Source organism: Ochotona princeps, chromosome 2, assembly GCF_030435755.1.
Source record: "Ochotona princeps isolate mOchPri1 chromosome 2, mOchPri1.hap1, whole genome shotgun sequence".
NCBI lineage: Eukaryota > Metazoa > Chordata > Mammalia > Lagomorpha > Ochotonidae > Ochotona > Ochotona princeps.
Window position 1 is genome coordinate 12,325,213 of NC_080833.1, and position 281,708 is coordinate 12,606,920.

At 52.6% G+C, this 281,708-nt stretch overlaps 6 protein-coding genes, 3 long non-coding RNA genes and 1 pseudogene across 17 annotated transcripts; 4 read left to right on the top strand and 6 right to left on the bottom strand.

The window, feature by feature from the left end:
* Positions 1 to 1,730: 1,730 nt before the first annotated feature.
* On the bottom strand, positions 1,731 to 7,934 carry LOC101526345 (aflatoxin B1 aldehyde reductase member 4-like). Its single transcript, XM_004592419.3, has 7 exons — positions 7,683 to 7,934; positions 5,744 to 5,931; positions 5,450 to 5,554; positions 4,758 to 4,854; positions 4,437 to 4,536; positions 3,852 to 3,981; positions 1,731 to 1,958 (listed from the first exon to the last, which is right to left on the bottom strand). Exons 1-7 carry the CDS (start codon positions 7,897 to 7,899, stop codon positions 1,797 to 1,799), a joined length of 999 nt encoding a protein of 332 aa, XP_004592476.2. The 5' UTR covers positions 7,900 to 7,934; the 3' UTR covers positions 1,731 to 1,796.
* A 10,069-nt stretch (positions 7,935 to 18,003) lies between these two features.
* Positions 18,004 to 20,916, bottom strand: LOC101526096 (aflatoxin B1 aldehyde reductase member 3-like; annotated as a pseudogene).
* A 15,762-nt stretch (positions 20,917 to 36,678) lies between these two features.
* LOC101517585 (aflatoxin B1 aldehyde reductase member 2-like) lies at positions 36,679 to 41,940 on the bottom strand. Of its 3 annotated transcripts, none has more exons than XM_004592307.4 (7): positions 41,627 to 41,940; positions 39,672 to 39,859; positions 39,393 to 39,497; positions 39,185 to 39,281; positions 38,546 to 38,642; positions 37,943 to 38,072; positions 36,679 to 36,921 (listed from the first exon to the last, which is right to left on the bottom strand). In XM_004592307.4, exons 1-7 carry the CDS (start codon positions 41,838 to 41,840, stop codon positions 36,760 to 36,762), a joined length of 993 nt encoding a protein of 330 aa, XP_004592364.2. In that variant the 5' UTR covers positions 41,841 to 41,940; the 3' UTR covers positions 36,679 to 36,759. The 3 variants fall into 3 exon arrangements, with proteins under 3 accessions (XP_004592364.2, XP_058532017.1, XP_058532021.1); XM_058676034.1 differs by having other exon boundaries at positions 36,679 to 36,910; positions 41,627 to 41,939; XM_058676038.1 differs by lacking the exon at positions 36,679 to 36,921 and adding an exon at positions 37,424 to 37,675.
* Positions 41,941 to 46,288: 4,348 nt separating this feature from the next.
* On the bottom strand, positions 46,289 to 53,119 carry LOC101517335 (aflatoxin B1 aldehyde reductase member 4). Its single transcript, XM_058676044.1, has 7 exons — positions 52,768 to 53,119; positions 50,481 to 50,668; positions 50,210 to 50,314; positions 49,512 to 49,608; positions 49,196 to 49,295; positions 48,596 to 48,725; positions 46,289 to 46,666 (listed from the first exon to the last, which is right to left on the bottom strand). Exons 1-7 carry the CDS (start codon positions 53,096 to 53,098, stop codon positions 46,505 to 46,507), a joined length of 1,113 nt encoding a protein of 370 aa, XP_058532027.1. The 5' UTR covers positions 53,099 to 53,119; the 3' UTR covers positions 46,289 to 46,504.
* A 66-nt stretch (positions 53,120 to 53,185) lies between these two features.
* Positions 53,186 to 64,200, top strand: SLC66A1 (solute carrier family 66 member 1). 2 transcript variants are annotated; one of them, XM_004592418.2, is made up of 8 exons: positions 53,186 to 53,290; positions 56,570 to 56,784; positions 60,458 to 60,587; positions 60,998 to 61,085; positions 61,795 to 61,937; positions 62,054 to 62,146; positions 62,592 to 62,777; positions 63,396 to 64,200. In XM_004592418.2, the coding sequence occupies exons 2-8, from the start codon at positions 56,621 to 56,623 to the stop codon at positions 63,480 to 63,482; spliced, it is 891 nt and encodes a 296-aa protein (XP_004592475.2). In that variant the 5' UTR covers positions 53,186 to 53,290; positions 56,570 to 56,620; the 3' UTR covers positions 63,483 to 64,200. The 2 variants fall into 2 exon arrangements, with proteins under 2 accessions (XP_004592475.2, XP_058532037.1); XM_058676054.1 differs by lacking the exon at positions 53,186 to 53,290 and having other exon boundaries at positions 56,568 to 56,699.
* Positions 64,201 to 66,160: 1,960 nt separating this feature from the next.
* Positions 66,161 to 164,233, bottom strand: CAPZB (capping actin protein of muscle Z-line subunit beta). Of its 5 annotated transcripts, none has more exons than XM_004592305.4 (10): positions 164,076 to 164,233; positions 112,642 to 112,731; positions 93,469 to 93,590; positions 89,315 to 89,428; positions 76,107 to 76,248; positions 75,082 to 75,198; positions 69,912 to 69,977; positions 69,281 to 69,357; positions 68,428 to 68,540; positions 66,161 to 66,415 (listed from the first exon to the last, which is right to left on the bottom strand). In XM_004592305.4, exons 1-9 carry the CDS (start codon positions 164,076 to 164,078, stop codon positions 68,438 to 68,440), a joined length of 834 nt encoding a protein of 277 aa, XP_004592362.1. In that variant the 5' UTR covers positions 164,079 to 164,233; the 3' UTR covers positions 66,161 to 66,415; positions 68,428 to 68,437. The 5 variants fall into 5 exon arrangements, with proteins under 5 accessions (XP_004592362.1, XP_058532049.1, XP_004592363.1 ...); XM_058676066.1 differs by lacking the exon at positions 164,076 to 164,233 and adding an exon at positions 162,972 to 163,134; XM_004592306.4 differs by lacking the exon at positions 68,428 to 68,540 and having other exon boundaries at positions 164,076 to 164,232.
* Positions 163,220 to 170,187, top strand: LOC131482386 (uncharacterized). 2 transcript variants are annotated; one of them, XR_009246947.1, is made up of 3 exons: positions 163,220 to 163,393; positions 166,722 to 166,849; positions 169,797 to 170,187. It is a non-coding gene; the product is annotated as an uncharacterized LOC131482386 (long non-coding RNA). The 2 variants fall into 2 exon arrangements; XR_009246948.1 differs by having other exon boundaries at positions 163,220 to 163,380.
* Positions 170,188 to 176,361: 6,174 nt separating this feature from the next.
* LOC131482390 (uncharacterized) lies at positions 176,362 to 177,236 on the top strand. The gene is made up of 2 exons (XR_009246949.1): positions 176,362 to 176,497; positions 176,858 to 177,236. It is a non-coding gene; the product is annotated as an uncharacterized LOC131482390 (long non-coding RNA).
* Positions 177,237 to 210,260: 33,024 nt separating this feature from the next.
* On the bottom strand, positions 210,261 to 229,813 carry LOC131482392 (uncharacterized). The gene is made up of 3 exons (XR_009246950.1): positions 229,701 to 229,813; positions 210,839 to 210,935; positions 210,261 to 210,344 (listed from the first exon to the last, which is right to left on the bottom strand). It is a non-coding gene; the product is annotated as an uncharacterized LOC131482392 (long non-coding RNA).
* Positions 229,814 to 229,870: 57 nt separating this feature from the next.
* On the top strand, positions 229,871 to 266,765 carry MICOS10 (mitochondrial contact site and cristae organizing system subunit 10). The gene is made up of 4 exons (XM_012929026.2): positions 229,871 to 230,003; positions 263,862 to 263,909; positions 264,822 to 264,931; positions 266,539 to 266,765. The coding sequence occupies exons 1-4, from the start codon at positions 229,919 to 229,921 to the stop codon at positions 266,554 to 266,556; spliced, it is 261 nt and encodes an 86-aa protein (XP_012784480.1). The 5' UTR covers positions 229,871 to 229,918; the 3' UTR covers positions 266,557 to 266,765.
* Positions 266,766 to 281,708: the final 14,943 nt, after the last annotated feature.

Sequence of the window (281,708 nt, forward strand, 5' to 3'; positions counted from 1 at the left end):
CTGTCCTCTGCCCAGTCCATTGTTCCATGTGTCTACGATTATCAAGTGAGAAGAACCCTTGCCATATCCTAGACATATGCTCCTTGGCGGATATGAGGTTGGCAAAAATTTTTTCCCATTGTTACCTGATGGTTGTATGTGTCAGTCTCCCTTTACTTGATCTACAAAAGTCGATGAAAGGATAAGGCTCATTTCCACTTATGGTTTTACACATAGCTGTTCAAAGTCAAGTAACCTTGATGATGTCATGTGTATGGAGTATGGAGGATGGAGAATGGGTGAGCAACTGCAAACTGAGGGTCCCCTGGCAACCCAGGGAGCAGAGAGAAGAGCTGGGCTGAACTCTGCACACATGACTAAGCCTTGAAGAGAGCTACCTCGTGGGGAGCTATTACGGTGTGAGGAATGCTCACATAAGCTCTGCCATACCAATATCACAATTGAATCAAATTCCAATTAAAAATAGGCATATTTGTTTTTATTTAAAAGACAGGGTAGAAAAAAAGAGAGAGAGAGAGAGACAAAGAACTCTTCCATCCGTTGGTTCAATCTCCAAATGGCCGCAACAACCCAAGCTGAACCAACATGAAGCCAAGAGCCAGGAGCTTCTTCTATGTCTTCCACATGGGTGCAGGATCCCAAGGACTTGATCCATCCTTTGCTGATTTCCCAGGACATAGCAGGGAGCTGAATAGAACTGGAGCACCCAGGACACAAACTGGTACCTGTACAGGATGCTGATGCCATGGGGCGAAGTCCAGTCCGAGCTTCAAATTTTCATCCATAAATCACTACCCTCAATCCTTTAACTATTAATATAAAATTGTGAGTTGAACTGTCTGCTTATTGTCCAATTCATTACTTTACTTTACTTGATGTCACGTGACTTACCTAAGAAATCCCTGCCTAGCTCAAAGTTGTGAAGATTTACTCCTGTGTTTTCCCCTAAGAGTTTCAGGATGTTAGCCTTGACACTTGGGGGTGCATCCATGTGCAGTTGATCTGGGGGGATGGTGTGAGCCAGGTGTGCAAACTCAGACATTTGCCTGAGGACACTGGTCATCCCAGAACCCCAGACTGAGGAAGATTCCCTCCCCTCTTCTCTCAAACCCACTCACAGTGCCCGGGCAGGGGCATTTCAGAACTCACAGCTCTAGTTCTCTGACCCGTGTCTATCCTACAGGCATTCCACACTGTCTCCTGCTGTAGCTCTGTAGTCAGTCTCAAATCAGGAAAGCTGAGTCTTCCACTTGTTTTTTTCAGTGTGATTTTGGCTCTGGGACCCAATCTTGTGTTGACGCTCAGTGTTGCCTTGCAAAGGCCTAAGCAGTCCCTGAGGGAGAGCGCCCTGCAGCAGGGGGGTACCCCTTTCCTCAGTCTGAGGGAGACAGAGAACCCCTTGGCCACCAGAGAGTATAAGCAGGATCCAGGACCTGGTCTGAGAGACACCCGGGTGGGACCCTCTCCCCCTGATGTCTGCCCTTGAACACTCAGTGAGCTGCACAGCGCCCCCACTAGGCACCGCATGGCAGGCAGGGAATAGATGAGACATATGATGTGTTCACTCCGAGCCCAGCTGCAGCCAAGGCAGGGCAGCTTTATTGCACACAGGACAGGCCGGTGCACAGCCGGCCTCAGCATCCCATTCTGTAAAGGCACAAGGCTGGAGTCTAGAATGGGAAGGAGGCACCAGATAGACTGTAGAGACTACACTCGGTCAGCATAAGGCAGAGAGGGTGAGGGGAGAGAGCAAACGGAGTCACACACAGGCCAGGGCAGCCTGAGCCGCCCAGGGCCTAGAAGTAGTAGTTGGCAGCTTTGGGGACAGCCAGGTTCCAGGCTTGCTCAAAGGCCTCCACAACTTCCGACTTCAGGGGCCCCTCCTTCACGGCTGCCAGGTTCGTCTCCAGCTGCTGCAGGCTGGTCATGCCCAGGATGACCGCGTCCCCATGGGCACCCTGCAGGGAACAGCACACATCAGCCCACACAGCACTCACTGCCCAGCCCTGTTGACTGCCCAGCTGGGGATCCCTGGGCCAGAGAGGACCAAGGAGTCTCGCGAGCTGTGGCTTTGTCACTCCCTGCCTGTGTCCTTGTCCCTGGGGCGACCTGTTCATTCACACAAGCCTTTGTCCAGAGCCTAGTCCTGCTACCCAGCAGCTGAGCAAATGTGCCTTAGCCAGTTACCCTCCCTGAGCCTGCGTGTCCTCCACTCTCAGTGTGGTCAAGGGAGTGAGAGATCACACTCAACCCTCAGCGTGCCCTAGTGAGCCTTGATTACACACGAGGGGGAATCACAGAGGTCATGAACACAGGAAGCAGAAGCTGAGGTTGTTAGGATCACGAGATTCTAAAACTCTTTCAAGATATTTCATAATACACATTGTCCATGAATTGTTTGTGGACTCTTGGCATATGTGGAACTTAGATTTTATCTAAAGATATATTTATTCATTTGAAAGTCAGAGTTAGAGGCATAGAGACAGAGAGTTTCCACCTGCTGGTTCAGTACCCCACGGGCAGACACTGACAGGGCTCACCCAGCACAGAGGCAGAGCCTGCCACTGCATCCATGTGGTCTCCATGTGGGTGCATGGGCACATGTACTGGACCATCTTCTGTCCATTTTTCAGGAGCATCAGCAGGGAGTGTGCTCAGAAGTGGAGCAACCAAGACTCAGAATGCTGATCACAGGGAGGCTCTAATTACAGTCCTTGGCTCAGCCCACTGAGTCACAATGATGGCTCCTCAAAATCTTTTTTCATGTTTCTATACTATTTTCAATCAATTTCATTGGCATAGCAACTGAAACTCATTGAGATCTTCCATTCAAATAGATCTCTGGGAACCAAATAAATGTATTTTTTAACTCTGTTATTCAACTGTGTGCTCCTTTAAAAAAAAAAGATTTTTTTTTTGAAGGGCAGATTTACAGAGAGTGAAGGAGAGACAGAGAGATTTTTCATCTGCTGGTTTACCTCCAAATGGGTTCAATGGTCATAGCTCATCCCAAGCTGGGAGCCTTGAGTTTCTCCCAGTCTCGTACACAAGGTCAGGGGCCCCAGTCTTGGCCCATCCTCTCCAATTTTCCCAGGTTATAAGGAGAGAGTGGGTTGGGAGTGGAGTGGCCAGAATACAAACCAGGGCCCTTATGGGATGCCAATGATGCAGGCAGAGTCTTAACTAACTATGCCACCACATCATCAGGACCCCAACATTTGCTTTTATGATTGTTAACTTGAAAGACCGGGAGACAGAGAAGGAAAGAGAGGGACAGAGAGGGCTCACATTTGCTGTTTCATAGTCCATGACAGCCACAGCTGAGCAGGTGTAGGAGCCAGGATTAGCGGGATGCATAGAAGAGATTCCCATGTGGGTGGCCAGGGCCAACTCCTTCAACCATCTCAGAGCCTCATGGGGTCTCCATCAGCAGGAGGCTGAAGTCAGGGCCCAGAGCAGGGAATGGAAGCCAGTCCTTTCAGGGGACACATGGGTGCCTTAAACTGGAGACTGAGTGCTCCTTTACCAGCCATAATGGAAAGGAGTCACTCTGAGGAATGACTCAGAGACAGAGACCCAGCGCCCAGCACAGCAGAGAGACTGATGTGTTTGCATTGCAACCTGAATAATGCACTTGCCATTCCTCATTAGTATCACTGGGATAGCAAGTTATAATGACTAAGTAAAGGTCAAATTCATGTTTGTGAGCCCGTATTCCAGAATTCAGCACTAAACTGAGAACAAACAGCAACAGAAACAGACCCATGAAAATAGGTCTAAAAGAAAAAGTTTCATGAGAATTGTAGATAAATTCCCCTAAGACAGCAGAAGCCACAGGACAACAGGGTTACCTTCAGCTGGGAGTGGTGATACACCCAGCGGATGGCGGCCGAGGTCAAGCTGGGCGCACTGGAGCCATACGCAGCCTGCAGGGCCTTCTGCACCAGGGCGATGCCCTTGAAGTGTTCCTCCTTCCAGTAGCTGGGCAAAGGGGAAAAGTGGCACAGGGTCACACCCAAGAGATGATACCAGAGGGTAAAGCAAACAGCCATCAAGGTAGCTGACCTAATTAACATCTGCTGCATGGAGGTTCCTCTCCAGGCTGCTGGCCCCCTCCCCAGAGGCCCTGATGACATCTCTGGTCCTGAGAGTCACACACCTGCCCTCATGTGACTGAGTGCAGCCAAGGGAGCTGAGACAGGACAGAGCCCAGGCTTCTGGCATCCCTTAGCCACAATTCTCCTTCCTGCCCGGCAGGTACTGCTCAGGACAGAGCTAGGACCTGGAAGACCACGTGGTTCTGGGATGCCCATTCCTTACAGGAGCCCCAAGAAAGCAGAAGAACCAACACTGCGGTGTTATGGATGGTACAGGCAGGAAGGAACCACACTCAACAAGCAGGTAGACATCTCCCACCACCAGACAGCACAACTCACATGTTCCTGAGGAATTCGGACCATCGCTCCCCAAAGTAGCGGCCCTTGGGCTTCTTTTCTTCTTTGTCCTCATACTGGTACTTGCCAGTCAGCAGTCCACCTGCAGAAAGGCAACCATGATAGCTCAGGTCCAGGACACCCTCAGGGGCTGTCAGACTCAGCTGGTGGGAGGACCCCAGAAGCAAGGGAGAGAGCAGCCCCACCCCTCCCCAGACCCTCTGGCTTCCCACACACTGAGGGGCATCCCTTGGGTAGCACAGGCAGAAATGGGACCAGGCCTGCCATCTCACCCGGGGGACCTGTGCCCAGGTCACCACATACCAGCCAAAGGGCTGTAAGCATAGAACCTCAATCCAAAGTGCCTGAGACAGGGGAACAGCTCCTTCTCCGCCTGCCTGGTGATGGCGCTGTACATACCCTAAGGGACAGATGCCAGTTGCAGGGGCATCACCAAATAGTACTCACCAAGGAATACCCAAACATGCCACAGTGATGGTCACTCCTTGAGCTGGTTTGACCTTGAACCTCAAATGGGCCAGAAGGACAAGCCACCCTTCCCACAGCACACTTCTTGAGGTTTAGAGAAAGGTGTAAGAAGCATGATCATTGAGAACAGAGTGCATCAGTGTGCCCCAGGGAGTTGTGCCCAGTGCTCAGCCTACACCACCAGGGGCATACATCCTGTCTGACTAGGGGAAGACAAGGTAAGGGAGGACCTAAGTACTGGGGCTCCTGGGAACTACAGGGAAAGGTTTCCTGGGGAACAGCCACCTGGGGGAGCTCTACACACTTCTCCCAGGGACTCAGCACTGCCCCAGGCTGACAGGCAAAGCCAGGCAGGAGGGGGGAGCCAGTGCACAGCCAGCACAGAGGGAGGATCCCAGCACAGAGCTGGGATGTCTCCCAGACCTCACCCAGTAGCCACTCAGAGGGTCTAAGATGGTGCAGAGCGCTAGGTCCCCTTTGTGGGGATAGGACCAGATTAAACAGAGCTGTGGAGCGCTGGCCCTCACCTGGTACACAGTGGGCTGGATCCAGCCATTCTTCTTGCACAGGGTGCAGATCTCAGCCACCTCCCAGGCAGCATAGTTGGAAAGGCCCAGCTCCACAAACTTGCCCTGTGGGGAGAAGCTGTGCTCAGCACTAGTGTAGGACAGGAAGCCAGCAAGAGAAGCATGGGGGGGGTGGCGGTTATGGGGTGGCTAGATGTGCACCAAGTCCCACTCAGGGACTGCCCTGATATACTCCCCCACTACTGTCAGGATGAAGAGGGACACACTCTGTCCTCAGGGCTGGGCTGCCCTCACCTCCTTGTGCAGCTCATTGCAGGCACGCAGCGTCTCTTCTATGGGGTTGCTGCGGTCAGGCATGTGTAGGTAGAAGATGTCCACCCGTGGACACTGCAGCCGCTGCAGCGATGTCTCCAGCTGATACCGCACACTCTCAGGCTTCAGGCTCTGCTCACCAACTGGGTTGGCCTTGGTGGCAATTTTCACTAGGAGGCAACAGACATAGAGGTCAGAGTAAATCATCACACACTGCCCTGGGTCCAGTGCAACAGTGAAGAGACACAGCTAACTGCCCATCCCAGCTCTGCCCTCACAGCTCTGGGACCTGGAGAAGGTTCCCAGGCCTCTCTGAGCCTCAGTCCTCCCACCTGCGCCATGGCTGGGGAATCGGCTGCACCTGTCACGAGGTGCTGAGGGATGAGCACCTGCTGAGAGTTTAGGAAGCAGGGCAGGGCACAAGGTGCTCGAGGAGCCCAGGGCACAGGGGGACAAGGCCACACGAGAGCTCAGGAGCTTCCTTGGAGTCTGACTCCCAGGGTCCACAGGGAAGGCAGAGGCTGCTGCTGCCTGGGAAGTAGAGGAAGCTTGCTCCACAGCTGGGGTGCCAGGCAGATGTCAGGGGCAGGAGCACTGGGCATGGGGACCTTCTGACCTGGGAGAGATGAGGTTTGGTGACACCCACGGGGGACATTTCCATTCCTCCATCCTCCTCCACCCTTTCTGGATCTAACCAAGAGGACTGTGACCCAGTGACCCAGCCTCAATGACGGAGCAGAAGGCTTTCATCAGGACACCAGCAATTTCAGGAAAAGAATCAGCAGCACCAATAGGGACCCAATGTGAGTTGTCCTGGGAGGTAGCCAGGGTGTGTAGAGGGAGGTTCCCTGAGATGCAGGGGCCTCAGAGCAGTGGGATCAGGGGTGAGACTCCAGCCGGCCATGCCTCCCCTGGGAAGGAGGCTAAGGGGCCAACACACAACACTGACATTGCTGACATTGCTGAGTTCTCACTGCACCTGCCGGGCCGGGCTAAAGCCACTCCCAGGACTTATGATCGCCAAGTGGCATTTTCACCTGCCCCTTCTGAGCCCCCTGTGTCATCTACCTCCTGGCCTCCAGCCACGGCCTCTCATCCTCCTGGCGGGGTCCCAGGTCTTCACCCTCAACCCTGTAAGTCACCCTCAGCTCCTTCAACAAATGCCTTTCTCAAGCTGTGGCACACCCCAGTCCTGCCTGCAGCCCCTCTTCCCTGGCACTCCAGCGGCCACCTTCTGCCCCCTGGGAGGACAGTGTTCCCTCTCTGATGAGCCTTCTTCATGCCTTGCTAGGAAAGGCTCCTTTCTGGGCATGCTCAGTGCTGAGCTGGAGGATGAATTTGCATGCCTATATGGCCTCACACAGATTCTGGCATGAGAGACACCCGACACTGCTCCCCATCTCCCATGCTGTGCAGGGGCCACCATGACTCCCAGGTATCCATGGCACTGCCAATCCAATAGGGCACCGGGAGCAAAGCCAAGGCCTGTAGAGAGGGCAGTCTAAGCCAGGGAGGAAGCAGATCTGTACTATGTACCTGATCTGTCAGGACTTGTGGCAATGCTAACCAGGTGTGAAGGGTCCAGCAGGTCTGGCCTTTAGGGCAACGTGCTGTGCCTGGAGCAAGGGGCAGCCCATTTCCGGGGTCCTGCATTATCATACTCAGAGTTGGGCTAGGCTGGGTCAGACTAGGTGGGTTCTAGGAATCCATTCTAGGGGGGAAAATGTAGGCAGGCAGGCAGGCAGGACAAGGCACCATCCAGGTGCCCAGGGTACTTAATCCCTGCGGGCTCTGGGCTCCCAAAGCTGTAGCGTGGGCCTAGAGTGGCCAGTGCTGGTAGTGGCAGGTGTAGGGCTGGGCCTGTCCTGTGGGGCGGGATCAGCAAGTGCATGGAGCAGGGTCCTTCAGGGACCACAGTTACCTTTGGAGTCGCTGCGGCCCAGCCCGAGCCCCAGGCCGCCCAGGATGGTCTCCGACTGGCCGTCCGTGTAGATGAAGGCGGTGTCGATCTCATTGTAGCCCTGATCCAGGAAGGCGCGCATCGACGCGGCACTAGCGGCTTGATCCATGCGGCGCCCAAACTCCATGGCGCCCAGCACCGTGGTGATGGCCTGGCGTTGCGGCATCGGACAGGACATGGTGGCGGCGACAGCGACCGAGGACTCGGAAAACAAGTGTGACGATTAGTCTTTGCAGACAGCACCCAAAGTGGGATCACTGCTGCTTTTAAAGATTCGCCACAGACTGCAGTGGGTTGTGGCCGCGAAGGGGTGGTTGCCGGGGGCGGAGCAGGGTAACTTGATACCGGGCATGGGCAGGGAAGGGGTGTGGAGCTGGCGATTCGCTGTGCTTGGGGACGTAGGCGTGGCCGAGAAATAGAGGGTGTCCACGGACATAGGAAGGGCTGAAGACTTGATGAGCAAAGGGGAGGGGAGACTGGATCTGGCAGACAGCAGGGACATAGGGAGGGTCTGGAGGGTCATGGAGAGCGAAGCGGCCAAGAGACACGGACCTGGCTCCATGGCTAACGGCCATGTCGGGGGGCCAGGGACGGTCCATGGCCAGGCGAGGCAACGCGCTGTTGACGGAGGAGTTGTGAAGAACCGGGGAGCAGCCATGTGTGGACCCGCCACAGCACCAATACCGTTTGAATTGTCTCCGCGGCTGTGGCTTACACGAATGATGTAGGTTTTGGCCGTAGGTGCAGGCCTGAACTGGGTGTCGAGGTTGGCAGTCAGCCCAAGGTCAGTCCTTCCTGCCACAGCGCCCCGCCTCCTCCACTTCTGCTTGAACTCTGCCAGGTCCCTGTCGCCCTCACCCACCCCCCTCCTCCCAGAGCCCATGCACGGCAGGGTGACCCTGAGTGTGTCTTGGTAGATAGCTCCACACCCTGAGACTCAGGCTGAGTTCGTGCAGGCAAGGCCTCACTGCTCCAAGAAGTGAGAGCCTTGTGTTGCACACTCAAGGAACAACACCTTTCCTCTGTTCTTGAGCACCCACTCCTTGGTTTGCCTGGCTGAGCCACAGGGACACAGAGCTCCCATTTGCTGGTGCTCTCTGCAAAAGGCTTCAACCCACAGGGCTTAGGCAGGCCAAGCCAGAGGCCAGGAGCTCCAGGTTGTTCTGCCACGTGGGTGGCAAGCACTGAAACCCTTGGGCCACCTTCTGCTACTTTCCCTGACGCATTACCAGGGAGCTGCATTATGAAAGTGCACCATGTTCCAAAGACGGTTACTCGCACAGGAGACTCAGGCATTGCAAGCTGTAATTCAGCCACCAGTGCCACACTGTCCTCCATGGAAGAAAAAATGCGTTTCTTTCAATGACATATGTACTTGAAAGACAGAGTCAGAAATGGAGAGAGAAGGATCTTTCAGTCCCTAGTGACATCAAATACAGCCAGGAGCCAGGAACTCCATCTCGGCCTCCCATGAGGGTGGCAGGGACCCAAGGACTTTCCCATGTTCTCCTGCTTTCCCAGACACAGGAACACAGAGCGGGGAGGGAAGTGGAGCCTCTGGGACTTGAACCTGTGCAACAGGTCACCCATGTGCTATAACTCACGCTCATTAACAAATTTTGTAAGCAAGGCAAGTGGAAGAATTCCTTGAAAAACACACACTCCAGAGGCAATAGGAGAAAGCTCTTAGCCTGGTGGCTGATGTCTGCCTTCCTAGGAGGAAAGCTGGGTTCTAGGTGCGGGTCACTGTCTGCTCTGCCCAGCACACCTGGACAGCCAGCAGTAATGGCCTGGCAACTCCTGCCGCACATGCTGGACACCTCTGTGATGGATCCACTTTGGGCGATGGTTCTGAGCCAGCCCTGGTCATTGGAGTGATCTGAAGAGTGAACGAGCAGGTGGGAGCTCTCTCTCTCTTCATGTCACACTCTCTCTTCTTCTTGCTTGCTCTCTCTGTCTCTCTCTCTCTCTCACCCTCCCTGTCTCTCTCTACAATCATTAAGAAAACATTTAATGAATGAGTAAGTAAAAGCCCACCTCACAATTGTTCATTTTTGTCAGTCTGCTAGTCACCATTACCGAAAAAGCAATGGACAGGGTCAGGTCTCAAGTGGGATAAGGGGAGTTGATTTGCAAGAATCCAAGGTGCTTCTCCCAGCAGCTGCCTCTGGGGTGTAAATGCCAACCTGCCTCCTCTGGGTTTCCAGTCTCCCTGTGAGACTAGCCAGGAGGTGGTGAAGCCACTTTAACAGGGTATACAGGGGGCTGGTGGGAAGCCACAATGTCTAAATCCCCACCTTACAAGCACTGGGGTCCCATACAGGCACGAGCGAACATGACTGCTCCTCAGACATACAGATTTCTGCATGTGTCCTGGTACAGAGGATGGCCCCAAACCTTGGGACCCTGCACCCTCATGGGACACCTGAAGGAAGCTCCTGGCTCCTGGCTTTGAATCAGCTCAGCCACGGAGTCTGAGCCCACTAAGGGTGTGAACCAGTGGATGAAAGTCAGGGCCCGCCGCAGCGGCCTTACGGCTGAAGTTCTCACCTTGAATGCGCCGGCATCCCATATGGGCGCCGGTTGTCATCCCGGCAGCTGCACTTCCCATCCAGCTCCCTGCTTGTGGCCTGGGAAGGCAGTCAAGGACAGCCCAAAGCCTTGGGACCCTGCACCATCTTGGGAGGTCCAGAAGAAACTCCTGGCTCCTGGCTTCGGATCAGCTCAGCTCCAGATATTGCGGTCTCTTGGGGAGTGATCTTCCTCTCTGTCTCTCCTTCTCTCTGTATATCTGGCTTTCCAATAAAAATAAATAAAAATCTATATAAAAATGACATTCAGTTATAGAGAGAGAGAAGGAGAGACAAAGAGAGACCTTGCATCCACTGGTTTATTCCACAGATGGTGACAATAACCAGCACTAGACCAACTCAAAGCCAGAAGCCAAGAGCTTCTCCCAGGTCCTCCTCAGCTGGGATTCCAGCACCTGGGGGAGCCTCTTGCCTCCCCATGCCATTAGCAAGGAGCTACATCAAAGGTGGAACAGCCAGGAGACAGACTGGTGGCCCAATGGGATGTCAGCATTGTAAGCAGCAGCTTTCAACCCGCTCTTCTACAACACCAGCCCCCATTTACTGATTTGATGTCTATAAGTCAAAGGGCTTTAGGGTGTGCAGAGTTGTGCAACCACCACAGTCAACTTTAGAACATCTTTATCATCCCTAAAGGAACCCTGTACTCTGTAGCAGTCCATCTCGCCTTCCGTCCAGTCAATCATTAATCGACCATCTGTGTGCCATGGGCTTGCCGTGTGGACAATTCATAGAAATGGAATCCTACAGTCTGAAAGACTCACCTCAACCACTTGGGATTCCTTGAGGCCCCTGCACACTGCAGATGTCCATCCTGCATCCTCCTGTGGATGCAGTGTCATGCCGTGTGACTGTGTGCTCCATGTGGTTTTTCCATTGCTCACTTGGTTGACACTGGGAGCTGTTCCCACTTTTTTTCTTTATTTTCATATTTTTTACTATTTTTTGCTTATTTTATTATTATCATTTTATGATACTGTTCTATATACCCTGGGATTTCCCTTATCCCCTCCCCAATTCCCTTCCACGTCACTGAGTTCCCCTATATCATTACAATTGTACATTTCCCCATAAATAGTCATATGTCCATCATTGCGGGCATGGACAATGGCAGAGTCCAGCATGCCATTGTCAAGGTATAGTAAACAGTTTCATTGGGAGTCCATCTTTGTTTGGAATTAGAGACGCAAACTGCACTGTATCCTCACATCTGGATATGGTAGTCTCCATTGCACAGTTAATATACATCGCCCTAAATGAAAAGCCACAAAACAAAATTAACAACAGGAAGAAAAAAACAAATTAACAACACCGTGAATTTGCATAACATGCTACTGAATGGTTAACGTTTCGCTAAAGCAATGGAAAAGAAAATCAAGGACCTTCTTGATGAAAATAATGCTTCTGTGAGAGTGATGAGCTATTGAAGAATTTAATTAGAAAAAAAGTGTTTTGAAAAAATGAAACTAACAAAAAATCAAAATCTATGAGATACAGTTTCTTTTGATCTTTGTTGGTGAAATGTGTCTCCTGTAGCCAAAAAATAGATGGGTTTTGTTTTTTAATGCAGTCTACTAATCTATGACATTTGATTCATGAGTTTAAGCCATTTACATTCACTGTTAATAGAAATGGTGGTTATTTGGTCCTCTCATTTTAGCAATGGGTTGTTCATTGATTTAGTCTTCTGTTGTCATTTTACTGGATTTTTCTTCACATTTGCCTTTGGTTTTGGTGGGCGCTATTCCTTTTCTGTCTCAACAGAACATCTTTCAGTATCATTTGTAGGGCAGGTTTGGAAGAGGCATATTCTTTTAACTTTTCATGACTGTGGAAGAATTTTATTTCATTTTCAAAGACAAAAGAAAGCTTTGCTGGGTATGTTATCTTGATCTGACAATTTTTTTCTTTTAGAATCTGGAATATGTCACTCCATTCTCTTCCGACCTGTAGATTCCTGTGAGAGGTCTCTTGTGAGTTTAATTGACATTCCTTTGTATTTCAGTTGATTTTTTTCACATGCACATTAAAGGATCATTTCCTTCTGTTCGATTGAAGAGAGCTTGATGATCATGTGTCTTGGTGAAGGTTGCTTCTGGTCAAGCCTGTCGGGTGTTCTGTGCCCCTCCTGGATGTTGTTTCCCAATTCTTCCTCTAGATTAGAGAAATATTCTCTTATTGTTTCATTAAACACATTTGTAAACCCAGCTTCTCTTTCTGCACCTCTGGGACTCCCATCACTCTTGTATTTGGCCTCTTAATAGTGTCTTTCAATTCTTGAATACTTTTTTTTTTTTCTTTTTTGCCTGAGCCAGCTCTGCTTCCAGCTTTTTGTTTGTTTGCTTCCCTCTGGTGACAGGAAATATCTTCCAATTTTGAGATTCTTTCTTCTGCTTGTTTCATTCTACTTTGGAGACTCTCCACTGTACTTTTGATTTGCTCCACTGTATTCTTCATTTCTGATAGATCAGCTTTCATTTGATTCATTCCCAGTGTGACATACTCCTTAAATTTCTTGAATGCCTGCTTTATTTACATGCTTCTCGTTGTCGATAAGAAGTTTTATGACAAGTGTTTTGAATTCTGTGTCCCCCATTTTCTCGAGTCTTCCTCAGTGAACTCTGAGGTTGGCAAAGGGTTTTGCTCCTTTACAGGGGAGTCTTCAGAAATATTCATCGTGCCTCTGTCTCTTCTTTTGCTCTTGGTCATTGTACTTCTGGTTAGCAAAGTCTTCTCCTTGGAGCAGGTTTCTAAGCTCTGTCACCCACAGGTCTACAATTCGATTTCACTACTTTTGGTTGGTAAAAAGCTCTTTGTTTGCAGTCACTTGAGCCACTCCCTCCAGCAAGTTCCAGGTCTGGGTTCTTATGTTAGAGTTACACCACAGACTCTGTACCCCAGGTCCTGGCTCACAAGCCTCCACCTCCTGTGATACTGTGCTGAGACTGTGCCATTGTCTGTACAACTTTTCTCCCACTTTGGGTTGGAGCAGGTCCCAGGAGTAGGGAGACACCAGGTGTCCTATATGGCTAGGTTTTTGTTGGTGGTGGTCTTGCTGGAACCTGTTGGCTGTTAGGTCTGAGGGCCATGCGGACCTATTTTGACCCAAGTGATGCCATAGTCCGTATTATTTTCCTGTGGGACCAGTGCAATCAATGCATTGTGCTCTGTGAATTTTTGCTGAGCTCAGCGCCTGTGCAGTTCACTGTTGTCCCTGCAGTCTTAAATTCTTTACCACACTGTACACAATGGTGCCTGAGATGCCACTACCAGAGGTCTTGATCTGCTGGCCATCAGGTCTGAGGCTTACCCGGACCTGTCTTGGGTGGAACCTGTAGTACGCCACGTTGTTTCAGTTCACTGAGCCAGAAATGAGTTCACTCCCAGCTCAGTGCATGCGTAGTACTGTCCATGGCCCTTGCTTCCTTAAACAAAATTGTGCCCGATGCAGCTCTAGGAGGGCAGACTGGGCTGTGAAATCCACCCTGTTCCCACACCGCCTGGCTGGGATCTGCCACTCTGTCCCTGCTCCTGGTCAAATCAAACAGACCAGCAGGATGGGCAGTTCTTTGTCTGGGTTCACTTCCTGAGCTCTCAGTGAAAATCCCTTCCCACCAGGTTGCTGCTGGAGTCCCGGCTGCTGGTGCAATTCAGATCGCCACTCACTGAAATCCGCTGAGGTATCAGTCACTGCAACACCACACCATTGTGTCGACTGCTTCCCTGTGTCATCAGTCTCCAGGTACCCTTCTGCTATTGTTCTGCTCACACCCATTTTGTGGAATGTGCTCTCTCTGCTTCACACTGGCTAATATTTATCCATCTGTTTAAACATTTCCTTACCCTAATCTGCCATCTTGATTCTCCTGTTCCCACTTTCTAGCTGTTATGAGTGATGCTGCTCTGAAGATCCATGGACAAGCTTTGATGAGGACACAGGCTTCATTTCTCTTGACCGTGGTACCCACATGCAGGCCTGGCTGGGCCCATGCCTGTCTATGATGATCCTCTGTGGGGCTGCCAGCCTGCTTTCCAGATGGCTCTTCCAGTTCCCTTTTCAAGCAGCAGGCAGTGAAGGTTACAAGTTTTGTAACACCTTCCCTTCCTCAGCCATCCTAAGAGGTGTCGTTTGATTGGTTTCTGTCTGCTGAGTCACTGTGATTTAGCGATTCCCCTCTGAACAATTCTGTGGAGTGATATCAAGTGCTCTTTGCCATTCATTTATCTTCTCGGAGAAAGGTCTATTCCTGTCCTCTGCCCAGTCCATTGTTCAGGTGTGTGTCTGTTTTGTCAAGTGATAAGAGCCTTTCCATATCCTGTACATATGGTGCTTGGCTGATATGTGGTTGGTAAATATTTTTTTCCTATTCTATCTTAATGGTTGAATGTGTCATCCTCTCATTACTTGATCTACAAAAGCCGGAAGAAGCTACTGATGAAAGGTTCATTTCCGCTTATGGTTGTACAGGTTCATTGTCCAAAATTAAGAGACTCTAGCGACCTCAGTCTGTGGAAGGTGGAGAATCAGGGAGCTCATGCAGACTGAGGGTCCCCAGGTGATCGAGGAAGCAGAGAACTGGGCTGAACTCAAGGACCGGGACTGAGAAACCCTAGCAATACACTTCTCCTGACTACTGCCCTTAAAGACCCTGCCCTCCACTCAGCCCCACTCTGGGCACCCATGGGCAGGTAGGGACCAAGTTCCAAGTAACAGAGCAGACACACTGGTGGGTTAACCCGTGCCCAACTGCAGCCAGGGCAGGGCGTTTATAGAACATAGGAGCTGACAGTGCAGGGCCGGCCTCAGCGTCCCACACTGTAAAGGCACAAGGCAGGAGTCCAGAGGAGCAGGCTGGGACCAGACAGTATGCAGAGACCACACTCAGGCAACAGAAGGCAGAAGGGTGGGCCTGGCACGATAGCATAGTGGTTAATATCCTCACCTTGAATGCGCCGGGATCCCACTTGGGCGCTGGTTCTAATCCCAGTGCCCCCACATCCCATCCAGCTCCCTGCTTGTGGCCTGGGAAGGCAGTCGAGGATGGCCGAAAGCTTTGGGACCCTGTACCCGTTTGGGAGACCTAGAAGAAACTCCTGGCTCCTGGCTTAAGATTGGCTCAGCTCCAGCCATTGCGACATTTGGGGAGTTAATCGTCGGACGGAAGATCTTCCTCTCTGTCTCTCCTCTTCTCTGTATATCTGACATCCCAATAATAATAATAATAATAATAATAATAATAATAATAATAAAAGGCAGAGAGGTCAGAGGGGAGAACAAAGGGGATGACAGGCAGCCTGAACCACCAACGGTCTAGAAATAGTGGTTGTTACTCTTATGGACACTCACGCTCCAGGCTTGTTCCAAAGCCTCCACGACGAGGCAGTTGGGAAGCTGGATGTGGCTTCTCCCCTTATCTCACCCCTCCCCCTAGATACAGGGAGGAGAAAAAGAACGGAAATAACGGTCTCACCCACATCTCTGCAGGCCTTGGCCCTTTGCACCCTAATCAATTATGCAAAAATCATCAAAAATAAAAATAACTATATTTTTAAAAATGCCTCCACAATGGCCACCTCCACACTCAGCTCTCAGCGTGCCCTAGTGAGCCTTGATTACACACGAGGGAGAATCACAGAGGTCATGGACACAGGAAGCAGAAGCTGAGGTTGTTAGGGTCACGAGATTCTAAAACGCTTTCAAGATATTTCATAATACACATTGTCCATGAACCATTTGTAGATTCCTAATATGTGTGGAATTCAAAACCTGTGTAATAATTTAGATTTGTTTGTCTGTTTGTTTGTTTGTTTTTGGTATCACTTCATGTGCTTTTTGCTATGAAAATTTGTTTATTGTCTTCATAAGTAAAATTTTAAATTTTAAAAATTTGGGCCCAGCATAGTGGCCTCGTGGCTAAAGTCCTCACCTTGGACGCACCAGAATCTCATACAGATTCCAGTTCTAATCCCAGTAGCCCCACTTCCCTATCGACTCCCTGCTTGTGGCCTGAGAAAGCAGTCAAGTTCGGCCCAAAGCCTTGGGACCCTGCATCCATGTGGGAGACCCGAAGGAAGCTCCTGGCTCCTGGTTTTGGATTGGCTCAGCTCCAGCCATTGCGGTCGCTTGGGAGTGATCTTCCCCTCTGTCTCTCCTTCTCTCTGTATATCTGAGTTTGCATTAAAAATAAATAAATCTTTAATTGTTTTTAATTTGAAAGGCAGAGTTACAGAGACAAAAATTGAGAGCAACTTTTCATGCACTGTTTCATACCACACCAAGCAGTTACAGCCAGGACTAAACCAGGCCACAGGCAGAATCTGTCACTGCATCCGGTCTCCCAGGCGGGCGCTCCGGCACGTGCTGTGGACTACCTTCTGCTGCTTTTCCAGGCACCTGATCAGACGTGGAGCAGCCAAGACTCAAGCTGCAATCATGGGGGAAGCTGTTATTGCAGCCCTTGGTTCAGCACACTGAGTCACAGTGCTGGCTCCTCAAAATTGTTTTTATTATTTCTTTAACTACTTTTTAATCAGCTTAAAAGGTATAGCAATGAAAAGCATGGTGACCTTCCATCCTGAGGCTACAAGAATGTATCTCTTAACTGCTTTTTCAAATTATGTTCTTTTTTTATAAAAAGGGGATTTGTGCATTTTTATTTGAGAGGCCCATTACAGAGAGAGTTTCCATTCAGTGTCCACTCCCAATGGCCACATTGGCAGCAGATGAACAGATCTGAAGCCAGGATCTTCCACGTGGGTGCAGGGGCCCAAGAACCTGCTCCAGCCTTTGTAGCATTCCCAAGTTATAAGCATGGAGCTGGATTGGAAGTGCATCATATCAACCAGCACACGAAACACCACACACATGCAATGCCGATGTGCAGGTAGAGGCTTAGCCTACTATGTCACCATGTTGCCCCCCACCCAAGTTTGCTTTTATTATTATTACATGAAAAATCAAGAGACAGAAGATAAGAGAGATGCAAAGAGGAGTCCCATTTGCTGCTTCGCACCCCACAACAGCCAAGACTGTGTGAGAGCCAGGATTAGGGGGGAAGCATGAAGACATCAAGGAAGTGAAGGAATGGGAAGCGTGGGAGGGAAAATACCTGAGCCTGTGGAACTGTGTCACGTCAAAGTACAAGAAATAATAAAGACATCCTATGTGGGTGGCAGAGGTCCACTGCTCCAACCATCTCAGAGCCTCCCGGGGTCTCCATCAGCAGGAGACTGAATGGAATGGAACCGAGTCCTCGCAGGGGACACAGGGTAACCTTCACCGGGAGGCTGGGTGCTCCTTTAGCAGCCACACTGGGAAGGCGCCTCATACAGTGCTGACTCACTGCCATGGCCACGGCAGACTGTGCAGAAACGGCTTCACCAGGGAGACTGAGGACGGGGACAGAGACAGAGACTCAGCTCCCGGCACAGGAGAGAGATGGAAGGGTGTGTGGTTATGGCTGTGCTAGCATTGTGACCCCCATAACAGCCATCTGCACTTATGCCTCATCAGCATCACTGGGACAGCAGGTGCATAAGGCCTAAGTCAGGAACCTTATTCCAGAACTCAGTACCTACATGAGAGCAAAGAATATGAGAAACAGACCCGTGAGAACTAGGAGAAAAGCTTCATGAGAAGAATAAAAACACATTTAAACATCCCCTTCAGGCTCCCACTAAAGGAGCAGAAACTACAGGTCCAGGATATTGGAGTGGTGGTACATCCAGCGGATGGCAGCTGAGGGCATGCTTGGTGCACTGGAGCCACACACAGCCTGCAGGGCCTTCTGCACCAGGGCGATGCCCTCAAAGTGACACTCCTTCCAGTAGCTGGGTGAGTGGGAACAGGGGCACACCCACGAGGATGACAAGAGGAGTGACAGTGACAGCCGAAGAGCCAACCAGGCAGCCAACCCACTGCACAGCTGCTGCACGGAGGGGGCTCCCAGGCTGCTGGCTCAGTCCCCAGAGGTCCTGATGACATCTCTGGTCCTGAGACACGCAGCCAAGGAGCTGAGGCAGAGCAAATTGGGGCCCAGACTTCTTGAGCAGAAAGTGAATATTGAGGGAAGAACTAAGATTTGGAAGATCTTGCGGCTATGGTACATCCATTCTCACAATGGACCGCCTGCCCCCCCCAAAAAAACCAGAAAAACTCACTAAGACCATTGCAGTTGCTATCTACGGCTGTAGGTGTAGGCTGTAAGGTACCAATTCCTCTGCCCTCCCCCCCATCAAGCAGGTAGACAACTCCCCAATCAGAACCAGCACAACTCATGTATTCCCGAGGAATTCGGGCCATTTATCCTCAATACAGTGGTCCTCAGGCTTTTTTTCACATGTGACCTTGCACTTGTACCTGCCAGAAGGCAGTCCAACTGTAGTAAGATACTATCACACCCCTGACCCAAGAGCCTCCCACAGGTCACCAGACCACAGGTGCGAAGGGAGTAGCTGCACTCCTTTAGCCCTTCTGGCCTCCAAAGCCCAGGCTGTACACGCTGCAGCAGAGATGGGGCCAGGCCTGCCATCTCACGCACAGGACGTGTGCCCAGAGCACCACCTACCGGCCAAAGGGCTGTAGGCGTAGAATCTCAATCCAAAGTACCTGAAACAGGGGACAACTCCTTCTCCCCCGCTACAGAGCAATAGCCACCTGGGGAGCCCTAGCGCTTCTCCCAGGGACTCAGCACTGCCCCAGGCTGACAGGCAAAGCCAGGGAGGAGGGAGGAGCCAGTGCACAGCCAGCACAGAGGGAGAAGCTGCCTGGGTCAGGCTGAGGAGCTGGGATGTCTCCCAGACCTCACCCAGTAGCCACTCAGAGGGTCTAAAAGAGCACAGAGCACTAGTGGCCCCCTGTGGGACATGGGGTCCCAGGCCAAGCAAACTCATTTGGGCCCAGTGGGCTGGATCCACCTGTTCTTCTTACACAAAATGCAGATCTCGGCCACCTCCCAGGCAGCATAGTTGGAACACCCAACTCCACGAACTTTCCCTACGGTTAGAGGCTGTGCTCAGAACCCAGTGTAGGAGAAGAAGCTGGTAACGGGACCCACATGGAGAAAAGAGAGCAGAACTAGCTTGTCCTGGTGCCTCTTTCGGCTCTCCCAGCAGCACCAGGATAACCAAGAGAGTCAAGTCTACCTTTGGGGGGTATGCTGCCCTCACCTTCTGGTGCAGCTCATGGCAGGCACGCAGCGTCTCTTCTATGGGGGTGTTGTGGTCAGGCATGTGCAGGTAGAAGATGTCCACCCGTGGACACTGCAGCCGCTTCAGAGAAGTCTCCAGCTGATACCGCACACTGTCAGGCTTCAGTGTCTTCTCGTCCAATGGGAGGGCGTTGGTGGCAATTTTCACTAGGAGGCAACACACTTGGAAGTCAAACTAAACTGTCACACACTGCCCTGGGTCCAGTGCAACAGTGGAGAGACACAGCTAACTGCCCATCCCAGCTCTGCCCTCGCAGCTCTGGACCTGGAGAAGGTTCCTAGACCTCTCTGAGCCTCAGTCCTCCCACCTGCACCATGGCTGGGGAACCGGCTGCACCTGTAACAAGGTGCTGAAGGATGAGCACCTGCTGAGAGCTTAGGAAGCAGGGCAGGGCACAGGGGACAAGGCCACACGAGAGCTCAGGAGCTTCCTTGGAGTCTGACTCCAAGGGAATGCACAGGGAAGGCAGACTGCCACCTGGGAAGTGGGACAGCGGCCACCTTCTGCCCCCTGGGAGGACAGTGTTCCCTCTCTGATGAGCCTTCTTCATGCCTCCCTAGGACAGGCTCCCTGCTGGGCATGCTCAGTGCTGAGCTGGAGGAAGGATTTGCCACCTGTAGCTTCAGACAGACACTGGCATGAGAGGCACCCGACACTGCCCCCCACCCCATGCTGTGCAGGGGCCACCATGGCTCCAAGATGTTCAAGGCACTGCCGACCCAACAGTGAATTGGGAGCAAAGTTGAGTCCTGCAGAGGGGGCAGTCTGGGGCACAGAGGAAGCAGATCCATACTAAGTACCAATTCTGATGGTACTGTAGCAATCATGCCAGGTTGTGAAGGGTAGGGTCCAGCAGGCCTGGGTTTCATGGTCACCTGGGGTGTCTGGAGGAGGGGCTGCCCCGTGCCAGGTTCCTGAGTGTTCAGTGCCCAGAGCTGGGCTAGAGTGGGGAAGGATACACCAGAAGTGTGGGTCATGGGCAACCTTTCCAGAGGGGAAATGGAGGAAGGGAGGCAGGATAAGGCACCGTCCAAGTGTCCAGGGCGATGCTTCCCTGTAGGCTGTCACATGGGCTGAGAGTGGTCAGTACAGGAGGTGGCAGGTGTAATGCTGGGTCCTGTCCTATGAGATGGGGTCAGCTGTGCACAGCACAGGGGACTTCAGGGGCCACAGTCACCTTTGCAGTTGCTGCGGCCCAGCCTGAGCCCCAGGCCTCCCAGGATGGTCTCAGACTGCTCGTTGGTGTAGTAGGATGCCGTGTGGATCTCACTGTGGCTGCGATCCAGTAATGCATGCATCAATGCAGCACTTGCAGGTTGGTCCATGCGGTGCCCAAACTCCATGGCCCCCAGCACAGTGGTGACTGCCCAGCATTGTGGCATCAGACACGGCATAGTGGTGGCAGCAGCAACGGAGGACTCCACAGAGGGATAGGCTGATTGCCTTTGCAGACCGAATCCAAAGTGTGAGCTGTTGTGCTCTTTTGAGAATGTCAAAGGTGCACCTAGCAGGATTTCAGGTGTTGGCAGGGGATGAACTAAGGAGATGGGGCTGGAAGATTGGTATGCTGAGCTCTGAGAAAGAAGTGTGAGCCTCGTGTTGTACACCCAAGGAACAATACCTTTCTTTTGTTCTTGAGCATTCACTCATTTGTCTGCCTGCCTGAGCCAGGGAGAGAGAGAGAGAGAGAGAGAGAGAGAGAGAGAGAGAGAGAGAGAGAGAGAGGTAGCCACAGAGTCAGACAGTTTATTTCCCAAATAATCAGAACACGCTACTTTGGGGTTGGCAGTGGGTTTAGCCGCAAACTGCAATGTCAGATCCCAAAAGAACTCCGGTTTGAGGCACTGGTGCTCTGCCTCCAATCCACTTCCTGCGATGAGCATCAGATAGCAGCAGAAGATGAACCATGAGCTGGACCCCAGATACCCATGTGGGCCCTCTAGTCAGCAGCTCTGGGCTCCTGGCTTTGGCCTGACCCACACTAGCCACTGCGGTAATTTGGAAAGTGGACCAGTGGATTGGAGCTCTCTCTCTCCCTCTCTCATTCTTTCTATGTGTGTGTGTGTGTGTGTGTGTTTCTTTGCTATGTCGTCATCCCTTTCAAATCAGGTAATCTTTTTCTTTAAAATTCTTATTTAAAGCTCCAATCCCAGCTTTTACATGTGGCATTTGAGTGTGAGGTGTTGTCTTGGCACATATTACTGCACAAATGGGTTTTTTTTTAAATAAATCTATTAATTTTTTATTTAAAAGACAGAGAAATGAAGAGACAGAGATACAGAGGCCAACGTCGTATTTGCTAAATAACTCCCCACATGTCCACACTTGACAGGACTGTACCACACCATGATCCGGGGCAGGGAACTCAGTCCTGGTCCCTCATGTGGGTGCTAGGAACCCAGCTACTTGGGTGGTACCCTGCTGCCTCCCAGGGTGTTCAGTAACAGGGAGCTGGAACTGGAGCACAGCCAGGAGCCCAGGTACGCCCAGGAATTCCAAGTTGGGACATAGGTGTCCCAGGAGGCCTCTTAATGACCCAGTGAGAAGACAATGGGGCATGGTATTCCTGGCTACATTGAGGCCTTAGGTGTCTCCTCTTTTTCCAGAACAGAGATGAGAAGCGGACAGTGGCAGAATTTAAGGTGACACACCACATGTCTGGAGCGGCAACAGTTACAGCCTAGCCTGACTGGCCCATACTGATTGCAGTTCTGGCTGGCTGGTGTTCAGTCTAGCCTAGCATGTGCACAGCTCTCATACGAACTGTTGGATGTTCTGGCCTATCCCAACCCATCCCACACACCCATTCTGGCTCTTGTGAGCACCAGGCAATAGGCCCAGTGTGGCCCGCCCCCAGACCCAATATGCTGAAGAGTGATGTAGCCCTGCCTGGCCTGGCCTGGCCCACCTCTAGCCCTGGCTCTCACGTTCCCCAGTGGAAATTGTAGCCTAGCAGGGAAATTCCCCAAGTAACTCTACCAGATCTGCTTCCAGTCCTGCATCACACACATATCAGTGGGTGCCGTGCCCCTGCTTGGCATGAATCGACCTCAGTCCTATCTTTGCATGTGCTGGTGTTGGGTGCTGCAGACTGGCCCAGCCTGGTCTGCTTCCAGCCCTGGCTCCTATGTTGGGTGAGTTCCATGGTCCAGCCTGCTCAACCTGTCATCACTCCCAGCTTTCTGAGAAAACTGGTGGGTGCTGCAGTCCCACAGAGGCAAGCCCACAAGTCCCCTATAGAATCTGCCCCCAGATTCGGTTCTCTTGTACTCTAGTGGGTGCTGCAGTACAGCCTGATATGGTCAACCACTGTTGTAACACCTGTGGGTAGATACTGCAGCCTAGCCCAGCCAGACACGAGCTCCAGTTCGAGCTTTTGCATGTGCCATTGGGCAATGGACAATGCCACTTAGCCCAGCCCAGGTCTCCCACATGGGCAAGTGTCTTGACCTGACCCACAATGCCCTCCAGCTTCCTACCTCTAAACCACCCTGTCTCAGCTCCCTCATTAACCCTGGAAGTCCTTCTTCACCTGTACACATGCCCTTGGTGGCCTCCACTCCAATACACACCCAGATCCCCATTCCCAGGCAAGCTGGAGCACCCCAGATTATGCATCAGCGCTCTGTGTGCCTGGGAACTGGGGTCCCCTGTCTTACAGAGTTCCTCATATCTCTTAAAAAATAGAACTAGGGCACACTGGCACAGTTAATACAAAGTTGGCATTAACCAGGCCCAGAATACCAACTATTGGCTGCTTTTCTTCCCACAGTGTAACACTTGCCTAGGTACAGGCAACCGAAGCAGTTACTTACAGGTGGGGAAGGGATCTTATTTCTGCTAGACATCTCAAGCCTTCTTGGCATCTTTGACAGGCATTCAAAAACACAACACAGATGTCTTCTGAAGGCTCCAACTAGGCTGTCATACCTCTATGTGGATCTGGGCAAGCCATCCACTATTCCATCTTTCCACTGCGGAGGACCATTTCTTGCGGATGAGCCCAAGGACCCGAACCTGGCGAACCAGACGCTGCTGGACCCCTCTCCTGCCTCCAAGGCTCTGGGACCCAGCGACCACTACGCAGATGGGCCCAAGAACCCTGACCAGGCAACCAGGACCCTGACTTGCAGATCAACACCCACCGCACAGGTGGGCCCAAAGATCCATGCCATGTGACAGGGTCCCCCCAGGCCCCACACCCACGGGACTCACAGGCCAGGCACCCATCACACAGGTAGGGTCGTGGACCCTGCACCAGGCAATCCTGGCCCTGCCAGATGTCCCCCTGTCCCCACTCCCAGGGCCCATGGCTCCTGACCTACCGTCCCCAAACTGGCATGGCTCACCTTCTCTCAGCATCAACCAGCAGGTGCTTCAGTTTGGCACAGTTCAACCTGCCCCCAGTTCCAGTTCCTGCTGGTTGGTGCTATAGGCTATCCCAGCCCTGCCAGCCCCCTGTCCCAATCTCAGTGTGAACTAGTTGGTTGCAACCCAGCTCAGCCCCCTCCCGCAAACTGTCCTGGTCCTCAGAGCTGCCAATGGATTTCATGAACTGGCCCAGCCTGACCTGGCCCCTAGACCTGACCCACATGTATGCTGCCCGATACTGTAGCATGACCTGGTTTGGGCTGCTCCTTGCCTTGGTTATTGCACTCACCTGTAGGGACTGTGTCCTGACAAACTAATTCCTTAAGCTCCTCTATCAGGTACCTCCCCGTGGCACATTTGCATACACAGGTGGGTCCTTGGCCCAGGTTGACTTTGTCCACCTCTTGTTCTGACAGGAACAGTGTCCTTGCCCAATCAGCCCATACCTAATCCTTACTGTTCTTACTGTTGGGTGTTGCAGCCCACTCATACCTGGTCCACACCTTAATACAACCCTCATGTGGATTAGCGGGAAATGAGACCTAGCCCAACCCATTCTACAGCTACCCTGATTCTCTCAAGTACCAGTGGGTGCTGGAGTCTAGCCCAGCCTGGCACTCCCCAGACTCAGTCACCACCCATGCCAAGGGAGACTACAGCCATGTCCAGTCCAGCTTGCAATCCTCATTCCAGCTCTTGTACTCACCAGCAGGAATCCCAGCCCAGCAGGGGCAACCTCTTTACTTCCCCAACCAGGCTGTTCCCAGCCACAGATCTTGCGCGTGCCAATCGATGGTTATTCCACATGGGTGAGTTCACATACTTTGCTGTAGATTCTGCTCCCAGACCAAATCCGCTCATGCACTGGTTAATGTCACGGACCAGCCTCACATTACCCAGTCCCTGTTCTGATTCTCACTGGTATGTTCCATGATTTAGCTCTTCAAGTACAGTGGCTTTGTCCAGGAAAGATCCTCAGAAGTCATTATTCACCTTGACATGAACCCACAGGTCCCTGCTTGCCCCAACCTGTGCCATTGCCCAGACCAAATATAAGCCCATACCACCAAATTCCCAGATCATGCCACCAGCCCAGTACCACCCCTTTCCCAGGGAGTCACCCGCCTGGTTATCTGCACCTGTGCTGGTCCAAAATGCTCCCAGGCCGGGGAGGGCCTGGAGAAGAGCCATGCCTCCCCTCCGCCAGGGAGTCACACTGCCCAAGAATTTAACTATAATTTAAGGAGGTAGATGTTAAAGGCAAACATTTCATACACTCTTATCTTAAAATGTACAGTTAAAATTGCAAAATTTTCACTTGATATTAGGGACTTGGAGTAAGCAAACTGGAGATCCAGCTTTGTTCGCTCATTTCTCCTCTGTTCCCTTCAAGATGGGAAGGGACTTTATTCTGAAGGATTCTCCATCAGGAAGTACAGTTGGTCTCCAGACTTTGTAAAAGGAATAACTAACCTTGTTGTGTAATAAAGCCTAACCGCCATATAGAAGAGCAAATAGTGTAGCCAAAATTAGAGTCAACAGTGGCAGGATTTATAGCTGGATTTACTGTACTGTGTGCACAGTGAGTGAGAGAGAGATGGACATTTTTTCCTTATTAAACACTTTTTTGTTCTGATCTGAAAGACAGATTTGTATCTAGAGAGCTCTTCCATCTACTGGCTTACTCCTCAAATGGCCACCGTAGCCAGAGCTGGGCAAGTCCAGAGTCAGGAGCCTGGAGCTTCTTCCAGGTCTCCCATGGGGTACAGGGGCCCAAACACTTAGGCCATACTCAACTGCTTTTCCAGCAAATTGATAGGGAGTTGAAGTAGAAGTGGTGCAGCTAGGACTCAAACACCACCCACATGGATTTTAGCACCACAGATGGAGGCTTAACCTACTATGTCACAGGGCCAGGCTTGAACAGTAATTTTATTGATCGTTTCTAATTACATAGAAATGGCTGATGCTGTGGCATAGTAGGCTGAACTTCTGTCTAAGATGTCTGCATCCCAATGGGTGCTGTTTGGAACTCCTGCTCTACTTCCCATCCAACTCCCTTCCAATGCCTAGGAAACCAGTGGAAAATGGCTCAAGTTTTCAGCCCATGCACCAATGTGGGAGACCCAGAAGAAGCACATAAACAGGCCACTACATTTGACCTTATCTAATGGGCACTGTCTTAACTCACAGGGAAGCACACAGTGTCAGAATGTGCCCATGACCGCAGTATCAGCTCACCCCAATATTAAAGCAGATCTTCAACAATTACATGTGGGACTGAGTAGCCCCTTGGCTGACGTGCTAACATGGCTGCTCTGTGGTCAACTTCAATAGAGACAGAGGGAAAAGGAGCCAGTAGGACAGCAAGAGGCCAGCTAACCCTGACTTTGCACAGGGATCTGCCATCAGGAGAACCAACAAGGCCAGTCCACCTCCAATGGCTCGTGTTCCTGATACAGAAAGCCAGGGCCCTGGGCAGACAGCTGTTGTGGCAGAAGCTGGCCTCCAAAGGGCTGTGTCTGCACTGCCAAGAGACAGATCCCCAGAAATGGAACTGCCCTGGGGGGTGTGGGTCAAAAGACTCCTGGGTCAGAGGTTCACACCCTGTAGAGCCCAAGCTTTAAAAGGCGCTTTGCTCTGTCCAGCTTCCAAAGTAATCATTGCCCTGAGGGAATGTTCTAGGGTCCATGTGACACTGCAAGCGAAACTGCACATTTCCACTGAGAGAAACTCACTCCTTCTAGCCCAGCCAGGCAATGGGAGTTGGGTGAGGTAGGTGGTAATGGAGGAAGGGAGGTTGAGGAGGGTTTCCTTAAGGACATTTACACCTCCTTGGTAATGTCTTCTCCAGCACCTCAAGGGATAGTAGGTCTGGGCTTCTCACATGCCTGGCCAGACCTTAGAGCCTTCCACAGCCACTCTCCTTCCCTCCCTCTACTTCCTGGAAGCCCTTTTGCTTTTTGTGCCCACTCGCTCTACAGAGAAGGTCTCAGGCCACGATGCCTAGATTTGTCACACCCAAGTTAAAGTCTGGACCTCAGAGGCTACTGCATACCTAACTCCAGAAGAACCCCAGAGCCTAATGCAGATGGGGACCCCACCTACTCATGTGAGGCCACTCTGGGACTCAGGCTGCTGTTTGAGAACACCCCACCTACACAGAAGTGACTCCTGTGTTGTTAACACCGCTCAGCTGCAGCAGCTAGAACCCTGGGTCACCTTCCATGTTGTCAGTCTGCTAGTCATCATTACCAAAGGACCAATGGACAGGATCAGGTCTCTGTTGGGATAAGGGGAGTTGATTTGCAAGAATCCAAGGAAACTGTCCTGGTCCTCAGAGCTGCCAATGGCAGGTCACCTCCCAGTGGCAGATCTTGCACACACCAGTGGGTCCTTGGCCCAGCCTGACTTGATCTACCTGTTGTCCTGGCAGGAACCGTGTTCTTGCCCAACCCTCCCACACCCATTCTGTCTCTTACTGTTGGGTGTTTCAGCTCAGCCATGCTCGATCCATCCTCAGACCCAGTGCTCATGTGGTTCAGCACGAGCCAAGATCTAGCCCAGCAAGTCCCACACCCAGTCTGGCTCTCACAAATACCAGCCAATTCTGGAGGCTAGTCCAGTCTGGCACACCCCAGACCCAATCCACACTCATTGCTGAGGAATACTGCAGTCATGTTCAACCCAGTTGCTGCTCCCATTCCTACACTGACCAGTGGAAACTACAACCCAGCCAGGGTATCCTTTTAGATTTCCAGCCAGGAGCTACAGCCTGGCCTGGCCCAGTCTGCTCCCAGTGCCAGCTCTTGCTGGTGAGTGCCACAACCTAGCCGTGCCCAGCCTGCACCCATTCTTGGCTTTTATGTAACTGGTAGATGTGATAGCCTAGTCCAGCATGCTAGTGTGCTGAAGTTTGGTCCTGCCCTGTCTGCCCCCTCCAGAACCAACCCACACACTTGCTGACTAGTGCACCAGCCTAGACCAGCCTGACCCACACCCAGTCCTGAATCATGTGCTTACTAGCAGGAGCTATGGCCCACCAGGGAAGTTTCCCAAGTTCCCCCACCAGCCCCACTCCCAGACCCATATCTCATATGTGCCAGTTAGTGCAAGGCCCTTACACAGTAGTCTTTCCTCTCTGTCCCAGTCTCTGCGTGTACTGGTAGATACCACCCTGCACCTTATTCTTGGGTGCACCTATTGGTGCTGCAGCCTGGACCAACCTGGCCTGTTCCTAACCCCAGTACACATGAATGTCAGAGGGTTCCATGGTCACGCCTAGCTCAGCCCATCACTCACATCAGCTCTTGAGCAAACCAGCATGTATTGCAATTCCACAGGGGTTAGCCTGCATACACACCACAGAATCTGTCCCAGATCCAATTCTCTCACATGCTGGTTAGTGTCATGGCCCAGCCTTACATTACCTATACCCTGTTCTCTCACTGGTTAGTACTGTGATATAGCCCTGGCAAGTAGGCCCCCAGCCCTAGCTTTAGTGTGTGCCAGTGGGGTGGTGGTTAGCAGTGGTCAATGCTAACTATTCCAGCTCGGGTCTCCTCTGTGTGTGTGTTGGGGTGGGGTGCATCAGTCTGACCCACAAAGGTCTTTCAGCTTCCCTCTTCAAACCACTCGATCTAAGACCCCTCTGTTATCTGCAAGTACAGTGACCTTGTTGGTGGAAGTCCTCCAGAAATCATTTCTCACCTGCAACATACTCCTTTAGTGGTCCTCCCTCCCATGCATCCCCACACCTCCTTCCCTGAGCAATTCACAGTCCCTGTACCTGGGAATACATGAGCTCTGCAGCTAGGTCTTCCCAAGCCCAGTCTTCTGGTGGGGTAGCATACTGGCCTGTAGCTCTACCTGCCGACCAGGGACTGAAGATCATAGATCCCCAGACCCAGTCCTCTGGCATACATGCTGGCCTGGGACCTCACCCCTCTACCTGCCAGGGATACAAGTGCATGCAGAAGACCCCAAGCTTGGCCCACCAGCACACCAAGCTATTGTGGGGCCTTTCCCTCCCCCTTCCCAACCTCCCAAATCCCAGAGCTCATGGAACAAGAGAAGCACTCCGTCTCCTCAAGGTAGAAGGAAGCTGCCAGCGGCTCTGTCCATCCTGAGGCAGTCTTACCACCCCTAAAGGAACCTTGTACTTTGCAGCCGTCAATCTCCCTTCCCTGTCGAGTCAGCTATTAATTGACCATCTGTCTGCCATGGGTTTGCCTTGCAGACAACTCAAAGAAATGAAATCCTACAGTCTGAAAGACTTGCCTCAACCACTTGGGGTTCCTTGAGGCCCTGCACACTGCAGATGTCCATCCTGCATCCTCCTGTGGCTGCAGTGTCATGCCGTGTGACTGTGTGCTCCACGTGGTTTATCCATTGCTCACTTGGTTGACACTGGGGGTTGTTCCCACTTTCTCGCTGTCATGAGTGATGCTGCTCTGAAGATCCATGGACAAGCTTTGATGAGGACTCAGGGTTCATTTCTCTTGACCATACACATGAGCAGTGGCCTGACTGGGCCCACGCCTCTATGTTGAATATTTGAAGGACTGCCTGCCTGTTTTCCATGTGGCTCTTCCACTTCCCTTTCCCAGTGGTGGGAGGTGAGGGTTACAGTTCTCCAACTCCCATCAACACTTTCCCTTCCCAAGTCATTCTAGGAGGTGTGGTTTGATTGGCTTTTTCCTGCTGAGTCACTCTGATTTTGTGAATCTATTTGTATGGTAAGGAGCACTTTTCATGTCCTCTTTGCAATTTATAGATTCTTTTTTTCTTTTTTAAATCTTATTTTTATTATTGTTTACACAGTTGAAAGGGATACATGCCCATTTGGGACTCTGATTAGGATGGGAAGGGTCGGTTGGGTATGAAGACATGTGGAGTGGATACATGTTTCAGTCTGTTTTTTTCCTTCCGTGTCCTCATCGAAGAGGGGACGAGAGAGTTGCTCCAACTGTCAAACAATATCAGCACCAGATGCCCAGGAGACCCCAGTGTGAGGAAGAATGTCCCAAGTGTATTACTTGAATGGTCCCAATAACTCCAAGACATTATCGATTTCATTGCTCCAGGGTTGAGAAAATTCTTTCTAAGGTCTATTGGTTGACAAAACCAACCGTAGATGTAACCACAGACTCAGGAACGTGCTACAAGGCTTGGCTAGGAGAATTGTCCAACCTTTTCTGCTTTCCATTCTCTAATGAGGCAGTTGACATCCCTGCTGGCTTGGATGAGCTAGCTGTCATCTCCCCTGAGTTCACCTAGTTCTTGTGCTCACTAGCAATAGGGACAGCCTAGCGGGGGATGTCCACAGATTCCCTGCCAGGCGTGTTCCCAGCTCTGGATCTTGTGCCTATCTGGGGGAACTGCAGTCCAACCTGACATGATTTCACCCAGTCCAAGCACTTGCCAGTTGCTGCAGTAACCTAGCTTGGCTTGCCTCTATCCGTTCTGGCTCCCAGACACGCCAGCAGGTACAGCAGCCTAGCCAAGCCTGGCCGATCCCAGCCCTACATCTCTTGCTCTCTAGTGGAAGCAGCAGCCTAGCAAGGGAGTCCCCAGATTCTCCCTACCAGGTCTGCTCCCAGCCCTGGGTCTTGCACATGCCAGCAGGTGCTGTAGTTCAGTCTGAGATGGCCCACCCCCAGTCTTAGCATTTGCCAACAGGTGCTACAGCCTGGCCTAGCACAGCCTGCTTCAAGTCCCAGCTCTCTCTAGTGGCAGGTACAACAGTCTATCTCAACCTGTCCCACTACCAGCCCCCATGTGAATTGGCAGGTGTCGTGGTTCAACCCGGCCTGGCCTGCACTCTGTCCTGATTCTCACTTGTGCCAGTGTGTGCTGTGAACTGACCCTGCCCTGCCCACTCACAGACCCAACTCACATATGTGCCACAACCCAGCCTTTTCTAGCCTGCTCCCAGCTGTGGCTCTTGTGTTCACCAACGGGAGTTGTGCCTAACAAGGGAGTTCTCCAAGTTCCCTTACAAAAGTGCTCCCAGTTCCAGAACATACATGTGCCGTCAGGTGTTGCTACTTAGATTGACATAATCAGCTACTAGTCCTGGCATTCACAGTGGGTCCTGCAGCCTAGCCCAACTTGCGTGCAGTAATTATGGCTTTCACCAATGGGTGCTACAGCTCAACTCAGCCCGGCCCACCCCCCCAATCTGGTGGGTGCCATGACCTGGCCTAGCCTGGCACATACCCATTCTGGTTCTTACAAGAAGCAGTAGGTGTTAGAGCCCAGCCCATTTTGTTCATCCCTAGACCCAGTCTTGCCCAACCTGGTCTGCCCACAGCCCTGGCTGTCCCACTTAACATCGGAACTACAGTCTAGCAGGAGAATTCCCAGCGTTCCTCTGTCAGGCCCATTCCCAGACTCAGGTCTTGTATATGCTGGTGAATGCTTTGACCCAACCTGGCATGCCCCACCCACAGGCAGCTTGGGCTGGCAGGTGTTGTCCACACCCTGTCCTGGCTCTAGTGCATGCCAGAGAGTGCTAAGGCCTGGCTCAGGCTGGCCTGTCCCCAGACCTGGCCTACACAAATACTGTCAAGTTCTGCAACCTAACCTGGCCTGGCCCACTCTCAGTCCCAGTTCCCATGCTCCCCAGAGAGAGCTGCAAACTAGTAAATGAGTTCCCAAAATTTCCCTATCAGGCCTATTCACAGCCCTAGATCTCACATCTGCCTTCAGTACTGGCTCTTGCATGTGCCAGTGGTGCTGCAGCCTGGTCCTTCCTAGCCTTCTCTCAGCCCTAGCCTCTGCAAGCATCAGGTGGGTTCCTGTGAGGTAAGGTCTGTGATCCAGCCTGGCTTGGGTGGTCACCACCTCCAGCTCTCCATTAAACCAGCAGGTGATTCAGTCCCACAGAAGTGAGCCCACAAGTCCCCTAAAGAATCTGCCCCCAGAACTGATTCTCTCCTCTCCTGATAGGTGCTGCAGTCCAGCCTAACATAACCCAACCCCTGCTCTGACACTCACAGGCATGCCCCCCTAGTAATAGCTTGTGTGAGTGCCAGTGGGTGGTGGGTGATGCTATTTAGTCCAGCCCAGGTCTCCCACATGGGCGGGTGTCTTGGCCTGACCCAGACATGCCCTCCAGTTTCTCCCCCTCCAAACTACCTGTCCTCAGCCCCCTTGTTTACCTGTGACTACAGTAACTTGGTCTGTGGAAGACCCCAAAAATTATTCCTTCCCTGTCAAACACGCCCTCAGCCTTTTCCACTCTAGTACATCCACAGACTCCCTCCTGGGGCCATCTGTAGCCCCTTGACCTGGGACCCAGGGTGACATGCCCTGGCCTTGAGTTCCCTACCTTCCCTACTGACTTACTAAAAAAATTAACTATGCTGGCATACTAGTATAGTTGACACAAATTTGATATTAACCAGGGCCAGAATGCCTGCCACCTATTGGCAGCTTTTCTCCCAACAGTGTAACATTTGCCTAGGTACAAGGCAACTTAGGCAGTTGCATACAGCTGGGGGTATATCTTCTTGGAGACATGTCTATTCCTGTCCTCTGCCCAGTCCATTGCTCAGTTGTGTGTCTGTTTTATCAAGTGATAATAAGAGCTTTTGCCATATCCCAGACATATGCTCTTTGCTGATAAGTAATTTGCAAATATTTTTTTCCATTCTACCTTGATGGTTCCATGTGTCGGTGTCTTGTTACTTGATCTATGAAAGCCAAAAGAAGGTCCTGATGAAGAGGAAAAATTTATTTCCATTCATGGTTTTGCAAGTTCATTGCCCAAAATCAAGTAGCCCTGATGACGTCGTGTGCATGGAGGGTGGAGGATGGGGGAGCACATGCAGACTGAGGGTCCGTGGCAAAAAGGGAACAGAAAGAAGAGCTGGGCTGAACTCTGTGTATCCAAGCCTCTTAGAGAAGTGCCTCCCGGACACTCGCCTCAGTGTGAGGACACACTCCCACTAGGCCTGCCACCCCAATATCACAATGAATCAAGACTCAACTTTCATCCATAAATCATTACTATCAATCCATTAGCTGTTACTATAAAACCTTGGGGTCTAAATGTCTGCTTAATGTCCAATTTATTAGGCTTTTTTTCCTTTTTAATGGGCTTCTGTATCTTATCTAAGAAATCCCTGCTTGGCCCTAGATCATGAAAACTTACTCTTACGTTTTCTCCCAAGAGTTTCAGGATGTAGCCTTGACACTCGGGGGTTCATTCATGTGCAGTTGATCTGGGGGGGATGGTGTGAGCCAGGTGTGCAAGCTCAGACATTTGCCTGAGGACACTGGTCATGCCAGAACCCCAGGCTGAGGACGATTCCCTCCCGACTTCTCTCAAACCCACTCACAGTGCCCGGGCAGGGGCATTTCAGAACTCACAGCTCTAGTTCTCTGACCAGTGTCTATCCTACAGGCATTCCACACAGTCTCCTGCTGTAGCTCTGTAGTCAGTCTCAAATCAGGAAAGATAGTCCTCCTACTTTTTTCAGTATCATTTTTGCCTATTCTGAGACCCTGGAATTTCCATGTGAGTTTTAAACAGCTGGTTGCATGATTTCCATAACAGAAGTTAGTCTGGATTCGGATAAATGATGCATGGTATCTGTAGATGAATTTGGGGGAACTTCCTCATGTTTAGCACTCAGCTGTGGAGCCTTGAAGGGCAGCAGCCATGGTACCCCACTGTCCTGGGGCATCTCTGTTCTTTATAGACAGACCATTTTATGTCTTTCCATAAAAAGGAATAAATTTCAAATAGATTTTATTTGAAAGACAGAGTTAGAAAAAGAGAAGTCTCCCATCTGCTAGTTCAACTTCCAAAAAGGCTTGAACTGACCGGTCTGAAGCCAGCAGCCAGAAGTTTCTTCTGGATCTCATGCATGCATTAAGGGGCTCAAGCATTTGTATCATGCTCCACTTCTTTCCAAGGCACATTAGCAGCAAGCTGGATCAGAAGTGGAGCAGCAGGGACTTACACTGGCACCCATATGCAATGGCAGGGACACAAACAGCAGCTTTATCTGCATTACCAAATAGCAGTCCTGATAAAGAAGAAATTTAGCCTGAAAGATGCCTCCCTCTATAGACCACATAGGATTTTTTGAGCCGAGACACCCTCTTCAATTCATAGTTAGGTCTGGATTCCTGAGTGGGCACTACCATCACTTCAAGAGAGGCTCCAGGCCAGACAGGATGGGCTGCAGTACCCATTGGTGAAAAACAGAATGTGTGTGGTCAGTCAGGCTAGGCTACAGTACCCACTGTGAGTGTGAGAAATAGATCCAGTGCTGCCAACCTGGGCAGCAGCACCTGATGGTTCTTGTGGGATCCATCGCTGTGAGCAGACCTGGTAGAAGAAGTTAGGGAATTCCCCTGTTAGCCATAATTCCCACTGTTAAGTGTGAGAGCCAAAGCTGGGTATAGACTATACCAGGCTGGATTATAGCACCTGTTGGCACATGTGTGGACAGGACAGCGTCAGTTCACAGCACACACTGGCACAAGTGAGAATCAGGACAGAGTGCAGGCCAGGCCGGCTTGGACCACGACACCTGCCAATTCACATGGAGGCTGGTAGTGGGACAGGTTGAGATAGACTGTTGTACCTGCGACCAGAGAGAGCTGGGACTTGAAGCAGGCTGTGCTAGGCCAGGCTGTAGCACCTGTTGGCAAATGCTAAGACTGGGGGTGGGCCATCTCAGACTGAACTACAGCACCTGCTGGCATGTGCAAGACCCAGGGCTGGGAGCAGACCTGGTAGGGAGAATCTGGGGACTCCCTTGCTAGGCTGCTGCTTCCACTAGAGAGCAAGAGATGTAGGGCTGGGATCGGCCAGGCTTGGCTAGGCTGCTGTACCTGCTGGTGTGTCTGGGAGCCAGAACGGATAGAGGCAAGCCAAGCTAGGTTACTGCAGCAACTGGCAAGTGCTTGGACTGGGTGAAATCATGTCAGGTTGGACTGCAGTTCCCCCAGATAGGCACAAGATCCAGAGCTGGGAACACGCCTGGCAGGGAATCTGTGGACACTCCCCGCTAGGCTGTCCCTATTGCTAGAACTAGGGCCAGGGGCGAGTCAGGACAAAGCAGTGGCCCCTGTTGGCATATGTGAGAGTCAGGTGTGCAAATGTGTTGGCTGAACTAAGCCACAGTACTTGTAGATGCGCACAAGAGCCAAATGGGGTACAGGCGAGGCTGGGCTAAGCCACAGGAAAGTCTGACATGTTCAAAAACCGGGGCTGGGGTGGGCCTGGTGAAGGTTACGGGAGTTGCCCCCACTAAACTGTGGCACCCTCTGATGTACAGAAGGACTGGGTCTGTGGTGCGCTGGGTGGGTGGGCTGGGATGTAGCACGTGTCAGTGGTTCATATGAGATAAACAGCTGCATCCACTGATAGGTGCATTGGCTGATACAAGTAACAAATCTCACTTGACCCTGTACTGACTGGCGTAAGAGTCAAGTCTGAGGGCATCCCAAGGACTTTTCTTGAGGACTCCCCAACTGGACTCCTGGACTCAGACCCCAGCCACAAATAAAATCACAGGATATGTAGTCTCACCTTGGAGTGCATGCATCAGAACTGGGCCTTCTCAGTTGCTGCTGCCTGTGCAGTGGACAGCGTGTCCAGATGCACACAGGGAACATGACAGCCAGCTTATCTAGGCCAGCAGGATATGTCAACTGCCTCATCAGAGGATGCAAAGCAGAATAGGTTGGACAACTCTCTTGGCCAAGCTTTGCAGCATGTTCCTGGATCTGTGGAAGCACTAGGGTGGATTTTATAACCAGTAGACTTTGGAAAGATTTTTCTCAACCCTAGAGCAAAGAAATCAATAACATCTTGGGGCCATCAAGACCACTCAAATATCACCCTTATTTGGGTCTCAAGGTCATCATCAAGGACTGACCCCCTTCCCCAGTACTCAAGTAGTTTGTAGCAAGGAGCAGCCCTCTCCCCTTCCTCTGAAGACTGAAACAAGTATCCTTCACACTGTAATCAGAGGCACACATGGGCATGCATTCCTCTCAACAATGAAAACAAATTAGAGATAAAGACAAACAACAACAACAAGAACAAAAATGAAACACAGATTTCCCGAAATTTCACCAACGGGGGAAAAAAGAGAGAGAAGCTCCAAGCGTGGGCAGCGCTCACTGCTTGCAAAGTCCCAGGCCTGCATGTTTGGCTGTACGAAGGATTGACCAACAGAGGATTCTGCAGCCTTGCAGGACCAGCTGAGGGCAGTGGGGACCTGACGGCCTGTGCTCCAACCCCCGAGAGCAGGAGGCCAGGGCAATGGCAGAGTAAAGCCACCAGTGAGATGGGGACAGGATAAAGGCCCTGACCTCTTGATGATACTTACAGCTGCTGCTGCTGCTGCTGGTGCTCATGGCATGACCTGCCCCAAAGGTCCCACTGCTGAGCACCGGGAGGGGGGTCAGAGGGAGAGCTGACCCATTTGACCCCTTCTCACTGTGAGGAGGCTGAGTGCATCTCAGCTGCTGGGAGGTCAGGCAGGAACTGCGATGAGGACTGGGGAGACCCTGGTGAGACCCTCCCCAACATGTGCCCTTGAAGACCCAGGCTCTGCTCAGCCCCGCTCTCAGCAGCCAGGGCAGGCAGGGAACAAGCTACAAGCAGCACAGCAGACACACTGGTGGGTTCACCCGAGCCCAGCTGCCGCCAGGGCAAGGCAGCTTTATTGTACAGGGCGTGCTGTGTGGGACTCGGCCTCAGCATCCCACACTGTAAGGCACAAGGCAGGGGAGGAGTAAGCAGGGATCAGCCTGCAGAGACCATACCCAGTCAGAGGAAGGCAGAGGGGTTCAGAGGGTGACACACAGGCGGGGTCACATGTGCCACCTGGGGCTTAGCGGAAGTAGTTGGGACATTCATGGGCAACCAGGTTCCAGGCTTGGTCAAAGGCCTCCACGACTTCTGACTTCAGTGGCCCCTCCTCCACAGCTGCCAGGTTCGTCTCCAGCTGCTGCAGGCTGGACGCACCCAGGATGACTGCATCCCTGTGGGCACCCTGCAGGGAACAGCACATGTCAGCTAACACAGCACTCCTTGACTGGTCCTGCTGCCCACCCTGCTCTGGGTCCTTGGGCCAGAGAGGACTCAAGGGGCCTGGGCAGCTGTGGCTTTGTCACTCCCTGCCTGTGTCCTTGTCCCTGGGGCCACCTGCTCACCCACACAAGCCCGGTCCTGCCACCCAGCAGCTGAGCAAACGTGGCTTAGCCTGTTACCCTCTCTGAGCCTGCGTGTCCTCCACTCTCAGTGTGGTCAAGGGAGTGAGAGATCACACACAGCCCTCAGCGTGCCCTAGTGAGCCTTCATTACACATGAGGGGGAATCAAAGGAAGTGGAATGTGTGTTCACTCGGTACAACCAAATTTTAAAATCCATGCATAGATGTTCCTAATACACATCCATGAACTGCTTGAAAACTCATGCTATTTATGCCTTTCAGATTCTGTACAAATCAAGTAGGTATATCTTTAATCCCACTCTCCACAAGCATTTTTGTAATTATTATTATTATTTGAGAGATCAAGAGTAAAGGGAACAGACTGGTGGGGATGACTTTTGTCCAGTGGTTCACTCCCCTAAAGCCTGCAGCAGCCCAGGCTGGGCAGGGTCGGGAGCCAAGCCCGGGGCACACAGTGCATGTCTCCCCAGTAAAAATGGCAGAAGAGACACTAATCCCAGCTCCCAACAGAGGAATGAGATGGATGGGGCTTGTAGCTAACATTGCAACCCTGATAATATCTGTCAGCAACAACCTGGAAAAACAGGTGCATAAGGTCTAAGTCCTACTCAGCTTCACGCTTGGGAGCCCTCAGCACAAAACTCAGCACTTACGTAAGAACAAAGTGCACTGGAAATAACTCAAAATAACAGAGTGAAAGAATGAAATTTCATGAGGAGGTATGACAGCCTTTCTAGCCACCCCCTTTGGGCTCCCAAAAAGGAGCAGATACTGCATGTGTTGCCCAACAGAGTTACCTTCAGTTTTAGCGTATGTGCTGCTGAAGTGAGCACTGGGTTACCTTCAGCTGGGAGTGGTGGTACATCCAGCGGAAAGCAGCCGAGATCATGCTGGGGGCGCTAGAGCCATACGCAGCCTGCAGGGCCTTCTGCACCAGGGCGATGCCTTTGAAGTGACACTCCTTCCAGTAGCTGGGCAGGTGGGGACAGGGGCACAGGGACACACTCACAAGGGTGACACTTGAGGGCTCATCCAAACAGCCAAGGCAGCTAACCCACTGTACACCTGCTGCATGGAGGTTCCTCCCCAGGCTGCTGGCTTCCACCCAGAGACCCCGAAGACATTTCTGGTCCTGAGAGTTAAGCACCTGCCCTCGTGCGACCAAGTGTGGTCAAGGGAACTGAGACTGGGTGGGGCGTGGCCCAGGTTTCCTGAGCCCCAACCACAGTTCTCCTTCCTGACTGGCCGGTGACTGCTCAGGACAGAGCTAGGACTTAGAAGACCCCGTGGTCCTGGGATCTCTATTTTTGGACACCCCAAGAAAAGCAGATAGTAGGTGCAGGTGGCAGGCACTCTTCTCCTCAAGGAGAAGACTGTGCTTTAGCTAAACGGAACCTTCCTGGCCACCCCACCTGCCCCCATCCACACCAACCACCAACCTTACCGATTCCTGAGGACCTCAGACCATTTATTCCCAAAGAAGCGGCCCTCGGGCTCTTTCTCCTTGTCCTCGTACTTGTATCTGCCGGTCAGTAGCCCCCCTGCAGGAAGGTGCCATCAGATTCCTGGCACAAGACCCTCCCGGAGGGCCTGGCAGCGTGACCCAGCGGCTAAAGTCCTCGCCTTGAACACCCCGGGATCCCATATGGGCGCCGGTTCTAATCCCGGCAGCTCCACTTCCCATCCAGCTCCCTGCTTGTGGCCTGGGAAAGCAGTTGAGGACGGCCCAAGGCATTGGGACCCTGCACCCGCGTGGGAGACCTGGAAGAGGTTCCTGGTTCCCGGCATCGGATCGGCGCGCACCGGCCCATTGCGGCTCACTTGGGGAGTGAATCATCGGACGGAAGATCTTCCTCTCTGTCTCTCCTCCTCTCTGTATATCTGACTTTGTAATAAAAATAAATCTTAGAAAAAAAAAAAGACCCTCCCAGAGACCGCCAGACCCCTCAGGTGGGGAGGCCCAGAGCATGGAGGGATGCAGCAGCCACACCCTACTCCAAGTCATCCCTTGGGCAGCAGCAGCGGAGATGGGCCAGGCTGCTGCTCCCTGGCTAAGGGTTACCTGTGCCCAGAAACCACATACCAGCCAGTGGGTTGAAGGCATAGAACCTCAATCCAAAGTGCCTGAGACAGGGGAACAGCTCCTTCTCCACCATCCGGGTGATGCCATTGTACATGCCCTGTGGAGAGAGGAACCAGCCATAGAACGGAAGCCAAAGTACCCTGTCTAGCAAAATACCTCATTCTGCATAGACATCTTGGCTCAGCACAGCCCTGTAGCCAGTCCTCACCTGGTACACAGTGGGCTGGATCCAGCCATTCTTCTTGCACAGGGTGCAGATCTCGGCCACCTGCCAGGCAGGATAGTTGGAAAGGCCCAGCTCCACAAACTTGCCCTGTGGAGAGAGGCTATGCTCAGAATCCAGACCTGCACAGGGGACCAGGAGGGAGACACACAGGATGAGATCATATCCCCAGAAAAGCTCAGGGACTGTCCTCTTGGCTGCACACCCTGGGGAATTCAGGATGAGGTGGGGCACAGTTCACTCCTGGGGGCAATTGACCCTCACCTCCTGGTGCAGCTCATTGCAGGCACGCAGCGTCTCTTCTATGGGGGTGTTGTGGTCAGGCATGTGCAGGTAGAAGATGTCCACCCGTGGACACTGCAGTCGCTTCAGTGAAGTCTCCAGCTGGTTCCGCACACTCTCAGGCTTCAGTGTCTTCCCGTCCAATGGGTTGGCCTTGGTGGCAATTTTCACTAGGAGGCAACAGACATGGAAGTCAGAGTAAACTGTCACACTGCCCTGGGTCCAATACTGAAGAGAAACTGGGTCCAGAATACAGGGTCCAGCTGAAGAGCAACAGTGACTGCACATCCCAGCTCTGCCCTCGCAGCTCTGGGTCCTGGAGAAGGTTCCCAGGCCTCTCTGAGCCTCAGTCCTCCCACCTGCACCATGGCCAGGGAACTGGCTGCACCTGTCACGAGGTGCTGAGGGATGAGCACCTGCTGAGAGTTTAGGAAGCAGGGCAAAGCACAAGGTGCTCTGGGAGCCCAGGGCACAGGGGGACAAGGCCACACGAGAGCTCAGGAGCTTCCTTGGATCTGACTCCCAGAGTCCACAGGGAAGGCAGAGACTGCTGCCTGGGAAGTGAAGGAAGCTCGCTGCAGAGCCAATGTGCCAAGCAGGTGCCAGGGGCAGGAGCACTGGGCATGGGGACCTTCTGACCTGGGAGAGATGAGGTTTGGTGACACCCACGGGGGACATTTCCCATCCTCCATCCTCCTCCACCCTTTCTGGATCTAACCAAGAGGACTGTGACCCAGTGACCCAGCCTCAATGACGGAGCAGAAGGCTTTCATCAGGACACCAGCAATTTCAGGAAAACAATCAGCAGCACCAATAGGGACCCAATGTGAGTTGTCCTGGGAGGTAGCCAGGGTGTGTAGAGGGAGGTTCCCTGAGATGCAGGGGCCTCAGAGCAGTGGGATCAGGGGTGAGACTCCACCCGGCCATGCCTCCCCAGGGAAGGAGGCTAAGGTGCCAACACACAACACTGACATTGCTGACACTGCTGAGTTCTCACTGCACCTGCCAGGCCGGGCTAAAGCCACTCCCAGGACTTATGATCGCCAAGTGGCATTTTCACCTGCCCCTTCTGAGCCCCCTGTGTCATCTACCTCCTGGCCTCCAGCCACTCCCATGTCCTCTGATCCTCCTGGCGGGGTCCCGAGTCTTCACCCTCAACCCTATAAGTCACCCTCAGCTCCCCCAGCCATGCCAGTCTCAAGCTGTGGCACACCCCAGCCCAGCCTGCAGCTCCTCTTCCCTCGCACTCCCACAGCCACCTTCTACCCTCTGGAAGAACAGTGTTCCCTTCTCTGACCAGCCTTCTTCATGCCTCCCTAGGACAGGCTCCCTGCTGGGCATGCTCAGTGCTGAGCTGGAGGAAGGATTTGCCACCTGTAGCTTCAGACAGACACTGGCATGAGAGGCACCCGACACTGCCCCCCACCCCATGCTGTGCAGGGGCCACCATGGCTCCAAGATGTTCAAGGCACTGCCGACCCAACAGTGAATTGAGAGCAAAGTTGCACAGGGAGTAGTCTGGGGCATGGAGGAAGCAAATTTGTACTATGTATCAATTCTGATGGTACTGTAGCAATCACGCCAGGGTGTGAAGGGCAGAGTGCAGTAGGCGTTGGGTTTCAGGGTCACCTGGGGTGTCTGGAGGAGGGGCAGCCCTGTGCCAGGTCCTGAGTGTTCAGTGCCCCCCTCAGGAGGCCTAGCCTAAGGGTTCCAGGATAGACCCGGGCTAAAATGACACTGGCTAGTGGATCCTGGGAGGAAGTGAGGGAAGGGAGTGAGGACAAAGACCTTCTATGCATCTGGGGCAGGATCAACCTGGGTTTCCCAGAGCAGCTGGTGCAGGGGTGGTCAGTACCCACTGGGGTCAGTGCATGGCTGGGTCAGGTTCCTAGACGGCATCAGTAGTGCACGGCTCAGGGGCCAAGGATCACAGTTACCTTTGCAGTTGCCGCCGCCCAGCCCGAGCCCCAGGCCGCCCAGGATGGTCTCGGACTGGCCGTCAGTGTAGATGAAGGCCGTGTCGATCTCCTTGTGGCCGCGATCCAGGAAGGCGCGCACCAACGCGGCGCTGGCAGGGGCATCCAGGCGTTGCCCCATCTCCATGGCGCCCAGTATGGTGGCGGGCAGGCGCTGCGGCATCGGACAGGACATGGTGGCGGAGGCTGTGGACTCTGGGGCCTCTGCAGTGCAGCTGCAAGTTGTAGGCGACCACAAGTTTTGAAAGTCCAGGAAAGGCCCTTCCAGGGCAGAAGGAAGCAGTGGGCGAGGCAAGCAGAGGGTGGAAGGGGGCGTGACGAGCGCGGGGCGGGACTCGGGGCGATGGGCGGGGCGGAGCGCTCCGTGGGGCGTGGCCAACAGAGAGTGGTAGGTGGGGCGAGCGCGGGGCGGGGCGCAAGATGACCAGCGGGGCGGGGATGGGCGGGGCGGAGTTGGGCGGTAGGCCGGGCGTTTCTCTGGGATGGGCGGAGTGCAGAGCGGTGGGTGGGGCGAGGCCTGGGAGGGTGTGGGCGGGGCGAAGAGTGGTGGGCGGGGCGGAGCGAACCCGGGACGGGGACGGGCGGGGCACGCCGCGGCATAGAGATGGGTGACGAGCGGGGCAAAGTTGGGTTGCAGGCGGGGCGCCCCGTTCCACCGGCGTGGGCGGGGCGAATTCAGGGCGGGGGGTGATCGCGGCAGGTGTGGGCGGGGCTCAGAGTGGTGGGCGGGTCGCATGATGGTAGACGGGGCAGTTGGGCGGTAGTGGGCGGGGCTTTCCGCCGAGGCGGGCGGGACGCAGAATGCTGGGCGGGGCGTTCCGCCGGCGTGGGCGTGGCCAACCCAGGGCGGGGATGAGCGCGCAGGTGTGGGCGGAGCCTAGGGTGGTGGGCGGGGCGCGCTGCGGCGTGGTCCGTAGGTGATGGAAGGGTCCGGTTTGGCCGACGCGCGAGCGCGTGTCCGTCATTTGCGCTTCTCCCTCGCGTGGACTGTGGTGTGCACTCCCGCTCTCTGTCAGCATAGCCATGGCTTCCCGCCGAGGAAACCCACAAATGCAGTGGGTGTGGGCCTTAGGACCTATCCAATGGAGTGGGCAGGTCACCCGGAGCGTTGTGCACCTGTCGCGTGGCCTCCCGCCCCATCCCCACCGGAGGCTGAGGCTGCCGAAGGTTCCACACCGTCCGCTGCAAAGGTACTGTTTCAAGTGTTCGGCGAACTGGTGGAAACCCGTGCTACACCCCAGGGCAAAACTTTCCTCTTCATTACAGAATTCCAGTCTCTGAGTTTACACTGTTCACACCACAGTTATCTCATTCCTAACCGTTTGCCCACGTGAAAGCCCACTGCCCCCTAGGAGCTGGCCTTTACGGGACTTTGTGGGCGCTGGCGGCTGGGAATGGACCAAGTGTTGCTTGGATCCACCAGAGCGATGCATCCTGAGGTGCCTTCAGCGAAGAGAGCTAACTGCTGCAAGGTACAAGGCTTGGAAGGTCAAGAGCTGAACAAAGTCAAACACGTCTGAATCCTCTTGTGTAACAATCCCTGCAAGAAAACCCTGGACAGGGGCCAGACAGTGGAGCTGTTGCTCGCTATCCTGGCCTCCCAGATAAGCCTCAGTTCACTCCTGGCTGCTGCACTTCCGATCCAGCTCCCTACTAATGCCCCTAAGAAAGCAGTGTCCTGGGCCCCTGAACCTACATGGGAGACCAGGAAGAAGCTCCTGGGTTTGGCTTCAGCCTGACTCGGCATTAGTCACTGTGGCCATCTGGGGAGTGAATCAGTAGATGGAAGATTTCTAACTCTTTCAAGTAAAAATGAATAAATCTTAAAAAAAAATCAAAACAGCAAAAAAGGGGATGAAAACAGTAAAATTTAAATTTTTAAAAAAATATTTATTTTATTGCAAAGTCAGATATACAGAGAGGAGGAGAGACAGAGAGAAAGATCTTCTATCCAACGATTCACTCCCCAAGTGACCGCAACAGCTGGAGCTGCACCAATCCAAAGCTAGGAGCCAGGAGTTTCTTCAGGGTCTCCCATGCGGGTGCAGGATCCCAAGGCTTTGGGCTGTCCTTGACTGCTTTCCCAGGCCACAAGCAGGGAGCTGGATGGGAAGTGGAGCTGCCGGGATTAGAACCGGCGTCCATTTGGAGGCAACTGCAGTAGGATTATCTCCCAAAATGGAACAAGTTTTCAGACAACCACTTAAAATATAAAAACAAGAACCAAAAAAACATTCGGCCATGAAAGCAAGCTATAATAGAGGTAAAATTCACCCAAAAGGAGGCAGGTAATTATTATTATTTTTTTAAAGAAATGAAGAACCAATGAACAGATAGAAAAGAAACAGCAAGATAGAACCAAATTCAATCTCATCAATAATTACCTTAAATATAAATGATAAAGTGCTGTCAAGATATTTTGATTGCATAAAAAGGCAAAAGCTTTTTTTTTTTTTTAATAAAAAAAGGACATACTTCATGCAGACAGGTCTGGCCTCAGAGCACCAATGTATGAGGCAAAGAAGAACCTGGCAAGGCCACAGGTGAGCTGGAGCCTGCAGCCCTGGCCTGCGGCCATCGTACAACGCTTGTCAACAATAAACGACCAGCTCTGTGAAGCTGTGGGAGACGGAGACATGCATCCTGCAGCCAGCACGAGAGCAGAGGACGTGAATTGTTTTAGACTTATTTATTGGAAAGACAGAGTTATGGAGCAGGATACAGGGATCAGTTCCTCGGGTAAAGAAGAGGGCACTGAGCTGGGTACATGTCAAGTCCTGGGCTCGCTGGGCATAAGCTGGCTACGTGCCAGGACCCAGGCTCGCTGGGCACTGAGCTGGCTACGTGCCAGGTCCTGAGCTCGCTAGGCACTGAGCTGGCTATGTGCCAGGGCCCGGGCTCGCTGGGCACTGAGCTGGCTACGTGCCAGGGCCCGGGCTCGCTGGGCACTGAGCTGGCTACGTGCCAGGTCCTGAGCTCGATGGGCACTGAGCTGAGCGGCTGGCATTCTTGCTTTGTCTTCGATGTAGCCCATGTTGTGAAGCACAGTTCTGATTTGTATTTTTACTCCCAGCTCCCCACTAGCTGCTTTAATTCCTTTATTTACATAATGTAACAGTCTATTGATGGTTTCACTGAGTAAACTATCAAACCTTACTCTGACCATCTTTTTAACTCTTCCTGAACAATCTCAAATTTCTCTTCCACATGCATTTAGAACCACGTCATAGCGTTATAGTTTTTGCTAGAATGTGAATAGAATGCCAAAAACTGAACAGAAGGAAAATGGTTTTTTTTAAATTTCCCTCACATTTTGCCTGCCGTTTTTCCCTCCTGGTATTCAAAAGTGCCTTAACACTTTTTGAGAGAGAGTAAGTTTCTGCTACTTTATTTCCCAGATGCCTGCCAACAGCCAGGGCCGGGCCAGGATGAAGCCAGAAGCTAGGATTTTCTTAATTCAAGTTCACTCTCCCAGGTGGGCAGCAGGGCCCCAACTTCCCAACACTCGAGCTGCCTCCTGGAGTGTGCACTGACAGAAAAGGGAACTGGGCACAGAGCTGAACTCCATGCCGTGGGCTCTCGGTTAGGGGATGTGGCCGCCCGAGTGGGGTGTGAAGCTAGGACAGACGCTCACTGTGCGGTAAGCTGGAAATCAGAAAGTGTGAGGCCTGGAGTTTGGTTTTTCAAGATTATTTTGGCTATTCTGGGTCCCTTGAATTTCCATATGATTTTTAGGATTTATTTCAGTGTAAAGCCAACAAAGCTAGCTTGGATGTTGGTGAGGACTGCATTCGAGTCCTTAGATCCCTAGGGCGACTGTCATGTGCACTCACTCTGGCAGTGGCCTCTTGGGCAACAGTAACTGACAGCCACCACACTTTGTGTTGGTTGCGGGGGCATCTGAGGAGGGCAACCTTTACCATACAGAATAAAGCTCCGGTGGGAATGTGTTGTTGTGGTGTGCCCCTGTAGACCACAAATGGGACTCTAGGTAGATCAGAGGCTTTGAGTTTTGGCTTGGGTCTGGATTCCTGAGCGAGCCCCTGCATCACTTCTAGAGACAGCTCCAAGTGTTGCAGTGTCCACTGCCTGCCCTCAACCCGCCTGGGAAGCCCCAGCCCCGCACAGGCCTGCAGAGTTGGGTCAACAGCAACCTCAGGCCCAGGACTCAGCTCTACAGCCTTGCAGGACCAGCTGAGGGCAGTGGGGACCTGACGGCCTGTGCTCCAACCCCCGAGAGCAGGAGGCCAGGGCAATGGCAGAGTAAAGCCACCAGTGAGATGGGGACAGGATGAAGGCCCTGACCTCCTGATGGTACTTACAGCTGCTGCTGCTGCTGGTGCTCATGGCATGACCTGCCCCAAAGGTCCCACTGCTGAGCACCGGGAGGGGGGTCAGAGGGAGAGCTGACCCATTGTAAGGGGGTGGCCCCTTCTCACTGTGAGGATGCTGAGTGCCTCTCAGCTGCTGGGAGGTCAGGCAGGAACTGGGATGAGGACTGGGGAGACCCTGGTGACACCCTCCCCAACATGTGCCCTTGAAGACCCAGGCTCTGCTCAGCCCCGCTCTCAGCAGCCAGGGCAGGCAGGGAACAAGCTACAAGCAGCACAGCAGACACATTGGTGGGTTCACCCAAGCCCAGCTGCCGCCAGGGCAGGGCAGCTTTATTGTACAGGGCGTGCTGTGTGGGGCTCGGCCTCAGCATCCCACACTGTAAGGCACAAGGCAGGGGAGGAGCAGGCATGGACCAGACAGCCTGCAGAGACCATACCCAGTCAGAGGAAGGCAGAGGGGTTCAGAGGGTGACACACAGGCGGGGTCACATGTGCCACCTGGGGCTTAGCGGAAGTAGTTGGGACATTCATGGGCAACCAGGTTCCAGGCTTGGTCAAAGGCCTCCACAACTTCTGACTTCAGTGGCCCCTCCTCCACGGCTGCCAGGTTCGTCTCCAGCTGCTGCAGGCTGGACATGCCCAGGATGACCGCGTCCCCGTGGGCACCCTGCAGGGAACAGCACACATCAGCTCATGCAGCACTCACTGCCCAGCCCTGCTGCCCACCCTGCTCTGGGTCCTTGGGCCAGAGAGGATTCAAGCGGCCTGGGCAGCTGTGGCTTTGTCACTCCCTGCCTGTGTCCTTGTCCCTGGGGCCACCTGCTCACCCACACGGACCTTCATCTAGAGCCCAGTCGTGCCACCCAGCAGCTGAGCAAACGTGGCTTAGCCTGTTACCCTCTCTGAGCCTGCGTGTCCTCCACTCTCAGTGTGGTCAAGGGAGTGAGAGATCACACACAGCCCTCAGTGTGCCCTAGTGAGCCTTGATTACACCTGAGGGGGAATCACAGAGGTCATGGACACAGGCTGTAAAAAGTATGTTCACTTGGTACAACAAAATTTTGAAGTCAGTGCATAAATGGTTGAGAACAGCACCTATTCCGTGGACCTTCAGAAGGTCTTGATATGCATGACTTTAAAATCTTTTTGTACTGTATCAACTTATCTTTTCATTTCATTTTTAATGAACTTTTAAAATTATGATTTGAGAAACAGGAAGAGGATTCCCACAGGCCAGCTCCCTCCCAGAAGCTGCTATAAGCCCTCTTGAGCTGGGCGGGCCAGGAGCCAGAACTGCTTCCAGGCCTCCCCTGCAGGTGGCAGGCAATCAGCCTCTTGAGCCATCACTGCCACCTCTGTCTGGTGTGCGTGGGGCACAAGTGGAAAGCCACAGCCAGGTCCCCCTCTGGGATGGCACCCCAGCGTTCTGATGGGACTCAGACTGGAAGTACTCTTGAATACGGAAGGCACTGTTATGCTCCTGGCCCAAGGCGGATGCTGGCAGCAAGTTGCTCCCAAGACGAGATAGAGAAATCCCAGCTCCTAGCAAGAAGACTAATGGGTCACACAGACTCCTGCTTGTGTGTCACTGATTAAAGGCACGTTATGTGGGATTGGCACTGTGATGTAGTAGACTAGGCTTCTGCCGTTAATGTTGGTATCCCATATGGACCTGGTTCAAGTCTCAGTTGCTCTACTTACGATCTAGTTCCCTGTATATGGCCTGAGAAAGCAGCAGAGGATGGCTCAGCTCCTCGGGTCCCTGCACCCGCATGGGAGACACGAAGGAGGCTTCTTTCTCCTGGCTGCTGTGGCCATCTGGGGAGTGAACTAGTGGACAGAGATCTCTCTGTCTTTCCTACTCTCTATAACTCTGCCTTCCAAATAAAAACAAAAATTAAAAAATATATTTTATTTACTTTTCATTGGAAAGTCAGATTTACAGAGAGAAGGAGATACAGAGAGAAAGATCTTCCATCCGCTGGTTCATTTCCCAAGTGGCTGCAATAGCCGGAGCTGAACCAATCCAAAGCCAGGAGCCAGGAGCCAAGAGCTTCCTCCACGTCTCCCACGTGGGTGCAGGATCCCAAGGCTTTGGGCCATCCTTGACTGCTTTCCCAGGCCACAAGCAGGGAAATGGAAGGGAAGTGGAGCCGCCGGAATTAGAACCGGCGCCCATATGGGATCCTAGGGTAAGCAAGGTGAGGAGTTTAGAAACTAGGCTACCACGCCAGGCCCAAAATAAAATAAATCTTTAAGAAAAACAAAAACCAAAGCACTTGTCTGGACACACTTAAACAGACTGATGGAATCATGCTTCCTTATGAAGGACTGTACAGTTGTAACAAGGTGGGGAAAATCAGTCGGGGAGTGAGATTTTGGAGTGGGGGAATCCCAGACTCTACAAAACTGTACTATAAAATTCAAAAGTTTAAAAGAAAACAAAAACCCAAGGCACTTAGATGGGAAGAGATAATAGCAGCATGGATACTCATGGGTACTGGGAAAAAGTGAGATTCCAGCAGAAGCAATCCTCTAACAGTAATTGTGGCTCCCCAAAAGAACAGGAGTCGCACGCTCAGGACAGCAGGGCTACCTTCAGCTGGGAGTGGTGGTACATCCAGCGGATGGCGGCCGAGGTCAAGCTAGGCGCGCTGGAGCCATACGCAGCCTGCAGGGCCTTCTGCACCAGGGCGATGCCCTTGAAGTGTTCCTCCTTCCAGTAACTGGGCAGAGGGAAAAAGTGGCACAGGGTCACACCCATGGAATGATACCAGAGGGCAAGCCAAACCACCAATCAGGCAGCCAACCCACTCTACACCTGCTGTACAGAGGGGCCTCCCCAGGCTTCTGGCCCCCTCCCCAGAGGCCCTGATGACATCTCTGGTCCTGAGAGACAGGCATCTGCCCTCCTGTGACTGAGTGCAGCCAAGGGAGCTGAGACAGGGCAGAGCCCAGGCCTCCTGAGCCTCTAGTCCCAGTTGTACTTCCCTGGAGGGTGACTGCTCAAGGCAGAGCTGGGACCTGGAAGGCCATGTGGTCCTGGCTTCCCCATTTCTCACAAAAGACCCAAGGAAAGCAGAAGGAACCTCGGAATTTGTTGCAGTTGCTGCACGCTTCACAGAGGCCGGTGCAGGCAGGAAGGGACCCTAAAAGCAGGTGAACAGCTCCCCAATCTGGACACAGCACAGCTCACCGATTCCTGTAGGCCTCAGCCCACGTATTCCCGAAGAAGCGGCCCTCAGGCTTTTTTTCGTCCTTGTCCTCGTACTGGTACTTGCCGGTCAGAAGCCCCCCTGCAGGAAGCTTGCCATCAAACCCCTAGCCCAGGATCCTCCCTCTTTTTCCCTCTGCCCTAGCATGGAGGGAGGCAGCGGCCCCACCCCTTTTCAAGGCCTCTGTTTCCCATGTTCGGACTGGGCATCACTTGGGCAGCAGTAGCAAGGATGGGGGCAGGCCTGCCCTCCCACTCCAGGAGCCCAGGAAGAGCCTGTGTCCTGTACAGCGCGCACCTGCCAAGGGGTTGTAGGCGTAGAACTTCAATCCAAAGTGCCTGAGGCAGGGGAACAGCTCCTTCTCCACCTGTCGGGTGGTGGCGTTGTACATGCCCTGTGGGGAGAGGTGCCGGTGCAGGGGGACAGTGGGCCAGAAGGGGGACCTCTCCCTTCTTGTTTCAAATGCTCTACCCAAGACCACAGCAGTATGTAGTCTCACTGGTTGTGGGATGGACTGGAGGAGAGCTAGGTGAAACCAGGCTGGGTCACCTTTCCAGAAACACCTGTGAGTACCCATCAGGTGCTAGACACCGGATCTACCACTAGGAGGAGACTGACAAGGTCTCTCAGAACAAGGTCTCTGCGCCTCTGAGATGTTCGTGTCAGCTTTAAACTTGACAAGGTGACAGGATATTGTGCTAAGTAGCTTCTTTGATGGGCATGTGTGTGCCTGCAGATGCCTACTGAGGATATAGGAATGAGGCTTGGAAAGCGAAAGCTCCTTGAGGCGGTGGGAAGGGCCACGTCACGTGAGCCCCGAGCACTGAGTGGAGGCGTGTCAGGCTGATGTGAACACCCACATGGGGAAGGAAGAAAGGGAAGCAGGCAATGAGCTGGGACAGCAAGCTTAGGGTCCCCGGGAGCCAGCCACAGGTTTTGCTCAGGGCTGTGTGTGCCCAGGGTTTGTCTGAGGACAAGGGGATCCTGGCCCTCACCTGGTACACAGTGGGCTGGATCCAGCTGTTCTTCCTGCACAGGGTGCAGATCTCGGCCACCTCCCAGGAGGCATAGTTAGACAAACCCAGCTGCACAAACTTGCCCTGTGGGAAGAGGCTGTGATCAGAACTGTGCAGGGCAGGAAGCCAGGACGGGGGCAGGGCTGGAGGGGCACCCCTGGCTAGCCTGCCCTGGTCCCTCCCTCGGCTTTCCTGGTGGCCGCAGGATGAGGGGTACAGTCTGCCCCCCCGGGGGCCGGGCCTCCCTCGCCTCCTGGTGCAGCTGGTGGCAGGCACGCAGCGTCTCTTCTATGGGGGTGTCGTGGTCAGGTGCGTGCAGGTAGAAGAGGTCCACGCGGGGACACTGCAGCCGCTGCAGTGACGTCTCCAGCTGGGACCGCACACTCTCAGGCTTCAGGGATTTCCCATCCCAAGGGTTGGCCTTGGTGGCAATTTTCACTGCGGAGGAAGAATGCAGTAGTAGAGAGAATTGCATGAGCAACCCACCCACACTGACACCCTGTATCCTCCAAGCCTCGATCCTCCAGTCTGTAAAACGGGGGTGACAGTAAGAATGCCTGTTCCCAAAGGGGAGGTTACTGGATTAACTTCTTTAGTGAATCCCACGGGTCCCCAAACTGCTGGCTCTGCCAGCTCTTGGGCATACAGCCTGAGAGAACAGAGATGAAGAAACACAGTGATCTGAACGTTCAGATTTATTTATTTTTATTACAAAGTCATATATATATAGACAGGAGCAGAGACAGAGGAAGACCTTCTACCTGATGATTCACTCTCTAAGTGACCGCAATGGTTGGAGTTGCGCCAATCTGAAGCCAGGAGCCTGGAGTCTCCTCCAGGTCTCCCATTTGGGTGCAGGGTCCCAAGGAATTGGGCCATCCTCAACTACTTTCCCAGGCCACAAGCAGGGAGCTGGATGGGAAGCGGGGCTGCCAGGATTAGAACCAGCACCCATATGGGATCCTGGTGCATACAAGGTGAGGATTTAGCCACTAGGCTACCACATCAGGGCCCCTCTTCTGGACTTCTGCAAGGCTGGTCTGGGGGAGGGGAGGAGTGCACCTGCAGCTCTATTGAATCTCCACTGAGTCTGGCTGAGGTGCAGGGGGCCTGCCGGAAGAAGGCAGGACAGCATGGAGGCTGTTGGAATCACCTAGGACAGATAACCCTGGTGACCACAGCACCCAGAGCAGGAAGTGATGTGAGTCCTGGCTCTCGGATGGCTCACACACCACTGTATTCCACTCTCCATGCAGCTTGTAACTGAGTTCATTTAACATGGCCTCTTTCCTGGCAGAGAACGCCAGCAGGCTGGATGGCCAGCTGGACTGCTTACTTTCCAGAGCAAACAAGAGTGCACCCAGGGCCTGGGCAACGGCTTAGTGGCTGAATGTTCACCTTGCATGCCCCAGGACCCCATATGGGTGCTGGTTCTAATCCCAGCAGCCCCGCTTCCCGTCTAGCTCTCTGCTTGTGGCCTGGGAAAGCAGTTGAGGACGGCCCAAAGCCCTGGGACCCTGTACCCATGTGGGAGACCCTGAAGAAGCTCCTGGTTTTGGACTGGCTCAGCTCCAGCCACTGTGGCCACTTGTGGAGTGAACCAGTGGACGAAAGATCTTTCTCTCTCTCTCCTTTTCTCTGTAAATCTGTCTTTGCAATAAAAAATAAAATAAATATATATTTTTTAAAGTGCACCCCAAGGACCGGAGGCTGTCAGCAGGTCACGCAGGAGGTTGGTGGGAGGGAACAAGTTCTCTGGCCCTCCCCACTCTCCCCCACTCCAGAGACATGCTCAGGAGTGAACTCTGATCCAAGTGCAACATCTCAAAGGTGGCAGGGCAAAGACCAGAGCAGAAAAATCCATTCCTGAAAATGCAGAAAAATGCCCTCCCTGTGCAGGGGGCACAGCAGGGGGCCCTGGACAGCAAGGCCTAGGCTACACAAGCCCACTTGTCAGGACAGACCTCCCTAGAGAACGGCTTCAGGACACGGCACTTCCCATGGCACCGGGTGAAGGGAGGCCTCTGGCCTTGCTCCTCCGGGCTGCACCTGTCCGCTGGTCATCCCTCCACCTGCCACACTTCACATTTCCAAGCTGAGTCTGTGCAGGGCTGGGGCCTCCCCCTCTAACATCCTTCCTCAGTGGCTCCTCCAACAAGCTACCATTACCAGCCACCCCTAGGGCTTGTTCGGTGTCCTGCCCTGTCCCCGGCCCCTCAAAGGGCTTCTCTGGACTCCCAAGACAATGCCGCTCTGATCTTGAGGGAGGGGCGTGGAAGTCCATTTCTGGTCTGCAGCACCCCCAGCACAGGAAGAACAGAAAGGCTGTATCCCCAGCCTAACACCCCCATTCCTCCAGAAGAAAGTTACAGACGACTGCGTAGCGTAGTGACGGGGCAGGAGCCAAGTAGACGGCCCCCATCTGGAGCTGCAAAACACGGGGGATCAAGAGCCCAGGGGCGCGTCTGGGGTTCCAGGGTGGGCAGGGCACTGATGGTGCAGGCCGCGGCGCAGAGCTCACCGGAGCCCACGGTTACCTGTGCAGCTGCTGCCGCCCAGCCCGAGCCCCATGCCGCCCAGCATGCTCTCGGACTGGCCATCGCCGTACATGAAGGCCGTGTCCAGCTCGCTGTTACCACGCTGCACGAAGGCGCTCACGGCCGCGGCGCTGGCAGGGGCGTCCATGCGGCGCCCCATCTCCATGGTGCCCAGCACCGTGGCGGGCCGAACCCGAGCTCCCGAGGCTGCCTGCAGCGGCCGGGACATGACGACAGTGCACGGCTCGAGCTCCCTGGAGCGTCCGGCGCAGGCCACGACAGGGAAGCCCACAGCGCCGGACACTAAGGCCCGATACCCTGCGCGCAGCATGAGGACTGCGCCTGCGCGCCAGGGCGCCCCGGGTCCCGCCCCCCGCGCGGAGGGGGCGGAGCAACGCGGCAGTTTAGGGGGCGTGGGCAAGCTCGCGGCGCGGGAGGCGGAGCCGCGCGCTCCCGGGGTCAGCTGACCCAGAGCACGAGCTGAACCCAGAAGGCGACCCCGGCGGCGGGTGTCTGCGAGGAGGTGAGACGGGCCCGGGGCTGGCGGCGAGCACCCCTGGGGCTGCCCTGCTGCCCTAGCGGCCCCTGTGAGGTCCCGGGCTCCCGCGCCTCCCTGGTGGCGCCCGACGCTGGGACGGGGAGGCCCCGGGGCGGGATTGGATGGCCCGTGTCCCCGCTGCTCCCCACCCACCTCGAGGGCGCTCGGCTGGGCTCTTGAGGCCGTAGGGTCCTGGCCGACGAGCCCCTGCTTTGCAATGGCCTTGTTTTCTCCGGGCCCTGCGAGGCGAGGGGCCTCCCCGGCGGCGCCGGCCCCAGGGCCGCCCTGTCATTATCCCAGCCGCCTGGCGGCCCACACGGCCTGAGTCACCACCGCCTGGGCGTCGGGTGGCCTCTGAGCCGGGAGCAGGGACGCGGGTCGCCTTGCACGCGTCGCCGCGTTAGGGCAGCCGTCCCAGCGTCTGGGGGGGGCGCCGCGGGCTTGGAGGGGGAGCATCGGAACGCTCCGTGCAAGCTGCCATAGGCAGGGGGACCTGCGGGGTCCTCAGCGGGAGTGGGCTGACAAATGGGCTTGGCCTGGCCTGGGCACCCCTTTAATCCTCTTCAGACAGTTTAAGAGATGGGCCCCTGCATCCATCCCTACCTCTCACCTTTCTGGATTGGGTGCTCACACCCTGCCCCCCACTTCCAGACCGTGAGACACCTGGCAGGCTCACCCCACAGGGCTTTCTCCTCCACCCTAAGCCTCCCAAGCTCATATCCTCTCTTCTGTCCTTCTGTCCCCTTCCTCCCCGCCTGCCGCCCTCTCTCCTTCCTCCTTCCTCCCTACTTTCTCTTCCCTGTCGCTCCTCTATCTACATTGAACTGGCAGTTTTGGAAGCCCCTGGGCCTTGCCTTAGGGAATTTGGACTTAACCCTGGAGACTCAGGGGGCACTTGTCTCCCTTAGCCAGGGTCTGGGAGAGGAGGTTGGGCGAGGCAAGAGATGCCGCATAAACCCACACTCCCCGCACCACCGCCAGGAACACGGACCCTGAATTCGGAGCAGGTGCCTCCAAGGGGGGCCCCATGACACCCCACACAGTGGACACACGGCTCTGCTGTGCTGCTCCTGGACAGCGCTGTTGGCTCAGGAGGGGGGACCCGTGCCTGGCTTCCCCAGGGATGGGCACATTGAGTGGGGCTGTGCCTCCATGCATCCTGCGCTCTAAGCTGCCCCTAGGTCTGTCCAGGTCAGAGACCTGTGAGGCTGCTTCTTAACATCCACCTGCTTTCCTCCCTGGCCTTCAGAGAACAAGAGAGACCCAGGCCCCAAGGCTGGCCAGAAGGGGGCGGGGGCGGCTCAGATTCTGGATGCCCAAGAACAATCACAGCCAGCCTGTACTGCCTCAGGCCCCCCAGCCTGTGCTGTCAAACACCTGCTGGGAGCTGTTTGCATGAACTTTAGTCAGCATGGCCACCTTGGGAGTCAGTGTCGCTTCACCAGCAGGTGCAGGCAGCGTTCTCCACCTGTCCACAGCTGTTTAGCCTCCTCTGTAAAATGGCCATCATACGTTGCGTGGCTGGTAAGCGGCGAGGGTGGCAAGTTTATATGGCTTTGTGATCGAGTGTGCTGTCCCCACTGTGCTGGGTACGGTAGTGAACAGAACAGACCATGGACGGAGTGCCTTGCTTTCAGTGTGAGGGGATCTCTCCCCACATGGGTCACCGTGGGCCTGAGGCTCTGGTTTCCAGAGCAAAGCAATTTGCGTTGGTCCTTGCTAAGGAGGCTGGCTAGAGCCCCCGCCTGGCGAGGAAGCCCCTCTCAGTCTGGTGAGAAAAAGGGAAACCCACCTTTCCCTCCGCTAGAAGCTGGGCAGTCTTCCCTCCACACTCCCAGGAGATGTGTGCGCCTGCATCTTCAGGACTGTGCCCAGGGTAGGAGTCCTTTGCTTCCAAGCTCTGGCAGATGGCTTCTGCTCCAGGCTCAGGGTCCTCACCCAGTTGAGGGCGGGGGTCATGGCACCTTGCTGGGGACTGTCACCCACAGAGGTGGTTCCAGCCAGGCCCCACTTTCTGTCCCTTCTCTAGCATTGTCACACAGGCAGTGCCTGCTGTACTCTTGTTCAGGGTACCCAGCCACCAAGTGATGCTGCCGAGAGCTGTTCCATCTTCGTTGAGGAGATAGCAGCATCAGATATGCCGCATGATCTCCTGGGAGGACGTAGACTCGAACATTCTGAGTTTGAATCTCAGCCGCAGGTGCACCCCTGCCCCGACAGGACTAATGTGTGGGCAGCCCTTTATTTGAAACACAGAATGATAGATGGAGCCACTGCGGTGGTACAGCAGCCTGATCTGCCTGTGGCACAGGCATCCCATATAGGCACCAGTTCAAGTCCCAGCTGCTCCACTTCTGATCCAGCTCCCTGCTTTATAACCTGGGAAAGCAGGAGAGGATGGCCCAAGTCTTGCGCCCCTGCACCCATGTGGGAGACCTGGAAGAAGCTCCTGACTTCAGATCAGCTCAGTTCTGGCTGTGTGGCCATTGGGGGAGTGAACAAGCAGGTGGAAGATCTTTCTCTCTAATGCTGCCTTTCAAAGAAATAAGTCTTTAAGGAGAGAGTGATCTCTTCCATCCCGATTCACTCCCCAGTGGCCAGGCTGGGCTGGGAGCCTGGAAGTCTGTCCTGATGTCCTACATAGGTAGCAGGGGTCCAGTACCTGGGCCATCTTCTAGTGCCTTCCCAGCTGTGTTTATTAGCAGGGATCTGGACCAGGAGCAGAGCACCTGGGACTCAAACCCCAGCACTCTGATATGAAATGTTGCTGTTGCAAGCAGTGGCTTAAAGTGTTGTGCTGCAACACCAGACCCCTGCAGCACTGCTTTGCCTGAGATCCTGTCGTTGATGGGCCTGGCCTCCTCAGAACGGCACAAGTCAGCTACAGGAAGTAGTCCAAGTGTGCAGTTGCCCTAGCAAAAGGTAGCAGCGAGGACCCAGGCCCACACTCTGTGATCTCAGTAACCCGGACAGTGGCAGGGAGGGGAGGAAGGCAGTGTTGTGGCTGCCCACTGGACAGATGAGAGAGCCTAGATATGGCGAGGCCAGTTGTGGCACCAGCGAGTGGTAATGCTGGGAGTTGAAGGCACCTCCCTGGCTGCAGATCCCACTCCCCTGCACATGCATCAGGCTGGAATATGCTGTTTTCCTCCGCATTCTTAAAAGCTGCCTGCAGCTGCATGGGCCGGGGGCTGTGTTGGGGGCTGCAGCAGGGCCTGAGCCAAGTCATCCAGGCCTGAAGGCCTCCTTTCTGTGTCCCTTCAGAGCCCCCTGTGCCACTCCCCCTCCTGGGCTAGGAGCTCCCAGGCCACCGCCATGGTCTGGAGGAAACTGAGCCCAAGCAACTTCTCCAGCTGCCCCAACGGCTCCCGCCAGTGGATCTGGGATGTGTTTGGTGAGTGTGCCTACGACGGCTGGGATGAGGCCAGCGTGGGCCTGGGTTTGATCTCCATCCTCTGCTTCTCGGCTTCCACCTTCCCGTGAGTAGAGCTGGGCAGGGCTGGGGGCGGGCCGGGCGGGGGGAGCTCCAGGCATGGCTGGGAGGTGGTCCCGCCCTGTGTGAGCCATGCTGATACAGGGCTGGTAAAGTTGGTTGCACTGTGTGGCCCTTTGCACCTGCTTCTGCACCTGCCGGACCTCCCGCTTTCTCCCCTCATTTAATGCGCGTCACAACCTTGTGACATAAAGTTACTATCCCTATTTCACAGGTAAGGGAACTGAAACTCAGAGAGCTTCACTAACACGCTGTAGGTTGCACAGCTAATAAAAGATGTGGGCACCAGCCACGGCCCACGAACCCCAGGCTCGGACTGTGTGGCAGTGGAGGCCGAAACAATGGCCCCTGCTGTGATTAGCAAACAAGGAAACATACACACTGTGTAACATCACAAAGCGGCCACACTCGGCTCTGCCCACCCACTAGTTCCCGCCTGAGCATGTCACTTGGCTGCTGTGTACCCTCAGTTTTCTCATCTATAAAATGGGATACGATTGTTCCCCACCCCAGAGGAACTACTGTGAGGCTGGCACAGGGGTGTGTGTGCAGAGTGCCCAACTCAGGGCCTCTGTACCTGTGCACCCGTGGTCTGAAAGCTGTCGACAGTTCTGTCTGCAGGCTGTGGGACCAGAACATTGTCGTCACCCCTGAGGGAAGCCTGCGCCCCACAGCGCCCGGCCCTCATTGCCCCCCAGCCTCGTGTGCCAGTGCTTGCTGTTCCGTCTCGTCATCATGTCCGCGGACTCAGTGTGTGATGGGAACGGCCTGGCCTTTTCTGACCCGCTGCTTCGGCTTAACATGATATCTTCATGCTCTGTCTGCTGTGGTGCTTCCAGCTTGCCTGTCCTTTTGGGGGTTGCATAATAATCCCTCCACCCATCATCTCCTGAGGGCCACCTGGCAGTTTTCACTCTGCACCCGTGAGACTCCGGGCTGCTGGGCACACTCAGGGACAAGGTTCCATGGGGCCCTGTGCATCTGAGTGCATCCCTGGGACTGGATTCACTGCATCACAGGACAACTCTGTGTCCCATCTTTGGAGGATTTGCCTGATTCTAAAGCGGCCACACCCATGGACATTGCCACCAGCAGTATGTGTCCCAGGTTCTCCACGATGCTTGTCACTGTGTGTCCTTTCGCATGACAGCCATCCTCCTGGGTGTGGCGTCTGCATGGTTTTGCTTCTCATTTTCCTGCCAGGTGGTGAAGCTAGGCAGCTCTTTGTGTGCAAACTGGCCACCTGTCTTCTTTGGATCTCCTGTCTGCTTTTACTTATTTTAAAAAATATGTTTTTAGTTACTTGATCTGCAGTTAGAGGGGGAGAGGTTCTCTAAGCACTGGTTCACTGTCCAAATGGTGAGGACAAAGCCAGGAGTCAGGAACTTCATCTACGTCTCCCACATGGGTGCAGGGGCCCAGGCCCTGGGGCTGTCCCCCACTGCTTTCCCAGGTGCATTAGCTGTTAGCTGGATGGGAAGCAGAGCTGCTGGACTCCAAGGGGTGCTCGGATGTGAGATGTCAGCACTGCTTAGTGTGCTGTGCCATACTGCTGGCTCACCGACTCTCCAAAAAGTTACTGATTTTATTGGGAAGGCAGAGAGAGAGAGAGAGAGTGAGTGAGAGTTAGTTTTCACCCACTGATTGACTTCCGAATGCCTACAACAGCTGGGCTGAGCCAGGCTGAAGCCAGGAACCTAGACCTCAGTCGGCAAGCTGGGTTTCCCACACAGATGGTGAGAACTCAAAAACATTGAGCTACCACCTGCGGCCTCCCAGGGTGTGCATTAGCAGGAAGCGGGTATCCGGAGTGGAGCCAAGCACTGAACCCCGACACCTCGAGATGGGATGTGGGGGTCCCAAGTGGGGTCTTAGCCTCTGCACCGGATGCCCACCACCATTTCCCTTAAAGTGCAGACATTTCTAGGTTTGGTGTCTAATTTGTTGGATTTGATTGCATTCTTCTGCATGTGGATATCATGTGGGCCCTGGGGGAGGTCATGCTGGAGGCTGGGGGAGGGAGGAGGGCAAACTCCCCCACCTCACAGGGCTGGGGGAGTGCTGGAGGCCAAGGGACAGAGAGCTGGCTGGGGCATTCCCTGCCTGCCAGAGGCCTGGGAGAGCGCACACTGCCCCCAGGGCTGGGCCCCTCCTGGGTGGGAGCAAGTCACTTTGCTGCAGGTTGCAGAGAGAGGGCACTGGAGTTTAGGGCCTGGCGGTGTGGGCCACCCTGCCCTGCCCTGCCCTCAGGAAGCTTGAGTCCAGGGTGGGTGACTGGGGTGGGGAAGGTCACGAAGGAGGAAGGAGATGCCGCCCTGGGGAGGAACTGGTGCTTCCTGAAACAAGCTGGAGAGGAGGCGCCTCCACCTGCCCCGCCTGCCCCGCCTGCCCCGCCTGCCCCGCCTACCCCGCCTGCCCCGCCTGCCCCGCCTGCCCCGCCTGCCCCGCCTACCAGGAAGAGCAAGCAGTTGTGCAGCCTGGGGGTGTCTGACTGTGATTGAGAAAGACTCCCTAGGGGGAGGCAGACTCCGGGAAAAGTGGGCTGGGAGAGAAGTGGGCATGGGGACACTGTGGAGGGAGCAGGGCCAGTGTTCTGTGTATGATTTGGGTGGTTGGTGGGATAAGGTGCTATTTAGTTTATGTCTACTTTTTAATTTTTTTCAGATTTATTTATCTAATTGGCAGGCTGAAGGAGAGAAAAAGAGAAGTCTTCCTTCTGCTGGTTTACTCCCCAAATGGCTGCAATGGCAGGAGCTGGGCAGGCTGAAGCTGGGAGCCTGGAACTTTCCCCCGGGTTCCCACATAGGTGCAGGGACCCATAGGACCTGGGCCATCCTCTGCTGCTTTCCCAGGCCATCAGCAGGGAGCTGGATCAGAAGTGGAGCAGCTGGGACTCAAACTGGTGCTCTAAGGGATACTGGTGCTGGAGGTAGCAGCTCTACCTACTATCCCATGGTACTAGATCCTCCATCTGCTTTAAAAAAAAAAGCAAAAAAACCCATTTATTTGAGATACAGGAGGAGAGAGGTGTTGTCTGCTGGTTTGTGGCCCAAAAAAGCCGGGCCTTGGGCCTGCTGTGTTGTCCTTCCTTCCACACCCCCACCCTAGCCACGGAGGAAAGAAACCAGGGACCCTGTGAAGTGGCGCAAAGCTTGGGCTGAGTCTAAGCCCCACAATGCTGTATAAACCTGGAGACCCCATCAGGCGCTGGAACCCAAGGGATAAGGCACAGCCACGGAACACTGGGATGAGGGTCAGGAGGGATTCCCCTGGGGCCGGGGTTAAGCCACTGCCTGCATCCTATAGCAATGCTGTTCTGCTTCTGATCTGGCTCCCTGCTAATGCACCTGGGAAGGCCAGCTGGGTCCCGCGCCCCCCATGGGGGACTTGGATGGAATTCCTGGCTTCTGGTTGCAGCCTGGCTCAGCCCTGGCTGCCGTGACTATTTCTGGAGTGAACCAGTAGATACACGATCTCTCTCTCCCTGCGTTTCAAAGAAAATCTTTCTTTAAAAATAATGATTGAAAAAGAAGGGATTTCCTGCAGTCAAAATCCTCCCAAGGATGAAGGGAGGGCTGCAGCTGTCCCGTCCACCCTGTGGTCTGCGTCGGGCAGGGCACAGCCCTGGGCTCTGGGCATACTCCGCTGCTTTTCCACAGCCAGTTCATCAAGGCCTGCAAGACCGGCAACATGGACCAGGCCCTGTCCCTGTGGTTCCTCCTGGGCTGGATCGGCGGAGACTCCTGCAACCTCATCGGCTCCTTCCTCGCCAACCAGCTGCCTCTGCAGGTGCGCTGGTCCCCAGGCGGGGAAGTGGGATTGGGCTGCCCAGCAGGGCCTGGCAGAGGCGCTGGATGCTGCCAGCCAAGGCCTTGCATCTCGTGAGGCCCCCATACTGCAGAGGGGGGCTTCTGCCTGCCATGTGTGCTGTGCGACAACAGCACGTCAAGGCACGAGACCCCTGAGGCACCAAGACCTTGACTAGGTGTTCAAGCTGTCAGCTCTGGGAGAAAAAAGGAAGTATTGTCCCCTTGGGCAGGCAGGGCTGGCACTCATGGGCACAGAAGTGCTGTGTGCGAAAGGGACAGCCAGGGGTCTGCTCCCGGGCAGGCTGGCACCAGGCCTGGGGGACTTATCAGGGGTGACTGGGTCAAGGTCAGCAGCTGGGGTGACCAGTGCCGGGCCTGCTCCTCTTGCAGACATACACAGCTGTGTATTATGTCTCAGCGGACCTGGTGATGCTGACACTGTACTTCTATTACAAGTTCAAGAACCGTTCCCCTGGGTGTGAGTAACGCTGGTCCTGCACTGGGGGCTGGGGCTGGGGCTGTGAGCCAAGGCTGTGAGTTCAGAAGGGGCGATAGACACGGTCGGCTCAGCCACAGCCACTGCAGAGGCCTCCAAGCGGGGCTGGGCTGCTCTGGTCTTGCTGCCTTGGGTGACCCCTGCTGACCAACCTCACTGCTTCCCCTGTCCAACCCTGGGAGAGGGCTTCTTCTTTGTTTAAAGGTTTATATGTTCATTTTAAAGGCACAGTTACAGAGATGGAGGGAGAGAGAGAGAGTGGCTGTCACCCATCTACTGGTTTATTCCCCCAAATGCCTGCGACAGCCAGGGTTGGGTCAGCTCAAAGCCAGGAGCTAGGAGCTTCTCTGGGTCTGCCACATAGATGCAGGGGCCCAAAGCCTCAGGCCCTCTCCCACTGCCTTTCCCAGGCTCATTAACAGGGAGCTGTATCGGAAGTGGTGCAGCTGGGACGTGAGCTGGTACCCATTATGGGATGCTGGCATCACAGGCAGCAGTGCCTGCTATCCTACAAAGCCAGCCTCAGGAGGGGGAAGTTCTTCTAGCCCTTCTGTGGTGGAGGCGTTCATGCCCAGGGAGGCTAGCTCACCGATGGGAGGTCACACGGCACTGAGGGGCAGGGCCAGGGCTCCCACCCCAAGCTGCCTGCTGCCACTCACACCCCTAACCTGGCTCCCACTGCCCTGTCCAGTGTCCACCCCCATCAATTCTGTGCTCCTGTTGGTCGCGGGGGCGGTGTGTGCTGTGCCGTTGCTGAGCAGCGCTGGCCCAGTGGCTGCCCCGACGGGGGGCTTCCAGGGACGGACACTCCTGTCTGTGGAGCCACACATTAGGGTGAGGGGTGTTGGTGGTGGTAGTATGGGGTGGGGGTCGGCTCATCCCCAGGACCCTTCTTGGCATGGCCTCTTGGGGTTCAAGTGGGCTGGAGACTCACCCTCGTTGGCCCCCAGCCCTTCACCCAGCAGGAGGTCATCGGCTTTGTGATTGGCTCCATCTCCAGCGTGCTCTACCTGCTGTCCCGGCTGCCCCAGATCCGCACCAACGTGAGCTGGGGCTGGGGGCAGGAGGGGCTGGGAGCAGATGGGAGTCTGTCCAGAAAGTCTGGGACCACCCTTGGCCTGGGCTTGAGCAGCTGACTCCAGCCCTCTGAGCCTCTATTTGTGCCTCTGGCACGTGGCCCTGGTGATGCCCGCCACAGAGGGGCCCAAGGGAAGATGGGCAGAGGTCAGGAGGAAGAGCCCACAGTTGAGCAGTGAGGAGATGGGAAGATACCAGGGGTGGGAGGAGGCAGATGCAAAAAGTCCTTGGGAAGGCTGGAAAGTGGGCACTGCTGCACCTGTAGACCTGGGTGGGCCCTGGGCAAGAGAGCCTGAGTGAAGGTGGGCCCAGGCACACAGACAGCTGGGTCCCGAGGATTCACAGTGGGCACAGGGGAAGTGGGCGGCACATGGAGCATCCAGAGTGATGCCTCCCACTGCCTCCCCCCAGTTCCTACGGAAGTCCACCCAGGGCATCTCCTACTCTCTCTTCGCCTTGGTGATGCTGGGGAACACGCTGTATGGGCTGAGCGTACTGCTCAAGAATCCTGACATGGGTGAGAGCGAGGGCAGCTATCTGCTGCACCACCTGCCCTGGCTCGTGGGCAGCCTCGGGGTGCTGCTGCTCGACACCGTGGTATCCTTCCTGGTCTGTGGGGTGGGCGGGGCTCGGCAGCCTTGCTGGGCATTCCTTTACTTCCCCTCCCTGCTCCCTGCCACGCACGCATCCATCCCTCCTCCTCTTCCTCCCCATTCCTCCTGTGTGCCAGCCACCCAGCCAGGCCCTGGCCCTACTGTGAGCCACAACAGTGGAGCCCTCCCTCATCTACAGAAGGCCCTGGCCCCGGGGGTGGGGGAAGCAGAGTGGGTGCAGGGGATGACCCACTCCCCTCACTGCAGTAGCCCCACGTGCTGCAGGGGCCTTTTTCCAGGGTGGGGGAAGTGGTTCCAGATGTTTAACTCAGCCTGAAGCTGATGTTAGGCCAAGGCAAGGGCAGCCTGTTGGTTGCGGGCCGCTGGGGAAGCCCAGGCTGTTGCAGAAGGAAGCAAAGACCCTAGGCCAGGGTCCAGCAAGGCTGCCTGAGGGAGACGGGGCTCTGTGTAGGGTTGGCCAGGGCTGGTCATCAGAGGCGCAGCAAGAGCAAAGGGGCCCTTTCCCACAAGGGAAGAGGAAGCAGCTCTGCAGGGCTAGCCCGTGTCCCCAGCGGTGTATCTAACCCTGCCTGCCAGCTTCGACCTTAACCTGGACCCTCAGATCTCTGTCCAGTTCCTGGTGTACAGGAACCACGCAGTACCCACCGCCTGCACCACCGCCGAGCGGGAGCCCTTGCTCTCTAGCTGACCAGTCCCAGGCTGAGACAAGGATGACCGAGACCTCCACGACCCACACCCACGAAGGGAGAGGTGTGGGTGCTGTTGCAGCCCCAATGGCTCTGCCCAGCCTCCTCTGGGGACTGGGCGGACTTCTAGGAGTGAGGAAGCCCCCGGCCCCTGCCAACCTGCTCCCCACAACACACTTCCCAGGAGCCAGTGTCGCTGTTCCTCATGCCCACCTACCTCACTGTGCCTGGGCACCCTGGAGGCCCTGGCAGCTACCCAATGACCTGAGCCCACCTCATCTGTGGGGCCTCCTGGCCAGGCTGCTGCTCTCATCCCTCCCCCTGGGCGCCTGGGACAGCACAGGCCAGACCCCCACGGCAAGCCAAGTGCAAAGGGCACGTTCTGCCAAGGCCAGAGGCTCTGCAGTGCGTGTGCCTGGGCCCCGCCAGTGGCAGGCTTCAGCCGAGTCGGGGGACGCAGCAGCGGGAATAGTGTTGAGGCGGGAGCACAGGGTAGTGGAGGGTGGCTCTTGGTCCTGCCCCGAGGCTTTGTGGTGTCCCTGGCCTGAGGTGCTGGTCATAGAGTCTGTGCGACGGGATGACAGCACTGCCACTTCAGACGTCCCGTGAGAGGGAGCATCCGGCTTGGGGCTACTCCAGGGCCCACGGAATCACCTGGTCTGGCCCTGCCATGGCAGCCACAGGTAGAGGCTGAAATTCAATAAATCTACAGCAGGCTCATTTTTAAGTTGCTGATTTTGCACGGCCTGCAGGTGATGTTAGATGCAAACAGCCCTCAGCAGAAGAAAGCTTTCCCAGCCCTTAGTGAGGGTCACATATAGTTGTGAGGTTAACGGAGCTGAGCCCCTAGGTTGGCAACATTGGTTTTGCAGTTGGAGGCAATTAGGGGAGGCCTTCCTGGAGGAGGTGGCAGGCCAGCAGGATGAATGGGGGAGATGGGTAAGGGAAAGATGGTGTGGCACAGACAGGAGGAAGGGGAGGTGCAGAGTAGGGCAGGGCTTAGCCTGGGCCCCAACAGGCTGTGTGCCTTAGGCACAGAGGTGGTGGCCACTCAGGGACTCCTGGGGGCAGCAGGAGTCTGCCCAGAGCAGGCTCTGGTCCTAGCCACCCGCCTGCTCGGCCTGGCCTGGCCAGGGTGTGCTGCAGAGTGCTGGCCCACTCTGCTGCTGGTTACCCCAGGTTCCCAGGCGCTGACAAGCCACAAGGGCAGGCTGTGAGGGGAACCAGGGATGGGTGCAGGGAAAGTGGCTCTCAGAGCACCTTCAGGGGGGTGGCCGGGGCCTCCAGCCGCTGCTCGGCCCTTGTCTCAGGGCTGGGCGTGCAAGTGGGATCTTTGAGCTGGGCTAGCAGAACCCAGCGTGGAGCCCAGAGGCTCAGTGGTCAGGCAGCGGAAGGGCCTTGGTGCAACCATGCGGGCCCTCCCCCGAGGCTGCCTCCCCTGCTGCTCATGGGACCAAGGACACCCTCCACCCCACCTCATTCTTCTGTGCCACCTCCCTGGCCTCCCTTTCCTTCTTGGGGTGCTCCAGGGACCTGCCAGCCCCCAGGCCTCATAGGGGGCTGGGCAGTGGCCAGACCATGACTCTTTACATGCTGTCTTAGTCTTACACCAAAAAAAGCAGCAGTGATGGCTCCTGAGGATTCCAGAAGGCAGAATGAAGCCAGGCTTGGCACACAGCAGTCAAAACTTCCAGCATGACAGGGTGCCCAGAGTAAGGCCCAGCCTCACGCCAGCCTCCTGTAGTTGCCCAGGGCCAAAAGGGCCAGAGGGCAGAGTCTCCCATGCCAGGCTCCCACCACAGGCTCTGGACTGCACGGAGGTGGGGGGCTCACCTCAGCCAGGAGTCAGCAGCCAGCACCCACAGGGTGACCTGGAACTGGAGGCTGCAGCGAGGGCTGGGTCCTGGGCAGCACCAGGACCTTCAGGCCGGGCATTCGTGTGGAGGGAGAAAAGATAGGCCTCGGGCAGGAGTGGGGAGCCTGCAGCTCACCACACACCCAGCTGGTGAGGCTTCAGGTGGTCTTAAGCTTTTCTGAGGGTGAGGTGAGAGGGGGTCTCCAGGGCTCCTCCATGCAGCGACCTAGGAGGCAGTACCAGCCTAGAAGGGGAGGCGGGCGAGAAAGAACACAGCGAAGCCAGTGCTAACTGCATCCCAGTTTCTTTTTATTTAATTTTTTTGTTCTTTTTTTTCTTTTTTTTTTTAAGTATGGAGGCTCAAGTATAAGATGTAGATATTTTTTGTTAAGCTTTACAAAAAAAACAAAATAAAACAAAAAACTCCTTTTGCATTCCGTAAAAATTGACAGAAAAGCACCTGGCCAGAACAGCAGCCCCGCCCCGTCCCCGGGGCCGTGGTCTCCAGGGGACAGGGCCGGGCCTGTGCAGGACAGCGGAGGCCACCCCCCTCCTCCCGCCCCGACGACCGCGGGCAACTCCCAACCAGCGGAGCGGGCCCTCCAGGTTTCCTTCTGTCTCTCACACACCACAGTTACTTCATAAAATTTTTGTTTTACATTTTTTACACCAATGTAACAAAAAAGGTGGACGGGGAGGGCTGGCGGGCCGTGTAGATGCCTGTGAGAGCGGGAGGCGGGCAGGGGAGGAAGACGCAGGCCCGGGTGGGCGCAAACACCGAGGGTCCGACAGCGACACGGTGGGAAGCAGGCCTCGGAGCCGGAGCAGGGCGCTTACTGGGCTTTATTCTCGGGGAGATGGCGCTGTGCTGTTGATGGTGCGAGGTGGGGCGGGACCTTCGGGGAGGGAGGGACTGGGACAGGGAGCAGAAACAAGTTTTCTAGGAAAGGAACCTAAAGAGTGCGCGGCATGTCCGGTTAGCGGAGCAGGCTTTAACTCTGCTGCTTCCTCTTCAAAGCCTCCACCAGGTCGTTCTTAAGCGCTTCTTGTTTTGATTTGTCTGCAAAGGTCTGCACAGACCTGCGGGGCGGAGAAGGCACCATCAGTGGGCTGAGTGGGAGGTGCCATGGAGGGGGCAGTTCTGGGCCCTTGTGTCCCCCCCACCCATCAGCCCGGGGACCCGGAGCCTCTGATCAGCTGCAGAGGTGAGATTCCAAGTGAGCTCAAGGGACAGTGCCCTGGGCCAGCTCTCTGGGTCTCTGGCAGGGGACTCAGGCCAGGGGCAAAGAAGTAGGGACCCTCTAAGAACCCCTGCTGCCCAGGAGGCTCACTCCTTTGTCCAGCAGGCACGGGGTGGTAGGGGAACATATGGACACCACTGGCAAATGTTCCAGGACCAAGAAACTGCAAGCCAGCCCCTGAGCACCAGCACTGGCTGTCAGCCCAGGAAGCCCCTCGGCAGAGGAAAGAGGCCTAGCCCCCCTGCTGGAAACCTCGGGCTTGTTGGGGTGAGGGTGGGGGGACAATGGTAATGCGACAGGGAACACTCCGACAGGCACACACAGCCAACGCACGTGGGTGCTGCACACTTTACCAGCTGCTTCCCGCATGCGTGTCCCAGGGGGCCACAGTACAACCTACAGATGAGCACCTGGACCCTGGCAGGTCCCTGTCACCTGTCCTCAACATGCTGGCTAACCAGTACAAAGTTAGCCATTCACCTCCAGCTTTCTAACAGCCTAGAAGTTTCAGGAAGAGGGGAGGAGCTTGCAGGGGCCAGGACACTCAGCGAGGGCCTCAGCTGCCCAGCGAACAGCAAACACAGAATGGAAAGGAAGGGGACACAGAACACTGCCTGCCACACACACAGGGGCCGGGCAGGGCAGGGGCACCCAGACTGAACCTGGGGGAAGCTGCGGAGGGAGGCATGGACAAGTTTGGAGCCATGTGCAGAGGCCGAGGCACCCCGTGACACATGCTGCCTTCCCACTGTGAGCCAGGCAGGGTAGTACAGCGGCCCCACTGGCCCATGCCCAGCCTCACGCTACGGAGCTGTCATAGTTGGGGACCGATGTGATGGACAGGTGGCATAACTGGCTTTCCCAGGAGACAGGCACCCCCCAACAGCACGCTGCGCCTGGGCTATGTCCAGCCAACTCCACCCCACAGGACAAAGCTCTGCATCAGAACCAGGTTAGAGACAGAGTTAAACTTGGAAGGCCGTGAGCAGCACGGGGCCCTTGAGTTTATGGGGCAGAGAGGCGCCCCACTGGCCCCGGGTTTCTGCGCTGCATGTGCTGGTGGGTACTGTGATGACAACAAGCAGTGCCAGTCTTGCCTGAGCAGCAGCTCTGGCCGTTGCCCTAAGTGCCCCCACCGGGCCCTTTCTGGGCCAGGTGTGGAGGCCTCGCGAGCCCACGGGATCCCTGCTGCCCTCTCCTGAGAAGTGGATTGCTTTTCTACATCTGTGTGTATCACAAACTCTGGTCAAGGTCCTTGGCCATTACCAAGGGAAACCAGCCAGTTCCCCATCCATCAGGCAGGAGGGGAGGGATGCTGTCCCAGGCACCCCAGTCACTCTGGCAGCAGCTGGTCCCGAGGGGCATCGCTGAGCCACCCCTGCACTCATCCTGAGCCTCGGAGAGTGGGGTGCCCCCTTCCAAGTCAGCTGCCCCTCCCCCAGTCCACGGTTCAACCGGGGAATGGCTGCTGGGAAGACCCTGAGGGTCTCCCCTGAGGCATGTGGGGGTTGGGGAGCAGAGGGCAGGGCCCAGGCCTGGCTGTGGGCCTTCAGGGCAGGTGCACACAGGCAGCCTCTGCTGGACATGTCAGTCCTCGGCGCAACGGCTCTTCCAGGCACCAAGTCAGGCCCGGCCCACCCTGTCCCTTGCCCAGTGCACACCACACCACACACGTGAACACACGTGTCTGTTAGGCCGGCCGAGATGACGTGTTATGCGGCCGCTCAGCAGCCTACAACGCACAGGGGTTAGTGAAGGTTTAACTGGATGCGCAGACAGCCGGAGGGCGGGTCTTGGTGGGTTGGTGAGTTTTGTTTAGTGGGAGGCTTTCATGCCCATCAGGCAGGGTACCTGGATCGGCTCAATTATCAGGCTGGATGTAGATCTGGCGCTGGGTCAGCACTTGGGAAAGCTCCCTCTGCAACTGCTTAAACTTTTGGTTGTCAGGGATAGCATCAATAGATCTACAGAGAGCAGTCGGAGGTGAGAGAAGCAGGAGGAATGTGGGCACAGGCGCCTGGAGAACGAGGGTCCAGGGCAGGGCTGCTCCTGGGGTGTCAGAAAGGCTCTCAGGGTCTGGGCAGTGGGATTGTGTGGGGTGACCCCCTGCTGAGGTCCCAGCTGGTGGGGGCGTGCTCTCCCGGGTCACTCGCACCCCTGTGGAGGCCCGAGTGCCTAGCCTCTGTTAGGGAAACTGGTGGGTGGGGTGAGAGGACTCGGTCCTGAGGAGTACAGGGGGTCTGCCACTGCAGTCCCTGGGTTCTTTCCCTCCTTAGGCCAGAGAGAGGAAGCAAAGGGACTCAGCACAGGTTGCCCCAGGTGGGGCAGGAAATCAGGGCACGCATAGCTGGGTAACTGCCTGCAACCTGGCTCCCAGACCCACCCACCAGGTGGGCATCCCCGTGGCTGTTCAGCCTGCCTGAGGGACCTTTGGACCGGACCAGGGGCTGGCCACACACACACAACATTCGCCTCAGACCTTGGCCTCTTGCCCTGCCCTGGCACCACCAGCCTCCCTGGCCAGTGGGGCTGGGGAGTGTGGACACTCAGGGCTCAGGGGATACCTCACCCTTCTGACTCGGAGGCCAGTCTCAGCCCAGGCCACCATGCACCCCGAATGCTTTCCAACCTCAGCCCCTGGTCTCTTCTATGACCCAGTGGCCAAACTGCTGCAGGTCCCCACGCGCGCTCACGGGAGCGTTACCTCAGCCCGTTGACAATGTCCTTTGTTTTTCCAAAGTAGATCTCATTCAGCGTACTCCGGATTTTATTCTCCATGTCCTGGGAAGGAGGTCAGTCAGTGGTGGCGGGGCCCGGCCAGCCAAAGCCAACCCAGCCCAGGGCACTGCTTCCTACAACGGCTGTGTTCCAAGCGCTCGCCTGTCCCCGGGCATGGCGGCCGGGCCTGAGCCACAGCACTGGCTCTCGGCTTTCCCTCCGGCTCCACCAACAGTGGGGGGAACTCCAAGAGCCCCGCCCCTTCCTCCAAGACTTGGGGCTATGGCCTGGAACTACCTCAGTGCTCCAGGGCTCTGCTTCCTTTCCAAGCGCAGGTCTCAGTTGGCACCCAATCAACTGGCGCTACCCAGAGCCAAGGGCCGGGCAGAGCCTCCTGGGAGTGCATCAGGGGCTGGCGATGGGAAGTGGGGGGGCCTTCAGGGTGGAGCTGAGTTCCTACTGCACTCAAGAGGCTTTGGAAAGCACAGGCCAGGGCAAGAGTGTACCACACACTAGAACTGTGCTGGAGTCAAGGAGTGGAGCAGGGAAGCAGCAACTGTGTGTCACATGGCCTCCAGGGAGCTGCCCCAAGCTGTGCCCACACAGGGCCCACTCACCTCCACCAGGCGCCCAATATTGGCTATGTGTGGGGAGCAGTCGCTCACGGTCTCATCCTTCTCCATCTGCAAAGACAGAACACTCCTGCAGGTCAGAGCCAGCCAGAGCTCCTGAGTACGGTGGTGCAAACCGCCACTTCCACCAGCAAGCCGCCGGTGCCCACTGGCAGCACTGTGACACCGAGGCCCCGGACAACTTCAATGTCAGGTTCTAAACAGCCCTGCCTGCTGGAGCCCCAGTCCTGTCTCCAGGGGAGTGGGTTTCACTATTGTCCTGACAGCAGGGAGGGCAGAAAGGGACAGTGCCTGTGAAGACAGTGGCAGTCTCTGGGGTGGCGGACTGCCCGAGGGCACACAGACTGAGAGATCCGCCCAAGGTCATCCAGAGGCAGAACCAAGGTCAAACTCCAGAGACCTCAGAGCCTGCATCTCTGGGGGTGGGGGAATTAAGAGGGCTGTGGGGAGGTGAGCTGAGCTTCTAGCACAGGCTTGGTCAAGCTCAGTAATCACAGTGCCGGGTCCTGCAGGGAGAGGCAGGGAGGAAAGGAGGCAGCTGCTGGCTGTAGGCTGAGCATGTGTGCCCACTCCTGCCCCCACCTGAACCAATGGAAGTGGACACCAGTCACTGAGAAGCAGATGGCAGGAACAGCAGCAGCAGGTCAGGCCGATGTGCGGCGTGGGTGTGTTCAGAGGCTAGGAACGGGCTGCCAAGGGGCCAACTGTCACCTGCTCTTCAGGCCAGGGAAGGAAGACCCGGAGCCAGCCCGGAGGCACCTGTGGACCCCCTGGGCAAGCAGAGCTAGGTGAGAAGTCCAGCATGGTCAACAGCTCAGCTTTCAGGGCCGAGCAAGCCCAGCTGCCAATCAGTAGGCCCTGGAACACGATGGTGCGCCCAGACACAAGGACACTAGAGGGCGACAGTGGCCAGCCTGAAATGAAACACCTAGGCCACCACTTTGTGGCAGCTCTGAAAAACCACCTGTTAGCGAGGTCACAGGAGCCAGTGGGGCTCACTAGGGGCACTCTTACTTCCCATTGCAACAGGGACACTAAGTTGACAACAGACAATTATGCAGTGAGAGTCTTCCTGTGCCAGGAAGTCAGCCCTGCAGCTGCAGCTCAGAAGGGGAAGGCCCAGGGACTTCGTGCCATCATCCAGCAGTTCCTGATGCTGGCAAGGGTGCCCCAGGGGAGACTGAGAGAGCTGTCAGCATCTTGTGGCCAGCAGCAGGCACTGAGATGCACAGGTCACTACAGAACCCAGAAGGGGCGCTCTCAGATGCACCCCCAGCACCACAGCAGCTCCCAAGCCATCTGACTCCGTCTCGGCCTCAGCCAAGCTTACAGGTGAGTTGTCAGTGCAGCCCTGGCAGACCCCAGCACCCCTGTTCTTCCTCTTCCCCAGGCCTGTGACACCCCGGGTGTGATGCACAGCAGGCTCCGAGTTCACTCAGACGTTAACCTCACCAAGTGCAAGACGGGGAATGACTGGCAGTTCCTGCACAAGTTCTAGGGGGTTCTGGGTCATTCCACTCCTGGCAGGAGTTGTGGCTATGTTGGCAGCTTCTGTGCGATTGCAGCATGACTGCACTCAGCCATTCCTTGTGCCCTGGGCAAGGGTGGCAATCCACAGGGCGCTAGTCTCATGCAGGGCTCCGCCTGGCTTGGCCAGTTAAGCTGGATATCACCCACTTCCAGTGTCTGAGCACCTTGATGGGGAGACGGCGGAGAACTGGGTGCTCCAGCAGGGTGGACGGGGCCCTGCAGGCCATTATCCTGCAGAGGGACACCGCAGGTGGCAGGGCACCATGCCTACGACCAGAGGGGCCCAGCTAATAGAGAGGGGTGGTCACTGCAGCCTTGCACAGTCTCTGAACCTCAGTAGCTCGAGGCGTTTGGACAAGATGGAGAGGCCAAGGGTGGCTGCAGTGACCGGCTTCTCTGCCCCCCACCCCTTGGCAAATGATCCCGAGGAGTCTCAATCCCGGGAGGCCCCTAAAGGTCCCCACAAAACAGCAGTGGTGACAATGCCCATGAACATCAAAGTGACAACCACTCCCTTTTCCACTCCAAGCCTGCTACCACCACCACCCCAGCAGATGGGTGGAGCGTGCTGGACTTCTCTCCTCAGTAAACCTTACTGCTAAGACAATGGTCAGCATGTGTGATGATGGGGGTGTATCTGTGTGCTCCACCCACCACACTTTAAAGTTCTTTCAGAACAGATGTTATGGTGGGTTTCAGGGAAGGGAAGCCACCTGAAGGCTGTTGTGGCTGGCACACAGCTGGGCCAGGATCTGTACCAGGAGGACCCTCTACTTGTTTTCCCACCCGTACACCTAACCAGGCAAGCCCGCGGCAGCCCATACACACCTGGGGGCTTCTGTCTTCGGGGCCCAAACTCTAGAGTGAGGGGCATAGCTCCATGTTAGCTTTCCCTCTCAACAACCCTAGTCACCGGCCAAATGACCCAAACCAAACTGCTCCGGAAGCTAGGGGACCCACCTACAGCCATGCCCCAGGGACCCTTGGTCCTCACATCCACAAGGAAGGGGTGGGGCACCCCTGATGAACACACACCCAAGGGCCCAGCCTGGCTGCAGGAGGCATGCCCAGCAACGACCTACTATCAGGCTCTGCTATGGACACTGAGCTGCTCTAGGACCACTGGGGTGCCCCCTACTGGGGGCAGGAGACAGCAGGGTCTCTAGATGGGCCTGAGCTTCCCACTCAACAAAACACTGCAAATATTTAGACTCCGGAAGCCCCAGTGAACATCTGGAGGACATTTCTCCTATGGGAAGCCTTGCCTCTCTCCAGACATTTCCAGGCCTGCTTGTGCCCAGCCGGGTGCCAGCACACAGGAGAAGCGGTCTTGGCAGCACTTCCTTCCCAGTGCGCGAGGCCTTGCTGCACAGCCTTCCTGCAGGGCTCCGGGAGCAGCTCACCACAGGCACCTCCCGCCTGCCAGGCCTTGCACACCTCACCACCCAGGGCTGGGCAGTGCCGTCTGCCCACTCCTGAGCCCCCACCAGGCCTGCAGGCTGGCTGGGCCCTCAAAGATGATGCCTAAGACACACGGTTTTCCCTCCTGCAGCAGCACATGTGAGCCGGGGAGGCATGCCTGGAAAAGCCTCAGATTGGGCCCCACCAGGATTGCATGAGGACCAAGTCCAGCAAGAGGTTCTGGGGCCACCGTGACCACGTGCACACCTCCAGAACCCCTCCTGTCCTGGGCACCTCTTGATCTTATCATCTGCCTCAAGCCAGCACCTGCCTCCCACTGACCCCACCCTTTGCCCTCAGGCCCTCCAGCAGCCTCAGCCTTCAGCCCGTGTCCCAGGCCAGCCGGCAGGGCTGCCTTCAGAAAACACACAGCAGGTAAGCCCTGCTCACCACCTCCAGGAGCCAACAGCAGCCACAGGAGAGATGCAGAGAGGTGCCCTTAGCACCCTGTGCCCAGGGCAGCTGCTGGGGACAGTGCTGAGGCAAGTGGGTCGTTGGGCACCTACAGGGCAGCATCTGTGAGCCGTGTGCTCCATTTCCCTCTGAAGCTCAGTAGCACCTGCTGAGCGTCAGGCATGACAGACAGGCTAAGACCAAAAAGGCAGTGTGGCAGAAAGCAGGGGGCTTTTGGAGGGAGACAGACCTAGGATCAAAACGTAGCTTTACCTCTCACTGCACACAGGAAGGGGAGCTCTGCCTCTTGCTAACCTGCCTCCTCCTTGCTGAACGTGTCCACTCCCCAGGGAGCTGCCCGCCACACCGGGGAGTAATCCACCTGCCAGAACCTCTTCATCCCCCAGGCTCAACCTGGGACACAGCCCCCTGCTCATAACATGTGCGTCCCCATCCCTGCAGCAGGTGACTTACGCTGGAGGCGGGCCCAGCCCCCATGCACCTCAAATGGGTTACATGATGGCCGTCAGCGCAAAGATAGAACCAAGTTCCCCTGGTAAAGCCCCAACAACCAAGGTGAGGCAAGCAGGGCTGAGGGGCCCACAGGGTGTGCTGAGGACAGCCACTCCTCAGGCCTGAGTTTGCCTTGGCAGCAGCCACTATGCTCAGCAAGCCGGAACCAAGCCCTGGCCCTGGGCTGACAGCTCTGATTTAAACTATTAGGAAGGCCGAGGATTAAATATTTGTCCTGGTCACTGTGCAGCGGGTGGAGCTATAAACAGCACAGAGCAGTAAGTGAAGCAGGAAGCAGGCTCCGGAAATAGTGAGGATTTTCCACCCTCTCCCAGGTGGCAGGAGTTGGGGAAGGGAGGGGAGAAGCCCGGGGCAGAGCTGGCTGCCCCTCCCCAGTCACCAGTCTCCAGAAGATAAGAGCCCTACCCCTCCTACCCTGTAAAGCTCAGGGCCAGAGGCCAGGCAAGGAGGGATGGGGCCCGGGCAGCCTTGGCCCGTGTGACCCGGTGTGGGGAGGGGAGGCTTTGTGCCTCCAGGATGCTGAGCCCAGAACTCTGCATGGCTACTTCTCAAATGCATGCAGATGAGGCTTGCACCAATGGAACACAAACCTATTTCAAAGAGGTACTAAATGGATCCTTTCTGCTGTGGGGTATTTTTTCTGTCAACTGCAACTAAAAGTACAATTATCCTACTGAAAAAAAAAGTTATGATGGTAAAAGGAATTCTTGTGCTAGAAAGCAGGCATGACTGAAACGGGAGGAGACAGCTCCACCTCTGGACATAAAGGCCACTGCATCGCTGCCAATACGGTGGCTGTGTGTGGTGAAGCGTGGCCCTTTGCAGGCCTGGTGGGCTTGGCCTGGGCCTCCCCATCCCAGATGGCCAGTTGCCCTGCCTTGGCACAGGTGAAGGCTCTCACTCGAGATGAAGGAGCTTGCCAAGGGTATTAACACCAGTGCTAAAGCTTCGAGCAGTATCAAAAGCGGATGTCAGGAGAAGTCTGAGCTGGCCAGCTTGGACATGGCTGGGATCTCTGCATTTCTAACTCCCCGGCCAAGGGAGCGCAGTCCCAGGAGTGAGGCAGCCCAGCCACACCCACTATGGCAAGACACAGGCTGGGAGGTGGCAGGTGTCTACTGCTACACCCCACTCATGGGCAGATTCAGAGCGGGCCTTCACACCAGGTGGGATGGTGAGTACCCCGAGCGGCCATCTCCCACGGGCACAGGCGGCCAGTTGTGAACAGAGACGCTACCTGTCTCGTCAGGCTGCCCCCGAGGTTCATGGTACCCGAGCCGGATTTGTTGGTCTGCAGCCACAGCATCACCGTGGAGGTTAACTTGTAGTGGGCCGTGCGACCACTGGATTTCTCCTAGGGGGAGAGCATGAGAGAGATCACAATCCGGGGTGCAACAAGCTGAGGGGAGCTCCAAGTCTCCCCTGAAGTCAGCAGCATTCGAAACGTCCCTCCCGCTGTTACGGACCCGGGGGTAGCCCTTTGGCACGGTGACCAGGGCGCCCCCTGGGATGCCCACCTCTTGTAACCAGAAGGCCTTGAGCTAGATGGCGCCTTGGCTCCATTCCTAAATCCTCCGCCCCTGGCAGGTAGCAAGTGACGCCTCTAATGGCTGTGTCCCCGACACCCAAGTGGGGGCCCTGGGTGGAGTCCCAGTTCCTGGCTCTGACCAGTCCAGTGCAGGCTACTGTAAATACGTGGAGACAGACAGCAGCTGGGAAACCTACCTTGGTCTCTCAATTGAGGGAAAAGAGACAGAAGCAGACAGAGACACTCCTCTAAATATTTTCATTATTTTCACTTTATTTGAAAAGTAGAAAGATGGAGTGGGTGAGATCTATTCCTCAACTACCAACTACCTGGGCACCAGGCCCAAGACAGAAGCTGGGAATTTAGTCTGGGTTTCTCACATTGGTGTCAAGGACTTAAAAACTTGAGCTGTCACCTGCTGCCTCCCAGGGTGTGCACCAGCAGAGCTAGGACTGGCACCCCGTGCTCCCCTGCGTGCTATGCTTGCAACCTAAGTTCTGTGCCAGACGCCCATTCTCCAAGAGGTTTTGAAGAGACTGGATCTGTAATGAGGTGTCTTTAAGTGTCTGGGACCTTGTAAGCAAAGAGTCCTAATTTATCTGTATCCAGTGGCTTTGGGGAACTTAGAAGAATTAGCAAGGGTTTTTATCAGTAACTGCCCTCCTATCCCACTAAGAGGCACTGGGCTGCCACACTGTACCCAGAGCCCGCTGCCAGCTTCCACGGGGCTGTACCTGCACTTCCACCACATGGATGGAATCCCAGCAGCCTTTGATCTTCTTGGATCCGTCTCCAGCCTTCTTTATGAGGATCACTCCGGCAAAGCCGTGATCCAGATCCCAGAGGTAGACAGACGAGACACCGCCTTCAAAGTACCTGTGGGAAACAGGCCCCCGTGCCCCTGAGTGGTGCAGCCAGGGACAGCCAGCCAGTCCAGGCTGCCCCACAGCACCGAGTCACCTGTCCATCCGCTACGAGCAACCCTTCCCACGCTAGCCCAGGGTGGACTCTGGCTATGTGTCTGTGGCCCCAGGGCAAGACAACGCTACAAGGGCTGTGTGCTCTGGGTTCTGACATGCCTACCATCTTCTCAGGGCTCACCTGCTTCAGTGCAGTGCCGGACATCAGCAGGCAGCCATGGCTGCTGGGTCAGTCGCCCTGCTCCAGCTCCCACTTTCCAGGATGGGTGGCTCTTTGCAGGACAGAAGGAAACGGCACAGCACCCAACGTCTCCAGAGCCAAAGGAAGGCTCAGAACCCTCACCATAAACCAAGGGCTGAGCCTAGAATGGGACTTCCTCCTCCCATCATAATCAACAGGGAGACATCCCCAATCAAGAACAAAATGGACAAGAAAAAGTAAAGGGCAGAGAATTAAGACTTGGTGGGATTCCGAGTAGCCCATCATAATGCCGTGGGGAGGCTGTGGGGTGGGAGTCCTGGGCCTTCCTGCCTCTCATGGTCAGCACAGTCTTCAGCGCAATGCCCAATGACCTCTCTGTCCCTCTCCTAGTCCCACGGCACCAACACCACTCTAGAACAGCCTGGAGAAGCTCTCTCCTGCCAAGGATCATCTGGGTATTTGTAACATCATCCACAGGCCACACAGAATCGTCCACCTCGACTGAAGCTCAAAGCCTGTCTATGGGGTTTCCATGGCTCGTGGGCTGGGCATTTCCCACCTCTGACCTAGAGGCTGCCACAAGGGCAGCTCCAGATGCAGAGGACCTCGGACCCGGCCAGTGGGCAGGACTGCCCCAGGGCCCACAGTGGGGTTGTGGCCCCAACTGTAGCATCCCACCCATAAGCTCTGAGCATGTCCTTGTCTGCCCAGCAGAGGGTTGCTAAGTGCTGCGGGGGCGGGGGGGGGGGGAACAGCTGGGTGAACACAGGCATCAACAAAAAGGAGAAGTAAATCAACCATCAACAGGGAAGCAGACCCTGGACAAAGGACGGCTCATTTCACCAGTCAAGTGGAAGGCTAAAACGCAGCAGGTGTCTGAACTGTGTCTCAAAAGAGCTGTTACGATGAACACTCCCGGCCCCAGGGATGTCAAGGTGGGCACAGATGCCCTCTGTGTCACAGATGCCACTTCTTATCCTCGGACTTGGCCTCCCGCGACCAGACACATCCAGGACAAAGACGGTAACTGAATGCAACACGTACGATCTTCCTGCCATCATTCCCTGAACAACGCAGCACAGTGGTGATTCACACAGCTTCTGCATCATGTCAGGCCCACGTCACCTTGAGACGGTTTACAGAGTCCCTTCCAGATGTGTGTACGTTGTGTGCAAACACACTGCTCTTTTCAGGAAGGGACTTGGGCACCCACAGATTCTGGTGGTGGCCCATGTGTCCTGAGATCAAGGGTTGAGAGCACCGTTTACCTTATGTCTAACGCTACTTAAACTGTGGAAAAGGCAGCACCTGCTAGATGCAGGCTGTAGCTACAGCATGAGGAGACCAGGACTCTCAGGACCATGTTCACAACATGGGGGCCCCAGCTCTGGCACCTTCTGGCTCTAACCCATGCAGCGTTCAAGGGGACTCACTCTTCAGGCTGACGGTCGCCAGTCCTCCACTGCAGGCCCACCAGTGCCCCCATGCAGCGGGCAGCAGGGAGAGCAGGTAACGCTGTGAGCATCTGCTGCTGCAGGTCTCAAGGGGCCAAGCTTGGCCACGTGTTGGCGAGACAGCAGTGAGTGGGAAGCACCACCTGACTGAGGGGACACACACACCTGCAGGGCTCAGAGCGCAGGGCATCCTTCATCTGCAGGAAACACTGGGCACCAGGGACCCCACCTGCATGATGGCTCCTGTGGTTCTAGCTCTCTCCTGAGGCCCGCCTTTCCCAGAGCAAGGCAAGGAAGCAGGAGGCCCTGCAGGGAGCTGGCACACAGCAGCCACTCTGCCAGACTCCGCGGGGCTGCGACCATAGGTCAGTTCCAGACGAGGGCCCCGCCAGCTTGTTCACTGGGGTGCTGGGGTCACAAGGTAACAAAGGAGCAGGCATGGGTGGCCCACAGAAGAGCTGCCAAGGCCTTCCCTGCCTGGGAGAGGCAGCCTGGCTCCTTCCCAGTCTGCTGGTAGAGCGAGTGCCCCACATCAAAAGAGTGAAAACCTTGAAAAACCACAGCTTTTCTTGTGCTGGAAAGGACAGACTGGGGTGCCGCCTTTCCCTGGGCCATTCTGGAACAAAGGCTGGAACTCAAGCTCGGGTATTTTCTCCTGTGCCCTCCATTGCACCTAGGGGGGCGACAGGGTCAGGCTGCCCTGGAGGCAAACTCAGGGGGGTCCTGGAAGCCTGACAGCCCCTCCTGGGGGGCTGCAGCTGGTGGTGCGCAGCACCCATAACCCAGGTGCTCACTCCCCACATACCCCATCCTACCCACAGGAAAGCAAGGGGATGAAGTGAAACTCGCCATTTGTGCTCCCCCAGCCCCCAAGGTCTGATGCCTGCTCCGAGGGGCTCCTCCCTGGCACCCCTGGCTTCCCCTCGGGCCACGTGTATCGAGTGCACCGAATGCAAGAGACAAATGAGAGGAAACACAGACTCACTGCGTCCTCCCTGTGGACTGACTTTCCCAAAACCAAGGACCCTGTGAGAAACGGAAACTTACAAGCTAGAAACACCATCCATAACCTATCCTGTCAAGGTGAGCTTTTCCAAATTCCCTATCCAGGTGCTGTTTTATGTAACCTTGGGCACAGGCAGGCACCGGGTCGTGCTGCACCCTTGGCACAGCACCTGAGAGCTCCTCTGTGCAGCCCCAATTGCCTCCACGATTCGAAGCAACTGGGGTGGCCCTGCACTATACACCCCACTGACTCTCAGCTGCTCCGACTTCCAGGGAAGTCACCTGTGAGCCATTCCTTCTGGCAGACGCTCCCTGCCAGGTGAGGTAGAACAAGCTGAGACTCAGCCCTGTGGGGATGGCCTACCCAGCACAGCCACTCAAGAAGGAACCTGCAGTCCAGGAACGAAGGAATACCTGGGTGATGCGTGACATCTCGGGACAAAGGAAACTGAGGCCCGAACGAGTGGAAACAGCAGCCCTGGGTGGGAGTGGGTAGTAGCTATAGGGTGTACAGAGGTCCCTCCACCACACGTTCATGCTGCTCCTTGGCACGTGAGGCATTCATTAAAGTGGGACCGTAACGGGCTTTTGAAAATCCGTTCTTACCTACTGTCCTTTGATCATAATGACATGAAGCAAGGAAAAAAATAATTTTGATGTGGTTCGTATTTATGAGTTTTTACATAAAGGCCTTTGTGGGCATCCTAAGAATGTGCTAAGATGTCTGAAACCACATGAAGGCAACGGAGGAATCTGGCCAGAGCTAACAGCACACACACGGAAGCACCTGAACCGGCCTGTGTGCTAACACGCCACTCCAACACGGAGGCTGCCATCACCCGGCAAGCCACGCATGCACCTAGACCCCGCACAGCTGCGGGCAGCCACAGAGGAGCGAGCCCACAGGTCCCAGCTCTCTGGGGGTCAGGGAGCAAAAGGGGGTCACTGTGGTCTCTGGCCAGGGGGCAGCATGACCAAGTCAGACCTCCCACCCCAGTGGAAAGTCAGCTGGCATGGACAAGCATCAGCACACTTGCTCGGCAGGCTGAATGAGCTGTTCCATGCAGGTGCCGTGAGCAGGATGACAGTGGACAGTCTGGAATGACCGCACAGAAATGCTCTTTGACAAGTACTAGGGGCCAGGGACGTGGGGAGCTGGCGAAGTAACCAACAGACCTGGGACAGGCCAGGAACGGTAGCCCTCGCTGGCATTCCCCAAAGGCCAACTCCTTCAGCCACATGCTGACTGACCCACAGCAAACCCGGTCACTTTCAACACCTGACCAGGCAAGGCAGATGTTTTCTGAAGGCAAGTCAACCGTGGAGTATTCAGGAGGCTGGGATGAGAGCCACATGGGCCACTCTGGTCGGCCCTGAAGTTGTGCCACGGAAAATCTGCAGGTGGAATGCCTAGCCAGTTCAGGCTCGTAACCCAGAGGACTGGGTCGCCAGGGGCCACCCTCCCAGAGGGGCTGTCTGTGGGTCAGCGTGGTCCTTGCCAGGAAGCCCCATCAGCCTCCAGCTTGCCCCGCATGGGCAGCTCAGCAATCTCCCTTCACACAGCTCTAGCCTGACCTCCCTGAAAGCTGTCCTTGGGATTGCTAACTGCCTCAACCACAGGACTTCTGCAGAGCCAGAAGGTAACAGACCACAGTGTCCACACCAGAGCAGGGACGAAAGCTCTCAGTCCCGTGGGCTTTGTGAAACGCCTGAAGCCGGGGTGTGTGCAGAGCCCGAAGACACAGCTCACTGGGGGATCTGGCTATAGCGAGGCCTTGTCCAGCCCTCCTGGGCCAGCACCAGTAGAGAAGCGGGGCTGTGATGCCCCTGAGGCCAGCTCTCCACTCTCCTGCCTTAAAACTGCCTCCCAGGAGAATTACCAGCTCCTGTCCCAATTCCCAGGGCATGTATTCCATGTTCAAGCCCTCTGCCAGGGAACCAAGGACAGGACAGAGCTGCAGGGAGCCGGGCTTGGCTGCACTGGCCAGTCATGAGCTCTGGCTCCAGGGTTCACGCACACAGGCCTTGGGGATACCAGCAGGCAGTGACCTCTGCCAGGCTAAGAAGCCTGGGAAGTGTGCACCTCAGGCTGGGGGCTCTGCCATACTGATGCACAGGCCCAGGACAGTGAGGGGGTCACCAGGGAAGCCCATAGATGCTGGCTGGAAAGGGCGTCCTCTTCCATCAGTGGCTTTAGATAAAGTCAGGCAAAGGCAAGAGGACAAACTTGGCAGCCATGACTGTTTTTCTCATTTGAACAAAGAGCTGGCTCTGAGCTGCCAGCTCTGGTCCCCCAGGTTCTGGGGGTTCCCCCAGAGCCTCAACAGGGTAGACCCCGAGCAGCTGTCAGAGCTTGGCTCACACATGGCGAGGGGAACACACTGCCACTTCTAAGGTTAACATTTCTAATTCGATCAACTCCAACTGTTCTTACTTGCATGGAAACACCTGCCTATTGAATGCCCTTTCCTCTTAGAGTCCTTTCATTTAAAAAGATTACCTTTCATATTTTACATTTTTTCCCCTCATTTTTCATTTGAAAGAGAAAGAGATCTTCCACCCACTGCTTCGCTCAAATGCTGACCACAGATGGGAATAGGCCAGGCCAAAGCTGAGACCCTAGAACCCAGCCTGGGTCTCCCACACGGATGGCAGAGACCTAAGTCCTCGGACCATCACCCACCGCGCACATCAGTAGGAGGCTGGGTCAGAGGCAGAGCAGCCGGGACGCAATCCAGGAGCTTGGGTATGGGCCACAGGCTGCAGAGTGGAGAATAACCGGATGCGTCACACACATCCCCCTACACTTCTCTCTCTCTTAGTTGGAAAGGCGTAACAAATTTACAGAGAAAAAGATCTTCCATCCCCTGGTTCACTCCCCAAATGGTCACAACAGCCAGAGCTGAGCATATCTGAAGCCAGAAACTTCGGGGTCTCCCACATGGGTGCAGGGTCCCAAGGCTTTGGGTCATCCTCTGCTGCTTTCCCAGGCCACAAGCAGGGAGCTGGATGGGAAGTGGAGCTGCTGGGACACGAACCAACACCCATATGAGATCCTGGTGTGTACAAGGGGAGGATTTAGCCTTTTAGCCATCATTGACCCCCAACCCCTCATTTCATTTATTTGACAGTAAGGGAAAAAGAAGGTAGAGAGAGGGAGTTTCCCATGACCACAATGGCCAGGAGAATTAGGATCTGGGACTGCATGGTCTCGCCCTGTGTGGCAGGTACCAGCTCCCTGTGGCATCCCTTGCTGCCACTCGGGGTCTATGCTGGCAGGAGGCTAGTGCAGGGGCGGGAGCTGCGGCTGGGACTCAAGCCCGGTGACTGGCGGCTCACTGTGGGTCTGGCTGCCTGCCTGTCCCCGACCCCGCCCGCCCCAGGCCTTTTAAAGAGCTCAGGATGACTCTAGCATCACTAAGCTTCTCCCTCTCCTGGCCTTCCCATCCTCAGCCCCACACCGCACCTATTCTCTCCTTCCTCAATGCATGCAGGGTGGCCAACGTCCTTCTTTACATATTTTTAACTTAAAAATTCCCAAGTGTCAGCACATTCTTGTCTGCTGGTTCATTCCTCAAACGTGTGCCAAGCCTGGCACTGGGGCAGGGTCAAAGTCAGGATCTGGAACCTCAGTCTGGGTGGGCTTGAGCCAGAGCCACCATCACAGACCCGCCGTGCAGGACAGGTCAGCAAGATGCTGCAGCTGGGCCCAATGCCTGCTCCAAACGCCCTTCTGAGGGCACGAGGGCAGCAGCAATGCTCCGACGGCACTAGAGACACACGGCTCTGCACCCCGAGGTCCCAGCTGGGCCACAAACACCAGGGGAACTCTGACACGAGGTACCATGGGCACAGGTGCAAGTGGCAACGCCCATGTTTGCTGGTGGTCCTCCAATCAGAAGAGGGAGTGTGAAACCAGAGATGAGTATCACTCTCTCGCTAGGCATTCCAGGTGGGAACAGACCAGTGCTGTCCCAGCAAGAAGGGAAATTCTCCAATCAGCTTGATCAGCCTCTCACATTCGGCCTCCTCCCCTGCATGGCAGCCCAGCATTCTTTTAACATCCCCAAGTGGCCATTTTAAAAAGCGGACTTGAGCCTGGCGTGGTGGCCTAGCGGTTAAAGTCCTCGCCTTGAACGTATCAGGATCCCATATGGGCACCAGTTCTAATCCTGGCAGTTCCACTTCCCATCCAGCTCCCTGCTTGTGGCCTGTGAAAGCAGTCGAGGACGGCCCAAAGCCTTGGGTTCCTACACCCAACAAGGGAGACCTGGAGCAAGTTCTTGGTTCCCAGCATTGGATCAGCGCAGCACCAGATGTTGCGGTCACTTGGGGAGTGAATCATCGGATGGAAGATCTTCCTCTCTGTCTCTCCTCCTCTCTGTATATCTTACTTTGCAATAAAAATAAATAAATCTTTTTTAAAAAATGGACTCATGTCCTGGAGAAGGGCGTGGAAACTGCCCGGTGGTTCCACACAGTCTAGCCGCCCTCAGCTACAAACAATAAGGCTGGCCAGGGCAGCGTCTTCCCCACGTGGGCTCTGGTGGCCCTTGCTCGTGCAGAGTTGAGGAAGGGGACTTGAGAACCCCTGTGCCAGTGTCTCTCTCTGAATTGAAGAGGGAGAAGGGTGACCTCGGGGTGCTCTCGCCTGAAACCCAAGTGCCGCCGACTGAGCCACGTGTGCTGTGCCCACAGCCCCAGGGATCGGACTTGGCAAGCTCAGACGCCACGCTGAAATCTGATCGCCGTCTGTGTGCTGAGAGCAGCTGTTCTCCACAGTTTGCAGCAAGTGTCCAGCATCTGCCTGTGGATGCGGGACAGGTATCTGCGGAAATGCTTCCCAGTACACACAGGTGCAAACATTCCAGTCGGCTTAGGCATGTGTGGCCTCATGCCAGCTGCACTGGCAGCGCCCACAAGGCTGCAGCTGCAGCTCGTTACAGGCTCTCTTCACAAGGCTCACTCCTCACAGGAGGAAGGGCAATGGCTTCTCCAAGGACCGGGCAGCAGGATGGCTGCCAGCGTGGCGAGGGGATCTAGTCTGGGACTTGACCAATCCACCAGCTCTCAGCAGCTTGGGCACCCCCTGGCCCCGCCCCTCCTGGGGCAGGCCTATCTTCCCAGCTCCGCCCTCTGTATGGTCTGTGGGGCCAAGACACTCTGCGAAGTAGCCATTTCTGAGAACACAGTCTATGTCAGGGGCACTGCATTCTTCGGAGCACTGAGCAAAGTGCCCACACCACACAGCTGGTGCTGCACAGCTGGTCTCAAGAGTGCTGTGCTACCTCCATGCCAGGTGGCCTGGGCTTCTGCACATGCACTGCCAGAGCAGAGGAGGAGGACACGTGTGGCCAGAGCAGCCGGCACTGGGGTTCTAGAAGGTCCTCGGGCTCGTGGGGATTGCCGGCAATCCATCACACTGCCAGAGAGGATTAGTGCTTGGCAGGATGAAGCGGTCTGAGTGCAGGAGTGAGCCACTCCCTGCTCCACCCAGTGCACGCGCTGCATCCACCCGAGCGTGACTGTGCCACACGGCCGCAGAGGGATCAGAGGCCCTGATGCCAACTCAGGGGGTCATGTTCATAAACAAACTTATTTTCTGCACCCTCCTCTTTTCCATTCTTTCTTACCAGAAAAGGCACGCCCAAACAACCAAATCCTGGGCTGCAGCCTGTACGTGTCTGAGGGAAGACCTGCAGTGGGGTGCTCCCATTCTGGTCCCCAGTGAGGGGTGGAGCAACATGTAAGCCTCTTTAGGTACTCGGGAGACTGCAGAGGGGACCCCCACTCAGATGCAGCAGGGGGCTGGGGTTCACCCTGGAGAACAGGAAGCAGAAGGGACTCCCCACTCAGACACAGCAGAGGGCTGGAGTTCCCCCCGGAGAGCAGGAAGCAAAGGGGACCCCCACTCAGATGCAGAGGGCTGGGGTTCACCCTGGAGAACAGGAAGCAGAAGGGACACCCCCACACAGACACAGCAGAGGCCTGGGGTTCGCCCTGGAGAACAGGAAGAAGAGGCACTGTGAGTCCTCCAAGAGTGGAGAAGGCTCCAATAGGTCCAGCTCGTTCAACAGAAACAACCCAAGGGAAGCAAGCCTGGGTCACCCACTAACAGATCCCAGCAGAGGCGTAGGTCTACCTGAGCTACTCTGTGAGCATGACTGAACACACACAGTAACGCACACACCGGCACTCCGACACTAGCTGTGCCGCTAATGAGCTCCAGACCACGGTTCACTCTTATCTTGACCTTATCTTCCAGCCCTTGATGCCCTGCTCCCTAGTGTGTCCCACCTCCCAACTGTGTCCCAGGGGATTTCCGAGAACAGAGAACTTCCAGTGCAAGTGGCAGCCGGCTGGCACCTGGGCCTTGCACCCCACCCCACTGGCACAGCCTGCTCCAGTTGCACTCCCTGACCGCACCACCTTAAGACCTCACCACCTGGAGTCCCAGGCTCAAAGCCCTGCCATCCTGAATGCACTCCCTCCACCCTGCTGGTCAGGCTACATAGCTGTGCCAGCATCCCCAAGGTCACCACAGCTCGATGATTCCAAGCGACAGACTCAGGACAGAGGTGCAAGCACAGCCAAGACAAACTACAATGAGAGGACACAGCAAACCCAGGTGAAGGACAGGGCACACAGGGGAAGCCTGAGGAAGGGCAGGGGTCGCTCCCTCCCCCAGCACACAAGAAGTGTACACGCCCAGAGGCGTGTATGTTAGGCGAGGGGACTCAGTCTCCTGGAGCCCAGCCTTGCAAAGACCATTGTTTTTAACGCGTGGGGTTGGTAGGAACCAAGGCCCCAGAGCTCAGTCCAGGTTTCCTGTACCGAGTCATCACTGCAGCCTCCCGTATTCGCAGCAAGCTGAGTCAGATACTCCAACAGGGCACCAGGTGGCTTCCCTGCCAGGCTCAACTCCATCTGCCAGCAAGTCTCCTGATGGCCAGCATTGTGGGCTGGCTTTGTTGACCCTGCTGCATGACACGAGTCCTCACCAATCACCTGCAGCTCCGTCCTGGGCTGCCCTGTTTCAAGTGCTCCCCCTGGTGGTCCCCACTCCAGGACCAGCCTTTACTCCTTTAGAGCAAACTGTGCCGAGTGCCTGGCTCCTGCTGCCACTTGCTCTCAGGTGCACCTCATCAGCCCAACTCAAAGGAGAGCACAAGGACTGGATCTGAGAGCGTCCGTGAACAGCTGGGGAGTGACCCAGCACCCTGGGTGTCCTCCCTGCTGATGAGCAGTCCACGTGGGTGCCATCAACTCTGTTTTTCAGGGAATGCTCAGGCTCCGGCTGAGTCAGGCAGAGCGACAACCAGATGCCAGGCTTGTAGCACGGCTGGGGACTACAGGTGGCCCACTGTCTGACCAGATCTGCCATTCAAACAGCCTCACAGCCACAGTGCGAAGAACACAGAAATGCACTCAGGAAGTGACATGAGCAGCAGGATCTGGTTGCTCTTGCAGCCTGAGATCGCTAGCAGAGTGAAGAGTCAGCAGAGGAGACGCTCCCAGCCCCGAGGGAGGGGCAGGCAGGCACACAGGCCCAGAGGGGTCAGCTCACCAACCCAGTGCCAGTCAGCAAACAGGGGAAGAATGGAGAGGAGACAAGGTCCTGGGGCCAGTGGTGGTGCACACCACCAGCAGCTCCTGCCGGAGCACTGGTTCGATTCCCAGCAACTCCACTTCTGATCCCCTCTCTGCTTTATGCACCACGCAAAGCAGCAGGAGAGGCCCAAGCACCCGAACCCCTGCTGCCCACGTGGGGGACCCGGAGAAGGTTCCTGGCTCTGGGCTTCAGCCCAACAGGGATGTGAACCACTGATGGAAGACATTTGTGCCACTCTGCCTTTCAAACGAAATAAAATCTTAAACAAATAAACAAACACAAACCAAGGTTCTCCCCAGTGCACCCTGGCCTGGGACTTGGAGGCCTCCTGCTACCACCTTGGCCACCTCTCCCCAGATTCTGGCAGCTTCCTCCAAAAATCTTTCCCTGCTTTGGCAAAGGCTGCTGAGATTCGAGCCAGGAAGCCCTGAGCAGTGAAGGCACCTGCAGTGTGCAGGTCCAAGACCCCAGGAGCCTGTGGTGACCACCGTCTCTCACACACAAATAAGCCTGCCCCAAGTGCAGGGAGCAGGATCCCAGCAAGGGCAGGTGGGAGCCGGGAAAGGGGAGCATGTGGGAACTCCCAGCACTCCCAAGCATGGTGACACCCCTCCAGAGCCAGTGGCTTCTGGTGCTGCCACCAGGACGCCCGCCATGACTCACTCTGCAAACCTCTTCCAGACTTGCAGGGCTGATCAGAGAGGCTAATGAAAGCTTTTGAAGATTATCTCAGACCCAAAGCAAGAAAGAACACAAGATGCCTTGCTGGCCTGTTCTTCCACTCCCGAACTCTGGCCTTCATTAAGCTTTGATTTCAATCAATTGCACACACCCACTAAAATTAACTTATAAGGCCAATAAATTGCAACCGCGTGTCTGAAGGTATTATCTGCTACAAGCCAAAAGCCACACATTGCACAGCACAGGGCAAGATGCCTGGTGCAGATGGGGGCAATCATCTTGGGAACAAAGCGGTGCCAGCCCCTTTGGTTAGAACATCTGGTCTTGGGCAGAGCTGGGCCGACAGAGGCCAGGGCAAGGCTCAACATGAAAGCTCGAGCAGGGACGGTTTCCTGTCTTCTCCAGAAACCTGAACTATCAAGATCCCGAGCTTGGGGCTTCTGGCAGGCAAGGGCAGCTCACCTGGCCAGCACAGCATTCCTGTGGCAATAGAGTACATACCCCAAAAGGAAGCCAAGTCCTTCCCCAAAAAGACAGAGCGTCGAGGTCAGGTAACGAGGGAAGCTGGGCCCAGGAACAGCAAAGTCTCGACTACTAGGAAAGGACCCCTGCCCGCCGGGTGGCTACCTGTGCCTGCCTAGTGCCGAGGGCCACGCCACTCCCTTGCACTGAGTCAGCTGAGGTGGGAAGGAGTAGATGCTGCTAAGGCAGTGGAGAGCTGACAAGAGGCTTCCCTGGCCCAGTGGAGCATATCACCTAGGTGCTTCCCGCAAGCAGACTCTTGCACTCTGAGAACACGGTGGTGCGGGTGGCGCCACCAACAGCAGCTGATAGCTGGGGGAAGGATGACACAAAGGATCCAGGAGGCCCACGGAGGACCAGTGGGCAGGATATGGGACTTCCTCCACGGCACCAACTCCGCAGTCCGCTTGTCTGGGGAGGGAGCCTCACTCACAGCTGCCTGAGGAACGCCAGGCCCAGCCCAGGACACCCGAGGCAGCCACTGGGGCCCAGCTCCATGCTACTGGCTCCCTACACAATCCACACATTCTAGACCCAGATCCAGGCTCAACAACTCAAGAAGGAGCCCACATGTGTCTCCAATCCCCAAGAGGAAGACCTGCCCTTCTGGGGCAGAGCTGCTGTAGTGAGAGGCAGCCACATGGCCCAGGGTGTGTTCCAGCATGGGGTGTCCTGCCATTCATCCTTCAAGACCCCCGAGGGGAAAGACAAGGTTAGTGGGCTCTGCAGTGAATGGGGAAGGCACGCACACCTGTGCACACAGCACTGCAAGTCACAGCCCATGGGTCACTGGCCTGCGGGTTCTTGTCACATTGGGTGAGTGATCATGAGGACTACAAGGCCTTATTGCATGTGATCAGGTCAGCCCCCACAAAGCGGCTCCCTCCAAGTTGCCAGCAGCACAGCGATGCCCACGAGAGGATTCAGACCCAGATGTGGCAGAGGCTGGCATCTGGCAGGACTCTGATGGGCAGGTGGTCAGAGGCAGAACCCAAGCCCAACACAGACCTGACTGCAAGGCCTGAGGAACCAAGAGCCCCGAAGTCCTGAGAGTCTTGGCTACCCCAGGGGACTCAACTGTTCTTCCAGTGCCAATTAACCCTGGGAGACAGCTGGCCATGGCTGCCCAGGCCCAGGTATGGTGCTGGGCCAGCCTAGCTCTCACAGTGGCAGCTCTGCCCCAGCCCTCCTTCACCAGTGGTGTGAGCATCTGCCTGTGGTCCTGGCATCTCCCGCCAGGCCGGGGAGGCAGACCACCTTCCGAGCCCCTCCTGCGGTAGTTCCTGGGGATCCCAGTCAGGTTTGGGGGTTGAATTCTTCCCTACACAGGTCCTCTGCCTGAACCTGCCTGCCCGTTGCAAGAACGCTATGCCTCATGGGCAGTGTCACCACGCACAGACCCCTCTCTGGGAACGAGCATCGGGGCAGGGCTGAAGGGATGCTGGGCACCGTGCACAGCAGCAGCACCCAGCGAGGTCTGAGACCCTCCCAACACGTCCAGCGAGCACCCCCACCGGACCTCCTCGCGAGCAGGGGAGAAACTCACAGGTCTCGGTACTGGTCAAAGGCATTGTTGGCCTCCACCTCCAGCTTCCTCAGCCGAGCAGACGGCATGGCCCCATCTTCCAAAGGAGGGTCGTACTTGTTGCTCCACGGTGACCTGCAGGTAGCAGGGGGAGGAGGTCAGGTGAATCACTCCACGGAGACATTGTCTGCAAGCAGGAGGGACTGCTGACAAAGACACCACCCATGGCACAGACGCTGGCCATACACGGGGTGGAACAGGGCCCTGGGACAAGCAGGCAGGGCTCCGCAGCCTGTCGTCCCCGATCCCCCGCCCCACAACGCACTCTCGGCAAGTGCCTTCCGTAGCTGAACCTTGTGTGCACATGAGCCGCTTGACGCCCGAGCGCCATCGTGGAAATGAAGGACAGGCCTGTGGAGAGCACGCACCAGGGCCCACCAAGGCTGCCCCTTTGCTCCCATGTTCACCCACCTACTGATCAACAGACGCCTGTCCTTCACTGACCTGCTGGCAGCTCTGCATAGACGTCCTGCCCGTGGAGGCTCAGAGGCACTGCCCGTCACAGGCAGACCCCTCCCCTCAGCTGCCCAGGAAGAGGCTTGCCACAGCAGGAACCCTTGGGACTGGGTCCTCCACGTGCACAGGGGACAGCTCTTTACACACCAGCTCCATCCCCCACACAAGACTGCTAAGCAATGACAACCAGCCCCAGGACCTGCTACAGTTCCTAAAATGAAATTTGAATTTCCCACATCAGGAAAGCACTGAGTCACCAAGAGTTTGGGAAAGGGGGTGATAAGGAGAAGGTGCGCCCATTAAGCCTTGCAGACGGGCTCTGAGAAGAGGAATGGAAGGGAACCAGCATGTGGGCCTGGGGCAGCCTCTTCTACGCTCGGGTACTGGCAGTCGGGGTTTCCATCGTCAGGTCCTGCGTCGCCCGCCTGCTTCCCCACCAATGACACTGAAGAACCTTCCAAGGGGGACCATCGCCTGAACCCCAGCTTCAACCAATTCTGTGCAGACAACTCCCACCAGGCAACCATATCAGCAAACTATGTCAAGTCTGGAGTCCGAGGGAGCTGGGCAGCCTCCTCCACGAGCTGCCCCAGGACGAGGTTCCTGCCTGTCTGCCAAGGGCAGGGGTGAGAGCGCTGCTGCCCCTGGGGTTGCAGTGGGCTCTCCTGGCCCCGTGGAGCCTCTGAAAGAATGGAGAGGGCTCACAGTGCCGCCTGAGGCCAGCACAAACTGCAATTACACAGGAACCCATAGTAGGTACAGAAAAGAAATTAAACAAGCTGGGGTCCCGGATGGCCTGAAGACAGGGCCATCCTGTCCTCAGGCACCCATTGCGGGTGCCTCTTCTCTCTAGCGGCCTCTGTTCCTGGGCAAAGCTGCCATGCCAGCTCTGGTTTTACTCATCAAACGGTGCTGCCTGGCAGAGCTGTGCAGATGGAAACACTCCCCAAGCGCACCTGCCTCCTGCAGCGCGTGCCACCCAGTGTGCCCAGCACAACCCACATGACCATCTGCCTTCCTCCAGTCTGGTCTGCACAGCCAGTGTGCCAGTCCCACCGAGGGAGGCACCCTCTGACCCCCTCCCCCACTGGTCACTTGCCACCTGGCACACCCACCACTGTGCACACGCCGACTATAGTGACTAAGGCAAGAAACGAATCCTTGGTCCTCTTTTCTCCCCTACAGATGCCTACCTGCTCTCCTCTCTGCACCTGCTAGTCCAGTGCCCAGCAGAGCAAGGCCTCGGGGGCAGCTGTGGACAGTGGGCAGGTGGCACCCACATGATTCCAAGGCTGTAACCATGGATGGCAGAGCTCTCTGTCCAGGCTGCTGAGTGTTACTGCAGGCAGGTGCAGGGGAAGGGCGTGGTCACCAGCTCCCCATGAGCGAGGCCAGGCTCCTCCACCCCTGGGGGAGTGGAGTGCAGCCTTCACCCCCTCTGCCCTCGGGTAAGCAGGACGCCATCCACAGGCCCAAGGCCCTCACCTTCCCGGATGCCCCCTCTCCGGCCGGCTTTCATGCGAAAGCAAACCGATTATACTCGAGAGCCCTTCTCTCCTGCAGACGGGGTCTGGAATTCTCCAGAAGCCTATACGTCACCTTTCTCTTGGCTCTCAGACAACAGCGTTTCAGGCTGTTAGTCCTGGAGCCGCGGTAATTGTAGCTGGGGGGGAAATCATAACATTACCCAGAATATTCCTCGTTGAAGGGGCACTGAGAACACATTTAAGAGCTTAACTGGAGGCCGCTTGAAAAAAGACAGATGGACAGGAATGCTTAGATTTAAAAAGTCAGGGCTTTCATTTCCCTCCGAGAGGGCTTTTGTTTCAGCTAACAGGTTTCACGCAGCGCTGGCAGCGGCCAGGCCATGAGGATCCCATTTAAGCCAATGATCAAACGCTTAGGAGTCTGACGCCTTGGAGTTTTCCGTGGACAAGGGGAAAGGCAGGCTGGCTGGCTCTGCCGACACCAGCCTCCTCCAGAGGACCTCTGGGTCTCCAAGAGGTAGCAGAGGCCCGAGGTGCTGGAGGGGGGCAGTGGGTGCCAAGTCTGGGGAGCCAGGGACACAGCCCCATCCTCGCACAGGCTCCCATGGAACGGCTGCTGTGCAAAGCCGGCCGTGACTTTCGGGTGTGGGACTGGGCTCAGCAACCACCCCTCCCAGGAAGCTCCCTCAACCTGTACCAGGCTATGGGGCGGGGCACGCCTCCGAGGCCCCGAAGCGGTCAGACCACGCACCACCTCAGGGAACTTCTCTCCTGGGTGCTCCACCTACTTCCCCAGGGGCTTCCCAAAGGACTGTGCCTGGACACCCTGCCCGGCACAGGCACTGGGTCAGGGACAGAGCAGCCTTCAACGTTGAACTGGACCTGCCTTGAGGCTAAAGCTCCAGCCCTGAACTCTCTCCCGGACCGCGGCTGGCATCCACTGTCCCCCAGGAATCTCCACGTCTGTCCAACTAGCACCATGTGCTTACAGGTGCCCCTGACCAGGTCCAGGCCCTCCAGCCCTGGTGACTGGCCTGTCCATCTCATCATATCTGGAACTGCCCTGTCCCCACCCCCGCCCCCTGGCTCCACTCTAAAAACTCACCCCCACTTTCCACTTCCACCTCCACTTCTATACCAGGCTGGAACACACGCCCCACCTTCCTCGGAAAGCTGGACAAAGAGGTGCTGGCCGGGCCACTCAGAAAGGGGGTATGAATCTAACCCCCCGAGCAGATGGCAAGCTCTGAGTCCTCCGGCACCTGAGTGACCGCTTGTCTCCTTCCCGGAGCCCTAGCCTGGCCTTCAGCACCCGGTGCGGTCCATCCCAACCACTCCCGCATCCCCACCCCGTTCACGGCCTCCTCTGCTGGCAGAACCGAATCCACCTCCAGCAGATCCCTTCCCTGCTCACCGCTCCGTCTCTCCCACCCCCTCTGATCGTCCTCCAGCGCTCTGCTACACAATTTAGCCTACAGGCTGTGTTTCCTGTGCCTCTTCACTGGGACCTAAGCTCCTGGGGAGGGAGACTCAGCAGGGGGCCTGGGACACAGGGTGCTTCATTATGCAAATACACAGAGTCATTTCCATCTCGTATGTGAGAAAACCGAAAACCAGATGAGGGAACCCATAGCCCAAGGCCCACTGCTGCAGGCAGCAGGATGGGCGGGTAGCCGGCAGGGGTCAACCCAGGGAATTTTTCAAGCACCTGGGCCCCCTCCAGACAGCCCCCAGCTGACGCAGCACAACTCAGCCACCGCCCCTCTGTGTTGCCCACCTCTGAGGAGGCATTGCCTGACTGCAAGGGTCGGAGCTGCCAACATCAGCTGGGAGGCGCTCTGCTCCTGTCCAGGTCAACAGCCACCACTCTTGGTCTTTCCCAGTGCTCAGCATGGTGGTGAAGAAGGGAGAGCTGCCTTCCACCCTAGGGACCCTGCCACATGCACTCCCTGCCCTGCCCCTTTCAGGCCTCCTGCAGTGGGAACATTAGCAAACATTCCTCGTCCTGTGTCTGATGCACTCCACAAACACCTGCTATACCAGGAATGAATGACCGGAAGGAGAGGACATGTGGAAAGAAGGGTGGCCAGGCTGCCAGCTCTGCTGGTTCATGCACTCCGCGACAGGTGCCGGGGACGGCCGGGGCTGGCAGCCCTCCTGGAGCACACTCACCTGTATGAGTCCCCATCTCTGTTGTAGTCGCACAGGAGGTAATCCTTCCCTACCACCTTGTCTCTGGCAATTTTCAGGGGTTGATCAACAGAAGACAGGAGGTCTTCACACAGACTGGGGACCTGGCAGAGAGAAAGCAAGAGGCAGAAACAGTCGACACCTCTCCTGGAACTCGGGGGCGTGGGGCAATGACAGCCATGCTGTGTGTGGCTGGTGCCCTGCTCAGCTTTCTCCCACCCGTGTCTGACACTGATGGTGTCCCTTTGCACAGAGACCTGCTCTTGGCCTACAGCGGGTTGTGACCTCCAGCACGGCCGCCCTTCCAGAGACTCTGCAGTTTGAATTACCGGGGCGCCAGGGTGGTCTCGTAAACTTGAGTATGTATATGCTTGCTATTAGACTCTGGTGGGCACAGTACAAGCTGAAGTCCCGAGAAGGTAAACACCTCAATACAGAGGAATTCCAAGAACTCGGAGAACTCCCACAGGCTCCTGTGCTGGGTGGAGCTCCCGACACTTTCCAGGCCCCCGGCCAAGCATTACCAGGCTGTCCACAGTCAAGTCTATGTGCGGCAGAGGTGGCATTCTTCCGGCCTTCCCCAGCCCAGAGCCCAGACCAGCAGGTCGCTGCTGGACTCCTGGCTCAGGAGGACAGGCAGGGCTCAATGTCACGGCAAAAGCGGTGGATCCTGACACACGGCCCTGCTGGCACCAGGCCGCCACCCACCACCTCCAACACAAACATCCACCTTCCCAGGATTCCCAGAAGGGAGGTGGCTCAGACACATGGATGCCTTCAGGCCTGGGTCACCTGCACGCCTTTTGCTGTGCCGACTTCTGCAGCTCACAGGCTCGGATCTGGGGGACAGGGACCCAGCACATCACATGTTAAGCAAGGGGCTGTCCAGCAGCGCAGCTGGCAAGGATCCAGCTCTGTATTCTCCTGAAGGGCCTCACCACCACCCCAAAACAGTGCAGGGGGCATCACCGCCTGAGACCACTCACAGACCCCCCCAGAGACGGCCACATGAAGGTGGTTTATTTATGGCACACAGAGTGACCCTGCCTTCTGGTCCAGGGGCTGGCTTTTCGAGCCCCATCTCCTGTCAACAGCTGCCTGGGTACCTACCCTCCCCCAAACAGGAAAACCCGGGCCTACTTTCCCAGCAGGCCTGAATGACACAGCGCACCCAATGCCCCCAGGTGCCTGCTTTGTACCATGCACTGGTGCTGGAACCCTCACATGCAACACACACTCCCCTAGGAGCTCAGGCTCCTCCCAGGAAGCTGTCTGCCCCCATGCCATGTCACAGCCTGCCTTGGGGCTGCTGGCTTTTACCTGAAGCCAGACGGTAGCTGGCTGGGCCCTGACACCATCCTGGCTGAAGTGGGAACTAAGCCAATAGGCTAGGAAGTCAGGACTGACTCTCTACCTGGAAGCCTTGGTTTCCCCCGACGTGGTTCTGAGGTTGGGGGGACGATGCACTCAGCATTGAGCTCAGTGCTCTGCACCTGTCAGTACCGGACACACACAGGAACTCCTGGGCCCCACCGCCCAAGACCACCTGGCGGCAACCCACAGGTCACCAGGCTGTGCCAGACACCGAGAATCCTCCTCTTCTTAACCCGAGTTCTGCCCAGGGTCAGCTGTTTCCCCCCTCCCTGGTCGGGCTTTACAAGACAATGGCACTTGGTACAGAAGAGGCCTGGCTTCAGTTTCATCCATGAGATTCATCTGCAGCTCCAAGCCGCGGCGCTCATTTCTCCCTGACACTTTGTGCAGCTGGAACCACTTTTCGTCAACCTGCTGTCTGTCCCCTCAAGAGAACGCACGCTGTCTGCTCCAGCCCCGCCCACTGCTGCCTCCTGGTCCCCAGGGCAGTGCCCAGCACAGGGCAAATACTGAACATGTTTGGGAGCAAAGGAGGCTGGACAGAGAGAGAAAGGGAGACGTTTTACAACACGAAGTCTCTCAAACTTCATTTTCACGTTAGTAAGTTAGTCAGCATGGAGAACCTAGAACAAAAGAAACTGTTGGAAGAGACTCACATGGAGAGGAGTGCCCACACAGAGGGGTGCCCACACTGAGAGGGGTGCCCACACAGAGGGGTGCCCACACAGAGAGGGGTGCCCACACAGAGAGGAGTGCCCACACTGAGAGGGGTGCCCACACAGAGAGGGGTGCCCACACAGAGGGGTACCCACACAGAGGGGTGCCCACACAGAGAGGAGTGCCCACACAGAGGGGTGCACCCACACAGAGGGGTGCCCACACTGAGAGGGGTGTCCACACAGAGAGGAGTGCCCACAGAGAGAGGAGTGCCCACACAGAGGGGTGCACCCACACAGAGGGGTGCCCACACTGAGAGGGGTGCCCACACAGAGAGGGGTGTCCACACAGAGAGGAGTGCCCACAGAGAGGGGTGCCCACACAGAGAGGAGTGCCCACAGAGAGGTGCCCACACAGAGAGGGGAGTCCACATAGGGAGGGGAGTCCACACAGAGGAGTGCCCACACAGACGGGTGCCCACACAGAGGGGTGCCCCCACTGAGAGGGGTGCCCAGAGAGGAGTGCCCAGAGAGGTGCCCACACAGAGGGGTGCCCACACAGAGAGAAGTGCCCACACTGAGAGTGGTGCCCACACTGAGAGGGGTGCCCACACTGAGAGGGGTGCCCACATTGAGAGGGGTGCCCACACAGAGATGGGTGCCCACACTGAGAGAGGTGCCCACACAGAGGGGTGCCAACACAGAGGGGTGCCCACACTGAGATGGGTGCCCATGGCCAGGTTCTACTCACAGTTCCACTGGGAGGATACCAGGTGAGGCTGGCCTCAGGCAGCCACAGTGAGGAAGGCAACTCAGAACTGGGCTCCAGCCCCACCTCACAGCAGGTGAGTGGCAGCAGGGCCCCCACCCCCGCCCTCCCTGAGCAGCGCACCAGCCAACTCAGGAAAGCATTTACAGTTAACCTGGAATCCCCGCTACCTCCCTCCTCTCTCCCCCCCCCCACACACACACGTACACACATGCGCGCGGCGGAGAAAACCCAGCACCTCACAAATGGTGAGTGGTTTAACAGGGCCGAGGACTGGCCCTCTACCTGGGCAGGCACCACTGTTCCCCTTCCGGAGACAGCCTCAGACTGGGCCATGTGGGCACACACTCAGCAGTCCTGGCTCTTGAGCATAGATAATCCATTCAGGGACACGCATGCCACCACCATCACACCCACAAATCTGCACCAGGCAGTCCCCCAGTGGCCATCAGCAAAGCAGGTCCCCCAGGCACACGGGCAGCCCGTCTCGGCGCGAGTGTCCCAAAGCTTACAACAGGTGCTTTTCCTTGCCAAATCCAGCAGTCTCTTCCAGATCCTCTCTCAGCCCCCGGCCTTCAGGTCTAGCCCCAACTCCAGCTTCCCAAGAACCCCCCAGTTCCCGGGATCCTTCTGCTCTAACACTGCCCTCTGCTGTTGGTGTGTCCTGCCGGCCCTGGGGGCCCAGCACAGGTCCCACACAGCAGGGTTCTGCTAACTCCACGCTCCAAGAACCACAAATCATGCAATTACCGAAGGACTCTCTCCACTCACCCAGCCCTACGTCCCTCTCCGGGCAGGCCCATTGCTTAGACGGCGGTAAAATCACATCAAGCCTCAGGGACTAGGAGCCTGCACAGGCTTTAAAGGGAAAGACAGTTCCAAACAGAGCTGAGGGTCTCGTTAGGGTGCGCGTGGCACCTGCCCTGCTGGGCCCAGGGGACCTCTGGGGGAAAAGGTTGTGCCGACACACAGCTGGCCCGGGGCCGCTGCCTCAGCTGCTTCACGGCCTTTGCAAGCAACAATAAGGTGGCCCTGAAGACCATGCAAGCCACTGCCACCCCTCATTGGCCAGCCTGTACCTGAGAACTTCCGGTGAGGAGGTACAGGGTTCCACAGTCGCTTTACCCGACACACAGGAGCACAACACATCCTGGGCGCAGCTGGGGAAAGGGAACTGGAATGTCAGGAAGAGCGGAGCAAACCCACAGGGAGAGCATGCGGGACGGCATCGACTCCTTAGCCAGCAGGAGGCCACAGCCCACGGGGTCCTGGGTGTGGGCACCGAAGGCTCCACCTGTGTCACTGCGGCCCAGGCCCACCCACCCTATCACCAAGAAGGGTCCCACAGGCCTCAGAAAAGCAACCAGCCCCAGGTCACCGAGCTGTTCAGGGAAGGCTTAAAAAAAGAAAAAAGAAAAAATCACATTCTTCCTTTGCCCCAAGTGAGCACTTCTCTGCTAATCTAACCCACCAGCTGATCACGGGAAAGGAGACACAAATCAGAAGCTTCCGGCCACAGTGCGGTCTGCGTCTGTGCAGCCACATGGTTCCACTTTGCCTCTTCTGCTGAAGAAAAAAAGAAAAAACTATTCAACCAGAAAAAGAAACTTGAGATGAACCCTTGAAAAAGAGCGCGAGAGTCAGACCAGCGCAGCTGCACGGCTGACATGGCCACGGCGCCGTCTCCAAGAAGCGCTCCCCTGTACCGTGGTGTTTTAAAAAGGAACAGGTTCCGCCTTCTGATCAGCCCACTGGCTGGGAGCCGTTGCCAGAGATAAGAATCGAAAACAGGCGCTGCTCACTCGGCTGCTCAGCAGTGATGCTCCAAAATTATGGCAGGAAGGGTCCTAGCTGGCACACCCCCTCACACACAGCCCACTTCTCCTCTTACATGGCCGGAGCCCCATCACACTGCCCCCATCACTTGGCCCACCTCCCTCTAACAATCCACCATCTACAGGCTCCAATAGTCAGGCTGCTGGAGCTCCTGGTGGCCAGCAGAGGGCTCTGTTCACAACTCATTCCCTCTACTATTTTCCAAACTAAACTTTAAAAACAGAAAGCAAAGTTGCACCAGCAGCACACTCTGCACCCATTCTGGAGAACAATGTCCTGGCATCACTCCCAGCCCTGAATGCTGCCTAACCCTTCCTGGAAGGACCAGTGCAGGGCACAGCACCTGCTTGGAGTCCCTTCCCTTGCACAAGTCTGGGGCTTGTTTCAGGCATTGTGTGAGGCAGCACTGAGGATTGGGCGATGAACAAGATGGACAGGAGGCCCTGCCGTGACCATCACACGCGGCCAGGGAGCCAGACCAGAAACGAGCCAAGAAAAGCCCCAGAATGCCCAGGGTGAGAGGAATCCAAGGAGGCTGGGGGGCAGGGGATCTCTGGTTTGGGAGGTGCAGGGCAGGCAGGGCGGGGTGGGGTTACCACACCTGGTGGAGGACGCAAACCCAGCACATCGCCATATCTCAGAAACTTTACTTCTGATGGTGACAGGGACACGTTCCTGTGGCCAAAGTCCCCAAGGCTAAAGAGCACAGAGAAGGAAGCCGCTGCTCCCTCCCAGGTAAGAACCACCAGCAGGGACCTGACTGGACACAGTGAGCATGGGAGAACACCATGTATCCCCCATGGCCACCCTGTCACGGGCCACAGCCCACGGAGCTGCTGAGGGACAGGCTACACGGGATGCCCGAGTGTGGCTGTCATCACCCTCAGGGGCGGGGGACAGCTGCAGCCCCTATGCCAGGATGACAGCCACTGGAGCTGTTGGCCGAAGCACTTTCTCTGAGGTGGGGCCCACGGTGCCTTCCCACCCACAGGGGAGCCCACACCCGGCCAACAGGGCGGAGGACAGCTAGGGCCTCCGCTTGGGACCATGCCCCACACTCCTGTAGCACTGCTGCCACATGTGAGGGGGCCTGTGTTGGATGCTTGGCGGTCACGGGGTCAGGGGGCCCAACGTCACTGCCACCAAGTGTGAGGCGGCCCTGTGTTGGCTGCTTGGTGATCACAGGGTCAGGGGGCCCAACATCACACCCCGCCTAGAACAGGGTTTTTCTGTGTCCCTCCCTCCCCATCTCCCCCTGGGTGGGTGCCTCACACCTCTTGAAAGAAATCAAAAGAAACTGTCACCAAAGGCGACCTTGAGCTTGGGCTCAGTACTCACCCTCAGAGCTCTGCCTCTGTCAAAGGGCCAACAGGCAGGCCAGGAAGGTGCAAAGCAGAGGAGAAACATGGGAGAACAGCACAGGTACGCGTGCAGCCCCTGCCTGGACCACTCACGCCCAGCTCCACACTGGAATGTGGGTGGGTTCCTATTCCAGGCCAGACTTGGATGCAGACCTGACTACCACCCTGCAGGTATGAGGGGACGGGTTTCTGCCCTGCTCACTGCACACAGGCCCCTCCCACAGTGGGGCTTGCCTGGGAGGAGGAGGAAGAGGATGGACAGGTGGCCACACTCTCCGTCCAGAGATGCCTTGGTCCTGCCATCTACACATCTGAAGTGTTGCTTGCATGGCTTGCTTCCTACATGACCACATCTTTTTTGGGTAACAGGTGAAACTGCATCCAACAAGAGAGGCTGAGCCCTGCATGGCTGACAGCAGCAGCAAGTCCACCACGGGTGGGGCAGCCCAGGCTGCGACTGCATGCAGGTCACACAGCAGAGTCCCATGGCAGCTGGGCAAGACAACACAGTCTCCACACATCTGGCAAGTAACCGGGGTGCAAGCACTTGCAAATGCTCAGCTGACGGTGACAGAGGAGGGACATGGCAAGAAGGGCTTTGCCAACACAAGGTCAGGCATGAATGGAACCTAAGAGTGGAACCTACTACCAGGGGAGGCCTAACTGCAGGCAGGGGCTGGAGAATCAACTGTCCACCTCCAGACTGGGTCCAGGATGAACATCCACTTGGGCTGCCCTCAGGCGGGTGGGAAGACAGCACCAGGGCCTGGGACTCCCGCAACTTCTGTCTGGGTCGGCAGTAAAAGGGCCACATGTGGGGAAACTTGACAGTAAGGATCCAGAGAGCCACGCCTCCATGTGAACATGTGGCACATGTCCAATCTGGAAGCCCCACAGGTGTGCTCAAGTTCACGAGGCTGTGCCAGTCTCCAAGGTGAAGCAGGGGAACCCCAGCGTCAAACTGCATGGGGGGGGCGCTGCTGCGGGGGCTCAGCAGATGAAGCCACACTGCCCTCAATGCCTGCAGCCCGCCTGAGAGTTGGTTCGAGTCCTAGCTACTCTGCTTCCGATCTTGTGCCCTGCTAATGCACCTGGGAAGTCAGCGGAAAATGGCCCAAGTGCTTGAGCCCCTGCACCCATGTGAGAGACAGACCCTGAAGAAGCTGCTGGTTCCTGGCCTAGCCTGCTCCAGCCCTAGCCACTGCAGCCATTTGGGCACAGAATCAGAGAATGCAAGACCCCCTCTCTAACTTTGTCCCTCTTTCAACTAGGTAAATAAATCTTCAAACAAGAGCCTGTGCAGGGAGCAGAACAGTACACCTACCAGGCTGGGACTGCTGCCAGCCCCACCACACCTAGTGCCAGGAGCAGGGGCAGAGGCTCAGCAGCCTGGGGCCATGCGGCCACAGGGCCTCGGAGCCATGGAGAAGCCTACTTATGTCGGCTCTTCACATCACAAAATCTCCAAACTTTCCAGACCGCAAACTTCCAAACAATCCCCACAGCCTCCTGATTCCAGTAATGCTTGCGTTGCCTTCCGAGTGTCACTCCCTGTGTGCGGCAGCGGGCATGGTGGTGTGTGCCAGGTTGGCACCGAGGGATGGCTTTTTTTCCCCCTCTCTCAGCACAAAAATCCTTCTGGTTCCACATTGGATTCCTCCCCCGACAGCCATCTCACCAGTTTCTGCCGACTCATCCACCGGAACACGAGTAAACAGAAAAGGCTGCGGCCTTCCTCCTGCAGAAGCAGTCACCCCGACTCCCGAGTAACCTGGGGGACCTTCAGAGGGCTGGTTCTCCCAGGATCCATGGTGTCTATCTCCAGGAAGGGACCCCAAACACAAAGCTGTGGGTAGAGCCTGCTCACGTATAGCATACTGCGCATGCAGACAACGTCTGCTTCGGCAACTTCTCGCAGGGGAGGGAGGACACGAGCGAGTGCCCACGTGCCATGCATGTCCAGGGCATGACGAGCGGATGGCCCAGCTGAGCCGCTGTGGAGGCAGGAAGGTGCTGAGCAAACATGACTGTGCAAAGGGAGCATGAGGACACGAGGCTGTGCCTGGGGGTTGCTCAGTCGAGAAGCATCCTCAAAAGCGCAGGGTGGCACGCCGGACAGGAGTCTTGCAGCGAGGACCCCACAGAGGCAGGGAGAACACGGGTTCTCGCTGCACAGGCATCCTGGGCAGCTACAGGGGGATTCAAATCCAAGTAAGGGGTAGCCACGAGACCCAGGCCTAAGTGAGCGAAGAGCAGTGGCCTGCAGGTCAGGAAGCCTGGGAGAGGGTGCCCATCTCTTCCCTCCTGGGGGTAGCCACGTGCACTTCACACCCCAGGGCTTCTGTGTCACAGTGTTGTTAAGGGGCTGATGCACTATGAGGAGGCCCCTTCCTGCTGTAACTGAAGACCTGACGGGGTCTGGCCTTGGGACCCAAGTGGGGAGGGGACGGCCCACAGCCCTAAGCGGAAGGGCTGGAAACAGACTGCCCAGGCAGCCCCCAAACTCCACATCCATCCCATCACCTCCCCTCTTCTTGGCCAAAGGAGGTCTCTGACCACTCCTGCAGGTCAAACTTGCTAATAGAAGGCCCAGCTTTTCCTGCCAGCCCTGACACAGGCCTTACCTAGCTTCAGTTCCCCCTCAGAGCAGACAGCACAGCACCAACTTCGGAAGGGGTGACATGGGCCGGTATCCATGGGACAGCCTGACCCGAGCCTCCAAGCTTGCTGTCAGGCTTCAGGCTCCTGAGACAGGAGAGTGTACCTCACAGAAGCCCTGCCAGGGCAAGGCCTGAGCACGGGCCCCCATGCCCCACAGGACCCCTGCCTTCCAGCCCCAGGGGACAGGATCCGAGAGGGTGGCAGCTCATCCTGCTGGCCAGCCCTCCAAGCAGCACGCTGCCCCTCATGGAGGACCACCAGGGGGCCTTGGTGCATCTGCTCTTTTTTTCCAGGGACCAAAATGGGCTGCTGAAACAGCTGGACGCCAGGGACCACAGTGAAGTCCACACATCATGCTTCAAAAAAAATAAGGTCAAGAGCGTTTTCAAAAATAACTCTAAAGAGACTTAAATTTCTTGTACATAGGCAGAATAAAAACCAAAACGTTAGAAAAACAACAAAACTTTTCCCAAACAAAAGTTGGGGCTCAGCAGGAGACTTGCTGAGTGGCAAACATTTTGGAAAGATGGAATTTTAAACACAAACACAGCAGGGCGGAGACATGAGGCAGAGGAGCCAGGCACGCAGCTGGGAGGGCCTCTAATTAGGGAAAGACTTGCAAGGGCCGCGGGCCGGCCTGCTCATCTCGGCTCAGTCCACAACGGAAGGGATGCCGGACGCAATGCAACGGACAGGCACCACATCCGCGCTCTCTCAGCAGCCCCAGCTGACCCCTGAGTGGTGGAAGGCAGGACCACCTGGCCTGGAGAGGCAAACAGCAGCCAAGCCCTCAGCTGCAGGTGCGGTCCTTGTTACACACGGCTGTAGGTCTTTCCACAAGCACATCACCAGGCATCCCTGCCCGCTCCCTCCAACATCCAGGGGAGTGAGGGAGTCAAGGCCACCACCATCCCCCGACAGCTGCCACCGCTCCATCCCTTCCCGTTGGGCCATTCAGGTCTGCTTTTCTGGAGCCCCAAGTTACCAAATCTTAACCAAAACAACAGGACCGAGGGGTCTAAGCCAGAGACCAAACAAGGAGCCAGGGGCTGCTAAACTTAGGCTCCCTCGGGCGTAGCAGGCTGCTCCCAGTGCCCAAGGGCCCCCCCAGAGTGTTCCCTCTCACCACAGCCCCAGGGGGCAGGAGGTGCAGGGGAGGACAGTTCAGGGGGGCTCCTCAACCGGCAGGCACTGGTAGCCATTGAGGCTGATGTGGGCACAGGGATCAGGTGTCACGTTACACTCACAGGTAACACATCCACCTGCTCGGATTCTCTCCCCTGTATTTTGGAATGTCTACATCACAGAACGGGTGTAATCCTCAAATGGACGGGACTCGACTGCAAACACGAAATTCTCTCAGCCCTCACACACACACACACCCTTGAAGGTGGTTCTGTACCTCAGTTTTCAGTGCACATGCGTTCCCACTGTGACTTAGCACACGAGGTCTAGTACGCCATCACCCACATGTGCTGTCCTGCTGCCCTCTGGAAGTTCCAGACTTCAGATTTCTGGACTGGGGTAGCAGCCTGTCCTACACCCCTCTGGGTACCTGCCTCCTGTGATTAAGAGCTCTTTAAAAAGCACGGCCCCTGGCACTCCAGCTCACTCAGCAGGGGCCCAGGTGGGTGTGTGATACCGAGGATCCAAAGTGAGCAAAACACAGTGACTCCAACAGGCAGAACAAGCCGGTGCATGGCTGGGTGAGACGGAAGGCAGCGTGGGAGATGAGGAGCCAGCGGGAGCAGAGCCGGATGAGGGGAACCTCAGTGAAGGGGACAGCACGTACAAGGACCCAGCAGGAGCGCAAACGGGCCTTGCAGCAAGCAAGAGCACACAGAGCAGGGATGAGCCAGCTCCAGAGCTCTGGAACCCAGACGCATTCTCAGGGCTTGCTCCCAGGACACGTCCATGAGTGCATCTGAGACAGGCGCTCTGGCTGCCAAGGGATGGCCACTGCCATACTCGAGGGACTTGGGGTTGGGGAGCAGCAGGCCAGAAAGGGTGTGAAGTACTCCTTAAAGGTGACCTGAGGGGCCAGTGCTGCAGTACAGCAGGTTAAGCTCCACCTGGGACACCAGCGTCCAAGATTGGAGCGTGGGTTTCCATCCTGGCTATTCTGCTTTTGATTCAGCTTCCCGTTAAAGTGCCTGGTCCAAGTGCCCAAGTCCTGTCACCTCGATGGGACACTGGCATGGAGTTCTGCTTACAGGCTTTGGCCTGACCCAGCCCTGGCCGTTACAGCTATTTGGGGAGTGACCCAGTAGGTCAAAGATATCCCCCCACTCCTTGCTTTTGCAAATAAGCCTTTAGGTCTTGGCAGTCCAAGCTGCAGACAAGGGCCTGGCCTGCTTCCCTCCTGCAGTTCCTCCACACCGTGCCCCGTTTAACACCCACAGCATCAACACTCAAGACTCATGGTGAAACCGGCACGGCTTACCACCCTCTCCTGGCTGAAGGACAATACCACCCCCCGCTGTCCTGGACAAACAAGGACAGGCCACACAGCTAAGGGACAGGCACGTGCCTCCCAAAGCCAGTGCTGTGGTCATGGGAAACGGCAAGACCTCAGCCTGCTCTGGTCACCTCACGCAGCCAGCAAGCCTGTCAGGAACACTCCTGTCACCTTCTATCACTGCACTCAACTCAGACCTGCACCCTTGAAGCCTCTCCTGGACGACTTTGTTTAGCGCTTGCAACCATTCTCTCTGAGAACAAGCGAAGTGCTAATTCGCCCACTGCAGGGATGAAGACACCGAGGCCAAGAGCCCAGGCAGCTTCCTCAGGGCCACCAGCTCTGCAATCCTCAAGAGTCCCATGCTTACTGCCCCTCCATGGCCGCCTGCCGACGGGGGCCCACTGAGGTCTCCAGAGGGCTTGTTGGCCCCTTTCCCCTCCAGCTTGGATGGCACAGCTCAGAAAAGCCAGGGGCGAGTCCTTGCCGCAGGGCTGGGGGCCACTGGGTCCATCACCAGTGCATGGCCAGACACTGTGTCAGGGGCTGCAGGTACAGACCAGCAGTGTCCCCTTAGGGTTTCTGTGCTGCCCACACAACCCACCCCAAGTGCTGGAAGGCAACCCCAGGAAGACGCATGGATGTGCAAAGGTCAAGGAATGGGGCAGGACAAAGAGGGCGAGGCAGCATGAAGTCATGCCGCAGTGCCACAGTGCCTCCACTCCCGGCCCGTGCTCAGGAACAGGCGATTCACTTCCAGCCTGGGGAGCAGCTCCCGGGGTGTTATTTTAGCTTCCAGTCAACACTAATTAAGTGTCCCAATACATTCCAGAAAGGGGGAGAGCAAGATTAACTGTAATTAAATCTCTTCTGTACTTGGCTCGGAGTCTCCTCGGAGTGGCCTGCTGTCAGATCCTTGTTCCAAAGCCTCCACCTGACAAACTCCTACCACCACCATCTGTAACTTCAATTCCGCTCTGAGCTTGAAGGCTTCAATTACATAAAAGGCAATGGGCGCACTAGGACCCCAAAGTCGGCAACTCTGCCTCCTAGAACGTGCTCAGCAATCATCTGCAATGCAGGGACTCCATCCACTCCAGGGGCCAGGGTGGGAAGCTCCCCGCCAAGGCACACCCCCTGCTGCACCGCATGGCCTCCTGGAGGCAGGCTCTGGGAGCCTGGACAGACGGGGTCTCTAATGAGCCCTAATTGTGAGCTCCACAGGCCCAGGAAGGCAGCGGCAGATGTGGCAAAGGCACAACCACAACTGTCTGATTAATGAATAAAATGCATCTGGTGCGGCAGGGACCCATGACCCTCGGAGGGAGAGGCTGAGCTGGGGACTCCTTCACCTGGCCTCTGCCACCTGGGGCAGCGCAGCTGCCGGGGGAGGGGTGGCCTGGCCACGGGCCACGTGCTCATTACCATGGATGAGTCCATCTCCATCAGCACGTCATCTTTAACGGGAAGGCCACAAGACGCCCTCCACAGCGGGGAGGGGAAAGCTACGCTCAGTGCAGACCGAGCCACTCCTGTAGGCACCGACGACGGTGAAGACGTCAGCGATCGGAGGCAGCTGTCGCGGGGACCTGTGGTGACAAGCAGACAGCCATCCCTGGAGCAGCTGGGGCTCCTTACTCGTCTCTGCTCAGACAGGGCCCACCCCGTGGAAGCGCCTTGAGTTTGCTCCTTGCGCAGTGGACTCAAGGTAAGCTTCACAATGTGGTCTGAATCAGCTAAAGACAGAATCCAGCAAACAGCTGGCACACAGTAACTACCTCTTAGGAACCCAATGTGAGGCTGACGTGACCCCAGGGGCCCCACAGACAGCTGACGCAAGCCAGGTACCAGTCTAGCACTGTGACTCGGGTCACATGGCCAAGGCCAAGGTGTGCTGCAGACAAGAGCCCTCAAGCATCTTGCACCGCAACCCCCAAGGAGGCCTCAAACTGACTGGTCAGTCTGGAAATATGGAGCCAGGAATCCGCAACCCTCAACTCCCGAGGACACTAACACCAGCAGGTTAACAGAGTGAGGGGACATGAAATAGTTTCCCAGGAAATGGACATAACAAACTGGCAGGCAGCTTCAAGCCTAGGTCCCCTGGTAGGCAGCACCTCACAATTGTGTGTCCCAAGGGTCTAAAACAGGCATCATGAGTTAGGGGACTCTCAGGAAACACCCAGAGAGGGATGGAGCCGTGGGCCCACTCAACAGCTGACGGATCCGCCCAGGGGCTGGCCGTGCAGGAAGGAAGGAGATACAGGAGCAGAGAACCAGCAGCTCGACTACTATGAGGGTCAAGTGCTGGGACTGTGGACAGCAGAAGGGCATTCCCAGGCAGAGGGGTGGCCTGCCCCAGGTGGGATTCAGTCCTGGGACCAGGAGCCGCCAAGGCCCAGGAAACCCGAGGAGGCCCCTGCCTGCCTGCCCCACGCTGCTCTGCTGTCCATGTGTGTGTTGCCCAGGGCAGGGGATGCAGCCACACTACCTGAGAAAACAGACACCTCTTTTGCCAGCCAAGGGGGGCTTGGAACACAGGGGCATCAACAGAAGGGTATCCGTGGCGATGCCCCGGCAGTTGTGGGCCACAGAACTCAACTCCAAGAGAGACCAGCCACATCCTACAGAGAGGATCCTGAGGCCAGAGGGTGTCAGGTCAGGCAGGGGCACACCCAAAGCCACACAGGTCTGCTTGCTCCCTGGCAGATCCGCTACGTCCCCACCTCCCATGCACCATGCTTCCTTCTCCCCACTGAAGGAACGCACGTGTTTTGATGCAGTTCGTTATTTGCAAAAAGTTCAAGAAAAGCTGTGCTTCTACTGAATGATTGTGAAAAGACCCCGCAAACATCACACACAGGGCCACTGCCAACAGGGCCCAGACTCCTGGCCAGCTGATATGCATGCTAGGAGCTTCCTGGGAGCCCAAGTGCCCACCATGAACATGAGTCGGGACAGGCTGGGCTAAAGAGGAATGGTCCCTTCAGCTCTGTGTAGTGTCAGGACCTCTCAGAACCCCCAATGAGCCAACAGGCAGGGCAAAGCGCCTCTTGGTGCCACGTCTCTCCCGGCCACTCCTTGCCTTCGTCCAAGAGACTCCCTACCGAGCGGCAGCAGCGGGAAGAAGGCAAGTCACGGCCCAGATAGCAGCAGGGCCCACCTGCTGAGCCCGCGGAAGGGCTGTCCGAGGAGGGGGTCCATCTCGGCCTGACCCGCATTTTTCTGGCTCCTGTCAGTCTGACACACTGACGCTGTCCCCACAGCGAGTCACCTGTCCACGCAGCTGGCTCTGTTTCCACAGACTATGCCCACTCCTACTATGCCCCATCAGGGCAGCACTCCCACAGTGAAGTTGCCTGGGGCACAAGCATGGCTCCACCATTCTACTTATGAGCTGCTCAAGTCCCCTCCTGCCCCCAGCAGCCATGTGGGAGGTGTCTGATGACTTGCAGAGGCTGTGTTCTTTACCAGAGGGCACAGACTAGTTCCAGAGTATGACCTTGGCCTTCAATTTGACCCTGTGAACTTGGCTTGCAGTCAGCCAAAACCCGCAATCCCGCCATCAGCTTCAACACCTTGTACAGTCCTGACCATATTGTTTTCTCTGGCGTCTTCGGGCTTCACAGCTAACTCTTTAGTCCCTTGGAGATATGGCTGGCCTCTACTGCACAGCTCATCAGCCTCCCACAGAAATGAAGGTCACTGGCCACAGTTTAAGTTCTCCCCAGGCCTCAGCCCTTCAGTCCAGAGCACACCAGCTGTCATCCACGGCCTCCTTGCCCCTGGAGGGCGTGTCCCTCTGCTTATCTTGTCTAACTGGGCGCATGTGGCGCCAGCGGCTGCTATGGGACATGTGACTCGGTCACTCAGACCAGCACCCGGCACCGCCTGCAGCCTCACACCTGCTGCAGGTAGTCTCAGAGAGGCTGCGTGAGGCACTGCTCAGAACAGCACCTTGCCTTGACCACATGCAACACGCAACACAGTGGGCCCAACAGCGCTGTGTGGCCTGAGCAGGATCTGCCTCTGGATGCCCACAACCCCTACCCCGGCCACTGATCTGGGCAGCACAGTCATAGCTCTTCCTGCCCTCAGGAGGGAGCCTGGGTAGGAGGAAGTCCTTTTATCTGCAGAATCGTAGTGCCTGTCCTCCCCCAGCCTCATCACAAGTCCCCTGACAGTCGGGCAGGACCATCACAGACTCTGTGCCACCTTCCAGGGAGAAGCAAGTGGGCACAGAGCCAACAGACACACAGGGTGCAAAGCCAACCCACCATGGCCTCCCCCGAGGAAGCCCCACCCAGAGCACGCCAGCACCTTCCACAGTGGTGCGCATCAGATGTCAACCAAACCCTCAGAAAATAACTCAGTCCCCAGCGTGACACCCACCGCAGGGCTCATCAGCTGGACGACGGCCCAGGCCCAGGCCTTGGGATCCAGTTCAAGGATCCCTATGTGGGCCGAGGCTTGCCCACAGTCCTCCCGGGGTGCAACACTGGGCGTGACTCATCGGACACATCCAACAGACGCTGCCGAATTCCTCAACTTTCCACCTAAACTGAGATCCCCTTTAGAAAACAGAACCACAGTCTGAGGCAAGGAAGATACTCTGGGTCTGCAGGCGCTAAGAAGCAAGCACACAGCAGCGGGTGTCTGACCCCTGTGCGGGGGCGGCCTTGGGCCTGTGTCTAGCAGGCCTTCACACCTGGGGACAAAACTGAGGCTGCCAGTACCAGGAAGGCTGCTTCACACACCCCAGCCGCTCTGCTAAGACTCCAGCTCCTTACAAGCACTAATGAGCTCTCAAATATGCTGTCAATCTTAATTTCCTTGTCACCAGCGTGTGTGAGCAGTGTCCCCAGGCAGTTCCCTGGGAACAAGGCTTGGGGTCCTCTGGGACCCGGGATCCCTGGAGCCTCCCTCGGTGAGAGCATCCATGCATCCCAGCCCCCCACGTCACAGCTTGTTCCCCACAGATAAGCTGCTTGCCTGGCCCAGGGCAGGCCTGCCATGAGCGCTTCCAAACACAGGTGCCGCTGTGGCTGGCAGGTGGTACACCATGCCCAGCTGGTCCCTTCTGTTTCTGGAGGCAATCTCAGCCACTAAGAGGAGGAACACACTGACACCAAGAGTGTTCAACTCGTTAACACCCTGCTAAAGCATCGCCACGTCTCCACCACCTCAACCCTCGGGCCTGGCCAGGATGGCCTGGCAGCCATGCCAGCTCAAAGCCTTCCCATCGCTGCAGCAGAGTCTGGGGACATCCCAGAGCTGGGACTTTAGGGGATTACCAGAAAGGAGAAAAAGAAAGCGTTTTAAAATGAGGTGACCAATGTTTGCAAGCAGACTTTCTTGCCTGGTCGTACAGATTCACAGCTATTTTTGGTGTGCTCTTATAAAGGCGAAGGACCAGCGGCCTGCTGGGTGTCAACCTGCAACAGGAGGTGCCTTGCTAGGCTCAGGGCACAGAATGCAGCCCAGGCGAGAAGGGCCGACTCTCGCTGCCAGCATGCGAGGCACAGCCATACAAGGACAGAGGTTAGGAAGCCACGGCAGCACCTTCTCATCACGCGGCTCTGGGGCCCACGCGGGGGTGTGGGTATTTTTGAAACAGCTTACCAGCGGATTTCAGCTGACTTCATTCTCACACAGTGGGATCAGGAGGCATTCAAGGGAGGTTCTGGCCATCTGCATAGGAAGGTCACTGCCTGCCAATCAGAGCGTGCACTCCAAAGCAGAGGCAGCCAAAGTGCTGAGGCCGGAGAAGCTGATGTGGCAGGAGGATCGGGGCTGCCTCAGCCCGGCCGCCCAGCACCTACCACGCTGCCCTTCATGCAGCCCTGTAACCGGACCACCAACACCAATTCATTTCCCTACTGCTGCCTGGCTTCCCCTTCCAAGTAAGGCTGCCCCCCTGGGAGAATGCTGGTACGTCCTAACATTTTTGCAGTCTCAACCCTGGAGCCTTCTCTGGACGACCAGGACCAGGACGGCATTTCCCCAGGTCCCCGTTTCGGGTAGGTGAACCTGGGGAAATGCCTGCAATTTGCACGGAGCAGTGCAGCTGGCGCTCTGAAAACACCGCCTGATCCCCGATTACACCAAACAAAGGCCCTGCATGCTTAGCTTTTGGAGAGACTCGTAACACTGTGAATTTTCTGAAATTACAGCTCTGGGAAGGAACTCAAACTGCACGTGAACTTCAGAACCACAACGGCATACTCAGCGCAGATCAAGTCCTTCAGGACAAAGCAATTCTGCAAATTCAGTTAAAAAACGCAAACCTCTCGCTCCTAAGGTGAACAGCAGGCAGCCAGCAGCAAGGACTTTCGGGGTCACTCAGGACCCAGGACAAAGACTGTCCACCACTCCATGCACAGGCATTGCACGGGCAAGGACTGCCCAGACAGCGCCTGCGCAAACCGCAGCCTTTGCAGAAGGCGTGATCCGTCAGCTCTCCGCTGCTGGGAAGCCCTGTTCCTTTGCTGTTCTGACATTCCTCAGGCTCCAATCAGGCAGGTTCTGAGAACACTCATTCCTCAGCCTACTCTGGGTGATGGGATCTGCTGTGGCCTCCAGCCTGTGGACCCCAAGGCTGCCTTCCCCACCACCCAAGAAAGGAAGGGGGAATCGGTGTCCCCTGAAGCTACAAAGGAATGGCCAAGCTCTGAGGAGGGAATTTCCTTTAATGTTTGTGGTTTTCAGAATCTGTGAACCTAAGGGCATTCTCCACAGCGACAGCTCAAGTAGCTGGTTCTCCCACCCACCTGGGAGATGTGGCTCCTGGAGTCGGCCTGGCCCAGGCCCAGGCATGGCAGGTACTGGGAGTGGGAGCACCCAATGGGAGCACGCTCCCTCATGCATTCTCTCTCTCTCTGCCCTCCAAATGGGGAAACAACAAATAACCCACTTCAGCTCTGGGCATTCAACAGATGCTAGCTATCGTCAGCCTCCCCCAGTCTTGACCTGGCACCAGCCCTGTCCAGCACCCACTGGAGAAGACAGCTAAAACTGCAAGGCAGTACACTCTTGACAGCCATTGTGGAATGTCACCAGGACACTAGCCCCTGGTGACAGACACTACGCAGCATTTTAATTGGTGCCCATGCCCCAACCTGCCAACCGACCCTTTGGTCCTCTCCCTCACATACCATCAGTGCTGCCCAGTGCTCCTGAGCAGGCCTGTCCCTAAGGAGAGGCAGCACCGGACTGGCTAAGAACAAAATGCCCGGCCACATCAGGAGTCAACAGGGAAAGCCTGGTTGTTGCCCTTCATTGCCACAATGGGTTAGCAGTAACAGAACTGGCAGTGTGAGTCTCAACTTGGCCAGACACATGTTCCTGCTAAGTTTATGAGAAAAAGCAGCCCTGCATCAGGCCCAGTAAAGGGCTGGGTCAGACCAGTGAGGCAGCTTCTACCCACATCTTCTGCATGGGGCTGCAGCAGACTGCTGGCCCAGCAAAGACACCCAGCTCCCTCCAGACGGCGCGCTGCAGGTGGCCGCCTCCTGCCTACCTGGCACAAGGCTGCTTGAATTCTGGACATGTATCTTCTCTGGCTATTGTCTTTTAAATATAAGGAAAATGAATAAGCAAAATCAAAAATAAAAGCCAGTTATTGCTTGTTCAGCCCTTCCACATGGGGCCATGGAAGTCCCCTCAGAGTGAGCGCGCACACTGCATGGGCCAGGGACGCTCACCCAGTGTTGGCAAGGCCAAAGCTGACAAGCAGCACAATGGCCACCTGCTGCGTGTCTGTCCTCCTCTTCCTGTGCCCAAGTTCCAGCTTGTAGCACTGCAGACATGGTGGCCTGGGATCCACTTGAGAACCCCATCCGGGCTTTATTAATGTGGGTGGTTCTAAACAGAGACCACCATGTGAAATCCACCTCAGCTGGGAGAAACTGTGGGGCCCTGCAAGGCTGGGTTCCTAGGTTCTGAACTCTGAACAGGAAAAAAGCCCCAGGCATAACTGGTTGGGGTGCCGGGGCGGGGGGTGTAACGGGTAAGGAAGAGGAGCAAGCTGAAGGCACGCACCAGGTCGATGAGGTCGCTGAGGTTCTTCTCAATCTGTTGCGGAGGCAGGCGCCTCATTAGGTCCAAGGCACAGTCCAGCTGCTGGTCACTCTGTACAGGGACAAAGAAAGGTATCTAAGTCATCTGTGATAACACGACACCACAACCCCTTGGCAGAGCAGTGTCCCGCTGCTGTCTGCCCGAGGTATCCCTGCAAAGGGCCCTCGGCCAGGCCTCGTCTATACACCACAAACCGCCTTGGCAGAGCAGTGTCCCACCTGCTGTTTGCCCGAGGTGTCCCTGCAAAGGGCCCTCGGCCATGCCTCGCCTGTACACCACAAACCGCCTTGGCAGAGCAGTGTCCCACTGCTGTCTGCCCGCGGTGTCCCTGCAAAGGGCCCTCGGCCAGGCCTCGCACACAGAAGATGCACACAGGCAGTGAAAAGTACTTCATTTGTGTGAACGAAGCTTGACTGCCGTCCGTCCCCAGGCCCAGTGCACACTCGACTAAGACGGGAGCCATGCCACGATCGAGAGCTCCCTGCAGCAGGCAAGGCAGATGCCACATACAGTAAGCAGCATCACCACTGCCATGGGGACAGGAAGGGTCACAATGACGCCAGCTTATAGAGCTACAAAGCAAGCGCTTCATGACCCTGTCCTCATTTAACATCAATGCCACAAGGTTACCCTATGGTAAGAGGAGGCAGAGATGGTGGGAAGGAACAAGTGAGGCGGGCGTGCCGTGCAGTGGCCTGCGCACAGGAACTGCAGGGTGCGCTGGCGGACAGGGATGAACAAGAGACACACTCATGACCAGCCAGCAGGGCTCATTAGAGCGCCATGAGCTGGTTTCTGTCCGGGACCTGCTCTGTTCAGACCCACTTCAGGATCTTCACCATTCTCCACATGCTCAAGAGTGTCTCCAGACATCCAAGGGCCGCCACACGTGCCTACTGGGCAGCAGCCTCTGGGCATCACGACCTGGTCTCCAGGCCTCTCCCCGCCGCAGGCCGTGGGCAAGGATCCCTTCATGGTCAGCAGATACTGATACCTGGAGTAGGCTCACTTTCAGATATTAACATGACATGTTCAGCAATAAGAAAAAAAAAAAGTTTTGTTCTGTGCTCAAGATGGTTACCAATGACAATTTATTCTGGGACACATGAAGAAAAAAAAAACACACACACACCAGAAACCCTATCACTTGTTTGCTTAATGAAACATCCCAGCAGCCTTGAATTCCCAGCTGCGCCATGCACTTCCACTTTTGCGGGCACCGTCGGCCAAGGCCACTGCGACACGGCCCAGCCCCTCTGGCTGCGGAGGCAGTACAACCCCGCGTCACTGTGGGTAGAACATGGAGATAAGAACTCAGACACCCCTTCAACCCCTGTACTACCATCTTGTACCTCAGGCAACTTTTCCTCAGGAAACTTTTGCTCTTTAACATGGGGCAGTAGTGACCACACAGTTGTTAGAATTTCAATAACACCTGCGACATGTGTAATAAATACTGCGTTTAATGAATAGGGTAGTGTAAATATACAGAGAGGTCTCAGAGATTCAGAAATATTTCAAAATTTAAAGAATACTTTATTAGCTTCTCCTGAGTCAACTCTGACCTCTCTTGTTGCCTAAAACCAGAGTTAGATATTCAGATTTCCCAAACAGCCAAGTACTCTCTCAGGTGTGCAAACATAAAAAAAACCTTAAAGGAATCGAGTCAAACCTGTTAAAGGGCCTAAGCTGGCGCTCTCAATGGAGGCTGATTTGTTCCAACACGGATAGAGACTTTGTGGTTGTCCCACCAGGGGAAGCTGCAGGACGCCCCACAAGGCAGGGTGCCTCGCCCAACAAGCAGTCACCTGGTCACAGTTGTTCAGTCAATAAGGCCTCCTTCCTGAATAGGTACAGCTCTAACTCAGACACCACCCGCGACTCGTGGGCTTTGGACAACACCCTAACTAGCTAACCAAGAATTTCCCTTGGCTCTGAAAAGCAAACCCTGACAACTGGTCAGCCTAACTAATTAGAGACTAATCCTGAGTGTCCAAGGGCTCCAGGAGGATTCATCAGAAACAGAGTGGCGATAACCAGGACAGACAAGGCAAGCCTGGCCAGTGGAGATCCACGCGGAAGGGTGCTGCTGTAACCTTCCCGGGCCTGGGCCCACCCAGCCTCACGGGTGCCAGTGGGAGAAGGGTGTCCTCCCAGGAGGTCCCCCTCCGCCTGACATATGCAGCTGGCAGCACTGTCCCCAGCCCACAACGATCTACCTCATATTTTACATAATCCCAATTAATCCTAATTGGAAATGTTTCACAACAGATTTCTAAGGCTAAGGATGTTTAACTATCACAAAATGAGGAAATGGCTCAATGCTTCCCCTAAGTGAAGCAACACGGGAGAGCTTAGTGACAGCTTGTAAAAAGTTAAAATTAGAGTTACTGGAGCCATTGGGCTTGGGAGCTATCCCAAACCCTAAGGGGTCTGCACAGGAACAACACGGGAGAATAAAAAACATGTGGGTGACTTACAGCTGTGGCAATAACATGCACGACCCTAAAAACGGGGAAGGGGTTTTATTCAGGATGCCACTGCTTTCACAAAGCTCACAAAGAACTCTAACAGGCAGAACACGCCTTGAACTAACACACTAACACAGCAAGACTGCGGACAAACATCTAGAGCAGAGTTGGAAAGCGGAGCCACCAGTGGAAGCTAGAAGAAGGCATCTGTCTGTCCAGGCCTCCTGTGGACTTGCAGGTTCAAGGGGCCGTGCCAAGACAGGAAGGAATGCAAGGAGGATGGGGAGTCCAGGACCCCAGGGGGTACTTCACCGCTGGATATCTATGGAGTGTGGCCCATTAGCACACCCCCAGGACCTGGGGCAAGATCACCCAGAGGCTCCGCCAGATACGCCATGCCTTCCTGCAGGTGCAGAGGCAACCGTGATCTGCCCCTCAAGGATCCAGCCCTCCTGCAGGCCAACAACAATGGCGCAGCAGCAACCCATGCTACACATGGGCCAGGCCTCAACCTGGCCTTGAACACCACCCAACATGGCCGCAGAGGCATGGGCTGTGTACAAGGCCATGAGCTGCGTACAGCAAGGCCATGGGGCTGCGTACAAGGCTGCAGGGGTGCGGGGACAGCCCTCACCAGCACTTCCTACAACAGATACAGATACTATCCTGGGACTGCTTGCCCTCACCGACTTCGTCAATGGCTTCCCAGCTATTTTGTTTTAAAGAGTTACTGATCTTAAAAGTAGAATTATAAAGAGAAAGAGAGGCTTGTCTATCCTATGACTCACTTTCCAAACGGCCAAGGAGCCAGGGCTGAGGGCTGGGCTACAGCCAGGTCTCCCGCGTGGGTGTGGGAGGCCAAGTGCATGACCCATCGTTGGTTACTTTCCCGGATGCATTAGCAGGGAGCTGGACTAGAAGTGGAGCAGCCAGGACTCAAACCAGCACCCGTGTGGGACGCTGGCATCCTGAATGGTGGCTCAATCGCGACATCACTATGAAGGACCCCAAAGTCTCACTTTCTATCAGTTTCCAACATCAGATAAAAAGGCTCAAAATTGCTTAAATCACTCTGTAAGAAGCGAAATCACCACTACCATGAAAACAAATTTTCAGAATGAAACACACTAGAGGGCAAAGTCAACTTCAGGAAGGACACACGTCAAAATATTTGTGGAGAACGGAATTCAAAGACAACTCCTATTTTGACACAATAACCTCGAAATCTATGCATAAAGAAGTCTTAAAACATTCGTGGAAAACACACTAAAGACTACAGGAGGGATTGGGCCTGGCACAGTAGCGTAGCAACTTAAGTCCTTGCCTTGTATGTGCTGGGGTCCCATAAGGCCGCTGGTTATAATCCCGGTAGCCCCTCTTCCCATCCAGCTCCCTGCTTGTGGCTTGGGAAAACAGTCGAGGACGGCCCAAAGCCTTGGAACCCTGCACCTGTGTGGGAAACCCAGAAGAGGCTCCTGGCTCCTGGCTTTGGATCAGCTCAGCTCTAGCCATTGCAGCCATTTGGGGAGTAAATCAGCAGACGGAAAATCTTCCTGTCTCTCCTCCTATCTATCTGACTTTCCAATAAAAAAATAAAAATAACTCCTTATAAAGAAAGACTACAGGGATTTCAAAATTATTTTTGCACCATAAAAAAACCTATCTTTGGATTCCATTTTTGCATGCACTAGTCTCTGGGGAAGGATGTCAACAGGAGATGGCCCGACCCACGCTAAGCTCCAAGCACAGTACAGCAGGCCACACTGGCCACAGGGGCAAGGAAGCCACCAAGGGGGCCCAGGCTGTCATCGGCTGAGGAGGGGGCGCGCGCCCACCCTGAGCAGCCCTTGAGAGGCCTGCCCAACAGCAGGTGCAGGACACAGGAGGAGAAGGGAAGATGAGAACACATGGCACGGCCCATGGGTGAGTGAGGAGAAGGAAACGTGGAGCCTGGCCCAGGCGGTGGTCTCATGGAGAAGGGTTTCCAATGGAGCTAGACTGCACCCTAAACTCTGGGGTAACCCCTGGCTACAAGCCTCACAGAGCCCAGTGATTTCACAAGTAAGGCTTCTGGGCCACGTTCTCTGGCCCTGCCAACCTCAAAGCACACTTTTCCTTGAGGACTCAGGGGCCGCTCTAGACTTTCCACGAAGGCACGGGAGGTGGTGGCTCTTCCACTGGCCAGCTCCTCTCGCAATACCACCACTGATTCCTCCCAGGGGGCATCTGTGCCCCTACCCTTGGAACATCTGTGACAGCTTTAACCAGAGCACAGCAGCACTGGGCTCCCTGACTTCGAGGCCACTCCGAGAGACAGGGCAGCTTCACCCTTCCCACGGGAACACTGGAGTCCCGGTGGCTGACTAGAAGCCTAGGCCCTGCAGAGCCTGAGCCGCCCAGGGCCCTCAGGTCCCACTGGTGTGTCCTGCGTCCACTGTGACCCACGTCAGAACTGTCTGTGCATGCGGCTCATGAATAGTCCGTGCTGGGGGCGGGGCCTGCCAGCAACTCACCACCCTCAGCTCACCCGGGGAACACGGCACATTTTGGATTAATAACACGCTTGTTCCCCAGCTGGCGGCCCTCAGGGAGGGCACAGTGCTGACCGCAGGTAAGGAGATCCTCAGAGAGCCAATTTCTTGGAATCCTACTGGATAGCTAGTTCCCTAAAACGTATGGCAAGTGCCACGCTTTAACACATAGCAACTGAGCCCAAGTCAAGGCTACCAGCAGGACCACTTCTCACTGGCCAAGGCCTCATATGGGCACCCGTGCCTGGAAGCAAACCTTGCACTTGCTTTGTATTTATGGCTATTCTTCTCTGAAAGGCAACGAGATAGAGAGCTACCACCAGCCAGTTCACTCCCTAGGCGCCTGCAATGGCGACTACCAGGGCTTGGTCAAGGCCAGGATCCGGAGCTCAACCAAGGTCTTCCAGGAATGCAGTTACCCGAGCCTTCCCCACTGCCTCCCAGGGTCTACAGGACACTGAAGCAAAGGCTCAAACCCCGATCCTCTGAGGTGGGATGCTGGCAACTTAGCCCCTGGGCCAGAACCAGCTGCTGCCGGCTCTGTTACGCCACCTGCTCTTCAGTCAGGCTGTACACTTTCTCATCTGGGACCCTTCTCATCTGCTCTGGGGTGCTAACTACAAACCCAAGCTAATGTGAAACAGAACTGAAAGGCATAACTCCCAGGTCTATAACCATGTTTCTCACCGTCCAGAGCTGGCCCTGCGTGCAGATCTGTGTATTGATTGGTGTGTATGCACAGATTTTTTGGTACTAGTCTTAAAGAACTCCGACACTCTAAAGGGCACAGATGTGACATGAAAATTGTGCTGCTGCTGATGGAAATTCCCACTTTCCCCACCATATCCTGTGGAACCATGCGAGTCCACGTGTCCTTGGTGACACTGGGTGCCCTGCAGGATGGCTGAGCGGGAAGCACCGCCCCCTCCCAGGCAGACAGCCCTGCAACTCTGGCCAGGACTTTTACATAACATTCGCTGGGTGCTCGAGGGCCCGTCCTCCCTGATTTTCCCTCACTTGACACAGGTTTTCCGTTGAGGCTGCCAGGAGGCTCTAGAAAGGTGGGCGGAGTGTTATTTCAGCTTCCAAGTCATTAAGCACCAACAAAGGCAGGCAGACTGGAACACACTCACCCACAGGCTCCCCCGCTCCAAGGCCGCCCTGCCTGGGACCCCAGGCTTCCCTATTGCCCAGCAAGAGGGAAGGGCAGAAGGCAGGGAGGGCTGCCCAATCCACATTCACTCCATAGGGCCTTCCTCCTACGACTCCCCGCACTCAACACCTCCTCCTCCAGGCTGCTCTTGGCAGCCCCTAACCTGGTCCCCAGCCTGCATGCCACCAAGGTCACTCCATCCCCGAAGCTGCTCCCCGCCTAGTGCTGCTCCCAGACCCATGCCTCAGCCCCAGGAGAGTGCCCAAACCACCCTGACACCCTACCCAGCCAGAGGTACGTCCAAAGGCCTCTCCCTGAGTGTATTTGCTCCGAGGAAAGCTTAGCAACCTGCCCCCTCACAGCCTACATGTCACACTCAGACAGCCAATAGTTGATTTTTCCCTGACACAGTCCCTCAGGAAGCGAAATATCCGACATGAGTCACAGCAGAGACTTGGCGCCATGCGCTCGCTGCAGTTTCTGGTGACATCCCAGATCTTTACTGCGCAGCGCTGCTAGCGGGCTCGGGGCGCACCTCGTGCCTAGGCAGCCCTGAGTCCAAGGGAGCAGGGCACACAGCAAGGCAGAGACGCCCTTTCGTCCGGTCCCAACATCCACTTGCCTGCACACAGAGGCGCTGACCCCTGCCTGAAAGCAAACAGTGTTGTTCTTAATACACACATGAGGGAACTTCAAAACGTGCAAAGTGAGCTTATTTTGGTACAGGCAAAAGTTTAAACTCATGCCTATGAGCATTTTTATTTTCGATAATGGTAACTGCACAAATCTGTGGGGTTCAAATGAACACTGTACCCATCATACGGGGCACAATGGCACAGCTAGGACATGGTCACCTGCACAGCAAAGATGCAGGGCAGGGCCTCAGCCGACAACAAAGAGTACGTACCCGCTCAGTGGCCCTCGGCCAGGCTGCCCATGCCCTGCTCTTGGCTGTGCCCTGGGCCAGCTGGGTGAGCTGCAGCATGTCCTCTCAGGCGCGTCCCCAGCGGCTTTGCAGAACCAGAGGAGCGCTATACAAAGGTGAGCTTGGTGACTGTCTGACATGAGGAAGGCAGCAGCCTTGGCCTCCCCAGACTAGTAAGTCTGAACACAAACTTACTGAATGATCAAACCCCGATCAGTGCTTTCCTCCCATGTGCTCACGGCTGAGCCGTATGGGACATTTCAAGAACACAGCGGGGATTACCAAATACTCTTAGGAGTGAAAGTCTCTACTGTTGGAACTGACCATTCTAACAAGTACGATCAGTATTGTTTAAAGACTTTCTAGGTAGATTTATTTTCCACTTTTTTATTAGTGACAAATACCAAGACTCTGCAAGGGAAGGGGAAGGAAAGAGCTGTGTCCTAGCCAGGATGGCGGGGAGTTATTGTGGCTCCTGGATTTGGAGGTTCATAGTCCAAGACTGGGTGCCCCATCGGCTCAGCATGGGATGAGGGCAGCGGATGGCGGAATGGTCAGGGGGGTGTCGCATGGCAGCCAGCAGGCAAAGAAAGCGGCAGGGCCTAGGAGGCCTGCAGATCCAGCCCCTACCCTCCAGGGCACACCCCCAGCCACCCACAGACCACCTGCCAGAACACACCCCTTGTCAATTCCAGCAGTCACGACTTCGGAACTTGGTGGTGCATGAGTCCGGCGCTAACTTATCTTCACACTGAAGCAAGGGCTGCCGCCAGGGCTGCAGGAGGCGTGTGAGCCGAGGTCAGGGAAGGCTAAGGTACACACCGCAGGGCACTGAGCAGCACACACACCTGACTGCCACGCCTTAGTACTCCACAGGGAGCGCTAACCCGAAGTAAAAATTCATTTCCATGGACCAACATCGTGCTGCAGTTTGAATCCACTTCCAATCCAGCTCCCCATTAAGGCACCAGGGAAAGCAGCAGCAGATGCCTCCAAATGCTTGGCCCCTACAACTCATATGATACCACAATGGAGTTCCAGGCTCCTGACTTCAGCCTGGCCCAGCCTCGGCCATGGAAGTCATTCAGAGAGTGAATCAATCTCTCTCTCTCCTGCCCCTCAACTGTACCTTTCAAATAAGAAAACATAAATAAATCTATAAAAGCAGCAGTTAAACACCCTCACAAAGTCACTGGCTGAAATGCTTTATACGATAACACCTCAAGCAAGCACTAGCGTTAGTCTCAGGTGTGGAAACCGAGACACAGGGCACCACACAGCCTCTGTGAGCCCCAAGCCACTTCTCCATGCAGCCCAGCAGGTGGGTCCAGCTGGTTCTATGAGCCACTGCCACATCTACCTCTGTTTGCAACCTTACAGCACCCAGGGGACGTCAGGCACCACCAGGTCCTGGCTGGGTCACCTGTGGCAAGCACCGTGCCGGTCCTGAGCCTCGGGCTTCCTCAGAAGAGCACGTTTTTCCTGGGTTATCTTATGCACTGAGTGCAGCTAATCTCTGTGAAGTATTCAGCACCCAGCACCAGGTGGCCAGCATCCCATGAACCAAGCCAGAGGGGGAAAGGTACACGGGTAATCTTGCACTTCCAAGTGGAGGCCTCTCCAGCTTTCAGCTGAGTTTGGAAAACAGCACTGGACTCCAGAAACCCACTCTGAGTGCCAGGACAACCTTGGGGCCTGAGCACATCTCAGCATCTTCCTCTTGGAAATGCGAGACGAACCCTAGAAAGGTTCTTTATGGTAATTTCCCTGAATTTCCCCACTCCATGCTGTGAAAAACAATGTTTCCCATCCACAGGATCCACTAACCGTGGTTTTCCTTAGTCTGGTAAGGCACCTTAAGCTGCTGCAGCCTTCCAGCAAGGCCGAGGCATGCGTGGGAGCCAGTGCCTGGAAGGGGCAGGGGCAGAGCACCGCCCCCAGTGCCTTCTGGATGGTCCTCACCCCAGCCACAGGAGGGAAATTGTGTCCAAGTCACACACAGCCCATGGTCAGGCCCCGGAGTCCCACTTTCCTGAGTAAGTGCTGGAGTGGGGTGTTTAAGGAAAACACACCGAGCATCCACTGCTTCCTGCCTCCTGGTCAAGTAACTGTGGGGTCAGCCAGCTAGGGAGACAGTGCGCCTCCTGCACCGCTGGAGATCTGAGAGGCACAAAAGACCTCCACCACCGGGAAGACCACCAGAAACCCAACGCTGTGGCAGCCAGGCCCACAGGCAGCACCCCCACCCCACCTCTCAGGACTCCAAAGCTGACACCACAGCTCCTTGTATCCTCATCAACCCAGGGAAACTGCCCAAGTGTTTCCCAGTGACCATAGCAAGGCGGCCTTAAAAGGCACCAACGGGAGGAGACAGCTTTGCCCTCTTTGCTAGCCTTTGTCTTCCATTTTCCTGTACAGCCATCCAGTAACCACCTCAGCTAACAGAGGCTCCGGGATGGCTCAGCATAGCCCAGGGGCTGTCTTGCCAGGCTCCTTCCTTCAAGGCCAAAGGAGGAAACCAACATACTTTCCCTTCTGACTCCAGGTCTCCTGTAGGACAATGGTGTTTGGACACCCTTCCAGCAGCGGCCCAGACAGGGGCTCAGAGTACCAAGCACTGTCTTCACCGTAGCTGCCTCCCACTTCAAGCAGGGGCCGCACCCTGTCGGGAGGTCACGTGGGGATCATGGGAACGCAGACAGCAACAGGCGCTGCAGCCACGCCAGCTGGCCTCACTGCTCCAGGGGGAGCTGGAAGGCAAAGGGAGGCCAAGGATCTGACTGGGAGGTGGGGAGAGCGAAAGGGCAGATGGTGTTTGTTATCTCCAAACAGAACTGATCCAGTCTACACTCGCAGAATGTGCCACCCAGCATGCTTCAATCACGTCTCAGCGCACCGGGGGGGAAGCCGGGCTGCTGGTCTACACCTGCAAAGCGAGCTGCTGCACAGCAGTGTGGGGAACACAGGCTTCAGTGAGAAAATTCAATTAGCAAACAAGGTCAGGAAACCCAGACACGCCAAGCGAAGAGATTTTCCCAGGCATCTCGGGCCAAGTAGCACATCAGGGCACCCAGCACAGGGGCCCCAGGTTTCCCACAGTCCCAAGTTCAGAGAGGCCCTGGTCCTGCTCAGCTTGAATGTGCAGCTGGTTTCCAATCCCAGAGACTTTGCGAGGCCCTTGGTGAGTGAGCCAGCACCCACATCAGGCTCTCCGCCAGGGCACAGTGCAAAGGTGGGAGAATGGGGGCCACACCACTCCCACCCCAGTCACTGGCCCTGCCTGCACTGCCTTCGCCGCCATCGAGGATCGGGTACTCCCTTTCAGCTCTCCTCCTTCCTCCGAACTCATCCTCCTGGGAGAATTGAATCCAGAGCATGGGAGCAGGGCAGGAATCCGTTTCCAATCAATGATGGAAACCAGATTCACCCATTAACTGGTGCTCATTCTTGCATGCTGTGGAAGTCACTGAGCTCCACCCAGGATCGCAGAAGCTCAGGAGGGACACGGCACAGTAGCACGTCCCAGAGAGGAGACCCCTGGCAGAGAAGGCTCCTGCCCAGCAACTGAGCCATCCACGAGACAGGAAACTTTTCTTGGAAGGTGTTCTGGAAAATCCCACGATGGGAAGAAGGTGAGGTGAAGCCCCAAACAGCCCCTTTCCAGAGTGTTCTGCACCTAGAGGAACAGTTTTAAACCCTCCAAGACCACCACCAGTTCCCTCCTGGGCGACCCGCCACTCATAACTGTGTTCCCATGAGTACAGAAGGCGTCAGCTAGCAAATTCTCAGACAACTTCGGAGCTGTAGTGGCCCTGTAGTCTGCTGTCCCCCCCAGCCACTGCCAAGCACATGGGCCTTGCAGCCTAAGTCTCACGGGGTGAGGGGTGGCCAGGAAGGCCATGGCCCAGCGCAGCCTACTTCTACGCAGCATCTCCTACGCCACCTGCCAATTCTGCCCACCAAAAGCCTTTCTGTCTTCCGGAGCAATCTCCAAGATGTGCCCATCTTTCACCAGAGGCCACGGCCATGGCCCCAACAGCTGAAGAAAGCGAGTCACAGCTGCATAGCATTCCTGGTTCTGCCCAGAAGCAGCTACCTCCACGCCCTCCAGGTACACACTAAGCACCTCATTCAAGGAGCCACACCTCACCTCTGGCAGCCCCAGCCCTCAGAAGTACTTCTGTGGTTTTGTGGCATGTTTTTAGGGGACACAGAAGGGCCAAAGTCTTATACCCAACATTTCTGCAACTTTTCCAGCCATCACCCAGCATCCTCAGGCTGGGACCAGAGCTCAGACAGGTAGGGGTAGCTGATTTCCCACTTTCCCCAAAGCTGAGGTCAACATGCATGCACTACTAACAAGTCCAATAAGTTGCCCAGAAAGAACCTGGGGTGCAATGGTTCAGGAAACCCTTGGCTGAGAGCGCCCAGTCCTGAGCACGTATCAGCAACAGATGCTGCAGGGAGGAAGGAGGAACGGCCTGCTGCTGCCACCGTATGCTCCAGAAAGCAGCCCTCAGGCTCACACAGCACGGTGCTGCGCTTCAGTTCAGCCCAGGGACAATGGCACTGAACTGCACCACCCCCTCCCGCAGGCCCCAGGCCCACACCAAGGCTGGCTCACTGCAGATGCAGGAGCATGGGGTTCGTGCACCCAAGTCCATGCAGGAGGAGACTTTGCAGACATCCCGGCTGAGGCCCCCAGGGTAGCAGGAGTGCTCACAACTCTATCAACAACAGTGATGACATCCAAGGTCCCACTGAGAGAGAAGACTGAAAGGTGATGATAGGCAGGGTGGAACACCGCACAGAAGCGAATCCCCAGCAGTGACACCGGGGCGCAGTTCCTGCCTGGGCAAGTCAGCATCCAAGTCCTGAAGAGTCAGGACGCTTGGCACACTGGTGGCCTGAGGACTTCAGTGGGGGTTCAGGGAGTGTGGGGTGTACCTGAGAACACCCTGTCTCATCGGGGCCTCAGCTTTGCCTCCCAGCCCAGCACAGGGAAGGTTCCCGTTGTGCCAGTGGAGAGGGAGTTATTCCATGTCCTTCACTGAGCACTTGCCATGCATACAGAACAGGCCATGTCACCCAGTGCGACTCCAACACACTCGGAACTTTCCATCCCAGACCCGCTTCACCCTGAACAGTGGCTCAGGGGCAACCTCAGTGGGGTCCCCAGAGAAGAAGGCAGGAAATAGCAGCAGTAAGTATCCACGGGGTCTCCAAAATCAGGGGAGTAGAGGGGCTAGGCACCTGCCCACAGCCCACCAGCTTCCTGTTGATACCCTGGGAGGTGGCAGGAACTGGGAAACCTGAGCTGAGCTTTAGCTCCAGGTGCATTGTGGGCATTCGGGGAGTGAGCCAGCAGATGGGGGAGGGCTCACGCTCTCCCTTCTCAACGAAAATACGTGTTTAAAACAAAACATCAGCAACAACAAAAACAACAGTGGGTTGTTTCCAGTAGCAGAATGATAGGGGCCTTGATTATCTTTGAATCTCGTTTATGATTTCCAGTTAGGGTACGCCTGCATTCTTTTCTTTTTTTTAGTCATTGATTACATTGTATTATGTGATACAGTTTCGCTGGAACTGGGAATCACCCCACCCCTTCCCCCGCCCTCCCCCCATGTGGAATATTCCATCTTGTTGCATATCCACTGATCAAGTACAGTTGAGATTCCCTCTTTGCAAGCTTAAACTAAACATAGATTTTCTTTATCATAAACAAAGGTTAAACAATTTCTCAACTAACAATTTTCACAAAGACAAAGACCAGCCCTCATTACTGTCATTTAGACTTCCGTGTAATGTTAGAAGAATTCTACTCTCACGATGGAGACCCAAACTGCTCATTAAAATTAAACCAGATGATCTGATTCAAAGAACGCAGGCTGGGGGGTGGAGGGGTGGAGTGGGCGAGTCGTGCAGGGAGACAGCTGGGCAATAGACAAATGGGAGCTCATTACATGTATGCTCGACATTTTCCACAACCAAAAAGTTTGAAATTTAAAATCAGGCAGTATTCCTTGCACCAAGTGCCAGCTGCTACCTGGGCCGCGCTCTGCAGGCCCCAGGCCTGAATGAGCAGCATTCACTGGACGTGAGGTAACAATCGCCCACCTGCGCTCAGCATGGGGCAGGCCCTCCAAGGGAGGGACCAAAGGATGCTAAAGGCAGCTGTGTAGCCAGGACCAGGAAGACTGACAAAGGGTGCTAAGAGAGCACTGCCTGGGATACCTGCCGCTCTTACTGGGGTGTCCGTGGCCAAGGCCTTGTTCTGTCTCCACTTTTGGCTTCCTGCTGATGTGCTCCTGGAAAGCAGTAGGTGATAACAGTCCAAGAGGCTGGGTCCCTGCCCCCAACACAGCAGGCATGGGCTGCGTCCTCCAGTTTCTGGCTGCAGCCTAGCCAGGCCGCAGCTACCGCGGGCATTGGAGGAGTGAAGCAATGGATGGGGCACCTGTCTGCCTTTCACACAAATAAACGAATGAATGCTTGACACCGCCAAGCCCCTCCCCCTGGAAGGTTTTCCTTCTCTGGTTTCCCACAGTCATACCCCAGGTACTCTCAGCTGATTTGCTTTTAGGAAACCTCTGCCACTGTGGCTCCAGGCCAGCTACCATGTGGTGCTGGTGACATCTCTCCCATGAGCAGAGCAGACCCGTGTATGCCAGGCAGACACTCAGGTCTCCGCTGTTTGCTCCTGGCCCATCAGCAGCCAGCAGGGCAGGTGATGAGCACTGGTATCTGTCATACTCTGCCCTCCCAAAACCTCTCAACAATGACATCCTTCCCCATAAGCATGTTCTGGGGCCAGCATAGTTCTGGACCCACATGGCAGACCCAGAGTTCCTAGCTCCTGGCTTCAGCCTGGGCCAACCCTGGCCAACTGCGGCCATTCAGGGAGTGAACCAGCAGACGGAAGATTTATTCTCCCCCACCCTCTGTGTAACTCTATTTTTCAAATAAATAAAAATAAGCTCTTTTTTAAAGTCTATGTTTCACAGTGGTATGAGGCTCACAGCAGAACCACACCAATGACACCTCTACTACAACCCATGCTTCAAGGAGACACAAGGCTTCCAGCTAAGCTTCTGGTCCACAGTTACCCTGGAAACGTCAGGAGCCACAACAAACACAGCACCCTGGAGGTGGCACCAAGTGGCCACAACAACAGGGTGAGCATCAGACAGGACACCCCTCCTCAGGGAAGCAGGGAACCTCTGGGGAATTACAGAAGTGATGGCCACCGCCCTCCCTCCCCGGCCAGAGAAATGCACACATACTGGAGGTGTGAAACACCCACGACAGGCCCAGGTGTGACACTAGCCCCAGCCCCTCCCCTGCGGTTCACACATTCACAGGGTGGGTCCCCACGCAGGCTGTGTGCAACACCTGTGCTCCCGGCCTCACAGCCCCACCCCACACCCAGCTCTCCCAACCTTGGCTGGAATCTGATCAGAAACCTCCTGGCCAGTCCTCTCCTAACAACTAAAATATTTCGTCAGTGCGCTCCTACCAGCTCCTGCTTGGCTGGGTCCTCCAGCTCCCTTCCCTGACTCTCCCCCTAGTCTCCCTTAAAAGACCCACTTGGGTCTTTTTGAGACCCAATCCTGGGGCCAAAATCAGTTGTTTCAAGGAGTAGGTGAAATTCAGAGAAGGTACCTAGAAAGTGATTTTGTAAAACTGCCAAACTGGAAGGAAAAACATCTCTGACCTGAGAATTATGAAGAAACATGAAGAAAACATACATGTCAACATTACTTCTATGGCAAAAAGGAAAACCACCTTAGCATGCCACATATTTGAGTTATAGTATAATGGCAGATGAAGCAGATCACACAATTAACAGACAGCATGCGATGGTGCTCCACTGGGGTGGAGGGGATGTCTGTGATACAAGGACAAAGAGAACCACCTTTAAAAGCTGAAAGCTCAGGCTTACCACCTGCTGGGACGGAGGGACTGATTTTGCTTAAGAGCCCAAGGCCAGCCCAGCTCTGTTCCTACTAACCCTGGAAGGCAGCAGTGTTGGCTGCAGTATCCCACTTCACAGACCTGGGGCTCCTGGCTTCCTCCTGAGCCAGCCCTGGCTCTCGTGCGCCTCGAGGGCGTGACCCGCACACGCAAGACCTTGTTCTCTTACTCACTCTGTTGTTCTGCTTCTCATATAAAAGTTAAAAATAAATTTTAAAATAAAATAAAAAATCTATTTGGAAAGGATTAAAAAGAAGCCAATAAAAATCAAACTGCCTTTACCTGTGAGGAGGAATTCTGAGTCACATTTTATATTTATAATTATTTTTATTTTTGATGATTTTTGCATAGTTAATTTCGGTGATAAGGGACAAGGGCTACAGGAAGATGGATGAGATCACCATTTCCACACTCTTTTTTACCTTCCTGTATCTGGGGGAGATAAGGAGAAAAGCCACACCCAGCCCCCCAAACGCCTCTGTACCCTGGGATGGAGGCCAGCCACCTGACACCACGCCAGGGCCGCGATGTGGAACATGCTCTGAGGGTCCTGCTCAAAAGGTTTCAATAGTTGTACGGTTCTGAATTGCTGCCGATCTCACCAATCCAAGCACTACAAAATCTCTCCAGCATCCACTGGCTGACACAGTCCACCTTAACGTCTCCACTTGCCCAGACTTTCACTGCCAACACTTGTCTGGGGTAGTTGATCAATTGTTCTGTCCTCCGTCCTTTGTTGTGGTACCAGGTGTCCTCTGCAGGCCCCAATGTACTGCCATATCCTCCACGTGAACCTGGTTATGCCGTCCACTGCTCTAAGCCACCAAGGATCTCCAGCTCTGACTCACGCACTCCACGGTCAAACTATGGAACCTGCAGTTCTTTCCACAGTTGGGGTTGTGAGTCCAGCAATTCAGTTGGGGGGAATCCCCAAAGAAATTTTATCTGAGGCAATCCCAGACCTGACTCTTTGTGTGTGCTTGCCAGTACAGGATCCGCACAGTCCGTCGTCCCAATGAACTTATGCACATGCTGGTGATTGCAACTGCTGGGTGAGTTCCGTCTCCAGCCCTGTCTTCTACACAAACCGAAGGGTGTTGCTTCCCAGCCTGATCTGCCCAGCACATACTCGGCCCTCACATAAACCAGTGGGAGCTGCAGCCTAGTTGGAGTGACCCACAATAATCCCCACCAGGCACACCCCCGTCCTCGTTTCCATGCTTGCCAGTATGTACAACAGACCGGTTCTGTCTGACCCACATCCCATTCAGCTCTTATACATGTCAATGGGCACTGAAGCCTTGTTCAACCCAACCAGCCCCACTATCCAGCCCATATATGTGCTGGCCAGTGCCACTCTCTGTCTAGCCATGCCTGGCCCAGTCCTGGTTCTCAAGCTCACCAGTCAGAGTGGCAACCCAAGAGTGAGGTGCCCACTGTTTCCTCACTGGGCCCACTCCCACTCCCAGATCTTGCACTCTCCAGGTGCACTCTACAGTTTAGCTGACAGAATTTGCCCCCCACCCCGGGTCAGCATCTACTGTTAGTAACTTTTAACGCTTTTACTTTTTTGCATTTTCCCTAAGTAAAACATGTATTTTCTCTTTTCTTCTGATTATAAACTTAGCACCTGGCTAAAACTTTAGGCATCACAGAAAATCAACTTGCTCCTAGGACCCCACCCTCCCCACTCCCCTGGGTAAGAGCCAACAGCACCCTGGCTCTATCCCCTCCCACAGATTCCCAGCAGGCATGACTTTTAGAATCAAACACTTCCTTTAAAAAAAAAAAAAAACCCTGCAGGATTCCACACACAAACTAGCTAGACAGGTCAGCGGCAGGCTGGGCATGGCTGGGCATATGGGTGGCACTGAGGAGTAACCGGGGCACTGCGCCCCTCTGGGAGTAACAGGGGCAAGGAGACAGAAATCATAGCTCAGTACGCTGCTGAGCACACGCACGCACACACAGACTGCAAACACACACACACACACACACACACCAGGGAACCTGTCTGTTCTCCGGAGCCCATGGCAGGGGTGCAGAGGAAGTGAAGGCCTCCTGTTGAACACCTGGACAAACAGCCCTGGAGGAGGCGGCTCACCAGGTAGTGCCGGGGAGGTCAGCTCCCCCTCCAGGCGCTGGAAGGGCTGCTGCGGCTCAGTGGCCAGCGTCATGGTCAGCAGCCGGCCGCCTCCCAGAGCTCGGGGCGCACAGTGAGCAGCAGAACGGAGAACATTTTTCATTACGTATGCATTTTCCACGAACCGTGGGAAGGCCCCTCCGAGGCAGGACTTCAGATTTTTGTCCCAACCTAAGGTTAGCGCTGAATTCTGTTTTTCCAGGAAGCTTGTGAAGCACCCTTGTGTGAGAATGAACCATTTAAGGAAAAAGAGTGGAAGACTGGGCACTGTGTAAGAGGAACAGTGATCAGAGACGAGAAAGGCAAGCTGGATGCTTTGGAGGGGGTAAGGGAACACAACTCCCTTAGTAAGCACTTGGCAATTTTGCATCAAAACCCCGTGACATCTTTGCATCTTCCTCCTGTTGCTGGGGCTGCAGGGAACCAGACATCACGCCCCCTTCCCCAGCCACAGGGAAGTGTTCCAATGTTTTGTGTTCATTACAATGCTTGTCGAAAAACAGGGGGAAAAAAAAGACATTTTACATCAGCAAAACTGACTATAAAAATTAGATCTTAACTAAGTTAAGGGGAAAAAAAAGGTCCAAATCCTGGAGAGAAATAATGGAAAATGTTAGTGCTCGTGTAGGAACAGGGAGTGAACTTGTCTCCTTCTAAGTGTGTTTGCTGGACTCCAATCTTCTCATTACTGTATTGGCTCAATCTAAACAGCTATGATCCACGTACCACTGGATTTTGCCAGCTTTAACTCAAGAGTTGTGTACGGTGTACAAACTAGGATTTAGTTTGCGTCCCAGACACAAAATCCTAACACTTGATTGTGTTTTCTGAAGTTACAACCTCATAGTCCAAATAATGCCAACTACCACACTGGAGACCGCGGTGACATTCCCAGGCCTTGTGACAAATAAGCTGCACATAAAACGTCTTTTAGGGAGGAAGGATCCTTTTAAAATGAAAATTAAAATGCGGATGGATTTAAAAGGGTCCTGAGCAGGCACAGCTCAGCAACACCTAGGAGCAAACGGGAACCACAGATTTCCTTAGGGTGCCTTAAGAGCATTTCAAGGTAGCAGTGGCCCAGTCAAAGGAGTCTAGTGGCAGGGAACCGTCCCAAAGCCCGTGCTGCTGCAGCCAGGAGAGGGGGCTGGCCCACTGGCCTGGCACAGCGAGGTCAGCAGTTCCTCTGCACCGCGGTACTGTCCTCAACGAGCAGGAGGGAAAGCAGAGTTCAGATTTGAGAACTGTAAGAGATCTGACCCCAGAAGTGCAGTCTAATTCTGCATTATAATGAGGTCTCTTCAGTGGGATTGGAGGAAGCAGCGCCAGCGGGAGTTGGGGGGCCCTCTTCTGCCACAGGTGGGTGTCACAGGGCTTCTTTTTGGAGGGCTGGAAGCCAGAGAACCTATCACCAGCCAGTCAGGCACCAAGGGACCACGGCCCACAGCCAGACCCAAACTGGGTCTCAGCATGGAAAGCATCCCGTGTCAGCCAGCAGCCCAGACAGCTTCTAAAGGCCCTCTGTCGCCCAGGGATGCCACCCCACTCCAGCCAGGGACTGCTCCTTAGTGATCAACAGTGGACCCCTCTCCTCCTGCCCATGAGCGAGCATTTGGTTTTGAGTGTCCACTCTGTTGCCCTAAAGACAAAAACATTGGCAGAAAAGAACAGTTAACCCCCAAAGCCCCCAAGCTCTTCCCTCTCTGAACCCCACCAATCCCACTCCCAGCCCAGACAACAGGAGCAAAGCAGAGGGTGGGTGCCTCCCCTCAACCCCAGTGCTGCACTCCACAGTACAGGAAAGCTATCTGGGGACAAGACCAACCTCAGCCCCGGGTCTAATGACAAGTGGTCACCTGGCCGGCACATCTCCTTGCCCTGTGGCCCTGAGCCAGGTGGATCCTATCAGCTCTGCTACTTGCCTTCCTCCCCCCACCCTCAGCCCTTCACCAGGAAGTCAAGGATTTGACCCTCCAGGTCACTTGGCCACCTGTTGCTCCTCCTCTCGCATCTGATTTGACAGGGTATCAACTTCCTAAGTTGTGGGTCATGTCTCCTGGGATGTACCCTGGAACTATCTGGACACTGGTGGGGCCAGCAGGTTAACAGCAGTCATCTGCCAGTATGGGGGAGAAGGGGAGCAGAGATGGGGAAAGGAGGGAAGGGAAGGACAGATCCTGCCCCGCCCACTTCTCCATCTGGTTCCTGGTAAATCAAGCAGGTGGCCAGGTGGTTTCTATTTGCAGATGAAACCCCAGCAGCTCCACTGTCTAAGGAACTCCTGACCCCAGTCTCACAAGGCTGAACTGCACAAAGCGTCCAGTGTATCGCAGGACAGGGCTGTGGGTCATGCTTTCCAGAGCCAGGAGCAGCACAGCAGCCACTCGATTCCCCGCAGGCCCGCCGACAGGCAGGAAGGGTGCACACCGGAGCAGAGGCAGTCAGGTCTGTGTTCCTCAGGCCCCATGGCATCCCAAATCGGGGGCACCTTGTCTCCTTGGCACACACCACATGCTCAAGACAGTGAGAGCAGAGCAGGTGCAGTGCCCACGTGACAGAACAGCACGCAACAGGTAAGCGCAGGTGCAAAAAGAAAACGCAGCAACCTGGAAATGGTGGCCATGGACTTTAAGCATCACAGACATTGGGTGTTCGATGTGTGACACTGTTCTAGGCACACACATGTGAACACAATGCTCCTCTCACATGGCATTTGGCATCAACCCTACATCACAGGTGAGGGGACTGAGGCACAGAGAGGTTAAGGAACTTGCCAAGGTTACACAGCAAACAAACGGCAGAGCGGAATACACACCCAGGCCGTGTGGCTCCACAGGCCACATTGTCAAGGGTCTTTCTGTGCTATACCGCCACTCATGATACGGTACGGGGAAGCTTTACAAAGTCCACAGGAAATGGAACTGTAAGTTAGTGCGAAACTTAATCACTTTTTCCCTAAAATACTATTTCTTCATTTTCACCTGCTTCTTAAAAGCAAAAGCAACAGAGACAGAGAGAGAGAGAGAGAGAGAGAGAGAGAGAGCGAGAGAGAGAGAGCGGCAGGCAGTGCTTCCATCTCCTGGCTGCCTCCCCAAATGCCTGCAATGGCCAGCGCTGGGCTAGGAAGAAGCCAGGAGCCCCAGCTCCACCCAGGGCCCCAAGCGCTGAGCCATCCATCCGCTGCCGCCTCCAAACAGCACTCCTCTGTGGGATGCTGGCACAGCATGCTAAGCGGCGGCTTGCTGTGCTGTACCACAAGGTCCTCACCTTCGTGCACATCTCAGTCTCCTCATGTATACAGCATCACCACAGAAACAAGGTACACAGGCTGGTGCTGTGAGGTGGCAAGGACAGCCACCCACTGCAACATGGGCGTCCCACATGGGTGCTGGTTCATGTCCTGGCTGCTCCACTTTCAATCCAGCTCCTTGTTCACAGCCTGGGAAAGCAGCGGAGAATGGCCCAAGGCCTTGGTCTCCTGCATCCATGTAGGAGACCCAGATGAAGCGCCTGGCGAGAGAGGCCAAGCCCCCATCACTGAGGTCACCTGGGGAGTTTACCAGCCAACAGAAGCAGTTTCCTCCTCTAACTCTGCCTTTCAAATAATTTTTTAATGTAAATAACCCTTTAGAAACAATTTTTTTTAAATAAATAAGGTACAGCATTTAGTCAAGTGGTCAACACACCTGATTAAGACAGCCATGGCCCTCCCGGAACGCATGAGGCCCTATCTGAGGCGCCAGCTCCTGACTTGAGTCTCCTGTGCTGCGGACCCCCGGAGGCAGTGGTGCCGGCGCCAGGGTCTGGGCTCTGGTCACCCTCGTGGGAGACCTGTCTCGAGTTCCTGCCTTGCAGCAATGAGCTGCGGAGTGCAACAGCACACAGGGAGGCTGTACCTCAAATTCAAATATAAACAGAGAGAAATACTCCACATCTAGGCAGTGGGATTAAACTTTTTGTACATTTCTAATTTTGTTTTCTACAGATCACAAAATTAGAGGAAGACCATAAGAATTACAAGTCCTTAATGGGCAGAGCCTGCAGTCCCAACAAAGCTCCCCTCCCCACCAAGCACATGCATGCTGCAACCTGTGACAGGCGGACCCCACACTGCTCTGCCCCACACTTCCTGTGGGAGGAGATGGGACGTGCTGCTGCAGCTCCCAGCCTAGACATCTGGCATCGTCTTCAGGGAGCCTGTCACTAGCCCAAAAACAGCTGCCACCTTCCGAGGATCACCTTACCACACACTCCAAACATCAAGTCCATCCACCCAGTAGATACAGGAAAACGATGAGGTTATGTTATGGGAAGTTCCGGGCACACTACAGTATGTACAAGGCTGGACTCAAGCTGTGCCTCCCACCTTCAGGGCCCAGGCTGCCCCTCAGTGCGCAGGCTGCAGGTGAGGACAGGCAGGGACAACATCTCCCTCAGCCTGCACTGTTCTTCAGGCCCAAAGGGAAGGACTACAGCTCACAAGGCAGGGACCGCAATGTCGGTCTCATCATTTATTTATTTATTTTGAAAAAGCTAGAGAGAGATGCAGAAACAGAAAGAGATTGTCCAGTCTGCTTGGGCCGGACTGAAGCCACTAGCTCCATCCAGGTCTCCCGTGGGGGTGGCAGGTGTCTAGTTACCTGAGCCATGTTCCGCTGCTTTTCTCAGGCCTTTATCAGGGAGCTGAACTGGAAGTGGAGCAGCCGGGACACAAACCAACACCCATAAGGGACGCTTGTGGGCACTGCAAATGGAAGTTTTGTCCACCATGCTACAGCACCAGCCTTGCATCTCAGCATCCAGGTTCACGCTGGAACCCTGACACAACGGTTCAGTGATCTATCAACAGTCCTCCACTCTATCAAGTTCACCTGCTGGACTGACATGGACCTGCTGGACTCACCCTGGGAGAAGCTTCAACCCTGCCCTTCGGAAGTTCCACTCAGGAAAAACCGATTTCCTGGCATTAAATCTGGAAGATGACTATGGTGATCATTTGGCTTTGGGGGGTAGTTTCATTTTATTAAGAACATCTAACATGAGCTCTACCCTCACGATAGGTACAATACACTACTGTTGCCACTCACCTACACCTTCATGTTTAACTCCAACACAGGAGCAAGATGAGGCCATCCTTCAAAGTACACACCAGGAGACACGCCTCCCAGATCTCCCCAAAGGACAAAACTCTCAACTCCAGGTATCCCCGCCCATGACAGCAACTGGCGTCCACCTGGGAAGCCAGCCCAATGCAGCAGCTGGCGACTTAAAGCAGAACCATGCGCTCAGACGACTGCCAAGGAGCAATCCTGCGACAGGTGAGCAGAGCTTGGCTTCTGCGCCCAACTACTCTGTGGGGGAAGATGGGACGCACAAGCCGGAGCCCAGGAGCAGGAGCTGACAGGAGCACCAGAACCCGCATCACCACCACCACCACAGGCGCGGGAGGGGCTGCGGGAGGACAGCTGTGCGCTCCAGCCTCGCCCCACCTCCCAGACTTCCTGCCTCAGAGCAGTGCAGCCTAGTCCTTTGGTACCAGGCCCTTCGGTAGGGTGGCCACAGAGAACAGAAAGGGACCCATCACCAGAGGGCTGGAAGAGGAGCATGGGATCATTTCACAAGGAAGAAAACCGGATCCATGAGGAGAGGAGCTGGTCCAAGGACCCCTGCAAAGACCCTGAGAAGCTACCCTCTGCACCGCGGCAGCGTCAGCTGTGGCAGGACTGGTGCTGGCAGGCCCCGAGGGCTCGAGAACAAGCAGCCAGGGAGGCAATGCCTAGAATGCAGATGCTTCTAGCACACCAAGTCCAGAGGTCCGGGACAGCCAGCAACACCACACCGATGTCTGTCTTTGGAATAATAGAGAGACATGTTTGTTATTTGTAAGAATTTTCTTTGTTATTATGACTCATTCCTGCACGCAAGGGCTGCTCTCATCTGCAGCCAAGCAGAAACTGCTGAATTCTCAAGTTTGCAGTTCTCACTGACGGATCCGCCACGCCAAGTGGACTGTGGCCGGTGGGCTGCCACGCCTTCCTGACCCCCAGCTGTTCCTGCTGCTCGGCAGGGCCTCCTGGCGCAGTAACGCAAACACTCAACCGACCCAGCAGCCGAGCTGCACGGAAATGCCTACAGAGTCCGCATGTGGGAAACTGCAGTCACGGGACAAACACGGGGGGTGCTGGGGGCGGGGAGGGGCAGACCACAGACTATGGAGAAGGGCAGACAGGGACTGACACGGACAGCCAACAAGAGGCTTTCCAGAGTGGGAAAGAACAATCCCATGGCTGGCGAGAGAGCTTTATTTATGCCTACTCCCAAACCCCCTGACGTAAAGATGGAAAGTCCAGTCACGGGTAAAGGGCACTGCTGCCGCCCTGCCTGGGTGTGGCACCGGCGTGTGCTTCCTCCTGCCCACACTGCAGAAGAGGAAGCGCAGGCCAGCACTGCCCAGTAACCAGCCTGGGCCCCGAGGGCGCACACTTCTGCTCTTCACAGCAGGGACACACAGCAGCAGACAACGTGTCCCCAGGCCACCCCAGGACCACGGCCTCCACCTCTGCCCACCTGGAAGCTTTGCACCGTCAACACATCCAGACCCCAATCTCGGTGTCTGTGACCCAAACCACAGCCAAGATGTCCCGAGCACTGGCAAGGGGCCACGGACAACCCCACAAAGCTATTTGCTGTTACTGTAATGTTACCCTTATCATGTCCCCTGCCCCTGCCCCAGTGACCACAGCTACCTTCTGATGCCCCCCCACCAGCCCCAGGCCTTCTTCCCACACCTGGGTCAGCTTTACACACAGGCTCCCATCTGGGGGCACCACTTTTCTGAGGCTCCAGGGCAAGGCCCCCACCGGAGCCTGGGAAAGGGTCCTTAGCACTCCCCTGGCCTTGACACGGCTGTTCTCTGGACCCCTGCTCCCCAGGACAGCCCTCCCCATCCCTTCCTGCAGGCCTTCATCTGTCGGGCAGGCACAATGACCCCCTTTCAACATACAGAGATCGCCATATTCCCAGACTTAGAACCCTTGGAGCTTCCTATTAGCCCCAAATTCACAAGACCCCAGCCCTCACCACCTGACTCCCTCCATCCCAGGTCCTGCCACTCGCCTCTGCCAGACAGAGTCCTGTTTGTCTCGTGAGGCTCTGTCCCCTCTTCCACAAGTGCGGACTGTGCCTTGTCTACACCAGCGAAGACCTGCGGATCAGTGCTTGGCCCACACTGCCCTCTGGCCGAGACTGCACACTCCCCACATGGTGCAGCCACGCACAGATCCCTCTCTAAGCCTTTAAAATCAAGAACTAAGTGAGCAAAGATTAGGAATGAATTAGGGACTCCAGGGAGACCTGGGTGAGAAAGTTCTCTAAAAGGCCGGCGGGCCAGGCAGTGAGCAGCAGCATGCCTGCCTGATCTGTGGCCTCACACCCACAAGGCCACACAGCTACGCCCACCCCCGGGGCAAGTCTGCCCTAGAAGGCCCCTCCTTCACCCTGCCACACCTGCACCTGGCTGGCAGAGCTCTCCTTCAGAGAAGGCCAGGCTAGTGACAGATGCAGGCCTTTGCTACTGCTCTGGAGGTTCCCAGTGCTCACTGTGTGCCACGCACACACACGACTCAGGTGTGGTGACACTAGGGACGGTGGGAACCAAGGCCCGGGGACCCACGCTGTCCAACTTCAACCCTGAGACTTCTGGGCTGCAGCGCGGGCAGGGCCCACAGCCCCTTTCACCGCGCCTCCGTCACAGCTTCCCTGCTCACTCTCCCTCCAAGGAGCACAGCTCTGAGGCGCACAGCAAAGGCAGAACCAGCCCAGGGGATGCACCTGACAAACTCCCCACCACTGTGACTGAGGTCTGCAGTGCTGCCCACCACCACAACGCAAGGAACCTCGATGTCAGCAGGCGCCAAAGGCAAAGAGAAAACCCCAGGACCTGGAGGAGGGGCTGAGAGGCTGAGGTCAGACACCACTGTCACAGGACAGGCACCCTTCAAAGAGGAAGCCAAAGTGCAGACCCAGCAGCCAGGAAGCCAAGGGCCCCAGGGGCTGGCAGCTCAGAACCTTCCCGGCAGGGCCCAGGAAGCACACACAGGCGCTTCATACCTCCTGCCCAGCGAGGGGATAACAGCGCCCTGGCCAAAAGGAAAGAGCCCAGTCGTGGGGAACAGCATGCAAGCTGTAAACAAAAGCACTGAGCAGAAGCTGCACCCGAGCACCAGGGATCCACGAGGACTCACGGGCTCCCAGATCATGGCCACCTGACTCAGGTGGGTTTCACGGCCCTCCCCCACCACCCCCAACTTCCTCCCATTGCAAGAGCACAGAATCCTGTACATATTACAATTTTCCTTAAACATACCTCCGACCACTTAATAAATCAGACAGTGTAAGAAGTGAACAACAACCACTAATAAAAAAATCAATCATGGCAATAGACTATAATACAAGTTTGTTAAAGCTTATGAATCGTTTCTGGAACTTCCTACTCAGTATCTTCAGAATGTGGTGGACTGCAGGTAAAATCATGACAAGTAAAATCATGCAAGGTGGGGGGAGGGGGTCCAGGAAGTGACTAGGAAATCTCTTTTCAGAAATCAGGAGGCAATTTCACCTCTGTGTGACCACCAGATGGGAGCACAGCAGGCCTGCCTCGCTGATACCCACTCACCACGGATGGCTGGGCCATCCTTGGGTAGCATGGCCTAACGCATCCCCAGACGTGCTGGTGCTGGATGGCAAGCTGGACACTCATGGCGAGTGCCCTCTAGCCCCACAGAAGCCTCGGTCACTCCACCCGCTCCTCCGGGGTCTCCAAAGGCACAGTAGGGAGTGCAGCACAGTGCCCCAGGCACAAGTGAGCCACTCATCCAAAAGGGCCTGTGGACATTGTCACCTGCCCCAACCTCAGGCCAGCGACTGGCCTGCACCATCGAGACCTGCTTCCTGAACTTCATGGCACTCCTACACGCAAGGCCTTAACTGACAGCAATGTACAGCAAGCTGCTAAGAGTATGCAATACAGGGTAAAAACAGAAGGAAGAGCTGTGAGAAGCAAACAAAAGAAATGGACAAATAGCCCCTGACGGTGGGTAAAACTTCCCAGAAGAGCTTGGTCCTGAGCAAATGCCAGGTGGGTGTGCAGGTACTCTATTCAGTGGCAACCCAGTTTCTGAAAACAAGATAAACCCGTGAGACACAACACCCCTGGTGTCCCACGGACACAACTGTGCACCAACCCTGGCCTCAGGCCCCAATCTCAGGTCCCCGGTCCGTGCATAAATTGCCTCCAATGGAACAGAGTCCCCGCACCTGTGGACATCTCTCCTGCCCAGGAATGAATTTAAGCAGAGGCCCACTGGCAAGGACCAGGCCTTCCCCACGCACATCTGCACCCAGGTGGGCAGCCGGGAAGGGAAAGGGGCTCAGGGCTTAGAGCAGCTCAAGGTGTGGGGGTGGTTGTTGTTTTAAAGGCAGAGTAACAGACAGTTACAGAGACGGGAAGATCACTCCTCAAACACCAGCAACAGACTGTCCTGGCCAGACCCAAGCCAGGAATCATTCCATCCCCTGCACACCTGCAGCCTCCCGAGGTGCGCATCAGCGGGAAGCTGGACCGGAATCAGAGCAGGGACTTCAAGCAAGGTACGTGACACGGCATGTGGGCATTCCCAGCAGTGTCTCAACTACTGCTCCAAACACCTCCATTTTATAAAGAAAAGTAATTCTGTGTACTAGACCACAGCTAATCAAAAACTACATGCATAATAGAAATGAGTTATTTAAAAATTAAACTATTACACATGGGCTTTTTTCTTTCTATAGTGCAAACTTTTCATAATGAGGCTTTAAGCTGAACCACATAAAATTGCCAGTGGGCAGCCATTTTCAGCTACAAACACTACAAATATGGCAATTCATGTGATTCAACTTGAGATTGCTCTAATTAAAATAAGTTTGAGTAAGTTCAGGCTTTAGCCACATCTGTCCTTAACTATACCCCGAGGTCTCTTCAACACACACACACACACACACGCACACAGTCTGAAAGTTGTTCTTTGAATTCTGCAATTCAAGAAAGCACAGAAACCTTCTAGAAGGATATGAAGGTACAGGCTGAAAACCAATGACCACAACAGGCATTCTGGCCACTTGGCACTGACCCTGACCCACAGGGACAGATGCCGCAGCCCCTGGAAGTGGGGCCAGCACCTCTGCACCCTTCCCATGCGCAGTCCAGGAGGTAAGGCCAGCCGCAGGTGTGGGCTGGCAGAGGGCACGCAGGGTGCCAGCCCTTCTCACTGCCCTCCTAAGGGCTGCCTCCTCCTTCAGCTAGGTCGGTTTTTCCAGGCCAGCCTTAGAGGATGTTCACTCCTGCTTCTGACCTCAGGTCAAGGTTGATTTTATTCATCAAAGTACCCTGGCCCTACAGTGCTAGGTTCTGAAGGTGCACTCGGAACCCCCGCACACGCACAGAAGGCAGAGCCCCCTCACACGCACAGAAGGTACCCAAACAAGCAGGGATATCGATCTCCTGGCAAGGTCGGGAGAGGGGGAGGCTGTCTCTTCCCAAGTCACACATTTCTGTTGCTTACCAACAGTTACTTATGCAATTAGAGTAACAATGAGATTCAAGCACCTTTAGTTTTTAAATGGCTGATTTTCATTTAACTTGACAGGCAGAGTTGGGGGGCAGACGGGCAGGAGCGGGGCGGGGGAGAGACAGACACAGACAGTTCTTTCATGTGCTGGTTCAGGCCCCAGATGGCTGCAACAGCCAGGGCTGGGCCAGGCAGAGGCCAGGAAACCCATCTCGGTCTCCCACGTGGATGGCAGGGATTTGAGCCATCACCCGCTGCCTCCCAGATACACTGGCAGGGAGTGGGACGAGATGTGCAGGAGCCGCACAGGAGCTGTCCCAAGCGGTGGCTTGACCTCCGACCACGGTGCCCACTCTGAACTATTCTTAAAGATTTATTTATTGGGGCCCGGCGGCGTGGCCTAGTAGCTAAAGTCCTCGCCTTGAACGCGCCAGGATCCCATATGGGTGCCAGTTCTAATCTCAGCAGCTCCACTTCCCATCCAGCTCCCTGCCTGTGGCCTGGGAAAGCAGTCGAGGACGACCCAAAGCCTTGGGACCCTGCACCCACGTGGGAGACCTGGAAGAGGTTCCAGGTTCCCGGCTTTGGATCAGTACAGCACCGACCGTTGCGGCTCACTTGGGGAGTTAATCATCGGACGGAAGATCTTCCTCTCTGTCTCTCCTCCTCTCTGTATATCTGACTTTGCAATAAAATAAAAATCTTAAAAAAAAAAAAAAAAAAAAAGATTTATTTATTTTTCCTGGAAAGGCAGATTTACAGAGAAAAAGATCCTCCATCTGCTGGTTCACTCCCCAAGTGGCTGCAATGGCCTGAGCTGAGCCAATCTGAAACCAGGAGCCAGAACTTCTTCCAGATCTCCCATGCAGGTGCAGGGCCCTGAGACTTTGCTTTCCCAGGCAAAAGCAAGGAACTGGATGGAAGTGAGGCATCCGGGAAATGACCAGGCACCCTTATGGGATCCCGGCGCACACAAGAGGACGACTGCAACCACTAGGCTACTGTGCCAGGCTCTGAATACTTCTGAGGAGAGAATGGAAGACCCGCTTTGTTTGACTGTTTTTCAGCTCCCTACCACTCCTTACTTGGCCTCCCAGATTCCCATTATACTTCCCGGGGCGGGGGTGGGGGTGGGGAGGGGAAGAATTTCCTCATTCAAAATAAGGAAACAAATACCACTTGCTGGCCCAGCCTGAGGCCAGCAGCACCAGCAGCATGCTGGGATCCGCACCCGGGCCAGCTCCTCCATCAGCTGAGTACTACAATGCCCCTTTAGAAAGGCGGCACACTCTAACCACCTGTCCACAGCGCTGTGCTATGGGGCTATGTGCACATGGTGCATCACCTAGACCTTCAGGAATCACCCTAGTCACCTGTGCACAAGGAGGGGCTAGGTAAGGGGCAAGAAGGTGGGGCTTTCTCCAGTCCACTGTTGTGACTCAGAGTACAGTGGCCTGCACAACGCCACCCAGCCAGGAAGCAGGTGGCAGAACCAACCTTCGGACTCCATCCCAACAAGCCATACCCTGGATCTCTGTTGTCTTGAGGTGAACTGGCAGGAGAACAAAAGAATACTGGGGGACCAAGCCCTGCTCCTCCTGGGTCCCCCAACCCACAACAGTTCCAGGGAGCTCTGGGCAGTTGCTAAGGTCCACCTAGCCTGTGTGGGCATGGCCATCCAGAGTTCTTCCATTTGGAGCCTGTCTCTCAGACTGGCTCTGCAGATGGAACAGGCCTGAGACGGGGCTACAAGTGAAGGCTGGCCAGATGAGCTGGCGTGTACCCATGCCACCTGCTCAGGGCCCTCCTACACCCTTAACCTGCAGGCCTCCTAACCTGCGCACCTGTGACTGCTGCATCCTATATGGGTGCTGGGTTGTGTCCTGGATGCACCACTTTTGATCCAGCTCCCTGTTCATACGCCTGGGAAAGCAGAGGAGGATGAGCCCCTGCACCCACGAGAAATTCTCTCTCTGTAACTGTGCCTTTGAAATAAATTAAAAACATATATATTTTTGTATCTATTTATTATTTTTATTGCAAAGTCAGATATACAGAGAGGAGGAGACAGAGAGAGGAAGATCTTCCATCTGATGATTCACTCCCCAAGTGACCGCAACAGCCGAAGTTGTGCCGATCCAAAGCCAGGAGCCTGAAACCTCCTCCAGTTCGCCCATGCAGGTGCAGTGTCGCAAGGCTGTGGACTGTCCTCGACTGCTTTCCCAGGCCACAAGCAGGGGGCTGGATGGGAAGCGGGGCCACCAGGATTAGAATCGGCACCCATCTGGGATCCCGGTGCATACAAAGCAAGGACTTTAGCTGCTAGGCCACTGCACCGGGCCCTAAAAATATTTTTTTAAAAAACTTTCTGGTACGACACCCTCATTGCAGATGGGGAAGCTGAGGGTTGGGGAGGGTCAGTGTGACACATGACCCCTGAACTTACAGCCAGCAGGCACCCAGGAAGGATGGCACATCTGTGGTGACACAGCCACTCAACAGCCCAGCCAACAGGTGACCCCCACCTAGACTCACTGGGAGATAACTTCTGCCTGGAGCCGTGCTCCATTAATACAGCAGCCTCTATGCACTTAAAATTAGACTAAGCATTCAGTTCTCAATCACGGCAGCCACCCCGGTTTCCAGTGCTCACAGCCGCAGGTGGCCATTCAGGGACACTCAGCACAGTTCCATCGTGTACAAGTGCGGAGGGCCCTGCAGGTGCAGAGCAGAGCACACACCACCAAAGTGCAGTTTCCGGGCGTGGTGTCCTACACTCTGTTCGTTTACAGTACCACGAGCAGAAAAAGACCTCAGCCTTCCTTTCTATGCAAATCTGTACATTCTTGTCAAGTCCAAGCTCCTCGAAGAGTCTGAATCAGTAAAGACATGGGCAGCTGCTGGAGTCTAGGAGCCACGGGTCTGGGCAGGGGTTACAGCAGTGGTGACTTCAGGAACCTCTTCTGGTCCCACACCCAACATAGCTGCTCCTCTCTCACCAGCAGCCAAACACCGCGGCATAGGTCACTGCACAAGGGCTGGGCCAGCAGTGGACACCTCAGCTAGGTCGACTGTTGAAGCACCTGGGTTCAAGTGCTGATCCGCTCCTTCAGAGCTCCTGCTACTAAACACCTGTTGGGCAACAGCAGGTGACGGCTAAAGCAGCGGGCCCTGCCACCCACGGGGCAGACGTGGCGGTCCCAGCTTCTGACTCTGACCTGGCTCAGCCCTGGTCACTGTGGACACGTGGGGAACCAGTACATGGGAGTAATTTCTCAAACAAAAAAAATACCCCAAAAGCCTGGGCTAGTGCAGCTACAAAGCATCTGTGGTTTTGCTACAGGATGTGAGTTCTTAATGTCAGCAAACAAACTAATTTCCTTGACAATGGGACTCTGTTGCCACACACCCTAGTGACCTATCTAAGCCCAGCACAGCTCATACTTGTCTCCATTAGTGGCAGGGACAACAAAGGGTCCAGCTAAATGCAACATGACACAGAGACGGAAGCAAGCCTTACCATCAGAAGACCACAGGTACCAGGCCCACCTCCAGCACTGACCTGAGGCCCCAGCAAGCTAGCATCTCGTCCAGGACTCAGCAGGCCACTGGGCTCCCTTAGCTCCTGGGCCGTTAGCTGACCAAGACCAAGATGCAATGTGGGTCTGCCCACCCTGGAGTGAGGCCCATCAGAGAGCCCTGGGTGCAGAAGCATGCGCAGGACACCCCACCCACCCCCAGGACAAAGGGGGTAGCCCAGCACAGAGCCTGGCACAAGGAGACCAGTGAGACACCTCTAAGAACACGTTCCTGTTGTGCTGTGAGGCACGGGACTGTATCTGTATCTGCTAATCATAAAAAATGAAATGGAAAAGTCACATTGGGGCCCGGCAGCGTGGCCCAGCGGCTAAAGTCCTCGCCTTGAAAGCACCAGGATCCCATATGGGCGCCGGTTCTAATCCTGGCAGCTCCACTTCCCATCCAGCTCCCTGCTTGTGGCCTGGGAAAGCAGTTGAGGACGGCCCAATGCATTGGGACCCTGCACCCGCGTGGGAGACCCGGAAGAGGTTCCAGGTTCCCGGCTTCGGATCGGCGCGCACCGGCCCATTGCGGCTCACTTGGGGAGTGAATCATCAGACGGAAGATCTTCCTCTCTGTCTCTCCTCCTCTGTGTATATCTGGCTGTAATAAAATGAATAAATCTTAAAAAAAAAAAAAAGTCACATTACCCCCTGAAGATCTGTCTCAGAATTATTAGTAACATCCAATACCTTGAAGTAACCAAATGTTCATCAACTGGTGAGTGGAGACACTGGGGTAAACCCATGCCAAGGGACACCACAGCACAACATTATGTCCCACCACATCACAGAATCTCAACATCTGGGCCACGCAAAAGCAGCAGAGTACACAAATAGTCCCATTTCTATGAAATTACAGAAAAGGCAACCCTCTAACAAAGCAGACGGGCGGCTACTCCGCACAGGGCTGGATGGAGGGGAGTAGGTGCAGGAGGCACAAGGAACACTGCACTCATTACTACTTTTAAAAGGATAACCACAAAATCCACGAAGCTGTGCCTTATGATGAATCTCTTTAAAAATATCCACTTTATTATATGAGAGGCACAGCCACAGAACAAAAAGAAAGTAAGCTTCAGTGTATCAGTTCACTCCCCAAATGGCCACAGCAGCCAGAGCTGGGCCAGGCTGAAGCCAGGAGCCTCATCACCGTCTCTCACTTCAGTGGCAGAGGCCCACAGACTCAGCCGTCCCTGCTGCTTCTCCCAGGCCATTAGCAGGCGGCAGAGCAGAAGCGGAGCAGCCACGACTCCAGGGGCTCCTGAGCCCTCACTCTGCTTTGTTGGCTGGTCAGCAGGCAGGGCAGCAAAGCAGCACATGTGAAGACAAACGCAGCTGAGCAGTGACAATTTTAAGTCTCTGACTAGGTGAGCAAATGCAGCCCTTGTCCAGATCAGACCCTTAACAACCCCCAGGGACACTGAGGGGGCTCTGATGCCAGTTCTTGAGCCTGGAGGGACCCCAACACTCATGCAGACCTAAAGCAGAAGAAAATGAGGTGCGGAGCCAGGAGAGGAGCTCTCAACACCATGCAGGGAGGGCATCAGGACCCGGAAGACTGGTGCTCCAGGACTGTGCTCCACCCCCCAGGAGCTCTCCCAGGAGTGCTGGGGAGACAGACCACAGGAGCCGAGGGAGGAGGTTTCAGAGGGGCACAGACAGGGCTCAGTGACCACCTAGCTTTAATGTGCATAGAAGAAAAGGCAACAAAGTGACTCTGTATGCTTCTGCCTAGAACAAAGGAGACTTCGGAGTTAGGCTGACGCTAATTTCAAAAAAAAGCGCTAAATAATCATAAACATAGCCTACAAATCCAGCACACACTGGGCTGGCAGACAGCCAAGTGGGAAAACATGCCCCACACTGTGCCAGGCTCACTCTGGTGGCACTGAAAGACCAGATGGGGAATGGAAAGAGAGGAACCACAGCAGGTGGAGCCCCTCTCGGCACTAGGGTGCAAGCACCCTGCTCTTGACCTCCCCAAGCTCCTGGAGCCTGAGCCCAGGCAGGGGGCAGGCACCGCCAGGCCTGGGAGCCCTTTAACTTTGCCCAGACTGCTGGTGAGGTGGCCAACCTCTACTGCCACACCTGGAACAGTCATCAACGCTGAATCCACACCCTGGCCTTGGTGACTCAGGTCACAGTGAGACCCTCCCTCCCCTTTTGCTGCCCACTTCCCTGAAGCTCCCAGAGCAAGTGGTCCCCCTGGAGGGTGGTGGAACACCTCCTCCAGCTCCTGCACCAGCATCAGACACTGCCCCGGTCCCACAGGGCCCAAGAATCCTCTACAATCTCCAGGGACACCCGAGGAGGACCACACCAGGAGGCAGGTGCACACAACTGACTCAAAACATCTCCTGAGAAAAAGCCACTCATTTGGTAAGTAGGAAAACTGCCAAGCACTTCTGAAGGGCTTATGCCAGCCACCCCAGCCTTGGGAGGCAGGGACAGGAGCTCTTCCCATATTCATGCTCCGTGGAGACTCTGTATTTGCAATTTTACCTTCTTGATATCAAACATATTCTTAACTCTAGATGCTCACAACATCCTCATGGTCCCCACAGACACACAGCAGCAAACACTACAGCCTCCCCTCCAACGGGCTCACAGCAGAGGGGACCAGGGACCGCGGGGGCCCATGAGTCATGGCCCTTCCCAAGCCTGCGTGGTGCTGTGGGCCTGGCATTCTCTGTCTGATGGTGGTTTCAAGGCACTCCTGTGGCTCTGGAGCACAGACAGGCTGCAGGAGCCGGGGGTGGGGTGGGGTGGGGGTGTGAAGGGGCTCCGGTTCTGAGCTACCATGCTGGCCCATCCAAAGCACACCACGGCCAAGGTGGCCTTCAGCAGAAATGCAGATGAGGACAAAGACACATGGCCAGGGGCTCACAAGGCTGAGACCTGCATGGCCTCCAGCAGCAGTGGGTGGCATTTGCAAAAACAAAGGGCTCCCAGGAACTTCACCGAACACGACCACCAGCAGCAGCAACCATTGACCGCCCGTACCATGAGCAGGAGAGGATAGCTTGCACCTTCCCAACATCATCCACCCGAGCAAAGCCATGCTATGCAACAAGCAAAAAGAGCAGGAGCAGTAGGCCTAGTAACTACAGTCCTTGTCTTGAACGCACAAGGATCCCATATGGATGACGGTTCTAATCCCAGCAGCCCCGCTTCCTATCCAGCTCCCGGCCTGTGGCCTGGGAACGCAATCAAGAACGGCCCAAAGCCTTGGGACCCTGCACCCATGTGGGAGACCCAGAAGCAGATCCTGACTCCTGGCTTTGGATTGGCTCAGCTCAAGCCACTGCTGAGCATGGGGAGTGAATCAGCAGATGGAAGATCTTCCTCTTTCCTCCTCTCTATAAATCTGACTTTGCAATAAATAAATCTTTACAAAATAGAGAAAATAAGAAAGGGCAGGAGTCAAAGCCAAACTTCTGTACAACAGCCCTCCTGGCAGTGCGCGCGATGAACAGCAGAACCACCCATGTACACGACCAGAAGCAGGGGACGCCGAGGCACACCACAGCGGCGCTTCCTCACAGGCCCAGAAACCGAAAGCAAAACCTGCAGCTACTCAATCCCATTCCGTACGAAATGCAGCATTCCCACACATCCTCCCGCAACCTGCAAACCATCCCCAGGCTGTCTGCAATAGCCTGTCAGTGAAAATACTCTTTATGTACACGGTGGTCAGGCTGCGCTGTCTGGGTGGAAACCTGCCCATGTTCAGCAGAGATATGAACCTGTTCCCCTGAACTTGTTCACTCCTCAGTTGGTGGAACCTGTGTATATAAAGGGCCAACAGTACAGAGAATTTCAAACAGCCCAAGGAAACAGAAAAGACAAAAACATAAAGTTCACTTCTCAATAGACACGCCATTAAGGCAAAGACACTCTGGTAAGGACTCAGTGCACCCCCGGAGAATCTAGGTAGGCACACCGGGTGAGTCCAGGGGTGTCGACATACCAGCAGAGGGCACACAGATGCCCCAGGGAATCGCAGAAAACAGGTCGGCAGAGTGGGTGCCCATGACTGCCCATCAAAAGTGCCCCAGTTGGAAGGGAGGAGTGAACACGAACACTGTCCTATGTGGCTTTTCTAAAAAGCACTTATTTTTCCCTTAAGCACGGGCTTTCTCAATGCTCTCACAATAAGCAGACGTCATTATATTTTGGCCCTCCACGAGTCAGGCGAAACCAGCACCCCCAAAAACCTGCTGCATGACCCCTGCTGTTGGCCCGTCTGCCTGTGTTCCAACTGGACCGCTGCCTTCCACCGCCTGGGAGCCACCGCCTTGACTGCCCTTGGTCCTCAGGATTGCACTGGCAAACCCACTACAACCTCTGACTGCAGGGTCATGACTCCACTTCTTTGAAACTTGCGTCCAAAGCCCTGTTCTTGCCTGCCGTGGATTTGAACCCAAAGGTCTGTGTGTGTAGCAGGCAGCACATCTGCTCCCCTTGAAATTTCTGCTTTAAAAAAAAAGAAAGAAATTTCCGCTTGCAACCAACTGTGTGAGCTGAACCAGTCGGGGAGACCATGGTGTCAGCTGCTGCTTCTGCTTTTCATCTTCAGAGAGGCCACGAACAAGATGAAATTTTTCTTTGTAGACTGGTACAATCCCATCGTTTCACCCTGTCCTAAGGTGAATCACTCATTTGTAAACTGACTCCTTTCAGGCACTGTCCCTATAACTTTTTCATAAGGCTGGATCAGTGATTTCACCATTCTTCCAACCAAGCTTCAACATAAATCTGACGTCTGTTCTTAACTTACGCATGATCCATGTGGCCGACGAAGTCTCTTTGCCAACCACCATCTGACTGTTCTTAAGTGCCTCAAACCAGATGCTCTTTCAAACATGCTGTTAACAAATGATGAATTTGCTATGGCACAAAAAAATGTGAAGCCCAAAGGCTTTTTGATAATACATATTTTCCAAAAAGTTCAAGGAAAATGGCAGGAAGACCGAGACAGACAAAAATCTTCCATATGCTGGTTCGTTCCCTTGATACCCACAACAGCCAGGGCTGGGCCAGGCCAGCCTAGGAGCTCAGCATCCTGTGCAGGTCCGCCAGGTGCCTGGCAGGCACGCACGCACCTGACCCTCACCTGGCAGGCACCCACGCACCTGACCCTCACCTGGCAGGCACCCACGCACCTGACCCTCACCTGCGGCTGCACAGCAGCAGGAAGTGAAGTCAAACTTACCAGCTGCAGCAAAAAACCTGCTCCTCCACAAACTCTTCATAGACCCTACAGATTAACCAGCTCAAACACTAAAGTCATCTAAAATATTCACAAAAGGTTTACAACACTACTTTATTATTTTAACACTAAGTGGAAAAAAATTCTAAATATGAAAAAACACAGGTTATTAGCCCAGTGGCTGATAAATCTCTGTCCCCCTGGGTACATGGACTCTGCCCAACACTGGTCCTCAGCTCCAGCCTCCTGCAGGGCAGACACCGACAGGCAGCTGCAATGGCTCAGGTACTGTGTTCCTGATTTCATCCACAGAGGACAACTGAACTGCATTCCTGGCTTCCGTCTCTGACCCTGGTCCAGCCCTGGCCACTGTGGGCACTTGGAAAGTGAACTAGCTAATGGGTGCTGTCTCTGCCTCTCACATAAATAAATATAGAAATAAAATAGCACAATGCACATGAAAAAAAAACCCTTGCAGAGACTAAGACAGTGGAACAATACAGCTCACTCTGCTGGCAGAGTAAGAATATTTCTTTTTCATAATGAACATTTTCTATTAAGAAACAGAAACGATAAACTTAAGCTCAAACTGCAAGAAACGAGCCAGCTGCTGAACGGAGCGGGCATAGGGGGCACTGAATCAGATGAGAGCCACACAGGACATAGAGACCCTGAAGGACGCAGCCCCACCCCACGCCACAAGAGCTCCAGCCTCACCCTTCAGGGCTGGCTGGAGCTCACATGACAACTGGTTCCCTCGCTGACCCCAGGCCAGGGTCTCCACACACACCAGGTTCTGCCTGCTGTGTCTGTCTGTGTACATCCCTGGTCCCCCATCTTTGCTCCAGGAAACAGCAGCCCCGTTGGGTCCCTGCCCAGAAGTCTGTAAGTGCCATGTTCCCTAAGCACATAGCTGCGCCTGCACACAGACCCCACTGGGATTATCTTACATTTCATGTCTTTTTAAACTGTCCACTTATTTTTATTTGCTTGAAAGCTAGAGAAAAGATCTTCCATCTGCCGGTTCACTCCTCAACGCCTACGACAACTGGTGCTGGGGCTGGGCCAGGCCTGCCTGCCTCCCAGGGCGCACTAGAGCAGGAAGCTGAATCAGAAGCAGAGGTGACCACAGTCCCACATACACAACCCTACAGGTCTGTCAGCGTGTCCTCATTCAGGGACACAGGCAGAATGACAGTCAGGACGAGGGGGCCAGAGGCAGGACCCAGCCAGGGCCTGAAGCTGAGCGCCTGTTATGCCTGCAAGTATGTATGCCTATTTCCACTTCTACTTCCTACGTATCACAACTGATAACTGGCTCTCCATTTATTTGACATCAAGATTTTCTCTCTGAATAATTTATGTTAAAAGAAAATGAGGCTGGGCCCGGTGGCGTGGCCTAATGGCTAAAGTCCTTGCCTTGAAAGCCCCGGGATCCCAAATGGGCGCCGGTTCTAATTCCCGGCAGCTCCACTTCCCATCCAGCTCCCCGCTTGTGGTCTGGGAAAGCAGTCGAAGATGGCCCAAAGCCTTGGGACCCTGCACCCGTGTGGGAGACCCGGAAGAGGTCCCAGGTTCCTGGCTTCGGATCAGCATAGCACCGGCCTGTTGCGGTCACTTGGGGAGTGAATCATCGGATGGAAGATCTTTCTCTCTGTCTCTCCTCTCTGTACATTTGACTTTGTAATAAAAATAAATAAATCTTCAAAAAAAAAATGAGGCTGTAGGCCTGGCACAATGGCCTAGTGGCTAAATCCTCACCTTGCATGTGCTGAGATCCCAAACAGGCACCATTTTGTGTTCTAGCTGCTCCAACTTCCCATCCACCTCTCTGCTTGTGGCCTGGGAAAGCAGGAGAGGATGGCCCAAAAACTTGGGACCCTGCACCCTCATGGGAGACTTGGAAGAGGCTCCAAGCTCCTGGCTTTGGATCAGCTCAGCTTTGGCCATTGCAGCCAATTGGGGAGTGAACCAGTAGATGGAAGATCTTTCTCTCTGTCTCTCCTTCTCTCTATAAATCTGACCTTCCTTTCCAATAAAAATAAATAAATCTTAAAAAAAAAAAGAAAAAGAAAAAGTGAGCCAGCTTAGAGAAAAATTAGTAAGTTCTAGCAAAGAAATGGACACAGCAAAAATCAAGGTGGTTAACCTCAGAGAGGAGGCAGCCGCTGAGAGCCAAGCCTGTTGGGCAGGGAGGGGCAGCAGCTGGGCAGAGGAGCTGGTAGAGAACCTGTTAGGGCCAGGTGAGGGGAGCAGGGCTAGAAAAGGCTCTGCCGGTCACCCCATGTGCCACATCGCGGTGTCACCACCTGCTGCCCAACACACACTTTCTCCAGGACCTGGCTCCTGCACTTGGTGTCTCCCACTGAACACAACAGTGCAGGAGCTGCGTGCACACGGGGAGCAGGGGGAGGGTCTGGATGCAGCCCCCGTCTCCTCTGTAACTCTCACTTGCTTCCCTAGCAGGGAGCTGAACCAAAAGTGGAGCAGACAGGACATGAACAGTGTCTTTAAGAGATGTTGGTTAAATGGACAAGAGGAAGCTTAGCCTACTGCGGGACAATGTCACTGTGCGGGCCCCTCCTTTTCCTATTTGTTAAAGATTTACTGCATCAGCGTGATGGCCTAGTGGTTAAATCCTCACCTTACAAGTTGCCAAGATTCCATATGGATACCGGTTCACATCCCAGCTGCTTCACTTCCCATCCAACTCCCTGCTTGTGGCCTGTGAGAGCAGCAGGGGACAGGCCTAAGCTTTGGGACCCTGCGCCCATGTGGGAGATCCAGAGGAAACTGCTGGCTCCTGGCTCTGGATCAGCTCAGCTCTGGCTATTGTGGTCACTTAGGGAGTGAACCAGCTGATGTCTGTGCATTTCCTTTCTATAAAATCTACCTTTCCAATGATAATAAATCTTTAAAAAGGAAAAAAAGAAAAAGTTACTGTTATTTGAAAGGCAGTTACATGGGACAGGGATTGGGAGAGATTGATAAAAAGAGGCAGAGGGAGAGACAGAGATCTTCCATCTACTGGTTAACTCCCAAATGACTGCAAGAGCCAAGGTCGGGCCAGGCTGAAGCCAGGAGCTTCTTCCAGGTCTCCCAAGTCAGACACAGGAGCCCCAGCATCTGTGCCATCTTGGCTGCTTTCCCAGGAGCATCACAGGCAGCTGGACTGAAGCAGAGCAGCCAGAGTCCAGATCAGCCAATAAATGGGATGCTGGCGTCACAGGTAGAGGTTTTAACCTGCTGTGCTGAAACATGGGCCTGCCAAGATGAGTCTTCCAATGGCAGGAAAGACTTCCCAGTGTGGAAACCAGGAACCACACCGTGGACCCCAAGCCCTACTGCTCTTGCAGCTACCAGAGTCCTCAGATGAGCTTCAAGCTCCCCACTGGGCTGTGAGACTCCAGGATGCAGACCAGGTTACAGGCACAGACGTTAAAGGCACCGGAGCTGGGTTCAAGTCCTGGCTGCGTCACTTACCAGTAATTTACATAGTTCCTAAAGCCGCAGTTTCGACTTCAAAACCCTAGTTCCATGTGGCCGGCCCCCTGCTTGGGCCCATTCTGGAAAGGCAGCAGCATAGTGTCCGTGCACAGCCCAGGCCCTGACGCTGCCGCCAACAGCCAGATGCCCGATCCAGCATGCAGCAGTCGCCTGAGCTTGGCCGCATTCTTCCCTTTCCTTGGGGATGTTGGCACGTCATGGAACTCAGGGCTTCACGAGGACTGTGCAGGGAGATGCCCCGAGCCTTGTTGTGCCCTGAGCTCACCAGGACTCTCCGGAGAGACTGTCCATCTCCAGCCAGTTAGGCACATGGCGGGTAGGACAAGGGTCCTACCTTGGCCATGGCAACCGGTCCTCGTCTGTCTCAGGAACTGTTCCCCACTCATTACTATGGACCAAAAGGCAGGCAGGCCCTGGGTTTTAAGGGGTGGCCCAGAACCGAATGTTCTGAACTTGGAGACCAGGGACTCTCCTTGCCAGGCCCAGTATAATCTGCACTTGCATGTACGTACGTATCTATCTATCTGAAAGGCAGAGTTATAGAGGGAGATGGTTCACTCCCCTAACAACACAGATAGGAGCCAGGAGCTTCTTCCAGGTCACCCACATGGGTACAGGGGCCTAAATACTTGGACCATCTTCCACTGCTTTCCCAGGAACATTAGGAGGGAGCTGGACGGGAAGCGGATGAATTGGGGCATAAATTGGCATCCATGTGGAATGCCAGTGTTGCAAGCAGCAGCTTAACCTGTTACACCACAACAATGGGCCCTCCTTTTTTTTTTTCCATTTTTTATCTTGTTTGCGTTTTAGATGGACAGCATTCGGATGGGATTCTCAGTCCATCACCTCACATGGCAGACGATGGAATTTCCACAATCAGCAGCCCACATGGAATCCTCCTAGTCCCCTCCGGGTCCCGGAGAGCAGGGAGGCAGGAGGCTCAGGGAGAAGCAGGCCAAGGCCAGCCTTGAGGAGCTGAGCAGCCGAGGTGGATGGGGGGGGCGGCTTTCACTAACAGGTGCCCTCCAGCAAACACTATTTCCTTCCCATTCTCCTTTGTCTTGCTTGCTTCCCAGACACCTAACCCCAACTCTCTCCATGCCTTAACAAGAAACATCTCGGCAAACAAGAGCCCTGAGGCAGTCGAGCCATGGGTCTGAGGCAATTTAATGTGGATTATAGCAGCCAGGCACACCTGTGCAAACATTTGCCACCTTCCAAAAACTGGGTCAGAAAATAAACATCACACCTGAGTGGGGACAGGGGGTGGCCAGAAACATCCACTTGCAGAGGCTCCCCTAAAACCTCTGGTACCAACTGTGACAGGGATACCCGAGTGGGCCACTTACACCCAGAGAAAGAAGAAAATTTAGCCACTTTCCAAAAAAATGACCTGTGCTGTCACCTGGGACGAAAGCGCCATTCCAAACAACTTGCTCACATAGAGGCAGGCACAGCTCAGCAAGGCCAAGTACAAACCAGGGTGTGCAGTGACAGCTCCACTGGGACCTCAGCTGGGACACTAAACCCCAGTTCTTCCTAATGCACAACGTGCACATGGGGAGTACCACTGGCTCCAACACACACTCCGAGTCCATGTCACTGAGGATGTGGTTCTATTCTGGGAGTTCTTAACACTATTTCTGTGTGCCCGGCTTAATGTGTCTTAATTCCTTTAATACTCATAAAACCCAGCATAAATCACTATTCTCATCCATTCCTGACAGGAGACGGAGGCCAGAGTGAAGGGAACTGCCCAGGTCTGCGTGGCTTGCCACCACACGCAGGCTTCCAGGCTGCGGCCCAAGTCCTCACCATCCTGGACTCGGTCGTCAAGACTGCCTGGGAAGACTAGGACCTCGAGCGGCAGCCGTCCTATGGCTTCAGGCCACGCTCAGCACCCAGCACTGTGTGGGGCCCAGCAGGACCACATCACAAGTTCACCAGGAGTGACACGGTGGTGCAGATGCTATAGTGCAGTGCGTTAAGCCACCACCTGGGATGTTGGCATCCCACATCACATGGGATGGAGTTCCACCTCCACTTCTTCCAACCCAACTTCCTATCAATGCACCTGGGCAACATAACAGGAGTGCCCAAGGACAGGATTGCCCTGCTCTACTACTTAGTCGAAGCTGAACCATGAGAGGCTACCTGCCACTCATTTCATCAGGCTCAACCTACTGGACTGTCACTCACTCACCCAACACTAAGGACAAGGGTGCAGACCAAGGACACTGCCACAGTATCACTGCACACAAAACCAAATAAGAAACACTTATTAGGCAGAATGAGAGGAACCAACTCGACCTAGCTGGAGGTCACCTAATCATTAAAACAGACCAAGCTTGGGGCAGAGCTGTGGCCCACAAAATTAAGCTCACAGACTGGGATACCCTCACTCTGCTCGAGTGCCAGTGAGTCATGGCATCTCCACTTCATATCCAGCTTCCTACGAATGCAATCTAAGAAGTAGCACATGATGGCCCCGGATGGGGTACTCAGCTCCTGGTTCTGGCCACAGGCATCTGGGGATTAAACAAGCACAGATGCATGTATGTACATGTGGGTGTGTGTGTGTGTGCGTTTTATTTTTTTCAAGCAGATAAACATAAAAACAAAAGCAGGCCAATGTCCTCTTCCCCTGCATCTTACAATGCAGTGTCAGGGCTGGAGTGGGGCTTCCTCCAGGGCTGGTACTCCCATCAAAGGGAGGAGCCAGGGATGTTTAAATCGCTGCACATGTCCTGAGGGCCAAGCAGCTCCCCCCAACACTTGGTAAGCTAAGGCTCATCCAAACACTTTCTGGTTTAGCAGGGATCTTGCTAAAAACAGACTGTTGTTCAAGTTCCGCCCGCTGTCATTCCAACAGCATACACCCCCAACTGTCTGACCCTGAATTCAACCAAGGCGCCCTCAGCCGCTCTGGCTGGACGTACTGAGGGACCTCCCGGCCTCAGTTTCCCCACTAACAAACAAGCACCTACAGAGCTCCGACAGCAGGGGTTGAGGGGTACAAAGACATCAATTGGGGGAGGGGGAGGAGAACCTTCCGCAAGTTTCCACACCTTCCTGAGCTCTGGTTTCTTTATCTGCAAAATGAGGAAACACGCGCTCTAGGGCTGGCGTTGACCGAATCAGAGATGGTGACCATGACCGCAAGCACACAGCAGAGGCCCTGGCAGAAGGGAGGGGACACTACGGAACCGAGACTGTTTTCCCAAGGCACTCCCAGCTCCTGCACCCCAAGAACCCTGCTCAGCACCAAGTCAGAGAGCCAAATGTGCACGCCACCCTACACCTGCAGCAGACAAGAGCAGTCTGCAGGGTGCACACAGAGCATATAACCACAGCTCATGTCGGACATTCTCACCATGGCAAACTCCACAGCCAAGCCTGGCCGCCACTCTGCTGGGGCTGGGAACCTCCTGACAGGAACACCCCGGGACCTGCACACTAACCTGGAGGTATCTGGTAAGTTGCACTCAGCAAAGAAGAAAAACGTTTATTTAAAAGAAAAAAAAATCCAGAAATGCAATGGGAAAAATGTACAAGGGTCTCCCCCAGTGGTCATGGTGCCCCAAGGCTAGACTTTTCACCAGGAGGGTGTGGTTGCTAGAAGCTACCTGTTCACTGCCCCCGCAGGACCTGGGCACAAAGCTGCATGGTAGGACGCCAGCACAGGTGACAGCAGCTCCAGCCCACAGAGCCAAAGCCTCAAAGGAGAAGCACTGACCAGCAGCGAGCCAGCCCTCAGCTCTCCCTGTCAATCAGAGCTACAATGGAGAAGGGCAAAAGGCCCTGGCACTACCAGGAAATGCCACTGGAAGCTGCTCAGCATAGCAGAATGTGCCATGTGCAAGCAGCTGTCCTCAGCCTGTACGTGATGAGGCTCTCTCGCGGCATGGATGTGAACACCTGAAGCCCCCGGAGACGGGAAGCCCACATGCTGTTCATGAGCACCCTGGCTATGGAGCAGATACCAGCCCCACAGGGTTCTTTCCAGAACGACGGGAAGCCACGATCACAGAGCAGCGTGAGCAGACGGTGGAGAGGCCAGACCGGAGCCAGTGGCACCCACTGCCTGCCACGCAGGACGGCCTGGGAGGCCAAAACTGCACTGTTGCTGCACCAGTGCAGGGCTGACCTAGCCCAGACAGCTAAGACGGCCAGCCCCAGGCAACGGACATGACCTCCTAGCGGGCTCAGAAGGAATCAGCACCCCTCTTGGAGGCAGGCCAGAAGGCTGTCCCCCCATCCCTGTGGACGAAAACAACGGACAGCCAGAATCTCCATGTGCTGCCAACACACCAGGCACTGTCTACTTTCCACAATTCACGCCCACTTCCGCCACACAGCAGACCACAAGGGTTGTGGTTTTGGAAGACACAAGATGACCAGGAAAGCTGCAAGGAAGGGTTGCCCCCTCACAGGCTTCCCAGTGACCTCAGCAAGCGGCAAGGTCACAGCAAGAGGATGGTGTGTGGCTCTACGGGCACCCCTTGCCCAGGCTGTGGGCTGGCAGAGCCGGCTCTCCATTCATCTCACGCTGCTGCCACCTGCCTCTGACGTTCAGTGTCACACTGGACGTATTCTAACTGTCTCTGCCTGACCAGCAGATGACCCGACGGGACTATCAGTAGAAAGGCAGGGCAGCCTGGAGTTAGGACTGCCTGGGCAGGTCTCATGTCCCCATCTGAGTGATGACGGGGCCAGGAGAACCCCTCAGAGAAGCCATTTGGAGTATTAGAAAATGTCAGTAAAAATGAGTTCCTGGGGGCCAAGCGTTGTGCCACTGCAAGTCAGGCTGCCATCTGCAGTGCTGGCACCCCATATGGGATCTGGTTCAAGTCCCTGCTGCTCCACTTCCAATCCAGCTCTCATTTGGGGAGTGACCCAGCAGATGGAAGACTTCTCTTTCCCTCCCTCTGTCTGTCTGTCTCTATGTGACTCTGCCTCTCAGATAAATTAGCACGCTCCTTCGCTCTCAGTCACCCTGTCAGGGCTCCCACCCGAGATACCCCTCAGCACACAGGGAGTCCAGGCTTTTGCACACTTCCAGGATCCCTGGCAGGGCACGTCAAGCTGGCATCAGTGTCACTGGCAGGGAGGGGATGACTGGCAGGCCCAGCACTGGCCTACCAGCCTGAAATCCCCCTTTCATGGCTCGCAGACGCCACTATCGAGGATTGGAACCAGCCAGAAGCAGCTGTGAGTTGGTGATAAGCCGTCCAATCAAGAACCCGAGCTCAGAGCTCAGGGTGGCAAATCCCGGCCCCGGCCTCGTGATCTCTCTCGGGTCCCCTGCCCCTGCTCCAGAGCCCACAGCGGCAGAGGCCAAGGCCCTTGCCCCGCCCCCTTTCACCTTGCCAGCTCTTCACACGCTGCGGCCAGTGGACTCTTCCTAAAATATCACCACCCTGCCAGCCTCCTCAACTCCCCACCCCTGCCCTGGTGTGCCAGAAATGTCATCGGCTCCATTCTGTCCAGGCCAAGTGCAAACTCATCCGGCTGGGAAGCCAGGTACTCTGCGACTCCCACCGCAGCCTGCAGTAGCCCCGAAATCACAGGCTGACCGAGGCCTCACCTTGGCTTCGGTGGGACGAACTCTCCTTGTCCCCACTCCACTCCACCCTGTGCAGGGTCTCCAGGGCTTTATGCATTGCTGCAAGCTGACTATGGATTAGAGGGTGCCGCAAAGCTTCCTGGTGGAGGAGGACAGGAGCCACGTATACAAACACATGGGCCCTTCCCACAGGCCAGGCTACTTCCTTCCTATGCTGCTTTCCTCAACACACATGGCCAGAGACTATGGCTTCAATCTGTGTCCCTCCCTCTGTGGGATGAGAATACAGCAATAAAGAAACAGTGCCAGGCTGGTGCTGGGGGCCGGTGCTGTGACAGAATGGTAAAGCTGCTGCCTTCATCACTGGCATCCAATGGGGGCACCAGTTCGTGCCCCAACTGCCCCAGTTTTGATCCAGCTCCCTGCTTGTGGCCTGGGAAAGCAGAAGATGGCCCAAAGCCTTGGGCCCCTGTGTCCACGTGGGAGACCCCGAGGAAGCTCCTGGCCTAGCTCCTGGCTCCTGGCTGCAGACCAGCTCAGCTCTGGCCCCTGTGGCCATCCGGGGAGTGAACCAGCAGATGGAAGATCCTTTTCTGTCTGTCTCTCTCTCTCTGTAATTCTGCATTTCAAATAAATAAATCTTTAAAATAAAACAAAAAAGCAGTGCAGTTATCTACAGTGTGCCAGGCCCTTCACCGTTCCTGGTGCCCCTATAAAAAGCCACCCTCATGGAGGGAGGATCAGGAGACTCCCTGAGGTCACCTGCTGAGCAGCAGACAGGAAGTGCCCGCAGTCTAGGACACACACCGCCAAGCCATCTCTCACTCTCACTCGTTCAGTGGCTATAGGCATTGCCACGGGCGAGGTGGCCAGTCCAGGTGCAGAGCAGCTGGCAGGAACCAGACAGACAGGGCCAAGCTCCCCACTTCTCCCCCAGGCCTAGAAGAGGCAGGGACTCCCCCACAGGGGTCTCATCAGCACGAACGGGACAAGGCCTCGGCCCTGCGAGCATGAATTCTGTGGGGGAATATAAGGAAGTGCTGCTATCAAGGCACACCCCAAAGCCAAACAGATGTCAAGCCAGCCACCGGCAGGCAGCAGCTAGGTCGAGTCAGAAAACCCAACTCCTCTGCGGAGCAGCTGTGGAGACACGAACCACACACTCCTTGGCATCCCACCTCTAAGACTGTGCTAGTAACAGAACCATCCACTCAGTGACGTGCCAGACCATCTGGGGACCACCTGGCACATCTTGGCTTGTTCATCCCAACAAGCTCAAGAGTAGGCTCTGTCACAATGGAAGACAACCGCACCCCTGATCTATTCTCACACTCCACTGCCTCCCTCCATAGAACAAGCCTTCCCGTCCACAGCCATACACTCTGAACGCACCCGATCTCGTCTGATCTCGGAAGCTAAGCAGGGTCGGACCTGGTCAGTACTTGGATGGGAGAATGAGCCTTCCCAGCTGGGTTGCTCCAAGGAAGATCTAGCAGGCTAAAGCTTCTAGCAGAATGCCTGACATGAGGCTAGTGCTCCACAAGCCCAGAAGCATTAAGTCCTTACGCCGAAACACTGATGTATAAAAACGCTTGGTCTGACAGTGGCACTGCTCCAGCTGCCTGCACCCTTCGAGCTTCTGCACCCCACCCTTCCTGGTGGGTCCTCCTGCAAACGGAAACAGGAAAAACTCCTGTGCTGAGGGCCTGGTGGCTCAGTCCCTGTGTGGAGCAGAGCGGGTGTCCCACACTCCAGTCAAGGGTCTATCACTCCAGGCATTCCACCTCTCGGGCTCCTGTTTCCTCGTGAGGGTCAGAGATTGTACCCTGACCTAAGCCCCGCTTCTGAATCACAGTCCAAGGGCCCAACTTCCACGGCGCCCCAAGGCTGCCAGCAAGATGGCAGAGCACTTCGGCGGGGAGAGCAACCGGTGGCATGCAGCCCCCTGCCACAGCCATGGTGGCCACGGAGCAGGCACCCCCCAAGGTCAGCACAAGTCCCAGCTTTCTCTATGGTCACCTGCCACAGCCCCTGCCAGCACACGTGGGGCCTACTACACAGTAAACTGTAGGTTATAGAGGAGCCCCAAAGAGGCTCTCTGGGCTTAAAGGACCACATCTGTGCACGCTCCAGTGTCGGCATTGAATCACGTGTCTTTCCACGTCAGAAGACCAGGCCCCACACATCAGTCAACTTAACTGCTTCCCCTTACATCACCAACACAAGGGGCTTCTGCTCCAGCTCCCGTCAGGCAGCACCCACCTGAGGCCTCCCCAGGTCCCCGCACAGCTCCTGACCCAGAACTCTAAATGACGCGATTCCAAGGCAGACAGACACACGCCAGGGCAGTGGAAGGCGAGGTGCTCGAAGACGTGAGAGCACTTCTCAGTGGTAACCATATCATCGCTGAGGAAACACAAGTAAATCCCAGTGGCCTAGAGTCCACCTGCCGATGCCCAACTGGGAAGACAGAGTGGTTTCAACAAGAACTGTGCAATTCACCCCAAAGGCAAACGTACTCAAGAGTCTCACACACTCCTTCCCCTGACAGATAACTGAAAAGTAGCTAAATGTGCCACCAGCAGGTTCAGTGTGAGTCCCATGTGATCCACTTCCTATCCAGTCTCCTACTGATGCTCCTGGGAAGGCCTGGGTACCTGGATCCCTGCCACCCCTGTGGGAGACCTAGAGTGTCTGTCTCCACTGCAGCCATTTGGAGAATGAGCCAATAAAAGCATGATTTGCATCTCTATTCTTTCAAATGAGTAAATCTGTTTAAAAACCCCCATTTGAAAGTGAATGGCGCTGAATCTCCCCTGCCTGTAGGAATGGAGCCCGCTGCTCCCCGTCCCATCCAGCTCCCTGCCAGTGGCCTGGCAAAGAAGCAGATGACTCTGGTTCTTGGGCCCCTGCACCCACGTGGGAGACCCAGAGAAGCTCCTGGCTTCAAACCAGCCCAGTCACTGCGGCCATTCAGTGGGTGAACCAACAGATGGAAGAGCTTTCTATTTCTCTTCTTTCTGTAACTCCTTCAGAATAAAAAATAGTAAGAGACTATTTTCATAAGAAAAAAACGTACTGAAAGACCACGACAGAGATCTTAGTTTTCTCATGGGCAGTGCAGGCTTAACTATCTACAGTAATTCATCGGTGAGCCAACAGAGGTAAACTTGATCATCAAGTAGTCAGAAATGACTTCTACACCAAGGGGACACTAAGAGTACATTACTGAAAGCATAGACAAGAATCCCCGTGGTTAAATTCATGAACACAGACACATCCCAAAACACGACACCCTAAGCCATTTCCTGTAGGCCCAGGGTCATGGCCAAACAGTCTCTGTCCTCAGGGCTCATCAGTGTTCAATGCAGCAAGTTCCACCTCTGCCTGCGACGCTGGCATCCCATATCAGCGTTGGGTCAAGTCTTGCAGCTCAGCTTCCGGCCCAGCTCCAACTAGTATTGGAGTACTGGGAAAGCAATAGAAGTTGGCCCAAGTGCTGGTGCTCCTGCCACCCACCTGGGAGACCCAGAGTAAGTTCCTGGCTCCTGGTCTGGCCTGGACCAGTCCTGGTTGGTGTGGCCAGTTGGGGAGCAAACCAGCAATTGGAAAATATCTCTCACATTCTCCTTCCTTGTCTCTGTCCTTCTGCCTTACATTTCCTGCCCTCAAACAGCTCATGTCCAGGCCATGCTACTCCAGCCACCCAGCACAGCACCACTCCATGACTAGACTGCCAAGGGACAGCAGACACCGCTCTTTCCACACGCCCTAAGAACCCCGTCACTGGTTCTCACAAGGTCGCTAAAAAACAAGCGCAGGGGACGGGGCACGGCGGAGAGCCTGGCAGATGTTGCTCAGCTGGGAGAAGCAACATCTGAACAGCCTCACTGTCGTCACCCATGAAGGCAGATGGCGAGCACAGGGACGGATGAAGCCAGGACAGGCAAGCACCCAGCAGTGGGCAGCAGAAGGCGGGCCACTGCCCAGGCAGGTGAGAGCCCAGTACACAGCCCTGGGCATCAGGCACTCCTGCATTACTGCAGACACTATCCCCTCCCTTGCCTGCCACTCTGCCCTGGGCAGCCCCACCTGGCCACTCCACCCATCCTCCCTGGCAGTGACTACCTTTTCAAATGTCAGGGTGTTCTCTGCCCAGGCCTGGGGCCACTCCCACCCCTGAGGCTCCCTGACCAATGCTAACGGCCCCAGGAACATTCAGAACGCCACAGCCCACAGGCCTCATCAATGCACAGGAAGGCACCAAGAAACAACAGCTGCCTTAGCTCAGCAGCAACACAGGAGTTAACCAAGGAAACGGAACCCTCACAACCCACTGAGGCCCAAAGTCCACGGACAACCATGTGTGACTGCACTGGACCGGGCCAGACCACTCACGGCCTGATGCAGCAGGTGGCCAGCCTCAGCTGAGCCGGTGTTCTCCAAAGCTTCCTTGAAGTCCTGTCCTCCCCAGCGAGGCACCGGTCTGCCTCACAAAAACTTCCCCAGTGGATAAGAGGTAGTAGGCTCAAGTGGGGGGAGGCCGGGCTCCTGCAAACGCCAGGGCTGCACCTGCCTCTCTTCCCAAAACAAACACCAAGGGGTGGAGCTGGCTCACCTGATCGGACAGCCCTCCATAGTCGGCGGTTCCAACCCTCACAAGCTGACAATTCAGGGGGAACGGGAGGCTGCGCCTGCTGGGATGCATGGTGCCCAGGCCATGTGTGGGCCTGGGGCCGGGCGGCGCCCCCCAGGGCTGCGGAGGGCCTCACAAGGGCCTCTATGCGCTCATCCCTGCCCTGTCGGCTGCCTCTCCGCTCCCGTCTCTGCGCCCACTCAGACCCCAGCCGTGAGGCGCCGCTGCCCCACAGGATGCTCTACACCCTCACACCGCGGTCCAGGGGGCTGCCTTCGGGGCACACAGATGCCCGCTTTTCCCTCCCTCGCTTGCTCACAGGAGGCCTCCGTGAAGGCTGAGAAAGGCCAGCCCCGGGATCACCGCTCCCTGGCTGCAGGGAAGGCGCAAGGTGGGCGCCCTGGGTAAGGCGGACAGCTGGGTCGGGGGGCAGGGCAGGGAGCAGGGTCCTGGAGAGAGGTCAAGCCGAGGCCGGAGGAGGCCAGCACAGGCTACGCTGAGAGTGCGGAGAAGTCCGGGAAAGTGGGTTTTCAGGGAACACGACAGGGGATCCCGACTTAGGACCACAGAGGCAAGAGGAGGCCGAGGCAGGGTTCCTGGAGCAGAAGCTGATGGGGTCCAGACCCAGGCCCCGCAGACTGGAAGGGAGTTTTGCAGGAGGGGGCCTAGGCTGGGAGCAATGACCGCCTGGCCTGGCTGGGCCGCAGACACCAGGAGGAAGAGGAGGAGGAAGAACACAGCTGGGTCGCTGCAGGTAGTGCCCAGGCTGGTCCAGGAGGGTGGGAGCGTGACTTCGGGGGGGGCGGTGAGTGAGACCGGCCTAGGCGCAAAGGGGGCTCCAACCTGGGCCGAGGCAGGGTGAACGCGGGCGACTGGGGGTCAGCGCCCGGCCCAGCCACCCACGCCCGCCGGCCCCTCCCGAACGCTGAGGGGTGGGGTCCACCTAGGGTGCCGGGCCCGCCCCTCCCCCACTCGGGGCAGCCCCCCACCTCCGGGGGGCCGGCGTGGGGAGGGGAGGGCCACGCGTGCTCCGAGCGGCCCGCGGGCTGGGAGAGGCGAACGGGGATGGAGAGCGGGGCGCTTTACCATGGCGGCGGCGGCAGTCCCAGTCCGGGTCCCGGCGTCTGTGGCTCTCCCCCCCGTAGCAGGGCCCGGCGCTTCCACTTCCCCGGGTGCCCAGGAGTGAACATCCGGGTCAGCGGCCCCCTCCCCCCGCGCCGGGCCGCCGCCACCTTCCTTCCCCGCCCCGGCCGGGCCCGGGCCCGCCCCCTACGCCGCCAGCGCCGGGCCAATGAGCGCGCGGGGCCGCGGCCATCGCCAAGTATGGAGCGCGGCGCGGAGGGCGGGACGCCGGATGGCCGAGCGAGGCGGGGCTCCGCGCGGGGTGGGGTGAGGGGGTGGGGGATTGGTGTGGTGGTCGGGGCGCTCCGGGGCTCCGGGAGCCCTGCCCCACTTCTCGCCCCCAGCTCCGGCCTCCGGTGGCTGCAGAAGCCGAGGCGTGCCCGGGGGACCGTTTCCTCCACGGAGGCTGGAGGGTTGGGGATACGGAAGGCAGACAGTGGGGCGGGGAGGGGACCGCCCCATTCGGGACCGCCCCATTCGGGCCCCACCCGGCACGCGCGCCCCGACATGCGACGCACCCGGAACTGGTGCGGCCCGTCCCTGAGCGAAAGCTCAGAGAGCAGACCACCTGCCCCCGCCCCCGAGGGTCTCCCAGCGCCTGTGCGCCTGAGCCCGGTGTCTAGCCTGGATGAGCCTGGCGTTGCACCTGCTGCTTGCCAGGCTTTGCTTTAGGCGCCAAAGACCGCAGGTGGATGGAAGTCAAGTTCCCTGCCCTCCTGGCTCCCTGGGACAGCCTAGTCGCGCGCTACGCTGGTGCGGAGATGAGAACACTGGGCTCTGTAGATGGTTCCAGTAGGGCCGTGAGGTCGCTCCAAAGTGTCTTCTCTGCTTCCTTCGCTCCCTCCCCAGATACTCGCTAGTGCTCTGCAAGGTGGGACCCCCGGGATGCTAGACCTGCTAATACTTCCTGCCCTGCCTTGCTTGCTCCCTAGTTAGGATTAAATCACTTATGTGGGCATAGGAGCCTATGTAATAAATGACAAGTTTTTCTTCCATGAGCCAGGCCCTGTTCTAGACCTGCTTGGCAGACAGCTGAAGGCTGAGTAGAAGCTTACCCAGGTAGCCTGTGGCATAAAAACCTACAGGTAAGCCCCATGAGAGTGGCACAAAAACCGGTATTACCGGATTTCAGAGAAAGGCGTGGCCCCTAGGAAATCTTTGGGTAAATATTTATCGGAGGCCGACTCTGTGCCGAACTCTGGGCTACGTTCTGGGGAGAGGCAGTGATCCAAAGGGCTCCTGTTGTCCTGGAGCCCGAATGTTGCCCAGGAGTGATCAACTGCCAAGACAATCCTCAAAAAGCTTATGGGAAAATGGAATTCAAAGATGAGCTTGGGAGGCCAGCACTGTGGCATAGCAAGCTAAGTCTCCACCTATAGTGCCAGCATCCCCTACAGGCATTGGTTCAAGTCCCGATTGCCCGACTTCTGAGCCAGCTCCTGGGAAAAGCAGCAGAGGATGGGCCACGTCCTTGGGCCCTTGCACCCACGTGGGAGACCTGGAAGAAGCTCCAGGTTTCAGACCTACCCAGCTCTTGCCAGTTGAGGAATGAACCAGCAGTTGGAAAAAAATCTCTCTCCTTCGCTCTGTCACTCTGCCTTACAAATAAAACTAAATCCTGGACCTGGCGGCGTTGAACGCACCGGGATCCCATATGGAAACCGATTCTAATCCCAGCAGCTCCACTTCCCATCCAGCTCCCTGCTTGTGGCCTGGGAAAGCAGTCGAGGATGGCCCAAAGCCTTGGGACCCTGCACCCGTGTGGGAGACCCGGAGGAGGTTCCAGGTTCCCGGCTTCGGATCGGCACAGCACCGGCCATTGCGGCTCACTTGGGGAGTGAAACATCGGACGGAAGATCTTCCTCTCTGTCTCTCCTCCTCTCTGTGTATCTGACTTTGTAATAAAATAAATAAATCTTTAGAAAAAAAGAACTTAAAAAAAATAATAAAAATAAATCTTAAAAAGAATAGTAATGAGAAATCAACTTGGCCCAATGGGCCTGCTTGAGTGCCTGCGTTGAATCTTGGCTTCCTACCAGTTCATCCCAGAAGGCGGCCTGTGATGGCCCAAGTGCCAGGGTTTCTGCCACCCATGTGGGAAACTCAAGAATGACTTGTGCGTTCCTGGGTTTGGTCCTGGCCCAGCCCTGGCTGTTAGGGGAATCTGGGGAAATGAACCAGTGACAAAAAATCTGTTTTCTCTTCCTTTGGCCTTTCAAACTGATTTAAAAATAAAAAAGATAAATGGACTTGGAGGGGGACAAGAAAAGTAAGTTTTTGGGGGCAGATGTTTGAAGGCACAGCAGTTGGGTCACTGCTTTGGGTGTCTCGTCCCATAGGGGACTGTGTGGGATCAAGTCCCAACTTGGCCTTCAATCCAGTTACCTGCCAATGCGCCCTTTGCGAGGCAGTGGATGACAGCCCTTGGCAGAGTCTGGGCTGCCTGCCTAGCCCCAATTCTGCCACTTGAACTAGTTGGCGATGAAGGATAATCTCTCTTTTTGCCTTTCAAATAAACTTTTTAAAAAAGCTGTTTGTGGGAAAACAAAAAGGTAAGCTTATAATGCATGCATACCTTTTTCATGATAGGCCTTCTCTGTGAATGTTCAGCAGGCCTCTCATGGTGTTGGGTGGTAAGAAATGTGGAGAGGTGTGAAGAATAAGAGAGAGGACTGTGTGGGCCGGCCAGCACAGTACGGCGGTGTGTCGGTGGGTGGTTCTGCGAACTGCCTGGCTTAGTAACATTTCATCAGACAACAGAAGGGAAGGAGGGAGCAAGCCGTGGGGGTGGCAGAGGCATACAGAACAGCCAGGGCAAGGACCCCGCTTTGGGATCAGAAACTTAGTTGTGTTCAGGGAACAACAAAGGATGCCAACGAGGCTGAACTAGGTTGCTTTAGAATTTGTGCAGAGCAGGGACATGGTTTAACTTTGCCCCTGAAACTGTCAGGAAGCTGCTGTATTGGAAATGTACTGGAGAGGGCTTGGAGCCTTGGAAAAGGCCCTGTTCCTCTGAGGCATTTTTATTGTTTAAAGAAACAACAACAAACGATGATGCAGCAGTTAAAGCAGCACTTGAAAAGCCCACATCCACGGGAGTGTCTGGATGCTTCTCTGAGCTCCGCTTCTCATTCCAGTTTCCTGCTGTTGCACACCTAGGGAAACGGCAGGTTAGTTCAAATAGTTGGGTCCCTGCCAGCCACATGAGAGACCAGGAATGACTTCTGGGCTTTGAATTTTGGCCTTCCCCTGCCACTTGCCTATCAAATGAATTAAAAATAATTTTTTTTTTAAATCACTGGTAGGATTGGTGGTGTTTGCTCAGTAAAGCTACTGCCTGCAATGTTGGCATCCCCTGTGGAGTCCTGGCTGCTCCACTTCGGAGCTACCTCCCTGCTAATGGCCTGGAAAAAGCACCAGAAGATGACCCAAGTGTTTGGCCACATGCCACTCAGTTGCTAGACCTGGGGGAAGCTCCTGGCTCCCAGCTTCAGCCTGGCTCCGCCCCAGCCATTGTGGCTATCTGGGGAATGAATCAACGAAGGAGAGTTTGATATGTCTCCCTCTCTCTCAGTAAATCTGGCACTTTCAAAATTAAAAGTCTTCAAGGATGATACTAAAACCTTTAGCTTGATTAGCCAAGGGAGAATTTGCCTATTGAAAAAAAGAGAGAGATGTATTTGAAAAAGTGATGGGGAGAAAGGGAAGAAAGGGAGAGTGAAAAAGACTGTCGTCAGCTGGTTTACTCCTCAAAGTACTACAACTATAGGGCTGGGCCACACCCAAGCAAGCACCACAGGCTCCCCTGTGGGCTCAGGGATCCACACCCGTGGACATCTTCCACTGCTTCCTCAGGTACGTTAGCAAGGAACTGGACTAGCAGAAAAACAGCCAGGACTCTTAACTGCCTCTCCAATAATGGGATGTCAGTATTACAAGGGCTGGCTTAACTGCATATGCCAGTATGCCAGTCCCAATTTGCCATTTCTTGAATTGGGCAGGACTGTGGGAAAACCGGGATTTTTTTTTTTACTGGGAGTAGGGAGAGGGTAAGTGGTGAGGTTGGGGATGAAATAATCTTTGATGCAAATTTTGTTGGAAATGGTTTAACAGCAATGTAAGGAAACTGGCATGGGAGAAGTGGTGACAGAAGTACAAGAATACCAGCTTGAGGCCTGTGCTGTAGCATAGCACGTTAAGCCACAACCTGCGGCGCTGACATTCCATATTGGTGTCAGTTCAAGTTCAGGCTGTGCCAGCTGCTCCATTTCTGCTCCAGCCCCTTACTAATGTGCCTTAGAAAGAAGCAGAGGATGTTCCAACTTCTTGAACCCATGCATCCATGTGGGAGACCAGGGAGAAGCTCCAGGCTACTGGCTTCATTCTGGCCCACCCCTAACCATTATGGCTATCTGGGGAGCAAGCCAAGTGAATGGAAGATCTGTCTTCCTCACCACTCTCTAATCTCTCTCTCTCTCTTTGTATCTCTACCTTTCAAGTAAATGAATATATCTTTAAGAGCTAGCACTGTGGCATAGTAGCCTAAGCCTTTGCCTGTGGCATCAACATCTCATAACCTTTTGAGGGCAGTACCTTTATTATTTCATTTTATATACAGGAACTAAGTCACAGAAGGACTAAGAATCTTGCCCAAGATCACATAATACCGAGCCTGACACTAGGTAGTCTGGAATCAGAGCCCACTCTGACAACCATGGGTCTAATGATGTTGCTTCCCGCCTCAAAAATCTGTGAAAGCTAAGTTACAATCAGAGCAGTCAGGAGCTGCCCTGCTGCCTGCTCCATCCCTGGACTCCTTTGTGCTGTCTCTGGTGCACCTGCTCCTTCCTTCCTGTACCAACTGTCATCTTCTGCTCACTGATAGCCTGATTTCCTCATCATTTCAACCCATGTTGCAAGAGCAGGGTCGGGGTTCCATGCTGATGCGGCCCTTGTCTACATCAGCTTCTACTCTGACAGGTGCCTGGTGTGTTTCATACTTCACATTCTCAACATGGAACCCAAGTGCCCACTCCTCTTCTGTTTTCTTTCTTTTGTCTGAGTCGCAAAGAAAAGGGAGACATCTTCCATCTGCTGGCTCACTCCTGGAAATAGTCACAAATAGCGAGGATTGTATTAGGTTGAAACCAGGAGCCAGGAGCTTCCTCCAGGTCTCCCACACAGCTGGAAGAGCGCAAGGACTTGGGTCACCCACTGCTGCTTTCCCAGGCCATTAAGCAGGGGAGTAGGATTGGAAGTGGAGCAACTGGGACTCAAACTTGTGCCCATATGGGATGCCAGCACTGCAGGCAGAGAGCCAGCTTACTATGCCATGGAAGCTTCATTGGAAGGCCACTCCTAGATGCACCCAGTATTGCTATGAGCCAGGAGTCATGTGGCCCTAATTTTGGCTGTTCGAGGACTGTGGGCAGGCAAGCCAGCACAATGAACACCGCCAATGCTGTTGCTCTGCCCTCATTAAAAAGCCCCTACTCCCTTGAAGTTCATTGTGTACATGCCATCCCACCTGCTACTGCTTCTTCTGCCCTTGTGAGCTGACCTTCACCTCCCCACCTACCTTTCTTGAACACTTCATCAGCCATGAAGATAATCCCTCAGAAATCTTATTCATTTCTCATCTGTTGATTTCCGCCCCATCAATGGATTTCTTTCTCTTCTCCCCAGGTGCCCGCTCCATGGTCTTAGCCTGGATTTATTCTCACTGTAAACACACCAAAAGATCTCAAATTTGATTCTACCCTGCTTATCAGAGGATCACCCACAAGCGTTTCTCCAACCTCATCGAGACCTGCAAGCATTTGGACCCTGGCTTTCCCCAGCAGGCACACATCCCTAGTAAATGAAGGTTGTACTCAGTTTCCCACAAACATTCCTAACCTCTTTGCTCCACCCACACGCACCTACCTGGGTTTCATCAACTACCCTAGCCTCTGGGAAGCCCAACCATCCCCCTGCTGTCTGCCTGGGTCAGAACAGCTGATCAGTGCTAGAGAATGAGGGGATTGGTGTCTGTATAGGCTGAGGTCTGTGAATTTCAACTGAGCCTTCAATCCTGCCTATGGTGCTATGCTGTTATCGGCTATAGCCACATCGCCTTTTCCCTCTCTGAATAGCTTCATGCACCTGGCATCATTCGCTCAAAGCTCTTGTCTTGCCTCACATTTCAGGGATTATACTCCCACTCAGACATGAGCCCTCTCACCGGCCACCTTCCCTGCCTCCCCCCATCTTAAACGAATGACGGTATGTGTGCCCGTCAGAGCCAGCCCTCCACTTACACTCTAGATCTCTCTCTCCTCATCACCAGTGTCTTCCTCTGTTGCGCGTTATTCCCGTCGGGTTCAGAATACGCACTCCAGGGAGCAAATGTGTGGCACATGGTTAAGCTTTCTACTTGGAACACCAGTGTCCAGTCCCAAGGTAACTGGTTTGAGTCTTGGCTCCTCTGCTTCTGATCTAGCTTCCTGCCAATGTGCACCCTGAGAGGCAAGAAGTGATGGCTCAGACAGCTGAGTTCCTGCCACCCACTAGGAGACCTGGATTGGGTTTCTGGGTCCAAGCTTTGGACCAAGCCCCACCCCAGCTACTATGGGAAGTTGGAGAGAAACCAACAACAGGCGCACACCATTTTTTAACTGTACTTGTTACCTTTTTTTTTTTTTTTCAGATTTATTTATTTTTTTTTTTTATGTTTTTTACATAGATGATTAGGGTGCACAGTCAAGGGCTACAGGAAAATGGGTGAGACCATTGTTTCTCTCTCTTTTTTTTCCCTCTCTGCCTCTGGAGGAAGGGGGGAGACAAGGGGAAAAACCACACCCAGCCTCCCAAACACCTCCCTACCCTAGGATGAAGGACAACCACCCGACGCCATCTCAGAGTCCCCGATGTGGGGCAAACTCCAAGGATCCCAGAATCACATGGCCTGCCTCACCTCGGCATTTGCCAATCAGTACTGTGGCCTGGCTGGGCCCAGCCCACCCCCAATTCCGGAACATGCTGGTGGGGGCTACAGCCTAGCCCAGCTGGCCCAGTCCTGGCCCTCATGTGAACTGGCTTGTGTTGTGGCCTGACCTGGCCCGACCCACACTCCATTCTGGTGCTCAGATTTACCAGCGGGTAATATGAACTGGCCCAGCTGGTTTACCTCCGACCTGAGCCAAATGTATGCCAGTGGGTACCATTACCTGGCATGGTCTGGGCTGCTCCCTATCGTGGTTCTTGTACTCACCTGCAGGGACTGTGTCCAGACAGAGGAGTTTCCCAGGCTCCTGCATCAGAATCCCTCCCAATGCTAGATCTTGTGCCCACCGGTGGGTCCATGGGCCAGGCCTATTTAGTCTACTCCTGTCCTAACAGGAATAGTGGCCTTTCCTAACCAGCCCTCACCCATTCTGGTTCTTACTGTTGGGTATTATTGCCCAGCCAACCCTGGCCCACACCCAGACTTAATTCACACATGGCTCAGCAGAGGCAAACACCAGCCTGTCCTACACCCACCCTGGTTCTCACAAGCACCAGTGGGTGCTATAGTCTGGCCCAGTCTGGCACTCCCCAGATCCAGTCCACACTTGTGCTGCAGGACACTGCAGCCATGTCCAGACAAGACAGCAGCTCCCACTCTGGCTGCCACTCTCACCAGTGGAAACCGCAACCCAGCCAGAGCATCCCCTTAGCTCCCCAACCAGGCCTGTTCCCAGCTGTAGATCTTGCATGTGCCAGTAGTTGCTCTGACCCAGCTTGATGCAGTCCTTCACCTGTCTTGGCCTTTGCCTTGCATGCTGCAGCCTGGCCTGACCCAACCAGCTCCCAGTCCTGATTCTCGCTGGCGAGTGCTAGCACCTGGCCCTACTCAGTTTGTTCTCATCCTTGGTTCATGCAAACCAACAGGTGTGACAGCCTAACCCAGCATAACCTGCCTTCCGACCTGGTTTCAGCACTCACCAGTGGGCTAAGATTTGCTCGACCTTGCCCAGTCTGCCCCCTTCCAAAACCAACCCACACACTTGCCAATGGATGGAGCTACCTTGCCCAGTTTGCCAGACCCCTAGGTCTGGACCATGTGATCAACAGTGGGAGCTATGACCCCATAGGGAATTTCCCAGGTTCCCCCACCCAGCCCACTCCCAAAGACAGCTCTCACATATGCTAGCAGGTACTAGGCCCTTGCCTGGCAAAGCCTGCCCCTCCATCTTGGCCTTTGTGTGAGCTGGTGGATGATGCAGCTGAGCCTGCCCCACACCCTGTTTTAGGATGCACATGCGGGTGCTGCAGCCTGGACCTGCCCAGCCTATTCTCAGCCCCAGTACCTGTGAGTGTTGGTGGGTTCCCTGATCACATTTAGTTCAGCCTATTACCATCCCAACTCTTGAGCTAACCAGCAGAACTTGTATTTCCACAGGGTTGGGCCCACTTGTCCCCTGCAGAATTTACCCCTGGACCTGGTTTTCTCACGTGCTGGTTCGTGTCATGACCCTGCCTAATGTGACCTGTTCCCTGTTCTAACACTCAATCAGGTACTGGGATCTAGCCCTAGCTTTTGTATGGGCTGGCGTGTGGCAATGAGCAATATTCTGTGCTAACAAGCCCATCTCAGGACTCCCATGTGGGCTGGTAAATCAGTTTGACCCATACAAATCATCCGGTCTCTCCCCTTCAAACCACCAGGTTTCAGTTCCCTCGCTTACCTGCAAGTACAGTGGCCCTATTGTTGGGTGTTTCTCAGGATTCATTCCTCACTTACACATATGGTGGCCTTATCCATGGATATCCCTAAGCAGTAATTCCTCAACCATAAGTTCCCAGAGCTCATCGGAGGGTGACCAGCAGGCAGAGCCCCGGGTCAATAGGCACACTGGCTGCCCAAGCTAAGATGAAGTTGGCTGCTTTTAAAGCAGTCAGGCTGAGCTGCGCATCCCTCCCGCCTCCCCGCCCATCAGCTAAAAGCAGCTGATGGAACAGAGGTTCTGGTTCGCATGCCTGGCCAATATTTATTTATTTTTAATGGAAAATCTGATTTACAGAGAGAAGGAGCAACAGAAAGATCTTCCATTCACTGGTTCACTCCCCAAATGTCTGCAACAGCTGGTTGGAGCCTAGCCAATCCAAAGCCAGGAGCCAAGAGCTTCTTCTGGGTCTCCAAAGCGAGTGCAGGGTCCCAAGGCTTTGAGTCATCCTCTACTACTTTCCCAGGCCACAAGCAGGGAGCTGGATGGGTAGTGGAGTAGCCAGGACACAAATTGGTGCCCATATGCGATCCTGGCTCTTACAAGGAGAGGATTGGCCAATTTGGCCATTGTGCCAGGCCCAGACATAATGTTTTTTTTAGCAAGTGCTTACTCTGCTGATCATGTGTCAGGGATTGTCTCATAAACTATTCGCAACAAAATTTTGTGCTAAAAATGTGTATCCTTTGTCGTTGCTAGAAGATTGAAGTGGCAGTGTAGCTGAAATGGGGTATCAGGCCGCCAAAACAGAGTCGCTAGACTGAGACTGCTGTGGGAAAGTGTGGATTGATTGTAAAAGCCCTACTGCTGCATTGTCCCATGGCTATTTATGCTGGCTGGTGCTGCGGGTAGTTCCCAGTGTGAGGCCAGTGGGAAGGAAGCCCTGAGCCAAAGGATAGGATCACTGGAGGGAAACAGCAACATTCCTTTCCACCAACTGGTACGGGAAGGGTGCTGGGATTATGCATCAGCTGACATGGGATGGGTGCTGGGGTTCTCCATCCAGTTGGTACGAGAAAGGTGCTGGGGTTCTCCATCAGCTGACACGGGAAGGGTTCTCCATCAGCTGACACGGGACAAGTGTTGGGGTTCTCCATCAGCTGGTACAGGAAGGGTGCTGGGGTTCTTCACCAGCTGACATGGGACAAGTGTTGGGGTTCTCCATCAGTTGACACAGGATGTGTGCTGGGTTCTCCATCTTTGGTATGGGAAGGGTGCTGGGATTCTCCATCACTTGGTACGGGATGGGTGCTGGGGTTCTCCATCAGCTGGCACAAGATAGGTGTTGGAGTTCTCCATCAGGTGGTACAGGAAGGGTGGTGTAACTCTGCATCAGCTGACATGGGATGGGTGCTGGGGTTCTTCACCAGCGGACACAGGATGGGTGCTGCGGTTCTCCATTAGCTGATATGGGAAGGGTGCTGGGGTTCTCCATCAACTGATACAGGATGGATACGGGCACATATCACCGAGAAGCTGTTTAGCATGATTCCCATCTTTCCTTCTTCAGTTAAGTGCCTCCAGCTAGAACTAAGTGTGGGCTCCGTAAGTCCCAGGGGGGCGGGGGATTGCTGAGCTTCTAAATCCATTTCGATTTAACAGACCTGGGCCTGCTTCCACCCTTGGGGAGCTCCTCAAATTACTGAAGTGGCTTTGGATGTTTTACTGCTTCTTTGGAGCTACAGGTTAAACTGTTTAACCCTTGGCACACTGAATTCCACACACAATCACATTCCATAACATTGTAACTCTCTTTTGAAATGTCAACTAATTTCTATATCATGCAACTCAAGAGTTTTTGCTGCCAGGAAATCCCAGGAAGGATGGGACACCTTGTAGGAAGTCCACCTCTTTGTGGTTCAGCTGGTCTAGAGGTCACTGCTGGGCAGCTTCCCAAGTACGCAAGCCAGCCATCTTGTCTCCTCCAACTTGATCTTTTCTCACCTCATCTGGGGTAAAGTTGAGTCCAACCCAACTGCACAGGAGAGAATTCTGATTGGCCAGAACTAAAGTATCCCTTGTCTATGGGATCCTTATTGGCTGAAGTCAAAGCATGTGTTAGCCATGGGGTCCTGATAGACTTGGTTTGGAAATGGGCCTTTGACCTAATTTTGGGCCACAGTGCTTTCTGCAGAATATTAAGCAAAATAAACTCTACTCAAAGGGAAGTAGTCCATCAACTAAGTGTAGGAAGTGCTGTAAATACTTTCCTGTCTTTGGAACTCTACTTTCTTAGGAACCTTCCATTCCAATTATCTTGACTCTCCCTAAATTGTTCATCTTGTCCCACCTGGTTAATTACTCTGGTTTTGGACATGCCTGTGTGTTTCACATCTTTTCTTTGAGAAAAAAAAAATTAGGGGCCCATGTGGTAGCTTAGTGGCTAAGATCCTAGTCTTATATGTGCCAGGATCCCATATGGGCGCTGGTTCATGTCCTGGCTGCCCTACTTCCCATCCAGCTCCCTGTTTGTGGCCTGGGAAGGCAGTTGAGGACAGCCAAAAGCCTCAGGGCCCTGCACCTTCATGGGAGACCCAGAAGAAGTTCCTGGCTGCTGGCTTCAGACTGGCTCAGCTCAAGCTGTTGTGGCTACTTGGGGGAGTGACCCAGTGGATGGAAGATCATCCTTTGTCTGTCCTCCTCTCTGTATATCTGACTTTCCAATAAAAATAAGTAAATATTTGAACAAAAGATTTATGGATCCGATATGCCCATATGGGATCCCAGTGGTTGCAAGCACTTTAGCCACTAGGCTACTTTGCCAGGCTCCACATCTTTAAGAAAAAAGAAATCTGTATGATTCCTATACCTCTTCTAGCCTACCCCGTTGTCACCCTGCCTTTTGCCAAAAGGAGCTTGTCTTTTCTCCCACTGTATCCTGATCTTGAACTCTCTTGTACCATTCCTCACCTAACTAGGCCTTAGAGTCACACACGGCCTCCCTGGCAACCGCAACCTGCTGTGACTCCAAGTAGTAACTTGTCCTGTTAGCCACTTCTCTGTCTCTTCTGTTGGCTTCCATAGCATTTTATTACTCTCTTGGCATTAATATGTGTATATATATATGGTTTGGCAAAGAGACAGAAGCCACCCATCTTCTGGTTCACCCCCAAATGCCAGGTTCTGCCAAGCTGAAGCACAATGCCCAGAACTCAATCCCAATTTGTCATGTGAGTGGCAGGGGCCCAAGTACTTGAGGCATCCATCATCTGCTGCCTCCCAGGGTATGAAGAAAGCTCGATCAGAGGCAAAGGAGCAAGGATGTGACTTAATCATGAGCTCTGCTGTGAGATGCAGGTATCCCAGGCAGCTCAAGCACTGCACTGAACACCTGCCCCTTCCTGGTCCTAATGTTACCTCGGTGGCCATCACTCTGTGTTCTCTACAGACTCATCATCTTCCCTGCGATCACTAACTGGTGGAGTTCCATGGCACTCAGGCTCCTCTCTTAGTAAGGTGAATCCCCCTCCGGGCTCTAACCCGAGCCTACCTCTGGAGCTGACGGAGATGTGGACTTGGTAATGGGGAAGGGACTGCATTCCCGGTCCTGGTAGGAAAGCAGGGCTTTGTCACCCGAGCAAGGAGAAAGCGACACTGCAGGGTACAGAAAACAACAGGTGCTCCCTTGGGGCATGCCAGGTAAGGTCAGGCAAATGAGTAAAACCAGCTCTTTGGGGTCTCAGAAGCTTCTAGTCATTGGAACCTCAAACAAGTCTGAGTGCAGGCCAAAAAAAAAAATGCTGATTTCCTTTGAAGAGAAAAAACTGTGGTTTGTAGAGGAGGCAGCCTTGGCTTTGGCTAGACAGCTTAGATCAACTTTTTCCACCATCAGCATCTTGAAAGAACATGTAGTGAGACCTGGGGCCATAGACAGACCATTAGCAATCCACAGCTTTTTAAGACATCCCCCGCCTCCCCACAGGCATCAGCACCAAGAGGATACTTTTCTCTGAGGTTAGACACAATCATCTCACGGTTTTGTGTGTGCTTCTCCAATAGGTACTGGGAAGAGCTCACAGCTGCCTTCTGCTGGACCAGAGGAGCTCCTGTCCCAACCAGGCTGGGGGGTCTTGATCAGAGTCCTAGGAAGGCCTCTCACATGTGGACCAGCTGTTGATCTTTGTGTGCACATTGGAGAGAATTCTTGTGTAGTGGATTAAGCTGGCCGGCCAGCCAGCCACCACGAGGGTTGGGCTGGACTCCACCACGTGTCTGAGGCTGTCGCTTCGCTTTGACCCAGGAAAATCACTACCTTCTCCAGATCCTGTTCTCTAACAAGGCCTGCTGCTCTGTGTTCCCATAGAAACCCTGAACTTTGTACACTTTACGGGATCCCCTTTTTGCTTGATATTTGTCCCTATTGCTCTTTGAGGCAGAGGCTTTGAGTCATGTCATTCATGAGTAGCCTAGTCCCTGGGATGTGGTCCAGCATGAACAAAGCTAGACAGTTTGGAAGCCAGAGAAGCTCCTCGCACAGTCATCCAGGATACCAACCATGGTCATCGGCGGTGACTCCCAGGTTCTCGTCTCCCTCATTCCGATCAGACACTGCAATGTTCCAAATGCAGTTAAACCAGAAGCAGAGCTGACAATGTGTCAGGAGTTAGAGGACAGGCTGGCAAAATCATGGAGTAAAGAGGTGAAGGAGGGACAAACCTGCAGCATGGAGTAGCAGCGCCAACATCCCTCATCAGGAAGTTTGGGTGTGTGGAGGGTTAGAGCATGTGTCAGGAGCTTGGGACCCTGCTGGGCAGGAGACGCTCCAGGCCAGCACAGCACCCCCCACTGGAAGATTGGGTTTAGGAAGGCTGGGCTGGGTTACCCAAGTGCTCCTGGGCACATGGTCTATGGATTGATCAGGGAAAGGGGTAAGGGAATGTGTGAGAAGGAGGACCACCGAAGGAGTGTGTTTCAGGTGAGTAGTGACTTCTGAGGGACTTTCATCAACAAGGCCGTTGTACTTGCAGGTAAGCAAGGGGGCTGAGGCAGAGTGGTTTGGAGGGGGTAAACTGGAAAACTTTTTTGGGTCAGACCGAGATACCAGCCCATGTGGTAGACCTGAGCTGTACTAGTTAACATGAGTCATAACTGACTACCACTCACCAGCACACTGAACCTAGCGCTGCAGGCCTGCCTGGCAGGACTAGATATCAGCACCTGCCAGTGACGGTCAGAACAGGGCATGGGTAATAATGTTAGGCTGGACCATGACACTGACCAGCACATGAGAGAACCAGGTCTGGGCTCAGATTTTGTGCAGGGATAAGTGAACTATCCCCTGTGAAACTGCAATTTCCACTGGCTTGCTTAAGAGCTAGAGTAATGATGGGCTTAGCTAGACAGGATCATGGAACCCTCAGACAATCATGGGTACTAGAGTTGGGAACAGACTGGGCTGGTCTAGGCTGCAACATCAGCAAGTGTACCCAAGATTGGGATGTGGGACAGGCAGGACCACAACATCCTCTAGCTCATGCATACACCAGGAAAGAGGGGGCAGACTGTGCCAGGTAAGAGCCTAGCACATACGGGATCTGGGTCTGGGAATGGGCCTGGTGGAGGAATTGGAAAACACCCCTGCTGGGTCATAGCTCCTGCCAGTGAGCATGTGATTAAGGCTGGGTGTTGGTCCGGTAAACTATCGGCATCAGTCAGCAAGTGTGTGAGTTGCTGCTGGAGAGGGGTGAACCGGGCAGGGCTGGGCCAACTTCAGCCCACTAACATGTGTAGGAGTCAGGCTGGAGTGTGGGTCATGCTGGGCTAGGCTATCACCACACCTACTGGTTTGCATGAGGCAGGGTTTGGGGCAGACTGGGCAGGGCTGGATTGCAGCTCCTACCAGCTGAGAATTATGACTGGGAATAGATGGGGCCAGGCCACGTGGCAGCATCCAATGGCAAAGGCCAAGGCAGGGGATGGGCTATACTGAGCTGGGTCAGAACAACTGGTGCATGTAAGATCTATGACTGGAAACAGGCCTGCTTGGAGAGCTAAGAGGACACCCTGGCAGGCTGGTGATTCCCACTGGTGAGTACAAGAGCCAGTATGGAACAGCATTGTGGGCTAAACAGGACTGGGCTTGACTCCAGCACCCACTGGTGCTCATGAGAGCCAGAGTGGGTGTAGGACAGGCTGTGCTAGGTATCAGCAGCTTGTGTTGGGACATGAACTAGGTGTGCCTGGGCTGTAACACCCAGCATAAGAACCAGAAAGGCTATGAGCCAGTTGGGCAGGGCCAATGTAACTGCCAGGATAGGAAGTAGAATAAGTCAGTCTGGGTCAAGGACCCACCAGTGTATGTGAGATCTGCCATGGGGAAGTGACATGATAGAGGAGCTTGGGGAATTCACTTGTCAGATGCAGTTCCTGCAGAAGAGTACAAGAACCAAGGCCAGGAGCAGCCCTGACCAGGCCAGGTTGCAGTACCTACCAGCATACGTGTGGCTCAGGTCTGGGGACAGATCAGGCTGGGCCAGTTCATAACACCCACTGGCAGATCTGAGAACAAGGACAGGGTGAAAGACAGGCCAGGTTGGGCCACCAATGAGTTCACATAAGGGCTGGGACTGGGGGCTGGCTGAGTTGGGCCAGGCTGCAGCACCCACCAGCAAATGCTGAGGTGGAGTGGGCCAGGCCAGGCTGGGTTGTACCACTCAACAGTACACTTAAGACCTGGGGTTAGGGGGTTTTAGCCCAGTGTGTGTGGTGGAGGGGAGGTGCTGCGAGGGGCTCCCCAGCTGGGTCACTAATCCCGCTGGTAAGCATGAGAGCTGGGACCAGGAGCAGACCAGGGTCACAACACCTGTTGGTCTGCATGTGAACTGGGTTGGGGGAGAGCTGGGCTGGGCTAACTGACTATATTCACTGGTGTATGTGTGAGCCAAAGTGAACGTTGGTTGGGCTTTGCCTAGGTATCAGCTGACAAATGCTGGGACGGTGCAAATCATGTCAGGCTAGACTTTAGAACCACCTGGAGAATACAAGATCTGGGTCTGGGAGTGGGCCCAGTAACGAAATGGTGGGCACCTCTCTGATGAGCTGTAACTCCCATTGGTGAATATGGGAACCAGGGCTGAGCGTGGGTCTGGCGAGACAGGTGGTGGGTGCGCTGGCATGAGTGTGGGCTGGCATGAGTGCCGCACATACTGGCGAGCACAAGAACCAAGGCTGGGGACAGACCTAATGGGGGTTATTGGGGACTGCTCCAACTAGCTGTAGCTCCCACTGGTGTACATGAGGACTGAGTGTGTGGCAGGCAGGGTTGGGCTGGGCCTAGCACTCATTGGATTACATAAGAGGTGGGAGTGGAGACAGATCGACCTAACAATTGCAACTACCAGTGTGTGCATAGGCTGAAGTGGGTGACAGACTGAACCTTACCACATAGTAACAGGGACACACGAATCAGATCTGGGGTCACCTCAGACAGGGTTTCTTTGGGGATCCCCCAACTGAACTGCTGGAATCAGAATTCCAACCACAGGGAGAATCGCAGGACCTAAGATCTGACCAGGAAGTGCATGCATTAGAACTGGGGTTAGCCTGAGCAATGGATGCATACCAGATGCACTAGGCAGATGTGGTAGCCCCGTGGGACCTGCAGAGCATATCTGGTTCCAATGCAGAGGAGGACAGAACAAATTAGTCAACTACCACAGTCAAGTGTTGACAGCAAATATCTGGGTGAATGGAGACTCTAAGGTGGACTACGAAAACCAATAGACCTTGGAAGGATTTCCTCATCCTTGGAGCAGTGAGATCGACAGCAATTCAGATGTATTGAAACCACTTGAGCAGAACCCTCAGAGCATGCTCCACATTGAGGACCCTGGGATGACAGTGGGTGGCCATTCCTTATCCCCTTGTACCAAGGCAGTTGGGAAGCTGGATGCGACTTCCCCCTCCCCCTGCCATCTCCCTACTTCGCTCAGACACAGAAGAAAAAAAAAATTTGGAAACCATGGTGTCACCTGCTTTCACCTAATCTTCGACCATTCCCACCCTAATCAACTATGTAAATATCATCAAAAATAGAAATTATATAAAACTAAAACAAGAAAAATGTTTCTAAGATCACTTATAATGACATCAAAAAATAAAATATTGAGAGGAATGTTTAATGAAAGGCATGCAAGGGGTCAGTGTAGTGATGTAGTGAATTAAGTCACCATGTATGATACCAGCATCCCACTGGTTCAAGTCCTGGCTGCTCCATTTCTGATCCAGCTCTCTGCTAATACATTTAACAAAGCAATGACAGATGGCCCAAGAGCTTGGGACCCTGCCACCCATGTGGCAGACCCAGGTGAAGGTCCTGATTCCTGGCTTAGATTTGACCCAGCTCTGGCCATCCCAGCGATTTGGAAGTTAACCAGATGAAAGATCTGTTTTTCTTTCTGTCTGTTACTTGGTCTTTCACATAAATAAGTTTTAAAAAGAGTTTTTTTTATGATGTTTACATAATTGATTAGGATGGGAAGGGTTGAGGATTGGGGTAAAGTGGGTGAGACTATTGTTTCCAAATTTTCTTCTTCCTGTATCTGGGGGAAGTGGGAGGTAAGGGGAGAAGCTGCACCCAGCCTCCCAACTGTCTTGGTTCCCCGGGGATGGGGACCAGCCACCTGCTGTCATCCCCAATGTAAGACACACAAGTCCTTTGTACTCTGAAAACTGGAAGCCATGGTCAAGAGAAACAAAGTTATGGATAAATAGGTATAACCTATTTATAATTTGGAAGCTATAATAATGTATTTATTCCCTTCAAATTAATTCAATGCAGTAAAAATAGAACAAATTTTCTTGTGGAATTTGACAAACTGACTGAAAAACTTCTGTGATTTAAAGAGGGGAAAAGTACCAGCATTGTGGTGTAATGGGGTAAGCTACCGCCAGTGTGCAATACCAGCATCACTATCCCACCTGCTCCACTTCTGATCCAGCCCTTTGCTAATTTACCTGGAAACATAACAAAAGATGGGCCCAAGGCCTCAGGCCCCTGATCTCAGGTGGGAGACTGGAATTCAGCTCCTAAGCCCTGATTTCAGCCTTGTCCAGCACTTAGCCATTGCAGCCATCTGGGGAGATAACCAAGAGATGGAAGATCTCTATCCAGTATCTCTCTCCCTCTCAGTAACTCTGCCTTCAAGAAATTTTGCAAGAAAGAAAAGAGGAGAAACACTATTTTATTTCCAGGTTTAATTATAAAGCTGCAGAAATTAAATCACAGGGGCAGGCATTGTGGTACAACAGGTGATGGTCCAAATGTTTGGATCTCTACCACCCCACATGGAAGATCCAAATGGAGATCTGGGGTGCTAGCTACAGCCTAGCCTAACTTTGGCTTTTGCAGGAATTTGGGAAATGAATCAGCAAATAGAAGACCTCACTCTTCTGTTCTGCCTTTCAAATAGACAAAAATAAGTATACATGGGGCCTGGCGGCATGGCCTAGTGGCTAAGGTCCTCGCCTTGAACGCCCCGGGATCCCATATGGTTGCTGGTTCTAATCCCGGCAGCTCCACTTCCTCTCTATCTCTTCTCCTCTCTGTATATCTGACTTTGTAATTAAAAAAAAAAAAATTAGAAAATAAAATCTTTTTTTAAAAAAAGTATACATGAAAAAAATCAAAACGTATTGTTATTGACATAAGGATAAATCCATACATAGATCAATGATACTGAAAGCTCCAAAGTGGATCTATACAGTAGATCTACTATCAAATAATCTTAGATTGAAATGCCAACACAATTGTGTGGGGTAGGAGCAGTGTGCTGAAACAGGTGGAGATCCATTTAGGAAAAAATGAATCTTGACCCTTATGTTACACCATACATACATATTAACTCAAGATGGATCATACCAAAACAAATTCTAGGTGAGCGTGTTTACCAGCAGTTAAGACACCCTCATTCCAAATCTGAGTGCCCAGTTTCAATGTCTACCTCTGGTTTCATCTCCAACTTCCAACCAACACAGAACCTGGAAGACAATGGTGATAGTTCAAGAATTGTGTTCCTGTTACCCATGTTAAGGGCCTGGACTGAGTTTCCAGCCCCAGGCTCCAGCCATTACAAGGTATATGTGAGTGTGTGAGTGTGTGAGTGGGGTGTGTGTGTGTGTGTATGTGCCCCTCAAAAAATTTTAAAACATATAGTTTCTAAAAGAGAGTCTTCATGATATCGAGTTAGTAGAGATTTCGTGGGCTACAAAAGGCAACTTTAAAAAGGTTGAAAATTACGTTTGATGAAAATGAGAATATTTTACTTTTCAAAACATGCTATTTAAGGATTTCAGAGCCATGGAAAGCACGGCTTAAACATATACAGGACTTTAAATATTTTAAAAAATAAACGACATTCTCTGTACTACATAAGCTTCGGTCCTTTCAATTAAATAGACACGAATATTGACTTCATTGTTCAAGGAAACCAACAGAAACATAACAGAACAAGACCTTTGTTGAGATTTTTGACTCCCAAGACCAGAATAGACCTGGTAACCTAGTTAGCTAAAGCCATCAATGTCATTGTAGAAAGATGCCAGATTGTGGCCAAAAGGGAAACGGAACTCGAAGGCTAAGAAGTCACGCCAAGCGTCTGGCCCAGCAGTGTAAAGTGAGACTGTTAAGTGGGGAAAATGAATCACCAAGTCTGAAGTGAGGCAGATCCAAAACAAAAAGCAGCGGGGGAACCGAGAGGACACAGAGGGAATGGACATTTAGCAGAGAGGCCCAGTGCAAGGCCAACAGTGATGGAGCCCTTTTCACAGGTGCTGCTTTAACTTGACCAAATGGACCGGACACACATGACCCAAGACCCTTTAAGGCCTGGCTACAGCCTGCATTTTTAAGAAAACTCTGATTGCCAGACATTTCTCCTAGGTACCACTGCCTGCATAATCACCATTGCAGTTCTGTTGGACTTCACACTTGAACTTTGGTGGTACCAACAAGCTCCATATCACCTTTCTGATTTCCCCATTCAGGACACAGACACAGTCTGTGTTTCCCAGCATCCCCTGCATTAGGCTGTGGTCACGTGAGTGGGTGTTGACTACTGAAGTGTTGGAAGAAGTTCAGGCATCAGCCCCAGGCACATTGGTACGCTGTCTCTTGTGTCCTGTCACACAATCTGCTTTTTTCCATCGGCCAGTTGAATGCAGAGGATATATCAGGAAAGTCCAGGATGAGAGAAAACTGTATCCCTCTCTGCAGCAAGTCAGCTGAAACTATCCAATCAGGCTGTCCTGGGAGAGGCAGGGATTCTTCCTTACAGAAAGCCACTAAGTGCTGAAGCTTGTCTGTTCTGGCAGCTAGCATTATTCTGACTAAAGAACTCCCCATGATAGCTTCCTACGTAGCAGTAAATATTGGAGCAAACACTTGTAAGCAGAGTCTCCATCAAGGGGTCTGGTCCGTAGATCACTCAGGTGGGATTTATGAGACTGGCATATGGCCATAGGTGGGGATGGAATTTCAAATATGTTTATTTTGGTGCAAAGGGAAGTTTTGCATTTGTAACTCTTTCCCTTGAGTTTTCCTTTTTTCCTTGAGTTTCTGGAAGACCCTGTGTAGATGGTGAGCCGGGATTCAAATATAGTCTGTCTGATTCCAAAGCTTGTGCCTTTTTTTTTTTTTTTTTTTTTTTTTTACTACTCTACCTTACTCCCAAACAAAGAGGTGTTTAGACGCTTGGAGTAATGATCATAATGATGATGGACTCCACAGTTGTGTGTAATTTACTCTCTAGCACATTTGTGCTGTATCTTAGTGGTGGAACTTCCACCACTGCCCACAAGCCACTGAGGGTGAATGTAATGACACCCTGTAATCGTCATTTTTATGTCAACATCATCCCCAAGCACTCAAAGGAGGATAGTTAAGATCATTATCATTTTCTCCAGCCTGCAACCTAAATGTTTACCAGTCTGGTTAAAGAGTTTTGGAACCATGCCTTAAAGGTAAATATCCATCTCTATCCTTTCTTCACAACTGTTTGAGCCAGGGAAGCTGTGTGCCTTTTTTTTTTTTGACTGAGAAATGGTACCTGTTTGCTCCCCACAGTGTTGAAAGGGCAGGTGACAGAGCCACTTTCTGTGTCCTAGTTACCTCATCTGTATTATAGGGAGCGTGAAGCCTCCCATACATCATTAAGAGGCAGTGACCTTGTGGCATATAATATGCCAAATGGTGTCCCCCACTCCCAACAATCCTCATTGTTGCTGTCAAATAAGTCTTCATCCTTTGTAAGTATGCTTCCCTATCTTACTACATTATCCATGTGTTCAATATGTATTGTCTGTGTCAGCTGTGCTTGTCTTTGATCTTGAACTCCAACTCAACAGAAACTGCGCTTGCTAAGTATCAGCTGGTCCCTGGGCCATGTTGTTCATTCTTTTCTTTCTTGTGAAGGTTTATTTTTATTTGAAAGGTATATTTACAGAGAGAAGGCATGACAGAGAGAGGTCTTCCATCCACTGGTTCACTCCCTAGCATCTAAACTTGGGAAAAAATTACAGGAAAAAACACCATAAAAAGAAAGATATTTAAGAAATTGCCACTTATCTTTCTTCCTTTTCAAATGTATTTGAGAAAGAGAAATGGTCTTCCACCTTTGCTTCACTCCCCAAAGACCCACAACACCACAGCTGAGCCAGGCCAAATCTAGGAGCTGGGAACTCCATGTGGGTCTTCCACATGGACAACAAGGACCCAAGAACTTGAGCCACCATCTGCTGCCCCCCGGGGGCTGCCTCTACAGGAGGCTGAAGCCAGGAGCTGAACAGAGGCTCAAATTTAAGCTTTCTGAGTTCCAGGCATCCCAAGCAGAGGCAACCGACGCCAAACACCCAGCCCACTGCCATCTGAAAAACATCTGTATTTATTTGAAAGAGACAGAGAGGTTTTCCATCAGCTGATTTATGCAGCAAGTAGACTGGTGTAGGTTGGAACCAAGAGCCAGAGGTTTGTCTGGGTATCCCATGCAAGTTCAGGGGCCCAGGCACTTAGGTGATCTTCAGTGCTCTTCCAGGCTCATTAGCAGGGAGTTGGATCAGAAGTGGAGTGTCTGAAACTTGGATTGGTTCTCATGAGATGCTTGCTAGCATTGCAAGCAGCCACTTAACTTGCTGTACCACAACACTGGAACTCCAATGATCACACTTTTCTTTTTTATATAAAGCTTTATTTTTATTCAAAAGGTAGAGCTTACAGAGAGAGAAGGAGAAACCGAGAGAGAAGGTCTTCCATCTACTTATTCACACCCCAAATGGCGACAAGGTCCAGAGCTGAGCTGATTCGAAGACTGGAGCCAGGAGCCAGGAACTTCTTCCCAGGTCTTCCATGTGGGTGCAGGGTTCTAAGGACCTTGCCTTCTAAGGCTATTAGCAGAGAGCTGGATTGAAGGTAGAGCTGCTGGGACATGAGCCAGGACCCATACGAGATGCCAGTGTGTCAGGGTGGAATATTAGCCTGCTTGCTATCCCTGAATTGCCACCTTTTTAAAATCTGAATTCCCAATCTTTTTTTTTTCTATTGCACATACACACATGCTTTACTAAAACACACATTTTTGTGTGATCTGTTTTTTCTCAGAAATACATCTGGAGTATTTTTCACGTTCTTGTATACTCTCCCATGGCATAATTTTTAATGGTCACTCAGTTATCCATGGCATGAAGGGATTTTGACTCTGTTTAAAGGCAGTGCTCTGCTGCTGTACTCTAAGCTTATTTCCAATTTCTTGCCACTGAGCATCTTTGTACATTCACATCCCTAATTATTTTCTTGGAACCCACAAGTAGAATTTCACATCAAAGAAAAAGCACCGTTGTCAAGAACACGTGGCTACCCATTGCCAAGTTCCCGATTAGAAAGTTGAACAAGCTCACAGCCCCACCGGCATTGTATGAGGATGCTATCACAGAGGCTTTCCTCCAGGAAGATGATTATAAAAAAATAATCAAGAAGATAAGTGTTTGCTAAAGACTCACCCCAAGCCAGCTGTGTTTATTTGTTGAACTCCGTCGCCATGTTCCTTGGACCAAACACTGAAGGTACTTTAGATATTTAGTTTATTTAGTGCCTTGTTCAACACCCTGAAACTTTGACCCAGGTTTTATCTGAAGGAAAGTGGATTTCTGGAAAATTCCGATTGCAGTTGGGGAACTCAACCAATGCACTCCATCCCTTGGCCCGACGTGGACCACCTCTGTGGTGCTAACTGCTGGGAATCCATCAGAACAGGATGCTGGCAGAGTTGGAGCTGAGAACTGAAGTGCTAGTAAGACATTAGATGGTTTCTGAAATGAAAAAGTCATGTTCTGAGGTGCAAAGGGGAAAAAAAAAAACCAATAACAACCCAAGGGTTTAGAGTTTCATTCCAACCTGCCCTGATACTATCACCATGGTGATGGTCTCCACAAACAGTTGCAAAATAGCAAGATGAAAAGGAACGTGCGTGTTCCACCCAGGCGATCCAGAGTTATTTTAGGGACCCAGGCAATGTCATCTGGGGTAAATATGGAATGCAAAAATCTGTTCTTTTAATAATGATCTTTCCCTTTTGTGAGACTGAACAAAGACCTGGCAAATCTGTTGGTTGTACTAAAAGCAGCACCAGCCAGAATCTTCAGGCCTTGAGGAAACGCACGGCCCAAGGGATGGAAGCTCCGGCTCAGGACAGATGCAAGGCAGATTCCTCTCACGCCCTGGGTCTCCAAAGCTCTGCTGAGCCTGGTGTGGAGTCCAAGGGTGGAACGAGGCTGACGCTCTCGGGAAGGATTGGCCGGCCTGCAAGGCTGGGATCGGGACCCCAAGGAACTGGCCTGGTTGTCTGCCCCTGACCTTGATTCCTGGGCCAGAGGCAGGGGAGGGAAGTGTCTTCAAGGCTCTGCTCTGTCTCTGGGGCCCCACCATCTGCTGCAGATGACCCTTGCCACTCCCATCCCCTCGCTGTTCTCTTTGAACCCTTGACTCAGCGAGCCTCAATCCAGAAAAGCAGAAAGAGCTATTTTTTGCACTAGTGGGGAAAAAAATGGCAAACAGTGCAGTTGCTGCATTTGCTGACCCTAAAATGCTTCCTCTTTGCACTTAACCCCTCGTTCTTATTCTCTTGGCTTTGTCCTTTTCCTTTTTTTTTTTAGAAGTCTAAGTACTTTTCTGTAATTGAAAGAGTGGGAAAGAGAGAGAGAGATAACCTTCCATGTGCTGGTTCACTCTACTAATGCCTATGACAGCCTGGGGTGGGCCAAGAGGACTCAGGAGCCAGAAATTCCATTGACATCTCTCTGCCATGTGGGCGGCAGGGACTCCAATACTGGCAGGAAGGTGGAGCAGAAGTGGAGGCAGGACTCAATCCCATGGGAGTCCTATGCAGGGACCGCCCCTGCTTCCTCCTTATCTAGACTGGCACTGCTGCCCCCCTGACTCCAGGGGGGAGTTCTGCTGATAGGGACTGGATTGGAAACCTGTGTCTACCTAGATCCACGTGTTCCTTCAGCAGGTCCAAGACCATGCCTACATATTCCTTTACTTGGTGGATGTATTTCTGGAACATTTTAACCCTCTACCAGGAACTGGAGCTATGACGAACTAGAGCTCAGGGTCCTGGCCTCATGGACATCTCCAAGCCCCTGGTCAGAAGGCGAACATGGCCGCTGTCTCATTGAGGAGCCCCCTCTGACTCCCCTCTGAGCCTGTCTTGTTCCTCTCCTCTGCACTTGTCACCACAGGGCATGCCAGATGCTTCCTTGCTTTTGTTATCCATCAGTCTTCTCCAGCTCAGTGCCCACTTCGAAGATACATTGTCTATGGTGCTTGTTGGGAATCCCAGCATCTACAACCATGCACACAACAGGTGTTTCTTGGTCCATTTGGACTGCGATACATGTCACACACTGGGTGCCTTACAAACAGCAGAAATCAGCTTCTCACACTCTGGAGGCTGGAGAGCGAGGATCAAGGCACTTGGGATGTGGTGTCTGCCGTGGGTTCCAACCCTGGTTATAAAATGATGCTTCTTTCTGTGGGTAGAAGGGGCTGGCAAGCTCTTGAGGTCTATATTATGAGGACACAAACCCCAAGCATGGGGGCTCCATCCTCCAGACCTCATTATGTTCCCAAATTCCCACCTCCCAATGCCATCACCTTGGGATTTAGGATTGTCACGATTTGGAGGGGGCACCAACAGATCATAGCAGAGTGCCTCACAAATGTGAAAGTCAACCCTGCGGTCTCCGAAGTGTGATAACCAGCTGCCTCACACTACCTGTTTCAAGACCCAGGAGTTAGGTTCAAGTCTGTCCACTTTCAAAACTGTTCCTCTGTTGCATAAAGATACGGGTGTGTGTCCTGAGAAATGCAAATACAGGGGACTGGCTGTATGAATTAGAGTGGGTGGAGTTGGTATTCGGCAGTCATGAAAAATGATGCAAAGAATATGATGCTACAGCAAAGTACTTACTACTGTTGAGGGATGTGGAACGCTAGCTGCATGCTCCTGCGGATGACTGTAAGAATCCACGTGAAGTCTAGCCAGGAGTGAGCAAAAGGCAAGGACTGTGCCAATGAGATCATAACAGCATGGGGGAGTTGCAGGCATGCTTTCCCTCTTCCTACTTACTAATCCTCCTATAACGCCATTCAATTGTTTTTGCAATTTACAGATTAAACAAAAATGTTTCACTCTTCCCAGAAGCCTGTAGCTTTGCCACTAGAGCACATAACACAGCAGGTATTGTGTGAAACTCCCAGACAGAAGCGCTTCCTGTACAACTAAGCTCTGGATGTTATTCTCATGCCCTTCTGTGTCTGCCAATGCCAGCTGTGGTCCAGAACTCTGTTCCCTTCGGTAGCCATTGCTACACATGGATATTTGAACTTCAGTTAATACCAATAACACAGGGATGCAACTTGTTACGTGCATTGATCATGCTCCATGGGCTCAATAGTGACAAATGCCTAGAATGAAAAACACAGACAATGAAAAAATCAGGCAACTGGAGACTATATGATGGACAATGTCAATCAGTGGATTCTCCAATGACCGCATCGTGCCTAAAGTGGTGAGACTGGCAACAATACAGTTCTGTAGAACTATCAAAACCACTCTGCCGGCTCTGCCTTTGGACCAGAGATGCTCTCCCCAATAAACTGATGGACATTTTTGGACAATGGGATGCGGGTCTTCTTGCCTGGTGGATGCGCGCAGTGGGGGAATCCCAGCTGAATTTGATCCGTGGTGGTGCAACAAGGTGGAGGAATACATTGTGGTGGTGGTGGGGGAGAACCTCAGGGCCTATAGAACCATGACACATAATGCAATGTAATCAAAAAAACAAAAACAAAAAAACAAAAAACCAAAAATGTAATATGGCAACGGGGTGGGGTGGTCCACCGAGGGGGGTGGGCACAGGGAGGGGTTGGGCAAAAAATTAAAAAATGAATAAATAAAAAAAAATAAGAAAAACACAGACAGAAAACAATGCTATTCCAGCAGCCAGTTCTGTTAGATTCCAAGAACTCCTTCAGGGTCTTCCACGTGCACGATAGGGTTCAAGTACTTTTCATATCTTCCACTGCTTTCCTGAGGGCATTAGCAGTGAGCTGGCTTGGACATGGGTTGGTGATGCCACAGGTGGCAACTTCACTTCCTGGGTCACAATGTTGGCCTCAGTTTTATAGTTAGGGTGAGCACTCGGTCTAGCAGTTAAGGTGTGCATGTCCCACACTGGAGTTCCTGTGTTTGATATTCAGCTCCACCTGCATGTCTGGGAGGCAGTGACCCTGGTTCAAGGAACTGGGTTCCGTATGGGAGACTTGGATCCAGCTCCTAGGTCCTATCTTCTGGCTTCGGCTCCCAGTAGTGGGGCCGTTGCAAATATTTGGAGGATAGAGTACTGCATGAGACCCATTTCTTTCTGCATCTCTCTGCCTCTCAAATAAATAAGTTAAAAAAGGGGTTTTTTCCCTAAGAAAGTGCACGATTCCTTTAAAGAAAACAAAAACAAAAAAGTATTTTACAGAATAGAGATTGGCTAGACACAGCAGAAGAGGAAGGCGAAGACATCAAAACTCAAAAAAAAAAAAAAAAAAAAAAAAGCAAAGTCAAGAAACTTGCCCAACGTCGTAAGCCAGACAGAGTTCATGCTTTCAGATTCCGAAGCCAATGCTTTTTCTACCATGCTTTGTGGAGGGTTCCAAATTTCATGGAAGGACTCTGACTGGCCCCGGTGGGCCACAGTCTACCCCATTGGATAGAAAGATTGGCTGCCACGACTAGGGATGCTGAGGTCATTGCCACCTGGCTTCTGCTAGGGACAGCAAGAACCACAGCAGATCAAGGAGAAGCAGCTGCCAAGTAGCAGGATGGTAGAGACAGAAACAGCTGCCCGTCACTGCTTTCAGCTCCCTTCGTGTGAATCCTAGCGGGCCTAAACACTTCCTGGGTCCATTGATTCTCCAAATTCTTTCAGGGAGAATTGCTAACAGCCATCTGAATCAGCTTTGACTGAGAACCTGGGAGCTATGTCCTGTCCGTTTCACGCACTTTACAGCTGTGTGTACTTGTACTCAATCCTTCAATGATATTGGCCTTGTTTTCTTGTGTTAGGTAGACGCAAGCAATCTTCTTTTCTGGACACTTGGACTTGGCCTTGCTAGGTTCTTGGTGGCCTATTTCCCACACACACAGCTGGCCCACCTCCTGCGCTGCAGTCCTAACTAATTCAATGCAGCCACACATGCAACAGTGAGTGCTTTGCCCTGAAGCCTGCCTTCTCTATGGGAATTCAGTGAACCAGATACACACAGGCTACCTCATGCAAGGTGGCCACTGAGAGGCAAGTCTGAAACCAAGCTTCGCCTGCACAGTCCGGTCTGGGGACAGGACAGCTGACCAGAGGCTGAACCCAATGCCCTCCAGAGGGCCCTGGAAAGCTGAGTGGTCTGAGCTCCAAGGGTCCACAGGGAAGGAGGAATGTCCCCGAACCATGGCTTCTGCTGGATGGAATCCAGCCTACACGAGAGCCCCTGGGGACCCATGTTGTCTAAGTAAACACTGATTCCTTGACGAGGTTCCAACATCAGGAACAGAGCAACTGTTTGGTTTGAACAGGCTGTGCTCTGTAAATCTCCGCTTGTGTATCACCAGGGCCCCCATGTAAATATTTTAGCTACAGATGGAAAAAACGCAATTGTTTTAGAAATCGCATCACTTCGTTGCTGGACTTACAATGAGTTATGTGTTGTCTCTATTTGGTGTTAGACTTAAAAAATGAATTACGTGTTATTTCTATTTGTTGGGAGGTCCAATTCTCTTGATTATGTTTGTTAGACACATGTCTGCTGAGATGGCTGGGGTTTAGGGAAAGCCCAGAAAGTCCCGTGCTCCTTTGAGTTTGGCACAAAATGAAGGGAAGATGTGAGAATCAAGTAGGTAGATCAGTAAAGTTGATGATACAGAGCCTGGCTTTAGGTATGTAACAAAGGGGTTTCTAATTCCTCACTCTAGAGTTCTAGGAGACTTGCATGCGTGTGATTGTACGTGCATGTGTTACTATAATGCTTTAAAATATTAATTAAATCCTTAATCTGCTTATTATTTTTATTCATGGAACTGATTCATTGTAGTGCAATTCCTTTTTTCTTTAAATATTGATTTTATTTATTTGGAAAGCAGAGATACATAAGAAAGGAGAGACAGAGATCTTTTATACACTGGTTTACTATCCAGATGACCAGAAGGCCAGGGCTGGGCCATTGAGAAGTCAGGAGCCAGGAGCTTCTTCTGGGTCTCCCACATGGATGCAGGTGCCCACAACCTGGGCCATTGTGTGTTGCTTTTCCAGGCACATCAGCAAGGAGCTTGATCAGAAGACGAGTAGCCAGGACTCAAATTGGCACCCATGTGGGATTCTGGCGCCACAGGTAACCTGATGCATCGCAATGCCAGTCCCACGTAGTCTAATTCTCGAGTTGGTTCTGCTATTTATTCTATTGTCGCATTGAGGGAATTAAAATTATAGGTTTCATAATCAGATAAGCCCTTGATGCCTTCTTAAATCCTACCGCTTGCCAGCTGTTGCAACCAGAGTAAGTTTCTTGAAAATGAAAATATCAACTCCCATTTATGGATGTATTGAGCATTTCTGTTCATAGTAAACAATGTAGTCGGCATTTTACATGTATTACCTTAGTTTACCCCCACTGTCGTCATATATAATGTAAGTCTACCACCTAGTCCCATGCTACTGGAGAGAAAAGCAGGGTACAGAGAGGTAGAGTGACCGCTCCGAGATCACATTCAGCAAGGGAAAGCACCAGGGCTCCCTCCCCACAGAGCTGGGAAGACACCCAGTGCAGAGCTTAGGCTGCCTTCAGAGACCTGCACACTGTTCCATTTCAATTTCTTTTAAAGTCAGAAGAAAACAGCATAATCACAGTGACCATGAATAACAGGCACATCATCGTGAATTCTACCTGGAGTAGATTCAACTTCATCTCAACATCATCATAAAATAAGTTTAATTTTTAAATGTATTTATATACTTCATTTAAGAGAGAGAGAGAGAGAACCTGCCATCCACTGATTAATTCCCCTAATAGCCACAAAACTCAGAACCGAGCCAAAGAACTCAGTCCTGGTTTTCCACACGGATGGCTCTGCCTCCCGGGGTGCGCATGAGCAGGAAACTGGCACTGCGAGTGGAGGCAGAACTTGAACTCAGACACTCCAATATGGGCTGCGGGCATCCTAAGCAATGTTGTAATTACTTGAAAGGAAGGAGCCCATAAAGACATAACTACTGAGGGCCCGTGAAAAGAAGGCTAATCCCAGGACCCCAACTTAAACCAACTCTCTGAAGCCCAGATAACCCATGCAAAGACCATGTGGCCTTCTGCGTGGACCCAGCCAGGTCACTCGCTCTGTGCCTGCAGCTCCTGCTCTGTGGGAAGGGTAAACAGTGGTGACTTGGCTGGCATGTGAACACCTCCCTCTCAGACAGGCACCTGGTGCCCCAGGGGTACCAGGAGTCCCTTCCCTTGCAGCCCGGTCTGGTGCTGGTGCGAATGGGCCAGCTGGCTGACAGCTTCCAGGCAGTAACACCTCATCAGCCACACCAGGAGTCACACCACAGCAGGCTTTGGGGAGTGGATTCTTACGCATGCCTTCACCAACCAGCAGAGACTCGCGCTTATAAAAGCTTCCAGGCCTCCTGCCCACACTCCACCCCGGTCCCTGGGGCCCTTTTCCATCTCAGCTTTGTTTCTGCAGGAGGCAGACTAGACAGGAGTCTGCTTTAAGCAAGTGCAGGAGAAGGTACAGATGGGAAACTGTTGGAACCTGGTCTCGCAGTTTGCGTCTGACAAAAACAGCCTTGGATGGCTTGCTGGACCTCTCTGAGCCCCAGAGCTCTCAGGTGGCTAAGAACTTGAAACAGCAGCTGTAACCGTGACCCCTGGGGCAGCAGGGTAAGGGCAGACAGCTTTGTCATCAGAGTGCTGAGGTTGTGTTGTCAGCTGAATGTCTGCAACCCGCCAAGTTTGTGTACTGAAATCCCAACCCCCTGGAGGAGGAGCCTTCAGGAGCAGGGAAGGCATGAAGGTAGAGTCTTTGTGAATAGGACTGAGAGACTTAGAAAAGAGACCTGGGAGAGACTCCCAGCCCCAGCCAGCACAGGAAGATCCACCAGGGAGACACCATCCCCAAGCCAGAAGATACCCCAGCTGTAGGCAACTGCCTAGGTTGCCTTGTACCTGGGCAACTGTTACGTTGTGCAGAGAAAAGCAGCCAATAGCTGACGAGCATTCTGGGCCTGCTTAATGCCAAATGTGTGTTAATGATACCAATATGCCAGCATAGTTGCATTTTCCTTTTTTCTTTTTAAGATAAGGGAAGGTAGGAAACTCCGGGCTGGCACATGCCACCCTGACCCCCAGGTGAGGGGTCTGTAGATTATCCAGGGAAGGGGATCTGGGGATGGATCAGAATAGGAGAGGCTGAGGCCATGTTTGGCAGGGAAGGAATGGCTTTTGGGGTCTTCTATGGACCAGGTCACTGCACTCACAGGTAGACAAGGGAGCTGAGATGGAGTGGTTTAAAGGAGGGAAACTGGAGTGTGAGTCTGGGTCAAACCAAGGCACTCATCCATGTGAGAGACCCGGACTAAACAGCATCACCTGCCACCCGGTTGGCATTTGTAAAAGCTGGGAATGGGAGGCATGACTGTCTGGGTTAGGCCACAGTACCTGTTGCTGAGTGTCTGAGCAGGGCGTGGGTCATGACAGCAGGGCTACAACACCCACCAGAACTGAGAGCAGAGAGAACCAGAACTGGGGATAGATTTTGTAGGGGACTTATGGATGTGCCTCTATGAGACTGCAACATCCACCGGTTTATGTGGAGACCTGGGACAGTGACGGGCTAAGCCAGTCTAGACAACAAAACTCACCTGACAGCAACCCACCTGACACTTGCAGGGCCTGGTGTTGGGAGGAGACCAGATGGGCCAGGCTGCAGCACCTGCAGGTGCATGCAAAAGCCAGGACTGAGGGCAGACTGTGCCAAGCAGGACCACTGCCTCCTCCTGGCATGCATGGGATCCAGGGCTGGGACCAGGCCTGATACAGAACCTGGGGAACTCTCATTCGTCTGCAGCTCCCTCTGGGGAGCAAGGGAGCTGGAGATGGGCCAGGTCAGGCAGGGCTGTAGAGTTTGTCAGCGTTTGTATCAGCTGGGGCTGGGCACAGGCCAGTCTCAGGCCTTAGCACCTGTTGGCACACATGAAAGCCAGGACAAGTTGTGGGCTCTGCTAGCTGGACTGGACTCAACACCTGCCACTGATTGCTTGAGACTGTGGGTGGGCCATGCCAGGCTGGGTTGGAGCACCAGCCAGCATGGGCAAGACCTGGAGCTGGGAATGGGCCATGTAGGGGAACTCTGGGGTCTCCCCTGCTAGGCTACAGCTTCCAATGATGAATCTGAGAACCCATGCTGTGGGCAGACCAGGCCGGGCATGACTGCAGCACCCATCAGCATGCATGGGGGCTGGGTCTGGGGGTGAGCCACGCAGAAAAACCGGGGCTGGGGGTGGACCTGGTGGAGGTGATTGGGGTCACACTGACTAGACTGAGTATGCGGCAGGCAGGCTGGGCTAGACAGCAGCACCTGTCAGTTCGTGTGAGATACGGAACTGAGGCAGAACTGATCACACTCATCCACCAGTATGTGCATTGGCTGGTGCGGGGGATAGGTCACACTCGATCCTGTACTGGCTGGTATACATAAGAGTCAAGTCTGAGGTCACCCCAGGTGAGGTTTCTTGGAGGACTCCCTGACTAGACATCCGGACTCAGACCCTGGCCACAGGGAAAATCACAGGATGTGTAGTCCAACCTTGAAGTGCATGCATCAGAGCTGGGCCTCCTTAGTTGCTGATGCATGTGCAGTGGACAACATGCCCAGACACATAGGCAGGACATGATGCCCAGATCATTTAGGCTAGCAGGGGATCCCAACTGTCTCGTTACAGGATGGAAAGCAGAACAAGTTGCACAATTCTCTTGGATAAGCTTTGCAACAAGTGTATGGGTCTGTGGTGGCACTAAAGTGGACTGTCAACCAATAGGCCTTGGAAAGATTTTCTCAACCCTGGAGCAATGAAACTGACAACATCTCAGGGATATTACAACCACTGAAGTATAACAGCCTCAGAACACACTTTCCTACATTAGGGTCTCTGGGGCAATCATCAAAGGACCGCCTCCCATCTCTGGTGCTGATGCAGTTCAACAGCAAGGACTGGCCCTCTCCCCTTCCTCCCCTGAAGACACAGGGGGAAAATTAATGAAAATGTGTCCCACCACCATTCTTGTACACCTGATCCCCCCACCCTAATCAGAAGCCCACATGGGCATGCATCTTTTTCAATTATGGAAACAATATTAGAAATAGAGTTAAAAACAAATTTGTGTATTTGTTGCAAGGGCAGAGTTACAGAGAGAGGGGGGAAGACAGACAGGCAGGCAGACAGACAGACAGACAGACACACACACACACACACACACACACACCCTTATCCCCTGGTTCATGTTCCAAATGTTCAAAACAGCTAGGGCTGTATCAGACTTAGGCCAGGAGCTTGGAGCTCTATCTGGGTCTCCCACTAGGGTGGCAGGGTCCCAAACAGTCAGGTTGTGTGCCCAAGTAGTCAGATCACTTCTGCTTCCTTCCCAGGCACATTAGTGGGGAGTTATATCAGAAGTGGAACAGCCAGGATTTGAACCAGTGCCCATATGGGAATTTTGGTATTGTAGGCAGCAGCTTAGCTTGTCGTGCCACAACACTGGCCTTATAGGTTTTGTTGCTGAAGGTCATCAAAAGTATATAGCACTTTTTGGGATGAAGAATGTTTCCATACAAAATGCAATCCCCAACTAGCACTTACTGTGTGAACCAGGATGTAGATCCAGCCACTTGGAGTGAGCGGAGTGAACGGTGGTCAGGTTTTAATCTTAAAGTTACTGTGAATGGTTATTTTAGTAACACACCACTCTTCTTACACCTGTGCAGAACTTGGGCCACACCTGTTCAGTAACCTTGTGTTCTAACTGCCTCTTTTTTTTTTTTTTAAAGATTTATTCATTATATTGCAAAGTCAGATATACAGAGAGGAGGAGAGACAGAGAGGAAGATCTTCCATCCGATGATTCACTCCCCAAGTGAGCCGCAACGGGCCGGTGCTGTGCCAATCCGAAGCCGGGAACCAGGAACCTCCTCAAGGTCTCCCACAAGGGTGCAGTGTCCCAAAGCATTGGGCCGTCCTCGACTGCTTTCCCAGGCCACAAGCAGGGAGCTGGATGGGAAGTGGAGCTGCTGGGATTAGAACCGGCGCCCATATGGATCCCGGGGCATTCAAGGAGAGGACTTTAGCTGCTAGGCCATGCCGCCAGGCCCTCTAACTGCCTCTTAATTCATCTGATATTTTTTCCTACCAGGATTTTTGATTCCCCTCAATTGTATCCTCTCAGCACCCATTTTTTTTTCACAGCACACACTTTGCAGCTTGGTGGCATCCGTCAGTAACATCCCAAAGAATGCGATGAACTAAGTGCTTATGGTTTGTGTACATACCCATCACCAAAAGCATTCCTTTCAGAGACAAATGTTAGTGCCAAATGAAACCCATCCACAGGTGGAAACAGGCAAGCCTGGACTTCCAGGTGGACTTCTCTAAATAACACACTTTGCATCTTTGTAAACAGGAAGCACACAGCTCTGAACACCAAGCAGCTGATGTGAGGAGGCGATGGAGAGGAATGGACCAGTAGTTTGGGGTAGTTGTTGCTCAGTGCGGGTCTCCTTGAGGAAATCAGCAGCCTTCTAAGGACAAGCTAAGAGAAGTTCATCAACATGAGGGTGTATGACAGATCAAGTCAAGGCTGACAACCTCTGCTGTGATCTGCTCTGAGTCATTCTTTGAGCAGTGGCAACAATGGACTTTGTGCAACCCTCACTCTTCCAGTTTTCTTTCCTAAAAGTCATGTGGAAATAAATGAAATTGAGGAAGGGTTGCCTTGATCAGGGCTCTTGGTGGCAAGTCACAGAAACAAACCAAAAGGCACCCAAAGAACAAAGGGGTTCATGGAATCCAGAAGGGTTGGGATCAGGCTTGGAAAATCAGAGGAAACTAACCAGGGCAATGATGGGCACACCACGGCTGGGGCAGAGGGTATCCATCTTGGCCCAGCGATCTGCAAACTATGAGCCACTGGCAAGATCACACTCTCAGCATGTTTTTGTAAGTAAAGTTTTACTGGAACTCCTCCCTCACAGTCAGAACTGCAGGGAGCAGGGAACGGCCCTGAAGCGTCTATACGTGTATGTCTGGGCTGAGGTTGCCTTTGCACTGCAACAGCAGAATCGGGCAGTGCTGACCAAGGCAGCATGACCCACAAAGGCCACAGCATTTACTGAAACAGTTAGCTCACCCCAGCCATGGCCGGCCACAGAACAGAATGGAGCAGTCCCTGTCGGGGTCACACAAGGGATGCAGGTGGCTCCCTCTGCGGAGGCTGAGTGACCAGAGCCACCGCTAAACACAGGTGGCTCTCATGTGCAGCCTTTGCACTGAACCTGGGTTATGTCTTTAGAGAGCTCCCAGGCCGTGAGGATATGCCCACAGGCTGGCACTGTGGTTTATCAAGAAAGCTTCCTCCTCTGATGTCGACGTCCCATATGGGCACGGGTTCGAGTCCCCATTTCTGCTCCACTTACAATGTAACTCTTTGCTAATGAGCCTGGGAAAGTAGTGGAAGATGGCCCAAGTGCTTTTGCCCCAGCATCCACGTGGGAGACCTGAATGAAGCTCCTGGCTCCTGTCTTCGGGCTGGCTGAGCTCTGGTCATTGTGGCCACATGGGGAGTGAACCAACAGATGTAAGATTTCATGTGTGTGTCCCTTGCCTTCTCTGTAACCTTGCCTTTCAAGCAAATAAATAACATCTTTAAAAATAAAAGTCACATGTCCAGCCCTGGCTGTTTCTCTGAAAGAAGTGGTGGGGAGGATCTGGCCCTCCTGGCTTCACTGGCAAGGGTGGTAAAGACTGCCTAGTGCCCTTTTAAAAAGACTCCAAGTCAGTTCTTTCAGAGGTGGATCCGTTGCAATGGGAGGAAAGATGGTCTTGGATGCCAATCGGCTGAAAGGGTACAGATGTCCTTCCAAGTGCTTACACATGTTGCCGTTGTGGTCAGTAACCCTTAGCTCATTCCTTCCACCAATCCTGGTTTCTGCTCACCTCCTCCCCTGCTGTAGCCTTGGTCCACATCGACTCTGTCTCTCACCCACGTCCTTGCAAACAACGCCTCACCCGTTTCCTTTCTGGCCCTGCACCTTGCTTACTGCAGTCCGTTCAGGACATTCTGTTGGGGGTTTATGTAGTCGTTTGTTGGCTCATGGGGAGATTCCTTAAAATCCAGATCAGGGCCCGGCACAATGACTCAATTGGCTAATCCTACCCTTGTACGTGCTAACAATCCATATGAGTGCCAGTCGTGTCTCAGCTGCTCTACTTCCCATCCAGCTCCCTACTTGTAGCCTGGGAAAGCAATAGAGGATGGCCCAAAGCCTTGGGACCCTCTACCCATGCGGGAGACCTGGAAGAAACTCCAGGCTCCTGGCTTCAGATCAGCCCAGCTTTGGCTGTTGTGGCCCTTTGGGCAGTAAACCAGTGAATGGAAGATCTTTTTCTTTCTGTCCTCTTCTCCCTGTGTATTTGCTTTTCTAATTAAAAAAAGAGAGAGAGAGAGAAACATAAGTCCAGAAGGTCATCCCTGTGCTCAAATGGAAGCCAGCTCTGCTCCTGGGTATCCCCCACTGTCTCGGGTCTCACCTCTTCATACACTGCATGCCAGCCTCGCCAGGCCCCACTCTGCCTCCCAGAACGTGGGTGTTCTCTTGTCTCGAGCCCTCAATCTGGTTGTTCCCTCTGCCTGCAGTTCTGCCCCGCAGATGGTCTCATAGCTTCCTGCTTACATCCCGTCTGCCTAACGTCTTCTCCACCAAGGGGACATGTCCAGCTGCCAGTGACCCTCCACCACCCTCACTGTACTTTATAGTTCTGCTTGTGCTTCTCATTCTGATCACTTCAAATATGCCAGTCTATTCACTCACCCGTGCCCCACCTCGGAGAGAAACTCCGTGAGGACAGGGGCTCTTGCCACGAATCCTGCGTGAAACAGAGATGTTGGATGGATAATTGGTAAGGCAAGAATCCTGGACAGGCATCTCTTGACAGGTGAGAGGTCGGGTGCTGCAGTGGGGTATGCCGCCCCTTAGAGCACCAGCATCCCACATAGATACCAGTTGGAATCTCCGCTCTTCCACATCTGATCCAGCTCCCATGCCTGAGGAAACAGCAGAAGATAACACAACTACTCGGACCCCTGCTACCTATGCGGGGATCCAGATGAAGTTCCAGGCACCTGGCTTCAGCCTGGCCCAGTCTGGACAGGACAGCCATTGGGGAGTGAACCAGGAAATGAAAGATCTCTCTCATTACTGATGCTATGGTGTAGCAGGTAAATCCTGCCACCTGCAATTCCAGCATCCCGTATTGGGCATTGGTTCCGGTCCCAGCTGCTCCACTTCCCATTCAGCTCCTTGATGATTGCCTGAGGAAGCAGCGGAAGATAACCCAAGTGCTTGGATTCCTGCCGCCCACGTGGGCAATCTGGATGGAGTTTCAGGCTCCTGGCTTTGGCCTGGACCAGTGAATTAGCACATGAAATATTCTCTGTCTCTCTGTCACTCTACCTTTCAGGTAAATAAACAAATCTTGAGAGAGAGAGAGAGAGAGACTTTTTTTAAAAACATATTTTTATTGCATTCCATTTTTTAAAATTAATTACATTGCATTATGTGATACATTTTTTATGCACTGGGATTCCCCCTGCCCCTCCCCACACCCTCCCCCCACGGCGGATTGCTCCACCTTGTTGCCTTTCCATAGTTCAAATTCAGTTGAGATTCTTTCATTGGAGGTATTTACCAAGCATAAAGTCCAGCATCTTATTGTCCTGGTAAGTTCAATGGTTTGTTGGTGAGACCATCTCTGGTCTGAAGGTAGAGCAGGCAGAGTATCATCCCAATCAATTGAAAGCCCCAACATAATATTTCCAACCATTAGAGAGAGAGAGACTTATCATAAAGGATAAAGCACTTGATGTTTGATTCAGTGGGTTTTTATAATTTGACACTGGGCTAAGCTTTATAAATTTTTTTTTAAAGATTTATTATTATTATTGGAAAGCCGGATGTACAGAGAGGAGGAGAGACAGAGAGGAAGATCTTCCATCCGATGATTCACTCTCCAAGTGAGCCACAATGGGCCGGTGCGCGCCAATCCGATGCCAGGAACCTGGAACCTCTTCCGGGTCTCCCACGTGGGTGCAGGGTCCCAAATCCTTGGGCCGTCCTCAACTGCTTTCCCAGGCCACAAGCAGGGAGCTGGATGGGAAGTGGAGCTGCCGGGATTAGAACCGGCGTCCATATGGGATCCCGGGGCATTCAAGGCGAGGACTTTAGCTGCTAGGCCACGCCGCCGGGCCCAACACTGGGCTAAGCTTACAGAGCTGAAGCTGTGGGCCACACGCTTCTTAGACAGACCCGTGTTATTCGTGGTATGTGCAGAATCTTCTTGTTTTCATAGAATAGTAGTAAATTCAATTAAAAGCTTTTCAAAGAAAGTGGGCTCTTTGATGAATTACTTATAGATGTTTTTAAGAACTTATAAATATTCCTAAAAATACATGAAAATGAGGAAATTGAAGCTAATGCTTTGAATGCTCTATAAGTTAAAAAGTATTGTTTGTACAGAGTTACAGAAACATTTTAAAAGCCCAAATTCATGTAATTAAAATAAACCATTGGGGGACCAGGTGCAATAGCCTAGTGGCTAAATTCCTCAGCTTGCATCTGCTGGAATCCCACACGGGCACCAGTTCATGTCCTGGCAAGCAACTGAGGGCAGCCCAAAGCCTTGGGACCCTGCACTTATGTGGGAGATCCAGAAGAGGCTTCTGGCTCCTGTCTTCAGATCAGCTCAGCTATGGCCGTTGCAGCCTTGGGGAGTGAATCAGTGGACAGAAGATCTTTCTCTCTGTCTCTCCTCTCTATAGATCTGCCTTTCCAATAAATACAGATAAGCCTTTAAAAAAAAACCATCGGTAGATGAAACTAATTTAGTAATTTTTGTTTTTAAAATATATTAATTTATTTGAGAGAGTTACAGAGAGAGGAAGAAACAGAGAGACCTTCTACCTACTAACTCCCTCCCTACATATCTGCAGTGGCCAGAGTTGGACCAGGCCTAAGCCAGGAGCAAGGAGCTTCAGCCAGGTCTCCCACATACAGGTGCAAGGGCCCAAACACTTGGACCATCCTCTGCTGCTTTCCCAGGCCGTTAGCAGTGGACTGGCTTGGAAGTGGATCAGCCAGCACACATGGGATGCTGACACCACGAGTGGCGTCTTTACCTACTATTCCCAAATGCTGGCCTTCATTGTGATTTAATAAAAATGCTTCTGTCTTCCATGATTTATGATTGTCGAATAGAAGGGTACTTGAAGAAGTTTGCAGAATGAACATGTGTTTGGCCAGGTTGTTAGGATGCCAGTTAAGATGGTGCTTTCCCACATAGGAGTAACTTGGACTCCAGAAGTGTGGCTCCTGCCACCAGCTTCCTGCTAATGCAGACGCTGCATGTTAGCATAATATTTTAGAATTAATATGACATTGTTTTTGGCTTCAAGAATATGCTGAGCTGAAGAGAAATACTGTGCTCCGATGTTGATTTATTCCTAAGTATAAAAGCATATTAGTAAGGCATCAGCATTCCCTACAGGTGCTAGTTCAACTTCCAGCTGTTCCAGTTCTGAGTCAGCTGCCTGCCATGCAGGATGACCCGAGTGCTTGGGCCTCTGCACGCGCACAGGAGAGCTGAGGGACTCAACTCCTAGTCCCAGATGGGTCCGGATCTGGCTCTTGCGGCCATCTGGGGAGTAAGCTGGTTGTTGCAAGATCTCTCTCTCTCTCTTTCCCCTGCCCCCTTGTAACTCTGCCTTTCAAATAAATGCATACTTAAAAAATAAAGCATTAATAAGGGATAAAACTTAAAAGCTGTTGCGGCCATTTGGGGAGTAAACCAGCGAATGGAAAATCCCCCCCTTTGGTTTTCAAACAAATAAGATATTTTTTAGAAAGGAAATAGGCTTACTTGCTGTAGCATCCTTCTTCAACTTGACTCCAGCGTGGCCTTGGATCCTGAGTGGGATGTCTGTCAGTCTCGTAGAACGGACATCCATGGACATCGGTGAGCTCTAAGCCCCTCTCCAGACTTCCTAACTCCCTTTCCTTGATACTTTTGGTACCGAAAAAAGGAGGCTCAGTATAATCACAAGTCCTCTCACTTCTAAAAATTGCACCTACCTGTTTTTGTGAATCGAAGTTGACATTCAATGACTTCCCCACAGACGGACTCAGTTCTGCAGGAGTACTTGGGTTATGTTCTGTCCATTTAGGATTGCTTTACACGCTTCCTTTGAGGCACAGGCGGATTTCCTTGTCAGCTTCCTGATTGTGGTGGTGAAGCTCACAGAGCACTCCCACGTGGGAACGATCAGTAGTCACAGCCCAACGGCCCCACTGCGAATCTGTCATCGCGGTGGCTCTGAGGCTGGCTTCCAGAAGCCACAGGCCAAGGCTGGTGCTTGCCATGGAGCTTGGGGTCAGAGCTGCCCTGGGTAAAGGACTGTATCCCATACTTGAAGGAGTTCACACCTCCAAGCTGAGCAGGCTGCCACTGGCACAAGCTTCAGACGGTGCCAGTGAAGGCAGTAGGGACTATCACAACAAGCGGCAAGCAAATGGGGCCACGATAGACTCAGAGCCAACAGAAAGAATGAACTAGCACAGAAAGGATTAAGGTGAGACTGTAACAGGAGTCATGTGTTTACAAGAACCCCCCTTTTGTTTTTTTTAAAGATTTATTTATTTTTATTTGAAAGATTTACAGAGGCAAGAAGAGACAGAAAGAACTTCCATCTGCTGGTTCACTCCCCAAATGGCCACAACTGATGCTGAGCTGATCCGAAGCCAGGAGCCAAGAGCCTCCTCCGGGTCTCCCACGTGGCTGCAAGATCCCAAGGACGTGGACCATCCTCTACTGCTATCCCAGGTCACAAGCAGAGAGCAGGAAGGGAAGTGGGGCAGCTGGGATGCCAGCACTTGAAGGTGGAAAATGAACTTGTTGAGCCATAGTGCCGGCCTTGTTTGGAAAACTCTTGATGTTTTCTTATTGCTTTTCAAATGTATAAAGATAATTCCTTCTCCTTCCTTAAGCCAGCTGAGAGCCATAATAGTATAGTGGATTATGCTTTTGTAAACTGATATAAGCCCCTTTACACTGATATCTGATTCTTATGGACTTTCCAAAATGTAGAAACTCTATGGAAATCCTTCTACTTTTTCAAGAACTAGTTACTTCTGTGGTTTCCCAACACCAGGTTCTCTTTCTCACAAGATCAGACTGATGGTACTTAGCCAAGGCCTCATCCAGAGGGTCATATTTGGGAAAGGTTTTATTCAATCAAAAGTGACAAGATTCTATCTCTTTATGTTTCCCTCTCTGTAACTCTGTCTTTTAAATAAATAAGTCTTAAACTTTTTACTAAATCTTTAAAACAAACAAACAAACAAAAAACCTCTCCAGGATCACTGGCTGGCTTGGTACCTGCTTTACAAGAGCTAGAAGGTGCTTCTCTCGTGTTCTAGGAGCCTTACAATATTTGGGGAAACTGAAAAGGGGAGAATTCATTGGAATGTATAGGTACAACAGATGAAAGAAATATGACGAAAAAAGCTTCTTGATCTCAGTTTCCTAACCTATAACAGAATAAAGCCTTTGAAAATCCAACTGTCGGAGCAGGTGTGTGATGCTGTGCTTAACCCTCTGAATCCCACCCTGGAGTGCTTGGGTTGAAGTTCGAGCACTGCTTCCATTTCTAGCTTCCTGCTAATGCGCACCCTGGAAGGCTGCATACCCAGCACCAGCACCCGACTCCAGCTCTCTGCTTCCAGAAGCCCTGGGAAGCAGTGGAGATGGCTGCTTCTGTGATTGCGTTTCTGTTACCCAAGGGGGAGACTTGAATGCCAGCACCTGACTTCTGCACCTCTACCCTTGGTACTGCCAGCATTGCGAAGTCAGCGAGGCTGTGGGCAGGAGCCCTCTTTCTCTCTCTCTGCCTTGGAAATAAATGAATAAATGTTTCTCAGTTGAATACTCCTTGTAAAAGCTTTCCAAAGTTAACGTTGCAATGAATGGCTTTGCACTCTGTGGCTTCGGGGTTAGTTTTGTGTTACAGTGAGTTAAGCCACCACCTGCAATGCTAACACATCCTGTATGACCACCGATAGGAGTTCCAGCTGCTTCACTTCCAATCCAGTGTCTTGTTAATGCACCTGGGAAAGCAGTGGAAGGTGATCCAAGTGCTTGGGAAGATGTGGATGGAGCCCAAAGCTCTTGGTTTGACCTGGCCTAATCCCTGCTCCTTCAACCACTTGGGGAGGGAACCAGCAAAGGAGCTCTCTCACCTCTCTCTCCTCTCCCCCTCTCTCTGTGACTCTGTTCTTCAAATAAATAAATTTTTAAAATCTTTTTTTAAAAGAAATTAAATGTATTTTTAAAAAATAATCTATACGGCTTTAAATGTGTACATCATGACAAACTGACACGCTTGCTGTACCTTGGTGAACAATCAGGCCAAACTGAATGAAACCAGCCTCATTTTGTGACCAAGAATGATTTTTAGGCCTGGCATTGTGGTATAGTGAGTTAAGCCCCCTGCCAGCAATACCAGTATCCTGTATAGATAACGATTCGAGTTCTGGATGCTTCATTTCTGGTCCAGGTCTCCGCCAACATACCTGGGCCCAAGTGTTGAATCCCTGCCAGCCATGTGGGAGACCCTGACGAAGCTCCTGGCATCAGCCAGGCTAACCTTGGCTATTCTGGCAAACCAGTGGATGAAAGATCTCTCTAACTCTGCCTTTCAAATAAAAATTAACTTTTTTTTTTCTTTTAAAAAAGTAATTTTTCTTTTCCAGAGGTAATTCTGCTCTTAAAGGCTTGGGGAAGATCATGGAAGGAGATGACTAGGACTTGTGTGTCCCAAGCAGCCCAGCCAACAGGTTTCGCTTGGCCTTGTACTGTCTTTGAGATGCTTCATGACCCTGTAATTCGCAGGAGTCTTCATTCATAGCAAGAGACATCTATTCAGAAGAAGGCATTGTATTATTGCCTGTAGGTGCTTACCACCTCTGCCAGGCTGGGGCCTCTCGCAGGTTTCATTCTTTCCTCTCTGAACAGGGTGTTGTGCTTTCCCCTTCAGGGTGACTATAAGATCTTACTACTTCCCGCATCTCTCAGTAGGTTCCATGCAGTCTCTGATTGGGTTCATTGAATACCTGTGTGAGCATCACATTCTATTTTTTAAACCATTCCTTTGAAAAGATGCTCATGATAACGGTCTGGGGCCTTTTGGAAGTTGAGGGTCCATACTGTCCCTCATTTGTGCAGAGAAGGTCAGCAAACCAGCATCTCTGCTGGTCCCAGAAGGAGCAGGAGCCGGAGGTTGAGGCTGTTGGTCCTCCAGAACTGTCAGCTTGGTCCCACCCCCTTCCTCCCCACAATCCTCTCTGGCTGTGCTCTGTTCGCTCTCCTCCTGGCTCCACAGACTGAGTGCTCTGGATCCTTCCAGGCCAGGTTAGCAGCCCCAAGCCCAACCTTAGCAGCTTCTATGGTAAAGACGTGCAGCTGCCAAGCTTGGCCTCTGCCCCGGGAGCCCCATCAGCTCCCTTCTCGCTCAGCATCCACACAAAGTGTGGCATGCGGCAGGTCCCAGTTTCGGGAACGGGGCCATTTGGAGGCCTGATGCCTTGTCTTTCTGGGATGGAGTGTGAGGCCGCTTTCTGGAACCCATCGTATACCCTCCTGGGTCTTCCACCTGCCCGGCCTCCTTGGACTCTAGGACTGCTAGAGCGGGTGCCCACAGCCACTCGCTTCTCCTGACTTGACTTTCTTGTTTTTTGTTTTGTTTTTCTTTCTTCCCTCCAAACAAAATTCCAGAAATCCAGGTTTAAAAATAACCGAGCAATGCAATCTGTCCTACTGGGGCCGCTTGGGAAAAACAAATCCTCTACAAAACCCAGGGTGAAGGCTCACTTTGCACCACCTCATCCTCAGGCGCCAACGCAGCCCTGTCTTGGGGTGGGGAGGCCTTGGGGTGGGGAGGCAGGATTCCTGGGGGCTGAAGGACAAGGACCCGGGATCCAGGCCCACGCCCTCGCGGGAAGAGGACAGCTGTGACGGAGCCTGCTGTGAAGTCGGCTTTCCCTTGCAGCATGGCCTGCTGGTCTCCAGCCCTGCGCGCTGGGCAGGAGATCAAAGCCGCCCTGGAAAATGGCCTCCATTAGTAATCCTGAATTCATTCCGCCTCCCCAGGGAGACATCAGCTCCACGGAGCCTGCCTCTCCCCACCGTTACAGAAAGAGCTGGCCGGTAGTCACGGGAACACCCTCACTGGACAAGAACCTCCAATGGCACCCTCTCTGTGGGCTCTAGCTGTTAACCTGTCATTTTTTTTTTTTTTAATATCCATCTTGTGGGTGAGAAAAACGCGTGATGGACGAGAGAAAATTCAGGGCGGGGAAGGGCTGGAAGACTGTCAAGCTTTCTTTCCTCCCCATTTGAATCAGCATTTATGTCCCTCAATGGGGTTTTCCTGCAGATGCTTGTCTAACTCCCTTTTCAAACAGTTCTTGCTGTTTTTTCCTTTCCCTGCCCCTGGGTAAGTTATTCCAACGAATGACTTTCCACCCCGTCGGAGAGCAGAGTGCAGGAAGAGTGTGGTGGCACGGTCTGTTGGCGACCATCCGCAGCTCGGCCAGGAGACTGCTGTTCTATTCCGAGGACACTTTTTTTTTAAAGGACAGGATGAGAGAGAGGGGTGGGGTGCAAACCCAGCCCTTTGACAGGAGTCCCAGGAATGCCAGGCCCAGGCTGACAGGAGGAAGCCACTTATTGCAGATCAGGAGGGGATTGCCGACTAGGCATGTACTCAGCCCCTGGGAAGGGCCAGCCCTTCACCAGCCTGCTCATGTAGTCCTCACTTTTGGGTCTCAGAATTTCTATGTTGCAGACAAGAAGCCAACAGAGACATGTGTCAAGTTGTCCCAGATGGCACAGCTAGCCCCTGCTCAGCTTCTGGGGGTCTGAGCTGTTTTCCTACAGCCTTTACAACCCAGTAACCTTGCTCTACTATTTGCCTCACTCAATTTTTTTGACCACCTTCTAAGTGCAAAGATTTCTTTCTTTATGAAACTTATGTTCTAATAGGAAATGAGTGGAAGAAGGAAGAAATCCAAAAATAAAAGCAATGCACGGGGCCCTAGTCTGCTGCTTAACGCAGTACCAGCATTCCAGAAGAATGCCGATTTGTGTCCTGGCTGCTCCACTTCTGATCCAGCTCCCTGCTTATGAACTGGGAAAGCAGTGGAAGGTGGCTTAAGTCCCATGGACTCATGTGGGAGACTGGCAAAAAGCTCCTGGCTCCCAGATTTGGATCAGCTCAGCTCTGGCCATTGCGGCCATTGGGGAGTGAACCAGCAGATGGAAGATCTCTCTCTCTCTAACTCTCCCTTTTCAGGAAAAATAAATACATCTTTAAAAGAATGCTGAAAAGGTACATCACTGTATTTGGCTTCCCTTATCATCTTCTGCATCTCTGCATTTTGTTGTTTGTATCTAAAATCATCATTCTGAGAAGGGATTTACCAGCTTCCCCAGACTGCCAAAGGAGATCCGAGTCAACCCTGAGCTGGTCTGTGACACCTTAACAAGATGGGAAGAAAGAAGAAAAGTCACTAAAACATCTTGCTCCATGCTGGTCTCCATCAGGAACTTCCTGTGCCTCTCACATCCCCCTACGTCACAAGGTGGGCATTACCAGTATCCTTTGGCGGTTTTGGATGGGGAACCTCAGAGGGGTGAGAGTCACCTGGCCAGCCTATGGGAAAGCAGGTGCTCAACTCAGGACCATCTCATTCCTTAGTTTTCATTTACTTCAAAGGCAGCGCAGCAGGGAGAGGCGAGGGGAGGGAAGAGCGAATCTTTCATCTGCAAACCCCACAGAGCCAGGGCTGGGCCTGGGAGTCTGGAGCTCCATCTCAGGGGGTGGCAGGGGCCCAAGCCTTCAGGTCATCATCACTGCTTCCCAGGATGTGATGGCAGAGACCTAGGTGAGAAGTGAGAAACCAGTACTTGATCCCAGATGCCCCAATATGGGATGCAGGCTTAGTGAGTGGTGGCTTAGCTCACTGCACCACCACATTCATCCCAAGGCCATCCGCTTCTAAAGATGGTGTTTACTTCACCAGATCAAGATGGACTTACATTGAAGCCCAAGGCTGGACCTTGGCTGCTCTGAACCGGCACAGGTTGCCAGCCAAGCAGTGATGGGTAGAAGTCAAGAGCCTAGAGCCGGAGCTGGGCTTCCTGAGCTCTTGCCCAGCCTTGCTGCTGGTTGACCTGTGGCTTGTGGATTATTTAACACATGTCTTTGTCTCCTTGTCTACAGAGGAAGCACGGTGGTAAAATCCCTGCATAGTCGTGCAGAAGGGCAGGCAGTAGATGGCAGTTGGGAGAGCGCCTGGAATGTAGGAGGTGCTGGCTGTCCTGGTGTTTGGTTGAGAGCTCTGGATCCAGACAAAAAGGGAGTTTGAATGTTAGCGTATCTTTTCACTAGCTGCAGGGCTGTGAGCATTTCTCCTCTCTAAGCTCACTCTCCTTATCTACAATGGGGATCAAAGTCCCTGCCTTTTAGGGTCGTTGTAAGTCCCAGAGAGACAATGAACCCAAGGTATCTTGATATTTACTGCAAAATACAAACAATTTCTAAAACCACATGCACACTGTCGCCATTTATTACTAGAGGTATTATTATTGTCTATTTCTCTCTCTTTTTTAAAGAGATTTTTTTTGCTGTTATTTGAAAAGCAGAGTAACAGAGAAAGCGAGTCAGGCTAATGCCACGGCCAGGAGCTCTGTCTGGGTCTCCTGTGTGAAGGACTGGGGTCCAAGGGTTTGGTCCAATTCCCACTACCTTCCCAGATACATTAGCAGGGAGCTGGATTTAAATCACAACAGTTGGGATTCAAACTGAGGCTTCGATACGGAATGCCACCATGTTCTCCCTTTTCCAAAGCTATCAAGTTCCCTAGTCATCCCACCTTTCTTCTGACTGTTTCCTCATTTCTATTCCCTTATGCTTGGGGGGGGGGGGGGGCGGATCTTATTGGATCTCTGATAAAACCAAGTTGCTTAGGTTAAACTGAGACAGTATTTCCCGAGTAGGTATTGAATACTCACCACATACCAGGATTCTCATCTGGGTCTCCCACAGGAATGCAGGGTCCCAAGGCTCTAGGCCATCTTCCTCTGCTTACCCATGTGCTTTAGCAGGGATCTGGATTGGAAGTGGAGCAGCCAGGACACGAACTGGTGAACATATGGGCTGTGGATCTGCAGGCAGTAGCTCAATCAGCTATACATCACTGGTCCCCATACTGATGGATTTGTCTTCCAGTGATGGCTAATCCCCACCAGCCTTCAGTTATCTGCCCCCTCCCCAACGCAGCAACAGCTTCCCAGTTCTCAAGTCCGAAAAAGTCTCCACCCCTGATGTGTTGTACCCATCAGTACTTTCTCCTTAGACCCCATTCCAGTTCACCTGCCATAAAGACTGCACTACAATTGTGTGCCAGAGGCTAATGAATTTCCACAAACCATCAGTGACAGGCTCTTCATGGTCAGCTCATTGGCAGGGAAGCAGCTGCCAGATCCCATTTTACTTTGCTTCTCAAGATGAACTCCTGTACCAGGAGTCTTCAACACACGCACAGAAAATTTATATTGTACAGAAGCTACGTATGGACAGGCCAGAGTCCAAATTATATTTCATTTGTTTGAAAGGCAACAAAAGAGTAAGAGCAAGGCAAGAGAGAGAAAGAACCTTCTATCTACTGGTTCACTCCCCAAATGGCCACAACAGCCTGAGCTGGGCTGAATGAAGTCAGGGACTAAGAACTCAATTGTGAGTGGCAAGGACCCAAGCACTTACGCTGTCACCTGTGCCTCCCAGGGTGCACAGCAGCAGGGAGGTGGACTTGGAAGGGGAGCTGGGACGTGAGCGTAGCCTCTGATGTGAGTTGAAGGCTTCCCCAGTGGTGTCTTAACCACTAGGGGTTGACACCTGCCCCTTCTTGCACATTTCCAGCTGTAGCCTCTTGCCCATCACAAGCACTAATGGTTAGCTCACAGTGTCCTTAGCTGGGCAGGATTCCTGAATTAACAGATCGGTTCTCCTTATGCTTTGAGAGTTTTGTGAGGAGATCCATTGCCAACCAACTCCCAAGTCTCAAAGGTGCCCTCCCACATCCTGCTCCTTTGCTGAGTGCATTCATGGACAGGGTCCATGCATTCTTCAGCATTCATGATCGGGTCTTCAATCCTCCGGAGCCCGCTTAGAAAGGGGGTGCTCTGTAGGCACCCCACCTCTTTCCTTTCTCCTCGGCACCATGAGCCAGTTTGTCCTCCGTTTTGTAGCTTCTGCTCTCGGTGTTTTCTCCTGCAGCCTGAGAACGCTTTTGCAGGGAATCACGGCCAGTCGATGTTCTTGCTTCATCGCCTGGGAAAGCGTCTCGGTTTGGCCGCGCGGCGCAGGTGCCTACTTCCCAGTTGGAGCAGCTGGCTTTGATGCTCAGCTCAGGCTCTTGATTTCTGCTGAGAATCAGCAGGTGGTGGTCAAGCAGGCGGGCTCCTGTCCCCACATGTGAGATCTGCTTGATCCTGACTCTGGCTTTCGCTTTTGGCCAGACTTGGCCACTGCGGGCATTAAAAGAACAAGGCAGCAAATGGGAGCTGTCGTTCTCTCTCTCATTGAACTTTGGGCACCTGGGTCACCTCCTTCTTAAGATTCTGCTCAAGTTCTTTGGAAAATTAGTAAAAATTTAAAAACAAAGTAAAGGCTTAATTGCTTATTTTTCCTTTCTTCTTCGTTGGTCCCTAGAGATGGCTGGCTTACCTTTCTCTTACAAGCAACGTAACAACTGGCATGAGTGGATGCTTGTCTTTGTCTTTTTTTAAAGATTTATTTATTGTTTTTATTGGAAAATCAGATTTACAGAGAGAAGGAGAGAAAGAGGAGATCTTCCATCCGCTGATTCATTCCCCAGGTGGCCGCAATGGCCGGAGCTCAGCTAATGCGAAGCCAGGAGCCGGGAACTTCTTCCAGGTCTCCCACATGGGTGCAGGATTCCAAGACTTTGGGCTGTCCTAGACTGCCTTCCCAGGCCACAAGCAGGGAGCTGGATGGGAAGCAAGGCTGCTGGGATTAGAACTGGTACCCATATGGGATGCCAGCGCATACAAGGCAAGGACTTTAACCACTACACTATCGCGCCAGGCCCCAGCACAAAGCTATTTTTTTTTAAAGATTTATTTTATTTTTATTACAAAGTCAGGTATACTGAGAGGAGGAGAGATAGAGAGGAAGTGGAGCTGCCGGGATTAGAACCAGCACCCATATGGGATCCCAGAGCATTCAAAGCGAGGACCTTAGCCAATAGGCCACGCCGCCGGGCCAACAAAGCTATTTTTAACACTGTCCTACTCCCTCTGCATGCAGAGCCTTCCCTGTTATTAACCTCCTGCCATAGGGACACACTTGTTGCACGGATAGACCTACACCAACACACCATCAGCCTGCTGCTGTATTTACTGCTCTTAGAGGTCATGGTAGTGTCCACTCCTGGTGTCAGACTTTCAAAGGGTTTGACATATAACTTGCACTCTAGTATTAGTGCTTGCACCGTCCTATGTGCTCTCTGTGCCCTAGCTGCCCATGCCCCCTCCCCTGGCCCTTAACTACTGATCGTTTTACTGTCTCTGCAGTTTTGACTTTTCTAGGATAGCCTAGAAGTGGCCTCACACAGTAGCCAGACTTTCAGGTTATTTTCTTACATCTAGTAATGTATATTTAAGATGGCTACACTCAACTTCTGACTGAAGACAGGCCTGTCTGAGCATTCAGGATAAACTGCCCTGATTAGAAACATCCTGCACACCTGTAAAACAGACGGAAGGAACAGTGGTTGCCTTCTCGTCACAGTTGAAGAATGGAAAACACCAAGTTCTCCCCCAACAACATCCAAAAGCACTTCCTGCAACTTCTTTTAAAGATTTATTCATTTTTATTAGAAAGTCAGATACACAGAGAGGAGGAGAGACAGAGAGCAAGATCTTTCATCCACTGATTCACTCCCCAAGTGACTGCAACAGCTGTTGCTGAGCCGATCCGAAGCCAGGAGCCTCTTCTGAGTCACCCACGCGTGTGTGGGACCTCAAGGCTTTGCACCACGCTCTACTGCTTTCCCAGGCCACAAGCAGGGACCTGGATGGGAAGCGGGGCTGCTGGGATTAGAACCGGCGCCCATATGGAATCCCGGAGTGTTTGAGGACTTTAGCTACTAGGCTACCATACTGGGCTCTTCCTGCAGCTTTTAACAATGATAGTTATTGATTTGAAAGAATGAGAGAGAGGGAGACACACACAGAGATCGAAAGAATCTTTCATCCACTGGCTCACTTCCTAAATGACCACAAGAGCTGAGTCTGTGCCAAGCCAAATCCCATGAGCCAAGGAACTCTATCCAGGTCTCCCATTTGGGTGGCAGGGTCCCAAGTTCATGGGCCAGCCTCTGCTGGGAGCTGAAGTAGAAGCAGGGTAGCCAGGCCTGGATCCAGCCTTCAGATACAGGCTGGAGGCGTCGTGAGCAGCGGCCTTACTTGCGGTGCAGTGTTGCCCAGCCCCCTAACTCTTTGCAGCTTACAAAGGTGGCGAGCTCAAGCTTTAGGAAAGGGGGCTTATTCTTTGCTGTTAGGGATGGGCAATGGAGGAGACAGAGCCAGGCTTTCTATGCGTGATCCTTTTAAAGGCTCTGGGCAGTATATGCAGGCTGGCATGGGGTGGGATCGGAGTCTCCACCGTGATCCTTTTAAAGGCTCTGGGCAGTATATGCAGGCTGGCATGGGGTGGGATCGGAGTCTCCACCGTGATCCTTTTAAAGGCTCTGGGCAGTATATGCAGGCTGGCGTGGGGGTGGGATCGGAGTCTCCACCGTGATCCTTTTAAAGGCTCTGGGCAGTATGTGCAGGCTGGCGTGGGGTGGGATCGGAGTTTCCCCCAACATCCTGTCCCTGGCATCCTTCCAGACCACCTCCTTGTTTTTCCACCCGGTATTCCTTGTTCGTAAATTTCTGGTTCTCAGTTCTCTTTGTTTTGGCTTCAGCCGATGGTTTCTCTCCTCCGCCTGCCTCCTTGCTGGACGCTGCTCTGGGCTTGACTCACACTTCTGGCTCTCCACAAGTACAGCAAGACACACCATTGCATTGGTTTTCGTCTTTTGCTCTCCCACACGGTTCCCAAGGGGAAGAGGCAGCCCATGTGTGTGTGTGTGTGTGTGTGTGTGTGTGTGTGGCATTCGTGGGATGTGCCCCGGCACTTGCCAGGACCACGGGGGTGGTGGTGGTGACCTTCTAATGGCAAAATGGCAGAATAAAGACATTTCCACCCTGTCTTTAAAAGTCATCCCCAGAGAAGCAGTGCAGCAAAGGGAAACTGAAGTTTTACATAGGGAGCCACGTGGCTTCCAGCATCAGCAGTCAAAGGGACAAGACGAAGCATGCAAGACTCCATGGGGTTCTGTTGGGCCATGAGCATTAGGGTGCTACCCATCAAGAAACTTCCAATCAGTTCTGCTGTGTTCTTCATCCTCAGAATTTAGCATGAGCTAATCAAATCCTCACTAAAGAATGGTTGGCTGAATTGCATTGTTTTATCTTCCATTCTTTCTTTGGAGACAAAGGTCTCTCACCCTGCAGGCTAAGCAACACCTCTGCCCTAGTGGTTAGTAATGTCATTGTTTCAAAAATGTGGAGTTTTGACCGTTTACAAAAGCTGCTCTTTCATGAGGTCAGTTTTCATGTTTCGTTAGTTTAACACGGGGCTGATCCCTGCGGCACTTGAGACATGATAATTACACTCAGCCTTTTGTAATTACTGGTGGGGAACCAGGTAATAGTACCAACAGTCGATATTTAATTGGTTTTGATCAGCATTAATTAGTCACAGATGCACACCAGATTCTCGTTAATTGAATACTCTTGGGAACACATTGTGGGCTCAGGGATTCTAACCACATCAAAAAGTAAATGCTCCACTTTAAAAGTTGGGCCCTGGAGACCCAGGCATCCATGGAGAGGAAATTCCAGATGTCTAACAGTTCCCCTCTCTCCTCAGAAATAAACCTCCCTAGGTCTCTGGAATCCAAAGTCTTAGCCTTCCTTCTGGAAACTTGTAGCCTGCCGTCATCTGCTGTCCCTCTTGAATCATCAGTTTTGCCCTCTCTACTGAATCATTCCCGTCCACATGCAAACATGAGTAATTTCTCCCAGTCTAAAAAAAATCCACGATTGACCCCACTGCAAACTATTGTCTTTACTCCCTGTCTCTGTTTAGAGAAAAATGCCTCAACAAGACTGTGTATGGAGGCTGGCATAGTGAGGTGGTAAAGTTAGCTAACAAACACTAGCTGGGCCAGGATCCCAGATGGGAGCACAGGTTCCAATCCTGGCTACATTGTTTCGGATCCAGCTTCCTGCTAATGGGCCTGGGAAGACAGTACAAGACATGGGTGGTTCTGGTTCTGGCCAGGCCTGGGTCTGTCATGGCCATTTCCAACAATGGATGGAAGACTCCCTTTCTGCCCATCTTTCCCCCTATCACAGTGTTCTTCAATGAACAAATAAATTCATTGAGAGAGACGGGTGCACTTGCTGGTGACTGTCTCTCCTGCTCCCAGAATCTTTTAAACCCCCATCTTCAGGGCCCTGCGTGGTAGCCTAGTAGTCATGCATGCACTGGGATCCCATATGGGTGCTGGTTCTGGTTCCGGCCGCCCCAGTTCCCATCCAGCTCCCTGCTTGTGGTCTGGGAAGGCAGTAGAGAATGGCGCGAGGACTCTGCGACCACATGGGAGACCCAAGGGAGGAGGCTCCTGGCTCCTGACTTTGGATCAATTTGGCTCCAGCCGTTGAGGCTGCTTGGGGGATAAGTCAGCAGATGGAGGATCTTTCTGTCTCTCCTCCTCTCCCAATAAAAACAAATAAATCTTAAAAACAAACAAACAAAACCCGTCTTCAGGCTCTGTCCCCCGCATGCTATGAGAACCATCCTCGGTCACCGACATTGCCTCTTCGATTCTGACTCTGGAGGTCGGTTCTGCTTTATTTGAGCTGGTTAACTGAGTCATCTTTTCGGAAAGACTCTCTTCATTTGGTTTTCAGGAAACCATTTTTTCCCCATTGAAGCTCGTCCCCTTATGTTCCTTTGCTGATTCTCCTTCATGCCTGCAGCCCCTAAGCGGCAGGCTGGAGTCCCACCTAGCACGGTCCCTGTGTCCCTTTCGCTTCTGTCTCTACTCCTTAGCCGATCCGAGCCAAGCTGACCTGTGCTTTTAACTCTCCATTTCACATCCAGCACTGACCTTCCTTGCTTCCTCTGCGTTTCCACTTGAATGTTGACTTAGCCTGGGTTCCTTAGAAATCAGAGGCTGAGGCCAAGCTTATACACTCATGCTCTGTTGAAAAGAGGGAGGGAAAGGGGAAATGAGGCAGGGAGGGAGGAAAAGCAAACCCAAGGTGGTGTGTTAGGGGGTGAGCCACATGTGGGGACACTTCCCAAAGTTCAGGAAAAATGAAATCAAAAGATAAGTTCATCTTGATGCAAATAAAATTTAAAATCCATGCATGGAAGGGGTCTTTTAAAAAGACCTTGAAAATACATACTGTTTTTTTTTAAAGTGCTTGGATTTCAATATTATTTTTTTTGTGCCAAAAGAAATGTATCCTTTGATTCCATTTTTCCACAAACCCTTTGAGGTTCCCTCGGATTCCCAAGAAAACATCGCTGGTTGCTCAGTCACATGGCAGCATCTGCAGAGAGATCTATGGCCTCTTGGGAACACAAGTTTTGTTTCTGGCCTGCAGAAGGGAAAAGGGATGTACCTGTTGACCCTTTCAGTAATTGAAAAAAAAAATTTTTGTACTCCTGAGTTGCGTTGCTGGACTCTCTAAATTCCACTAGGATGCCAGCTCCCCCAGGTCTAATCTAGACTTCCACCTGGGCACAGAAGTGGTGGGAATCATTTGATTCTGGACCCTTTTTTAAATTATTTTTATTTATTTGCAGGCAGGAGAGAGAGAGAGAGAGAGAGAGAGAGAGAGAGAGAGAGAGAGAGAGAGAAAGGCCCATTCAATTGGCTCCTCCAATGTACCAGGAATACAATCCAGGTCTCCACATGGATGGTAAGAACCCAATTGCGTGAGCTATTGTTGCTGCCTTCCAGAACCTATGTTAGCAGGAAGCAGGAGTCAGGGAGCAGATCTGGGTACCAAACCCAAAAGCTCCAATATAGAACATGGGTGTCTTTTTTTTTTCTCAAAAGGCAGATCAGATTTTTACAGAGAGAAGGGAAGACAGAAAGATCTTCCATCACTGGTTCACTTCCCCAGTGGCTGCAATGGCCAGAGCTGATCTGAAACCAGGATCCAGGAGCTTCCACCAGGTCTCCCACGTGGGTGCAGGGTCCTAAGGCACTGGGATATCCACTGCTGTTTTCCCAGGCCATAAGCAGGGAGCTAGATGAGAAGGGGAGCAACTGGGACATGAACGAGTGCCCATATGGGATCCTTGTGCTTGCAAGGTAAGAATTTAGCCATTGAGCCATTGAGCCGTTGTGCCAGACCCAATTGACATCTTAACTGTTAGGCCAAGCACCTACCCTGCCCTGACACCTGTTAGTGGTCCTGTTGTAGCAGACATGAAGGAGGCCACGCTGGAGTTAGTCCTTACCCTAAGAGAGACCAAGACTTCTGGTGATCCTGGCAGAGGGGGACATTGGCTGTCATGAGCATTTGCCGAGTGACCCAGCCGATGGAAGATCTCTGTCTTTCAAAAATGTAAAATGAGTGGTTTCCCTCATCCCCATCCTACTTCGAATGAAAGCCAGTTGTTCCCCAGAGCCTACAAAGTCCTGTGCCACATGATTCCACTGTTCCTCTAGTCCTCACGAGCTCATGATTCTGTTCCAACCATGCTGGGCCTACAAAAGCCAAGCAGATTCCTGCCCCAGGGACTTGGAACTCCTACCTGCACCTGCAGGATGTGCCTAGTTATCTGTCTGGCTCTTTTCCCGCTCCTTCCAAGACCTTAGCCTCTATGCCCACTGTTGATTCTCAGCCATATAAGTTTCTACCAAGAAGACAGGACTAAAGGATGGATTGTAAAGATAAGGAAAACAGAAAGGAAGAACGTATTAGAAAACCCAAAGGAATTACAGGACTCGTTTAGGCAAGGGAAAAATGTCTTTGCAGGGCCTTCCTTGTAGCACAGTGTGTTAGACTGTTGCCTGTGATGCTGGCATCCCATGTTGGAGTTGCTGCTGCTCCGCTTCTGACCCAGCTCCCTGCTAATGCACCTGGGAAGGCAGTAGAGTATGGCCCAAGCACTTAGATTCCTGCCACTGGTGTGGAAAACCTGAATGGAGCCCTGGGCTCCTAGCTTTGGGCAGACCCAGTACTGGTTTTAGTGGTCATTTAGAAGAAATGGAAGCTATGTCTCTCTCCCTTTTTCTGTCCCTCTTTCAAATAAATAAAAACATCTTAAATTTTAAAAAAGAAAAAATTTTTCTGGCCAGGACCTCTGAGTTAATGTTTATTCTGGCAGTTTAAAAATGTCCATGAAAGAAACCAGGGAAACCAGCCCTGACTAGGGAGCAACAAAGCTTGGAGAAACATGTGTGTCAGGAAGGACTCTTCAGACCCTTCACAGAAGCCTGTGGGGCCACTGTTTGAGAACTTGTGCAGCCCACGGTGTAGCCCTGGGGGCCGGAAGTGGGGTCTCAAACCAAGCCAACAGGAAGAGCAGGGCAGGGTCAAGGCTGTCTTTTGGTGTCTCTGGGTCAGGTCTACCCAGCTCAGCCTTCTTGATAACCGAAGCTGTGAGGTCAAGGAGGTCAGTGAGCGTGGGCGCCACTGCCCTCTGCTGGAAAGAGGAACCTTCTCCCCAAGGCTTGTCCTTGGCACCAGGTCAACAGGTCTCACGGTTGGAACCTGGGTCCCTTTAAGAATCAGAAGAAAGCTGTGGACTCATAGGCAAAAATGTACACCCTCACGCATCAAGGATTCCAGGAGGACCAGTGTTGTGTTGTGGTAGGGAAAGCAGCCCACTTTGGGCCCTGGTTCCAGTGCCAGCTGCTCTATTTCCAATCTAGCACTCTGCTAATGGCCTAGAAAAGCAGCAGAAGGTGGCCCAAGTGTTTGGGCCCCTGAGGAAACTCTTGTCTTCCGCCTGGCTTCAGCCCTGGCCATTGGGGAGAGAATCAGCAGAAGGGACATCTCTCTCTTGCTCTAAAACTCAGATTTTTCAAATAAATAAGTAAATATTTAAAAAAACAAAACAAAACAAACAAAAATCAGTTCCAGGAATTTGTGGACAGACTCTCTGAAAATCCCCTCTCGTCTTTTTAAGTAAAAACATGGCTTTGTGTCCACACCAACTATATAAACAACATTGAAAATAAAACATTTTTTAAAGTGTAGTTTTGGAGACAAACTAAAGTGCTCATTGGAGGTGGCATAGCTACTTGGCTTGCTGGGAGACAGAGGAGAATGCAAAAACAGGCTGCCCCACCGACCTCCTGCCAAGAATGTCTTTTCCTTTCTTTGAAATTTGTGTTTTACAAGGAGATAGTTAGCTCCTCCATCAATCTGACTGTGTCAACTAAGAAATCATTTGGGCCTATCCTAATTTTCTACTAACTATATAGACTAGGCCAGATGTGGTCAGTCAGCCCTATCATAGCAGAATATTATAATGTAGGCAAACCCAAAGCTAACTTGAAGAGTTAGTTGGTGAGGTGGTCCAGCATGTGAAGCTGCCACTTGAGATGCTCACATCCCACACCTGGAGTGCTGAGGTTGGAGTCTCACCTCCGCTTCTGACCCAGCTTCTTGTTAATGTACATCCAGAGAGACAGTAGAAGATGGCTCAAGTGCTCAGGTTCCTATCACCATCATGGAAGGCCAGAAAGCGTTCCTGGACCCTGGCCTTAGCCCGGCTCAGTCCTGCCTATTAACAGACATATGGGGTTTGAACCAGTGGGAGAAAGATCTTGCTTGTTCAAGTGGGAAATGAATTTTTTTTTAAAAAAGTCAGAATTATGCAGAGAGCGAGAGACAGAGAGATCTTTCATCCACTGGTTCACTCCCCAAATGACTGCAATGGCTGGGACTGAGCCAGGCTGACCCCAGGAGTCTGAAGCTTCTTCTAGATCTTGTGCACAGGTACAGGGCCCCAAGCACTTGGTCCATCTTCTGCTACTTTCCCAGGCACATCACCAGGGAGTTAGATCAGAAGTGTCAGAAGTGGAGCAGCCAGGTCCTGAACTGGTGCCTATATAGCATACTGGCATTGCAGGCTGCAACTTCACCCACTGCACCATAGCACCAGCCCCAACTTCTTTCTTTTTTCAAGTTAATATATTATTAGGCTAGCCTGGAGAGCTCAATTGTGGACAAATCCATGATTTTGGGCTTTGAAATACAGAATATACGAGCTATGATACTTACATTTACTTCAACTCTTATTCTAATGCTCATACTGTTAGGTGCCCAAGTAATTGAGGGTTGCTGTTTGTCTCGACCTCGTGCTATCTTCCCAATGCATTTTTATACAGCTTGTGTGCCCCTTTGACTGTGGGTAAGTTGTAGAAATTCCACCCTCACACACATATTCCCGAGCATTTCCTCATTCTCCAACTCCAAGATCAATGGGAATATGCAATGACCACAACACCACACTTGATCACCTCTAACTTGCAATGTTTTTTTTTTAAATACTTATTTACTTGAAAGGTAGACTCCATCTACTCATTTGAAAGGGAGAAGAAGAAGAGAAGAAAATAAAAGAAAGAGTCTTCCAGCTGCTGGCTCACTCCCCAATGGCTACAGCAGCCAAATCTGGGTCAGACCAGAGCCAGGCTCCAGGAACTCCATCTGATTCTCCCACACAACTGACAGGGCTGAAGAACTCGGGACATCAGTCACCTCCGCAGGTGCATCAGCAGGAAGCTGATGTGGAGCACAGTAGCCAGGATTCTAATGGGCACTCTGATGTGAGAGCTGGCACTGCAAGAGGCAGCTTACCGTGGGGCACAAAGCCAGCCACTGGTCTTTAGTCTTACAAATGTATCCCCTGATGGGAGCCTCTCACATGGTCGGGCTGTATGAGAACACAAACTTTAACTGAGCAGCCCTGAGTGCCTGGCATGCCTTGAACCAAGAGGAGAAAAATTGTATCAATGCTGTGTCTATTCGTTCATTCAAGAAATATTCTCTACACTGCAGCAGACACTGTGTGAGATGCTGGGAATATTACCAGTGACAGGATGGGTGAGGTTCCTATCTTCACGGAGCTTCCAGACTAGATGGAGAAAAGATAAAGAAGACAATTACAATCAGTGATATGTGCAGGAAACCAGGGAATAGGGCTGCAGAGGATGGGGGTAGGGCAAGGGCCTCTCCCAGGCTTAGCATCCAGGGTCCTGGCAGCACATCTGGCACACTCAAACCAAGGGGCATGAATGGCCTAATACCCTGGATCTGGTAACAGTGGGCTTAGGCTTGAAGGCACAAGAGGAAGTAGCAAGCGCTTGAACTGGGGGTGAGGGTGGATGGGGAGACAGGAGCTGCCACATGTATATATCCACCTGTTAGTGGTGCAGTAGGACTTGGGATCCCATTGTCATGGTTCCCAGTCAGGGCATTCCAGCGTATGTTCCTTAGGCTGTCATAATCCAGAATGAGGCTGGTGGGTTTACGACAGGGGAATGTAGTCTCGGGAGTGAAAGCTGGGGACCCCAACCCAGCTGTAGCAGGGTCACTTCCTTTGTAGGGGGTTTGTAGGTAACAGTTGTTGCATGCCTTTCTTCAGCTTCTGGGGGTCGCTGGTCATTCTTGGTGTTCTTTAGCTTGGAGTCACAGCAGTCAAATTAACTCCCTCCCTCATCTTGGTCATTTTCCCTGTGGGTCTGTGTCTCTTCTCTTGGCATAGGGACACCAGTCATTTTGTTCATCAGTGTGATCGAATGGCAACAAATCTGCAACCACGTTGTTTCTTACTGAGGTCATATTCTGGTTCTGGGAAGGATACATATGTTAGAGGACAACATTCAACCCAGTGCACCTGCTTCAAGTGAGCAAAGCATGAAGTTAGTGAAGCATATTGCTCATCTTCCCCTGTTCCAGACTCTGATTCGACTGAAGCCCACTCCTGCCACATTGTTTATTTGCAGTTCAGGATCTAGTAACAATCCCATGGAAGAGCAAGGACTACCCCTGGGAGATTCTGTCATGTACTACCAGATTTGCAACAATATTGACATGTGATTAAGCGCCAACTATCAGAACAGGCAGCTGGCTCAAGATAAGCTGCCTCTCTGGCTGCATCCTTTAGTGGAGTCCCTGGTTCCAGTGCAGGCTCTGCTTCTGCTCCAGTTTCCGGCCTGAGAGGTAGCATGTAATGGCCCAACTGCTTGGGTCCCTGCCAGCCCATGGCAGCTCTGCAGGGACTCCTACATTCTAGCTTTGGCTTAACACAACCCTGGATGTTACAAGCATTGGGGGAAGCTTTTCTCAATCTCTCCATCTCTTTTCTGCCTTCCAAATAAAATGAAAATAAAACTTAAAAAAAAAACTGCTTTATGCCAAACAGTAATAACAAGTCCAACCGTTGGCAAGGATGAGTACTAGGGGAAATGCCATATGCTGCCAGTGAGGGTTTAGTCGGGTGCCAGCTCTTGGGTTCAGTCTGGTAACACTGAGCAAAGTGGTGCTCCATTGTCCGGCTGAGTTACAGTCAGACGTCCTCTGAAAATGTGACAGTGTGTGCCAGAATACATGTATTGTGGGATACCATCCCCAAGGGAAAGCAACTCCAGTACTACTCAAGGGCAGAAGAATAGACTGTGGACAGAATAGTGGGATACCATATGACGACAGAGTAAACCGGAGCTACACCAACACTAATGATGCCGAGAGCATAGTCACAAGCAAAGAGAAGGCAGGTGCCCTGGATTACAGATCATGTGATTCTGTTTATGTGCAAAGCCAGGCGCAATTAAATCACATTGTTTGGGCCCTGTGCAATGGCTTGATTGGCTAATCCTCCATCTTGCAAGCTCTGGGATCCCTTATGGGTGCCAGTTTGTGTCCTAGCTGCTCCACTTCCCATCTAGCTCCCTGCTTGTTGGCCTGAGGAAGCAATAGAGGATGGCCCAAAGCTCTGGGACCCTGAATCCATGAGGGAGACCCAGAAGAAGCTCCTGGCTCATGGCTACTGGCTTTGGAGCAGCTCAGCTTTGGCCATTGCTGCAGCCACTTGGGGAGTAAGCCAGCAGATGGAAGAGCATTCTCTCTGTATCTCCTCTCTGTAAAATATTCCTTTCCAATAAAACTTAAAAAAAAATTTTTTAAAGAATCACATTGATTAAGGATATATGATGTCATCACCCTTAAAATCAAGGAAACAAATCCCATGGAAATGAACGAAGTGGTGATGTCAGCAGGGAGGGGTCCCTGGGATCTAGCAACAGCCAGGACGAGAATGGCGGGAGGGTGGAAACGGCTGGGGGGAGAAAGGACGTGGGGAGAACGGATGGGGAGAAAGGACGTGGGGAGAACAGATGGGGAGAATCTCTCAGGTACCTGGAAATCTGCACTTGGCAGCCATCTGTCAGGTTGTACTGATGTTGTAGCACTTCTGTGTCGCTTGCTGTTTCTTTCTCTCTCACTCTCTCTCTCTCTAGCTCACACACACACACACACACACACACACACACACACACACACAGGAGGGCCCATGAGCATGATGATCTGACATGGAAACAGTGACTCTGCCATCAAGAAATGAATTGCAGGGAAAAGTATCAAAGAAATCACTGGATTATAAAAGACCTTTGCTTATGCAAGTGTCATGCTGGAAAATATTCTAGCGTGTGCTCTAAATGAAGCTGAATTGACAAGCTGGTAAACTAAACCAAGGGGCTTGGGCTGAGCTGAGGAACCAGTAAAGGACAACATTGAATCTTACGTGGCAGCTTTATTTGGCCTTTTTTCCCCTCACTCCAGGGTAAAGGGGTTGGGTTCTCATGCTATGACTCACACGCTTGGTTTTCAACATTATTGTTGCACACTTTCGTCTTTGTGCAACTTGATCAAGACTTTGGAGAGGTGTGCTGAAGATAATGACTTACACTAAGTTCCAATTAAGAACCAAGCGTTATCTCAGGCAGTATGTAGTTGCGAAAAGCTCATTTTAACATTTTCTCTGCCCTGGCCTTGTTCCTCTCCATAGAAAAAAGCATTTAGAAGCAAGTAGCTAAGTTTGCTTATTGCAATTGGTGTGTCACTACTTTCAGTCCCACTTCACAGCTAGAAACAGGAAATGTCTACACACACACACATACAGGTAAACATAGACACACAGAGATAAGCAGAGAGAGACAGAGATCTCCATCAGTTGACTTATTCCCCAAAAGCTTCCTGGCCAAAGCTGGGCCAGGTTGAAATTAGGTACCTGGAAACTCAATTTGGCCTCCTATCAGTGGCAGGGACCCAACTACTGGGGCCATCACCTGCTGCCTCTGAGGACTTGCACTCCTAAGAAGCTGGAATGGACAGCCAACCTGAAGCTGGCATCCAGCCACCTTCAATATGGGACACCATCATCCCAAGTGTTGGCTTCAGAACTGTGCCAAAAGACCTCTGTATTTTTATAACTGTGTGAAGCAGCAGTTCTGCTTCTACAACGGAGTTCTTCCCAGCTTTCCCTCTTCCCAGGATAACAACTCCAGCCGTGAGAAACTCATTCATTTATTTATTGAAGAGGCAGACAGAGAGCTCCTCCCATCAACCGGCTCACTGTCCAAATGGCCTCGGTGACCTGGCGGGTGGGAAGGAGATGGCCAGAGTCAGAAATCCAACTCAAATCTGTTACCTCAACTGGGGGCGGGGGGTTGGGAGTAACTTGTACTACCACCGCTGTCTGCTAGCAGAAAGCTAGAATCAGAAGTTCGGCCTGGGCGTGGCACCTAGGTGCTCAGGCGTGTGATCCAGGCATCCTAACCAGCATCCTAGCCACTAGGTCAAGGCCTCCCCCGTCCCCAGCCCTGACATCTATTTTTAAAATAAGATTGACTGTCACTAAGTTTATACTGAATATATTGATGGATTTAAATTTTTTTCACCACTTGTATAGATCTTCATTTTCCAAGCACTATCATACTCCAAAATGTTTATTCACTTTATTCAGTCAACCAACAAATATTTTTCAAGCAAATATAATGTGTTAGGTGATTTTCTAGGGCTGGGGTACAGCAGTCGGCAAAACACTTTCTTTAGGGAAGGACTGATTGAAAGAGATGCAAAGTGCCAAGCGAGGAAATGGCAAGGGATTGGAGCCAGACACCTGGTTCCTGAATGCATCCTGTCCCACCTGCCGCCAATGGCTCCTGTGATCTGTTCTCCACCTTCTACAAGCGTTTACATCTCTCTTGAATCCAGTAAAATGGTTTCTGTTCATTTCCAAAGCATCTTCCACATTAACCTCTCTGCCATTCATTTTCCAAATCTGCAAAAATCAAGATACCAACCTCAACCTGCTGTGAAAATAAACTATGTGAGTTGCCTGGTGCTGTTCATGACACATCATAAGGCATTCAATGATGTTAATTTTTCTGATTAAAATTGGAAAGGTAGGATTTCAGAGAGAGAAGAGACACAGAGAGGCAGAAAGACCTTCTATTTGCTGGTTCACTCCCCAAATGGTCAAACGGTTGAAGCTGAGCTGATCCCAAGCCAGGATGCAGGAGGTCTCCCACATGAGTGCAGGGTCCGAAGGCTTTGGGCTATCCTTAACTGCTTTCCAGGTCATGAGCAGAGAGCTGGATGGGAAGTGGAGCACCCACGACATGAACCGGTACTTGAAGACAGAGGATTAGCCAGGTGAGCCCAAATTCTCTGATTTTTAAAAAATATTTACTTATTTATTTGAAAGAGAGGGAGAGACAGAAATATCTTCCATCAGCTGGTTCACTCCCCAAATGACTATACAGGAAGGAGCTGGGCTCATCTGAAGCCAGGAGTCAGGAATTTCTTCCAGATCTCCCACACGAGGGCAGGGGCCCAGGCATCCACTCCATCCTCCACTGCCTTCCCAGGTGCACCTACAGAGAGCTAGTTTGTAAATGAAGCGGGTGGGACCTGAACCCATCCCTCCTGGGATGTTGGTGTTACAGCCAGCAACCTTTCCTGTCATACCACAGTGCTGGCCCCTCTGTTCTTTTTCAACTCAGATTCTACAATATGCTTTCCTGAGAATGGAATTTTTTCTGATTACTTCTACTATTAATTTATTAATTTTTACATGTACTCAACAAGAGTTTTTATTGGAAAGTCAGATTTACAGAGAGGAGAGACAGAAATATCTTCTGTACGCTGGTTCACTCCCCAAGTGGCTGCAATGGCCAGACATGAGCCGACCTGAAGCCAGGAACCAGGAGCTTCTTTTGGGTCTCCCATGTGGGTGTAGAGTCCCAAGGCTTTGAGCCATCCTCCACAGATTTCCCAGGCCACAAGCAGGGAGCTGGAAAGGAAGTGGAGCAGCTGGGACATGAACTGGTGACCATGTGGGATCCCGGCATATGCAAGGTGAGGACTTTAACCACTAGGCTACTATACCAGGCCCACGCATTTATTAGTTTTTTGCATCATTTAATGAACAAAATCCAAGATATGCTAGGGTCTCTGCTAAGCATTGGTCACACAGAAACGGTACACTGGGGCAGTGCAGTGTGTGACAGGCTAATTCTGTGATGTCGGCATCCCATATGGATGTTCAAGTCCTGGCTGCCGTACTTCTGATCAACCCCTCTGCTCAGAGTGTAGAAGAGTAGCAGGGGATGGCCCAAGTCCTTGTAGATCCAGAGGAAGCTCCTGGCTATGGATCGGCTCAGCTCTGGCCACTGAGGTCGTTGGGGAGTGAACCAGAGGATGGAAGATCTCTCCACATCTCCTCTCTTTAACTCTGCTTTTCCAATAAAAATCAAATCTGAAGGAGCACACAAAGACTCCAGTTCAATCTGATCCACAGCTCAACTGAGAACCAGGGGAAGGGTGGCCACAGAAGGCTACCTAGAGGAAGGGATACTGTTGTAGTCATGAAGGCAAGGAGGTACCCAGGGAGGAGAGAGCTGAGGTCACCAGTCCCTCCCTACTCTACTCCCAATTTCCTTCCCCCCACTTCGTGCTGCACTTTTTTTTTTTAAAGATTTATTTTTATTACAAAGTCAGATATACAGAGAGGAGGAGAGACACAGAGGAAGATCTTCCATCCGATGATTCACTCCCCAAGTGAGCCGCAACGGACGGTGCGCGCCGATCCGAAGCCAGGAACCAGGAACCTCTTCCGGGTCTCCCACGCGGGTGCAGTGTCCCAAATCCTTGGGCCGTCCTCAACTGCTTTCCCAGGCCACAAGCAGGGAGCTGGATGGGAAGTGGAGCTGCCGGGATTAGAACCGGCGCCCATATGGGATCCCGGGGCGTTCAAGGCGAGGACTTTAGCCGCTAGACCACGCCGCCGGGCCCGTGCTGCACTTTCCATTCCAACCTCCCTCCAATGCCCACCCTGTGATATAGCAGGTGATGGCTCAAGGATTTGGGTTCCTGCTGCTCACATAGGCAGATCAGGGTTGAGTCCCCTGTTCTTTGGCCTGTTCCAGGTAAGTTTCTCGTAGGGATCTGGGGAGGAAACCAGCAGATAGGGGATCTTTTTTCAAAGAAATACAAGAAGTCAACATGTTAACACTTTTACTGATGGGGGCTGGCATTGTGGTGCAGTGGGCTAGCCTGCTGCTGTTGGTGATGCTAGTCTCCCTCAGGGGAGTGCTAGTTTGAGTCCTGGCAACCCTTTTCTGATCCAACGTCCTGCTAATATTCCTGGAAGAAAGCAGGTCTCTACCATTTATGGAGTGGATGTGGATGGAGTTCTTGGCTCCTGACTTTGGCCTAGCCCGCACCTGCCTGTTGCAGCCATGTAGGGAGTGAGGCAGTGATTGGAAGATTTTTCTCTTTCTTCCTCTCCTTGTCACTCTGCCTGTTAAATAAACCTTTAAACAATCTAAGTGATGCAAAGGATATGTAAGTTACAATTTAGGAATTATTACAAAACATGCATACTGTTGTGGGACCATTCCATATAGCCAACTGACTTTCACAGAATGCCCTTACTGACTTTCCTCAAGTTCATCTGTTTCAGTAGCCAGCCCAAGGTTGCAACTTGAACAGCCAATACAGGTAGGACTTGCAAGTTGGCTGATACCTCATTTACATCAACCAGTTAGACAACAAAATAATACAAGGAAGAAAAATCAGAAAATAGCTTTCAAATATTTTCCTTTTTTTTTTTTTGAGGATATATTGCCCATTTTTGTGCTATTCACAGTGTAAAAGTTACATACCAGACATGATTATAAAATTAATGACTCAACTAGCTAATCTTCCCCGATTCAAGCGCTGGCATCCCATATGGAAACTCTGAGGGCTACTGACAGGTGTCTAGAACCAGCAAAGTGTTGAAGCTGGCCGGCTGTATCCAGCACAGAGACAGCAGTCTCCAACAGTCTGAAAACAGAGGAATAAAAAGGGTTTGATTTCTGTCTGTGGGTGGGACTGAAGGTGGAAATGAGAAGGCAGGCTGACCCAGGGCTGGCCAGGGCTCATGAGCAGGGAGCCTCTGGTAGACGTCTGAGCTGGAGGTAGGCTGCTGCAGTTCCTAAGGGACCTTGTACACACAGAGCTGCTGGAACATTCAGCTGAACGAGAAGTCAAAACCCCACAAGTTAGAGGAGGAAGGAACGACGAGAGCAGAGTAAAAGGGAAGGTGGGGGAAGCGAACGCCTCGCTCCTGCCCGGGGCCTCCCACGGCCCAGGTTGCGGGTGGCTGAGAAGACGCCCTCGGGATAGGGCTCCGCTGGCAACCTGACAAACTACCAACCTTGCAACCTGAGGCGCGGCTCCAAGGTCAGGGTCACCTCGGGCCTCCAAGCAAACCGTCACCTTGACGACAGGTGGCCCAAACCGGAAGGGACGGAAGCCTGCGGATCATCTCGCGATATCTAGAACGCCCGCACCGGCCTTTCAGGCGGGTGACAGCGACCAACGATCGCGAGACTTGGACAGGAATCGAAGCGCCGGGGGCCGGCCTAAGGAAAGATGGAGCCACGGGTAGGGAACATGTCGGAGTCAGACGTCGGCAGGAAGTGGGACCGCTGCATGGCGGACACGGTCGTGAAGCTAGGTAAGGGGCTTCTCGCCCCTTGGCAAGGCTCGGGCCCGAGCGGAACGGAGCACAGCCGAGCGGCCAGCTCCAAGGTCTGGCTGGCCGGAGGGCGGAAGGGGAGTCCCGCGGGAAGCGAGGCCGGCCGGCCTGCACCAGCCCCTCCGGCCGGAGCGACCTGCCCGAGCCCGGGCGACCGGAGGTTATTCTGGCAGCGGGACACGCAGGGCCCCTACCGACCCTGGGCAGCCCGTTGGAGGTGCGGGGCTGGGGTTGCGGCCCGGAGGACGGGTCGGCGGGCTGGCAGGTGGCAGGTGGCAGGTGGCTTGAGGGTCAGGTGGCAGAGGTTCTTGTAGAACACAGCTTTCTCGGTCGAGGCTGGGAATTAATTCTGCACGCGGGTCTGGGAGGCCCCTCCGCGGGCCCCTGGGCACCGAAGTGCCCCTCAGAAGGAGGTGGTCATTCTGTTGTAGACTCTGCTTGGCCCCGGAGTGACTCGCTGTCATTCCCGACTTGGCAGCTGCGGTCATCTGGGCCTGAAGGTGGAGGCATATAGCGATTTGAAAGGGAATGGCCCGTTCACTTCTAACTTCACTCTGAGTAGCTTTGAAACACGTGCTCAGCTAGTGAGGACACTCGCCCACGGTGGTGTGAACCGAGAGAAGGGAATTCCTTGGTTGGTTGTGAAGTACTCTGTGCCAGGTGCCCAATTGGTAGACTCCCTTCTGACTAACCTCGTTATAGGTTACAAAATGGAAAGCCGTGCAAAGCGATTTGCCCAGGCTCCCCCAGCAAGTGGAGCCCACTTCTGGCCCAGGCAGGACCCCCTCGCTTTCTTCCATACTAATCGGTAGTATGCAGATTGGGCGTTTTGGAGGATTTTGTCCTTGAATGGAAGCATTGGGAAATCGGCTCATAACCTCTACACGTGAAGGTGGTTTTCTGGTTTCGTCACCACTCTGTCTTCACAGCCCCAGAGGGACCAGGCACCTTGTTTCTGCCAGGGGCCTTGTGAATATAAAATTCATAACGCTGCCTGCGAACCATATGGAATTATTCACTTAAAGATTAGCCTGTGCTGATTTGCTGGATTTTGAGTCCTGCCTGTGGTTGCCTTGACAGGGTCAGACCAGATGATTTTGGGGGGCCTTGTGTGCCCCACAGGCTGCCCGATTGCCATCCCTGCAGAAGAGAACAGGCAGTCTAGAAAAGTCCGTCCTGGTTCCCATACCTTTCCTGAACGCATTCTTTACCATCTGTGTGATGTGCCGCCATTTGTAAATTGACACTAAAGATGCATAGAGTTGTTGGGAGAATTAGAGTGAGTGCATATAAAGCCCGGGTTGGAACAGTTAGGGGAATGTGTTTTTCTAGAAGTGACCCTCCCCCACATCAATTACAGATTTTTTTAAAAAGATCTGTTTATTTTTGTTAGGCAGAAGGAGAGACAGAAAAGGTCTTCCTTCCACTGGTTCACTCCCCAAATGGCCGCAGCGGCAGGAGCTGAGCTGATCTGAAGCCAGGAGACCAGAGCATCTTCTGGGTCTCCTACACAGGTGCAGGGTTCCAAGGCTTTGGGCCGTCTTCCTCTGCTTTCCCAGGCCACAAGCAGGGAGCTGGATGGGAAGTGGAGCAGCTGGGACACAAACTGGTGCCCATATGCAATCCCGATGCTTGCAGGAGAAGAATTAGCCAGCTGAGCCATTGAATCAGGCCAAAGATTTTGTTTGTTAACAGCTTGTTTTGGGAGGGAAGGCTTTAATATCTGGATATGAAACAACTCAGGTTACTTATGAACAGTGTGATATAGTCATGTTGAGTGGGCTCTCCCCTCATCTTCACTGATCTTGTCACTTTGGGTAAGGTCTCTCTCAGCTGTGAAGTTGAGCTAGACATGCACCCAAAGTGGTTAAGAAGACCAAAGGACAGAGGTAGCCACGGCTGCTTAGGTGCTGCCTGGCGCTCAATGCGGATTCAGCAGGGAGGTGTTACTGTTCCATCGGTGACTGGGCCAGTTTCATTTGTAAGTAGGCCCACACATGTGGAATAATTAAGTGAAGCATTTCAGGTGTGACTCCAGGGAAAAATTAAAATATTTCGAACTCTTTCCTATGGAACTTTGATATTTTGAAAAAGATTCATTTTACTTGAGAGAGTTACCAAGGGAGAGGACGAGATAGAACTCTTTGATTTGCTGGTTCCCTCCCCAGAAGGCTGCAGCAGCCAGTGCTGGGCCAGGCCGAAGCCAGGAACTTTGGGTCTCCCATGTGGTGGCAGGGACCCAGTCACTTGAGCTGTCTTCTGCTGCTTTTCGCAAGTTAGGAGCGGGAGCTGAACTGGCAACGGAGCAGCTGGGACATGATCCACTGTCTGTATGGAATGTTGGCATTATAGATGGTATTTTTATAGCTATACTACAATGCCAACCCCAAGAACTTTTTTTAAAAAGATCGATTAATTCAAATGTCACAACAATACCACACATACACATCTTCCATCCAGGGTTCACTCCTCAACACCCCAACTGGACCAGGCCAAAGCCGGGAGCTTGAATTGCATCTAGCCCTTCTGTATAGCTGGCAGGGACCAACGTACTTGGAAGTGGAGCAGCTGGGCCTTGAACTGGTACTCTGTTGTCAGAGACGGTGGCATAAACTGCCGTGCCCTGACTGCCAAGCCCCAAGGTGAACTCTTAAGGAGGAGTGGATTGTAACACAGTGAGGCCGAGTAGCCGAAGCAGGGGCCGCAGTTAGAACACGAGCATCCTGGTGCCTGAGAAAAGGAGAGGTAGTGGGGTCAGGGTTGTGAGATGTGGGAAGAGACTCCTCTTTTTCTTTCTTTCTTTCTTTTCTTTTCTTTTCTCTTCTTTTCTCTTCTTTTTTAAGATTTCTTTATTGGAAAGACAGATCAGATTTATAGAGAGGAGAGACAGAAAGATCTTGCATCCACTGGTTCACTCCCCAAGTTGGCTGCAGTGGTTGGAGCTTTGCCAATCCAAAGACAGGAGCCAGAAACATCTTCTGGGTCTCCCATACAGGTGCAGGGTCCCAGGGCTTTGGGCCATCCTCTACTGCTTTCCCAGGCCACAAGTAATGAGCTGAATGGGAAGTGGAGCAGCTGGGACACACACTGGTCCTTATATGGGATGTCAGCGCTTGCAGGGCAAGGATTTGGCCACTGAGCCATCGCGCCAGGCCCAGGTCCTCTGTCTTGAAGGCAGTTGCATTGCCTTTGACTTTGGTCAAGTGCTCTCCATACCCAGCACCTCTGTCTGATTTGTCGCTTCCACAGCTCCGTGTCCCTAGGCTGGTGGGGAATCAGGTATTTACTGAGCTGCGAGCAGGGCAGTGGGCAAGGAGAGAAGCACAAGGCATTGCACTGCCCAGTCGGGAACTGCTGGCAGGTAGATGGTTTTCGACAGGATTGGTCTGGCAATGTGTTAACTGGACAGCTTGGTAGTAGAGGAAGCTGATAGTATCATGAATGTAAAGAGATGGAAGTCTGAAATGTTAGACTGGAAAATAATGTGTGTTTTTGTTTTGTTTTAAAGAGTTATATATTTAATTTTCTTTACTTGAAAGAGCTACAGGGGGTGGGTAGGGGAGACAGTGAACCTCCATCTGCTGAGTCACTCCCAAATGCCCACTGAAGACAGAACTGGAGCCAGGAGCTTCCTCTGGGCCACCCAGGTGGGTGAAGTGGAGCAGCTAGGGCATGAGCTGGTGCTCATTCGGGACACTGGCACTGCAGGCGGAGGATTAGCCGAATATACCACCACGCCAGCCCTAGAATGTGTATGTTTGAGAAACCTCAAACCTTTCCCCAATTTATGAAATGCAGACAGTAATGTCTGTCTCCTAGGCCAGCACCAGGTTACATGGTAAAAATACCGATAGATGCAATTTTCTGAGTCTTCTCTCCCATGGTTAACTTTGCCTCCTCCCTCATTTCTTAACAAAGATGTTGGACTCTAATGTTTCAAAAACAGATAGTGCTAATGTCATTGCTCAGAATCTGGGCGTAGAGCAGAAGGGGCTGTAGGGCACTTCCTTTGCGGCCCGTGGCCAGTAAGATGTAGTAACTGTACATGTCAAATGGAGGGAGGGAAATCATAGCGAGAGAAAAAAAGGCCGTGATGTTGGCGGCTTTTCCTACGAGGTTGAGTCCAAGAATGATACGGGAGAAGTTGATTGGGGAGGTAGCAGTTTTGAGGGGCCTGCCCCTGTAGTCTGAGTGATGTTGGAGACACTGTTGGGCAGTGAGGGTGTTCCGGACTTCTGCCTCCCAGGGTCTGCATGGCAGGAGGCTGGAGCCAAAGCAGGAAGTCATACCGAGGTGTCCAGATGTGGTTGAGGACCTCTTAATAGGCAGCTTTGAGCCTGTAGCTTAAGCACACAGCCTTTTATTTTGTGTCAACTTGGGGAATAGCACAGGTTACTAGTGTTTGACCTGACAGATGAAGCCCATGGCTCAAAACTCTGCCATCCTCCCTGAGCTCCGGGGCCTGCTGAGTCTCCGCACTTGGCCCCCTTGGTTCCGCATCCACCTCTCTCCCTCTCTCCCTCAACCCTGTTCTTTCTCCCGCTCATATTTTTTTAAAAAAAACTTTCTCTTTGGATGTATTCTTAGTGTTACCACTGCTAGCTATGTGGTAACTTTTTAATTTCATCCAGGGATGTAAATTAATGTCAGTAAATCTTAATAACAAAGTAGTATTAGAAATGTTTAGAAACAGTCAACCAAGTAACATAAACCAGAAAGTACTTTTGTATTTAAACAAGCAGAGGGTGATGTTGAAGTGGTGGTGCCAAAACTGTATTGCAGGAAATTAAAAAAGAGTGAAGAGTATTGCAGTTCATGTGAATGGCTTGTTCTGACAGCTTTGTGTGAATGCGTCAGTAATGTTTGCTCGTTGTGTTTTACTGGATGCTCTGGCTCACCCTCCGTTGGTTTGGAGAACTGGGCTGGGCTGTTTACTTGCCTTGCACGCACTGAATAATTTGTTCTTTTTTTTTCCCTGCAAGGGTGAGTAAGTCACACATTTTCTGCTAATGAGAATAAAAGGCTTAGTATCCTGTGACCGCAGGAGGCTTAATAGTTCTCGTCTCTGCAGAATGGATGCTCTTCACTTGGGTTTAACACTCCGGATTGGATCAAGATTGTCTTTTGTCTGTTTCCTGGGGGAAATAATGATTTTAAGAGACGGCAAAACTCAACTGGGAGACTTCCTTAAGCAGCCTCCCTGTGGTCTGAGCTTCTAGGCCTGTGGAACTTGGAGGCCTGTCACCGCCCTTGGGTCTGCTGTCGCCTGCGCCGGCAGGCTGTGATGGTCTGTGGGACAGTGTGAGGGCAGGTTCACCACAGGCTCTGTGTGCAGAATCGGATTCTAGTGATCAGACACGAGCCTGGGAATCCCTGATGTGACTGGGGAGACTTTGCAGTTGGCTCTGTCCACTTTCCCTCCTTTTTGCTGCCATTGTGAGATTAGAATGAGAAATATGTAACATTATGGAACCCCCTCCAGGGGACAGATCCTAAGTGCTTGGGCCATACTCTGATCTGCTACCTTCCCCGGCCTGTTAGCAAGCGGCAGAGCAGCCAGGACTCAAGCCCGTGCTTGGCTGTGGAAGGCTGGGGAATGGAAGGCGGGGGTTTGCAAGCTCCACGCTGCAGGCCCCTCATGATTAAAAAAAAAAAGCCTGCTTTGTTGTGATACACTTCACATACCACAGCTTCTTGTGTTGAAGGGTGTAGATTTAGTGTGTTGACCGAGCTGTGAACCAGCATTATATTCTAATTTTAGTTCAGTCCCCCCATCCAAAGAAGTGCCAGACACTATCTCTCCCGTTCCTGAACCCCCACCCCCAAGCAACCACTAATCCACTTTCTGTCTGTGGAATCTCCTATTCTGTGCTATGCACATAAATGAAATCATACGATGGCTCATCTGGCGTGTCTGGCTTCTTTCAGGTAAGGTTGTAAGGTTCGTCTGGGTGGTGTCAGCACTGCATTTTTGTTGCAAGTACTATTCTGTGGTGTGACTGGCCTGCTTGTTTGTGTGTCAGTGGGTGTATAGATGGTTCACACTTTGGACTGTTAGGAATAGTGCTGCTGTGGCTGTGATCCAATGTGCAAGTTTCAGGATGGACACATTTTCAGTTTCCTTGATTTGTGCATAAGAGGGAAGTTGTTGGGTTGCGTGGCACCTCACATGTGTAGCATTTGAGGACCTGTGTTGAGTGTTAGGTGAGGAGTGGCGTGGTCAGATTCCCGGTTTCAGCAGAGTGAGATGTGGACGGGAATGACTCGAAGAGATGAAGGCAGGCAGGTGGTTTAGCGCATTACTACAAAATCGTGCCCGAAGTGAGGTGATGAGAGGAGGGAAGGCAGAGCCAGGGTCAGGCGATCCCAGGCCCACGCAGACGGGAATCCTGTACCTGTGACAGATGGGAGAGGCAGGAGCGGGACCCAACCATTCCGCGATTTCTTCACGGTTAGCTTATCTGAAGCTAGGTCTGTGGTTAGATGCGGTGCAGAGAACAGAGGTGGAAGTGACTGACTTACTGTGCATTCATCTGTGGAAAGGAAAGATGTAGCCTCAGTGATTCCCTTGCTAATCAAGTAGGCAAGTAGGGGAGGGTGTGGGTCTCCTACACACATGGCACACTCCATCCGTTATTGGAGTGCCTGGGTTCCAGTCCTGACCCCACTTCTTTTTAGAGATTTATTTATTTTTATGGCAAAGTCAGATACACAGAGAGGAAGAGAGAGAGGAAATCTTCCGTCTGCAATAGCTGGAGCTGAGCCAATCTGAAGCCAGGAGCCCAGAGCCTCTTTCAGGTCGCCCATGTGGTTGCAGTGTCGCAGGGTTTTGGGCTGTCCTTGACTGCTTTCCCAGGCCACAAGAAGGGAGCTGGATAGGAAGCGGGGCCACTGGGGTGAGAACCGGTATTCATATGGTATCCCGGAGTGTTCAAGGCGAGGACTTCAGTCGCTAGGCTGCTGCGCCAGGCTCCGTGGCCCCACCTCTAATTCAAGCTTCCTGCTAACGTACACATAGTTGAGTTCCTGCCACCTACATGAAAGCTCTAGATCGAGTTCTAAGCATCTGGTTTTGACTTGGGGAAGTGAACTGCAGGTGGAAGATCTCAGCTGCCTGCCTTGCAAATAAATAAGTAGAAAATGAAAAACAATGAAAAGAAAAGGGTTGGGGAAGTGAGTGACAGGGAATGCCTTTGCAGTCTTAGAATTAAGCAGCGCGTGCTGGCAAAGTGGGCCTAGTGGGGTAAAGCCTTCCGACCTGCATGGGTACCAGTTTGCGTCGCGGCTGTGCCACGTCCCACCCATTTCCCTGCTAATGACCTGGGTGGGAAAAGCAGCAGAGGACTGCCCAAGTTGTTGGGTCCCGCCACCCTCGGGGGAGACCTGAGAAAAGCTCCTGGCTCCTGGTTTTGGGCTGACCCAGTCCTGGCCATTGCTGTCCTCTGTTGCACTGACTTCCAGGTAGCTAAATAAATCTTAAAAAAAAAAAAAAGTCTAATGAATTCAAATAGCTAAATTGATTGCTTAAAGCCACTTTAATGTTAAAGAATATTTTACTGTAAGAGGCTCTTGAGTAAAGTTATGGTTAAAAGGAAAAAAAAAACCTAAATGATTGTTTCTGTTTAAGTGTCAGTTCATCTGATAACTGTGGGTTACCACAGGCCTTGGGGCTCCCCGGCTGTGGCCTTCTGGTGGCCTGTGTTTGCAGACTGATGCTTCCATTTGTGGGTCAGTATCACTTGGCTCAGCTGAAATACCAAGGTTTGGAGTTTGTGTTTTGGTTTGGGTTTCAGATTAGGGCATGTTAATTGTGGGATTGGTAGCCATAATGTGTTTGTTTTACATGTTTCTGTTCCATTGTGGTGGCAATGTGACCGGACCTTGGGCTCCTGCTGGAGTTGTTTTCTGGCAATGTTCTAGAACGGAGCGAGGCACTGTGCGGACGGTGAACACATTTACATTTCTGTCCTGGCACAGGTCTCAGGCTTGCCTCGAATGTGGCCTGAAGCCGTTTATTAGTAAATATGCCGAATTGCTTTCTTTGGCAACTTTATTTTAGTATTGACTCCAAGTAAAAACACAAATATTTACTTATAAAAGTTGTCTGGTGTGCTAATATTTTCACTATGGCCGTTGACCCACTGGTGAAATGTTAGGGCATTGCTAGATTGGCTCCTGTTTATTTAAAGGCAGAGAGGAAAAGCGAGTAAGCAAACATTAATTGAAGAGCTGTTAATGTGCCACTGTGTTTGGTTCACTAATACACTATCCCTTTTACGTTCCTCACCGACCAGTAAGGAAGTTTGTATCATATCTGTTTTTCCAGCAAGAAAAATTAATCTTCCAAGAAATTTCTAGAAATTGAGAAACTGGTTTTTAAATGAAAATGTGAACAATCTAAAGTAGCTGAAACAATTTTTAAAAGAATTAAGTTGGAGCTGCATTGCTTCTTTCAAGACTGGCTACCAGGCAGCGTAGCTTTGGAAGCTTTGGAAGGCAGCCTCCGGCAGCAAGGTGGGACAGCTTTGTGACTCAAGGGTCAGAAAAGATGATTTTGCTCTTTAAAAGCTACCGTTAGGAGGACATATGGCAAACCATGGATGGGGAGAAAATAGTTTCAATACCATATCTGATAAAAGACTTGTTTCCAGACTATATTAAAGAACAGTAGGCATTGTGGTACAGCAGGGAGAGCTGCTGCTGTTGCACCTGTATCCCGTGTCAGAGTGCCAGTTCAGGGCCCAGCTGCTCTGCTTCCGGTCCAGCTTCCTGCTGATGCACCTGGGAGGCAGCAGGTGCCGGCTTAAGTGCTTGGGGGGGGACTCAGATGGAGTTTTTGGTTCCTGGCTTTCCCCTGGACCAGCCCTGGCTGTTGCAAGCATTTCATGAGTGAGCCATGTAATGGAAGATCTCTATCTCTCCTCTTGCTCTGCCTTTCAAGTGGATGAAAATAATATTTAGAAAGCGTTAAAAATGTGTCCGGCACATTAGCCTGTAAGTGCCAACATCCTAAATGGGCGGCGGTTTGTATCCCGGCGGCTCCACTTCGAATCCAGCTCTGCTTGTGGCCTAGGAAGGCAGCAGAGGATGGCTAGAAGAAGCCTGTCCACGTGGGAGGCTGGGAAGAAGCTCCTAGCTCCTGGCTTCAGATCAGTTCAGCTTGGGTTGTTGTGACTTCTGTCTCTCTCTCTCTCCTTCCTACTCTATAAATTCTGCTTTTCAAATAAAAATAAATATTTCTTAAGAAGAACTGAAGAAGATGCTCATGGAGAACTTGTTTGAGGGCCTGGTGTGATAGCGTAGCAGTTAAAGTCCTTGCCTTGAACGTGCCAGAATCCCATGTGGTCACTGGTTCTAATCCCGGTGGCCCTGCTTCCCATCCAGCTCCCTGCTTGTGGCCTTGGAAAGCAGTCAAGGACAACCCAAGGCCTTGGGACTCTGCACCCGCGTGGGAGACCCGGAAGAGGCTCCTGGCTTTGGATTGGCTCAGCTCCGGCCGCTGTGGTCACTTGGGGAGTGAACCATTGGATGGAAGATCTTCCTCTCTGTCTCTTCTCCTCTCTGTATACCCGCCTTTCGAGTAAAAATAAATAAATTTTTTTTAAAGGAGACTTTGTTTGAAATGACTTAGAAGAAAAATGTGAAAAGATGCTTCATGTCAGTGGCCATTAGGGAAATGCAAGTCCTGAGATGTGCGTTCACGTCCCTGAAGGAAGTGACCACTCAGTGCCTGGCACTGAGACAGAGCAGCAGCTACTGCTGGAGGACTGCAGGATGGTAGAACCACTCAGGAAAACTGACAGTCTCTGACACAGTGAAGCGTACATGAGTTGGTGTGGGGCTGGAATTGTGGGGCAGTGAGCTGACAGCTGTCCTCAGCTAGGCCAGCAGGCCACGTGTGCCCTGGTTCAAGTTATGGCTGCTGCGTTTCTGATCTGCCTTCCTGCTGATGTGCCTGGGAAGGCAGGGAGATGGGCCAAGTGCCTGGACCCCCCGCAGGCATGTGGGACGTGAGGATGCAGCTTTAGGCTGCTGGCTGGATGTGGTCAGTTGGAGAGTGGACCAGTGAATGGAAGAGCTCTCAGCCCTTTTCTGTCTCTGTCTTTCTAACGTCCTTGCCAACAGATAATAAATACATGTTTTAAAAACAACAGCATAAGTTAAACATGCATTCTAGCCATTCCAGTATTCAAGAGAAATGAGAGTGGGTCCATAGGAAAGCTTATTCCTAGCAGCTTCATGCACAGTACCCCTCTACTGGGGACAACAGTGATGTCCGTTGACTGGTGTGCAGTGTCCCCTCTGCCAGATGGTAGATACGAAAATGAACAATGACGTGAAGACAAAGAAGATCGAGTATTGGTGAAGATACAAAGCAATTGCTATACAAACACCTGCTTATGGATGAATTTTTTTCTTTTTTAAGATTTATTGATTTGAAAGGCAGGATAAGAGAGATCTTCCGTCCTTTGGTTCACTCCCCAAATGACTGTAACAGCCAGGGCTGGGTTAGGGTGAAACCAGGAGCCAAGAGCTTCATCTGGTCTCCCACAGAAGTGCAGGAGCCCAACCACCTGGGCCATCTTCCTCTGCTTTTCCAGGCACATTAGCAGGGCCTGGGTTGGAAATGGAGCTGCTGGATGCAGGCCTCAAAGGTGGCGGCTTTGCCTGCTGTACCATAACGCCCAGCCCCAGTTCAGTCACTTTTGAAAACTGGCAGCATCTGCTAAATCAGAGAGTGCCCTGTTATTCAGGGCTTCCATGCCTAAATATGTAACCAACAGAACTGCTTGCATGTGTTCACCAAATGATTTCTGTGAGAACATTCCAAGGGCACTCCCGTGACAGTACTGCCCAGATGCCTGTCAGCAGAATGGGCAAGCAGGCTGTGATGTATTCAGGCAATGGAATACTATGCAGCAATTAGAAGTAGTGAAGCAAACTGCAGCTGTTCACAACAGTGTTGGACAAAGTACTTCCATTTAATAAAGCTGAAAACAGGCAAGGCGACCGAATGTTGTTAGAAATCAGAATACGTTTGGATGGAGAGCTTTGCCCAAGGACCCAGGGCATTGGTGCTCTGCTTCTTGCTGTGGTTGCTGGCACGTGGATGTGTTTAGTCTGAAAATTCAGAGCAGTACTCTGGGTTGTGTACCTTTATGTCGGCAGGTGGTACTTCGAATAAAAGTTGTAAAAGGCATGTGCCGTCACACAAAGGTATTCTGTTGCAAAGGGAGAAAGGCAAGCTGTAGAGGATCTTGTTTGATTCCTGATCCCATTGATGCAAACACAATAATACACGATAAACTGAATCTGTATTATCCCTAAGGAATAATAGTGCTTGGTGGGGAGGATGATTAGCACTGCTGTTTTTATAATTCAAGAAAATACACAGATGGGAACTGTTTCTGTTCCAAAAAGTTACTTCTTGAGTTCATTCAGTTCCCGCTGGATAAAGATTATGAACAATCCTAAATAAGTCAGCCTAGTTTTGTGATTGAGCAGATTAGCAAGGTAGAAGATTTTTACCAGCTGTGAGAATACGCTGATATCCATGAATGAAGTCTCTTCCTGCTTTACAGGCGAACGGGATTTGCCCTCGGTGGGATCTGGGGTCCCACTGCTCAGTCTGTTACCTCTCAAAGTCAGACTGGCGAGGTAACAGCGCATTCATGCTGACGGGAGCCTGAGGGGTTGATTTGGTCCAGTGTTTTTCTGATGTCGTCCAGAGCACCCAAGGTGTGACCCTGGGTAGAGACAGGTACAAAGGGAGGGCCAGAAGTAGGGAAGGCTGAGCTGGAGGTTTCTAGGCAGGTCTTCCTCCCCCAAGAGAGCAGCCCCACTTTGATCTGTCGGGTGTGTCTATTTTCTGTGTAGAATTTTATTTGGAAGATAGCATCTCATCACTTTGGGGAAGGAAAACAGCCGATAATCGTTTTGGGTTAAAAAATGGATCCTGAGGAGTGGGGCTTGCTCCCCGGTGGTCCATGCATTGGGTGGGACCTGCTTCTTTCTGAGACCTAGATAGTGGACAGTACAGTCCATGAGACTGCTGTTCTACTGCTCTTCTGGTCCCAGCTGATACTCCTGAACTTCTCCAGCTGCTGGGGTCCCACACTCTGGCATGCACACATATACCATCTCTGTTCCCACCCTCCACCGCTGACCTGTAACTTAGCTTGCAGCCTGGCTTAAGAGACCATTTTTACTGAGTGTGTCTGGTTTCTGTTTTAGCCCTTGTGGTTATACCAGAAACCATCCCTGACCTAGAGCTGTTGGGGCAGGCTTTGGATGTAGCCGTCAAGACATGCTTGGGCATAGTAGAGCCCCTTGTTTTGAATCCTGGCTCTGCTCCTAATCCCAGCTTCCTGCTGGTATGCACCTGGCAGCAGGCAACGATGGCTCACGTGGCAGAGTCCGGTTGAGTTCCTGGCTCTTGACTTCCACCTGGCCCAGCCTAATTAGTGTGAGCATCTGGGGAGTGAACTGGTTGGATGGGGGCTCTGTATTGCTTGTGTCTCTGTCTCTTAAACAGACTTGATTCTTTTGGAGTCGTATGACTTGAGGGAGGTCTTCCAGCCCCTATGTTTGGAATGTGCTCACGTAGAGACCTAGAGCTTGCAGGGACCCTCTGGGGCGTGGGCGGGCTCCTAGTAGAACCAGGCTTCTGATTGGGTTCTGCAAGCATGTCCCTTGGTTATGCTGTGAGCTTTCCACGGAAAGCTTTTCTGGAAGAAGAAAGGTTTTTCCTGAAGGGGAGGGAGGGAGTTGTGAAGACGCTGATCTGGCTAAAGGTCTCTCTTTCCCTGGAGTGGCCACTGTGAGTCCTTTAGCTGGAGGAGCCAGTGTGGAACCGAGGGAGCCTGGGGTTTGCCTTGGAGCCTTTGTGCTTCTGGCACTTGGCACCCTCATCCCTGGGGAGTTTTAAAGAGGCCTGGGATGAGGTCATGAACACCAAAGCACTTTGTAAACCCTAAACCAGTGATTCTCAGCTGGGGCTGATCTCCACAGCCCCCCCCCCCAACACACACATATCTGGTCTGTGAAGGTGTGTGGTTCTCTCATATTGAGCTGGCAGGGTGTGGGGGTGCCGCCGCCATCTAACGGGTTAGACTAGGCACGCACGATGCACAGAGCAGTGTTCCTAGCTGACTGCTTGATCCCCAAAGGGTGCTTGTGCAACCCATCTTTAGACAAGTGGGACTGCCCAAACTTGTGACTAAGCACAACCCTCACTAACAGCACGGGGCCATCTGTGCTGTCTGTCAGCAGTGGGAAGCAAAACACAGAAGAAAGGCAAAAGGGGAAAAGAGGACTATTTGAATGACTTTAAACAATGCAGAACCCATAATTCTTAGGTTAAAAAGAAATGCATGTTTGTAAAAAAAGGAAAGGATCAGAAATGAACTGTTCATCAAGTGAAGGGCCATTGGAATATTGATGCTGTTAGCAATTAACAATTTGTCGTTTTTAAAAGTGAGAAGGTTAGTTTAATGTACTTTTTAGACAACATGAAATGAACAAAATAAAGGATAAATAAGTGCAAAGCAGAAAAGCTCTCCAGCTGTCAGCAGCTGCCTGGGTTTCCTTGTACCTAAGCAAGTGTTACACTGCCAAGAGAAAAGCGGCCAATAGCTGGTGGGCATTCTGGGCCTAGTTAATGCCAAACTTACGTTAACTATACCAGTGTGCCAGCACAGTTGCCTATTTTAGTTTTTTTTTTTTTTTTTTTGGAATGTAGGTGGGGAAGATAGGGAACTCCAGGCCGGGACATGCCACCCTGGCACCCGGGCGAGGCCAGGGAGGGGGCGCTACAGATTGCCTGGTGAAAGGGGTCTGGGGACGTGTTGGAGTGGGAGCGTCTGAGGGCATGTTTGACAGGGGAGGAATGACTTCTGTGGGCTTCAGCGGACCAGGCCACTGCACTTACAGGTAGGCAAGGGAGCTGAGACGGAGAGGGCGTGTCTGGGTCAGACAGAGGCATCCGCCCATGTGGGAGACCTGAGCCGGGCCAGGCAGCATGCCTGACTGGGCTAGACAGCTGTACCCAGCTACAAGTGTCAGGGCACAGTGTGGGTCACGTCCGGCTGGACCTCAGCATCTACCAGAACATGAATGAACTGGATCTGGGTGCAGATTCCTTAGGGGACTTGGGCTTGCTGCTGTGGAACTGCAGCACCCTCCAGTTTGTGCGGAGAGCTGGAGTGGTGATGGGCTGAGTCACGCTGGACCACGGAACTCACCTGACATCTGTGGGATGTGGGAGCCGGGGCTGGGAGGAGGCTGGGCTAGGCCAGGCTGCAGCACCTGCTAGCACGAGGAAAGGACAGGACTGAGGGCAGACCATGCCAAGCAGGGCTGTGGCACACGTGAGGTCAGTGGGCCTGGTATGGGAACTTGGGGAACTCCCCTGCTAGGCTACAGTTCCTGCTGGGGAGCGTAAGAGCCTTGTCCCCGTGTGGGATAGAGATTGCTTGCAGGTAGCGAATTAGCCAGTTAGGCCATCGCACCTTCCCCTAAATCAAACTCTTGACCGATGGGAAGGTGACCTGGAGGTCAGCTATTGTAGTGGATAAACTGAGGGACAGGGCAGGCTGCAGGCGGATGAAGGCTGGTTTCTCCAAGATGCTTCTCTTAGGTATCATCAGGTGCAATGTTTAAACCACCAGATGAATAGCAGCCAGTGTGTTTGGGAGGAGTTCTATTTCACTGCTTTTACTTCAGTTTTTTCCTTGTTTAAATCCCACCCAAACCGTGACTAGGATGGGGTGAATACATCTGATCATTTGCAACTGTCGTACGGCTCTGACATAATGGTTGACAGGTTTGTACTTACCTTACTTTGACAAATGTTTTTGAGTTACAGCAAATGTTTGATTGTCTGTCAGAACCTGCACATATAAACCACTCCAAATTCCTGTTGGATAGATTTTTAAATGATTAAATGAGGCAACATAATTCACCTTTTACTAGGAAGGTAGTTCTAAGAAAGCTGCAGTTTCTTGGCAACGTTTCAGATGACTACATTGAAACCCATTAGTTGTAGAATTCTTTAAGCCACGTTGGAGTAGTCCTGTTGTCTCAGACCCTGAGCTTGTGAGCTCATAAATACCCCATTGTGATTACAAGTCAGAATATACTACTGCCCCCAGCATGTATTTTGTCTCGGGGCTGCAGTAAAAGCTCTTCTTCTCACGTATTCCCACGAGACTTGGTCTGTGGACCATTGAAAAGTCACAAGTGAATTTTTTTTTCCTTTAATTCCAGCTGCAACCTGAAATTTGTGTTCCATAATTTCTACTCTAGGATATGTTTTTTCCCCCTTCATTTAGTTTATGAAAATTGAATTCCTGGTTTCTTAAAGGTGCTTTGGAGAGGTTTGTAACAGGGCTTGGTGGAGTGCTGAGGTCTTCAGGGAGGCCGGCGGCAGACACTGGCACACGGGCTCGGCCCCCGCCTCCGGCTCACAGGTGGCCAGGGAAAGCTGCGTGCTCACAGACAGCAAGCTCTTGGCAGGCACTGATGTGGGGTGTTCCTGTGCATGCACGGTATCTTAAATGCAAGAAAACTGACAGACTTGAAAATTATTTGACCCCCTTTCCCAGCTCCATTTCTCTTTGTCGGTGAGCCTTGGCATCCTGTGGCTGGAGTCCTCACCAGGGTGGCTCCTTCCACTCCCGAGAGGCTCCTGGTCGTGGCCTTGTTGAAACCTGTACTGCCTGCATTTGCTGTTCTCTCTTTCGGTCTGCCTCGCGTGGGATCCTGGAGAGGTTGGGGATGGCTTTGAGGAGAGGCCAAAGTATGCAAGGCAGCCTTTCCAGCCCTAGTCAGGTCTGTCCCGTCTTGTGGGCCACAGCTAAAGCTTCCTCCCAGCTGGTATGGCCCTCTGATGGATGGCATCCCGATTCAATTTTCCAGTTGCGTTTAGGCTGGCTACCCTTTTCTGCCACCTTATCACACGCCAATTTATTGCCAGAGACAAGTCCATTTCTCTGCCACCTTCCCTTCCCATTGCTTCTCTATCCTCCCTGGGTGGTTTGCTCTGGAGCCTACCCCTGCCTGTCATTGCACCCACTCCTCGGTGATCAGATGCCTCCAACAACAGAGAGGAAACAGAAGTACAGGAACTTACAATTCCCCAAGGCTTTGTGTAGTCCTGGCATGCAGCAGGAGCTAGTGTTGTGTAATGAAGGAGGTGCCCACCCGCCGTGCTGTCCAGTGAGCCTGGATGGTGGTCGGTCTTGTGTACCAGTGAGCTGGGCAGCAGGGCCTGGAAGGAGTGGATTCTGGCCTCAGGTGTGTCTTGAGACAGGGCCCTCACCGTTTTTTGTCCCCTGGCGGGTTCATCTGCAGGAGGGAGTACATGGGTAGAGAGCTGAGGATGTGGTGTGCTGGAGCCTGAGTGTCCTGGGATGCCACTGAGTTTACTGTTGTGAGACAATGTAGATGTTTTTATGAGTCAGGTCCTGTTTCAGACTGATTGGCAGAATGTAGCCTCACGTGGTTCTTTCTGTGGTGTGCAGGTAGAAGTCTCAGCGTTTTCCCAGACAGCCTTTCCCCTTAGCCCCCGCACTCATACCCAGCTATGCGTCCACTCGCTTACCTAGTGTTGCATCCTGTAAGTTCTGCCAGCAAAATGTTTCCTTCTGTCCAGGCAGTCCCCCAACACCTCAATCAGATGGCTCTTCCCAAAGCATGGAAGTATTCTTAAATCCTCTTGAGAGAAGCCCCCTGCCTCCCAAGAGATGTGCTGTGTGGCTGCCCTGGCCCAGCCCCTGGAGCTCCTTACAGAATGGTTCGGCCTCCTTTGTGTTGTCCTCCTGGGCATGCCTCGGGCTTCAGCCAGACAGGGCCACTCCAGGTCCCAGTCCTGCCCTGTTTCTCTGCCACTGCACAGTTTGTTCCCTGTGCTGTGCTGGTAAAAATCAGGCCTTCCGAAGCTGCTCCAGTGCTGCCACCTGCAAGCAGCCTTCAGGCACGTTGCCTTGGCAGCAGGTGTGTGTCTGCTTGCCTTCCATGGGCCTGCACAGTCCCTCCCGGGGTGCAGGCTGCGCTCTGTGTCCTGGGAGCCCCATTTCTTCTTCTTTTTTTTTTAACACCTTTATTGGCTTTAAAAACATAAGACTTCTTGTACAATAAAGCATAAGCATGTTTCATCTACAAAGTCAGAATATCTTCCTCATAGAACACGCAGGAAGAAAGGAAAAACACACACATGGCAAAGTAGTCACAGATTACCTCTAAAATAATTAAGACTTTCGGCCAGAAAAATTAATCTTTTGAAAACAAAAGTATAACAATAACAAAAAGCCATATTTCACACCTGGTACTAACAGTAAACATTCATAGTACAAAATTATCTGTTAAAATCAAAGTCCTATATATTGAAAGTATTAATATCATCAAAATACCCATCATACTTAAAGCAATTTACAAGCTTATTGCAATCTCAAAATACCAAAGACTTTTTTTTCCTCATATCTAGAACATTTTTTTTAACTAATTTTTCGGATTGACATAATTTCACAACAGCCACATCAATCACAGCATGAATAACAACAGCAACAACGTCAACAACAAATTGTAGCATCTTGATTAAGTAATGTGCCACTGAGTAGGCAGCACATGCTTAACTAAGAGGAAACACAGAAGTCTCTTAGGAACTATGTTGCCATTGCATACTCCATGGGCACTTGATGAACTCCACTAGAGAAAAGAAATTATTTGGGAGCCAACAAACCAACATAAAAACATCAAAACATCTGAGACACAGCCAAAACAGCCAACAGACGCTCAAAAAAACAGTATAGATTGGACTATTGGAGTTACCCTTTCCGTGTTGGCTTCCTTATATGAGAGAGAATATATGGTATTTATTCTTTTGTGATTGACTCATTTCACTGAGCATAATGGTTTCTAGTGGGACCACCTAGTTTTAAATAGAATAATATCGTTCTTCTTGACAGCTGAATAATATTCCATTGAGTAGATGTACCACAGTTTTTTTAACCATTCTTCCTTAGACGCACATCTGGTTTGTTTCCATGTCATTGCTATTGTAGATTGTGCTGCTGTAAATATAGGATTACAGATTCCCTTCTCATATGCAGATTTTACTTCTGTTGGGTATATTCCTAAGAGCGGGATTGCTGGGTCATATGGCTGGTTTATTTGCAATTTTCCAAGCATTCTCCATATGGATTTCCACAATGATTGTACTAGCCTACACTCCCACCAGCAGTGAAGGAGGGTACCTTTCTCCCAACATCCACGCCAGCATGTGTTGTTTTTTGAATTCTGAATGTAGGCCAGTCTCACAGGAGTTAGGTGGTACCTCAAGGTGGTTTTCATTTGTATCTCTCTGATGGCTAGAGAGCCTGAGCATCTTTTCATATGTCTGTTAGCCATTTGAATCTGTTCTTTTGAGTAATGTCTGTTCATTTCCTTTGCCCATTTTGCTACAGGGTTTGTTTTTTCACTATCCCTGGGTCTCTGAAGCTCTTTGTAGATCCTAGATATTAGTCCCCTGTCACTTGTGTAGAATGCAAAAATTTTCTCCCATTCTGTTGGTTGTTTCTTCACTTTTTTAATTGTTTCCTTTGCTGTACAGAAACTTTTTAGTTTGATATAGTCCCATTTGTTCATTTTGGATTTGATCACCGTTGCTTTAGGCGTCTTTTCTAAAAAGTCTTTCCCTGTTCCTATATCTTGGAGTGTGCTTCCTATGTTTTCCTTTAGTAGTTTAATGGTTTCTGGGTGTAGGTTTAGGTCCTTGAGCCAATTAGAGCTGATTTTTGTGTAGTGCAACAGGTGCGGGTCCTGCTTCTTTATTCTGCAAGCTGCTATCCAGTTGTCCCAACAACTTTTATTGAATAGACCAGGTTTTTTACCTGGATTGTTTTCTGTTTTCTTGTCAAAGATTAGTTGACTATACATGTGTGAATTCCCTTCTGGTGTTTCTATTCTGTTCCACTGATCTTCTTCTCTGTTTCTGTATCAGTACCAGACGGTTTTGATAACCACTGCTCTGTAGTATGTCTTGAGGTCTGGAATTGTGATTCCTCCGGTTTGATTTCTATTTTTCAAGACAGCTTTAGCTATTCGTGGTCTTCTGTGATTCCAGATGAACTTCTGTATCATCTTTTCTATTTCTGAGAAGAATGTTGCTGGGATTTTGATTGGGATTGTGTTGAATCTATATATTGCTTTCGGTAATATGACCATTTTGATAATGTTGGTCCTGCCAATCCAAGAACATGGTAAGGTTCTCCATTTTTTAAGGTCTTCTTCTATTTCTTTTTTAAATGATTTATAGTTTTCATCATAGAGGTCTTTCACATCTTTAGTTAACTTAATTCCTAGGTATTTAAGATTCCTTTCCTCTATTTTAAAGGGAACTGTACTTACAATTTCTTTCTCAGCGATGGAATTATTTGTATACACTAGTGCCATTGATTTGTGTTCATTAATTTTGTATCCTGCTACTTTGCCAAAGTCTCTTATGAGTTCCAATAGTCTTTTGACTGAGTCTTTTGGTTCTCCTATGTAGAGAATCATGTCATCTGCGAATAGCGATAATTTCAATTCCTCATTTCCAATTTGTATTCCTTTAATTGCTTTTTCTTCTCTAATAGCTCTGGCAAGGACTTCCAAAACTATATTGAAGAGTAGTGGTGAGAGCGGACATCCCTGTCTAGTTCCAGATTTTAGCGGGAAGGCTTCCAGTCTTTCCCCATTTAGTATGATACTGGCATTGGATTTATCGTAAATTGCTTTTATTATGTTGTAGAATGTTCCTTCTATGCCTATCTTGTTTAGGGTTTTTAAGTGGCATTGGATTTTATCAAATGCCTTCTCTGCATCTGTTGAGAGGATCATATGGTTTTTATCAGTCAATTTGTTGATGTGATGTATCACATCTATTGTTTTGCGAATGTTGAACCATCCCTGCATGCCTGGGATGAATCCCACCTGGTCCGGGTGAATAATCTGCCTAATGTGTTGTTGGATCCTGTTGGCTAGTATTTTATTGAAGATCTTTGCATCTATGTTCATCAAGGATATCGGTCTGTAGTTCTCTTTTTCTGTTGTTTCTCTCTCTGGCTTTGGTATTAAAGTGATATTAGCTTCATAGAACGAGTTTGGAAGAATTGCCTCTTTTTCTATTGTTTGAAAAAGCTTGTGTAAGATTGGGATTAGTTCCTCCTTGAACGTTTGGTAGAATTCAGCAGTGAAGCCATCTGGTCCCGAGCTTTTCTTGGTTGGGAGGGCTTTAATTGTTGATTCAATCTCAGTGCATGTTATTGGGCTATTTAGATTGTTAATTGCTTCTTGATTCAATTTTGGTGGATTGTATATGTTCAAAAATCTGTCCATTTCCTCTGGGTTTTCTGATTTGTTCGCATATAGTTGCTTATAATAGTTCCTGATGATTCTTTGTATTTCTAAGGTATCTGTTGTTATATCTCTATTCTCATCTCTGATACTATTGATGTGTATTTTCTCCCTCCTTTTTTTAATTAGTCGAGCTAGTGGGGAGTCTATTTTGTTGATTTTCTCAAAGAACCAACTCTTTGATTGATTAATCTTGTGCATAGTCCTCTTGGTCTCTATTTGGTTTATTTTCTCCCTTATTTTGATTTCTTTTTTCCTGCTAGTCTTAGGATTGCTTTGTTGTTGTGTTTCTAGTTCCTTCAACTGTAAGATTAGCTGATTTACTTGGTGCTTTTCTTGTTTCTTGAGATAAGCATTAATTGAAATGAACTTTCCTCTCAGCACCACCTTGATTGTGTCCCATAAGTTCTGATAAGTTGTGTTGATGCCTTCATTTGTTTCAAGCAATTTTTTAATTTCCCCTTTGATTTCCTCTCTAACCCATTGCTCATTAAGTAATATATTGTTCAGCCTCCATATGTTTGTAAGTCTTCCTTGGTGTTTCGAATTCTTGGTCTCAAGCTTCACTCCTTGGTGGTCTGAGAACGTGCATGGTATGATTTCCACTTTTTTAAATTTGCTAAGGCTTGTTTTATGGCCTATAATATGATCAATTCTGGAGAAAGTTCCATGTACTGATGAAAAAAACGTGTATTCTCTGTCAGTAGGATGAAAGGTTCGATAGATGTCAACTAAGTCCATTTGCTCTAGAGTTTGAATGAGTTCTATTGTTTCTTTACTGAGTTTCTGGTTTTTTGATCTGTCCATTTGTGTTAATGGGGTATTAAGGTCCCCCACTATGATCGTATTGGAGTCTATTTCTCCCTTTAATCCCATTAATATTTGTTTCACGTAGCTAGATGCTTTGGCATTTGGAGCATAAACATTTATTATGCTGATCTCTTCTTGCTGGAGGTATCCTTTGATCATTATGTGGTATCCTTCTTTATCTCTTTTGATGCTCTTCACATCAAAGTCTATGTCATCTGATATAAGAATGGCTACTCCTGCTCGTCTTTCCTTACCATTTGCTTGAAATATCTTTTTCCATCCTTTCACTTTCAATTTTTTCTGATCTTTGTTGGTGAGATGCGTCTCCTGTAAGCAGCAGATAGTTGGGTTTTGTTTTTTGATCCAATCCTCCAATTTATGGCGTTTGATTGATGAGTTTAAGCCATTTACATTCAGCATTATTATAGATAAGGGACAGTTTAGTCCTGTCATTTTGACGATGTGTTGTTCTAAATTAGGTCTTGTGTTAGCGTTTTAGTTGGATGTTCTCCACATTTGCCTTTGTTTCTGATGGTTGCTATTTCTTTTTTCTTTCATAGGAACTTCCTTGAATATCATTTGTAGGGCAGGTTTAGATGAGACAAAATCTTGAAGTTTTTCTTTATTGTGGAAGAATTTTATTTCATTTTCAAAGACAAAGGTTAGCTTTGCAGGGTAAATTATTCTGGGCTGAAAATTTTTCTCTTTTAGAATCTGAAATATGTCGCTCCAGTCTCTTCTGGCCTGTAACGTTTCCTCTGAAAAGTCAGCTGTGAGTTTAATTGGGGTTCCCCTTTATGACACTTGGATTTTTTTCTCGTGTACATTTAAGGATTTTTTCTTTTTGTTCAACTGAAGAGAGCTTGATTATCATGTGTCGTGATGAAGTTCGTTTTTGGTCAACTCTGTTGGGAATTCTGTAGCCCTCCTGTATATTATTTTCTAATTCTTTGCTCAGCTTAGGGAAGTTTTCCTGTATTATTTCATGGAATACACCTCTAATCCCAGCTTCTCTTTCTGCACCTTCTGGAACACCCATAACTCTTATGTTAGACCTTTTAATCATATCTTTTAATCTTTGGATACTTTTTTTTAGCTTGACCTAGCTCTGCTTCCAGCTTTTTGTTTGTTTCTTCGTGGTGGCCGGAAGTATCTTCTAATTCTGAAATTCTTTCTTCTGCCTCATTCATTCTGTTTTTGAGACTCTCCACTGTATTTTTAATTTGCTGTACTGTGTTCTTCATTTCTGATATATCAGCCTTAATTTGATGTATTACTGCTATTTCTTCTTTGAACTCTTGTTTGTACTTCTCATTGTTGACCAGCAGCTTTGCAATGAGTTTTCTGAGTTCTTTGTCCCCCATTTTCTCAATGTCTTCCTCAGTTAACTCTAGGAATGGACGAAGCTTTTGCTCCTTTGTTGGAGAGATTTCAGTAACATTCTTAGTGTTTTTTTTTCTTGTCTTTTACCTTTTGTAATTGCCAATCTGCTTGACGACATCTCTATGGTCTGTTACCTCAGGTGTATAAATTGACTTTAATGTTCAATCAGTACCCTGAGTTTAGGAAACACAGCTGTCCTGAATAATTGCTTTGTCCGTGGCACTGATTTTATAGGGAGCGCTGAGCTTGTCGCCCCCTGCTAGCCAACATGTCTAAGTACCTCCTGAGGTCACCCTGGGCAGACTTGGTGGCCAGAAAGAGCAGGGGGCTGTCGCAGTCAGCTCCAGGGACTACACAGACCCCCCAGGCTGCAAGACTATTGCCGTGGGCTCAGCTCCGCACAATTAACCAACAACACGCCCACTCTGGATCTCCACTTAGGGTTCACACCTGCTGTCCTGCCACCCGATATGGCTCCAGGTGGAGAACTGCAGTTGCTAGTTTTCAGTTCCAGGGACCACACCGACCCCGCAGGGAGCAGAGCCGGTGCTCCCCTCCACCCCTAGATCAGATCCGTATGAACAGTGAGAAAGGGGCCTGTGTGTTGTTCTGTCAACTTTGCTTTGCGCCTCTCCACACAAGGTGGCTCCCTGAGTCCCCGACTCCCTCTGCCTGCAGCTGGTCCCAAACACCCAGCTCAGATTGTCAGGTCCCGGACCACACTCGCCTTCCCAGGGGAGCCCCATGTCTTGTCCTTTATTGATCACAGGCTCTCCAGGAAGGAGACTGTCGTGTTCACTACTCAGTCTTGCCCATCAGTACTTGGGGAATACTTGGGCTTTTAGTTTGTTCTTGAGCTGCTTTTTGGGAGGGTGATGACTAAGCCCTGTTACTGTGTGCACTAGTCTTCCTGGCATTACACACATTACGTCATTTTATCCTCTCTGTCCCCGGTGAGGAATGGGTGCCATTAGGATTCCTCATTACCATAGGAAGAAACTGCCTAGAGTAGTACTCTCATTGGGCTGCAGCAAGTAACCCAACCAGCATCCATGATCATGTTTAACTTCTACTGCCAAGTCCATGTAACCTCCTAACTGGAATAGAACCACGGAGCAGTACCTCCCACTTTTCAGAGAAGACTACGGCTTGACTGATGTGCTCTAAAAAATTTTTTTTCTCCAGGGCCTTCTGTTCAGTAGATGCTAATAAACGTTGGGACAGGGTCAGGCACATGGGAAACACATGATTAGGGCCTCAGCATGGTAGCTGTAGTGACGTATGAACAGGGTATACTGGTTCTTATGTTTTCTTTCACAAGAGTGAGAAAAAGCCAGTTAGCAATACAGTCCAGGCTGCGTGAGAGGTGCTGGCGGTGCGGGGGAGGCGGGGCCTCGTGGAAGGTGCAGGAGGCGGTTCATGGCTGACCTCTAAACAAGGAACAGAGGGAAGTACTTGCTGGCTTGATTTGTTCCTATTTCTCTTAGAGTCAAAGAAACTTGAGGTTTTTGTTGCCGTTCCTGGTAAGCCAAACCTCCGCAGTTTCTGGTCTTTCTGTGAAGGAGTGAGAGTGGTCTCGCCCTCAGCCTTGCCTAGAGTAACAGTCCTGAAAAACGTCTTGTGATATGCAGTGGCCATCTTTTTTTTCTAAAGATTTATTTATTTTTTATTACAAAGTCAGACATACAGAGAGGAGAGACACAGAGGAAGATCTTCCGTCTGATGATTCACTCCCCAAGTGACCGCAACGGGCCGGTGCTGTGCCGATCTGAAGCCGGGAACCAGGAACCTCTTCTGAATCTCCCACACTGGTGCAGGGTCCCAAAGCTTTGGGCCGTCCTCGACTGCTTTCCCAGGCCACAAGCAGGGAGCTGGATGGGAAGTGGAGCTGCCGGGATTAGAACTGGTTTCCATATGGGATCCCAGCATTCAAGGCAAGGACTAGCCGCTAGGCCACGCCACCGGGCCCTTTTTTTTTTTAAAGCAAGAGCAGGAGAGTGCTTCCACATCCATGAAGTCGCTCCCTAAACACCTGCGGCAGTCCACGCTGGACCGAAGTCCCAGGAACTGTGGGAACTTGGTCCAGGCCTCCTGCCTGGGTGACAGGCAGCCATCACCTGCTCCCTCCCAGAGTGTGTGAGCAGGACCCCGAGAGCCAAGGGGGAGCTGGAGCTTGCACTGTGGCCGTCCCAGTGGGGTCTTCAGGGCTGCACCAAGTGCCTGCCCTGTCCGGCACCCTCTGCCAGGGTCTCCAGGAAAACTAATTTTTTTGTGTGAGAAAGAGCCATGCTTGAATCACACATTTTAGGTGTGTGTACCTTCTCTTGTTTCCTGTTAGAGCTCTAAGGTGGGAGCGTAGCATTCCTCGGGTGTCGCACTGGCTGCCACTGTGACTTGGTGTCTCCCACAAATGTGGCATGGATCTTTCATTGTTTATCTAAACTGAACAACTTGGCATCTTCTTTCCCAGGCCCCCCTTGCTGATCTTCCCAGTCTCGTTTCCCCACACACTACACGCACATGCGGATTAACCTCCTTGTGTTTCGGCCGTGTTTCTCGTTTCATGCATTCTTGAAAACTGTGGGGCTGTCAGAGTTCTGCAGTTCAAGTCACGCTGTGTGTACTCATTAAAAGGGACCTTTGAGTGAGCTGGGCTTTTCCGGAGGCAAAGCGAGGCCTAATGACTTCCACATTGACCTTCCGCTGACTAGCTTGCTTGTTCTGACCGGAACCCTGTTCATTGATGTCCGGCCGAGAAGTTCCTGCAGGTGTGCCAGCCTCTGTCCCATCTGGAGAGCCGGGAGAAAGCTGAGGGCTTATAAAATAGCTTCCTCCCCACTCTGTTTCCTGTGTACCCTGAAGCGATGTTGACGTTTGAGAAGCTGATTAGCACAGACTAAATTTACCGTCTCTGGGTCTTGGGTCTGGCACCCTGTCGAGGTCCGTTCACATGACTTGGCGCTCACATGTGGCCACCTGGGACTGTCTGTCTGTACCTCAAAGGATTAAGTGACCCAGTTTGAAACTGACTTAAAGCTGTTCCTTTCCTAATAAATTGGGCCCAAACATCTTTCATAAATCAAGGAGGTTTCTTGGAAGTGTAATTCCCACTAAACTTAGCCCCAAGTGTACTTTTCTGTAAAAGTACATTCTTACTACTTCTGTCCCAATAAATGCTTGTGAAGGTTGTAACTGCAATGATAGAATTGTGATTGAACCAGCAAGCTGGCCTATTACAGATTGTCAGTTTGACATTAATCCATGTTTGAAACATAAATAAAACCTTACCAAGCATAAGAAAACTTTAAAAAAACTTTATGATATTTTAAAGGAATACAGTGGTTCAACAGTAAGTATGATTTATATAAATCATTGCTAATGCCAGGGAAATATAGTTACCCAGAGCAGTGAAAAGCAGATTCTGATTTTCAGCCATGGCTCACCCACAGAGTGATTCTGCACCTGAGAGGGAGTTATAGTTTATTGTGTGTCTTAAAAACTTTTGCAAGGCAGAGAGATGTCTTGCACTTGCTGGTTCACTGCCCCAGTGCCTGCAATGGCCAGACTGCAGCTGCAGCCTAGAAACTCCACCCAGGTCTCCCCGGGGGTGGCAGAGGCTCGGACAGCTTAGCAGGGATGCTCTTAGCAGGGATGCTCTTAGCAGGGATGCCGTGTGGAGCTGGTGTTGCAGGTGGCGGCTTTCCTCTGGGCTGCAGTGCCGGCCCTGGGCTTGTATTTTCCTTTTCTTTACAACAGGCCCTTGTAAGATTGTTGCTGCACTGCAGGTGAGCAGCCAGTGGAGGCTGGTGAAGTTAATTGATGTGAGGCCAGAGAGCTGGCCAGGAAGGAAGGGACCAGGGCTGTCTACAGCCCCAGGGCTCCTGCCCCTCCACTGAGCAGGAGGTTACCCTGCTCCTTTTCCAGGAGCCATAGCATTCATTGCAAAACTGAAAGGAAAAGAGGTTCTAGGGTCCTCTGGGCTTCACTGCCCACTGTAAATTCCCTGCCACTGCTCATTTTCAGAACTGCCAATGGGATTTTGCTCTTAGATTTTTAAAAACAATTTTTATAGGACCTGGCGTGGTAGCCTAGTGGCTAAAGTCCTTGCCTTGCATGCACCAGGATCCCATATGGGCACTGGTTCACATCCCGGTTGCTCCACTTCCTTTCAAGCTCCCCTCATCCACGTGGGAGGCCAGGCTTCACATTGGCTCCTGGCTTCACATTGGCTCTGCTCCGGCCATTGCAGCTGCTTGGGGAGTGAACCAGTGGACAGAAGATCTTCCTCTCTGTCTCTCCTTCTCTGTAACTCTGACTTTTCAATAAAAATAAATGTTGTTTTTAAAAAGACTAATTTTATAATTGCATCTGAAAATCAGACCAGAAAGAGAGGGAGACGCACAGAGACCTCTCATGTACTCCCCAAATGTCCACCACAGCAGGTGCTGGAGCAGGCTGAAGCAGAGCTGGGACCTCCATCCCTGCCTCGCCGGTGGGTAACAAACAATGAGCGGTTCCTTGTGGTTGAAGTCCTTTGGCAGCTTCAGCTTTGGCCAAGCGGGTTCTGCAAGAGCATGTATCACTCCAACTTGCTGTATTTGAGGCTTAATATCCAAAATAAGCTTCCACCCTAAGACCGCAGTCAGGTTAGAATGTCTGCTTATTAATTCTTGTTGATTAGATTTGCTTGTAATTATTTTCAAAGAAGTAAAGCTTTATTGCCTATTGCGTAGTGAAAGCAAAGATTTTTCTAAGAGTTAAATCAAGTTACATTGAGTAACCAGAAGCTGTCCGTCACTTTAATGGCCATCAACATTTCTTACCAAAAGGTAGCTTAAGGTATGCATGTCTGCTGGTTGTAATCTTTTAAAATTTCTGATCAAACCTCTCAATGAAGGCAATGTTGTGTGTGTGTGTAGTTGGTGGAAGCAGAGTTCTGCTCGTTACTAAAATAGTGTCCTCTGAACTGCTGAGGAATTGCTCCTTCACAGCATTAAAAATACGTGTTTATCTACTAGCCAGCTTTATAATGTCCTTTTGGGCACTAAGCATGCATTAAATTGCATGGTTAGATTGATTGGGAATAGTTTCTTTTTGAAGAATTTGTGCCAATTCTTTTTCCGCTCGGAAAGAAGTGGTTTCGGAGCATGGGCTTGGGGCCTAATGTCAGTTCCATCAGGCTCCTCTCTGTGGCTTTCCTCCACTCCCCCCTCCTCCCACTGGACTTTGCCACGGGGAAGATGTGTCCCTGTAATCAGGCCTTTCTTTACTTTAGGGTTGTATGTCATTTCAGACAACACAGACCTTTGAGAAGGAGCTTGAGATGGGGGAGGCAGAATTATGTAAACTGTATTCATAGTTAAATATTTGCTTCCAGGGAAGGTGAAAAATGCTTTGTACTTTTTCCTTTGGCTTTTTTCTTCCCAAAGAGCTTGTCATGCAGCAACAAGAAAAAGGGGCCAAAGGCAGAGAAAACTCTTCTCTTTTCCATGTTGGTTTGTTTTTATTGTAAGACAAACCTTTCATGTTTTATTGTTACAAAGTTGAAACCTGGCCTAGAGGTGCCAGTCTTTAGTGGAAACAGCTGCCGAGCTGGTGTCCCCTGACCAGGTGGGACTTCTCTTTGAAGCAACATGTTTCCTTTTAAAAGAGTTGAGCTTGTGAGAACTTGAATCTGTAAAACTCATCAGCAGTCTCACCATTGTTTGTCTCTTAATAACCGAGATAGCTAACTTGAAGTAAAACCTTACAGTTGAAAATTGTTTTCCGGATTGTTTCTGAAGAAGATAGTCTTTTTAGTTTGTGTCTTAAAATGGTGGGAAGAAAATTGCTCTTGGGATCTAAATACAGCAGCTTAACTAAAACTGTAGAGCAGGCTTTTGGGTAATTGCGCTTGTTAACTCAGCACCTTCCATGGGCGCCCTTCGAGGGCTTCGGTGTGCTGGGCCTATTGCTACGAGAGCGCTCCGTGTTTGGATGGGGCAGTGCAGTGGCAGGGGGCTTCTCTGCTAAGAAAGGTGGAGCAGCACAGAGCTTTCTTTCCTTAGGGAAAAATAGAAGAGACAGGCATGGAGTTAGAGGAACCAGAAAAATGCTGAAATATTTTCCTTTTGGGCTTTTGATTCCGTTGCCAAAAGAATTGCCTCCAGATGGAGCAGGGGAAGGCTCTGATTGTACGCCATTATGTTTTTACTGGCTTCCCTCCCCGCCCCGTTGCCTGGTTTGGAATCTGTCAGCCAGGCCAAATCGTACCTCATTTTCTAGTACCAATTTACTGTCTTACTCATCTTCCAGCTGCAGAGGGTGAGGCAAGTGACCGCCGTGCTGTTTTACAAACCAGAAAACAGTGGGGTCTTGGCCAAAGATGATCGATAGCAATGGTTCCCATTTTTTCCAGCGTTCTTGGATCACACGGGACCAAGTATACTTGAGTCTGTGACCTGGGTGGTAGGATCAGTCTGGGGATGAATCTGAACAAGCCCTTTGGGCTTTGTGTAAACTTGTTCTATCCCGCTTGCCTGTCCTTCTTGGCCTGTGTCTTGCTTCGCTGGTGTGGCACTCTGATGTCCCTGGGGAGATGGCGGGGATCGCCTTGGTGAGTGCAGGATGCAGTGTCTGGACTTGGTGCATATTGTGGCTGACTGGAGCCCACCTCACTGCCCACCTCACTGCTGTACAAGTGAGTGTAGTGTCCTTGGGCAAGTTACTTTCTGTGGCTGGGAAGTGTGTAGTGTAAACGAGAATGCTGGCGCGGGAGGGATGTTGGGGCCTCATGAGTTACATTCAGATGTTCTTTTCTCTTTCCAGTCTTGGTTGTAATCGGGAAGCTGACCATTTTATTGCATGAAAATGGGCATGATATTAATGCTACATACTGAGTTTTAAAGTTGAATACCAAAACAGTACTTACCAGGATAAATTGGATAGATCCAAGTTGATCATTTTTTAAAATTAAAACTCAAATAAATTATGTACAACCATGCTTTGTTTGCTGACAGGGGTCCATCTGTTCTGTGAAATGCACCATAGGACTATTTTGTCACTGAGCAAATGCCATGAGTGTCCTCATTGAGACCGCGCTGATCTGGGCTGCAGGACTGGGTAGTGTGTTTCTGAACTGACTGTGGTTGGCAGTTCTCACACCTTAACCTAGAGAAGACACAGTGAAAATGCAGCAAAAAGGATTTTAAAATAGTTGGTGTGTACGAAACTGATGCTGAATGGAGCTGAATGGAGCTGTCGGGACTGAAAGTTGCCCTGGAGGTGGGAGGGGGGAGTGAAAGTGAAGGCTGGGTGTCCCTCCTCCCACCCGCCCCATGCAGAGCCTCTGCTCTGGGGTGGGGAGGGGCGGCTGAACTGAGGCTCTCAAACCTGCTTGTTTAGTGACAGTCTGAGCTTAATGTCACTTTAATTTTTAAAACCTTTTGGGTTTTATAACCCTTAGCTTTAAAACATATGAAAGCTAGTGTACACAGAAAGCTGGTTTTTTTTTTTCTTTTTAAATCCTTCATCTTTAAGCTTTTTGATTAAAAATTAAGACAAACAAATGTGAACCTGGGCCTGCACAGGGTCAAGATCGCAATGTCAGGGTCTTCCACCTCTGCCTCCTGTCCCACTGGAAGGATGTGAGAGCCCGTAGCACCTGGAATCCTTCCGAAGGACCTGCCTCAGGCTGTGCTTGAGAAAGTCTCTCTCCTTTCAAAACCATGTTCATGGTGGTTTGCTCGGTTTGTTTCTCTATAGCATCGTGTATTTGCTTGTAGGCAGATAATGCACCATGAACATTCCTTCTGTTAATGAAAACCTTTCACGGTTGGGAGTCATGTTTTCAAACTTTCTAAAGAACTCGTTGAGGTCTGCAAAAACTTCAGCTAAACCCTCATTGTGGATTTTCTTGAGAATTTTCTTCAGCAGTTTCCTTCCTTTAAAACAAAACAAAACAAAACAAGCTTCTAATTTCTGCCTTTAAAGACAGAACAACAGCCAGGGCTGGGCCAGGCTGAGGGCTGGGGCAGGGAGTTCAGGCCACGACTCCCCTCGGAGTGGCAGGGATCCACCTGCTGCCTCCCGACGTGGGCAGAGAGTGGAGCTGGGACTGACCCTCAGGCCAGCTGCCCATGGGCTGGGGGCGTCCCCAGCAGCAGCTGAACCACTGTGCCAAATGCCTGACCCTCCTGCCTCCTCTGCAGCCTGCATTCTGTTGTAAGCGGAGGGTGCCATGTCATCTGTGGTGCAAGGTTGGCTGGAACGTTGTTAACCTGGTGTGAGACCGTATGCGTGTGTATGAATGGAGCGTGAGAAGAAGGGACAATGTATGTATGTATTTATTTATTTATTTGTTTTTATTGGAAAGGCAGATTAGATTTATGGAGAGGAAGATCTTCCGTCCACTGGTTCACTCCCCAAGTGGCCGCAGTGGCCAGAGGTGAGCTGATCCGTAGCCAGGAGCCTCTTCCAGGTCTCCCACATGGGTGCAGGGTCTCAAGTCCTTGGGCCGACCTCTACTGCTTTCCCAGGCCATAAGCAGGAAGCTGGATGGGAAGTGGAGCAGACAGGATGTGACTAGCACCCATATGTGATCCTGGGGATTACAAGCTGAGGATTTAGCCGTTGAGCCATCATGCTGGGCCCAAGAAGGGACAATTTGAGGAATATTGTGACTTTACACATTGCCTTAGCCTGAAATAATGATTAGGCAAGGAAACTCTTAGAATTGCGGAACACAAATTTGGAAACTAGTAAGGGAAATAAAAATTGGGACTTATATCTGTGGTGCTTCAATAAAATTTTGGCTCTCTTTGATGTGTGTGTATTGAAAGGCAGACTTAGAGAGAGTGAAAGACAGGGAAAGATCTTCTGTCAGCTGCTTCATTCCTCAAATGCCTACGATGATGAGGCCCAGACCAGGCCGTTTCCAGGAACCAAGAGCTTCGAGTGTCCTACATGGGTGTCAGGAGCCCCAGGATTTGGGCCAACTTCAGCTGCTCTCCCAGGCTCATTACAGAGAAGCCGGGTCAGAAGTGGAGGAGCTGGGGCTCGAACCAGTGTCCCTTTGGGATCACAGGCAGGGACCCAGTAGTATGCCACAAAGGGATCCGCTGGTTTGTTTGTTTCTAACAGTGACAGAGAAATGAAGAGCGAGACGGGGCTGGGGTGGCATGAAGGCAGGAACCCAGAGTTCCACCGGGGTCTCCCACCTGGGTAGCAGATGCCAAGCATTTGTGCCATCCGCTGCTCCTGCTAGGCGAGTTCGTAGGAAGCTGGATCAGAAGCTGTGTAGCCGGGACTCAAGCCAGAGCTCCAGGGCAGAATGCCAGTGTGGCAAACAGCAGCATAACACACAGCGTTGCCTGTCACAGCTTATGAGGGTTTTTTGATGGTGTGAAAGAAAGTGCATCTTAACATATGTGATATAGTTTTTTTAAGTGGTACTGGAGTTTTTTCAGTAAACTTTGGGAAAAAATAGTGTGTACTTAAGTCTGCAGTTACAACAGTATTATTTAAGTTAGGACATTAGGGCTAAAGTTATTAAGTGCATGCTTTTCTTTTCTTTCCTTTTTTTTTTTTTTTTTAAAGATTTATTTGTTTAAAAGGCAGATTTTACAGAGAGAGGTCTTCCATCCACTGGTTCACTCCCCAGAAGGCTGCAACGGCCAAACTGAGCTGATCCAAAGCCAGGAGTTTCTTCTGGGTCTCTCACACATGTGCAGAGGTCCAAGGACTTGAGCCACCCTCTTCTGTTCCCAGACCATAATAAGCAAGGAGCTGGATGGGAAGTAGAGCAGCTGGGACATGAGGCAGTGGTGCCCATGTCCTGGGTACTCAGGTGGAGGATGAGCTTGATACATGACCATGCCAGCCAGCTAAGTGAGTTCCTGCCATCACCATGAGAGACCTGGACTGGATTCAGGCTCCCCACTGGCTTGGCCCAGCCCCATCACTGTAGACATCTGGAGAATGCACCCGCTGGTGGGAGCTCCGTCGGTCTCTGACTCTGAGTAACTGTGAGTAAGTAAATAAGAAGAAAGCATTGCACAAACAAACTTGCAGATGAGACCGGAGATTAGCGGAACATCTGAAAGCGACGCCAGAATGTCCAAGATTTGAGAAATACTGATAAAAATGAGGATTTGTTTTGTTTTGTTTTTTCTTTTAGAGCAGCCTCCCAGGGCCAGTGTTTGTGGCCTTGTGGTTAAAATGCCTGTGTCCCGTGTCCGAGGGCTGGGCTTCCATCGGTGGCCCTGGCTTCTGTCTCCACTCCCTGCTGTTGCAGGCCCCGAGAAGAGCAGTGATGGCTCCTGTTGCCACCAGGAGAGCCCTGAATGGGTCCCCAATTCCTGGCCCTGGCACATCAGGGGCACTCAGGGAGCAAGCCTGTGCTGGCAGCCATGTGCTGTCTCACTTGATCAAAAAAATTTTTTTTTAGATTTTTTAAAAATATTATTTGAAAGTCAAATATACAGAGAGGAGGAGAGACAGAGAGGAAGATCTTGCATCCAATGATTCATTCCCCAACTGACTGCTGCAACTGGAGCTGAGCCAGTCCAAAGCCAGGAGCCTCCTCTGGGTCTCCCACATGGGTGCAGGGTCCCAAATCCTTGGGCCGTCCTCGACTGCTTTCCCAGGCTACAAGCAGGGAGCTGGATGGGAAGCGGGGCCACCGAGATACGAACCGATGCCCATATGGGATCCTGGCGTGTGTGAGGCGAGAATTTTAGCCATTAGGCTACCACATTGGGTCCACTCAAATTTTTTGAAAAATAATTTAAAATAAAATAAGCAGAACCTTCCTTTTTCAGAGCTTAAGTTCCTGTGGAGTGTGATAGAAAACTGGGCATTTCTGAGTTTTTCCCTAGCAGATCACTGGAATAGGCTTGCGTTTCTCCGATTTTGAAAGACAGGCTACCCCCAGTTTTGATGGAAAGGGCAGGACACAGCCTCGGGGCTTGTTCTGGATTCCTCCAAGAACCTGTAGCTCGTGGGAGGGCCTCCTGCCTGGGATGGGCGGCGCCTCCAGAGTGCGACTGCCAGTCTCACGCCCTGTACCCTCCTGGCACCTGCCTAGGCTGAGTGGTGCAGAGTTCTCCTGTCCTGTTGTGGGCGCAGAGAGCCCTGACATCTGGAAAGCCTCTGATAAGAAGCGGCGTTAGAGAAGCAGCGCTTGGCGGGGGGCTGTTTGATCAAGCTCACATCTGAGAATGCTGGTGCCGCGCTCGGCAGACTGCTAACCTACTTCTCCTCTCTTTGTAGGTACTGGTTTTGGATTAGGAGTTGTTTTCTCACTTACCTTCTTTAAAAGTGAGTGCCGATTTTCTTACCCCTCAGCAGTGTCATGCACACACACCACACGGGCAGATGCATCCGTTTATGAGGCTGCGCATCATCATAAAGTGAGCTAGACAAAGCGTGTGGCCTGGAAAAGGTCAGAACGGGTTGGGCACCCGCGGCATTTCCCCTGGGCATTGCATCAGGGTGCCTAATATCATCAATATGATATCATTTCAAAAGCCTGCAGTTTGTGCCAGTGACTCAGCTCAGCCAAATCATGCTCACATATTGCTAATTAACTGTAGCTTTTTTTTCTAAAAGGAATTTGAAAGTGAGATTCCTGCTGATTATAAAAGCAAATGGGCCAGAAATAAAAATGCTTCTTGACCAATAATCTTCCAAAGCAAAGAGAAGCGAGAACCTCTCCCCTGTGGAAGAACTCCAAGAGGCTCACTTGGGCCATCTCCCTGGAGCCTGCCAGGGACACCCATAATGAGCTCCATGGCTGACCCACCCTGCTGATACGAAAAGATCATTTGTAGGTGGCTTCCGGGAACGCCATGGCCTGCCGTCTTCCAAGTACACGGATGTGGGTGAACATCTCACATGGCTTTAAAGCCGTGACTCCTTACTGAAAGGATTTATTGCTTTATTGCCTCTCATAAGCTTAGGAAATTAAACAGAGTAGATGATGTAGACAGAGACCGAAGTTGAAAAGGTTGGCTCTTTCTGCTGTTTTCATGTTGTACTATTTTCCTCAAATCTAGCAGAGGTACTTATTAAACATTTGCTAAATGAACTCTGCTGGGCCCCTGGGGAGACACTGGTAGACATGGGTGTGTTATAGGTGAAACTTGTCGACTCCTAAGCAGAGCTGGTTGGGGCGGGAGGCTTTCTCTTCACTTCCTCATTCCCTGTTGGGGTTTTCCTGTGTGCTCATAGGGAGATCGTGGCCTTTGGCCTTTGGCTCCGGCATGGGCCTGGGCATGGCTTACTCCAACTGTCAGCACGACTTCCAGTCACCATACCTGCTGCACGGGAAATACGTCAAAGTACGTACGTATGTCAAGGAACCGCAGGCTCCCCTGCTTGCGGCTGGCTCTGGTCTGGGGTCTCGCCTGCCTTCAGCATTAGTGATGGGCTGGCCGGCAGTCCATCATGGTGGATCTGTGCAGACTGGGCGTGTCTCACGCCTGAAGCCTCTGAGATGCACCCGTTATTCTGTTGTTTATTTAAGAGAGAGCGCTGCCATCCACTCACTCCCCCACATACCTACAGTGGCTGGGAAGCTGGAGTCAGGCCAGAGCCCGGAGCCCACAGTGTAATCCAGGTCTCTGATGTGGGTGGCAGAAACCAGTCACTCGGACCATCTCTGCTACCTTGCAGGGTGTGTATTGGCAGGAAGCTGGCCTCCCAGTACGAGGCCTGGGTGTCTGAGCTGCCAGGCCACATGCCTTCCCCTGGTCAGTTGCTATCGAAATCTGGAAGAGGACCAGTTGCCCACGGAGGAGAGGAGAGTCGCTGGCTGCCTGCGGTTTCTGTGGGGGACAGCCTTTCCCGGCTGCAGACCCCTCGCTCTGCAACCCTCAGTTGGCTGCTGTTGCTTTCCACTCAGAGAGGGAAGGTGTCATTTCTCCCTGGAGAGCTGATGTAGGCCAAAGGACAAGACTGTAAGCTATGAGGGGTCCTGGGAACACACACATGGGTCATGGTAGGTGAGGGGTTGACCAGCTTGTCCATTGTTGCACCATAAAGACAAGAAGCATAAAAAGGCAGAAATGGGTGTCCTATTCTGAGACAGGAGCTGTCGCCACAAGGTCTTATGGCCCCTGGGGCTAGCAACCCTGGAGTGCAGCAGGCCGCTGTCCCCTCCCATGCTCTGTGTGCTGCCCAGAGTGGGGCAGCTCGGGCCCTTGTGCTAGAGTGAGGTCAGAAGAGGGACAGTGCATGGCCCCGGGGCTGACCCCAGATGCCCTCCACTCCCCTGGCCCCAGAGCTGAGATCTGTGAAAGGGGCTGGGAGAAGAGCTTGGGTCTTCACATTGTTTGCAGCACTCCCAGTGTAGAGCTGCGCCTCCTGGGTGGTGGCTCATGGGTGACTGAACGCACTATGCATATAGTGGCTGGGAGTCACTGTGGAAAATATTGTTGGGTTTTTTACAGCCTTGTGTGTCCTGCTCCAAAATGGCCTTGTAATTATCTGAGCTTGAGGCGGTACCTCGATGTTGTCATCCTCCACTCTCTGAAAAGAGGCACAAAAGTCCTGCTTGGGCCTTACCCAGAGCAAGCAATAGGCGGCTGCTTGCCAAGGGCTGGGCGTGCCTGGGACCATGCTAGGTGCCCACAGGGCTCCTCTCCAGACCTCCCCTAGAATGTGAGCAAGCCTCATTGTCCTCCCTGGGCCCAGGAGAAAGCAGCCTCTCCCTGGGGGTTAGAAACCTGCCCCAGGCATCTCACTAGAAGGCTGTAGACAGGAGCCCTGTTCTGCACTCCCCAGTCTGCCCTCTGCACTAGGGCCTCCCCACCCCAAGCCTGGGGTCTATGCCCAAGGTATTTCCGAATGCTTCCGTGCACACAGGGCAGGGGGGGTCTGGCTGCATGGGTCTTGAGCTCGGTCACAGTGCTGGCCCCGTGGCAAGTGGATTGCCCTTGTCTTGCAGGAGCAGGAGCAGCAGTGACCCACGCCGAGAATGTCACAGTGCGAGGGAAGGAGGGTCCCCACCGACTCCTCAGGAACCCCATGGCGCCCCAGAGTCACGGCAGTGGTCCTGCAGAGCTTGCCATGCTGGGGCTCTGTTGCATTGAAACCAGTCTGTCTGTTATTTTGTATTTTCTTTCTGAAAGTTGTAAGGAGGTGGTCTTAAGAGAAATAAATTAAAAACAGGAAGTCTTGTGTCTGGCCTTGGTCTCCTTGCCTTTGGTTTCCTTGCTTGAGCAGGATGGCTGGGCACGCACACGGCGCCACCCTCGCTGGGCATCCTCTGCAATCACAGCTGCCATGCAATGTGCCCCATGCACCCCGGATGGCACTTTCCAGAGCAGCTTCCGGCTCCCACCAGGAGCTGAGGGTGCAGCTCCATGTCTGCCACAGGTGAGTGGTGTGCTGGGGCCTGTGCCGTCCTCAGCTGTGCCCACACACAGAGGATGTATGCTGCTGGGTGAGCGGGAAGGGACCTGGCCAGTTCCCTCTGTTCCTGCCAAGTCCCATGGCCATGTGAAGCTTGGTGCAGCCCAGATTTTGGCCCTGGGGTTTCTCACAGGATTATTTCTCACAAGAAAATTCAGATGGGCATCCTTGATCTTGTTTGCCCCTTAATCCTGTAAATGTAGGATTTGTGGACCTGGTGTGAGGATTCAATGACTAAATCCTCACCTTGCAAACACCAGGATCCCATATGGTGCCAGCTTGTGTCCTGGCTGCTCCCCTTACCATCCAGCTCCCTGCAGGTGGCCTGGGAAACAGGAGAATGACCCAAAGCCTTGGGGACCTGCACCCATGTGGGAGACCTGAAAGAAGCTCCAATCAGATCAGCTCATCTGTTGCAGCCTTTTGGGGAGTGAACCAGTGGGTGGAGGATTTTCTCAGTGTTTTCTTCTCTCCATAAATTTGATCTCCCTTTCCAATAAAAATAAATCTTAAAAAAAAATACAGGATTCGTGGTTTTAGGAGAGGCACCCTCCATGCACAACACCAGGCTGAAGCCAGGAGCTGGGTGCCTGGTCCAGATCGCCCCCTGTGGGCAGTGAGAACCCTACTGCTGAGCCGTCACTGCTGTGTCTCCTGGCGTGTGCTTTAGCAGGAAGTTGGAGTCAGGAGCCAGAGCTGGGGGTTGAAACCAGACACTGCAGAATAGGACATGGGCATGCTGGCCACGAGGCTGCTGGCACAACCCTGTCACTGTTGACAGCATTTGCTGGGAGCCAGGCACTGTCAGGGGCAGCTGAGAAATAGACTCCAGCCCTGGAGGAGCAAACGTTTAGGGATGTGGTGAGGCATTGCTTGGCCTGGGAGGAGGGGTGCAGACGGAGTACAATCAGCATAGAGAAGGAGCAGTCGGGTCTGCTTAGTATGGGCTGGCAGAGGCCAGGATGGAGCAGGAAAGGAGGTGGCTTCTGAGAAGGCTCAGGGCCATGCGAGTGTTCCTCCCAGCCAGAGAAACTCCTGGTCATGCAGGGTGTCCTGAGTGGGCAGTGTTGGGGAAGAGACCAGCACGGCAGTGCGAAGCTGGAACTCGGTATCCCTTACTGCTTAGAAACTCTGCGATGGCAGGCTTCCCTCCCTCACTCTTCACCCCACTCCTCTTAGGTTTGCCAGCTCTGGGACCTGAGCAAGCCACAACGATGCCCTGTCCTGCAAACTGTCCCGACGCCTCTTGGCTTGTTGGCATCTAGAGCGCCTTGGGGCCTGGCTGTGGCTCGCTACAGCGTTTGGTTTTGTTTCATTTTTCACTTGGCTCACTTGGTTCCATGATCAAGGCAACCTATGTAATTACAAAACAATAACTTTACAGCCTGTCTCATCCCTTGTCTCCTCTGTATTTAGTAACCACGGGGCAGGTGTTGAGGTATTGCAGGCTAAGCTGCTGCTTGCAGGGCCAGCATACCCTATGAGAGTCTCCAGTTCGAGTGTCAGTGCCAGAGGACTTGGCTTCCTGCTGACGCACTTGGGAAGGCAGCAGGTGATGGCCCTGGGCTCGAACCACCCACGCAGGTGTTGTTGGGAATGAACCAGCAGATGAAAGATTTCTTTCTGTTACTCTGCCTTTCAGAGAAACAAATCTTAAAAAGTAAAAAAAATTCTCTCCCCTTAATGTTTCCATCGTTTTTCATTTTCAGCCTAAGAGAATAACAGGTCTCCCTTCCAAAACGGACAAGAGATGTGCCCACTGGTTTTCTAGATACACGTCAGAAAAACAGAGTGCAGAGCGCCCGCGAGCCAGGCGTCTGGCTCGTTAGCGGTCAGGACTCGGGCATTTATGGGCACTGGATCCTGGGTGAGCTCTGTCAGGGAAGAGGTGTGGGCAAAGGCTGACCTTGACCTTGGAAGCACCGCCGTTTCATTCCAGAGTGCTCGGTGTGCCTGCCTTGTTGCTCCTAGCGGACACTGACCCTCAGCACAATGCGTATCTTGTGCCTGCTTCCCTGCCCCATCCCATGCCAGCCCTCAGAGACTTTCTGGCTGCTGGCAAAGACACACGATCTGGCCTACTTCTAAGTTTTACTCAAAATTCAAGTCCTCTGGGGTCCCATTCCCTTGTGGGCCTGTGAAACTTTGCTCCCGTCTGCCTTTCTGGATCCGACTACAAGCCATGGGTTTGGAGAGTAGTGGGAACCCAGCTGGGCACAGGATCCTAGAAGAAAGCTGTGGCGCCCTCGAAGTGGCCTGCTCTGCCAACATACATAAGTGCGTACCGTCTGAGCCGGATACTGTGTAATTTGACCCAGAACAATATGTATTTTGAACTCATTTAGGCAAATGACTTTGGCTTTGCCAGTGCCCGCTGCGAGAGCCTCCTTCAGCTGCCTTTGCCTTATTCAGCACTCTGCCCTTGTTTGGAGATGGCCGCGGGCCACACTGTTGAGCTGTCACGTCTCGTGAGGGTCATTCTTCCCAGGACGCCCCTGGGAAATGCCGAGATCACAGACGGATCACGGACAGGGATGTGGCTGTGTCACTTCAACCCGAGTCTTCCCAAACATCACTCTATTTTTATGTAAGCACTGTAATTGCATTGTACTGGTCATGGTTCAGTCTGTATACTATAGGAGGGCTATTTTTGAAGCTGTCCGGAGTATCTTCACCATGATGTATTGCACGGGGTTGCGGTGGCCTTCCTCCTGAATAGTACCAGGTCACAAATGGTTTCCTGGTGCCTGCGTTCTGATTACATAAACGCAGGAGGGATGGAAATTCTAAGTACCAAAAGGAATGTGAAATTTAGAGTAATAAGCTCATCTGGAAGTGATCACCACTTTTTTTTTCCTTTAAGTGTGCTAGGAGCACCAGTTGACTCAGGACACCAGAGCATGGGCTTGGGGTACATGCAGACCTGGAGAGACACCGGGCTCCGTGTGGAAGCAGAGGGAGTAGGATTACCCTGCAGGGTGAGGACAGAGGGGACTGAGGGAGCGGCAGGCCCACTTGCCGCTTCACCACTGACTCACCCTGTGACCATGACCTCTTAGGCAGGTAGGAGGGGGGAGGTATTGTAGACGAGACCTGTGTCCTTCCTGGGCAGGGCTGACCTGATGGTGGCCAAAACCATTCCGACTGGGAAGGGTCACTTCTTTATAGTGGCTTGGTCCAATCTATATCTGATTTTGACACATTAAAACTAGTTGAAATTGATCAGAACCAGTGTTCGGTTTAACTTGATATGTTGGTTCAGTATTTACATGCAGTGAAAGGCTTCCAAGAAAAGAAGACCCTTTTTGGGTGACAGGTGCCTAGCTTGTGCTGTAGCATCGCTGCCCCTTTCTGATCCAGCTTCCTGCTGCTGCACCTGGGAAGACAGCAGAAAAAGGCCCAAGTGCTTTGATCCCTGCTCCCCGAGTGGTGAGACTTGGATGGCGCTCCTGGCACCTGGGTTCAGCCTGGTCCAACTGTGGCTGTTGCAGCCATTTGGGGAGTGAACTAGTACATAGACGATTCTCTGTTCACATAAACAAATCTTTTTTTTAAAGATTTATTTATTTTTATTACAAAGTCAGATATACAGAGAGGTGAAGAGACAGAAAGGAAGATCTTCTGTCTGATGATTCACTCCCCAAGTGACCGCAACGGCCGGTGCTGCGCCAATCCCAAGCCGGGAACCAGGAACCTCTTCTGAATCTCCCACACGGGTGCAAGGTCCCAAAGCATTGGGCCGTCCTCGACTGCTTTCCCAGGCCACAAGCAGGGAGCTGGATGGGAAGTGGAGCTGCCAGGATTAGAACTGGTTTCCATATGGGATCCCAGCATTCAAGGCAAGTACTTTAGCCGCTAGGCCACGGCACCGGGCCCAAACAAATCTTTAGAAAGAGAAAATCCTTTATAATAGTGCATGCCAGTAATGGGATTTATTTGACTTATTTGGAATGATGACACAGAGTTCCCCACATGGCTGTGACATCCCCAGTACGCAACATGCTCAGATGCTGACCCGTTTTACGGAGAAGCCGCCCCTCACATGCTCTTCCTGTCTGTTGGACAATAAGCCACCAAGTCCTTGCTGCTTCAGGTGATTTAAAGTGCGAAAGTGCAGTCATTGTCGTCATAGTTGTGAGCAGCCACTCAAGGGGGCAGGTTCTGCCTGGGCCCTCTTCACTAGGGCTCCTGCTGACCCCAGAAACCGGAAGCCCTGGGTGCCGTGCCCAGAACCGTCCTGGCTGCTGAAGAGTCTGGAAGTAAATGAATTGGCCCCCTTCCTGGCCTTGACCTTGATTGATTGACATGGCTAACGAGTTCAGCCAGTTGGTGTGTAGACCATTCCTCAGGGACTCGAGCTGTTTCCTATGATGCCTGTCTGCATCTGTGCATCCTGTTGGGAAGTCTGGAAGTCCAACATGAGCGAGATTCCTTTTAGTCTCTGGGAAGGTCATGTCCCTGTAAATGGAGTACTTCTGCCTTTGCTGTGAATAAGCAAGTGGCAGGGAGACCCGCTGTATGCTATCGGCACCACAGTCCTCATCATGCTCCACTGGTCACTCAAGTTGGCAGAGAGTTCTGCTCTGCTTGGTATCCATTTATCTCACTGTCAACCCACGGATTCTCCTTCCATCCCAGTGACCTCCCTGTCGCTATTGATCACCCACATCCTCTAGATGTGTCCAGTGGGAGTTCTTTGAAGCAGAAACTGGGACCTGTTTGTAACATATCTACTTAATTGCAGACTCTCCTGCTTGCTGTACCCCGGCCGTGGAGTCAGTTCTCTCCCCGAGAGGCTCCTGGGTCTTCCAGTGGAGAATGGTGAAGACCAAGCTCCGTAGGTGTTCTCATTGCTGGTGCGCATTGTGGCTCGCATACTCAGCAGACAGGGCTAGGGAGTGTGTGTGTGTGTGTGTGTGTGTGTGTGTGTGTAGGGCGGCGGCCTTGAGTTCACATTGCTGCCTTAACTCCAAAACCCAGGGCTCACTCTAACCTTCCCATGATCCACATCTGTAACGCCCTCATATAACTGCAGGAAACTAGATGCTAGACATGTGCTTTTTATATTTAAAACAAATTTCGGGGTCCCAGTGCTGAACTCAGCTGACTTATCTGCCTGCAAAGTTCCAGCATCCCATATTGGCCCCAGTTTGTGCCCCAGCTGCTCCACTTCCCATCCAGCTACCTGCTGGTGGTCTGGGAAAGCAGTCTAGAATGGCCCAAATCCTCAGGACCCTGCACCCATGTGGGAGACCTGGAGGAGGCTCCTGGCTCCTGGCTTCGGATCAGTTCAGCTCTGGCTGTTGTGACCACTTGGGGAGTGAACCAGTGGACAGAAGATCATTCTGTCTGTCTTTCCTCTGTAAATCTGCTTTTCCAATAAAAATAAATAAATCTTATATAAAAATTTAAGGCAGAGAGACAGTGTCCATGCACTGGCTCACTCTGCAAGTGCCTGAAGCAGCCGTGGCTGGGCCAGGCTGGAGCCAGGAGCTGAGAACACAATCTGGTCTCCCAGGAAAGCTGCAGGGGTCCAAGCAGGCATGTGAGCCATGACCTGCTGCCTCCTGGCATGCATTAGCAGGAAGCTGGGACTGAAAGCAGACACTCAGGCAGCCCAGGAGGCATCACACACCTGCCCTGGCTCCTGTCTGAGTGCGCACGGCTATAGTTGTGACATGCATCTGTGTTCTCTGCACTGATGTCCATCCAGGTCCAGAGTACAATACTGAAGCAATAGTTTTATCCTTATTGTTTTTCAGAGTGGTAGCAGAGTTCATTGTTGTCTATATGTCTATGGCCCCTAAGTTCACCCGCTCTTCTAGTGGGTGGTTCTGGCCTGGTCATTTCCACGAGTCAGTAACTTTTCAATCCGACGAAGGTTCCTCCAGGTTCTTGCCATAGAGCACCTTTTGTTCTCTTCCGGGCTTCCCTGGGTCACCGTGTGATCCTGAGACAGCCACTCGATTTCTGCAGTCATCATCACACACTCCATACCTGCCAACACCGTGCACCATTGGTTGGGGTCCGATGCTGTACAACTGAGGAGGAAGGTAAACTAGTCAGCAAGTATCAGTTTATAACCAAGGGTAGAAGTAACGGTCGAAAGAACCATCCGCCGTCTGACCTGGAGACTGGTTGGTCTGTGTGGTGACAGATGACGGTCTGTAATGCCTGCTTTCCCTGTGGAGTTCGCAGATGGAATACTGAGGTTCAACTTGGTTTATCAGTAATAGCTTTCCTTAATCCTCTTGGAAGACTGGGAGACAGGGGCCAGAGGGTAAACCACCACCTGCCATACTGGCATCGCTTCTTTTTTTTTAAATTGTTTTTTAATAATCTTACTTAGTTGATTAGGGTACAAGGGGTCAAAGGCTACAGGGTGAAAGTGGGTAATACCATTGTTTCTACACTAATATTATCATTTTTCCCTGTATCTGGGGTCAGGGGAGAAACAAAGGGAAAAGCCCCACCCAACCTCCCACCCATCCCAGATCTCCAACGGGAAGTGTGCTCCAAGGGTCCTGCTCAAACAATTTTGATAGTTCATCAGTCTGCAGTGTTGCCAGTCTCGCAGTTCCAATTGCAATGAAACCTATTCAGAGTCCACTGGCTGGCAGTCTCTTCATGGTTGGGGTTCTGAGATCAGCAGTTCAGTTGGAGGGATCTCCAAAGAAACTTCATCTGAGGTGATCCCAGACCTGATTCTTGCGCAAGTTTGCTAGTACAGACTCCAATACCATCCGTCACACCAATCAGCTTATGCACATGCTGGTCGTTGCGATTGCTGGGTCCGTTCTGTTTCCAGCCCTGTCTTCCTCTTGAACCAACGGGTGTTGTAGTCCAGCTTGATCCTACCCTCTTCATATTCAGTCCTCACACAAACCTGTTGGAGCTGCAGCCTAGTTGGGGCGACTCCCTATGACCCCCACAAGTTCTGCCCCCTACCCTGGTTCCCATGCTTGCCAGTATGTACCACAGGCTTGTCCAGTCTGTCCCACATCCCATTTAGCTCTCGCACATGTCAGTGGGCATTGAAGCCTAGTTCAACCCAACCAACCTACTATCCAGCTCATACACCTACTGGTAGATGCCTTTCTGTCTAGCCACCCCTGCCCCGTCCTGGTTTTCGTGCTCTCCAGTGAGAGTGGTAACCCCGAGGGAGGTGCCCACTATTACCCTTCAAGGCCACACCCACTCCCAGATTATGCACTCTCCAGGTAGTTCTGGCATTTGACTTGACAGAATTAGCCCCCAGTCCCAGCCTCTGCCAGCTAATGGTGTGGCTAAGCCCAGCCAACCCTCACCCACTCTAATTTTTGCTTACACCAGTTGGAACAGTCAGCCCACTGAAGCCCTTCCCTTATTTAGCTCACATGAGGCCCACAGGTGTTATAGCCCTGCCTAGTCTGATCTGCCCCCATCCCGACTCACTCTTTCCAATGGAAGTAGTTGTCCAGCAGGGGAGCCCACATTCCCTGGTTGGCCTTGCCTCCTCCCCCTGATTATCACATGTGCTGTTTGGGCGCTGCAACCACATCTGGTACGGCTCATCTCACCTTGGCATTCCTTAATGTGTACTGGTATGTCGCAACCGAACCTGGTTCAACCCACACTCTGTGCTGGTGCTCGGATTCGCCAGCGGGTGATGTGAACAGGTTCAGCCTGGTCTGCCCCCAATCCATGCCATGTGTATGCCAGTGGGATAATTTTCATTGCCTGTTCTGGGCTGTTTCCTATTGTGCTTCTTGCACTTACCCGCAGGGACTGTCCTGCCAGAGAAGTTGTCCAGGCTTCTCCATCAGAAACTCCCAGTGCCAGATTTCGCACATACAGTGGGTCCATGAGCCAGCCCTACTCAGTTCACCTCCTGTCCTAGCAGGATCAGTGGCTTTTCCTGACTGGCCTTCAATCCAACCTGGTTCTTACTGTTGGATGTTTCAACCCAGCCATGGCTCTTCCATACCCCCATATAGTTCACACATGGTTCAGTAAGGGCTCTGACCTAGCCTAGTCTGTCACACATCTACCCTGGTCCTCCAGAGCACCAGAGAGTGTTGCAGTCTGGCCCAGCTTGTTGCTTCCAGTCCCAGTCCACACTTGTGCCCAGTGAAATTACAACCGTATTCTGATCAGAACGCAGACCCAATTCCAACCCATGCGCTCCTTGGTGGGAAACTCAACCCAGCTCGGGTGTCCCCTTAGATCCCCAACCGGGGACCAATTCCCAGCCTTAGATCTCGTTAAGGCCAGTGGTTGCTCTGACTCAGCTTGGCAGAGACCCTCACTTGTCTTGACCCCTTAGATGCTGTGGCTTAGCATCCCTGTCTCACGCAGCTCAGTAGGTGCAAGGGCCTACTTGGCATGACCTGTGCTCCAACCTGATTTCTGTTGCTTCTTGTGAGTTAAGGTTTGTTCGGCCCTGCCCATTCTGCCCCCTTCTGCTGTTTTAGGATGCACATTCAGGTGCTGCTGCCTTGACCTGCCCAGACTGTTGTGGGTTCCTTTACCTGTGAGTGATGGCAGGTGGCATGGTCACACCTAGCTTAGTCCATCGCAACCCCAGTTTGCAAGCTAACCAGGGGGACTTGAATTTCCACGGGGTTGGGCCCGCACAACTTCACAGAGTCTACCCCCAGACCAAGTTCTCCTGCGTGCTGGATAGTGTCTTGACCCTGCCAAATGTGACCACTCCACCACTCCACCACCCAGTTGGGTAATGGTACCCAACACTGCCAAAGTGGCCCCCATCCATAGCTTTGGTGTGGGCTGGTGTGTGGCGATCAGTGATGTTCTATGCTAACAGTCCATCTCTGGATTCCTAATTAGGCTGGTGAATCTTTCTAACCCAAATTATCTTCTGGATACTTCTCTCCAAACCACCAGGTCTCAGTCCTCATGCATGCCTGAAACTTTCATGACCCTGTCACTGGGAAATCAAGCGAAATTCACTTCTCACCTACACTAAAACTGGCCTTAGTCATGGGTGTCCCCAGGCAGCAACTACTTATCTTAAAAACCCCAGAGTGCACTACAGGGCGGCCAGCAGGCAAAGCCTGGCACCACTTGGTGCACTGGCCACCCAAGGCTGAAGACTCATTCACTACCTTCCAGCAGTGTCTTTGGCGTGAGTCCCCAGCATTGGGTCCAACCCAGCAGGGGCACCCCCCACAGGCGCCACACTGCAGGGAGTTGCACTTGCCCCCAACCCCAAGGCCCGAACCCCTCCCAAACTTGCCCAGCTGCAAGATCTTAGCCACAGGTCCCCAGCATTGGGTCCAACCCGGCAGGGGCACCCTCCACAGCTGCCACACAGCAGGGAGTTGTAGTTAGCATCGCATCTAAGAGCTTGTTCAAGCCCCGCTACTTTATCTCCCTGTCCCAAGCATTGCTTTAATGTGTCAAATGTGCCCGCCTCCCCACCCATTCTTCACATATGACACCTCATCTTGCTTTTTGGTTTCCTACCACCCTGTGAAGAGCATCTTAGGGTTTTCCCTGGCCCAGGACCTTCCCCTGAGGTTGCCGAGAAGCTGGGAGTGTGTGGTAGACAGACCCCTTCATGCATGGGCACTTTCTTCTCCTGCTGCCTGAGAGCTCACTAGTGACCACTGGAAGAAGTCAGGGGCTGCGTAGAGGTGCATGGGCTCCTGGATCTGCTACTAACTTGAGTAGATGGGGGCGTAGAGGGCTCTGCCAGTGTCAAGGCTTTGTCCCTCCAGCCAGGAAACGAGCCTTGTCATGTAAAAGGTTTTATCCATCAATGAATACAAACTGGCTGCAAGGGCCCTGTGCGGTAGCCTAGTGGCTAAAGTCCTCACCTTGCACACGCCGGGATATCACATGGGCGCTAGTTTGTGTCCTGGTGACCGTGCTTCCCATCCAGCTCCCTGCTTGTGGCCTGAGAAAGCAGTGTAGGAAGGCCCAAAGCCGCTCTACCCTGCACCCGCATGGGAGACCTGGAGGAGGCTCCTGGCTTTGGATCCGCTCAGCTGCAGCCATTGTGGCCACTTGGGGAGCGAATCATTGGACAGAATATCTTCCTCTCTGTTTCACCTTCTGCTGTACAAAATGAGCAGCCTCCTACCGGGCCACTCATTTAGATGGTAGTGGCATTCCTTATCCTATTGGCAGGCAAGCAGTTCCCCATGAGGATCCACAGTGGGAGCCTCTGATCAGGAATGTAGAGGGTAGGCATCTGTAGTACTGTACCCTTGAAGGGTTAAGGAGGACTAGGGCAAAACCCTCGAGTTACACACAAAGCTGTCCGCCTTGCTTCAGATAAAGGAGGAGCAGCCTCAGCCACTGTGGACAGTTTCAGGGACACCTTTGAAGCATGCTACCTTCGACCCAGATTCAGTGCAAGAAATATTGCCTTTGACAGATAAACTTAATTTATCAGTCTCCAGATACAGAGAAAACTCCAAAAGCAGGTGTTTGGGACTAACAATAGCCCAGAGCACCCGTTAAAGTTTGCAACCCCAGTCTTGTACAATCAGGATCAGGAGGAGGCTAAGAAAAAGGACCAGGTGGTGAAGAAAAAGGCTGCAGGTCTAAGAGCCATTGGGCATTGTCCATCTGTCCCCAGGGAAACCAGTTAGGCTCCCGTTGGTGCAGGGGTCACTTCAGGTAACAGTGCTCTAACAGGCTGAAGAAGGCCAGAAGGTTGCCCCGGAGACTGAGTCCTCTAAGCCAAGAGAGACAGTGCAAGGTGGACTGCCCCAACAGTGAAGACCACAGGTGCCACCCCCACCTGCTCTCATGGCCCAGCAGGACATGGAGGACCAAGATTCAAGGGGCCCTGGCCCTTCTCACTGTGCACCCAGCACCTGTGACAAGCGCAATTTCTCCTGAACACAGGAGTTGCCTTCTCTGTGCTTTGGTCCAGTCTTATACCCCTCCCTGTCTTCCAGAGAGGACAACTATCACCAGAGTATTGGGGAATGCTCGTGGTCCAGCTTTTCACCCACCCTGTAAGTTGTAACTGGGGGTCCCATCATCTTTTTTCACACATTTTTGGTCTTGCCCAAAAACCTACTCCCCTCCTAGGGTAAGATCTTAATGTAAGATGAATATCAAGGTCCTCACAGCTGCTGGTCAGGTCCCTCCCCTTTCTCTCACGGACACTGAGGCTGACCCCAGGTACTGGCCACTGAGGGGAAGCCAGGCAAGCTTCAGCTACCACTCCTGGGAGGATGGCATTGTGGTGTAGTGGGTCAAACCACTGCCTGCAAGATTGCTTAGAGTCCCGACTGCTCCACTTGTGATCCAGCTCCCTGCTAACGTACCTGAAGAGAAAATGCGCTTGGACCCCTGTGCCCACATGAGAGGCTTAGAAGAAACTCCTGGCTTCTGGCTTTTGATGGGCTCAGCTCAGTTCTGGTCATTGTGGCCATTTCAGGGGTGAGCTACCAGATAAAGGCTTCTTTCTGTCTCTATAATTCTGTCTTTCAAATATGTAAATTAAAAAAATTTAAAGACTGCTGCTCTTGTAAAGATTTATCTTTTCCTCCGCAACAAGATTTTTTAAGGTCTGAGCTTCATAAGAAACTCCACAATCAGACCTCAGGGCCTCTTAGAACCCCGTAACAGCCAATGTACCACCCCGTTCTCAGAGCTGAAAACACGGTGGGAGGACAGAGGCAGTCCAAGACCTCTGACCCATCCATCAGGACTCCCCACACCCTGTACCTTGCTAACACAAGTATCCAACGATGATGAATGGGTCACTTATTCGACTTGAAGGATGCCTTCCTTTTTTGTTTTTAACAAAATAGTTTTTATAGGAAAGGCAGATCTACAAATAGAAGGGAAACAGAAAGATCTTCCACCCATGGTTCACTCCCCAAATGGCAACAATCAGAGCTGAGTTTGATCCAAAGCCAGGATCCAGGAATCTTTTCCGGGCCTCCCACACAGGTGCAGAGTTCCAAGGCTTTGGGCCATCCTCCATTGCTTTTCCAGGTCCCAAGCAGGGAGGTGGATGGGAAGTGGAGCACCTGGGACACGAACTGGCGCCCATGCAAGATGCTCTTGCAGATGTAGGATTAGCCAATAGCGCTGTCACACTGGCCCCAAGGATGCCTCTTTTGCACTGTGACTCTCAACACTTGTGTGATTCTTGGGATAAGGAGGGTAACATAAACACTGTCATCTTGTAATGGGTGATCACTGGACAATCTCACACTGTCATGCTAAGTAGCTAGCCTGAGACGGAGGGACTGGTAGAATGGATACAAGATGAAATGGATATACCAAGGGACCAAACATGTGTCTGCCTGCTATGAACTAACTGGTCAGATGGAAAAAGTAATAAAGATTTCAGCACTGGCACATTACAAGCTGCTATAACAGATGCCAAGGTGTACAATTGCAAGGAAAGGGAAAAGAGGGCCCCAGCAGCCTCTTAACGTGAGCAATACATCTGTGGTCACACAGACTGAAGTAAAGACTCCAGCCTCCTCAGAAAGCTGGTGGGTGCATCTGGCCACCAGTGTGTGAGGCCCACTTCCTTCTGCACCTGAGGAATGTCCCCCACTGACATGTACAAGGGCTGGGTGTGCATTTACTCCCTTCACAGTTGTGACTCAATACAATATTTCCTTTAAAAAAAAAAGGTAAAAACACTTAGAGCTTTCCATGCCCATCTTAGTCACTATATATGATATTTGTTTGTATAGCTCATGGCCAACCTCTAAAGTGGAATTGCACTTCCTTGAACACAGATTACTCTGGTGCAGTATTTATGCCGAAGGGTTGACCTTTCTTTGGCAACATCTTGCATACTGTTCTCCCCAATTTTTAAAAAAGATTTATTAATTTACTTGAAAGGCAGAGTTATAGGGCAGAGAGAGAGAACTCATCCAACTGGCTTATTCCTCAAATGACTATTGGATCAAAAAAAAAAAAATGACTATTGGATCAGGTGCAGGCGCCCAAACTTTGAGTCATCTTCCCCTGGCTTTCCCAGTGTGTAAGCAGGGAGCAGGATTAGAAGTGGAGCAGCTGGAACTCAAACCTGAGCTCATATGGGATTCTGGCATTTGTAGATGGGAGCCTATCCTGCTGTGCCACAACACTGATCCCATGTCCCCAAAGCTTGCTCTGACCGGTGTTCAGTGGGTCAGTTGGTTCCTTTCTTAGCCTCACCGCTTGCTGGTACCCAAACCCAATGTGGTAAGCATTCACTGTCACTACCCCAGGACTGCAACAATAGTTTATCCCCGTGGAGTGTAACCAAAGCAGCATCATTGGCTGCCTTTGTTTTTCCCACTCCTGGATTAGCAACACAGACTTACAAGGAGATCTGTCCACTAGCCTGTGTACTTGCTAAAATGGCCAATGCCACTGCTATAGCTTTATCCTATATAAGCGCCTCGGGTCAGGTCCAATGAGAAGTCATCCACAACTGAGCTGCTACTGATTATCTTGTTCAGAAATGAGGTGCGGTGCTGGGAGCTAGCGAGAATGTGCTGTTTCAATCTCACCGATAATTCTAAATTAACTGAAAAGGAAATTAATAAGGTACATGAAGAAATAAACAAATTTGGAGGGCAGTGTTGTTGTGTAATGGCCTAACACCTGTTATCCCATATGGGTTCGATTCAATTCCTGACTGTTCCACTTCCTATCCAGCTCCCTACTGTGCCTGGGAAAGCAGCAGAAGATACAAAAGCTTGGGCCCATGCACCCAGGTGGGGCCTGGAACAAGTTCTGGGTTCCTGGCTTCAGCCCAGCCCAGCCCCAGCTGTTGCAGCCATTTGGGGAGCGAGCCAGTGGATGAAAGATCTCTCCCTCTCTTTTACTGTAATTTTGCCTTTCAAATAAATACAATAAATTTTTTTGCCAAAAATTTATTCCCAACTTATTTCAAACCAACTAACCAACCAAAATTTCTACTTCAATCTCCAAACTATTTGGAGATTGGCTCTGGCCCTCATGGCCATGGCCATTTCTAGGACCCACATGTCTGCCATATGTGTCACATGCCATTGCCCTTGGGAGTCCACATACTGGATGGCTTGGGCAACTGACCTCTTCCAGAACTGCTTGCCTGCAGCCAGTGCTGCAGAAAGAACATGATGTGTCCAGGCCTCGCTGCCCGGGCCCTTAGGTAATCTCTGCCAACAGAGTCCCGGCTGCCTGACCACCCTGCTCAGCAGGAACAGCCAGAACCAGCAATGCAAAGAGTCTATCCATCCAGCTGGGAAACAAGCCTTGTCACGTCATTACTGGCTGTCAATGCCAAGGTTGACACAAACGGCCAGGTGGCCACGTCACGGTGCTCACAGGTCCCTGTTTCAGGAGAATGGCGAAACTAAGCAACACTCCCAGCAGGCCCTGCGAGAAGGTGCCTTTGTTCTGTAGCGTCTGTGTGTTACATATAAACCCCCACTACCCAGCGTTGGTGGGGTTCTTTCCCCTCCTGGTTAGTAGGGGTTCCTGTCTGTTTTGTTTCAGTAAACTTCACTGAAATCACCTTCTGTGCCCCTCATTCATTAACCTCAGACTTCGTCATTGACGGAAAAGTTCCTGCAGTTCACATCAGCTTCAGCATTTGCATCCAATCCCCTTGCATCCCGGCTCCTCTTCCTCAGCGTCTTAAAGTCTCTTCTTTGAGATGTCTGCCCAATAAATCTGCCCTGGCCCAGCACCATGGGATGGCAGTCTGAGCCTTCAGCTTCCCATATGGGCACTGGCTGG

Coding starts and splice junctions, on each gene's coding strand:
- LOC101526345 (XM_004592419.3), bottom strand. CDS start 7,899: ATGTCCTGTCCGATGCCGCAACGCCAGGCCATCACCACGGTGCTGGGC. Junction 3,982..4,436: donor TCCGAATTCCTCAGGAACAT/GTGAGTTGTGCT, acceptor CCCTTTGCCCAG/CTACTGGAAGGAGGAACACT. Junction 1,959..3,851: donor ATCACCACTCCCAGCTGAAG/GTAACCCTGTTG, acceptor TGTTCCCTGCAG/GGTGCCCATGGGGACGCGGT.
- LOC101517585 (XM_004592307.4), bottom strand. CDS start 41,840: ATGTCCTGTCCGATGCCGCAGCGCCTGCCCGCCACCATACTGGGCGCC. Junction 39,860..41,626: donor GGGCGGCGGCAACTGCAAAG/GTAACTGTGATC, acceptor GTTGCCTCCTAG/TGAAAATTGCCACCAAGGCC. Junction 38,643..39,184: donor TGCCTTCAACCCACTGGCTG/GTATGTGGTTTC, acceptor ACCTTCCTGCAG/GGGGGCTACTGACCGGCAGA.
- LOC101517335 (XM_058676044.1), bottom strand. CDS start 53,098: ATGCTGCGCGCAGGGTATCGGGCCTTAGTGTCCGGCGCTGTGGGCTTC. Junction 50,669..52,767: donor GGGCGGCAGCAGCTGCACAG/GTAACCGTGGGC, acceptor CTTCCTCCGCAG/TGAAAATTGCCACCAAGGCC. Junction 50,315..50,480: donor GCCACCAGCTGCACCAGGAG/GCGAGGGAGGCC, acceptor CTCTTCCCACAG/GGCAAGTTTGTGCAGCTGGG.
- SLC66A1 (XM_004592418.2), top strand. CDS start 56,621: ATGGTCTGGAGGAAACTGAGCCCAAGCAACTTCTCCAGCTGCCCCAAC. Junction 61,086..61,794: donor CAAGAACCGTTCCCCTGGGT/GTGAGTAACGCT, acceptor TGCCCTGTCCAG/TGTCCACCCCCATCAATTCT. Junction 61,938..62,053: donor CTGTGGAGCCACACATTAGG/GTGAGGGGTGTT, acceptor GTTGGCCCCCAG/CCCTTCACCCAGCAGGAGGT.
- CAPZB (XM_058676066.1), bottom strand. CDS start 163,061: ATGCATCCCAGCAGGCGCAGCCTCCCGTTCCCCCTGAATTGTCAGCTT. Junction 89,429..93,468: donor AGAGATGGGGACTCATACAG/GTGAGTGTGCTC, acceptor TGCTACCTGCAG/GTCACCGTGGAGCAACAAGT. Junction 76,249..89,314: donor TTTGACCAGTACCGAGACCT/GTGAGTTTCTCC, acceptor TGTTTCCCACAG/GTACTTTGAAGGCGGTGTCT.
- MICOS10 (XM_012929026.2), top strand. CDS start 229,919: ATGGAGCCACGGGTAGGGAACATGTCGGAGTCAGACGTCGGCAGGAAG. Junction 230,004..263,861: donor GGACACGGTCGTGAAGCTAG/GTAAGGGGCTTC, acceptor CTCTCTTTGTAG/GTACTGGTTTTGGATTAGGA. Junction 263,910..264,821: donor CTCACTTACCTTCTTTAAAA/GTGAGTGCCGAT, acceptor GTGTGCTCATAG/GGAGATCGTGGCCTTTGGCC.